The 288,358-nt window shown below is 34.2% G+C and overlaps 1 protein-coding gene across 1 annotated transcript; it reads right to left on the bottom strand.

The window, feature by feature from the left end:
- Window positions 1–7,609: 7,609 nt before the first annotated feature.
- SLCO5A1 (solute carrier organic anion transporter family member 5A1) lies at window positions 7,610–171,683 on the bottom strand. The gene is given in 11 exon segments (XM_074278853.1): window positions 7,610–8,141; window positions 11,382–11,446; window positions 17,508–17,749; window positions 20,689–20,848; window positions 49,391–49,461; window positions 49,463–49,590; window positions 91,301–91,465; window positions 101,699–101,910; window positions 120,700–120,832; window positions 168,153–169,719; window positions 171,467–171,683. Coding segments are annotated over 10 exon segments (2,646 nt in total). The 5' UTR covers window positions 169,165–169,719; window positions 171,467–171,683; the 3' UTR covers window positions 7,610–7,683.
- Window positions 171,684–288,358: the final 116,675 nt, after the last annotated feature.

Consider the following 288,358-nt stretch of genomic DNA (forward strand, 5'->3'; position numbering starts at 1 on the left):
AATACAAGCGAAGGGAAAAGGAAATAATTTCAGTTGACAGGTATATATAAATATATGAAATAGCACTAAAATGTAAGTTGGAGCCAAGTGATGAAGATCTTGAATAGACCAAGTTTTATAGAGTTTATATTTGACTTTGTGTCTATGGAAAAACAAGTCAGCAAAGGATTCAAGCATGATAGAGAGTATCCTGGAAATCAATTCCTTTTATCATTTTATAAAAAGAAAATGCCCAAAGGCTTACCATTGTTTCATCTCCTGACACAGCAAAAATCCTAAAAGGCAAACTCTGGTTTCAATCCAAGAAAGCAATGTATTCATTTATTCCTTTTTCAAATTTTTATTTTCAATCATCAAGTATTCAAGAAATTGTAAACAAATGTTTACAAGTACATTGACAGTAGCTTTCATTAAACACGAAGTGATATATATTAAATGATCCTAAGTGCTCTCCAAATAAATAATAATTTTAAAAACCATAAAATGAGCCTTCTCTATGCAACAATTCAAAACAGCCTCTCATCACAAATATATTTCTATAAAGACACAAACACACAGATCTACACAGATACACACACACACACACATACACACACACCATCACCACCACCACCACCACTAAAGACTTAATGCCAAATTATTTGACACTATATAACATTTTTCAAAAATTAATTAGAAGCCAGTGTTCTTGTTTCATGCTCCTAACCTATCATTTGGGGTTCATGATAGAGGTATTCTTTGGATGAAGAATGCCCATTGTAAAAGCTTAACAGGTTTTTTTTTTTGTTTCATTCTTTGATACAAATTCCAAATGACTTTCTTTTGTACAACAACTTTTTGCCTTAATGTGCCCCAATAATTATTTTACTTTCATAGGGATATTTTCTGCTTCCATAAAACCATAAGTCACCACAAAAAACATCACCCTTCAAAACCCCATCATTAAAAACACCTTAATGGTGTAAATCTCTTCAAGAAGAAATAACAATAAGTAACCTGAACCATGTCACTATTTCTTTCTGAAATTATTCTTAATATCTGGTTAGAGTTGCTAAAATGAATATAAAAAGCACTGAGTTTTTTGTAGAAAAAGTATTTTCTATCACACTGTTTTATTTCTGCAGCAGAAAGTCTCCATAGATTAAATGTTGAGTAAATCGTATTAATGAGCATGAAAAGTACTTTTTCCCTGGAAATACTTCAGCTTTCCAAAAGTTAAGCACATGCAGTCACTTAGCACTGGAATACTGGGAATAATACCGTGGGATTAATTAGCTAATGGTGAACATGCATCCTTGGACACCAGTAGCACCAATGCAGTTCTTATGTTCCAGAAGTAACGGAGAGAAAGGACATTGTAGGCAAGGCTGAAGTGAATATTGATCCTTCCTAGAGCTGAGTAAAACAAGCCCTGTTTTGAAAGATCATCAGATACATACAAAATTTTCCTGAACTTGAGAGAAAAAAAAACAGTAGTATATCTAATGACCTTTTTTGAGACAGAGAAAATTAGAAAGGTTGTTACAGATGATTTCTATTCTGAAAGCCTATTCATTTAGCCCAGTAGCCATTCTGCACAGCCTGTTATTATGAAATGCATAATGGAAATATGTATAAAGCTCCCTACTGGTTTGGATAATGACAAATGAAGTCTGAGGCAATTCTAGGTTTTAACGGCATTTTGAAATCTATCTGTTAGGGCATTAAATTATTTGGGATACAATTATGCAAGTTATTGATGGTCATTATGTCTGTGCACTATCTACATTGTTAAAAATACACCAAAGCATAATCACCAAAGCTCCCCATCCCCAGAAGGGGATTCCAGAAACGGTAAGGCAGTACTTTTAAGTCTGAATAATTTATGACAGAATAGGAACTGATCATTTCTTTGATGACAAATAAGAAGGGATGGAGAAAAGATATCTTGGTTCTACTGAAGAATGCAAGCTGAAACCAAGGGACTCTTTTTCTTTTTTGTCTTGCTTTGGGGTCTACCAAACAGATCACATAAAAAATTCTCTTTAGAATAAACAGAAGTGTAGGTCCTGGACTGCCTACTGCCTCCCAAGACTGGCCCCATCTTGGCACAGACAGGCACAAAATTTAAAAAGTGGTTCTCAAATTGTGGTTCTTGTAAGTGGTCTTTGGACCCCTGTAACATTCTAGTCTTTAAACTGAATTGAGGCATAAATGAACAAATTACTTATGATGCCTAGTTTTATATTAAACCTCACTTCTTAGCTTTGTCATTTTATACATTTATTCTGGGAGAAGTTTTTTCATGATCACTAACAAAAGCAAGTGGATTAGGTGATACATTAGGTCATTCTCCACCAGAGTGATTTTTGGACCAATTAAGTTTGAGAATCACTGAAATAAATAATAGAAAAGGGAAAATAAAATTGATGTTAATATTTCTGTATTCATTGCTATGTAGCAAATAGAGAACTTTGGTATTAAGGGTTAATAGCTATTGATATGGCAACCAGGTCAAATCAACTTTGTTTTGTGTAGAACTTGCTATATTTTGGGAGCTATGATTTGAACTTATATCAAAATCTGGATGATTGAAAGAGTCCTAAATTTTCAATTAAAGGAATTAGTCTTGACTCTAAACTCTGCTATTTATATCCCATGTGCTCGTGAGGAAAGTCACTTAAGCACTGAGTCTTGGTTTCTTCTTCTGTAAAACCAGGGAATTGGAACAGATTCCAGTTTTTTCAAGCTTCAGATCCTAAATTATGTAGTCAAGTAATAGAGTTCTATTGTATTATTATCATTACAGAGCAGTTGTGCTATTATGATGCCCCCATGCTTTATGTGGTAGTAAGTGGAAATGAAATTCCCATAGTCAGATTGCTCATTTCCTGACAATTAAAAAAAATGAATTTTAACTCTTTTCTACTCAATGACTAGAAATGATAATTCACAACACACTCTACTTAAATAATAGGTCAAGCTTGGATCTCAGATTTTACCCAAAATTGGTGTAAAAACTCCATCTAGTAATGTAGTGGACAACCTAATATTAATATTAGGGAACTTCCTGAGGCCTTTAGAAGTTAAATGACTTGCCTGTGGTAAATTAACCAGCAAATGCTAAGTGTGGATTGTGAACTGAGATCTTACTGAATTTGCTGCTTCTCCTCTAATACACAGCTCTATTGCCTCAATTAAATATAGCAATTAATCATAGCTAGAATTTATATAATTCTTCAAAGTTTGGAAAGTACTTTACATACATTATCTAATTCACGCATTATGCATTAGTAAAATAAAAATAAATACATTGATGAAATTACATTTTTTAAAATATTAACACCATTCACTAGAAAAGTATGATAGCTGGTGACTCTTAGAAGAGTATCATGGTATAAGGGGAGGAGCCTCTAAGAGTCACAAGAAGACCTGAGTTCTAATTCTGGTTCTGCTATTAAATAGCACTGTGACTTTGGCTAAGTAACTAATCACTAAGCCTCAGTTTCCTCATCTGTAAAATAAGATATCATATCTCTTCCATTGACTTCCCAATTTTGTTGTAAGGAGCAAATAACAATGGATTTACTTTGCATTATGTAAACACTTTACAAAAGTAAGGCTAATTTACACCAGAGAGTTTAATCAAAAATATCTATCCCAATATCAATAGTAAAAAATGTAGAATACATATTGCATAGGAACATATGATATTTTCAAAGTTGGAAAGGATATTAGAGATCATTTAGTGCAATCCCTTCATTTTACAGAAAAAGAAATGAGGCCCAAACAGGCTGACTTGTCCAAGGTCACCCACAAGTACTTAATAGTAAAACCACAGAGAGAACACAGGATTTAGCTTTCTATCTCACCTTGCTACTTCCTATTCAGTTGGTTTGTGCATCCATCAAGGAAATGTGTAATATTCTGTAACAAATATCATTAAACACCTGAATTTAACTCTGTAAAATACTCAAATCCTCAGTTCATCCATCCTGGAAAGCAGAATTTGACCTATGTTGTCAATCACTAATCTGCCCTTTTGTCAAAGGAGGCACTTGAATGCTTTTCAGATTTCATTACTCACAGAAGATGTGCTCATGACCTCTACAGTTTATTATGTATATATATGAATATGATTAGTAGCCAATGAAAGTAGGAGGTTTGGTGTATGTTTTTGACAAATCTTCAAAAAAAGTTTCATTAAGGATTTTCTTGAAATTGATATCCACCAAAGAACTGGTGGGTGGAAATACTAAATCTCAGAGGAACAAAAATGTTCTGGGCAAAATGGTCACACGCAAAATTGCTTAAACTTTTTTTTCCACAATTCCAAAGTTAATTATCAAAGTACAGCTTAATTCATGTGCTTAATTATTGTCAGGAGTTTATTTAGAATGCATTTAAATCCCTAAAATAGGTTGTTTACATACTTGGTATGGAATATAAACATATTTGAGGTATATCACTACAAACTTATTCTAGCAGGATGCTTACTTAAATGATCATTAAGATAGATTAATCATTAGAATCTAGTGAAATATATCATTAAATTTTTTAATAATCATTTTCCTACTTCTAGGGTTTTTCTTGGATGTTCTACACAAAGTACTAAAGAAAGTACATTTGAAATATGATTATAAACATATGCATGTTTATGTCTTAAATAAACATCCCAGGTAGACAAACACATGGGCATAGTCCTTGAAAGCAGTCTCCTCCAGACACTACTTAAGAGGTAATGAATAGAAACTTATGTGTTCATAAAGGCTTATCACTAATGGATACTTAGTTTCATTATTTGACTATATCTGGAAATGCAAGAATTGGACACTTAGTAATATGACCTACTGGGAAGAACTTTCTTAAAGATAGCAAAAGGTTTAAAGGACATCCACCATCAAGACCACAATCATCCATAGGTAGGATAGTGTATTATTAATGAAGTCCCAGAAATCAATATGGAGTTCATCAGATGGTTCTTTCCAATGATGTCACTGGTTGATGAAGCAGTCAGTTAACATCATCAAGTCTGGGGCCAGAGGAAAGAAAGATGGGATGACATAAGGAATGCTATAATCTTCAATTTTGCACACACCCCCTTCAGGTTAAATATAGGAAAATCTCAGGCAGTAATCTGACAAATGAGCATGATTAAATCTTCAGTGTACTTCTCAGAATCTCCTTTATTTCCTTAGAAAGAAACAGTTGGGCAATTTGTTGTTATATAATTTGAATCCTCTCTGATGATCTGCTGAGCACATGACAATGCCCTCCTTTATTTTGTTTTGTATTCCTGTTCTTATTTTTTTAAAAAAGAAATAAACAGTTTAATATCTATAAACAAGGGCTTAAATTATCCCAAGTACCCTAGTATGGTCATGTCCATGAACCTCACCAGAAGCAACTTCTGTTTAAAAAGCTATGAGAGTAGGAGGCTTCCTGCCCTATTAGAAACCTGACAGGGAGTGCAGAAGGAGCAACTTCTTTATTAGTGCTTATTTTATTAGTTAATATCTATTTCCTTCACAGGGAACTATTGCACTGCATTAACTATACAGCAGAAAAAAAAACTAAAATAAGGAGGTATTCATAAATGTCATTCATTGTGCTAGAGATGAAAAAAGACTGGCAATATTGGATCACAGCCTGTGGATTCAACTTCTGTCCTGAAACTTACTGCCCAGGTGAATTTGGTAAAAATTACTTAGCATTTCTCTGGGTGTGTCAGTTCCCTTGTCTCTAAAGTAAGGGGCTTGTACTACATGACTTCTGAGGTCTTTACCAACCTTACCTGATGATCCTATGAAATAAGCAAAACCAGATTTATTTTACCATCTGCTATATATGGATGTCAACAAATGAAAATCTTCCTTGTTTTCTCCTTTAGAAATACTCTTTCATTTTTAACAATAACTATTTCTCTACAATCTATAGGCAACCACCACAAAAACATAACTAACGTGACGAAAAGTAAAGAGAAACCATTCTATTAAAGAACATGCAAGTATGGTTTTCATATTACTCTGTCAATACAACTAGGACTAAATGGTGGTAAATCTCACTCCCAAATCAGGAGGCAAAATTGTCAAACTCACATTTCCATTTATAGGAAACAGTTACCTGGTAGAGAGACCATTTTTTATATCAGCTCTGAAGACAAAATAACCCATACACACATAAGTTACCATGCCTTACAAATTTGCTTGCTATTCATTCTATAGCATGGATAAATATTTTAGGTATTGGTTACTAGGAGATATTTTATGATCAATCATGATGGAACTTTATTTTCTGTCTCTGACAAAACTATGCCCAGATGGACACAATAAATATTCTTTAAAGGTAAATATAAAGTGGATGTAAAAGGAGAAAATTCTCATCTTACAATGTTCAAGATAGTAAAGATGAAAGAAATAAAGGTGGTAGGAAGATCTCATGAGATGAGATTGAGGAAAATAGATTTATCTATTTTAATCATTTTCAATTGAACGTTTGTTGATTGACTGATTGGTACCAATTCACACATCTAATTTCTACTGATTTCAAAAGGACTTCTTACTCTCAAGTGTAACTCTCTTGATTTAATACCTTAATATAGGGAGAATTCAAAGAAATTTTCTTTAAAGACTACACATATCTATGATTCCTTCTTAGAATACTAGACTTAGAACTTAGAACTACAGTGTTGAAATGATTGCCTAGTAGGTTGCTGGAGTAGGTGGTGGGGAAAACTAAGAGGGGGGAACTCACTATTTTTATTTTAAAAGTCACAAATGTAGCTGCCTTGACTGTGATTTAAGCCAATGAATTTGTCCAGCAACTATCCTAGAAAGGAAGTCAGCCAGGAGGTTCTCAGAGTCAAAGTTTCTCACCTTGCCCTTTTTTTTTTTTTTACAAGAGATACAGTTTTAGTTTATTTCCAAGCCCCTGCATTTATGATTCAGCAGCTTCTTTCCCAGCCTTAGAATGGAGGAGGTTGAAATAGAATACATATTCTGAATTCAAGTGTCTGCTATATTGGGCTTTGCCATGGTGTCTTTGAAGCTTCTGAAAACTTTCCCTGATATCTAACTCTTCTATGGCTTACAGTTATCAATAGTACTTTAAGAAAAAGAGGACAATTTTTTTTAGCTTCCTTTCCAGACAGAGCTGGATCAAAGACTCTAAAAACAAAACAAAACAAAACAAAACATGCTGAACATACAAATTTCTAATCAAATTGCATAGTTAGGCAAATTCACTTGTGCTTTGTAGCAGAACTCACAGTAGTTATAATCTAAAAACTATGATTTGTAAATACAAACCTGATGATACATCTCACCTTTATTTGTTTGAAGTCTATATTAATGATATGCATCTCTATTACTCTTCTCATAATTCTGCTTAACAATTTAGAATATCTCAGCCTTTGACTTATACTAGATTGGAGCATTAACATTAAATTAATATAACTGAAGTTACAACCTATCTTTAAAATTCCATTTTCTGGAGAGGGGGATAAAGAAGACTCTTAAGTCACGTTGAGGTATCCAACTCGCAATCAGTAATGGCTGTTTGCATTGAGTTTTGTTGGTTCATAGATTATGTCTTTAGAGTTTAAAAAAGAAAGAAAAGAAGAAGGCACGGGTGTTTCACAAGGCGCCATTTTCGATCCAACCAACAAAACCAAAGTCTTCCATTATAAACCTTCAGGAAAGGGGGCTACATGGCAGCAGTGGCTTCTTCCAACTCAGGGTCTACTAAGGAAGTTATTGCTTCTGGAAAGGGTCCAGGGTATGTCTGTGCTGAATAATGGATTCCTCTTCCAAGACCCATTTCTTCCTGGAGCTCCCCTCTGTTGTTGAAAGCTGGGCATGATATAGTGCGCGAATAATTTTCATGGGGATCTGTGTGGCAAACTGTCTCACTGACAGTATTAAGAGGAGATGTCCTCCACCTTTGTCTCTGCAGCTGTTTTTCTTTGTGTTTTATAGAGTACCACGCCAGGAAAATAAAAATAAATCCAACAAATTTGAGACCAGCCGCCAAACCGAAATAGACAAAACGAAATGATGTCACATCATATTCCCAACAAGAGCCTTGCACACCACAGTCCTGTTGCCAAAGCATGCAGGTGGTATCAATAACTGCTCCAAAATAAATTGGAGTAGGAATGTATGCTAGAAGTTAAAAGAAAAAGAAAGGGTTCATATTTAGTATATATCAAAAAAAGAGAAATACAGCTTACAAGTTTTGAAAATAGACTATACAGGCTCTGTGTTTTTAATGTGATTTTCTTTTGGGTTGTTTTACTTATTTATTTTCATGAGAGACAATAGGATCATAGATTTAAAGAGAAAAGGGGCCTTTATGATCCACATTTCACATATAAGAATACCAAGGCCCAGAAACATTAAATTATTTTCCCAGGCTTGTAAAGCTAGTATCTGGCTTGAACCACTTTACTTATAGTCTGCACTCTATTCTACTATTTTATCTCAAACTTTATTATAAAAAATTCATTGCTATAAAATGTTCACTATAATGAAAATATACTCAGAAACTCATAGCACAAATAACATTAACAATTCAATGTATTTGTTTGTTTTCTTCTTCCAATCCCCCACTTGTAAAGAAAACTGTCAAAAAATTCTCAACCTATGTGTCAATACTTTGTTATAACATGTTCTGACCACCTGGTCTATACTGCTGATTCATTCGGAAGTATCAGATACTGCTTCATGGGACAGTACTTTTACTGATTTTTAACTGACTATTTTGTGATTAGACTTTTGCCTTTTTGGAATATCCACCCACTGATACAATACCTACCCTCTAGGTCAAAATAGATCAAATCCATTCCCACCCATCCATGTCAGTCCTTCAAATGTTTGAAGACTTTTCATGTTACTCCTAAGTCTTCTTTTCTTTAGACTAAACATCCTTAGTTCCTTAAATGTTGAGAGCATTGTGGTGGTTATATGAATAACACTTGCTTAACGTTCAGGCAGAAAGCTGATGAGGAATCACTTCCCCTTTGTCATACACATGAGAGATCCTGACATGGAATGAGGAAAGAGAAACTTTGTGTCCTTGGAGGGTTAGAAGGTGGTTTGATTTTGTTTGTTTTATAACATTTTTATTTATTTTTTGTCTTGACTTGAGATTTTAGTCCTGTAGGGAATTCCCAAGAAGCAAATGCTCTCCACCAATGAAGATTTGCAATTGTTCTATAATTGATAGTCTAAGAAAGTGGCTTAGGATTCTAAGAAGGTCAAAGGATTTATCCAGGATCACAGAATGCATCAAAAGGAGAAACCAACTCTTTGGTCACTACTCCAAACTATCCCTCAAAATTGTGTCAGGAGATAGCTCAGAAAACCTAGAAATCTCCTTTTTCTGTAAAATTTTTGGTAATGGGTTTTAACTTTTGTGATTAGCTAAGCAATGATGCCTGACAATTAAATCAGAATTGATGATCACATTCAAGACAACAAACTCCACAAGAGGAAGGCTCAGGAGAGAGAGAAAACACAAAAAGAAGAAAGATTCCTTCTCTACCCTTCCCTTTTCCTCCTATCATACTATCTTTTGGGGAAACTTTTTTTTTCTTTTGTGAAAACAGTGATTTTCTTCTATACCACATTTAATTTTCTCAAAGAATTCCAGATTTACTTTGCAAATAACATAGTTTATAAAAGTTTATAAAGTACATTCTCAGAAAAAAAAAACTTTTATGGATAGAATAAAGATAACAGGTTTTACAAGAAAAAGGAATTTTTCACTTTCTGATTATCTCTAGAAAGCCAATTTGTTAATCTTGGGCTCCTGACTGACATCCATTGGAGGATTCCAGTAACACTGTATACTTCAAAATCTTGGTAAAAGATTCTTTCTTCTTTAATGTAGAAATGTGGTTAATACTTGGAAATTCAAGGCATGGAATCACATTTTTTGTCCTTTGGACAAAAGTACTGATTGCTGGGAAGAATAACAGCAGCTGAGGGAAATGAGATGCTACAATTTAAGACTGAGCATCTATCAAATGAGGAAGTCTTTTTTAAAAATGAAATTGGTGGAGCAAACAGGCTCAGAGCTGTCAGTTTAGAAAAATGCTTTAGCTAAACTTATTTTTCTTTATATTTCCTTGAAGTATCAGCTCAATGAATGATGGCAAGAGTATTTATAAAACCAAAATAACGGTGATAGGCCACCAATAAAGATTGCTGTTAGAGTTTACCACATTATTTTCAGTTATGTTAATGATCCTAGCTCTTTAAAAAGAGTCTGGAAGTTTGGGCTAATTTTCCAGAACATTTAATTCACTTTCATCTCCAAATAGAAGAAAAAATTATTATGTGAAATTAAGCAAATCACTTTCTTGGTCTGGACATCTGAGTTTCCTCATCATTAATAAGATTAAGTTCAGTTAGTTGAATGAGATGATTTTCAAGATTGTTTTAAATCTTATTGAGTCTGTGAGTATATGTCCTATATAGTGCAGTCCTATACTACCATCAACAGCAAGGGGCAATAATGTGGCATAGTAGATAGAGCCCTGAGTCTGAAGTCAAAAAAACATGAATTCAAATCTGGCCTCAGACACTTACTTAGCTTTGTGACCCTAGGCAAGTTACTTAACCATGTTTGCCTCAATCTTCCCCTCTGTAAAATGATCCGGAGAAGAACATGGCAAGCAACTCCAGCATCTTTGCCAAAAAAAAAAAACAAAAAAAAAAAACCCTCAAATGGGGTCATGAAGAGTCAAACAAAACTGACATGACTCAGCTACAAATATGATCATCCCCCAAGAATTAGGGAGCTAAATAATTCACTTTTGAGAGAAGAATAAATCCCATCATTTTAATTATTAACAATGCACAACCGAACTTTTACATAAGCCTATTAATAAGTCTCTTACATAGTGACATGGTCTATGATACTTAAAATTATTAGCTTTTAGGGAGCAAAATCTAAATTTTTATTTCTAACTTAAACAACATAAATTCATTATGGCTTTTCTTTCATGACAAGTGAAAAATCCATTAGATACTTTAGATATTGTAGTGAAGAAAAAAAGAGCAATGAATTTGGAGTTGGAGGACTTAGTCTCAAATGCCATTTCTGACACTTATATGGCATCAGGCAAGTAATTTTACCTCTTTAGGTCTTATCTTTCTCATCTGTAAAATGTGGGAATTGGGCTGGATACCCATTGAGATCCTTTCCAGTTCTAAATCTATGATCTTAAATCATTCACTTTTTATTTGTTCAAATCAGAACGAGTAGTATCCTCCATGTCAAGCTGTAAAATCCCAGTCCCTAATGAAAACAAGCAATTTCTCATTTTCAAAGGCAATAGAGAGTGTGTTACCTGCAAAGTGGAAGTAAGAATTTTACTTGGAAATTCAGAGACTTACCAAGTGTTCGTAATAAAACAAACTGCATTCCTAGTGCAAAAGGTCTCTCCCCTTCTTCTACAGACCTGAATCAGGACAGGAAAGGAAAAGAGAAAAAAGGAGAATGTTTTGAAATAACAATTTCAATTTAATTCCACTTAAATGAAAGCCTACAGAACTACTCTATCTAGATATATTTCTTAAATCTGAAAAGTCTAGTGACTGAGAGAAAAGCTATTACTGGATCTAAACAAAGATAAGAAATAAAAATTCCTTCTAAATATAGGGAGAATGTAATATTTCTATGCCAAATAGAATGAAGGCATGTAGTTTACCCTAAATCTGTATAAAAATCCCTCCACAACATACTCAGCAGAACTTTTTCTTGAAGACTTCTATTGAGGGAAGCCCAGATACCTCTTCAGGCATCCAACTGTAGCTTTGAATAGCTCTAACTGTCAAGCAATTTATACTTAGAAGGAAACTAAATTTTTCTCTTTGAAAAATCTACATGTTGATCCTAATGGTACCCTCTAGGCCAAAGCATATCAAAACATTCTCCCTTTTTAAATGAAAGTTGTTTAGATAGCACTTGTATTCCCCTAAATCTTCTTATCTCAAATCTAAACATCCCCATTTTAAAACTTACTCTTTATTTGACATCAATTCTTGGCCTTTAAGTATGTGGGCCAGCTTTTTTTATACATCCTTCAATTATAATACATAATGGAGAGAGTACTAAATTTGGAATCCTGCCTCAAACATTCACCTGCTTCGTGACTCCAAGTAAAAGACTTAGCTTCTCTCAGCCATAGTTTCCTTATCTGTAAAATGCTGATAATAACAATATCTATTTCACATCATTAGGAGAATAATATAATATATGTAAAGTGCTTGGTAATACATATAACTCTATATAATGTTAGCTTTTATTTCTTTTTTTTTCTTTTTCTGAGGCTGGGGTTAAGTGACTTGCCCACGGTCACACAGCTAGGAAGTGTTAAGTGTCTGAGATCAGATTTGAACTCGGGTTCTCCTGAATTCAGGGCTGATGGTCTATCCACTGTGCCACCTAGCTGCCCCCCAGCTTTTATTTCTTTTCAACTTTATAGTATTGTGTATATTTCAAAGAGAGGAAACAGGGGCTAGGAGGGAAGTAAACTTACTTTACTTCTATAGTATCATTTCCAAATTTAATTTGCACATTATTTATTGCCTTTAAGTCATTAATAAAAATGTTAAACAGTACAAAACCAAGTCTAATTTGCTGAAACACCTCCTAGTGACTATTCTTTAGGTTGGGTCAGTCAACAAATTTCACATCAGTTTAATAATGGTACTATTATCTAACTGATGTCACTATCTTTTCTAGAAGAATAGGAAAAGATTATCAATTGCTTTATTGAAATCTATGTAAACTATATCTACATAATTCTCCTGATCTGCCAGGTTTGATACATGTGTCAAAAGAGAGAATAAGATTAATTTATCATGATCTTTTCTTGATGAAACCATGCCAGTCCTTGGTAATCATCACTTCTTTTTCTATCTGTTCAATATTTATCCCTTTAATAATGAATTTTAGAATTTTGCCGAAAATCATATACTCATTCATTCAACAATAATTAAGCAACTACTATGTACAAGATATTAAGTGAATGCTGGAGATACAAAGACCAAAAAAAAAAAAAAAAAAAAGAAAACTCTGGATCATGGCAGTTTTTGAGCAAATATTGGAAAAATTGAAGTAATTTGTGATGAACTCCCTCTCTTTTCCTTTCTTCTTTATCTCCTATCACTCAGATGTCTTCTTTCACTCTTCCTTCACTCCCTAATTCCCATGATAAAGTAGCCTTATTCCTTGCCAAGACTACCCTCTCTACATGTTAAAATGATCCCATTTTATCCTATCTCTAGCAAGAGAATGTCTCCTCTGCCATCCCCATTCTTTCAATTATTTTCAGTTTCTATAGGCTAATTTTCTAGGATCTACATACATATCCATGTTTCCCCTAGTCTCAAAAAACTCACATTTGTTTTTCCTATCTCCACTATCATCCTATATCTCTTCTGTTCTTTATAGCTAAATGCAAAAAGTCATCTTTAACAGATAGTTCCACTTTCTCTCCTTTCACTCTCTTATTAATGTGACTTCTAACCTAATTCCACTAAAACTACTCTCTCAGAAACTACTAATGATCTATCAGACACCAAAACTCCATTTTCCCCCCTTTCTTCATTCTCCTTGACCTCTCTGAAGCCTTTTAACACTGTTAATGGATCTGTCTTCTGTGATATTCTCTTCTCTCTACTACTCTCTCCTGGTTTTCCTCCTCTCTATTTGGCCACTCCTTTTCAGTGTCCTTTGCTGGATCTTCCACCAGATCCAGAGGGATCATTACCCTCTAATGATAGATATGGGCCTTCTTCTTTTCTCCTCCTATATTATTTCACTTGATGATCTCATCAGCTTCCAAGGATTTAATTAGCATCTCTGTCATAATGATACTGAAATCTATCATCCCTGCCCCAATTTTTCTGCTAACCTCCAATCTCAAACCTCCAACTGCCTTCCAGACATCTCAGATTGTATGTCCAGTAGTCATTTTAAATTCTATATGTCCAGAGCAGAACCCATTATTTTCCCCCTAAAAATTTCCCCTTCCTAGCTCCATTATTACTAAAGAAAGAACAACATCCTCCTAGTCTCTCATATTCACAACCTAGGAATCATTCTGAATTCCTCATTATCTCTCATTCCATCACATATCGAAGCTGTTTCCAAAGTTTCAACTTCACAATATCTCTAGCATTCCTCTTTCTCTCCTCCAACACTGCTGCCACTAAAGAACAAGCCTTTATCACTTTACACCAAGATTACTGAAATAGATTGCTGGTGGGTCTGCCTGCCTCAAGTCTCTCCTCACTCCAATCTTTCCTACATTCAGTCCCTAAATTAATTTTCCTAAAATATAGGTCTGATCATATCACACATTCCTCCTCTATTCAATAAACTTCAATGGCTTCCTGTTGCTTCCAGAAGCAAATACAAAATTCTCAGTTTGGCATTCAAAGCCCTTCATAATCTACTCCTTCCTATATTTCCAGTCTTCTTATACCTTAACTCCTCAAAACATACTTTTTGATCCATTAATACTGACCTTCTGGGTGTTCCATAAATATGATGTTCCATCTCTTGACTTTGGGCATTTTCTCTATCCTCCCAGCCTGGAATGTTCTCCTTCCTCCACTCCAACTACTAACTTCCCTGATTTCTTTTAAAGCCCAACTAAAACCCAACTTTCTATAAGAAGCTTTCCCCGACCTTTCTAATTCCAGTGTTTTCCCTATGTCACTTATTTCCCATTTTTCCTGTGTCAATAAATATTTGTTTGCTTATTGTCTTTCCCAATACAGTATAAAATCCCTAAAGGCAGAAACTGTCTTTTGTCTTTTTTTGTATCCCCAGCTGTTTAGTTCGGCATCTGGTCCACAGTAGGCACTTTTAATAAATACTTGTTAATTGATTGATCAATAGTAGATTAGCATATATTACTGTACTGTCCAGGATAATAGCGATGGGATGGGTATGGTAATGGAGCCAGAATTAGAGACTCTAAATGTAGCAAGCAGGGTGACAATCCTTCCCTGATATTCAAACTAAACAATTATATCTCACTTTTAGCCTCTCTGATCAACTGGCTACTAGATGCAGAGAGCATACACAATGCTGATCCTTTGTCCTTTACAACTACTTTCAGCACTTTTCTAATCTCTATATAGTCTTCAAAAATAATTCTATTATTCCTTAAGTACACTAGTCAGCAATGTAGTCATAAGTTCCTGAGTAAACCCAAATTGTCCTTTCTATTACACCTAATTACTGAAGAAAATTACAACCTGGATTCTGGACATGTTTGTGTTAAAATAGGAAAAAGACAAAATGTCTCTTTTCCAATTTTGTAAAAAGCACAGATTTCAGAGCCAAGAAGATCTGAGATGAGATCCTGCCTCTGAAATATACTTGCTGTGTTTCACCTGGGAACTTTCTATGCTAATGAAATCATGAGTCTAGTTGCTATTCCTGAAATAAACCAAGCAGGGATACGACAGAGACAAGGCAGAGCACACAGCATGCATGCATGGCCAAGTGAAAAAACAAAATCTGCCTCTTTGTCAATATATTGATTCCAGATAAGGAAGTACAAAGATAATCATCTCAATATTAATAATTGCTTGTCTAGAATAAACTACACTTGCCATCTAACAAAGAATCACAGAATCTCAGAATCTTGGAATCTTGAAAAGCTAATTATTAATACAATCCAAAGTTTCACCAACCAATCAACAGCATTTATTATGCCAACTGTTGCCAGGAACAGCACAAAGCTTTGGCAATAGAAAGACAAAAATTAAATAATCCCTGAATTTAAGAAGAGGGTAACATACACATATAAGTAAATACAAAATAAATAAAAGTTAAGTTTTACAGGACTAGGGAGGGAAAGATATTATTAAAATGGGGAGATTATGCATTTGGCATGAGCTTGGAAGGAACTTAGGGATTCTAAGAAGTATCATGAAGGAGTGAGGACATTCCAGACAAGAGGAATATGCAAAGGCAAAGAGACAAGAGATAGGTAATATAATGTATGAGGAACAGCAAATGGGATGGTCTGGATTGACCACAGCATGGGGGAAGAGTAATATGACTATTCAGGGCTATAAATGCCAAACTGAAGAATTTTTATTTTAACCTAGAAGTTATAAAGAGCCAATAGAACTTTTAAGCAGGGAAACAACATGTAGATCTCTGCTTTGGCAGAGTTTGCCACCTTTTACATCTTTGACACACATTTTATATCTTGAAAGCTTACTAAGTATCTGCAAGACTTAATTAAGTATGAACTTAGTTTGCCATGAGGAGAAATGGATTGCTGAGGAAAAGAACTTTGAAGCAGGGAGATTCATTCGAAGACAATGGTAAATAGTTCAGATGAGATGTTAAGAGGGTCTGAACCAGCACAATGACTATGTGAGTGGAGAGGTTATGTTATTTATTTATGAGAAATTTGGGAAGAAGAATTGGAAAGGCTTGGAAATTGACTCAAACAGGAATCCATTCAAGGACATCCAGTGTGTGTTCCTCCACAATCTGCTTAAAATCTAGGGCAACCTTGTATCTTTAATATACATAATTTTCCAAGTTCAATAGGCTTTTTTTGTTCCCCTATACTTTCAGATTTGTTTTTCACAGTTTATACATATTCTCATAGTTGGGTAACAAAGTACAACTTTTTAGGGTTGGCATTTTGAGGAAGTGGAGACATCCTAAGGAATCTGTCTCAGGAGTAAGACCAGTGATTAGCACTCTGCTGTGGTTCTTCCTTCTAGCCTATCACACACCAATCCTTTCACAACTGAAAAAAAAAAAACATAAATGCTAGGCAAGTCTCTAAACTCCCTAAGTAGTGTGCTTTCTAGAGTCCCCATGCTGGGGTGCCAAAATACACCATCCGGACTAGCTCTCTGGAAGATCTCAGGACCAGCCCAAGCCCTTGGTCTTAGTGAAGGAGTAAAGAAGACAGAAGACCCATGAGGATGGTCAATGATGGAGTCCCTTTATTTCAAGACCTCTCAGTCCTAAATACCTTAGTATGATTACATCACTATAGCACACTGAGCATGTGCCAACTAGAGAACAATTATATCACCATATCACACTGAGCATGTGCTAACTATAAGCACCCTGCTGTAAATTCCTCTCTTTACTGTAAATATCCCTTGCTTCAAGTAGAACACAGTTTGATCACACTTTCCTTGACTTCTCAGGAACAGTGAGAACCCATAGGGAGATAGGGAGCCAAACCAGACATTGTCAGCAGGTTCCCTCTGGGCTGAAGGGTCTTATACCTTACCCAGAGTTCCCCCACTATCTGCAGCCCTCTCCACCTATATCTCACCTCATCCAAACTCTTTACTTCTCTCCCTTATCCCATTCACTTCCCAATACAGGGCTAAGCTTGCATAACCAAGGTGACTTTTAATACTTCTTTCAGGTCATAAATAATAATCAAACTCTGATACTTTACTTTAGCTCCTGTAAGGACATTGAAGGCCTCCCTGTAAATATAATCCAGGGCTCACCTGAGTGTGACTATGATGGCTGATGGCTGGGCGCATGCTGTTATGAGGGTAACAATGAAAAGAAAAACAAGGAATGGAATAAGGGTATTACAGGTCCGATTGCACTTTCCAGACACGGCATAGCCATTCTCATTGAGATAGGTTTTGACAATAACCATCCGGAGCTGACTGCGCTGCCCCACCGTTGGTGCAGTGATGACTTGGCGGCTCTGAACACAGGCACACTCTGTGTAATTACGTACCTGAGGAAAGAAAATAGATAAAGTAGCATTCAAGTTAAATGCTGTAATCAGCAACAACAACAAAATACATAGCAAGGAAATAATAAGAGTGTGAAAAAAATTTCAGAATGAATGGCTTTGGGATGAATCCTAATAAAAAACTACATGCAATATATTCACAAAGTGATATGGTGTGCTTATCAACAATGACAATCAGCCTCCAAAAAAAAAAAAATCTCAACAGGCTAGAATGAATCTAAGTAGAAAATTACATAGGTATGGATAAACCTATTCAGAAGCCAAAGCACTGAAACTTGGAGGCATGAGATCTGCTTTAATCCCTAACTTACTAATAAAGAAATTCCCTCTGCCAATGCACATCAGTCCCTTTTCTGTAAGTTAAAAGTCTTAAAATAGTTGCTTGTACCACTGCAAAATGAAATGACTTGTACTGAGTCTCATAGTCAATGAATATCAGAGGTGGCCCTTGAATCTTAGTGTCTAAAAGACACTAAGGCCAGTTCTCTATCCACTTTGTCATTTTGCTAACATATTGTTAATGTTAGTCATTATCATCACCATCACAGAATTTTCTCCTTTTAAGTCATAGCAAGTCAGATGCTGTGAGTAAAAAAAAAAAAATCTTAGTTCATAGACTAGATTAGGTAATGTGGTAAATGGGTAGCTCTTAAAAGGCAATATATAATAATAGTTATATATTAGCACAATAAACTGAGCAAGAGAAGAGTTTTCTCAAAACACTGATCATCCAAAAAAAAACTATTCTTAATGGTACTTTGAACACAAGCTAAATACAAGTAAAAAAATCAGTCAACTATAATTTTTGCATTAATAACCTATTAAAATTATATATGTATTAACCAAATACTGTCATTTAGCTGATTTTTTTTTCTCTTTCAGAAGAAAATATATCTGTTGAATTCAATGAATTAGAAAGTGATTTTAACATTTTCATAATCAAATAGAGTCATAAGAAGTGTAACTAAAAAAAGCTGTTTGGCCATCTGCTTGTTATTCATTAAACATATGCCCTGAAAGAGTTAATATATTTCCAATAAAGAACTAACTTAATACCAAAAAAAAATTTGACTATTGAACTATGGTGTCTATGGTGATTCATACACTGAATTTGGTTCCCTTAAGTAAAGAAAATAAATCATTTATAATATATTTTACAATTTGTCACTGTGTTTTTATATTTTAAAATAGAAAGATTTGATTTTTTTGTTTAATATGGTAGCTTCACATGACCTATCCAAGAATATCAAAAGTAGTTTAATCTTGTCGCAAAATAGGTTCTTTTTAATCTGGTACTGTGTAATTATACAAAGAAGCAACACATTGTTTTGTGTTTGTTTTATTATTTATCTGATTTATTTGTTTGTAAGAAACCCATATGGAAGTCAGAAATCTATTTCTAACTTACAATTTGTGAATTCTTGAAACTAGAAGTTGGGTATCATTTGACCAGAGAGAAAGAGTTTCTTTCATAACACTTTTCAGAGGAAAAGTAGGATGGCCAGCTAGCACCTAATGAGTTAGAGAAAGCTATCTCCTGGTGGACCATGGAATCTAGATCTATAAATGTTTTTGATAGTATATAGGAGAAACATATGTTCAGTAGTACAACAAAGTTGTCCTTACTTTAAGAGTTGGCAAAAGTATAATGAGCATAATAAGCTATTTGATGATTGTTTTATGTTTCTTATGTTTGTTTATGTATATCTTTAAGTCTTTATCTTATATATTTTCTGTGGTTTGAAATAAAGGCTTTCTGAAAACCCATTTTTTAAAAATGAAGAAGTTGGACAACGCTCACTAGGAGAAATCCTGGAGCATAAAGAAATTAAGTATCTTGCTCATGATTACAAGCTAGGTTTTGTTAAAACAAGAACTGAACTAAGTTCTCCATGCTCTAGTCAGCTAGATGGCCCATTGGATAGAACATTAGGCCTGGAGTCAGGAAGACTTAACTTCCAGAGTTCAAATCTGCCCTCAGATACTTACTAGCTGTGTGACCCTGGGCAAGGTATTTAACCTTGTTTATCTCAGTTAAGAACAAAATGGTAAATCACTCTGCATCTTTGTCAATAAAACTCCAGATGGGATCATAAAGAGTCAGGCACAATTGCAAATAAGCAAATAACTTCCAGACTCTAAAACTCAAATTTAGTGATTCTGCTGCTCTGCCTAACCCACATTAAATAGTTGTGTATAGGAGGCATATGTCCAAGTTTCCTAAGAAATATGTTAAACCATATTTAACATGTATGGGACTACCTGCCATCTAGAGGAGGGAGTGTGGGGAAGGAGGGGAAAAATTAGAACAGGAAGCTTTTGCAAGGGTCAATGCTGAAAAATTACCCATGCATACATCTTGTAAATAAAAAGGTATAATAAAAAAAAATTTTTAAAGAAATATGTTACATTTTTCTGGAATTCAATTTCTTCATCTACTAAACAGGAATAACAGCATTTGCACTACCTGTCCCAAACAACTGCTATGAGGAAAATGCTGAGTCAATTTTAAGTGCTATGTGAAATTTGAAATAAGTTTATCCAACACTGCATCAAATGCAGTGGCCATTTTGACCTTCACATTTGCACACAAGAGATGTCAAAAGAAAGAAAAGAAGGGGGTAAGGGAGAGGGGCTAACCGAGAGATCCACACTATCATGTTGCAATGAGCCAGCATTGGAAATAGCCAAAGTGCTCGTGTGGAAGTCAGTTGTCTCCTCGAAGCTGATCTCATCTCTGGAGAAAGGTAATATTGCTTCATTATCTTTCCTCTAGGTTAGGACAGTAGGCATTTTGATGATTAGAGTAAGCCTCTAATGAATGAAAGTAATAGTTTCACAATAGCAAATGAATACCTACATGTTTTCTGTCATGGAAAGGTGAATTAATAATGGCATATGAATTTGCTGTGAACACTTACCCCCATACTATGATTACCACTATTGGCACAGCCAGCCAGACAAGGGTTAAAGTATGTAATTCCATCTGATCCACAGACTGGTTCATACTCGTGGATTTTACAACCACAATTAACATTGCAGCTTCCTGTCAGATTTCTGTGGGCCATGGTGAGGGAAGGTCTAAAAGTAAAAAGAAGTAGGAAGGTTAGAAACAAAATGTAAATAAAATTTAATTTTGAAATACTTGATCATTATAATTATAGATTTTTTTAATTATAGATTTTTAAAAAGAGATGCTTTTCTGGAGCCTTTATTAATAGTGAGATATGTGACACCTTCCTTGTCAGACTTTATCTTTTTGCATTATTCCCTTTCACTCTACATTTCAATCACACTGAACTATAGGCAATTTCCTAAATTCAGCATTCCATTTCCTGCACCCATGATTTTGTATAGGCTCTTTCCCATGTCTAAACTGCCAGGGATACCTCCTCACTGCCATCTTAGAATCTATAGCTCTTTAGGAAGGCTAAGAACTCAAGTGCCACCTCCTATTTTAAGCCTTTCTTGATTCCCCAAATGTTGTGGGTTTTTTCCTTTTTTTCCAAAATGATCTTGTAGTTTCTGTTGTATCCCAAAGTAGAATATAAGCATCCTGAGAACAGGAACTGTTTTTCTCTTTTGCATTTGCATACTTAGTGCAATGCCTTCCTCAAACTAGTTGCTATATGTTATGTTTATAAAATTACTTAATGTTTATTGAGAGTTCCTGAGGCAGAGCCAAGTTAGAGGAGTGAAGTCAGGAAACTGCTTGAGTTTTCCCTTTTTCCCTTGAAAACTGAATGAAATTAAGCTTCTGAAAAGAGTTTGATGAAATGAAACCACTCTCCAGGACTTCAAGAAAGGTCAGTCTCACTGGGGTGAAAAGTTGTTCCACTCAGCTCAGATAGTGTCCAGAAAAGCCAGTGAGAGCATCTTAATCACAGCATATCAGCAACTGAAACCCTCTGTCCTGGATCAGAAGCAGAGCACAGCAGTGAAGCAGCCTCCAGTCAAATTATCAGCCCAGAAAACTAGTATGTTGCCCTAAGATAGCAGGTAAGGATACCTCCTGCTTTAGCAAGGCACCAAACACAAAGGCCTCTATGCTCATAGTCAAGATTCAGAACTACACAAGAAGCTTGGGACAGTGATCCCTGCACCCCAGAAGCAAAGCTCAACCATAAAAGTCACAAAAGGAAAGGGAAAGGGAAGGGGAAGGGGAAAGGGAAAGGGAAAGGGAAAGGGAAGGGGAAAGGGAAAGGGAAAGGGAAAGGGAAAGGGAAAGGGAAAGGGAAGGGGAAAGGGAAAGGGAAAGGGAAAGGGAAAGGGAAAGGGAAAGGGAAAGGGAAAGGGAAAGGGAAAGGGAAGGGGAAGGGGAAAGGGAAAGGGAAAGAGAAAGGGAAAGGGAAAGGGAAGGGGAAGGGGAAGGGGAAGGGGAAGGGGAAAGGGAAAGGGAAAGGAAAGGGAAAGGGAAAGGGAAAGGGAAGGGGAAGGGGAAGGGGAAGGGGAAAGGGAAAGGGAAAGGGAAAGGAAAGGGAAAGGGAAAGGGAAGGGGAAGGGGAAGGGGAAAGGGAAAGGGAAAGGGAAAGGGAAAGGGAAAGGGAAAGGGAAGGGGAAGGGGAAGGGGAAGGGGAAGGGGAAAGGGAAAGGGAAAGGGAAAGGGAAAGGGAAAGGGAAAGGGAAAGGGAAAGGGAAAGGGAAGGAAAGGAAAGGAAAGGAAAGGAAAGGAAAGGAAAGGAAAGGAAAGGAGGAAGGAAGGAAGGAAGGAAGGAAGGAAGGAAGGAAGGAAGGAAGGAAGGAAGGAAGGAAGGAAGGAAGGAAGGAAGGAAGGAAGGAAGGAAGGAAGGAAGGAAGGAAGGAAGGAAGGAAGGATGGAAGAAAATGAGCAAGAAACAGAAAAGAACCTTAACTACAGAAAGCTACTCTGATGACAAAGACCAAAACACTAACTCAGACAAGGACAAATGTTCATATGGAAAATCTCAGAGACTGATAAGAATTGTTCTCAAGCCCAGTGAGGCTTCTTAGAAGGGCTCATAAAAGATTTTAAAAGGCATATAAGAGAGGTAGAAGAAAAATTGGGAAAATAAATAAGAGGTATGCAAGAAAGAGTCAACAGCTTGGAAAAAAGAAAACAAGTCCTTAAAAAATACACCAAAAAATCCACCGAAGAAAACTGAAGAAAAGTAGAATTAATAAAATAACAGAAGAAAATGACACATTAAAAATTAGAACCAGGCAAATGGAAGCCAATGGTTCTCTGAGATATCAAGAATGAGTCAAACAAACTAAAAAGAATGAAAAAAATGGAAGAAAATATAAACTATATCTCATTGGAAAAACAACCAACCTGGAATCCAGAAGAAACAATTTAAAAAGTATTGGTCTACCTGAAAGCCATAACCAAAAAAAAAAAAAAAAAAAAAAGACCCTGCAGAGCATTTTTTAAGACATCATCAAGGAAAATTTCCCCTGATATGCTAGAACCAGAGGGCAAAATACTCATTGAAACAATACATTGAGATTCCACGAGAAAAACTCCAAGAAACTCAGGGCTTTAATCTCAAGGAAAAAATATTTCAGGCTTCTAGGGAAAAAAACAATTCCAGTATTATGAAATAACAGACAGGATTATTCAGCATCTGGCAGCTTTTACAATAAAGGATCAGAGGGCCTAAAATACCATATCCCAGAAGGCAAAGGACATGGTCTTACAACCAAAAATCAACTATCCAGTAAGATCAAGCATCATCTTTCAGAGGAGATAGATCTTCAATGAAGTAAGAAACTTTCAACCATTTCTATCGAAAAAGCCAGAACTAAACAGAAAATTTGATCTTCAAACACAGGATCAAGAGAAGCATAAAAAAGCAAATAGGAAAAAAAATACAGGTTATTTAAAGATTAAACTGTTTATATTCCTAGATGGGAAAATGATACTTGTAACTCTGGAGAACTGTACCTTTTATAGAGGCAGTTAGAGGGGACATACTGAAGCAGGAATGTATGAATTGATTCTGATGTGATGATATCAAAGGAAAAGACATTCAGGGATGGGAAAAGGATTGTACTGGGAAAAGAGGAAAGGTAAAATGGGATAAATCAGATCACTGGAAGGGGGACAAAAGATCTATTAAAATTAAGGGAAAGAAGGGAGAGGAAATTTAATTTCGTCAGTTTTGCTTTAGAGAGAAAATAACATTCACTCAGTTGGTTATAGAAATTTATCTTGCCCTATAAGAAAATAGGAGGAGAAAGAGGAAAGAAAAAGGAAGGGTTGAATAGAAGGAAAAGCAGAAACACTAGGAGAAAAGCATAAGAAGGGAAGAGGGGTGATAGAAGGAAGAGCAAGTTGAGGGCAAGGTGGGTTGGAAACCAAACACTACTAAGGAGGGATAGGATGGATAGAGAGAACAAAAATCTATAGAGGGGAGAAAATAGAATGGAGGGAAATATAGAGCTGGTAACCATAACTGTAAATGGGAATGGATTGAATTCTCCCATAAAACAGAAGTGAATAGCAGAGTGGATTAAAAACCAGAATCCTATAATATGTTGTTTTCAAGAAACACACCTGAAACAGAGAGATACATATATACTAAAAGTAAAATGGCTACAGCAGAATTTATTATGCTTCAGCTGAAGCAAAAAAAAAAAAAAGCAGGGGTAACAATTCTGATCTCAGATAAAGCAAAAGTGAACATTAACACTATTTAAAACAAATAAGGGGAAAATCTTGTTAAAGGGTACCATAGAATACACACTAAATGGTATAATTTCCAAATTCTTAGAGAAGAAATTAAGACAGTTATAAGAATAAGAAAAAGAAATTAAATGAATTAGAATAGGCAATGAGAAGATAAAAATTATCACTTTTGCAGATAATATGATGGTATACTTAAAGCATCCTAGAAAATCATCTTAAAACCTTCTTGAAACAATTAACAGCTTTAGCAAAGTTCCAGATATAAAATAAACCCATACCAATCATCAGCATTTCCACATGTTACTAACAAAGCACAGCAACAAAAAATAGAAAGAGAAATTCATTTAAAATAACTGTAGACAAAATAAAATATTTCGGTATCTACCTGCCAAGAGAAATCTAGGAAATACATGAACACAATTACAAAACAATTTTCACACACCAAAAAAATCTAAATAATTAGAAAAATGTCAATTGCTCATGGGTAAGTCGAGCTAATATAATTAAAATGACAATCCTACCTAAATTGGCTTATTTATGCAGTGCCATACCAATTGAACTGCCAAAAAATTATTCTATAGAGCTAAAAAAATTTCATCTGGAAGAAAAGGTCAAGAAGGGAATTAATATTAAAAAAAAAAACAAAGGACAATGGTCTAACAATACCAGACCTAAAACTCTATTATAAATCAGCAGATCAAAAACATATGGTGCTGTCTGAAATAAAGTGGTGGATCAGTGTAATATGTTAGCTACATATGACACAATAATCAATGATTACAGTAATCTAGTATTAAATAACCCCCAAACTCCAGCTTCTGGGATAAGTACTTGCTATTTCACAAAAAAATTGCTGGGAAAACTGGAAAGTAATATGCATAGACCTATATCTCACACCCCATACCAAAAGAAGGTCAAAATAGTACATGATTTAGATGTAAAGGGTGATACTATAAGCAAATTAATAGAGCAAAGAATATTTTACCTATCAGATCTTTGGAGGATATCTAAAAGAAGAACTAGGAAACATTATGAAAGACAAAATGGACAACTTTGATTACATTAAATTAAAAAGGTTTTGCACAAACAAGATTAAAAGCTGGGGAGGAGGGGGGAAATTTCCAATCAATGTTTCTGATCAAAGCCTCATTTCTAAAATATATAAAAGAACTGTGTCATATATGAGTCATTTCCAATTGACAACTGCTCAAATGATATGAACAATTATCAGATGAAGAAATTAAAGCCATCTATAGTCATGTGAAAAAAAATGCTCTAAATCTATCAATTAAAAATGCAAATTAAAAAAAAAAAAACTCTGAGATACCACCTTACACCTCTCAGATTGGCTAAGATGACAGGAAAAGATAATGATAAATGTTGGATGGTATGTGGGAAAACTGAGACTCCAATGCATTGTTGGTGAAGTTGTAAAATGATCCAATCATTTAAGAGAGCAATTTGGAACTATGCCCAAAAGGCTATCAAGCTATGCATACTCTTTGATCCAGCAGTACACTACTGAGTCTGTATCCCAGAGAAATCATAAAGGAGGAAACAGGACTTACATGTGCAAAACTGGTTGTAGAAGCTCTTTTTGTGATGACAAAGAATTGGAAAGTAAGTAGATGCCCATTAATTGGGGTTAACTAAGTTATTCATATAATGGAATATTATTGTTCTATAAGAAACAGTCAGCAGGATGATTTCAGAAAGGCCTGGAGAGATTTACATGATGATGCTAAGTGAAATGAGTAGAACCAAAAGAGCATTGTACATAGCAACAAGAAGATTGTGTGTTGATCAACTATGACATACTTGGTTCTTCTCAGCAGTTCAATGATCCAAAGCAATCCCAATAAACTTTGAATGGAAAACTCTATAACTGCATCCAGAAAGAGAATTATGGAGAATGAATGCAAATCAACATGTACTATGTTCACTTCTTTTTCTTTTTCTTCTGTTTTCTTTTCTCATGATTTTTTTCCTTTTGTTCTTATTTTTCTCTCCCAACATGATTCATAAAGAAATATGTATACCAAACCAAAAAGAATGTTTTTACATGTAACTGGGGAAAAATAAAAATGAATACATGAATTCATAAAAGTGAAAAACCTCACAACCCAATGCAGAAAAAAAGAAATATTAAATGCATCCTTTTCAAATTATAATGAAATAAAAATACAGTCAGTAAAAGAAAAAAATTAAATTTATTGAATTAAAACCTTTATTCACCAGACTCAACAGCCATTTCCCTAAACATAAGATATATAATCATTATAAAGTGCTTAGCACAGAGCCTAATTCAGTAAATTCTTAATAAATGTTAATCCCCTCCTTTTCTCTTTCAAGCTGAATATGATCACATGAAAATAAGCTTTAAATTGTTAACAGTGAGAGAAACATCAATAAGAACAACCCTGAGGTGTCACCCCACAGGTTGCAAAATGAAAAAGTGACAAAAGATGAGAATAGTTGATGTTAAGACAAGCATTACTGATATTCTTCTGGAGAGTTGTGAGAGGATGTAAAAACTCTGGATTCCACATTTGGAACTGCACAAAAAGTGGCTAAACTACTCATACTCTGTCACACAAGACTCTCTCTCCATCATCACACCAAATAAATCAAAGACAGAAACAAAGGGGTCAACATATCCTAGAGTATTCATAATAAAAATCTTTATGAGAGCAGAAAGTTCAAAATAAAGTGGGTACCCTTTGTCTGGGGAATGACTAAATAAACTATAGCATATTAATGGGATGGAATTCTACAGTATAGCAAAAATGACAAATTATAAGGAATTCAGAAAATGTGAGAAGATTTTTATGAATTAATGCAACACAAAATAAACAGTACCAATAAAATTAAAATACACTATGACTACAACAATGTAAATGAAAAAGTCACAAATCTCTCTGACAAACCTTCATATTTATCTTTATAATCCCCCTATGGAGTGGGTAGGAATTTATTTCTGTGCTTGGAATTACCTTTGTACAACTATTCTCACTGCTCAAGATGAATTCAATGAAGCCTCAGCATCTTAACAGTTTTTTAATGGAAAGTTTGGGGGGGGGGTTGGGGAGGAGCTTCTTCAAAAATCTTAGGAATCAGTGTAGTGGTATAATTATTCAGATAGACAATAAAAAAAGCAGTGAGCTAGTTTTGTCCTCTCTCAAAAATGTCCAAGCCAAGAAGAACATCAGTCCCTAGAGAGAATGTGGGGATTTGGCAAAATAAATTATCAAGCAGATTCCAAAGGGGATCATATGAAGTGGTAGGTTGAGCACTCAGCATCATGTCTTCCATTTAATAGGTACTTAACACATGTATTCAACTGACAGCATAGCTCTTCATAGACAATCATTTCCCTTCCATCTCTAAGCTAGAAATTATTTACAGGAAAGTGATACATTCATTCAACAAATATTTATTGAGAAATTCTTATATACAAGGTCAAGTTAAATGATTTGACAACAAAGAAGAAAGCAAACCAAGCATCAAACTGAAAATCTCAGTACATTATTTTTTCCTAAGGGTTTTTCTGCTCTTGTCTAATTTCTGTTTTGAGAAATTAGTCCCTTGAGTTTAATAAGAATAGATAAATAAAAATTTTATCAAAAGAAACTTCTAAATCAAGGCAGAAAGAATAAATTTTCAAATTCATTTCTATTGCTTACATGGGTGAAAAAAATTGCCAAAGATCCACATAACTACATGAATTATTTCATATTAGCACTTCATCAACACAATTCTTTTCTGTGTTTCTATTCTCTCTGACAAGTCTTTAAAAACTGATAGTAAAAATAAAAATCGATGAAAGGTCTATCCAATAAAAGACATTTCAATGGCTTCCAAAGATACTTATTGCCATTGCTATTTAGAACATATGCAATAAAACAATTTAGTTTTCTGATTTATAGTTTCCAAAATGATTTACAATTATTCCATGATTTCATGCATCTGTAAAATTATTTATAATTTTTTATTTCTGAAATAATTATTGAACACCTTTAATTTACCTATCTAAATGGGTAACCAGGCAAGAAGGAAAACCTAAAAAAGAAATACTGAACAAATATATGACATACTGATTCCAGAAAGACAAAAACCTTCTGGCACACAGGAAGTGAAACACACCTCTAGGCCAACGCAAAATATGTTTGAATCTGGACAAGATGAGGTCATAATGTGTGATGTAAAGAAATTATAAAATATGAAACACTGTTAAAAAAATCAATGTAAGGAAGTCAAACACTAAATATAAATAGCAATGACAGTGATATAGAAGGCTTGTGATTAAAAGATTTAGGCAGGGAAAGAGGAGGAGGGAATGGAGAGGTCAAAGAGGGAAATATAATCCAACTTCCAAAAAAGAATCGACTTCAGTGGTTGATCCCTGAGTAGAGTTGACAGAAGTCATGCCTGAGGATAAGAATGACTTACTTGAAAGTTTCTCAGTCCACAAAGCACAGTGGAACATATTTCTTTTTGCTTGAATTTTAAACTGAAAATAGTGGCAGCCAATACCTCTTGTTACCCTAAAATGAATGCATTATTGAATGTATATTAAGATCTGCTAGAAAACCATGACATTCCTTTGGGAAAGGATTACATAGGCATTTCACTAATAAACAAACAAATTCATCTGAAAGAAAAGAATTTTTGATAATATATCCTTTCCAAAATAGATTTTTTTAAATGAGAGCCTACCATGAGCCATGAAAATCTGCAAGTTGCAGTGGAAGAATTAATTTAATATGTGTGCACTGCAAGTATGCAGGGATTCTCTCATAAATCAATACTTTATAGTTGACTATCACATAATAAAAATGGGGTCTATGAAAAGTTGCTGTGTTTTATTACTTTTTTACTGTATTGTAAGAACAGATTAGGGCTCTATTACGTTCACCTGACTGAATTATTGAATTGACAAGGTATCAGTTTAATATGTAGGTTCCCAAAATGGCAGATTGCTGCTATTCGCAATGATCCCTCAAAAATAATAGTCTAGCTGTGACCCTGAACAAGACCCTTAACCTTAGTGTCTGGCAAAAAATAATAACAGTAATATTTTCCCACAAACCACAGGGCAATTATTATGAAATAAATTTATTGTTGTGAAGTCTTTAGTGAGAATCACTGAGATTAAGGGGAAGGAAATGTAAGTACCTTCTGTGTGATAGGTACTGTGCTAAGCACTTCACAAATATTATTTGATCCTCACAATCACCCTGGGAAATAGGTGCTTTTATTATGATCCCCATTTTACAATTGAGGAAACTGAGGCAGACACTAACTGCCTTCTTAAATGGCACAAAGAAGGGGAGATGAAGTATCTTGTCTGTGAAGAACAAGATTGCCAGTGTGGCTGATCCAAAAGGGAAATGGGAGAAAAGCAATGGACACAACCTAAAAAGGTAAGATGGGGCTAGTTTTTAAAGAGCTCTAAATGCAGAAAAATAAATGAACAATAACAACAAAAAATTCCATAACTTAAGAGTTTTAGAGAGTTGTCTGAAATACCAATAAGTTAAGTGACTTTCCCATGTTTATAAGCTATTATATGTCAGAGATCAGGACAGAAGCCAGGTCTTCCTTCCTCAGGAGCGAGCCTTCCATTCACTTAACACATGGTATGTATTACTCCCAAGATCCTGATGACAATCATGAATTTTCCAGTCTTTATTCACAATAATAATTTTTTAAAAATACTTCTTCATTAAACCAGACAAACTTAAATAGTAAAATAATATTAAAGATTAAAATCAAGTAATTATAAATAATAAGATAATTTAATATGATGAACAAAATAAACTTTCTCAAAGAAATAAATAGTTCCAATTTCCCACACTCATAGAGAATTAAAATAAGGACTTTGTAGAGATAATAAAGCCTCACACTCTTATTTCATAGAGAAAAAAACTAAGACTCAGAGATTAATTTAAGTGATTAAGATCACACATTAATTATTAGTAGTAAAGCAAGGGCCAGCCAGATTCCAAATCCCCTAATAATGCCAATAAGTGTCACAGTGAATAGACAGAGTTTTAGACATGAAGACCTGGGTTTGAATACTGCCTTACTCTCTAACTAGGCCCCTGATCTCAAGAGAAATCATTTAAATCTCTCTTAACCTCAGTTTCCTCCTCTGTATAATATGGATAACCCTAGCATTTATTTCCTGGGGTTGTTGAAGATCAAAAGATATAATATAGATGAAGCATTTTGTAAAACTGAAAGTAATATAGAAATGATAACTCTTAATATCTAGTCTGGGACCTTTCAATATACTTTTTTCATACCTTTCCTGCTAATCCATAACCAGAATGGTTAAAAATAGAGTATTGTAGAGCATAATTTACCAGTAAAGATCATCCATCTAATCCAATTCCTGGCTGAATGCATTATAACATTAATCTCATACAAAAACTTTGTTCAAATGTTTTTTCTAAACCTAAATTTTCAATCTGGAGTTAAAAAGCCATTCAATTTAAACTGTCAGCTTTCAGGTCATAGGATTTGAAGCAAAAGAGACATCAGAGACTAGTACAACCTACATATGAGAAAATGTGAAGCCTACAAAAGATAAACAGCTGGCTCAAGACACAGATAATGCTACAACTCAATCAGCTCAAGTTAATTTAGTAAACATCTCTTAAGCCCTAACTATGTACATCAAGCACTATACTAGGCACAAAGACAAAAATGAAAACAGATCCTGTCTTTAAGTACTATATATTCCATTAAGGAGGAAGACATGTACATAATCAATAAATTTATTCAACAAGCATTTATAAGGTATCTTGAAAGTGCAAGGAATTATGCTAAGTCCCAGAAATACAAAGAATGATTTAGAAAAAATTCTTTGTTCCTAAAGAGTTCATAGCCTAATGTAGAAAACAACATGCAAACAATTAGGTACAAATAAGATTATATACATGTATAATATTATATATATGTATATATATATATATATATATATATATATATATCTGTGTGTATCTATACATTTATATATCAGTATGTATTAGAGATCATCTCAGAGAAAAGGCACTAGGATTATGAGGAATGAGAAAGGCTTTGTGCATAAGACACGATTTTAGCTGGGATTTGAAGGAAACTGAGGATAGTAAGGAGGAGGGATGGGGGAATGGGGAATGGCCAATGAAAAAGACAGAACAGGGGATAAGAGCATCTTGTGAGGAATAAGGAGGTCCGTGTCACTGAACCACAGAATACAGGGACAAAAATGCAACTAAAAAGCAGGTTTTGAAGATTTTTTTAAAACCTAAACAGAGGGGGCGGAGCCAAGATGGCGGAGAAGAAACACACGACTCAGTGAACGTCCTCACTCCCTCACAACCAATTAGATAAATTAAGTCTCAAAATTAGCTCAGGACTGATAGATACCACAAGGACTGGAAGCACGACTTACCAGCTGAAGAGAATCTGGAGTTTCAACAGGAAAGGTCAGTTCTCAGGGGAGGAATAAGAAAGACCAGCACAGACGGTGGGGTAGGGGCACACTGCGCCCATTGCGCTGGGAGGGGCTCTGGGATCAGAGAAGCCACTGAGGTAAAGGAATCTGGCACAGGCTGTTAGCTCTTCTCTGCTAATTATTTAGCAGTTCAGAAGAGAAAGCCAAAATATTTTAAAACTCAGATTAGATTCCCCCCCCCCACCCTGGGGGTGACTCGGCAGACTCGGCACCAGGGGGTGTGGCCTCAGCTACCTCCTGAGAATAGTTAAGAGACTGACAAGTGGGTGGATACGGCCCAAGGCAACACACACTGCCTAGCTTAGCTGGAGGGAGTGGAACTCAGCTCCAGGAAGTCCCAGAGAAGCGGAACCTTTGAACTAGGGACCGCGGTTTCTGGCAGACACTTCCAGTTTGAGCGCAGGGGCTTCTCACGTCACCTGCTGCAGACATCCACTCCCCACCTGGACACATAGGCTGGGCTTCCTGCAGTCTTCACTATTCTACGCCCTCGAAGCACAGTAGTGCTAATCACCTCTGAGGCGCTTCCAGGGAGGGGGTGGGGAACTCTCTCCCAGAGCTCTATCTTAGCTCCGGCGCAGGGGCCGCTGCATCCATCCGGTCTGGGAGGAAGCTGGTAAAGAAGTAAATAATTTCCTACCCCAGGGACAGACCCCAAAACATTTTTTAAGTATGAGCAAAAAAGCTAGAAAAACTATAGATTCCTTCTATACAGAGAAAGAGCGGGTACCCAACCCCGAGGAAGTTAACAGCAAAGATTCAGAAGATAACAACCTAAAGGGGAACGATTCCTGCCCCCCATCACATAACTCTCTCCTAGAAGAAGCTCTTAAGAAATTGAGGGAGATCGAAGAAAAATGGGGCAAGGAAAGGGAAGTTATGATAGAGAATAACAACGTCCTGAAATTGGAGTTGGAAAAAATAAAGAATTCACAGGAGATGCAGGGAAACAAAATTTATGAATTAGAAAAGGTTAAAAAAACACAGGAAAGTAGGATTTCTGAATTGGAAAAGATAAAAAAGTCTCAAGAAAATAGAATTTCTGAATTGGAAAAAGAAAATAATTCTCAAAAAAAAAATTAGGGAAATGGAAAAAAATTCAATAGAGCAAAATAATTCATTTAAAAACGAAATTGGGCATTTACAAAAAGAACTAAAAACTGTGAAAGAAGAAAATAACTCCTTAAAAGTCAGGATGGAACAAATAGAAATGAATGATTCACAGAGAACCCAAGAATCAGTCAAACAAAACAAAAAAAATGAGAAGCTGGAGAACAACGTCAAATACTTACTGGGAAAATCTATAGACCTGGAAAATAGATCTAGGAGAGATAATCTGCGGATTATTGGACTTCCAGAAAACTATGACCAAAAAAAGAGCCTAGATTCTATTTTACAGGAAATTATCAAAGAGAACTGTCCAGAGATAATAGAAACAGAAGGGAAAGTAGATGTGGAAAGAATTCATCGAACTCCTTCTGAAATAGACCCTAAAAAAAGAACACCACGGAATATTGTGGCTAAGCTGCAGAATTACCACACAAAGGAGAAAATCCTGCAAGCAGCTAGAAAAAAACAATTTAAATACCAAGGTGCCACAATAAGGGTCACCCAAGATCTGGCTGCCTCCACATTAAAAGATAGAAGGGCCTGGAACCTGATATTCCGAAAGGCAAAAGATCAAGGACTGCAACCAAGAATGAACTACCCAGCTAAGTTTAGCATCTTTTTCCATGGAAGAAGATGGTCATTCAATGAAACAGAGGAATTCTATATGTTTCTAAGAAAAAAACCAGACTTAAACAAAAAATTTGATCTACATCCACAAGACTGAAGAGAAACAGAAAAAGGTACACAGAACCCTTGAGAACTGTAACTCTGTTGTGGGTATATAAAAAATACTCAAGGATAATTTGATTTTACTGATATAAAAGAAAAAAAGGGGGGTGTAGCAAAGGGAAGGAGGTCGGTTCAGAAAAAGGGGAAGGAGTGATAAAAAGAGGGAAACTACATCCCAGGAAGAGACATAGAAAATACACCATATCTGAGGGAACTTAGTGAGGGGGAGAATCATTGTGTGAATCTTACTCTCATCAGAAGAGGCTCAAAGAGTAAATAATTAACATATTTGTTTTTCAGAGAATTTTCTCTCACCTCATTAAAAGGGGGGAGAGGAAAAGGGAAAAGGAAAAGGGGAATAAGTGAAGGGACTTGGAGGGAGGGGGGAGGGATCCTAAAAAAAAAAAAAAAAAAAAAAAAAGAGGGAGGGTTGCGCGTCACAAGGGGGGTCTGTAAATTAAATATCGGGGAGGGGGATCAGGGGGGTCAAGGGAAAAAAGCATAATCTGGGGATAATACGATGGCAGGAAATACAGAATTAGTAATTTTAACTGTAAATGTAAATGGGATGAACGATCCCATCAAACGGAGACGGATAGTAGATTGGATCAAAAAGCAGAACCCTACAATATGTTGCCTACAGGAAACACACTTAAAGCAGGGAGATACATACAGAGTAAAGGTAAAAGGTTGGAACAGAGCCTATTATGCTTCAGGTAAAGCCAAAAAAGCAGGGGTAGCTATCCTTATCTCAGATCAAGCAAAAGCAGAAGTAGATCTCGTTAAAAAAGATAAGGAAGGAAACTATATCCTGCTGAAAGGTAGCATAAATAATGAAGCCATATCAATACTAAACATATATGCACCAAGTGGTATAGCATCTAACTTTCTAAAGGAAAAGTTAAGAGAACTGCAAGAAGAAATAGACAGTAAAACTATAATAGTGGGAGATCTCAACCTTGCACTCTCAGATTTAGACAAATCAAACCACAAAACAAACAAGAAAGAAATTAAAAAAGTAAATAGAACATTAGAAAAACTAGGTATGATAGACCTTTGGAGAAAACTGAATGGCAATAGGAAGGAATATACTTTCTTCTCAGCAGTTCATGGATCCTATACAAAAATTGACCATATACTAGGACATAAAGATCTCAAAATTAAATGTAGGAAGGCAGAAATAATAAATGCCTTCTTCTCAGATCACAATGCAATAAAAGCTACATTCAGTAAAAAGTTAGGGGTAAATAGACCAAAAAGTAATTGGAAACTGAATAATCTCATCTTAAAGAATGACTGGGTGAAAGAGCAAATTATAGAAACAATTAACAATTTCACCCAAGATAATGATAATGATGAGACATCATATCAAAATCTTTGGGATGCAGCTAAAGCGGTAATAAGGGGAAATTTTATATCTTTAGAGGCTTATTTGAAGAAAATTGAGAAAGAGAAGATTAACGAATTGGGCTTACAACTTAAAAGGCTAGAAAAAGACCAAATTATAAACCCCCAACCAAAAATTAAACTCGAAATACAAAAATTAAAAGGAGAAATCAATAAAATTGAAAGTAAAAAAACTATTGAATTAATAAATAAAACCAAGAGTTGGTTTTATGAAAAAGCCAATAAAATAGATAAACCTTTGGTAAATTTGATCAAAAAAAAGAAAGAGGAAAATCAAATTGATAGTCTTACAAATGAAAAGGGGGATCTTTCCACCAATGAAGAGGAAATTAGAGAAATAATAAGGAGTTACTTTGCCCAACTTTATGCCAATAAATTTGATAACTTAAGTGAAATGGATGACTTCCTCCAAAAATATAGGCTCCCTAGATTAACAGAGGAGGAGATAAATTGCTTAAATAGTCCCATTTCAGAAAAAGAAATAGAACAAGCTATTAATCAACTCCCCAGGAAAAAATCCCCAGGGCCAGATGGATTCACATGTGAATTCTACCAAACATTTAAAGAACAATTAGCCCCAATGTTATATAAATTATTTGAAAAAATAGGGGATGAAGGAGTCCTACCAAATTCCTTTTATGACACAGACATGGTACTGATACCTAAACCTGGTAGATCGAAAACTGAGAAAGAAAATTATAGACCAATCTCCTTAATGAATATTGATGCTAAAATCTTAAATAAGATATTAGCAAAAAGACTTCAGAAAATCATCTCCAAGATAATACACTATGATCAAGTAGGATTTATTCCAGGAATGCAGGGCTGGTTTAATATTAGGAAAACTATTAATATAATTGACCATATTAATAATCAAATTAATAAGAACCATATGATCATCTCAATAGATGCAGAAAAAGCATTTGACAAAATCCAACATCCATTCCTACTAAAAACTCTTGAGAGTATAGGAATAAATGGATTATTCCTTAGAATAATCAGGAGTATATATTTAAGACCGTCAGTAAGCATAATATGCAATAGAAATAAACTGCAACCTTTCCCAGTAAGATCAGGAGTGAAACAAGGTTGCCCACTATCACCATTACTATTCAATATAGTACTAGAAACGCTAGCCTCGGCAATAAGAGCCGAGAAAGAGATTCAAGGAATTAGAGTAGGAAATGAGGAAATTAAACTATCACTTTTTGCAGATGACATGATGGTATACTTAGAGAACCCCAAAGACTCTGCTAAAAAGCTACTAGAAATAATTCAAAATTTCAGCAAAGTGGCAGGATACAAAATAAATCCACATAAATCCTCGGCATTTTTATATATCACTAACAAAATGCAACAGCAAGAGATACAAAGAGAAATTCCATTCCAAACAAATGTTGATAGTATAAAATATTTGGGAATCCATCTACCAAAGAAAAGTCAGGAATTATATGAGAAAAATTACAAAACACTTGCCACAAAAATAAAATCAGATTTAAATAATTGGAAAGACATTCAGTGCTCTTGGATAGGCCGAGCGAATATAATAAAGATGACAATACTCCCCAAACTAATCTATTTATTTAGTGCTATACCAATCAGACTCCCAAGAAACTATTTTAATGACCTAGAAAAAATAACAACAAAATTCATATGGAAGAATAAAAGGTCAAGAATTGCAAGGGAACTAATGAAAAAAAACTCAGAGGAAGGTGGTCTAAGTGTACCTGATCTAAAGCTATATTATATAGCAGCAGTCACCAAAACCATTTGGTATTGGCTAAGAAATAGACCGGTAGATCAGTGGAACAGATTAGATACAAAGGACAAAAAAGGGTACATCTATAGCAATCTAATCTTTGACAAACCCAAAGATTCCAACATTAGGGATAAAAATTCATTATTCGGAAAAAACTGTTGGGAAAACTGGAAATTAGTATGGCAGAAATTAGATATGGATCCACACTTAACACCATATACCAAGATAAGATCAAAATGGGTCCATGATTTAGGCATAAAGAGGGAGATAATAAATAGATTAGAGGAACAGAGGATAATCTACCTCTCAGACTTGTGGAGGAGGAAGGAATTTATGACCAGAGGAGAACTAGAGATCATTATTGATCACAAAATAGAAGATTTTGATTACATCAAACTAAAAAGTTTCTGTACAAATAATACTAATGCAAACAAGATTAGAAGGGAAGTAACAAATTGGGAAAATATTTTTAAAAACAAAGGTTCTGACAAAGGTCTCATTTCCAAAATATATAGAGAACTGACCATAATTTATAAGAAACCAAACCATTCTCCAATTGATAAATGGTCAAAGGATATGAACAGACAATTCTCAGAGGAAGAAATTGAAACTATATCCACTCACATGAAAGAGTGTTCCAAATCACTACTGATCAGAGAAATGCAAATTAAGACCACTCTGAGATACCACTACACACCTGTCAGATTGGCTAAGATGACAGGAACAAATAATGACAAATGTTGGAGGGGATGTGGGGAAATTGGGACACTAATACATTGCTGGTGGAGTTGTGAAAGAATCCAGCCATTCTGGAGAGCAATCTGGAATTATGCCCAAAAAGTTATCAAACTGTGCATACCCTTTGACCCAGCAGCGCTACTACTGGGATTATATCCCAAAGAAATACTAAAGAGCGGAAAGAGACATATATGTGCCAAAATGTTTGTGGCAGCTCTTTTTGTTGTAGCTAGAAACTGGAAGATGAATGGATGTCCATCAGTTGGAGAATGGTTGGGTAAATTGTGGTATATGAAAGTTATGGAATATTATTGCTCAGTAAGAAATGACCAGCAGGAGGAATACAGAGAGGGTTGGAGAGACTTAAATCAACTGATGCTGAGTGAAATGAGCAGAACCAGAAGATCACTGTATACTTCAACAACGATACTGTATGAGGATGTATTCTGATGGAAGTGGAAATCTTCAACATAAAGAAGATCCAACTCACTTCCAGTTGATCAATGATGGACAGAGGTAGATACACCCAGAGAAGAAACACTGGGAGGGGAATGTAAATTGTTAGCACTAATATCTGTCTGCCCAGGTTGCATGTACCTTCGGATTCTAATGTTTATTGTGCAACAAGAAAATGATATTCACACACATGTATTGTACTTAGACTATATTGTAACACATGTAAAATGTATGGTATTGCCTGTCGTCGGGGGGAGGGAGTAAGGGAGGGGGGGTAATTTGGAAAAATGAATACAAGGGATAATATTATAAAATATATATATATATATAATAAAAAAAAAATTAAAAAAAAAAAAAAAAACCTAAACAGAATTACAGAATTTTATATTTGATGCTGCAGGTGATAGGAAACAACTACAGCAGAGAAAGAAGGGGAAGGCAGAAGTGACATAGTCACAGAGAAAAATCACTTTGACAGCTGAATGATGGATAGACTGAAGTAAAAAGAGACTTGAGGCAGGGTGACCAATCAGCAAGCTATTGGAATAGATACAAAGTGATAAGGCTATACATACTCAAAGAAATAAAAAGGCCAACCTGAGTCCCTTCTCTAGGATTGTGAAGTGGTGAGAGGGGGAAGAAGAGGTAGACAAAAAACAGCTAGAATAAATTATGCATCAACAAGTGGCATCTTGTGACATCAAAGAAATTATACAAGCCTAGTGTGAATTCTTATCTAGCTTATTCTTGACTTCTGTGTTCAAAAGGTGCCTGGGGTAATGACTTACCTTAGTTTGGTGCATTTGCAAAGGATTTCAGCTCCCTTTGATCTGCTTAGAAGTATAGTGCTATCCTTATACATGGTATCTTCCATCTGGACCCAACCCATAAGTCTGGACAGGACTAGTTTTATTAGAATTGACCTCAAGATTGTTTTCCCTCTCAAAAAACAGAACAGAATGCTGGAAAATTAAGTGGCCATCCAAGCTGAGAAGTACACACTTCCTTTTGACAAATATGAACACGAATGTTTTATAAATTATCAATAAATTCCAAAGTTTGCTTTAATGAGTTCAGGACTCTACTTCATTTCCTTAAGTTCTAGAAAGCATATTTCTGACCACCACTAATACCAACAACCACTCAACAAATTCCATTGAATGCCTATCACTTACAAGGATCAATTATAAAATTCTCTTATTCAAAGCCATTTATAACCTACCCTTCTCCTATCTTTCTAGCCTTCTTGTAACTTATTCCCCCCTAACCACACATATGCAAATATTCTTTGCTCCAATAACATTGGTCTCTTGGCCATTCTATGAATAAGACACTCCATCTCTGGGAATTTTCTCTGGCTGTCCCTCATATCTAGAATACTCTCTCTCCTCAATTCCACCTACTGACTTCCTTGGCCATCTTTTGGTACCAACTAAAATCCTTTATTCTATAGGAAGCCCCTCTTAATTCTCACACCTTCCTTCTGTTAATTATTTCCTGCTTCATATCTTCAGCACTTAGCATAATACCAAACACATCATAATTACTTAATAAGTATCAATTGACAGATTGATGGAACACCACCAGCTAAGGCAGTAAGTCAGGGGAGTGAGAAAGTTCTGATCAAAATCCAATGCTTTTTTCAAGATGCCTTCCTACCACTATACAAGATAAATTTGTAGTCAATGGCTCATCCCATCCAGTTTTTTTCCTAACTAGGAATTTTGCTTTCTCTGGTATGAATGACTCTTTTTTTCTTATTATTTTCTATTAATTATAGAAAAGGTCTTAATTTGTCTCTCCTAATATCGGAGTTTGTCTCCTTTCCTTTGTGCACAGAGGAAATTAGACACAGAAATGGCCATATGAAGTTGTATTGAGTTTAAGAGTTCTAGTCTTATTTCTTCTACAAAAAGAAGGTGGTCATTTTTCAGTTGTTAAAGTAAGCCATTCTTCTCTCCCCACCCCAGCCCATGATTTTCAAACTGGCAATTACTAAACCAGATTTGAAATTTACATACATTAGGAAGTCAATTAGAAGATTTAGAATATTGAAAATCTGAGATACTGATTAATCATCTGTGATGCAAATCCCAAACTGTATATTCCTTATAAAACACATGAACAAAATTTAAATGTGGGCTTTAAGATGGATTTTTAAATGGTTTTATGAAAATAGTTTTTAAAATCTAAGAAAATCTTGCTCATATTGAAAAATAAGGATTTAAAAACAATTTTACACACTTCCAATTACAGTAGGAATTTTGTGAACCATGTTATTAACTTACTATAAGCTTGAATCCTCCACAACATCTGGCTTTCTGATGCATATCTGCTTAACACTACAATGGACTTAATTAAAATCATAAGCTTTTAGCTAAATTTGAGGAGAAAAAGCTTTCACATTTCCTTCATGGAATTCAAAACATTTAACTAACCCTAAAGCTAAAGAAATATCAAGTGATCTTTCCTTTTTCAGTCTGCAAAGCGCAGAAAGAAAAAATGCCTACAATTTGCCTAGCCAACAAGATGCTGCAATGATATACATCAGCATTTTCTGCTTTTGTTCTTAAACAAAGCTAACTATGTAAAGCTAGATTGTTATCTTTAGGTCTGACTTGGATCTGTCTTTATGGAAGGTGCACATGTTTCTTAACTTTGACACAGGGATATGATGAGGCCACAGTTAAATCATTTTAATGGCCAGTAAAAATGTCAAGTGGAACAGGAAATGACTCAAACTCATGCCCCTCTCTCTCTCAGAGAGGAATTCAATTCAAAATCCATTTTTGGAGCTTCTACTATGATGTTGGCTTTCAGAATCTCCAAGTTGAAAGGATTTCAACAGGAGGCCATTTAATCCAATTGGTAGCTAAGCAAAAATCCCCTCTCCAACATTCATTGCTTTTGCTTGGGGACAATGTCATGAAGGGCATTAGTTAAAAAGAAATGGGCTTATTTAGCTTTAAGAAAAGAAGACTGGAGAGAGAGAGAGAGAGAGAGAGAGAGAGAGAGAGAGAGAGAGAGAGAGAGAGAGAGAGAGAGAGAGAGAGAGAGAGAGAGAGAGAGAGAGATGGGAGAATAGAGAGAAATAGGATAGTTATGTTCAAATATTTAAAGGCTATACATCCTCACATACAGATGAATCGATGTTTTAAGATCTACCATTGGAGAAATATGCTACCTCCAAAGAAAGCCCATTCCACTTTGGAATAACTCCAATTGTTAAAAAAAAATTTTCCTTATATCAAGTTTAAATTTAATTCAGTTTTTTTCCATTACTCCTCATTCCTATAGGACAGAGCAGAACAAAATCTAATCCTTCTTCCCCATAATAGTTTCCCTCTCCCCACCTCATAATAGCTTTTAAATATTTGAATTGCCAAATTTCCTTCCTTTTTTGGCTAAATATTCCCAGTGCCTTTATGGTACAATTTTCAGGTCTTCCATAATATTGACTACATTTTAAGACTAATTTTCCTCATGAATATAATTACTATAGGCCAAACCTTCTTAAACTATGGTTAATGTCCCCATATGGGGTAGTATATCTGAATGTGGGGTTTGGGAGATTATTTGTGAGATTATGATTTATTATCAGTAAATATTTGATTTGTATATCTATTTTAAATTCCTATATATCCAAGAGTGTCATCTAAATATTTCTCAGGCAAAAAGGGGTAGCGAGAGAAAAAAGTTTAAAAAGTCCTACTAAAAGTGACTAAATGTATAACTAGCTAATTTAAGCCAAAAAATATGCCTAAAAATTGCATAGATAATCCTAAACAAATGCAAGAAAAAGAAAAAAATAACTTTTTTTGTCACTATGCAGATTTGCCTTAAAATAGTGGAAAGGAAAAATGGAATTGGTATAACTGGATCCACACTTTTAGAGAAGAGTATTGTTCAGTTGTTTCAAAGCAGAATTACATGATTTGCCCAGAGTCACATAGCTAATAAATGTCTGAAGCCAAATTTGAACTCTGATCCTCTTGATTATTAGAATACCTTGAAATGAGTGGATTTAAAGGAGCTCAAGAAGTAAGGGTTGTCTAGCTAGGAGGGCTAGTACATAAGGTTACAGAAATTGTGCTGCCTAGTTGCAAAGAGTCAGTGTGGTGTAATAAAATAAGCAATTAAACGTCAAAAATCTTAATTTTTAAATCATACAGACTCTGCCACTACATTACCACATCTTTAAAAGAGTCAAACTAAATCCAAGAGACCTCTTCTAAGGCTAAGATGTTAGCACAATAAAGTTCTTATGTTTGTTATCAATGGGAAAAGAGGAAGACAGAGAGTGATAAAGAAAAAAGATAGTTACAGACAGAAAGACAAAGATAGAGAGATAGACAGGTGGAGGAGACAAAAAGGAGACCCTGTCTTTTCATTTACTAAATCTATGGAGTATAAATTCTATTTTCTCCACCACAATATAATTATCTAATAATGAAAACATTGTTTTGATATCTTGCAAAAAAAAGAAGTTTCTTAATCAAGTATTTAGGGGGTTAAAACTTAAATTTATTTAGGCCAACTCCATTTATCTTCCTTAACAAGAAGCACTGTGGTCTCCAACAGAGAATATATTCTGTAGTATTACAAATAAAGTAATTGTTGACCATATTTCATAATCAGAAACCAGTGCTTAGGCAAGGTAACAAAGATTTGTGGAAAGTAATTTAGATCATTTAATAATCATACTTTTTTTCCTTTGGCATCCATATGGAACTAGGATCATTTGGTGTTTTTATTGCCATATCAACTGAGACACTAGGAGGATTCAGAATGGAGCTTTTGATGATTTTTTCATTATCCACACTCCAGCTGATATATTGACTCATTTCCAACTCAAGTAATTTTATATTCTCAGCACCTGAAGTTCCCCCCCTGCAGTTTTAATTACAAAGTTTGAATCACCTTCTGTCTGCATCCATTGACTATGAACTTTAACATCCTTGACATCTTGAAACACAAAAACAACTGTTTCAATTCAGCCAACACGGGTTGTTGGGTTTCAATGTGAGAAGAGATGAACTCAAAGTTTGCATAACTATTTAAAAAATTGTCTGTAATATTTGGGCTTCTTAACCTTTTTGTTTGTTTGTTTTCTTAATTTCTTTGTCATTCTGAGGAAACTTCCTGGCCTCTTCTCAGAATAATGCTTTTAAATGAATAAAAGAATATATATATATATATGCAAAAGAAACCAAATATATTGAAAAACAATTTTAAATGTTTTAAATGTTTAATGGAGAGGCAGCTAGGAGGATCAATGAATCAAGTGCCAGGCCTACAACCAGTAGGACCAGAGTTCAAATGCCACCTTCAAATGCACTTACTAGTTGTGTGACCCTATTCAATGCTCTTCTTTAAAGCAATTGGATCTGGAGGTAAAACAAATGTTTTATTGTGACTTCTCCAATTTAAAAAGTTCAGTTTAATATAACAAATACTTATTAAGCACTTACTAAATAGAAGGCACTGTTCTGAATGGCATAATAAATAGAATGCTGGGCCTGGAATCAGGAAAATATGAGTTCAAATTTGGCCTCTGAAATCAACTAATTATATGACCAAGCAAGTCATTTAACCTCTCTTTGCCTCAGTTTCCTCTTTAAAATGGGAATAATAATAGCACCTAACTCCTAAAGGCAGGTTGTATGGATCAAACAAATTAAAAATTGCAATGTACCTAGAATAGTGCTTGGCACATAGTAAATACTCTAAAAATGTTAAATATTATTAGCTATTATTAGTCAATTAGTCAAAATTAGTCAAAAATAAAAATTAGCCCCTGCCCTCAAAGAGATTACACCTTGCTAGAAGCATGTTTTTCAATAAATTTATTCTGAAAATCTGCACAAAAATGTAGAAATATAAAGCAAGACTTCAACTGATTAAGCTTTATTATCATCATAATTTAGGGATCACAGTTTTATTCTCTTTTTATTTTAAAGAACTTAGTTCTTTGAAATTTATAAAAGTTTTGTAGAATATTGTTATAGAAATATGTAACATTTTATTGGGGGGGCTGAATCAAAATTTGAAGAAATCTAACTTAGGGTATTCCATATTCTTGAAATATTATAATAATAGTGCATCATAATTTATATAATACTGTCAGGTTTGTAAAACAGTTTACAGACATCTCATTTTTAGCTCATAAGAAGCCTGGGAGAGAAGTGATATAACTTTTACAAAACCTATTATATAGATGAGGAAACTGAATTAGATCATGACTTATCCAGGGCCAAACAACTGGCATGAATACAGTCAGTCCTTCCTAATTCTAGGTGAAGTACTCTATTATGCCACCTCCTTTTGTTGTTTTCTGTCATTTTTCAGTCCTGTCTGACTCTTTTGACCCATTTGGGTTTTCTTTGCAAAGATACTAGAGTGGTTTGCCATTCCCTTCTCCAACTCATTTTACAGATGAGGAGACTGAGGCAAACATTATTAAGAGACTTGCCCAGAATCACACAGCTAATAAGTATCTAAAGCCAGATCTGAACTCAAGAAGATGAATCTTTTTTATTCCAGGTCTAACATTTTATCTACTATACTAGTTGACCCTACTATGCCACCTAATGGTCTGTAAACATGGGCATGTTATTGGGAGCAGGAGGTATTGTTTTTGGTTAGGATGCTTAAGACACATACAAAATTAAGTTAAATAAAATTTTAAATAATTCAAATATCAGAACAAAATACACAGCAAACAGAAATATTTCAATTCAATGTGCTGGTTGATTGTTCTTTTCCAGAAAACTGTTAACATTCCATTTATTTCTGGCCTAAATCACAACATACATGTCAGGCTTCTATTTGTAATACAATGTCAAGAATGCCTGAAAGCAAACCACTTATTTCAGCAGAGATGATATCTTTGTTTATCATTTTCAAACTTAACATCTGAAAGGGCAAAGGAGAAAAGGGATAAAATCTTTTTTTGAGAAAGGTATTAATCTAACAAAGAGATATCAATCTCTAAATTGTTTAAATAGAAACTAACCATTTTCATCAAGTGGAAGCAAAGCTTATATCAAAGCAGTATTTGTTTCTGTGTTTGCTTGTGTGTGTGTTTTTCAGTGTAAAGGTATAGCTGTGGAGTACAACATTGGTGGCAGATACCTAAAGCTGTCCTTCCTGCTTCATCTGACTTACATCATAGACGGAGATAGAGCTAAATGTTTGGAGACATTTCCAGATTAAAGAAGGCAATGGTTAGAATCAAAATAGACTTTTGAAGAAGATAGTATAAAAAGAAAAAGATAAACAAAAAGAAATGTGATGGAGAGAAATAAACAATCAATAATCATGACAATTAATGTGAATGGAATGAGCTCACCCATAAAACAGAAGTGGATAGCAGAATGGATTAGAAACCAAAATTCAACAATATGTTCTTTATAAGAGACACACTTGAAAAAAGAAATATACAAGTTCATCTAAAGGGCTGGAGCAGATCTAATATGCTTCAACTGAAGTAATGAAGGTATAGGTAGCTCTCCATATCTCAAACAAAATCAGAGCAAAAATAGACTTGATTTTGTGAAAAGGTACCATAGACAGTGAAGCAATAACATTTATTTCTCTGATAAAAGCTTCATTACTCACATACATATTGAGTAAAGAACTGAGTCAAATTTATAAAAGTAAGAGCTATTCCCTAATTGAAAAAATGGTAAATGATGTGAATAGTTTTTAGAAGATGAAATCATACGTTTTCTACAGTCAAATGAAAAAATGCTATAAATCATTATTGATTAGAGAAATACACATTTAAACTACTCTGAGGTACTACTACTTTACATCTATCACTGAGGCTGGAAGAAATATAGGGAAATAGAAATACTAATAAAGTGTTGTTGAAATAGTGAACCGGTCCAATCATTCTGAAGAACAATTTGGAACTATCCAAAAATGTCCAGTTGAATATATGCCAGCACAATTTCTGTCAAGCTTGAAATGAAGATTCATTCTAAAAATAATAATAAATTTTCATTCTAAATAAATAAAAACTCATTCTAAAAAATCACCTGAGATAAACTACTATTATTGCTTCTGTAAGTAAAGTCTCTGCTACAAAACAAAAACATCTGTGCATATCCATTGACTCAGTAATACCACTAATCAAAGAAAATATGCACAAAAATATTTATAACAGCATTTTTGTGGTTGCAAAGAATTGGAAATCAAGGAGATGTTCATCAATTGGAAAATAATGAACAAGTCATAGCATATGATTTTATGGTGTTAATACTGTGCTATTTGAGACATAACTGTCTGATGAGGGGGGTGGTTTCAAAAATAATGACAAGAATTATATGAACTGATATAAAGAGAACTGAGAAGAACAAAAAGATCATTATGCATTGTAACAGCAATGTTGTAATGATGATCACCTGTGAAAGATTCAGCTCCTCTGATCAATACAAAGATCTAAAACAATTCTAAAGGACTCAAGAGGAAAAAATATTATCTCCAAAAATAGAACTTGTGAATTCTGAGGCATGTCAAATACAATTTTTTTTAATTCTTTATTTTTATTTTTTAATATAACTAATATGTGAATAAGTTTTACATGATTTCACATACATATCTGATATATTGTTTATCTTCTCAGCAGGTAAGGAAAGAGTGGCAGAAGGAAAAGAATTTGAAATTCAAAATTTTTAAAGAAAAAGTTTAAATAAATATTTTTCCCAGAAGTAAATCTGACCTCTTATACAAGATTTCTTAAGATTCTAAATTAGTTGGATATTCAATGAACTTTCAGAAAAAGAAAGGGAGAAGAGGATAAGGGAGAAATCCTTTGGGATGGGGACGAGTTAGTGGGTAGAAGTACAAGAGTTAACATGGATAGAAAATGAGATAACATGTATGTATATGTGTATATACATGTACATGTATGTATATACACATGTATACATATAAATATAAAAACATACATATATGTGTGCTTAACTGTAGCCTACTTGGGGGAGGAGGAGCAGGGAAGAAAGGGGAAAAGAATAAAGTAAAAAATTGCAAAGCAGAGAATAAAAAAAACTATATCAAAGAAGCAAAGATGGATAATTCTAAATACAATGTGTCCTATTATTATATATACATTCTTGAAATAGAAATTTGTTACATAGTTTGAATCCTCTCATGTTCTGCTGTAAACATGACAATTTTTTTTGTTTTTTCTTTTGCTATATTTTCTATTTGTTTTAAATTTTAAAGAAATTTTAGTCTAAGTTAGTTTAATCCAAAAGATCACATATATTTATGAATATCTCATGAATATTAGCCATTGATGTCTATACTATGGTCTATGAGCAACAATTTATCTGACTGCCAATTATCTTAGATGATTTTACCATGTAGCAGCAGAGAAATGTTTTTTACTTGTATTCCTAATAATTTGCTTTGATTTTGTTTCTTTTTTTTTTCTAACCTAAGTGACTTGGCAATACATACATGAAATTCAATTTACATCTCGAAGAAAATCACAGCCGTATTTAAAGTCGGAAAGTAGACATCTCATCAGTGGCTCATCATTTAGGCTTTGTTTTCCTCCGATGTTTTGCCAACACAACCAAATGAGTAAACTATTCAAATGAAAGCAGCTCGAGTTGTCCCATTCCCGAGTTTTAGAAAATTATTTCTCTAGGGAATCCACATAAAGTAGCTGATTTTTATCTCACATCTGACAAGTTTTAGACAGCCTTTAGAATGTACAATGCTTCAGTTTTATTCAAAATATAAGTATATTCATAGTAACCAATATTCTGGTTTTAGAAAGTATATATTGTTTTCTTTCAAGAAAATCTCTTTTAGAAAGCATTTTATTGTATATTCTAATATATAAGTAAGCCTTATTCTATTAGGATCACAATTTCAAAGCTGGAAAGAACTTGAAAAGCTGTTTCCTACAACCTTCCCCTTTTGTAGGTAAGAAAATGAAGGTTCAGAGAAATTAATGGAATTGTCTCTCATTAGAATGTTAGCTCTTTGAAGGAAGGGATAATCTGTTGCTTCTTTTTGTATCCCTAGGATTTAGCATAGTGTCTGGAACAGAGTAAGTTCTCTCAATAATTATTTATTGACTGATTGTTCTTGGTTACATAGCTAGTAAATATCAGAGGTAGAACTTTAATCAAAGTATTCCCAACATCAAGTCCAAATTCTATCCATGATACCAACTTATCTTGGCTACATATTTTATTCAAGGAAAAGTTTTGATAATAATTCTTTTATGTCACATTTTTAATGATATCCTTCATCAAAAAAAACATGATTAAGATTATCTTTGTTCGTGGTTCAATACTACAGTAGTAAAGAACAACTCAGACATGATTTCTGTTTGCAAAATAATTTTTAAATTTCCCTTCAAATAAAATTTGAAGCAAAATAATATTTAACAATATAATACACAAATGATTTAGTCATTGTCACTTACCCATGATTCTAAATTGTCCCAATGAAATATAAACTTTTACAACTTCAATCTCAAATGGAATCTATTGCAACAGGGATCTCTACTGTGAAGTTTAAAAAAATCAAAAACTAAGCATTTTATTCATAAACTGAAACCTTATATTTAAAAAGAAACACTGAAATGTTGTTTAATGAATGGACACTGAAACATATCTGATATGTGTAAGTGATGGAATGTTTTGCATTTTTATGAGCTCCAAAAAGAAAGATTTCTATTTATGCAGAAAGGGCTAGACTTAGGTCTGGGAAACTTGTGATCAAGACTAGTTTCTACCATTCACTCTCTAAATGACTTTAATCAATCTGGTTACTCAACCTGAGTCTCAGTTGTTTTTTTTTTAATTGGAAGAAAATTACTGTTGTTTGTCCTTAGTTTTCATTTTCAAAGAGGTAATGTCTGTATGAATTGGATTTGTAGAAAATAGTCATACTTTTTACTATCTATCTCAAGGGATTATTGTTGAGGAAAATACTTTGTAAGTTGTAAAGTGCTATATAAATGAGGGTTGCTATTAATTTTATTTATTCACCATCAGCAGAAATCATCTAGATAGAAATTACTGTAGAAAAGCACTTTGAGGGGACAAAAACTTGAAAGGAATAAGAAAGCATGGTCTCTGTCTTAGAAAGAAATTGCATTCTAGGCAAAGAGATAAAACATTCACCTGAGAACAATTAGAAAGGCACATAGCATTAGATTCTACAACAGAGCTGAGTACTTAAGTATTTAGAGGGTTTTCCATGATTGTAATATTTATTGTTCAGTCATTCAGAGATACTTACCCTGTTGTATATGGAATATTTATGCCACCCAGGTTAATACTTTCACATCCGACAATGAACAGTGTTGAAAAAACATAGTAAGGACACACCACTGCAGATCATTGCTAGTTTTGCTGATTCTCTGGCACCAAGTTTCAACTTTTTTATAATGTAACCTCCTAAGACAATACCAACACCAGCACTCGGCACAATAATCACACCTAGGGAAGAGAAAGAAAACAGAAGATTAAGATGAAATGAATGAATACTAACATTAGCTTTTTTCAACTCATTCTATTTTTATGAATTTTTGGCACCATGGCAAATATCAACAGAATAATCATAATCAACAAATTCATCTAGATATAATAGAATCTTGGATTCATTTAATCAACAAATACTAAGTGCCTATTGTGTGCACTGTATTAGATTGGGGGGGGGGGAATACATAGGATATTTTGCTGTCATTAGAAACCTGAACCCGCATGCTCTTAATAAGAGAGTCCAGTCAAATTAATATCATTCATCACTGAGCCCAGAGGGGAGGCATTTCGGATGGGTCATGTGGGGGTTTTCTGCCTCTCCTTTAAAGTATACTGTACTTCAAATAAATTTTTTTAAAGGCCAAGAATCCAAGAATAGTAACAAGTAACTAAGACAAACAAAAATCTTTCTGATAGAAGAACACTGGCAGGACTACTAAATATATATAGCCTTCATATTGATGAGGAAGCAGAAATCATAAGAACAAAGTAATCCCAAGTTTTCTTTAGCTACAGATCAGCTTTCAGTAAATAATGGACAAAATCAAAGGCAAAATTCATTAGAAATTCCTTAAGATCCGGTTTATATTTATTTTATAAAACTAATAATTCATTTGCTTGAATTAAAGTATTCATTCTTTATTACTGTTATTAGCATATGTGCAAATAGCATTATTTAACTGACCCAAACTATGGACCTAGAGATGTTCCTGGTCAGAAGCATCCCCTCATAGTACCTCCCACAATTTTACCCATACATTCCAAAATACGATCTGAAGCTATCAATCACTTCTCCTAACTCTCTGAGGATTAGAAGTTTTATTTTAACCCTGGATCCAATAAGCATTTATCAAATGCATACTGTATTGCAAAAGTTTAAGAACCAGTTCCTTTCCCCAAGATGCCTAATCTCCTTTCTAGAACTCTTAGGTATTACCTCTAATTCTTGAACATCTAGGGAATATTACATTCTATTACTCCTTTTTTAATTAAAAATAAAAAGGAGTACTCTGGGATGTGATTAAGGGAAGCAATTAATCTTTGAGAGGAGTGATACCATGAGACATAGAGTTTATAAGTGCTTAGAGATCTTTGGGATGAAAATGTTTCAAAAACTGTAGGATGTGGTATCAGTAGCCTCCCATACAAAATCTGCAATTCTTTCATATCATGATTGTGTGTGTGTGTTTTTTAAACTAAGAGTAATGTTCTCATTAGTTCTGATTGATCAGGTTGTCTTTCTTGGCCTTCATTACCTCCTCTTGTATGTGCTAAATTTAAAATTCTCCTGTCCTTATTTGAAAATGAACATGTTTCATGAAAAGAGATCACAGATGTATTAAAAAAAAAAAGTATTATTTGGAGTCATTATGCTCTCTAGTTCCAGCCCTATTCGTTACTCTCTCTTCAAAGAAAAGTCTACTGGGGGAAAAAAAGATTATAATGATAATGTGTACCTGGAATAAAATTGGGATATAATGGCACTAACACCAGTGCTCTCCAACTGTGATCACCACAAAGATTTGCCTAAAGGCTCTCCCTTTCTTCCTTTTATGTTTGTCCCCCTACCCTATGGATATATTTATGGTCTCAAAGATAAAAGTCAATTATGGGTGAAAAAAACAAATGGGGAAAAAATGTATTTTTTCATTAACTTTAAAATAAGCCCCCCAAATTTAAAACATTTGTAATATTTATTATAAGGCTATGTTAATATTTACCTTTAATATTTACATTTGTAATAATGATGATAGTGGTTGACAATTATTTAGTTCCCTTAAGATTTGCAAAGTGATATATACATATATATATATATATATATATATATATATATATATATATCTTACCCAATTCCAAGATAGGTAAATAAGAAGAAAGGCAAATAATAGTCCCTCTCACATTGGGAGCTCACAATTTAATGGGGAAGACAATGAGCAAAAAAACATATCCAAACAAGACCACTTTGAGGAATTCAGATAAATTAAAGAGAGCTGAGATAAATATGTGCTGCAAATTATGCAAAACCAGAAGGTCAAGGAATACAACGATTATGGTAATGTAAATTAAAAGAACTTTAAAAGGAAGGGAAACTCTGATGAATAGTAATGACCAATTTGGACCCACAAGAAAAGATAATGTAACATATCTCTTTCCTCTCAGAAGAGCATGGGAAAATGTTGCCTACAATAACAGACACTGTTAAATAGTGGTTGTTTTTGCTAAAATATTTTTTATCCTCCTTCTGAGAGAGTAGATATTCAGGGGATAGGGATTATCTTAAAATGACTATGATGTTTTTAAAAAAAAGACAGGAATTTTTCTTTTTTAAAAAAAGTGATTATTTTTTGTTTTTTGTTTTTTCTTCTCATAGTTTTCCCCTTTTGTTCTGAATCCTTTTTCACAAGATTAATCTAGAAATATGTTTAATATGATGGTCATGTATAACCTCTATCACATTGTTTGCAGTATTAGAGAAAGGGATAGGAAGAAAGGAAGAGAAAAAATGGAGCTCAAAATCTAACAAAGATGAAAAAAATTAAAATTAAAAGAATTAATTATTTTAAATTACATAAGACTAGAGTTCAAGTCCTGTCTCCAACACTTATCATGTATGTGACTAGGGGAGAGTTACTTGAATTCTCTAAGCCTCAGTTTTTTCATCTGTAAAATGGGGCAATAAGATTTGAACCAAATTGCCTAGATAGAGGTGATATGAGGAAATATAGTAAATGTGAGCTAATAGCACATATGTTAATATTCAAATAGGTCTTCTTTGTTTCCAAGTAAAAATTAAGGTCACTGAAGGCATACTGCAGTTTTTTAAAGGAAAACTAGTTCATTTTTCTCCTCCTGTTTAAATTTGGTCTATTATAGAATATAGCTTGAGAAAGCTTGCCTATTCCTTAATGGGCTTCTTTTTTTCTATTGTTTTCTTCTTTTCATCTTAATAAAGATGGCTCTCTTAGAGAGGGAAATAAGAAGGAAATATCAGAAATTGTAGATAATTTTTGTAAAGGGCCGGAACTCTGGAATATACTTGAAACAAGGTGTTAACTCAATGGAATTGATGAGATAATGGTTCTCTAGTTCATATATATACTTAGTATGGTGATGTAATAGTGCTGTAATGATGTAATTGTACTAAGGTATATAAGGGCTGATAAGGACTGAAAATGATCTATTTCATCTTTGACCAGCCTTGTGGTGGCTGTCCTGCTTTCATCATTTCTCCACTAAGATCAAGGACTTGGGCTGATCCTGAGGACCTCCAGAAAACTATCCTGAACATTACAAATTTTGAAAAAAATCAGTAATTTTTTTCCATTTAAAAAAAGCATTGCTGATCCTTTCCATTTTTCTTTTTTTTTTTTTTTTTTTTTTTTTTAGAGAAAAGCAAAGTTTATTGTACATTCTCGCGAGAAGGGCGTCCCACTCTTCGAGTAGACTATCGAAGAGAGGAAGCGCCTCCTGTGGGCAGGACAGCACCTTTAATCCCTAACGCAAAACGCCCCCTCCCACCACTGACCCTCATCCTCATTGGCTGAGAGTCTTACATTCTAAACGCGAGATCTACCCATGAAATTGAACTTGACCAATAAGTACATAGTTGCCCATATTTGGATGAAATAGGGAGATGTCGTAGGAGGGGAAGGCAATGCCCTTCAGAGTCCTTCAGGCCTACTCGAACTCTGAAGTAGATGAAGCCTTACTCGATTTTCACAACTGTCTTGAAAGATCTCACCTCATCTCATTCAGTCCCTCCTCTTATTTTGTACACTGAGATCTCTTCAAATTTTTGTAACATAATTTCACATTCCCTATGAATTCCTCACTTCCTTCTGGTTTCTGTTGGCCTTGGGCCACCGGCTCCACCCTTACCCTTTTAACAGCATTTAACAGACCCTTCAGCTTTCTCTTCCAACCTGATCATTCCAGATGATGAGTTTTGGACAATTCTGGTTATTAATCTGATCAAACAAGGGATGTAGATAGGGAATAATATAACACCACTAAAAGCTATAAGGCCCAACCAAAGGAGCTGCTTCCACCAGCTTCCCAAACCAGGACCATCTAGAAGTATTGAACAGTGAGGTCCAAGTCTGTACAGGAACATGAGCAAGTTTCCTAATGTTCTTAGTGATTTCCTTCACTAGATTACCATTGTTACCAATCTTTATACAACATGTGGATAAATTTAGTTTAGCACAAACTCTCCCTTCCTCAGCCAACAAGTAATCCAGCACAAGTCTATGTTGTAAAATAGCCTCTCTGGTTTGAGTAGCTTCATCAGCCAAAAGATGTAGTGCCTCAGCTGTCTGATTGGTGATAATCTCTACAACTGCCTGAAGCCTAATTATCCTGTTCAACATGTATATTGGAGTTCTATATCCCCAACTTCCATCTTGAGCCCAGGTCGCTGGCCCACACTCTTTAACTATTCTTTCTGGAGGCCAGGCCTCACCCCAACCATTTGCATCTCCAGTCCAAGTGATGGAGGTATCTAAACTCCGTTTCTCCCTTCCCAAATTATCATACAACTGAATCCCTAAATATTGGTTTGCCTGTTCGGGAAGAAAGAAAACTTTTGGCCTTATTAGTCCAATATAACAATTCCCTGTCCAATTAAGAGGCAGATGAGTATAGGCAGTTAAACCACAGATCCAATAATGACCCTTTAGAGCAGGTTGTTCCCTTGGAAATATGTCTGAGCTATTCCTTGTAAAAGGGTAATATTGTTGGTCTCTCATCCCTAGGGGGCTTCCCCCACAAAGGTGTCATACTGGCATTTTCATAAACCTTGCTCTTTTCTCCAACTACAATTGGCAACTGGCCACTGGCCTGTTAGATTAGAGGTACTCCAAAATGTGGAAAACAGAGTCCCATGTTGCCCGGGTGTCCCTGGGGTGACATTATACCAACCCCATTGGTAACTGTACTCAATGTATATGTTCCCTTTCCTCTTATTCTCTTTTATACATCTCAATACATCCCATTCTACTTCACTACACTCAGCAGTAGTGACTTGTTGATAGCAATATCCCTGCTCTCCTATTTCTGGGAGAACATCCAAGGTACAGTCTTTCTAGTCCTTCCCACACTTCAATTGAGGATTCCTCCCCGTATCCCGCCAATATTTAGACAGTTTTGTACAGTCAATTGTCTTTGGCCTCAGGTCTGTTCTCGAATAGGTCCACTCACAAACACTATTTCCCAGCTTCGAACCTCGTCCTGTCTGATTTAAGCAGTATTTCCCTTTCCTATCTTTGGTCAATGACCACTGATGTTTCTCTTCTAAATTCCAGAAACCGGTCCCATTATGAATTTGGGATCTGTTGCTAAGGATCCAGGCTGGGCTTAGGGGGACAGGTACCCATGGCCATTGGTTCAATTGTTGGGATCCACCACAGATCCAACAATTTGATAAGTTAAATGTCCTCCCTATATTCTGCATGAGCAGGAGAAATTGGTTCTCATCTCTAGAAGGTCATAAGGAAATAGATAAACCCAAAGCTTAGGGAGAGCCTCATAATGTTCAACTATTATAACACCGTGAAGTTAAGGTAAACTTCCCAAAGGAAAATATATCAAATCACAAACAGGCAAAGAGACCCAAAGTAAGAAAAGTCATACAGTTACAATTCCCATTCAGTGGAGGTCCCCTCCTCTTATGTAATTGGAGGTCTCCCCTGTCTTCAACTGTCCACTCTGATAAAGGTGGCGCCACAGGTCCTTTTGTCCTGGTGTGGTGTGTCCAGCCTCGTTCCTGGGTGCGAATTGCAGTATCTGAAGTCAGTATCACTTGGTAGGGTCCGTCCCAGCACGGAGTCAGCTTCTCGTCCTTCCAGGAACGGATCAGCACCCAATCACCAACCTGAATTCTATGAACAGGGAAACCTCCACTGGGTTGCTGCGCAGCAAATTTCTTGACTGATCTGTCCTCCACCAACCGGTTGGGATTTTCACCGCGGAGTTTCCGTTGCTTTTCTCTGAGTTTCTCCACTTCGGGTCCACTCTACGTCAGGGAGCAAGGAGAAGCCCCTGGAAGCTGGCGGGCTGCCTAAATCAAGGCAGGGCGCCATCCCACTAGCACCCAGGAGTTCCCATTTTTCTTCTGTTTGCTGTTCTTCCACTTTTATCCTTAAATATTCTAGGCCTGTGCTTAAACTTTTCACCAAAGCTTTTTCTAAACTGGTTTTGCCCTCCACAGTTTCTATTGCCTTTAGGAGAAAACACAAAATTCTCTGTTTGGCATTCAAAGCCCTTTATAAATTACCCCCTCCTACTTTTCCAGTCTTCTTACACCTTATTCCCCAATATCTACTCTTCAATCTGATTATCACTGGCCTCCTAAAAGTTCCACCAATGAAACATTCTATCTCTTTGCTCTAGCCATTTTCTCTGACTTTCCCCATATCTGGAATGTTCTCCCTCTTCAAATCTACTTACTGATTCCCTTGGCCACCTTTAAGTACCAAATAAAATCCCATATCCAAAAGAAGGCTTTCCAAACCCCTAATTCCAGTGCTTTCTCTCATTAAATTATTTCCTATTTATCCTGTATATATAACAAAATATTTGTTTGCATGTTGTCTCCCCGTTAAATCATAAGCTCCTTAAGGGCAGGCACTGTATTTTGTCTCTTAGTGTCCTCAGAGCTTAGCAAAGTGCCTGGCACATAGTAGGCCCTTAATAAATGTTTATTGAATTGAAGTGCAAGACCCTAGGCAAATCACTTAATCTTTGTTCACTTCAATTTCCTCAACTATAAAATGGGGATAATAATAATACCTACTTTACAGAGTTGTTATGAGGACTAAATGAGATAATATTTGAATAAAGAGCACTTAGCAAAGTGCCTGGTATATAGTAGGAACTAAATACATACTTGTTCCCTTCTCCCTTTCCTCTTTGCTTTGATAATTGATCTATGTCAGTTAAAAAGAATTATAGTGTACATCTATATCTCTTTTGTTCATAAACCATTTTTAATTCTAAGTAAGTTTTAGTAAATCAAGATGGAATTTTGATAACACAGTTTAACTTTTTCTCAGTTTTGTTCTTCTATGGTTGTGAAGTCATTTCAGTCCCATCTAACTCTTTGTGACCCAATTTTGGGTTTTCTTGGCAAAAGATATACTCCAGTTCATTTTATAGATGAGCAACTAAAGTAATCAAAGTTAAGTGACTTGCCCAGAAACACACAACTAGTAAGGATCTAAGGCTAGAATTAAACTCAGGAAGATAAGTCTTCCTGATTCCAAGTCCAACAACCTATTTACCATGCCACTTTCATGCTGAATTTGATCTTTTCACTAATAAATCAGTGGTCTAATTATATACAGTCCACTAATTTAGGAATGACCCTCACATCAGTAACATCATTTCCATTTCAAAAAATGCAAAGAGTTCCATTTTTGTGATGTTATTCATTGTTCAATATTGTCAAATGCCTTTTAATTCTTGAAAAAAATATTCATAATACTAACAGCCATTCAGTAGATAAGTAGTCAAATGATATAAACAAATTCCAAACTATAACTGACCACATAAAAATATACTCTTAAATATGCCACTACTAGAAATAAAAATTAAAACAATCTCAAGAGTTTTACCTCATACGATGAAAACTAGAAGAAAAGAAAAGATGGGATCGATCAATGCTGGCATAACAATGAAGAGTTCTAGGTATTCCAGATGCCCCCTTGGGATCAGTAAAGAAAAATGACTAAATTGCCCCCACTCTCTGTTTCTACAAGTTTATCATTGGACATGTACAGATAAAGAAAGAAGTCAAAGATAAATGTTGAAGGTGATAGTTTCAAAAAGAAAAAAAATAGAAAATATTTGTATGAATGGAAATAAGTTTTAAAAAACCAAAACCTGGAGAACAAATAATACAACAATACTGTAAAGAAAATCAACCTTGAAAGAGAAATTCTAACACAATGAACAACCAAAATGCCAGAGGACTCATAATAATACCTGCTATTCCCAGGTATAGCACTGTTCATCTTTTATTACTTATGATTGTTCTTTATTTTCTAGTAAGCTTCTCCCTGTCCTTACCTATTTATTCCCAACTTTGTATGAAGTCACTTAGTTACCAAGTTTTTGTGCATTTAAAAGATCTTACTCTCTTCTTCATTTTTCTATCTCTTCGTCTTTTGAATCAACTATTGGTACATAAGCTGCAATTGTTTTTGAAAAAAAAAATCATGAGTACTCAAAAATGAGATGAGCAAATGCCACAGGAAATTATGTGTCTTTTTGTTGAGGATACAGAATAGAACCAATTATCAATTTCTTTATTTGACTCTCTAAAAAGAATCCATGAGCCACTCCTCATCAAAATATAACTTCCTTCTTATTTTGTTTAAATCAAGAATTGTCTGATACAATTCAATTTCTCTAATAATAGTGTACTCACTGATCATTGGACAAGGGATCTTACAGTTAGCATGCCAAGAATTAAGTTAAGGTTACAAATGGAAAAAAACAAAAAACACAACCAACCAATGATTTTTCCCCCCCTGAGGCTGGGGTTAAGTGACTTGCCCAGGGTCACACAGCTAAGAAGTGTTAAGTGTCTGAGACTAGATTTGAACACTGGTCCTCCTGAATTCAGGGCTGGTGCTCTATCCACTGTGCCACCTAGCTGCCCCCAACCAATGATTTTTAATATCTTCTACTCCTTTTTCCAACACTACTACTAACATTATTCAAAAGCAAAAGGAAGGGGCATTTAGGTGGTGCAGTAGAGAGACAGCACTAGCCCTGCAGTCAGGAGGACCTGAGTTCAAATCCAGTCCCAGACAACTAACACTTACTTAGGTGACTCTAGGCAAGTCACCTAATCCCATTTGCTGGCAAAAAAGAAGCAAAAGAAAGCCTCCAAAGCCTAGGAATAATTTTGTCTTTTTCTTTCTTTCATGGGTTGCCACAGCCAAAGAATTCATCATCATATATCTTCATTGTATGGGTCTTTAAAAAAAGGAAGATTCCATCAGTAGGGTAATACTCAAAACTTTTCTATCTATTTTCTATCACAATGGACCTAACATAGGTTGAATTCCACAATGGACCTAACATAGGTTGAATTCCACTGGTATAGCCTTCAAAAACTTAATGTTATCTCTGACACAATAAAGCATTGGAATACAACGTATTAAGTGTTATATAAGGAAATAAAACTCAAGGAAAATACTACAAATTACACTGGATCTAGAATTAAAAGGACTACATATGCTAAGCCTGGTCTTTATTAAATCACTGGAAAATCACTTAACACTTCTATATAATGGAAATAATAATACTTCCTAGCAAACATTCAATAAATATTTATTGATTGACTTAAATGATTTGCCTACACTAATGTGGCTAATAAGTGTCAAAGCTAGGACTTTAGTTCTTTTAACTTCAAATCTGGTGCTTGTTCAAGAATTAAGTCTGTTATGGATATGCATTCAAGAGACAAAACTAGTCTACTTTGTCCTTAGAATGTTTTGTATAAAAGAGCCTCTTTTACGGCACAACAGTTTTTTAATGTTTCTTTTGATTAATATAATAACATTCCCTTCCCAAGGTCAGTAAGAGATCACAAAGGATTCTAATATAAACCATTAAAGAAATATTTTGGATGCCTCTAAATCAATTCATTGAGATACAGATTTAAGAACCACATGCAATAACTTGATATAATCCAACTAATCCAATTTTCTTATAGTAGTAACCTATAAGGTTCTCTTCTGCCATCAGTAAGAAAAAGTAGGGAGACAGAACAGCCTGAGAGAAACCTGAGACCTTTATTCTTAGGGAATAGTATACCCTATTTAAAGTCTGCTGGAATTACAATGTAAAAAAAAAAAAAAAAAAAAGTAGATTCAACAAAAATAATGTTTTTCACTTCAGGATCCTACAAATATGCAACTAACAAAAAGCCCTGAGGTACTTTCAGCAAATGCTGAATGTGAATCAAAAAAAAAAAAATCAAACCAAATTAATATTTTATCGTTTATAGCTTATAAACCTAAAAGGCTTTTCCGCAGTGAAGCAATAAAACCAGAGGACAGTGCTGATTTTAAATGATAAAATGCAAAATCAGTGTTTACTTCCAATTATTCCAAGCTCCAAGAAACCAAAGGTGAAACAGAAAAAACAAAAAAACTAAAAACTAAGTCTCCTTGGCTCCCTTCCCTTATACAGGTAAAGCCTCTTTTACAAGCAATTTCAAAGGAAAAGGTTAGCTCATTATTACAGCATTAATTTTTCATTGAGCAAAATCAAGAACTGAAGCTACAGCTGATAATCAAGCAATTGTCCTCAGTTCTAGTTCAAACAGCTGGGTGTGGCCTACAGGAACTATTGTGTCAGCGCCAAATGTACAGCTGGACTCAGGGCCCCATGGCAAGATCAGCTTTCAGTCAGCACTTTTCCAATTCTAACCTTTCTGTTGTTGTCCAAATGCTGCAGTACTCAGAGATTTCCCATGGAGACAGATGATGATCTTAACATTCACTAATAGCTTAGTTACAGAAACCTAGGCAAGCTACACTTCCACAGGGAGTAGAGCAAGGACATTAAAAGTAAAATCAATTCTGTATGAGAAAAATACTGAGCCAGATTGTCCTCATACTTAGGCTGCTCCCTGGCTGAAGATTAAACTATTTAGTAAACTGTATTAACTCCTACAGGCCACTAGAGTGTACTGAAACAGTAACTAATAAATTATTTCATTAATGTGCTAATTTTGAGTTTATGAATAATCTACCTAGGGTTGAGCCAGAAGTTCAACTTGGTATCTCTTAGGAAAGAGGAAGGAAATCAGGAGTGTAACTGAAATAGAACAAAAATGCATCATTTTCATTTTTTACTACACTTGAATATTTATAAATTAGATAATTATTTTACAACTCTATGAAGTAGCACAATATAATCATACTCATCAAGCAGATAAGGAAACTGAGACTGATGATAATAGCAACTAGCATTTATATAGTACCACTCTAGTATTTACAATTACCAAGAAAATTCCAAATGAAGTCAGGCAAAGTCAAGACTGAAACAAATGAACAACACTGTGCTAAGCAAAGTGCTAAGTGGCTTATAAATACTATTTCATTTGATTTTCACAACATCCAAGGTAGAGGCTATTGTTAGCCCCACTTTACAGATGAGGAAACTGAGACAACAGATTAATGGTTTGCCCAAAGTTAACAGTCAATAATCTCTTAGGCCATCTAGGAAAGTACCTCCTCAGAGAAAGGCCTCACAGCTATAGATAAAACTAGTTTAAAAAAACAAACCCAAAGAGGGGGTGAAAATCCTAGGACCCAACTTGCTAACTTTGAATTCACTTGGGTTAAAAGCATGGATACTTGAGCTAACATCCTAGCCAGAGACACTTCCAGGGAGAAAGACTCTAGGGACATATAAAAGGAATTGAAATCGGAGAACAGGCAGCAGCTAAGAAACAATAAAGTCTCCTATTTTCATTCATATTTTTTTCATTGAAAAACTGAAAATTATAAGATACTTGATGATGTAATTTTTCCTATTGTTTTGTTTTAAAATCCTCTATTTTTTTCTACCATTTTAACAGTTTAACAAAATAGAATAAAACAGAAATAGAATAAAAATAGAAATAGAAATAGAAACAGAATATTAATAGAATATTATATTCTAAAATAGAATATTGCATTCATATCATTAAGATGGGGAAAAGTTAAAGTTATATAACCTCCTGAGCAAGAGATCTAAATGAGAAAAATCCAGGAAGAAACGATGATCAACAGAGATGTTACAAGAGGAAGAAAATATTTAGAGTCCAGAAAGCCAGCCTGAGATGAGAAATATCTCCAGAGCTAACCAGGGCATGATGCTACCAAAGATTTCACTCTTTTAATCTCATTAAATTAAATGTTTTAATGGGCACAAACTATTTCGAGAAACTTAGAAGTGAAGTGGTATAAGTGTATATTTTTGCTCTACCAAAAAAAAAAAAAAATTTCTCCCTCCATCTGTCCTCAGCCCCTCTCCAAAACAGTAAACAATCTGATATAGGTTATACATATATTTCCACATTATTTATGTCAAGAAAAAAGAATCAGAGTATGCTTCAATCTGCATTCAGAGTCCATAGTTCTTTTTCTGGATGTGGATAGCAATTTTCATCATAGATCATTATTATAATATTATATCATTATTATATCATTATTATAATATTTTATTATATAATATATATTTTTATATATTTATATTTTATTTATTTATATTATACATATATTTATTTTATTTATTTATATATATATTTATATATATTTATATATTATATATAATTATATATATAATATAATTATAATATATAATATATTATAATATAATTATATTATATCATCATATCATTATCTTAGATCATTATATTTTAAGAATAACTAAGTCTATCATACTTGGTCAGTGCACATGTTGTTACTGTGTACAATGTTGGGTTGGTTCTGCTCACTTCACTCAGTATTATTTCATGTAAGTATTTCCAGGTTTTTCATTTCTTATAGCACAATAATATTCCATTATATTATTATTCAGACATTTCCCAATTAATAGTCATGCCCCCAGTTTCCAATCTTTTATCACAAGAAAAAGTTTTATAAATTTTTTTGTAAATATGGGTCCTTTTCTATTTTTTCATGATTGCTTTGGGATATAGACTTAGTAGTGGCATTGCTGGATCAAAGGGAATGCAGAGTTTTACTGTCCTTTGAGCAAAATTCCAAATTGCTCTTCAGAATGGCTAGATCAGTTCACAACTCCACCAATAATTTTAATTTTCCCACATCCTCTCCAACATTTATCATTTTCTTTTTCTATTTTATTAATTAATCTGATAGATGTGAGATGATACCTCAGAGTTGTTTTAATTTATACTTCTCTAATCAATGATGATTTAGAGAATTTTTATATAACTATAGTATTATTTTCTTCATTTGAAAACTGCCTGTTCATATCTTTTGACCATTTATCAATTGTGGAATGACTTATATTCTTATGCATTTGACTCAGTTCACAATTTAATTTAGAAATAGGACCTTTAGCAGAAACACTATCAATAAAAGTTGTTCCCTAGCTTTCTGCTTTCCTTCTAACGATGGTTGCATCGACTTTGTGCAAAAACACTTTAATTTATCAAAAATAACTATTTTGCATTTCATAATGTTCTCTATCTCTTACTTATAAATTTTCCCCTTCTCCATAAGAGAGGTAAACTGTTTCTTGCCCTACTAAATTGCTTGTGGTGTCACCTTTTATGTCTAAACCATGTATCCATTTCAACCTTTTCTTGATATAGGGTGTAAAATGTTGGTCTGATCAACCCTTCTATTTCTTAGCCAGCACCAAATAGTTTGATGAGTGCTGTTTTAAAATATAGTTTTAGATCTGATATAGCTAGGCTACTTTCCTTTGCATTTTTTTCTGTTACTTTCCTTAATACTCTTGACCTTTTGTTCTTCTAGATAATTTTGTTGTTATTTTTCCTAGTTTTATAAAATAGTTTTTTGATAGTTTGATTAGTATAACACTAAATATGTAAATTAATTTTGGTAGAATTATAATTTTTATTATATTAGCTCAGCCTACCTTTAAGCAACTGATATGTTTCCAGTTATTTAGATCTGACTTTATGTGTGTGAAAAATGTTTTGTAATTGTGTTCATTTAGTTCCTGAGTTTGTCTTGGCAGATAGACTCCCAAATACTTTATATTGTCTACAATTATTTTAAATGGAATTTCTCTATCTTTTGCTGCTGGGCTTTTTTGTAATGATTTATGTGGGCTTATTTTACATTTTACAACTTTGCTAAAGTTGTTAATTATTTCAAGTAGTTTTTAGTTGATTCTCTATGATTCTTTAAGTATACCATCATTTCATCTGCAGAGAGTAAGAATTTTGTTTCCTCATTTCCTATTCTAATTCCTTCATTTCCTTTTTGTTAAAGCTAACATTTCCAGTACAATGTTGAATAACTGTTGATAATAGGCATTTTTGCTTCACCCCTGAACTTATTGGGAAGACTTCTAGTTTCTTTCCTGTAATGTTCTGTTGTCTCCAGAAACTGCCCATTGCTCTCTGGGAGGAGATCTGCTGTCTCAATTCAATCTCTCAGCCAGATTCTTCTTCCTGTAGAGAGCTGCCAACTCTGACCTCGAGTAGAAACCCCCCCTCACTCAATGTTGCTTCTTTTATCCTCCCAGAGAATGGGCGTGGAATAACTCAGGGGCTTCTGGGAAAAAATACTTCAAACAATGAACTTGCTCCTCTTAAACATGTAAGCTCCTCCCCAGGAGTTCAAAGGGGTAAAACTTCCTTTAAAGGCCGGAACTGGAGAATTGTTAAGTACTGACTTAGCACTTAGTAAGAACCTAATATCTCATTATCTCATTAGCACTTAGTAAGAACCTAACACTTTCCATTACAGATAATACTTATAGATGGTTTTAAATAGATACTATACTTATAATTTTTAAGGGAAATTCTATTTATTCCTAATTCCACCAGTGTTTTTAATAGGAATAAGTACCATATTTTGTCAAAAGCTTTTTCTGTATCTTTTAAGGTAAGCATATGGTTTCTGTTAAACGTTGTTATTGATATGGTCAATTATGGTGATAGTTTTCCTAATACTGAAGTAGCCATATATTCCTGTTATAAATTCCACATGGTCATAGTATATTATCCTGGTGATAAATTGCTGTAATCCACTATTTCAAAGTCTGATTCTTTTTGTACAGCAAAATAACTGTTTGGACATGTATACGTATATTGTATTTAATTTATACTTTAACATATATAACATGTATTGGTCAACCTGCCATCTGGGGGATGGTGGGGGAAGGAGGGGAAAAATTGGAACAAAAGGCTTGGCAATTATCAGTGCTGTAAAATTACCCATGCATATATCTTGTAAATAAAAAGCTATAATAAAAAAATAAATAAATTGCTGTAATCTCTTTGTTAATTTTTTTTAATTTTGCATCAATATTCATTAGGGATATTTTTGTTCTCTATTTTGCCTCTTCCTGGTATAGGCATTAGAACCATATTTGTATCATAAAAAGAATTTGGTTAAGACTCCTTTGCCTATTTTTCAAATGGTTTATATACTATCAGAATTAATTGTTCTTTAAATGTTCACATATAAACCCATCTGGTTCTGAAGATGTTTTCTTAATAAGTTCATTGATGGCTTATTCAATTTCTTTTTTCTAAAATGCATTTATTTAAGTATTTTATTTCCTCTTTTGTTAATATGGGCAATTTATATTTTGTAAATATTCATTCACTTCACTGAATTTATCAAATGTATTTGCATACAATTGTGCAAAATAGCTCCTAATTATTGTTTTAATTTCTTCTTCATTGATGGTGAACTCACTTTTTTCATTTTTCATACTGGTAACTTGTTTTTCTTTTTTTAAATCAAATTAACCAAACATCTGTTTATTTTATTGGGTTTTCATAAAACCAGCTCTTAGTTTTATTTATCAGTTCAAAAGCTTTCTTACTTTCAATTTTGTTAATCTCTCCTTTAATTTTCAGAATTTCTAATTTGGTATTTAATTGGGAATTTAAAATTTATTATTTTTCTAGCTTTTTTAGTTGCATGTCCAATTCATTAATCACATTTTCTCTGTTTTATTCAAGTAAATAGTTCCTTTAAGATATAAAGATATGAAACTTCCCCTAAGAACTGCTTTGGCTGCATCCCATAACTTTTGGTAGCTTGCCTCATTCTCTTGAATGAAATTATTGTTTCTATGATTTGTTGTTTGACCCACTCATTAGGTTTAGATTATTTAGTTTCCAATTAGTTTTTAGTCTATTCTTCCTTGGATCTTTATGACATATGCTTTTTATTGCATGTTTATCTATAAAGAATACATTTAATATTTCTGCATTTGATTATAAAGTTTTTTATGCCCTAATACAAGGTCAATTTTTGTGTAGATACCATGTATTCTAAGAAAAAGACATATTCCTTTCTAACAGCATGTAATTTTTTTTTCCTGCCATCTACCATATCCAACTTTTCCAAAATTCTGTTCATTTCCTTAACTTCTTTCTTATTTATTTTATGGTTAGATTCATCTAGTTCTGAGAGGGGAAGGTTGAGGTCTCTTACTAGTATAATTTTGCTATCTATTTCTTCTTGTAATTCTCTTAATTTCTCCTCATCCCTTGGATGCTACATCTGTTTGTGTATATTTGTTTAGTATTGATATTACTTTATTGTCTATAGTATCTTTTAAACAAGCTGTAGTTTCCTTCCTTATCTCTTTTAATTAGATTTATTTTTTCTTTTCTTTTGTCCGAGATGAAAATTGCTACCCCTGATTTTTTTAACTTCAGCTGAAGCATAATATATTCTGTTCCAGCCTTTTACCTTTACTCTATACCTCTCTCCTTCTTGAAAACAAACTATTTTAGATTCTGGGTTTTGATCTACTCTACTATCTACTTCCTTTTTGTGGGAGAATTCAACTCATTCACCTTCACAGTTATTATTAATTGTATATTTCCCTCCATCCTATTTTCTTCCCTCTTTATACTTTTTTCTCTATATTTAACTTGTCCCTCCCTTGCCAATGTTTTGCTTCTGACCATCACCTCACTCAGTCTGTTTCCTTCTATCAATCCTCATCCTTTCTCTTTCCTCTTTCCCCTACTACTTCTGCTATCTTTTGTGCCCTCCCATCTATCCATCCTCTCCTTTTTCTTTCCCTTTTCTCCTCCTACCTCCCTATAAGATAGGATAAATTTCTATAATCAAATAAGTTCTTATTCCCTCTTTTGAGTTAAATTTAATGAGATTAAGGGTCAAACAATGCTCATCCCACATCTTTCCCTCCATTGTAATAGATCATCTGTACCTCTTCATATAATATAATTTACCCCATTTTGCCTCCCCTTTCCTCTTCTCCCAGTTCAATCTTTTTCTATCACATTTCTTTTTTATATCATCACATTAAAGTCAACTCATAACCATGCCCTCTGTTTATGTCTATTCTTTCTACCTGCCCTGATAAAAATATAGCCCTCAAGAGTTACAAGTATCTCTTCTCAGGTAAGAAAGTAAACAGTTTAACCTTTGAATAATATGTTTTTTTTTCCTTTCATGTTTACTTTTATGTTTCTCTTGGGTTTTGTACTTGAAAATTGAATTTTCTGTTCAGCTCTGGTTTTTTCCATTGGAAATCAAGGGAAAGTTCACTAATTCATTGAATGTCCATCTTTTCCCCTGATGTTCTATTTTGTTGAGTGGTTGATTCTTGGTTATAATCCAAGTTCTTTTGCCTTCTGCATTCCAGGTCCTCTACCCTTTAATATACAAGCTGATAAATTCTATGTAATCCTGACTGTGTCTTGCTTGTTCTCTGAATTATTTCTTTCTTACTGCTTATAGTATTTTCTCCTTGATCAGATATAATTCTGAAATTCAGCTACAATATTCCTTGTAGTTTTCATTTTGGGATCTCTTTCAGGAAGTGATTAGTTCATTCTTTCAACAACTATTTTATTTTCTGGTCCTAGAATATCAGAATAGTTTTCCTTGATAATTTCTTGAAAGAAGCTGTCCTGGCTCTTTCTTGGATCATAGCTTTCAGGAGTTCCAATAATTCTTAAATTCTCTCTCATGGATCTATTTTCTAGGTCAGTATTTTTTTCAATGAGGTATTTTACATCTTTTTCATTCTTTTGATTTTGTTTGACTGCTTCTTGGTATCTCATAGGGTCATTAACTTCTATTTGTCCAATTCTAATTTTTAAGGAATAATTTTCTTCAGTCATTTTTTGTTCTTCCTTTTGCAAGTTGCTGACTCTCTCTTTCAGATCTCTCATTTCTTTTCCCAATTTTCTTCTACCTTTCTTATTTGACTTAATTCTCTGAGCTCTTCCAAAAAGGATTTTTGTGCTTGAAACCAATTCATATCTTCTCTGAGATTATGGATGTAGCATTTATCCTCTTCTGAGTAGGTGTTCTGATCAGCCCTGTCACCATAATAGTTTTCTATTGGTCAAGATTCTTTTTGTTGTTTCTTGCTCATTTTTTTTGCCTGTTCCATAACTTTTAAAGTTGAGCTCTGCTCTTAAGGTATAGGGAACACTGTCTTAAACTTCTTGTGCTGGAGGCCAGGAATCTGGTCACTAACTTTGAGCACTGAAGTTCTTACTGTACTGGGGCAGCCCAGCCTAATAAAACCTGTATTGGCCTGATTTCTAGGGCTGGCAATTTACTTTGTGTACAAGCTGGAAGCTCAACCATTAGCTTTGTAGTACTATTAACCTGTTAAGGCAGGACAAACAGGTATTGGCTGCTGATATATGCTGTGGCTAAAAGTCTTCCACTGGCTTGCCTGAACATGTCTATGGTGGGATGCACTCCCCTTTTACCCAAATGAGACAAACCTTTCCTGAAATCCTTCTAAGTTATTTTAACTTAGAAAATCATTTCACTCTGTCTTTTAGTAGATTCTGCTGCTCCTGAATGCATTTAGAGGTTTGATTTAACATTGTTTCTGAGGAGAAATGAGGAGAGATCAGATAGCTTCCTGACTTCTCTTCCCATTCTGACTCTTCCCTATGAAAAGTCACTGACAAATTTGGATCATAGAATCTGATCCTAAACAATTTATTTTACAAATCAGAAAACTAAGGCCTGAAGAAGTAATTCAAGGTCATAATGGCAAAATGAGAATTAGAATTTAGATTTCCAGATATCCAGTCAAATAATGAAACTAGATTTCTTTTAATCTATTCTATTTTTAATATGTTTGGAATTTTCTCTAATTGAACACACTAGCTCTTCCACTAATACAAAATAATTAGCCTTTCCTAAACACAGAATCTGTTTTCCCCATCAATTGACAGGGTTTGTTATGGCGGAACTGTGAATAGTGTGAGGTACAAATTTGTTCATACCATTTCAACCAGTAATATCATTATTAAGATAGTATTTTATAAGAAAGCTTGTTGGAGGTCAAAAAAGCTCTATATTTACCAAAAGATTCCAAGTTGCATTATTTATTCACAATAATGAAAAAACTATAAACAACCCCTAAATCTAAAAATTAAGAAATGATTAAACGGGGCAGCTAGGTGGCGCAGTGGATAGAGCACCAGCCTTGGATTCAGGAGGACCTGAGTTCAAATCTGGTCTCAGACACTTAGCACTTCCTAGCTGTGTGACCCTGGGCAAGTCACTTAACCCCAGCCTCAAAAAAAAAAAAAAGAAAAAGAAAAAGAAATGATTAAACAAATTGTAGCAATTTAATGTAATGAAATATTATTGACTTATGCAAATATAATTATATTTAATTATATACTACCATTATTATTACAATTATTAGTAATGCAGCAACATATGAGAAAACATAAAATGATTCTTTAATGAAGTATCAAAAACTATGTGAACAATGACTAAAATCATTTAAGTAACAATAATATAATCTGGAAAAAGATATATAGCAAAAAAAGAAAGGTTCAGAAAGACATAGAAGCAAAGGGCATTTTTATTATCTTACTAAAATTAATGTACCCTTTTAAAGAACAAATTGTAAATAGTGAAGTTGTCCATTTCACAAACCACACACCAACAAATAAATGTTCTTCTAGCCTTTACATAAAACTTATAATACTTTAAAAATCCTCCCATCTCCCAACCCTCTTTTGGATAACTCTAAATTGTTATAAGTTTTTTTTCTGATATCAAGCCTAAAACTATTTTTCTTGAACTTACATTCATTATCCTGGTTCTACTCCCTAGTGTCAAACAAAGCAAGTCAATATCCCTTTTCTACATGACAGTTCTTAATTGAATACTGTTATTTTGTCCCCTTCCCAAGTCTTCTATTCTCCAGACTAAACAATCTCCATTTTTTTTCATTGATCTTTTCAAGACATGACCTCCACAACTCTTTCTCAAAGATGGCATCAAAAACTGTATGATTTATTTTATTTTTAATTTATGGAATAAAACAAGCATTTCCATGAACTAATAAAAGATCTGATTGTACATGAAACCATAAAATCTATTATATATAACTTGCTATTCCTTTGAAATATAGGATAGCTATCATGTAATTTCTTTTTTTTTCTTTCCTTCTTATGCCCTAATAGATACCATTAGACACAGGGAGGGAGGGAGAGGGAGAGAAGAAGGGAAGATAGAAGGAAAGGAGAGAGAAAGAAAGGGAGGGAGGGAAGGAGGGAGAGAATAAGAGAGGGAGTAAGTGGGAAATGAAAAGAGGGAGGGAGGGAAGGAGGGAAGGAAGAAGGGGGAGAGAGAGGGAAAGAGGGAAGAAAAGAGGGAGAGAGGGAGGAAAGGAGGGAGAGAAAGACAGAGAAGGAGGGAGGGAGAGAGAAAAAGGAAAGAGGAAGGAGGAGAGAGAGGGAAGGGAGAAGGGAGAGAAGAAGGGAAGGAGGGAGGGAGGGAAGGAGGGGGGAAGAGAGAGAGAGAGGGAGAGAGTACTGTGCTAAGTGCTGTACAAATATCTCATTTGATTCTCACAACTCTGGAAGGCTGGTGCAAATTACTGTTGAGTAAACTGAGGCAAAAAGACGCTAAGTGACTTAGTTACATGGCTAATAAAAAGTGTCTGAGGATAAATCTGAACTCAAGTTTTGGTGACTTAGGCCTAGCACTCTAACCACTGCATCACTCAACTGCCTCCTTACATGATATTATCCATGCTTTGCATGAGGGTATATTTAATGTGTTGAATTTGAAATGTAAAAACAAATTCTCAGACAAATCTTTTCTTTTATGATCCAAATATATCTTTTAAAACTGAAGTAAACTAAATATAATAAAACAATTTGTTTCAATTTTGTATGACAAATTAAAATGGTCAAATATACTACTACAAATATTAAAATCCTCAAAATGCTCAAAAATATATCTTCTAATGATAGAGATGGCAACATATGCTTGTTTATTCTGTACAGCTCTTGTCCATACACTATCATAAATAAGTTCACCAAAGAGGAACCACATAGCATTCTGGAGGACCTTATTCTCTTCCTCTTGGCATCACTGTACCCCAACTGGGTATATGACCATCCATCACTTATCCTTCATTCTTTCCAAATAAGTAAAACCAATATGAGAAAATGTAGCCTGATATTTTGTTAGGCAAGCCCCCCTGGTCAGGAGGTCATAATCAAAGAGCAGTGCTTCAGTATTATACTCTATCCTACAGATGGCATTTTGTGGATGGCAAACTAAGCCCTGTGAAATTGATATTTTTATGCTCAGAAAATCCCAATGACAGAATGAGAAACATGAGCACTGTTTATGCCACAAACCAAGGTTAACATCTTAGAGAATAGACTAGTATTCAACCTGACCTTTAAATGTTGAAGAATAAATGACAAGTTTTACAGGAATTTAACAGGAACAATTGTAAAGTGTGACAGTAAGATCAATAATTACATAGCCATAATTTTTTTAAAGAATTGGACTAGGGGTAGCTAGGTGGTGCAGTAGATAGAGCACCATCCTTGAAATCAAATATGACCTCAGACACAACATTTTCTAGCTATTGTCTCAGGAAAAAAAAAGAATTGAACTAGATGCTCTCTAAAGTGTTTTCTAACTCTACTATAAGAAATTCTATGCCAAATATGTAAAATAATTCAAATTAAACTATGAAAGTTCACAACTATTGAGACCTAATGAACAAATAAGACTAAATTAACGTATTCATTATTGGAATTAAAATTGTTTCCAAAGTGTTTGAGGCTCCTCAAGAAGTTTGTTCTCTCAAGTATTTTAACATTCCCATCACAAATTTTTATATGTGGTTACAGTATTTATCTGATCTCTCTATATTAGTATGCTAAGCAAAGGTAAACTTTAACTTTTCCCAAATTATCATCAAACATCATAATTAATGAGATCTGGCTGTGTTTTTTTTTAATCAAATGGCTAATCTGTTCCTTAGAATCCATAGAAGTTAATTTACTAACATTAAAAATCATTTTTAAAGACCATTTTAGTGCAGAAAAGATACTCAAAGGGCTACTACACCAACTCTGGTTAGAGAAAAAGATTATCTGCCTTCACATACTGAATATGGTAGGAATCTCTCACAAGATTTACTGTATTCAGTTATATTTACAAAAAAGGTGGCTGGGCTTGAAATTTGGTATGGAACTTATGCTGGAAAAATTTATAGGAGCAACTTCAGAGACAAAATGAACTATTATTTAAAATTAGCATCTATTGTATTTTACTTTTTAAAAAAATATTCTCCTGTGAATAAGGCAACTGTACACTTATCTCTTTCTAAGTTATTTGTTTTAATTACACATAGTACCAACAATGTTCTCTTGTCTAAGACTAGAGCTAAGATCTTTTCCAACAATAAGATACTATAATTAGCTACTCTAACTAGAGACCTGAGAAAATTATACTCAGTTTCTCTAGTACAATTTAAGTTAGAATCTAAAGTCAATGAGGTGAAGAAAAGTAACTATTTGCTTGAAACCTTGGTCCATGTATTTCTAGGAACAATTCCAGAGCAACTACATGCCTTCCCTTCCCAACCAATGGAGAGATGCCATAATAGAGAGCTGAAATACATTGGCAGTTGATCAAATTATCTGTGGCCCTTCCTGGACTGATTCAAGTTACAGAAAGATCATGACTTCATCTTCTGATAATGCCCAAGCACATGTTTCATTATTTAGATGAAAAGAGAAGTATACTTCCTGTCTGCATGGTAATGATTCTAACCTAGTGATGCTTAAAGGCCAAAATACTCATTAATCCAGAATGAGATTTCAGCAAGTGAAAGGGAAATTCCCTTGTACTCTCAGAGAATTCAAGCTAGTCTTTTGAACTGGGCTGGAAGAAAAAATGTTGTGTTTTTAAGTACAAGTATAGTACTAACTGTAAGACAATTAGCTTTTAAAAAAATCAACTTTTCTTCTCCTCAGTTTTGCCATTTGTATAATAAGAGAATGATATCACACTTCATCCCTCAACTCCTTCAAACACAAGAATCTTATGAAGATAAATGGACAACTGTAATAAATTCCTAACGATCCCTAACAAGTCTTCCCATGATAATGAAAGACATACACCTTTCAAAGTTTTACTACCAAATTTCTTATACATAAATCTGCTCATCAATTCTCCACTCAAAAAAACTTTAATGGATCATTACTTCATACTAAATAGAGTTAAAAATGCTAACTGGCATTCAAAGTCATCACCTTTTCTTTTTTATCTTTTGTCACAATGCTCCCCCCTCCATGTATTCTATGTTTCAATCAAATTATTTAACTCTATGACATTTAATGTATTTTAAAGTATGGCTTCTCCACCATTTTGCTCATATGTTACTTGTGCTTGCAATACCCTCCCCCCTGCCTTACATGCTGATTTCTACCTATTCCTTAAAATACAAATCTAATGTCACTTTATCTTATGAAACCTTCCCTGAACCCCAGGGATTGGCAAAGACCCTTTGACTTAGACTTCTCACAGAAGTTTCTTTTAAATCTCCATAAAAAAGATTATTATGTCCAGCAATACCACTGGCTAGGTCTACATCCCAAAGACATCCCAAAAAATGAAAGGGACCTAATTGCACAAAAATATTATCTTTTTGTGATGGCTAAGAATTGAAAATCAAAGAGGTATCTATCACTTGGGGAATGAATAAACAGTTGTGAAAGTATATGATTGGGATAGAATATTATTTTGCTATAGAAAATGCCAAGCAGGATGATTTCAGAAAAACCTGGAAAACCTTAGATGAACTGATACATAGTGATGTGAATAGAACTAAGAGAGTACTATACATAATAACAAAAATATTGTTTGATGAATAATTGTAAATGACTTAGCTATTCTCAGTAATACAATGATCCAAAACAATCCCAGAGTTGATAAAACAATGGTAAAACAAACTATGCACCTCCAGAGAAAAAACTGATATTGTTTAAATACAGATTGAAGAATACTATTTTTCCCTCTTCAAGCCTTTTTGTACAAAAATGACTAATATGGAAATGTTTTACATAACTGCATAAGTATAACCTAAATCTGATTACTTACCATATTAGAAAGAGGGAGAAGGAGGAAGAAAGGGATAGAATTTGGAGCTCAAAACTTTAAATAAAATTTTTTTAATATAAGGTTTTCATGTAATTGTGTATTATAGTCAAGTCTTTTTTTGTATCTTCTCTACCTAAAAGACTATAAATTCTGAGGGTAAGGATAGCCCTCTAAATCTAAATTGTTTCCTTCTCAGAACCTTGTACACCATAAGAATAGTTTGTTGATTAATTGACTGATGGAGCACAGAAACATAGAATTAGAGTCTTAAGAGATAAAAGACAATCCAATACAATCCACTCCTTTTACATATGAGGAAACTGAGACTTTGACTTCCTGAAGTCACATAATAAGTGGTTTTGAATTCAAATATTATGGGTCCAAAGACTATATTCTCTCCTTTGCATCATTCAGCCTGCCAAGTTTATTTAATTTCCCATCTCTAGGTAACAATGTCATTAGGATGCAAGGAAACCTAAAGTCTCCTAGCAAAGGGGTCAAATATCCTCTTTCATCTACTACACAATTAGAAAACAACTATTAAGAAAAAAAAAAATCTGGCTAGAAAAAGATCCCTGAGGTTCAACAGTCTTACAGAGTACTTATCACCACCACTCCCTCAACTCAGTCATTGTCTCTCTAAGAACTCAAGAGAAGATACTTCAGTAATCCAAGGAATTGGGATTTCAAAGACTCTTCCGGCACTAAATGGGGGGAACACCCCTCTATTGCTTAGTACTTAGAGTTACTGTAATTTAAAAAAAAATTTTCCCATATACCCTTCAACATTCATCATTATCTTTTCTGTCATCTTAGTCAATCTGAGGGGTGTGTAGTGATAACTTAGAGTTGTCTTAATTTGCATTTCTCTAATCAATGATGATTTAGAATGTTTTTATATGACTTTATAGTCATATAAATGGTTTTAATTTCTTCATCTAAAAATCATCTATTCATATTCTTTGACATTTATCAATTGGAGAATGGCTTGAATTCTTATAAATTTGAGTCAATTTTCTATATATTCTAGAAATTACTGCTCATCAACATTACTCAGAGTTCTTCCAGGCAGAAAGACCTTGAAGATCTTGAGTTTGACTAGTACTACCTTTGAATCCTATGACATTTCTATGCCCAAGTGAAGCAGCAGAAAAGAACTTCAAAGGAATAAAGGAAAGCTAGCACTCAGTAGATTTAGAAGCATTTTGAGTGAAAAATATTCAAAGTAACAAAATAAAATATTCATTTTAAAATTATTTTGGGAAGGAGGATGCTCTGGTGAATGAAATTCTGATTAATTGAGGGTTAAGGAATCATAGTACTAACTTCTTATTTGAGGAGCATTATACACTGAGGGTGTCTGTGTTGCCTGCCATCATTAATTTATTTTGATTCAATCATTCAAGAAGTAATAAAGAACCTACTGTCTTCCATATATTTCAAAATGAATGTCCAGTAGGTATCTTAAACTCAACATGTCCAAACTTCCTAACTTCACTATTAGTTGAAGATTCCGCTATCTTCTCAGTCACAGAAACTAATAACCTAGATATTATCCTTCTCCATTTTCTCCCCTCCCCCATATCCAATCAGCTGTCAAGTCTATCATTTCTGCCTTAGCACATCTCTCGTAAGTATTCCTTTCTCTTCCCGAACATTGACACTAAACTGAAACATGCCCTCATCACCATATGTCTGGACAGTTGCAATAACCTGCTAGCTGTTCTCCCTGGCTCAAGATTCTTTCCACTCTAGTCTGTCCTCCATTTGGCTATCAAATTAAATTGCAATGCCTCCTTACTACCTCCAGGATCAAATGTAAAATCCTTTGATTGACATTCAAAGCTTTTCACAACCTGGCCTTCTCTTGCCTTTCCAATCTTATACCTTACTTACCCCATGCACACTCTCTAGTGACAGCAGCTTCCTTGATGTTCTTCACATAAGGCATTCATTCCATCTCCAAGCTCTGATCATATGACTGAAACTAACTCATTCTCTCATATTCTCACTCCGTCTCTGTCTGTGTGTGTATGTGTATGTGCATGTCCATCTTTGTCTATCTTTTTGTCTCTGTTTGTCTGTCTCTCTCCTCTCTCCTCTCTATTCTCTGTCTCTCCATCTCTATCTCTCTTGTATATCTCTTAATCTCCTCCCCTCCTTCTCCTCTCCCTCTCTCCTTTTCTCCTATTCCTAGCATCCCTGTCTTCCTTCCAGTCCCAGCTAAAATCTCATCTAATGCTGTAGTGCCTTCCCTTGACTTATTTTCTCCAATTTATTTATCTCATATATAACTTGTTTTTACATACTATTTTCATATTGTTTCCTCCATTAGACAGAAATCCTTAAGAAGAATTAGTCATTACCCCTAAATGGAAATGGAATGATGGATTGCATCAGGATGCAGTGAGACCTTGCCAGTGACCTCTAAAGGAAATGCCAATAATCCCTTGTCAAGATTGTGTTGTATCCATTGGCCAATATGTTTCAGGAATGAGTTGTATTCAATGACTTCTGAGCCTTCCCACTCAAGATTCTATGATTCTAAGTAGCTTAAAAGTTTAGGAGACATTGCCCTCAGCTTTATAGATGAAGCAACAGAGCCAAGAAAATTGAATGCTTTGCCTAAAATGACCTAACAAGTAAATAGGAATGTATGAATTTGAACCCAAGTCTGATCTCAAATCCTGTTTTCTTTCAATTAAAATATCCATCTTTGAAATATTTTAACCTCACAATGTGAAATATGATCTAAAACATAAACATTCTTTGAAAAAGGCAATTCATTAGCAAGAATGAATTTCAATCAAAATGTAAATGTATAGTAATGTAGAGACTAGGAATAAACTAAAGCCTAGAAAGGAGGATGATCCTCCTCTGGGCAGAGGAGAGTATCTGGAAAAGCATCACAATTAAGGCCACAATCTTTTTACATATAATATTTTCTACAACAAATAGGAAAGATGCTTCATAGCTATATTCCCATATTGTGAGTATAGCTGAATCAAAGAAACACTAAGAGCCAGAAGTGATTCTTCCTCTCAATTCACCTTGCTTAGGTATTGATAGCTATTATAAGTCTTAGTTTGCCTTTTGAGTCCTCAAAATGTAGGACTTATCCTCTGATGCTTCTGGCATAGTTAAAGCAGGAGAAAAGAACCAAGAACCATGGCCATTATAAACTTTCTCCCACCCTCTTACCTAGTGAGCCCCACTTTAAATAGTTTCGGTGTTATTGTTTTGTTTTATTTAATTTTGAGACTAGGTCTCGCTATTTTGCCCAGGCTAGAAATTCAATAGGTCCATATATAGATTAAATCCAACTGATAATCAATCTAAGAGCCGTGATATGCTATATTTTGAACTTGGGCCCTTTCTCCCCTCCTTAGACAACTTGCTCCTACCCCCATTCATACTTCACCTTTTACCAAGGGCTCCAGCATATTCATATCATATTTGGGGAGGTAGGGTGACACCTAATCATGTCCTCTCATGTAGCTCAGAATTCCCAGTTGATTAGAGTTAAATGATTTGCCCAACTGATTTCAGAAAAACTTACATGAACTGATGCTAAGTGAAGTGAGCAGAACCAAGAGAATATTGTATAAAGTTAATAACAAGATTATGAAATAATCAACTGTGATGGCTTTTTTCAACAGTGATGTGATTCAAGACACTTCCAATAGACTTGTGATGGAAAGTGCCATCTGTATCCAGAGAGAAAACATGGAAACTGAATGTGGATAAAAGAATAATATTTTCACTTTTTTGTTGTAATGGTTTGCTTTTTTCTTGGGTTTTTTTATATGATTTTTCTTCAGCATGATGAACATAGAAATTTGTTTAAAAGATTTGCATATGTTTAACCTATACTGGATTGCTCATTGTCTTGAGGAGGAGGAAGAAGGGGAGAAAGGGAGAAAATTTTGGAACACAAGGTTTTGCAAAGGTGAATGTTGAAAACTATATTTGCATGTATTTGGAAAAATAAAATACTATTAAAATAATTTTAAATAAATTAAAATATATAATAAACTATTTCCCCATGGTCAGACAACTAGTTATATATGAGGATAAATTTGACCTTAGATCTTCCTGACTCTAGACCCAGCATTCTATCTATCCTATTTCCATCTACCTAGACAGGATAGGAAAAAGTGTTAAATTGGGAATCATGAATTCTGGGTTCTAAATCTAGTCCAAACTTCCACTAACTAGCTCTGTGATTTTATTGTCTCATATTGGACCATCAGCAAGAGACTTCATATTAAAAAGAAATTAGAAGTAATTGATTTTTATCATCCTTTCAACTTGTAAAACTCCATTTCTATTTATTAATTACATTTTTAAATACTAAGTTTTAAGTAAGAATACCTAAACAAAAAAATTAAAATATCTAATCATCTTAGCTCTTGCTACATTTAAAATAAATTATAAAAAGCAAAATACTCTTCTAGTTGCATTATTTTTGGAACCAGAGATGCAGTAATTTGAAGAGTTCACAAATTTAGCTTGTTATTTAATAAGCAACCTTGCTTTGATACTGTTCAGTTAAATGTCAATCATTAGCTGAACAGATGGATCCCAAATGTTTGGTTAATAATCTGACCTTGACTTATGGAATATAATGTCACAAACACCAACCTGATATCCCTGCAACCGGATAAAAGAAAAATTTTTGATCATTCTACAAAACTATTCTTTGTACTTGGCATTCAGCCTGCCTAAATCTCACAATGAATTCAAAACCAAAGTCAAAAGCATCTGAACCCTGGGAAGGCCAGTGTCTGAGAACAGAACTCTAAATAAGCTTGTCATTCTTTAGCACGTTTCAGTGAAGATACACACAAAAAAGTTTTCAAAGATTATTTCTCCTGCAAAGACAGCTGACAGCATGAGAATAACTCTGCCTACTGAAGGTAAATCCCAAGTAAGCAATGGGGATGATGAGAACCCATTCCTATGAAATCTGAAATCCTTGAGTAGAGCTGAACTGACACCTTCAACTTTGCAGCAAAGTAGGCTTTATAATCAGTGCTCTCTGAAAACTGCTGTACCACCAGAGAGTAACAGTTAGTTTAGTACTGTACTGGGAGCTCTCAACTTGGATTTCCAGGGTTCCTTGGGATTAGCCATATATACCAAAAGTAAAGTATAAATTGTATCATTCAACATCATTTGTTTCACCCAAACTCCACTTGAATAGCTTCTTTCTTTGTAGGTTAAAAATTACTTTCCTGTGCTATTTAAGTAACAGGATAGTTTTTGTTCAATTTTGACATTATGGTATGCTATTCTTAACCAGAGAATACTAAATCATGTCCCTCAGATCATACAAATAGGGTTTTGTGGATAGCACAGACAGGACTTTAATGACCTGAGGAGGTGAATAACTAAAATGCTCAGGGGAATGGCCTCAAGCATTTCTCATGCTGCCAAAGGAAGTGGGAATGAAGAATAAATATTATAAATGCCATTGTCTCAAATTCTCCACTAAAGTCCTATTTCAGTGACTCATGGCATATATAGAAGTGACCTTGGGTTCTTACCACCCCAATCAATAAGCACTTATTAAATTCAATAGGCATTTGCCAAAATTCTATTTTATGCTGGGAATTTTCAAGGGACTAGTCAGTATGATTTCACAGGGAGTTCCCACTAGGGAATTCCCCTCATAAACGCCAATCAACACCTTCCGTGCAAACAACAGTTGAGTTTCTTGAGGCTCCTGAATGTGTGATTAAGTGACAAGTTGGTTGTAGAAAACAAAATATTGAACCACTGAACTGATAAACTGAAAAAAAAATCATCCCAAAACAAGAAGTGGATGAAAAGTAACTGCAAACACTGAGTGAACATGCTTAATAAGTTAATTAATATTAATTTCTCCTCCCCAAAGGAAAAGTTTTCTATCATTTTTGAACATAGGTTGTATGATGACAGACAGGGAACATATCAAAAGAGAGGACCAGAAAGTGTACTGGACCTTAAACTTCAGGATAGGCAATATAAAAGCTCATTCTGGTATCTATAATCACAGACTTGCCCAGGGACTGTCCCTGGATGAATTGCCCATTTCTTGAAGAACAGCCAATAAACCAACTTACTTCATATACTCCTGTGTCCTTTTTATCTGTGTAACATATTTCTACACTAATGATTCAAATCAAAAATAAAACAATATGTGCATTTAAGGAGCTAACAGTCTATCAATAACAATTGTTGTTACTATACACTGGTTGAACAATAACAATTCTATCTTTAAGTTTGCACAAAATATGTACATAATAAAAAGAAGACAATTTGGTGAGGGAGTGCCAGCAGTTAGTGAGATAAGAAAAAAGTCTCAAGTGGAAAATGCTACTTGAACTGAGCTTAGAAGGAAAGTTGACATCCTAGGAAGGGAAAGCAAGTATATCCTATGGAAGGCAAATTACAAGAGTCTTTAAAGTAGAAAAGGGATTCATACCCGAACTGTAGCTCCCTTCTTAGCACCCAGCCTAAGGCCAGGCTTAGGGAATCTGGTCACTAAGTGATGATTTCCTTGGAGAAAAGACATAACAAATCACAAAATAATCTACTTTAGATGATGGATTTTCTGATATACTAAAGTGGAGGATGTGCTCACATTAACAAAATACTCTGGATTTTATAATTCTAAGTCTTTTCAACCAATAAAAGTCCATTTGTAAGGCCATGCTTCTAAATTCAATTTATACCCCACCCACATACTCTTCAATTAAATGACACTGGCCTCCTTTCTATTTTCCAAATAAGACAATTTATCTCTCACCTTCAGACATGTTCTCCCTCCTCATCTCTGCCCATTAGCTTCCCTGACTTCTTCAAGTCCCAAAAAAAATCCCATCTTCTATAGGAAGACTTTCCCAATGTTCCTTATTTTTAGTGCCTTCATTCTGTTAATTAGTCCCTGAATAGCTAGTATATTATTACTTGCTTTTGTATGTTTCCATTTGTTTACATGTAATCTCTCCCATTAGATTATGAGCTTCCTGAATTTTAGCAGGAACAGACTTTTGCCTCTTTTTTGTATCCCCTGGCATTTAACAGTACTTGGCATAAAATAGATGTTTACTAAATGTTAACTTTTTGTTGAATTTAATTGAATGGAACCTTGTCAGTTAGTAAAGTACTTTCTATAATCAAGACACTAAACTAAGCACTGGGAACTATAAAAAAGCAAAGTAAAACAATTACTATTCTCTAGGAATTCCTAGGACATACAGAATGTAAACAGATACTTATAATACAAGATAGGGAATGAAGTGGGCAAAGAAGAGATCATAATGAATGGTTTAGCCATATTTGAAGAAAAGGGAAACAGGAACAACATGTATTAGCAAAAGGGTGGTCTGTGAGCCAAGCATTGAAGGAAAATAAGGACTCTGAAAAGTAGAGATGAATAGAAAGTACATTATAGTTATGGGGACTGCTTGGACAAAAAGCACAAGGCCAGGGATGGTCTATATAGTACAAGAAATAGCTGGGCCTGAGGATAGAAAGAAAAAATGTCAATGAAAATATGATCCATGTCATAGAAGGCTTTAATTATATTTAACCTAATGAAAATAGGGAGTTTTTTAAGCAAAGCAATGTTGTGGTTAGATCCATGTGTTATAAAAATTATTTTGGCAGCAGTGGAAATAGAATGATTAATGACTTTACAAACCATCTTGATTTGATTGAGCTCCCTTACTATCCAAAGTAAGTAGATTGACCTGGGAATCAGAATCAGCCAAATAGAGCATCCCTTAAGCTGAACATTTGCAGTATTTGCTTATTGAACCTGCTGTGCCAACAGCCAAGAAACACCTCAGACTTGTTTATGTTGACCCCCAACAAATTAAGGGGCCTCTAGGGTCCTTCTACTCTGACCCATTCCCCTGTACCCAATGGGTATATTGTAATCTCTAAGAACAGCTCAGCCCAGGGGACCAAGGGCCAATCTGACCCAACTATCCCTACTTGTAATTTTTGTCCTTATAACCACTGCTGCCTAAACCCACCCTGAGCTCACTTCTAAATGGAGATCCCATGCATGCCTGACCACTTGAGAAGAATAAAAGCACTGATATGACCTAATTCTGTTTGTCTTTCTTAGACTGAAGCCTGGGAAAAGGCTGACAGGAAACAGTGGGGAAAAGAAAGGCTGGAGGCAAAGAGAAACTAGAAGTAAGGCGACCACTTCAGAGGCAATTATAATTGTTCAGGTAAGAAAGAAAATTTGACCTAGGGTGGCCAAATGAGGAAAAAAAAAAGGGACTGAAGTAATTCTGGGGAAGTAGAATTAATGGTACTAAGCAACTGATTTCATATACAGGAACAGTTAAGAAAGGTTTTTGAATGAGATGGTCTACCTCTCCCCAAAGGAAATAGCATTGGTATAGTTTTTTTTAAACACTTGTTTTATTCCATTAATTAAAAATAATTTTTAAAAAACATGCTAAAATTTTGGCTCAAAATTAAATCATTAAGTTAATTGATTTACATCATTAAATTACATTTTGTATTCAAAAGTCCCTAACTTTAAACAGAGATAAAAAATGTAAAAATAAAATACATTAATTTAAATTCATTTGTACTAATATTTACTTTAAGGGCATTTAATGAGAAAATAGGAGAACAATAAAGAAAAGATAAAATTTAAAGATCTACAAGGATTTTCATAACAAACTTTTCATCATCACAAAGCCATCATATTTACTCTTTAACATCACCATTTTGAATATACATATATTGAAACTGGAAATGGAATTATAAAGAAGATGGTAGAAGTATCCAGGATGAATCTAGTGTATATAGAAGACTTCTGCTTAGAGGTAAAAAAAAATTGAGAGGATTTTTTCACAAGATATCTAAAGCTAAGAAAGATGCCAAAGGAAATGGGGAAGGGGAACTTCTTAGCCTAAAAAAGTAACCAAGGAAACATCAACAACTACCAATCTATATGCCTGCTTTCTGATCTACATAAAATCTTAGAATCTTATATGCATACAAATTAAGGCCATCCCTGATACAATCATTACAAGTCAATAAGCAAGTTTTTGCCAATGATATTCTAAAAAGAGCTACATTTTTTAAATGTGTGATATGACTAAAAACTGTAAAGAATATAACATACTACTGTGTTTTTGTTGTTGAACATTAAAAAATATTTGATTCAATAAAGCAAAATGCTGCTTTAAAATCTGTCTTTCAACAAAGTATCTCTTATCTATGAATCAAATTCATTCAAATTCCTTAAAAGATATAATGAAATTAATTCTGTTCACTGACTCCCTTGTTAGCAACATTTATGTGAAGCACATAACAGGGAGATGTCTGTTCCCCAAAAATGCTTGCCACATGATAAAAGATATCTAGCCCAGAGTTTCAGGTTGAAGAGGGATTCCTCTTGATTGTAAGATCTACCAGATATTCTCATTTGTAAATGACATTATACTATTTGCAGCAAGTTCTAGAATATTACAAAATTTTCTAGAAGCTTTCCATAATGACTCAAAAAAATTTGCCCTGATCATCCAAACAGAAAAAGAGAAATGAATGAAAAAAATGCATATTGCTCAGATTATGACATGCAATGAAATTAACAACATACTGAATTTATCCATCAGAATGCATATCAGAACAAATAGTTCAAATAAACTACAAATTGAGTCCAGAATTAAACAGGAGGGGAAATGGCTATCATACCTTAAGAAAATTTAAAAGTCCCTTTATTGACCTTAACTTCTTTCAGAAACAAAAGTTCAACTTTTTAATATTAATATTCTACTGCATGTGAGTCTATTGGATATGGGATACAAAAATTTTCAAAGAACTAAAAATGATTATCACACAGAGGAAAATAGAGATAAACATATTGGAATAAGCAGGCTATAACATATATCCAATGAGGAAATTTGAAGAACAGGATATCATCAGGAAAATGTATGCTGGGAAAAAAATACATGACAATATAGTGAGGTCCAGGTATGATCAAGAAATAGACTAAATGCTCTACTTGTATCTTTACAATGTAAAAACAAAGTTTAAAAAGTATTCAGACCAATGACTGAACCCCTTGAAGGGAATTTCTGGAAGGCCATGGACAAAATATGATTAGTAGGAGAAAGGCTTATTATAACTTGCACCAATTAAGGAAGCATTTTATTTAATCATGAGATCATAGATCCATTTAATTATTTTGAATATTTATTATCGGAATGGCATAAAATACCTAACATTCATTTTTAGCTAATAAATGCAGTCACACCTGAATTAGCAGAAAGACTGAGGGTCCTATCTATACAGATTCTGGTAGAAATACAAATCAGGACAGGTAGATAGATAGGGATTATGCAGCAATGAAATTAGGGATGTTTTGGCCTCTTTTATTGTTTAAGTAAAGGCTGCCCTAGTCAATCCCTGTGTAATTTACAAGCTATCCTAGACAGAAACAGAAAGACTGCTCACCTAGTAATTGCAGTCATCAATTCTATTCAAAAAAGTGAATTCAGTATTATCTAATCATATTGTACACTTAAGTCAAGGTAAACGTAAGGGGACTGAACAAAAGAGAAAAGTGTTGAAATGTGAGCACATGAATGTAGTTCATTTAAGTTTATTGTTAAGGACTTTAAAGGTCTTTCAATTAATCACAAAAACATTCTACAGTCTATTTTTGTGTTTACAAGAAAAAATACAAATGAAGGGTTGGGTTAGATGACTAAAGCAAAATGAATTGTAGAATCATTTGGAATAAAGCATATCAAAATTTTTAATCCAGGAGAATTTAAAATATTAAATAGCACATCAATTTATGATGGAGAGAGCAATCTTTGCCTAGAAAGAGAGCTGTGAGGACTGAATGCAGAAATAACATAGTATTTTCACCTTTTTTCTTGTTGTTTACTTGCTTTTTTGTTTTCTTTCTCATTTTTTTCTTTTTGATCTGATTTTCCTTCTTCACCATGATAATTGTGGAAATATGTATAAAAGAATTTCACATGTTTAAGTTATATATTGTTTGCTGTCTAGGGGAGGGGTTGGGGGGAAAGAAGGGAAAATTGGAACATAAAAATTTGCAAGGATGAATATTGAAAACTATCTTTGCCTATATTTTGAAAATAAAAAGCTATTTTTTTAAAAATAGCACTTTGTAGTTTGCCAAGGACTATACAACGTTATGTCATTTAGTCCTCAAAAACTCTGTGAACTAGATATTATTATTATTTCCATATTATAGATGATGAAATTGATGAGGACAGTGTGTCCACAATCCCTAGCTAGGAAATGTTGGTATTTGAACTCCAGTCTTTCTGACTCTAATCTATTCTTATCCAATGTTGCTGTTCACTTGTTTCAGTCATGTTGACTCTTCATGATCCCATTTGGGGTTTTCTTGGCAAAGACAGTGAAGTGGTTTGCCATTTCCTTCTGCACCTGATTTTACAGATGAGGAAACTGAGGCAGAGTTAAGTGACTCCCCCAGGGTCACTCAGCTACTAAGAATCTGAGGCTGGATTTGAACTCAGGTCTCCCTAATTTTAGACCCAGAACTCTATCTGCTATGCTCCCTAGCTGCTCTATAATACCCAAAGTATCACTTAATAATAATAAATAGCATTTATGGTTTAGAAGTGCTTTTATACTCAACAACAATCTGATGACAAATAGGTAAAATGTACATAATCTCCATTTTATAGATAAGGAAATTGAGGCTCAAGGTGTGCCACAGTTCTCTTTTATTGTCTGACTCAGTTTCCCTAATTATTCTGACTCACTTTCCCTAAATTGTCCTGTCTTGGTTTTCCTGAATTGTTCTGCTCCAGCTTCTAATTGTTCTGCTCAACCACTCCTCCCTCCTAATCATGATGATCCAGATAAGGAGAAAAACCTATCTTAGGCATCATCAGAATGTTGGGTGCCTCTCCCCACTCTGTAATCTCAATTATCAGATGTCCCCATGCCTCCCCTCACCATGTCAAAACTGAATTGTTAGTCCCATGTTCCTGCTCTCAGCATCCTGACTCCACCCCTGCCTCCATCTACCCCCTGTGTCTGAGCCACATGTATATAGGTCATTGAGAACTCACATTGCTGGATTCTTGGAGATGATAGTCTCATTCAGCTCTGGGACCAAACCATGGATCCATTTGATACCAGTAAATCTCTCCCTTTCAAATAAAATATTAAAACTCTCTAATCTCTATATTGTTTCAGTTTCTCTTGCATTACAAGGGAAGTCACATTGGTTCACCCAAAGGCTTACTGGTCAACAGGGCTCAAATCCAGGTCCCTCAATCCACATTCAGCACTTATTCCACCACAGTACTGTAGCCTTCTTAAGATAGAAAGGACCAGCTTGACTCTGTATACAAAGCAATTAGATCAGTTCACTATCAGGGTCCATGACATAGATATAATGGAGTCCTTAGAGATTATCTAGAACCGCTTTCCTCAACTGACAGATGAAGAAAGTCCAGTTCAACACAACCAAACACCCAGCCATACAGGTGGTTAAGTGATGGCTTAGAGATTAGAACCTATGTCCTCTGGCTTCAAATATGTGGCCTGACTTGTACTTTATTTTGGAAGGAAATAGTAAATAAAATAAGGAAGGAAATTCAGTCTATTTAATAGAGTACACTGCAGAAGACCATTTACAAATGAGATGGCAATAAAGATACCAAGAATGCCAAAGAGGAAGCCATGGAAATGCAGAAGTTATTTCTGGAGAATGGCTTGTTGTTGCTTTCCTAATCATGACACTGACCAACTGGATACAAGCTTTGTATCTCAGATCTCACTACATAGGACCTCCTCTCACTAATATCCCAAGTCACCACTATAGTCACACCCAACAAAGGAGCCTAACTGAGTAGAAACTTTGATTTCCATTTTCCCCCATAATAAGGACTATCTCCAGCCTGTCTCTGGAAATTGCTGTGATGAGAGAGATCAAGATAACATCAATTCAGCCTCACCTCCACAGCAATCTTGGGATAAGAAAGAAGGCAAACCCAGCATCAATGTGGAAGGGGAGAGCCTAGAATCAGAGGAATGTCCCATGTGGCAATGTTTAAAAGCTGGAAAAGTCTGGAAAGCATCTTCTACCCTAGAAGTAGAAGTAGGGTAGAAAATATTTCATATATCACCAGATCTAGTTGATATATTCATTGGGTTTTGCCTACTTGCTTTTTTTATTCCCTTTTTTCTTAAAAGGGACGATTTTCTGCTGAGGAAAGGATAGAATAATTTGATCCTCATAAATAACTTTGGAATAGGGGCAGCTAGATGGCATAGTGAATAGAGGTGACTAGTCCTGATTTCAGGAGTTCAAATCCTGCCTCAGATATTTAACACTTACTAGCTGTGTGACACTGGGCTAGTCACTTAACCCCAAATGCCTCAGTACTACCACCATCCCAAAAAACCCACAAAAATACAGAAGAATAAATAAATAAATAGCCTCAGAAAGCCAATGTTCATATTATATTTGGACAGGGACTATTTCATTGGCATAGGGAATCTCTAAGTAAGAAAATTATCTATACCAATACAAGTCAGAACTTTTCTGTGAAAGTTATAGTCTTAGAGAGTTTGCTAGAGTAAACTAGGGCAGCTAAGTGGCACAGCAGAGAGCACTAGGTCTGAGATCAGGAAGTTAATCCTATTAACTAGTCATTTCAGTTTATTCAATTCTTTTCGATGTCTTTTAGGGATTTTCTTGACAAAGATTCTTGGAGTGATGTACCATTTCCTTCTCCAGATCATTTTACAGATGAGGAAACTGAGGCAAGCAAGATTAACTGGCTTGCTCAGGATTACACAGCTAGTAAGAGTCTGAAGCCATATTTGGATCTCAGCCCAATGCTCTATCCACTGTGCAACCTAGCTGCTCCTTAGAATCATGAGTTTAAATTTAACCTTAGACACAACTTCTTATGTGCCTCTGGGAGAGTCACTTAACCTGTATTTGCCTTAGTTTCCTCAACTTAAAAGTGGGGATAATAATAGTACCTACGCCTCCCAGAGTAGTGGTGAGATAATATTTATAAAATACTTTAATATTTTATATATAATTATATACATATATATATAAATATATTATAAATAATATAATATAAAATATAAAATTAGCACAGTGTCTGGCATACAGTAGGAACTATATAAATACTTATCTCTTCCCCCGTCCCTCATCTTGTCTAGGTCACACAGCTAGTATGTGTCAAGAAGAAGACGACCCAAAAGGCCATGCCACATGACCACTCTCAGAAATAAGGGTGATATAAAAGGAAAAGATATCTATAAAATAAGACTTCAAAATGGAGTTGAACTGGATCATTTCTACCATTCCTTTCTAAAATCCTAAAATTCTAAAATCTAAAATCTATGAAAAGGATACCTATTATTTTCTCAAACTCCCCAGCTTGAGAAACTGTTCCATGTGGCAATATAGAAGGGTTTGGGAAAGCCCCTCAGACTCTCAGCCAGGCATTTGAAGATCAGTTTGGGGAATCCCAATCAATATAACCAGAACCAATATCATGAAGCCCAGGTGGAAGCACAGCATGCCACTGTTAACCTACTCCAAGCTAACTTATTACCTAATAAAATATTTCCTATCATCTTCCATCATAACCAAGCTTACAAAATGGAAGTGGAGACAACCACCACAATATTGTAACCTTAAAGTCACACTGGAAGATACATCATTTCAGAATGATATAGTAACTAACATTAACTCCAGAGAGTTGGAGATAAAAGATACTTCCCTCTTCTTAGTAGAGGGTTGGGAAGACTATGGGTAAGAAATGATGTACATACATGCTAGCACTATTGGTATTTGTTTGAGTATCTATTTTTCATTATTATAAGTTCATTGGGAAGTTAAAGTGCTATTTAAAAAGTATTAATAAAACATTAAAATATAAATAAATAAGAAAAATAAGATAAAAGTAAAGAATGAAGTTATTGTCTGGGTAATTTAAAGCAGCTATCCTTTCTGCCAATCATTAGCAAGAAAAAAAAATTTGACTGATAATTTAGATAATTAGGCAGCTAGGAGACATAGTGGATAGAGACCTGGACTTCAGAGAGTCAGGAAGATTTAAATTTGAATCTTCCCTCAGATATTTTCTAACTGTGTAACTTTAAGCAAAATTCACTTAATCTCCTTCAATCATAGTTTCCTTATTTGTAAAATGGGGTTGAAAACGACATTTACTTCACAAGGCTAATAAATAATAATAATAGCTAGCATTTATATAGCACATACTACACACCAGAAACTTTACAAATATTATTTCATTTTACCCTCACCATAATCCTATGAAATAGGTACTATAATTATCTCTGTTTTACAGTTGGGGAAACTGGGGCAAACAGAGTATAAATGTTTTGCCCAAGGTCAAGCAGCCAGTAAAAATCTAAGGATGTGTTTTAACTCAGATCTTCCTGATTCCAGTCCTACCTAGCTGCCTTATAGCAAGTTATTATAAGAATCAAATAAGATTGTACAGATAGATGTGCATACATATGTATATCTCTATACTACTTTGCTAACTTTAAAGATGGAAGTATTACTTCTCAATGTCATAATTATTAAGTCAAACAGAGATGTGGATACTGACACACTGCAATGTGATTATTCCAAAGCCCTACTTACAACTTGGTTCCTGGAATTAAAATGAGGCCCTTTGGGAGATGTGTTCATCTTTAGGTCCAATGAGATAAATTGTAGTGTAGAATGATGGAGGAGCTGCTAAAAATTGCCCTAAAGTCTGAAAAATTTAATTTCACCACTTTCCTAGGCACCTAAATTACTAAGGAGGGAAACTTGAATATTAAATACTAGATACCAGCATCCTAAATATGTTTGTCTGTCTGTCTGTCTGTCTCTCTCTCTCTGCATATATATATATATATGTACATATATATATATATGTAAAACATTACTAAGAATTAAAGAACATGTCTTTATAGATTACAAAGACTTAAAACAATTTCCAAAATGAAATCCATTCATATTTTTTTTCAGATTTTAGCTAAGTTTAATCGTTGTTAGAACTCTTTTCATCTTATTAAGGGCAGTTATCTGTGATTCCAGATATCCAGAAAGAGATCTGGATTTGACATCTGGGAAGCTGGGTTCTAATCATGTTTCTGTCATTTGTTACCCCTATATAATTTATAATTAGAGAGGTGGCAGCTAGGTAGGTATTTCAGTCAATAGAGCACTAGGCATGGAGTCAGAAAGACCTGAGTTCAAAGATGGCCTCAGACACTAATTGTATGACCTCAAACAATTCATTTAACCTTGAGAGATTGTTCTGTTTTCTCCTCTGCAACATAAGAAGATGGATTCCATGACCTAGATAAAGTCCGACGACACTAATCCTTTGATACTATGATAAATGAGGAAAAATGCTGATACACAATGAGCAAATATTTCAATTCATTTTATTGTTTTTAATGCAAATACTAAAATTTCATGTCAGCCTAAATAAGAGACTGATGTAAGATCAGTTTTTTTGAAGTAGATCTATGATTTAATTAGAGTAGGGAAACTCCCAATGAGAAACTTCCTCTGTCAATGTGGGCAGTTACATGGCGCCAGAATGCACAGAATGCTGGGCCTGCAGTCAGTGAACCACATCTTCCTAAATTCAAATCTGGCCTCAGAAACTTACTACCTGTGCAATCCTGCTTGCCTCAGTTTCCTCATCAGTAAAACAAGCTGGAAAAGTAAATGGTGAACCATTTTAGTATCTTTGCCAAGAAAACCCCAAATGGGGTTGGGTATGAGTAAAACAACTGAACAACAACAATGTGGATCAGCAAATTGTCTACAATTTATAATTTTAAAGAGTTACTAAGGAAACTGGAAAATTTAAGTGAATTGATCTAGGTCACACAGCCAATATGAGGCAGAGGGAGGATTTGAACCCTAGTCTTTCTGATACTGAGAACAGCTACCTAGCAATAATAATAGTTCACATTTATATAGGAACTACTATGTGCCAGGCCCTGTGCTAAGCCTTTACAAATATCATTTTACTTGTTCCTCAAAACAATCCAGGGAGGCAAGTCCTATTATTAGCCCCATTGTACAAATGAGAAAATTGAGGCAGTTATTAAATGAATAAGTTAAAGTTAAGTAGACAGCAAGTATGTAAGGACAGATTCAAATTCAGATATTCCTGACTCCAGGCTCAGAACAACAATAGACCACCTAGCTGTATTCTTTGCTCTCTTCCACTACCTCACCTCCATTTTATTTTTTTTAAAGAACAAAATTCCTAAACACAGAAGAATAGACAATTGTTCAATTCAAGCAGAAAAAAATTAATCATTTAAAAATCATAGATGCCATTTTTTTTCTTGAAACAAAGGTGGTATTTTCCAGAATTTCTCCCTCTTTAGTTTAATGGTAAATGATAAAGATCATTGCTTTGAACTTGGGCTTAACTTTCTCTGAACCCAATCCAGTATGATGATGAACAGGACAATGCTTTCAGATATCCTGAATGGCAGTGTCTTACCAGTATAGATGCTGGCACTGGAAGCTGGGATGCCAAACTGTGATTCGATGAACTTGGGGATGAAGGTGATAAAAGCAGTGACAATGGCACTCTCAGCTGTATATGACAAACTCACAAAAAGGAATGTCATGTTGCTTAAGATCCTGACAGCTGCTCTTGGAAGGTCTATAAAATGACAAAAACAAATGACAAATGAATGTTATCAAGCAGGGATGGGAAATCAAATCCAATTTGAATAGTCTTCCAAAAGACCTCTCAATAACCACTGAGCCTTTTCAGAAAATAGGGAGAGAAAGTGCCTGGAAACTTTCTTTTTAGGCATATCTTTGGGATATTTTATTTAATTAACTAGGATAAAGAAGTCTAATAATATGTTATGAAACATTTCAAAAATATATCAACAATTACCATAAAACCCAATATACAAATAGGTTACTTTTCAAAGTATGTTTCTAAGTTGATTGATCTAAATCAAAATAGATTTTTTGATAGAAAGAAGTGATAAATAGTGCTCAGTTCCCATCTCACAAATGGCTATTCAATTGACAATGTGCCTAAAGTAGGATATTAATACTGTTACCAGTCCAACTATATAGTATACTTTTATCATTTGGAAAATTCACTGAGTCCCAACTCCAGAGAGCAGCATCATATTTTTTCCCTCCTCTTTTCTAGCTTCCTTCAACAGTGGTATATCCTGAGGAAATAACTTAGGGTACTAATAACTATGCATTTGAAAAAGAAGAGCAGCATGTTAAATCAAACATTTCCCAAGAACTCTGAATTAAGGAAGAGAGCAGGGAGAGGATTTCTCCCATAGAGAAAGGGAAAGAATTTGGGGGTTGGGAATGATCCTTATTAATCTATTCAGCTATCTGGGTCACTGAAAACTGGGTAATGTTTTTATTTTTCTAATCTCTGATTGTGTCATACTTTCATTGAAAAGATACTGGGATACATTGGGTTTTTTACATAATACAATCATCTCAATGATGGTTTGATATCCTAGGTAACATCCACAATCATGGTCCTTAACAAAAACTAAATCTCATTTGAACATATATAATTTAAAATTTCTTCCCCAGAATATCAGGATTAAAAATTCAGGAGGATAGATATATATGTTTTGTGAGAGTCCAGACTTGCAGTCAGAACTCCTAGGTATAGAAACTCCCTTTCCTGACTCAGATCAGCAGCTACTCTACAATTTAAGTCTTAGATAATTAGTTGACTAAGATACTGAGAGGGGTTGTAACTTGTACAGAGCTGGTGTCTGTAGGAGATTGAACCTTGATTTTCCAACCATTAGACTACCTGCTCTAAGATTGGTCTTCTATCCACTACACCATGCTTCCTCTCACTTCTATATATCATTTTTAATTAGTATTAAAGTTACTTAGTATAGTAAAGACCAATAAAATAAAAAAATAAATTTATTTATATATAAAAATAATAAAAATAAAAGTTTGGTTATCAAATGCAAAGAAATAATATATGTACAATGTAAATATACATACAGATAATTATAGTTGAACAATTTCTTTCTAAACTAATTGTGTTTAAGAAGAAATTCTACTCCCTTTAAAACTGAAAAAGTTCCGTAAAAGATAAATGATTTCTTCTCTCAGCCATAGAAAAACCATTTAAGTTATAATTAAAGGGAATTGGGGAGGAGGGAGTTAATAACTACTTAACAAAATTTCAACCTCTTTTGCCAAGCTCAAAAAAAAATTAAACATAAATTTATGAAGTAAAGGTATTTGAATTGATCACTATAAAGAAAGATCCTTTTTGTATTATGTAATAAAGCATAATAGCATCAATTAGAACATTAGCAAAAAAACTCAATGACGAATAAAATAACACAAAATGTAAGGTTATTAATATTAAGTTGAAATGCTAAAATCTAGTTCTGCAATAATGTAAATGATTTTTTTTCAATTCTCAAAATTTAATTCATTGCAACAAAAGTAAAGTTTACTGCAAGATAAACATAGGAATAGTGTTCAAAAAGAATATAATAAAATTCAATGAAACAAAAATTAATACATATATCATCTATAAAATGTTCCAGATATTTCCTTTCAAAAACACCTAAACAAATTCATTTAATTATTACAGATGACATCTGGACAAGTACACTAACAAATTTACTTTTGGCTTCAAGTTTTCCTCTAAAATAGTAAAGTTCTAAACCAGGACATACTGAAAGAATACTTCCAATACTGGAAGAAACCCCAGAAACTATCTTATCCAATTCCTCACTTTACAGAAAAGGAAATTAAGACTCAGAAAAGAAATCATTTGTCCAATATCATATAGGCAAGAAAAGAGGCTTGATGACAGAATAGATCCTAGAATGCTGGAATTGGAGTAAGGAAGAGCTGAATTCAAATCCTGCTTTTGGTACTAATTCATTATACAAACTTGGGCAAATATTAGAGCTTTGATTTCTTCAAATAAAATGTAGCAATGATACTCCCTCAGGAGAGACAAATAAAATCATACAGCTAAAATGTTTTTCAAACATTACAACTATATTTCTAAAATAGTAGTGGTAATCGCAGGAGACAAATCTAAGTCTTCTGGCTCCCAATAAATGTTCTTTTTATTTTCTCAAGCTGTCTCTCATTGAATTTCACTGAACTCTTTTCTCCACTAAATAACCCCAGATTGTGATTTTTTCAGTCTTTCTTTTCTTATTCAGTCACTTCAGTCATGTTAGACCCTTCATAATCTCTTTTGAGGTTATCTTGGCAAAGATACTAGAATGGTTTGCTATTTCCTTCTCCAGCTCATTTTTTCAAATGTGGAATCTGAGGCAAACAGGGTTAAGTGATTTGTGCAGGGTCACACAATGTGTGAGGGCAGATTTGAACTCAGGAAGATGAATCCTCTTGACTGTAGGCCCAGTACTCTCTCCACTGTGCCTGTTATCTACTTGGGAGTTAGCTCTTCTCTCTCAGTCAGTGTTTACCCCTTAATGCTTACCTCCCCAGTTGCTATCAACTCCTTTTCAATATGCTGCCTTTTTTTTTTTTTTTTTTTTTTTTTTTTGGTCAATTAGTAATATCCTACTGTTTGTTCTTGGCAAAGATACTAGAGTGATTTGACATTTCCTTCTTCAGATACTTTTACAGATGAGAAAATTAAAGCAAATAGGTGTAACTGACTTGCTCAGGATCACAATGCTAGTGTCTGATGCCATATTTGAATTCAGATCCTGATCCCAGGGCCAGTACTTTATCCACTGTGCCACCTAGCCACTCCTTGATGTCTCTACAGTGCTACAACAAATTCATTTGAAATATTCTCCAATGTACTTTTTTAAAAATGAGATGACTATTGTGTGCCCCAGAATAAATCCTACCCTGGAAAGGATCATGGCAACAGCAAAAAGGAGGTGTCAAGTTAGGAAAACAAACCAAATTCTCCTAAGTTATTCCTGGGACATACATCAGTCACCTTTGGAAGCTCTAATAGGTGTTCTTATCCAGGAGATCAACAATTTTTCTTATATAGATATATTTTGATAACTGTATTTCCACATAGTAATTTCTTTTCTAATCTTATGTAATTTAGTTTACAGATTTAAAAACACAATTCTGAGAAAGATGTCAAAAAGCTTCACCAAACTATCAAAAGTTTTCATGGCCAAAAAAAATAACAGGTAAGGAAATTTATGCTAGCAATGAACTCATCCAAGCAACTAGGAAACTCTTCAGGGTTTAAAAAAAAAAAAAAAAAAAAAAAACAAGTTATTATATACAAGGTCTAGTTGAACCTTTGAATAATCAAGGTTTTCTATAGTAAGAAGTAAGTTACAGGCATTCAATAAGAAACAGTCCTAAAAAAAAGTCATATTGCTGTGACTGTTGCTAATATTTACCTCTTTAATGTGCCAGATATTGTATAAATAATATATGGTAACCAAAAAAATTGAGCCATATATAGACCATATTACACAAACAGATACTTATAAGAACTCATTGTTTGCTCCTCAGCTTTTGCTTTTGTTTGTTCTACAGCAAAAAACAAAAAATTGAAACTTTTGTTAATTTACTATTCCTAAGAACAATTTTCAGTAAAGAAAAAAAAGCAATACTATTTTGGCAATACAATAATTTCATAACAATCTCATGAAGTAGGTACCATTGTTAACTCTATTTTGCACATGAGGAAACTGAGGATTCGAGCTGTTAAATAACTTATCCAGGATAGAAAAGCTGATAAATTGCTAATACTGGACTTAGGCTTAATGGATATAGTGCTGAATATGGAAGTCAGGAAATACTTCAAATCCATTGTTAACCATTTACCTAGAACATGAGGAAAGCATACTTTATATGGTATTCAAATCATATTTTGTAACCTCCTTACTTCACAAGACAGTGGAGCTGTCTTAAGTTGAAAAGGGAGTAAAGGACAGGTATGAGTAATTCTTCCCATCAAGCACATGCCACATATAATACTTTTTGATGAAGATACAGATGAAGATTCAGTGTAGCTAACTCAATTTGTTCGGCTTCCAAAATTCTTTCACTATCAGTTAAATTCTATGAAATATATAAAAATGACTTATAAAATTTTGTTCAAATTATCAACTTAAGTAAAAGTAAAAGATCACAAATAGGTAAAGACTGGAAATATTCTAAAGTTTTCTAGTCATCAAAAGCAATAACTTAGAGAATTTTTAGATAGTTGTGCTGTCAAGATGTGATGGCTTCAAAGATATGAGCTCAGCTCTCAGAAAATTGATCAGGCATCCTTAATGTTTTAAGTGGTACTTTTAGTTCATAAGATATTAAAGCAATCAACATCTTATAAAAAAGCTTAACCTTCTTATATGTAGTTGAAGCAGAAACACTCAGAATCATACTTTCCTTTTTTACCACATTTAAAAAAGCTTACATGTTGCATAATTTACATGGTATAGCTAGAAAGATTGATCATATCAATTAATTATGAGTGTCGCACCCTTTGTGTTAACTCTAGTGTACGAAAAAGTCTGCAGCTTTCCAAAGGTGCATATGAAACTCAACAGCAATTGGTGTTTCACATTCATTGATTTTTCTTTATTAGTAACTCTAAACAGAAATTAAAATATATTATATAAGACAATTGTTTGTGATCTCTTTTTTTAAGGTAGTACATTCAGTACTGTATATATATCACATTATTTTATTGTTAAAGTTAACATGGGGAAATTTACCGTAGGAGCAATTGTAAAAATGCAGACACATTAATTCACTGCTGTGGGAGCTATAAATTGGTTCAACTATTCATAAAAAGTTTGAAATTATACAATAAAGGTTACTGAATTATTTATATTCCAGTCTCAAAATTCTACTAACTACTAAAATTACTATCATACCCTAAGGAAGTTATTAACAGAAAGAAAAAACTCACATGTACAAAAATATTTTGGGGAGCATTATTTGAGATAACAAAAGCTAGAAACAGAATAACAGAATAATGATAACAAAATATTACTAATGTAGGTCTTTATAATATTATTGCACCATAACAAACTTCTATAAAGAACTGACCAAAATTCTGTAAACAAGTGTGAATGTCCCTTCATACTCACTGACTTTAATGACAAGATGGCCATAAGGAGAGAAAAAATATTTAAGAGTAAGAAATTTAAAAGATTAAAAGTGTTTGCATTATGCTTGAACATTATGAATTATAGAAATTAAAATATGCTAGATGTGGCAAGTCCCAAACAGCACAACAACAACAACATAAAATTGACTTTAGTCATGATATAACTGATTACTTATATGAGGTTCCTTTTAAGATTAGATGCTTTTTTTTAATAATTAAAAGTCAAAATCCAAATCCAATGAGAATATGACAAAGAGAACTAATATGCATCTCCTACAACTACCCCTTGACTCATTCAAAAAAACTGTTTGAATAAAGGAAGTAAAGACAAACATTCTGGTTGTCATAATTTCCTAAAGAATACTGTATCGGGGCAGCTAGGTGGCGCAGTGGATGGAGCACCAGCCCTGAATTCAGGAAGACCCAAGTTCAAATCTGTTCTCAGACACTTCCTAGCTGTGTGACCTGGGTAAGTCACTTAACCCCAGCCTCAGGGAAAAAAAAAAAAGAATACTGTATCAAAGATGCCAAAACTAGGAAATAAAGAAAATGTGATAAGAAACATGACTAAGATAGATCATCCTTGGAGCATTCATAGGTGAAACTGGAGGGAAGATAAACAGATGGAAAATGAAAATGGTTTCTCAATATTTCTATGGCTGTCTATCCTCATTATTGGTGATACTAGAACCCCCACATTTAGGCTCTAATGTGTAAAGGCTCCAAAGACTATAAATAGAAATAGAAATTATACTCAAAAAGATGAATCTGGGAATAGACTAAAGCAAGCATACACTGAAGAAATCAATGCCAGAGGTATTAGAATTGAAAAAACATTAACAGATAAATTTAAGATATTCCAAAATAAGGAAAGAGGCTAAGTGCTTTTAAAAATGATAGTTACTTGTAGAGGGCTAGAACTGAGCAGATGCACTTGGATAACAGAGCAATTAAGGCTAATTACCAATTGGCTAATTCTCTATTACCACATGTTAGGAGGATGACCCTACTTAACTATTCTGTGCTTGCTGGCTTAATAGGTGGGAGTGGACAAAGAAGGGGAATTGAAATCAGTGGGTGGAGTAAGAGGAGGAGGATTCATTCTCTTGGCGTGGAGAGAGAGGAAAGAAGTGTGGAGATTTCTAGATCTAATCCCCTGACTGCGACCCCAAAAGACCAGAATAAAGACTTTTGCTTATTCTGACTCCTGCTGATTCTAGTATATCCAGTGTCCCAACAGTTACTGATGTAATATAGCTTTTAGGGGAGACAGCAATAATTTTAAAGACCTCTGATCTAAGAGTGCTCTTGTTCTAACAATTCTGTCTGTCAATAATTGTAGAGGAATATAATGATATTTCTTCCCTTGGATTTTAGGGAAGATGTATTAGTAATCCTAAAGCCCTCTGACCTGAGTGCTATTGTTCTAACAATCTGTCTGTCAATAATTGTAAAAATATTCTGGTCTAGTAATGTAATGTATTTCTTCCCTTAGATTTTAGGGAAGATATATTAGTGATCCTGAAGCCCTCTGACTTAAGAGTGCTCTTGTTCTAACATTCTGTCAATAATTGTAAAGGTTTTTTGGCCTAGGATTAGTGATCCTAAGACTCTCTAATGTTAGAGTGCTCTTGTTCTAACAATCTGTCTGTCAATGATTTCAAAGTCTTCTGGCTTTAGAATAATCCTACAAACATTACTGACTGTCAGATAGATAATCTGTTGGTCAGTGATAACTAAGTTCCTGAGACATTAGTGAATGTCTCACTTGTAAACCATAAAATTAGCAAATAAAGTGAAGCTCTGGCCAATTTCACCCTATAAATCTATCTCATTCTCTTGGGTCCCCTGTTAATTCCTCTTGGAACTTAGCCCATTACAATTAGCATTACAATTACAATAAAACTTTGCCCCTTGACTTGGATATGGGTTCAAGCTGGTAAATTCTTTGGAGCCACCTTACAACACTGGTCTGTGACCACAAACTTTTGGGATCCTTTCCCAATCTCAACAGGTACTTTTTTTTTAAAAGGAGATTGAGAGATAATCAGAAGCTGACTTAAATTTTTCTTTCTCAGCTGTATAAAAACTTTATGAGAATAATATATAAGCATATTTAGTATATCCTTCCTTAATTAAAATATGAGAAGGAATCAAGATTTCGCAAATGATTTTCTATAGTAGATCACATCTTTAGAGTTACATAATTGACTGAAAAGTGTTTGAGAATTGGAGAATTGTTATTTTCAACAACCCTGATATGTTTACATCTTTTTAACACCAATACCCTCTCAATGTGTATGTGAATCAAAAAGAATACAAATTCAAAAGGATCAAAATTGCAGATATTACAATAACCCAATATGTTTGCTGTTTGAATAAAGAAAAAAGGTGAGTCAGTAAAACCAAATGAAATTTTAAAAGCTCTCCTAAAAGGAATCTCATATAAATACATTTGCATTATTCAATATATATTTAATATAATCGTTGTTTTTGTTTTTGTTTGTCCTTCCTTCTCAAAAAGGACTGATGAAAACAATTTGCTTTGCAAGTGAATTGGATTTAAATGAGACAGGGCTGTGTAAATTCACCAGTCTCATTATCTCCTTTAGAACCATCTAGGTCTAGTAGATATAAATCAGAATGACTGGGGATGGTCTTAGATGCAGCAGGAGACCTTAACCTATTTAAACTAAGGTCTTTCCCAGGTTTCAGTTTGTCTGAGACAATGTCCATAGAGTAATTAAAGCTAGGTTAAAAATAAGCAAAAATGGCCTCTTTTACTGAGTCAAAAAAAAAAAGCTCTAAAGTACCTCATATGTATCAGATTAGTTAATATTACAAAAAAGAAAAGTGACAAATGTTGGAGGGGATGTAGAAAAATAGAGGCACAAATGCACAATGATGGAGTTCATTTTGGAGAACAATTTGGAACTATATGCAAAAGCTATCAAAGGGTATCCTTTGCCCCAGAAAACAAAACAAAACACTACTACCCCAAAAAGTTCAAAAGAAAAGGAAAAGGATTTATATGTACAAAAATATTTATAATAGTTCCTTTTGTGGCAAATAATTAGAAATCAGGGAATGTCTATCAATTGGGGAATGGCTAAACAAGTCTTGGATATGATTGTGAATATTATTGTCCTATAATAAATGATGAACAGAATGGTATCAGAAAAATCTAGAAAAACCTACTTGAATTGATTCTGAGTTTAAAATGAGCTGAACCAGGAGATTATTGTACATGATAACAGCAATATTGTTGAAATGATCAACTATGGAAGACTTTGCTAGATGAATCAATATAATGATCTAAGACAATTTCAAAGGACTCATTATGGAGAATGCTTTCTACCTCCAGAGAGACAACTGATGAATTTTGAGTGCAAACTGAAGTTATCATGTTTTTCTACTTTATTTTTCTTATTTTTTGTGACATGACTAATGTAGTAATATGTTTTACATGACTTAACATGTACAACTGATACAATGTTGCTTGTTTTATTAATGAGTGAGAGAGGGGTAGATAGAAAGGGAAAACTTGGAACTTAAAACTTTTTTAATGTTAAAGATAAATAGTTTTTTTCAAAAAGAGACTCATAAGTATAAACATTTTTATTACAGCATTAACAATGATGACTTGAAACAAGTGGTATATAAAGAATATCCAAGAAATGTATGAGTGAAAAAGGAGGGTGACTAGTTAAGTACTTGAAATGAGTAATAACAAATGTACAGCTCAAGTAGTATTTGAAATGTCAAAGGATCTATTGGATAGATCTCATGTCATATGTAAAGAAGAACATACATAAGAATGGAATATGATGAGAAGCCATGGATAAATTGTAATCTGTACCAGGAATTTAACACCCACATCACTAATATCCCACATCTATTGATGTCATAGTATTTGAAGTTAAAATGTACAAGGTATTGTGTGAAGGTATGGGAATACAGATATGAAGAATATTACGTAAAAACATTCTGATATCCACTTCCCTTATACTTCTCAGAGGTGGACAGCATTGTTGCCTTCATTAGAAACAAGAAAAGAGGAATTAAAACCATAGTAAACCTGTTTTATTTATTTTATTTGCCATAACTATTTTTAATTCTAGTTCTTTGATGCAAATGTTGTCATTTAAATGTTTTTAAATGTTATTGCTGAGCCAACCACAATTAATATTCCTATATTTTGTAAATATTGGATACATTCAAATGTTGCTAGAATCTCTTAAACAAAATTAATTATGGCGTACGACAAAGAATCATGAAGTAGCAAATAATTCATTTACAACTCACTTGGATTAACAAATATTTTATTAACCTCAAACCACTGGATAGTAAGAGCAGATTTCTGACAATAATTTGTAAAATGTCTTAGCCTACATATTTTCTTATCCTTGTTTAGTCTATATCCTTAAAAGATATAAAAGAACTGGTATACACTATTATTTAAGATCTCTGAAATAATCTCAAATCATATTCAAAAAAACTCCATTTGATGCCTAAATGTGTTAGCTATTTCTTTATGTTAAAGCAGAATTATAGGATTTTAGTAGCAATTATTGGGAGATATATTTTTAACCAATTTTACACTTAAATAGACAAAAAGCCACACTGACAAATGTGTATCTTTAATTCATATATTTCTCTTAAATTAAGTATGCATTATTTGATATGGTCAAACAAAAAAGCAAAGGTCTCCAATGCATATGTGAATGCACATAAGTTCAAGTACTTTCAATTGCTAGGCCTCTGTTTCTCTGAAAAAAATCACTTTACCTTTTACATTCTTTCCAAATGCCATAGAAGAAGCAACTCCTTCTTGTTCTCTGCTATTTGATTTTTCCTTCATTATCTCATCTTCCTCAGTGGAAGTCTCATCAGAGGACTTTTTCTTTTTTTTACGTCGAGGTGGAAGCTTCTTGGGGAAAGTAAACATTGGGAATATCACAAGAAGCATTGCAATGGCACAAAGGAGGAATCCACTCCACCTAAAAATCAAGAAACATGAAGAGCCATTATGGCTTATGTGTTATGAAGAGTAAACCAAGAAGACAGATAAAACTTTTAAGGATACAATTTATCTCTTATCTTCTTAGATCAACAGCTAAAAGGAAAAAAAAACTAATAGTTTATTAAACTAAAAAATAAATAAACTAAACTAAAAAAGAGAAAGATTTCTCTTGTTCTGAAGCAAAATTAATAGTAAGCCTACCCATAAAGTCAATAGTTATACATACTCTAGCAGTCCCACTGAAATTTCATTCCATTCAATAATATTTCCAAGGAACTTAATTAGTGTTTTTCACTGTGTTATCATCTTCTTAATGGAAGTTCAAAGGTAAATCAACAAACAAAAGTAATCTTCTACTCCAGTCCTATTCCAACTCCATAAGAAAATATGGAAGTGATTCAGGGTTCTCAAGGCTATGTCAGCAGAATAGAGTGTAAGTGGCCCATGTCTAACACTCTTGAGAGTTGTGGTTTTTTTTCTTTTTACCAAAACCACCGTGACTCATTTTCCCCATAGCCAATTTCTGGCTTGAGAACATCAGTATTTGACTTGTTCAGGGCTTTTTCTGGGATCATCAGAATTTAGCTCACATCTTTCCCCCGAAGATACTCAGATTCTCATACCTACAAAGGCATAGAAATGTTGTAAGATGCATCAACAGGCATATTTCCATCAATGTAATTGCTGGTCTCTTTTTAAGAACTGGGAAATAGTAGAAAAACTACCCCCCAAAATTTAAATCTCTCATCTTGGAGCAGCTAGATTGCACAGTGGATAGAGCACAGACCTAAAGTTAGGAAAATCTGAGTTCAAATGTGACCTAAGACACCTAACGCCTACTAGTTGTGTAATCCTGGGCACATCACTTACCCCTAAATATCTCACCAAATAAATAAATAAATAAATAAATAAATAAATAAATAAATAAATAAATAAGTGTATGAAATTTTAAAACTCATCTTATAAAATATGAGCTACTGAAGACATAAGTCTTCTGTCAAATGGGGGAAACAATAATTTCAGATATTAACAAGAGGCATTTTTAAACCTGCCTTTTAATATTTAAATGTTTACTTTAAGATGAATCTGTTGAATACCTACTATATATACTGTACTTTGGAAAATACAAAAAAGTGTGAGATGGGGACCCTTCCTTCAAGGAACTTAACATATAGTTTAAAAAAGTTTCACCTAAAACAATAAGAAAAATATAGAAGAGAGCCTATAAAGAAGTGTTAGGAATGTGGGAAAAAAACCAATAATGATAACTAATATTTCTATATGCTTTAAGGTTTCAAAAAATAAATATATATATAATAAAATCATATCTGACGCTTACAACAGGCTATTGTTATGCCCATTACAGCTGAGAGAATAAATTAAGTTTTCCCAGGGTCACTCAGCTAACAAGAATCTGGGGAAGAATTTAAACTAAGATCTTGCTGACTACAAGCCCAATCACCCTGCCACTTGGGATTATAAATGTTTAAGGACCCCAGCAAAAGAAGAATTAGTGCAAACTGCAGTGTAGTGAAAAGCTTCAGTGCAAAGGATTTGAGCTAGAGACCTCAATGACTGAATAGGATTTAGATTCTGTCTATATATAAACTAAATATCACCATGCTACAGCCACACTTTTTTATATTTAATGAAAAATGTTTTTTTAATATTCAAAATCCTTCAATAAGTTCCTCTTTCAATTCATCACATCACCTACTATGTGCCAGGCACTATGATAAGTAATACACATTTGAATACAAATATAACAAATATAAGTGTCCTCAAGAACTTTATATTCTAGTAGAATCACAGGTATAGTTACAGAAGCCTAAAAAACAAATAAAATGCCACAATGATATATGGGAATGGGGGTTTCTACCAGTGAAACTCATTCATTCTTCATTTGCTCCCACAGATTCTTGTCTCTGAGCCAACACTTTTTTTCACCACCACTCCTTGTCTTCTCTCTTACAGGACTCACGAACAGCCTGTTTCCTTCTGATTATCATTATATCTCTTCCCTCTTATTAAAGATTTTCTCCTCCCTGGCCCACTTCTGCAGAAATGAAATATGATGCCCGACTTCTCCCATATTCCTCTGCGCCTATGCAAGCACTGCAGCCCTTCTGAGATTTCCTAAGGGAGTTTGCTTTAAGTAACTACAGAGAAACTTGGGAGATAAAAATAACAAACATGAGGACGTTTCATAGCTATAAAAGGTCATAAAGCTTTCATAATAAAAGTTATCTCAGGTATTCACTGGAGTGTAAATATATAAGGTCTGATCTTAGCTCCTTTATGAATTATTCCTTCATGTCTCCCAAGAGCCATTTATTCTCTTTGTCTATTAATTATTATTCCTATATAAATTGGATTTTTGTGTTTAGTTTTTTGATTAGGGTTATGCGGTCAGCAACGCATTCCAGGTTCATTAAATGTCCAGTGCAGGAAGCTGGATCCTCCAGACTTCTGGGTCAATTCTCTATCCACCGAGCCATCTAGAGGCCTCTATATAAATCATTAATAATGATGGTGCCCTTGAATCCTTTGCTTTTAATAAGGAAAACATGATTCAAAGTTTTGTCCTCTAACCTCCCTTTCTTTCCTTAAGTATGAAGAAGACAAAGATGAATACAAGTGCTTTCAAAACTCAGTCATATAGAATTAAACTTAAGGTTTGCAAGATACTTTATACTTATTGTCTCTTTTAAATTCTCATTATAGCCCAAGGGATAAGTAGCACAAATATTTCAAAGATGAGGAAGCTGAGGCTTGGAGAATACCTGGTCATGGCTGCTAAACAAAATGTCAGAGCCTTGATTTGAATGCTTGTGTCCTAACTCCAGAACCAAACTTTTGTTTATCACATAACTGTCTCTTACTATAAATGAAAGCGAAAATCCCAGGGTTTTTTGGCTTATCAATATCTCCCCATCACTAATGTTCTTCCATCCCTTTCCCCCCCAAAAAAAACACCTTGCTTTATATTTCTTCTACTCATACTTATTTTGCAAACATTTATACATGTATATACTCCCCTAATAGAATGCAAGATCTTTGAAAGGAGAGAATCTTTCATTTTTTTTCTGGACCCCCATGGGTCTAGCATGGTTCCTGATTTATAGAAGGCATTTGCTTAATACTTGTTCATTAACTGATATGTCAATATCTCCCTGTTTCACATAACAATAATTAAGGCTTGCAAAAGTGCTTTCCTATCAACAACCCTGTTAACATGCTAAATGAAAACAAAGTTGTGTTCATTTTTTTTCTTCTCTATATAGTCTACTAAAGGAAAGAAAAGAGATTAAGGGGTGGAACTTTGGGTGGTGTTTTCCCAGAGCCAGCTTTGAAATCAGAAAGATCTGGATTCAAAATCTGTCTCTGAAATATACAAGCTGTGTGACTCTATTTAAATCTATTAATCACTCATGCTCCAGACAACTTTCTTAAGAATTTAAATTTCATAGAAGATGCCAATCTGCATGGGTTGAAAGAGTTTTATTATCCAAGAGGAACCCTATACCAATGAAATCCCCAGATCCTAAGTCTATTCCTTATACCCTATATAAATGAAGAAACTTAAAAACAGAAAATGTCTTTAGCACATTTAGCACACTCAGGCCATTCACATTCTATTAATGCCACATTTGCTCTCAAAAAAAAAAGAGTCTTAGGTCAGTCTTAGATACTATGAATGATCATTTTTTCTTTAATTTGCTTTACTGTATCTGATGATATATTTTATTTATGACTGTGAATCACCTAGAATTTCTTATGAAATTTTAGAAATCTAAACACCTTATTTTATCTCTACCATAAACTCTTGCTTTGTCAGTCTCAATCTACCAGCCAAATCAAAACTCCTTCATTGAATCTGTGGTCTAATCTACTATAGGCAGTCTCTCCACTGGTCCAAAATCATAACCCACCCTTGTCTTCTTGACTAAAAATGATTCCCATCCATGTTCAATTATGATCCTTCATAGAAGAGTCATCTAACTTTTTGAATGCTCTAAAGACTGTGATTCCCAGTATTCTCTGCTCCTTTAAATGTTACTCCAGCACTGTGACTGAAAATAGAAGGAGATTACATAGAATGATAAAGATTTTTAATTTTTTTATTTTCATGTAGAAGGTAAGTTCCTTGAAAGCAGGGAATAATTTGGTTTTTGTCTTTGTATTCTCAGTTCCTAACACAATGTCTGGCACGCAGTAGGCACCGAATAAATACTAGTTAATTGACTGAAGGTTTAAAATTAAATCTGAGACATTTCTTTTTTTATGTTAAAGATGCACAATTCTTCTAACCATATTTCCACAATTATCTTGCTGTGTAAGAAAACCAGATCAAAAAGGGGAAAAATGAGAAAGAAAACAAAAAAGCAAACAAACAACAAATAAAAAGATGAAAATACTGTTGCGAACCACATTTAATCCCCCCAGTCCTCTTTCTAGATTCAGATGACTCGCTCCCTCACAAGCCTGTTGGAATTGGCCTAAATCTCCTCATTGTTGAAAAGAGCCACCTCCATACTAGAACTTCCTAGATAAGTAGAAATTTAAAAAAAAAAAAGTTTTTCTTTTTGAGAGTGAGCTTCACTACTTCATCCAGGTTAGAAATGCAGTGATACCTATGAGGGCTCAAACCACTGGCATTAATATAGGAGCTTTGACCTGCACTATTTATCCCCTAAGTTGGTATGCCCCTTCTTAAGCAGCCTGGTTGCCCCTTTCTAAAGGATCACCAAATTGGTGACATATTTACTGTGGATCTCCAATTATCTTTAGCCCTTATGTAGCTCAAAACTCCCAAACTGAGGCAATCCAACAGTCTTAGCCTCCCCTAATAGCAGAGTACATTGTATGTTCTACCATGTCCAGCACCAAAAACATATTATTAAAGCAAAATTGTCAATAGCTAGATTTTGCTGACATTTTTCATATTGTGATAGACTTCTATAGTCATACACTTAACAAGACTAAAAATGAACTAAAAGACTCAAACACTTTAAAAAATGGGAAAGGAAAATTTTCTTATTTTGCAAACTAGCCATATGACCCCAAGAAAAGACATAGGAAATAGCTGCACATTCATAAGATATGAGGCACATAGCTAATTTTAACATATAAAACATGCTATTTATTCATAAAATGGCTCTTGCATAATCTAAAAAAGGCTCATAATAGAAATATAATTTTGGCCCAAAATTGAATACAAGATATTTTTGTTTCATGTATCAAATTAAGGTGAAAACACAAAGTAATTTTTAAAAATATTTTATAATGAAGAAACTCTTTCCTTCTCTCATTTCATCTGATAAAATAATATCAGAGAGTCATATTAAAAAGAGGCATTAAAATATTAAAAGGATCTATCATGAAGACCAGAAACTATTAAGTACAAATATAGAAATTAAGTAGAAATTCTAGTTCTGGAAAAAAAAAGGAAATAATTTTCAAACATGACATATAAGACATCTAATAATATTGCAATAGAAATGTATATAATCATATTTTAAAGTTATGTTTTACCATAGTTTAAAACAGTTTTTTAAAAAAGAAAATAAATATGAATTTTAAAAATAAAAGCAGAATAAAGCTACTTAACATAATTTTAACAATAATATCCATAGCTTCTCACTTTGGAAGCTCACAGTGCTCATCCATGCTATATTTTACCACCTATATTTTGATAATTAGTAACAAAATCACAATGAGCTAAATCAGCTTCCTTCCATTCCAATATATTATGAAGCAGAAATAGCAAGAATGAGTCCCCTCTCTACATTTGCTAAGCAATTTATCCCATTCATTTTTATTCATTACAATAGAGTTCAGTATTAATAATGATGGTAGTAGTAAAGGCAAGAAACATTTATCTCTGCTGTTCCAACAGGATCTTTTCTTCTCTCTTGCTCACTTATGTTACAATGCCTGGTCTTCTCTCTCACATTTTATTCATTTTACCGTCAAAAGTTAACAAAAGCAATATCTGTCCATTCCATACGCCTCTTTCTCCAGATGTTTCAAGGATGAAGAGTCTTTGGTAATCACCTTATATTCGGCTTTTGTGACACCTTTTTCTGGTCCTCCTATCTACCTGTTTCCCTTTTCCCTTTACTTTCCCCAGGTGTTTCATTTTCACTAACTAGTGATTTATTTTTGACTATGATTGACCACACAGGTTCAAGTATTATTGATATATGAATTTATTTTTAATAGATTTTATTGACATTGATTTTTATATCACCTGGATTTTGTCTCATTTTCCCTACCTTTTCCTGGAAATCTAAAATAAAGATTTTCAAAATATGAAAAAGGAAAATGGAAAAAGAAGAAAAAATATTTTAAAAAAGAACTTGGTTTCTAAGCAATGTTCCCAACTATAGACCCTGCCACCTCTGCAAAAGGGAAAGCTATCTTCTCATATTTTTTCTTTGGAATGATGTATTAATTTCCACCATTAAAAGTCCTATTATATTGCTCAGAAAATTGAGGACATTCTATATAGATTCCCTAATCTACCATTCTCTTCAGCTCAAAACTTCTTGACATCATTCTGATTCTCTTCTCCTTTCTTTCATTCTTCTTGCCAAGACCAACTCCATCTTCAATCAAGGTAATCTCAATAATCTCCTCTTTGTCTTGAAACTCCAACTTTTCCTTATAAAGTGGTTCCTTCCCTAATAGCATTCAAATATGGCTAAGCCCCTCCCATCCTTAAAAAAAAATTTCACTACACCCTTAAATTATCCTAAATCTCTCCTCCCTCTCAACCAATAACCCTGAAAAAAAAAAAAAAAAAAAAAAAAAAAAAAGGCTGTCTGCACTGATTGCCTCTAATTCATCTTCTCCCACTCCTTAACCCTTTGCAATTTGGCTTCTGACTTCAACAGTCAAGGTTAATAATGATCTCTGAATTGTCAAAGCTGATGATGATCTTTTCTCAATTCTGATCTTTCTCTCCTGAATTTGACACTGTTGACTACCCTTCTTTTCCAACCAGTTCTTATTTTCCTTTGCTGGCTTAATCAAAAGCATGTTCTTTAACTGTGAGATCCCCAAGGCCCTATCTGAGCTTTCTCTCTAAATTAGCTCATTTGGTGACCTCATCAACTTCCATGTGTTTAATTATCATTTCTATGTAGATGACTCATAGATCTATATATCCAGTTCCAGACTTGCTACTGAATTTCACTGTATGGTATTCCCAATTTAAGTGCTCTTTTAAGTATCTAAAATGGAATGCTCTGAAGACATCACAAATTCTACATATTCCCACTCCCCCAAAGAACTATATCTTACTCCCCACAAAATCCTCTTTTATTTTTCTTCTGAAATCAACACCATCTTTCTCATCTCCCTATCTTTTGTCTTTCCTCCCTCTAATCTGTCCTTTGAACAGTTGCCAAAGAGATTTTTCTTAAGGACCAATCTCACTGTGGAACACCTCTATTCCATCAACTCCAATGGTTTCTTATTGTCTCTATGATAAAATATGATCTATTTGGCTCTTTTAAAAATCTTTACTATCTAGTCACCACTTTACTTTAAATTACTATCCCTATAGCACTCTATGATAGTCAAACTATTTTTATCTCCATTCCTTATTTTATATTCTATGACCTTTCTTTGTGCCTTTACAATAGGTAATCCCTATATCTCGAATGCAAATGGACATCTAAGTAGCACAATGGATAAAGTGCCAGTCCTAGAGTCAGAAAGATCTGATTTCAAATCCAGCCTCAGATACTTACTAGCCATTTAATCCTAGGCAAGTCACTTAACCCAGTTTGACTAAGTTTCTTCACATGTAAAGTGAGCTGCAGAAGGAAATGACAAACCAGTCCACAGTCTTTGCCAATAAATGCCAATTGGGTCATAAAGAAATGGACCGAACAAATACCTCAAATGCCAACCTTCTTTACCTCTACCTCATAGAGTCATTTTCTTATTTTGAGAATTCAAGTAATTCATCAACCACAGCCTCCCCTTGTAGCAAGGGATTACAGGTGTGTACCGTCATGCCTAGCTCCAAAATTATTACATCCTCTAGTAAGCTTTTCCTAATTTCTCCCCACCAACTGCTAGTGCCTTCTTTCCCAAACTATCTTGTATTTAATTCTTTGCATTTATTCTACATACACTCATATATTTTATTTATATATATATATATACACACACACACATATAGGATCACTCCAAAGAAGACATATGAAAAAATATCTCCCTCTCTTCTTTTTTTTCACAGAGGTGTCAGGGTCCATGAGTGTAATATTGATTGCAATTGTAATACTGATTTTTATATGTATTTTTCCTTATTCTTCTTTTTTTTCTTTGCTTTTTAAAAAAATCTTTGTCATGGCTTTCTAAAAGGGAAATGGAAATCTGTATGAAATAAAACAAAAGATATCAATAAAAACTATTTTAAAAGAGTCATATATCAGTAGTATTTGAACCTGTTAGTTCAATGATAGACAAAACAAATCACTGGTTGTTGAAAAAAGACCATCTAGGACTAGATGACAGAGAAGGAATACTTGGAAAAAAAGGAGTACTAGGAAAATGATATTACAGAAGCTTAATATATGGTAATAAAAGTTGAACTATATATATATATATGTATATATATATATACAAATATATACATTTATATGCACAAATATGCATATGCTTATATATGCATTTACATATATATATACAAATATGCACACATACTTGTTATCTACTGTTAAAATATAAGCTCTTTTAAAATAGAGATTATTTAAACCTTTGTGTATTTATATTCCCTGTGCCTATAATGAACAAAGTAAACATTTAATAAAAATCTTGGTAGGTTTGATTGATTGTAGAAATGAAACTAAATGGATCAAACCTGTATTATTATTATATTATTATTACTTACTATGTGCTGAAATTTCAAATGCATCTCCCTTATTGGGAGACTCCAAAGCAAAAGAAACTTTTCTATTAAAAATTATGTCAAGGAAGAGGAGGAAGGAGAAGCACAAGAAAGAAGAATTTTATTGTAATTTGTATATTGAGTTGAGTTCCCTTTGATGCATAGTTGCCTTGTTAATCTACTTCTCAAAAATGCAACAGGTTTTTTTTTTCTTCTAAATTCTGTTATGAGTCTTGCTTTTTACTTTAAAATAACAAAAGTTTTGGTCAAGGTTATGCTCAGGATAGTTATTAGCATCCAAGCTGAACAAATGAACAATAACTACCCCTTTCTAAAGTCAATCACTATACAACATCTTTAGATTAATGAAAGAATAATATAGCATGGAACAGTAGAAATAGCACTCAATTTGAAATCAGAGCACCTAGGTTTCAATCCCAGCTCAACCACTTACTACTTGTGTGATCATGGGTATATAATTTAATTTCTCTGGATCTCAGTTTTCCTCTATCTGTAAAATGGAAAGATTGAACTAGATAAAAGCTTCTTAAACTGTGGACTATGACCTCTTATAAGGATGTAACTGAATGTGGGGCTGGCAAAATTATGATTTATTATCAGTAAATTTTTGACTTGTATACCTACTTTATATAGCTATATACCCAAGGTTATGTAAAACTTTCTTAGATGAAAAGGAGTTACGAATGAGAAAAGTTTAAGAAGTCCTGGATTTGATGACAATAAAAGTACTTTACAGCTCTTAATCTGTGATCCAATGAACTATATGAATTAACCCATCAGTTTCCCCTCAAATAACAAGTGCTTGTGTCTATGGCTACTAAGAATCTGGAATATATGCCAAAACCAAAAGCTAATCATAAGTTTGAAAAAGGCAATCCATGACCTAGATTCCTTGTGTATACCTAGAAGACTGTCCAGAAATTCAAGCATATCCTACCAGTGTTCTTATTTTCAAGAACACTTGAGAAACAGAAATCTTGAGGTATGTAAGAAGCAGAACTTCTTCACAATGCAAGCAGAAGTCATCTGGTCTCAAATCACATTCTGCAATGTGATTTCTTACTCAGTAGTAAAAAAAAAAATTTTTTAAAAGCTGGTATAAGGCAAGAAACTCTATATATCCAGAGGAGTGTGTCCTTCATCTGGAAATACCAGAGAGGTCTTGAATAGTATTCCTATCCCTCACATAAGCTATGCATCCAAGATTCAAGCTAGCTATAATTCAGATATATCACAAATTATATTCTTCAATAAATTTCAATGTATTATATGTAAATTTTGTATTGAATTTTAATTTCATCTTTTAGTGGCACAAAGTAAGATTTGCCACATAACTCAGATCATATAATATAAAGTACTTTGTGTACTTCAAAATGCTCTATAAATCTTAACTTTTCCATGCTTAGCATAGTGCCTAGCAAAAAATAAATGCTTAATAAATATTTCTATTGATTAACTATTCATTAAAAGCCATTAGCTACTACCTGTGGAGGAGGAAGGCATTTGTGACCAAAGAAGAACTAGAGATCATTATTGATCACAAAATAGATAATTTTGATTATATCAAATTAAAAAGCTTTTGTATAAACAAAACTAATGCAGACAAGATTAAAAGGGCAGCAATAACTGGAAAAACATTTTTACATTCATTCAAAGGTTCTGATAAAGGCCTCATTTCCAAAACATATAGAGAATTGACTCAAATCTATAACAATTCAAGCCATTCTCCAATTGATAAATGGTCAAAGGATATGAATAGGCAATTTTCAGATGAAGAAATTTAAACTATTTCTAGTCATATGAAAAGGTGTTCCAAATCACTACTGATCAGTGAAATGCACATTAAGACAACTCTGAGATACCACTACACACCTCTCAGATTGGCTAAGGTGGCAGGAAAAGATAATGACAAATGTTGGAAGGGGTGTCGGAAAATTGGGACACTGATACATTATTGGTGGAATTGTAAATAAATCCAACCCTTCTGGAGAGCAATTTGGAATTATGCTCAAAAAGTTATCAATCTGGCCATACCTTTTGACCCAGCAGTGTTTCTACTGGGGTATATCCCAAAGAGATCTTAAGAGGAAGGGACCCACATGAGCAAAAATGTCTGTGGCAGCCCTATTTGTAGTGGCAAGAAACTGAAAACTGAGTGGATGCCCATCAATTGGTGAATGGCTTAATAAAGTATGGTATATGAATGCTATGGAATACTATTGTTCTGTAAGAAATGACAGCAGGATGATTCCAGAAAGGCCTGGAGAGACCTACATGAACTGATGCTAAGTGAAATGAGAAGAACCAGGAGATCAATTCTGATGGATGTGGCTCTCTTCAACAATAAGAGGATTCAAACCTATTCTAATTGTCCAGTGATGAAGAGAGCTATCTACACCCAGAGAGAGGACTGTGGAAACAGAGTGTGGATCACAACATAACATTCTCACTCTCTGTTGTTATTTGCTTGCATTTTGTTTTCTTTCTCAGTTTTTCTTTTCCTTCCTTCTTGATCTGATTTTTCTTGTACAAGATAACTGCATAAATATATTGTATTTAACATGTATTTCAACATATGTAACATGTATTTGACTGCGTCCCAGCTAGGGGAGAGGGTGGGGAAAAGGTGGAGAAAATTTGGAGCAAAAGGTTTTTGCAAGGGTCAATCTTGAAAATTATCCATGCATATGCTTTGCAAATAAATAAATAAATGGGAGGGGAGGTCATTAGCTACTAAATATCAGGAAATAGAGAGGAGGACTAGATCACTCCCACTCCCAATCCTTGGATATTAGCCTCATGAATCTACAACACTCCTTAATCATTACTTTCTCTTTCTGAGTTCTATGGTACCTGGTACCTTTCTATTTTATTGCATTATCTGACAGTCATTCTTTCACTTCTCCAGACAAACCATCCCCTCCCTCATATATGTGCAATATTTTCCTATCTTTAAACCTTTGTTTATACTGCCCCCCTATACCTGGAATAGTCTATATCCCAAGCTGTTGAAATACACTGTATTCTTTAAGGGCAAGCTTCCATGAAGCTTTCTCTATTTTCTTTACACTTATAAACAGGCTTTCTTTCCTTAACTACTGCATAGCATTTTGTACCTTTCTGGTGAACTCATAAATTCCATAGTAAACACTATTTTAGAATGATTGCATTTATATTCTATTGTCACTGGGCATTTCTCTGTGCCATACACAGCTCCATGAGAGCAAAAAACCATGTTTTTATTGTACTTTCACCTCCTCAAGTATAAAACAATGCTTTGATGAATTAGTCAAATAAATTAATGATTAGTGAAGGAAGTCTAGAACTGAGATCATTTGACCTATATAGCAATAAAAGCAACATCTTAGTCATAAAGCAAAATGTGCCATTAATGGATTATCTCTAGCCCAATAAATCTGTTTAGCATTCTTCTAACTGGCATACTTGGTTCTAGATTCTACATGAAACAACTCAGACATAAGAAAGTGAAGGGAAAGAAAAAGGAACTATGGCACTAAGGAACTAGAATCATATAGATTTAGAGATAGAAGAGACATTTCAGGTTGTCTATTCTATCCATTGCTTTTATTGTGAAGGAAACTGTAGTCTAGAGTGTTTAAAATACTTTTGAGGTCCCTCAAATAGTAAAAGAAGGAATGGATTTAAAACTAAGGCCTCCACAACAAAGTTCCCACTGTTCTATACTGCCTATCAGCTGAAAGTGGTGTGGTAAAAAATAAATGAATAAAAATTTGAAAAACTAAGATAAGGTTAGCATTTTAAAATGGGCAGATTTTCTTTAGACGTTTAATACATTTTTTAACTTTTTCTTATTGCCACCTCAAAAAGGAGAATTCACTAGAATTCCAAATCTAGTCTCAGCTTTTCAAAAAACAAATCAGAAAGTAATTATATATTTCTTTCTCCCTTTTTAACAACAAATTTACTCCAAGAACCTTGCAAATGCAGGTGCTATTATAAAAGAAGGTCATTTGTGTTTGTTTTGTTTGTTTGTTTGTTTTTTTCACAAACAGTCATTCATTGGTACTTCACACACATCTTCATAACCCTAACTTCTCTTCCAGGTCTCCCTTGAGTTGATGTAAGGACGTTTGTGTTATCTACTTCCAAAGTATAGTCTCATATTGCATGCCAATGAAATACTTAAATGAAAAAAAACATATATTTAGCTTTCTACTTTGAAAATTCAATATATCTCTATCTAGAACCTGACAAATATTTCATACCCTCTGTGCAGTGGTGATTGATCAGTGTGATCCATTTTAGATTAACACTGTATGAGAGTAATCTTCCTTCTTTTCTTTGAAAAATGCCTATAATTGGCCTTGTGAAGATGGACACAACAATATTATTGATTGTGATCAAATCTTAGCATATAAGCTTCTGACACTTAATAAAATGTACTAAAATATATACAGTACTTGATTTAGCTAAAATTCTAGAAACGAAAGGCTAATGTACTTCAGATTATTCAGAATATTCCAGAACCACTCTCAAATATACTAATTCTATTCTCTCATTTTCAATTTCATCATTACTATTCCTTTTTTTTTACAACATTTTCTGCAAAAAAAAGAAAAACTGTATTTATATGAAATCTATATACATTTAGTTATTCAATAAAGAACATTTTATTAAGTGGGCACTATTTTTACAACATTTTCTACAAAAAAGGAAAAGAAACTGTATTCATATGAAATATATATAGTTAGCTACTCAATAAAGAACATTTTATTAAGTGAATACCAAGTATGTCCATGGAGCAGCTAGGTGACACAATGGACAGAGTGCTGGGTCTAAAGTCAGGGAGATTCATTCCTGAGTTCAAATCTGACCCTGGGAAAGTCACTTAATCCTGTTTGCCTCAGTTTCCTAATCTGTAAATTAAGTGGAAAAGGAAATAGCAAACTACTCCAGTGTTTTTAACACGAAAACCCCAAATGGGGTCACAAAGAATCAGTTGAGTGAAAAGACTGAACTGAACAACTCATATATCAATGTTAGAAAGAATACAAAGAAAGTAAATTGTCCAGTTACAAAGAAAGTAAATTGTCCAAACTGGAAAAAACATGAATAAATATATGAAACTGCCAGAAAACAACTCTAGAGCAATACAGAAGTTATATGATTTTAAACTGTAATAGCTTATAACTGCTAAATTTTTTGGAACAAACAGCATAGTATAGCAACAGCATATGATGTCCACATTGCATAAAGTTTACATTATATACAGTAAAAGAACCAATTTTAAAATATAAGAATTTATACAATCCACAAGAATATTGTCATCTTCAAAATAGTCACTTTAAAAGACTATTCACTTATTCCAACAATGTGACTATTGCTCCAAAAAATGTTTTTGTATTTTTCTCTTTTGGAGGAGCTAGCCTGTAAAATGAAGTCTAAGATCATGATTCTCCTTATATATTGGCAGTCAGAAAGAAATGAGACTAAATTGCTGAGGTTCATTCTTATGCTATGATTCTATGAATAATTTTTTTTTCTTTCTCAAGTACAATCTCTTTTCAAACTAAAGTAATTCTTATAAGAAACGTTTTGCTTTTTACAACTCCAGGCTCTCAGGCACCAGGTTGAATGCTATTCTCTGCCTTTGAAGCTTCAAAATGTTATATGTCTAGTCCTCCCCTTCCCAAAGGTTTCTGGTAAAATCATGATAATAATGATCATGATGATGACGGTAATTTAAAATTTTACATGTTATTTCTCTCTACATTTCTAAGTACTTTTTTATTTAACTCTTTTGATCCTCATAACAACATTATGAGATAAGCAAGGCAGGAATGGTTCTTCTTACTTGACATAATTAGAAACTGTAACTCAGGAATGATAAGTAACTTTAAATCACAACAAATGGTAAAGCCCAAAGTACAATTCAGTCCTTATGACTCCTAGTCCATTTCTTCTACAGCCATTTTATTACAAGTAACTAAATTATATGCAGAATTTTTTAAAAAATAAATAATTTGCTAACATAAGTATATTACTTCAGAGCATCTAGCTGGAGATGCTCAATAGAAAGTAGCTGACACCAAGGACCAACGCTCAAGAGAAAGTGTGTGTGTGTGTGTGTGTGTGTGTGTGTGTGTGTGTGTGTGTGTGTGACATCTGTGAATCATCTCCAGAGTTGATTAGGTTACCAAGAAAAAGAATGCAAAGGGAGAAGAGGATCTAGGACAAAATTTTGGAGAACATCCACAGTTAGAAAGTATCACACATAAAAGGAGAAAACAATGGACACTGAGAACGAGATAGAAAGAAGTCAAACCAGAAGAGAATAGTATCGACTACCTGGAAAATTAATTCCCTGATAATACTGTAGAAATAATGTTTTCCTGCATATATTCTAAAAAATAGAAAAGAAAAGAAAAAAAGTAGAAGACTACTAGTAATTCTAGCCAATTAGTAAATTAATTAGGCTATGAGTTCCTTCACTAAAAGCCATTACTAGTGCTTCATTGTGAAATCAAGATGACTTCCAAATTCTCAAAGATTATAGCAATGTGATGCAAACTCTTACAGATCCTAACAAGCCAGAGAGACTGTGACTGCAGTCCAAGTACAGAATATGTATCTGCCATCCAAGGGGCAGCCTTACTCAATTCAGAGAGCCTCATTACCAGAAGGATGGCCATCAACTGATGAATTTTGTTTTAGTCATAATAGTTCATGAAGGCACTCTAGTGAGGCATAAAAGGACTACTGTCTACATTAGTACAGGGAATGCTGTTACCTAATGAAACCCATGTTGTGGGTTTTTTTAATATATTGAATTAAGAGTTCTACTGCAAACTCTCATTTTTCAGTTAATTGAACTAAAATTTTCTGGTTTAGTTGGAAGGATAAATGCATTCAGTAAATGATAATATGATTAGATTTCCAAAATTATATTGACTTTCACCATCTTCTTTAGCTATAACATATATATATATAGAACCAAACTAAATATTGCTATTTTAATTAAGCAAATTTTAATTGAAAAATTAAATTTATCTAATTATACTTTAATACACATTTAACATACCTAAAGCATGTATTAAAAAGAGTTTGGCTCACTTGAACAAATGCTTATTTGCATTTTTAAAACAGTATGATCATTTAGTAGAGAGTGAAGGAAACAATGGAGTTTTACAAGAAGATTATAAAGATTTCTGGAAATAAGCTGAGGAAAAGATATTCACAAAAGAAAAATCTCTAAAATGAGAATGAAAAACTAAAGAAACTTAAAACAATATATCAAGTATCTCCCCAAAACTTTAGACATTAAAGCAATAATTGTAGGGAAAAGATGCCACTAAAATGAATAGGGCAATATAACACCAACAATTTTTTGCTCTTTTTTCTCTTAGAAAAAGAAAGAAAAAAGAAAATTCTAAAATTTCTTTTTGAAAAAAAAAGTCTATTATAAGAAAAGTATCAGATCCATCAAACATCCTGTCAAGCCTAGCACTTTATCTATGAAACACCACTCAGGTATAAGATCACTATTACTGACATTATCTCATACACAAATACTAAAATAAACTTTGGAATCCAAAATTTAAAGAAAGATCCAAAAAAAGGGATAGAAAACAATAAATGTGGCACAAAGACCAGAAACCACATGAGAGAGACTGAGAGATAAATACTGGTAGGTTCATCTAGCCATTACATCTTTTATATATGTGTGACCTTTATTTACAAGGCAAGTGACATATTTTTCAATATACATTTTTTTAAAAGGAAATTAATTAATTAATTTTTAAAAACCAGAAAAAGAAAAAGGAACTGATAGCTAGGGCAGCAGCAAATGTATCCAGATGTGGTTCCACACAGCCTAAGAAAATTCCAATGATATTATGGATCAATATTATGCTTTGGAGTCTGTCTAAGACATCCTCTCAGTGAGGAGCCAGGTCCCTTCTCCTGTCCCTGACATTATTATTACTTCTAAAGCTCTGATGTAAAGAAAGCTTTTCCATCACTAAATCCAACCCACACCTCAAACCATAGCCCAAACTCAATATCTCAGAACATCTTCCTGCCAGATACAGGCTGGCTCTGCTTAGAGCTGGGCACCCTCTGGATTCTCTTCCCCAAATGACTCACCAACCTAATTAGTCTGCTTGAAAATTCACATATTGCCTTCACAGACCCTAATTTTAAACCCTACTACTGAAAGACCTGGGAAACTTTCCTTTTCACAACTTCAGTCTTTTTTCTACATCTTATCCTACTCTCAAACAAACTCCATTCTCTATCAAATCTTACTTACATGGAATCTGATGTGATTCCTCTTCTCCCCAAAGTAAGCTCTCTATGCAGTCTAGCTTTATTGAAACTAGAGATTTTTTTTATTATATAGATTTATATCCCTAGGCTCTGACATTGCTGGCACATTAATAAATGCCTAACCATTGAATACATTCTTTAGCAATGTAATTCTCACAATAATATAATTGGGTAATTAAAAGGCATTGGGAGACCAAGATTGAAACTAAATGTTTTACTGTGATTTAAAAGATAAACCATCTTCCTGCCTTAAATTCCAAACTCTAACTTCCTGTTTAAGCTAAGTCACGGGCTAGACTTCTAAGAGTTTCCCATGTGTAAACATTGAGATAATAGTACTTGGACTTTCATAATGAGCCTGGCTTTTTTGTTATAGAGCTCTTTCATCTTCAAAGTGGATAACTTATAAAAGGAGTGAAAATAAGAAGTGGTATGCAGATTAATTAATTAATATTTGTAAAATACTTTGAATATAGAAAGTGTTAAATGTTACCATTCTAATAACTTCACAAGTGTCAGGTTAATATTCAAGTTATTATTCCACACAAAATAAGCATTTATCCTTTACACAGTTTCTAACATAATATTTATCACAAATGTTTCCATTTTGTTTTTACTTTTCAATATGAAATGCTTTTTAAGTAATGGATGCATGTTTTGTGACCTCTAATAAAAAGCACATATCATCTTTAACATTTACAAAATTTTTTATACTACCTCACTTGAAGCTCCCAACAATTCTATAAGTACTGCAGATATTATTGTTCCCATTTTACAGATGAAGAAACTGAGTCTTAAAGAGATTAAGTGACTTGCCTATGGTTACATACTTAATGTGTATGAGAGGCAGAATCAGAGATCTGGTTCATGAAATGAGTTTAAGTTATAACCTCTGATGCTATTTGTTGCAAACCGCAATAAAACTCACCATTATATCTCAGCTCCAGGTTTGCTATAAAGCCTCAAAGGCCTCTGGGAAGCCCTTATAAAGCTACTATCTCCACTGGTGACTTGACTCTATCAAGTCTTAAATGTTAGGCTTACTTAGATCCCACAAGTCTTGGGCAAAGAGCTGCTCCTAATACAGCTACTATTTACTTGTAGACTACCAACCTCGAGCATGGAGAGAAGAATAAAAGTTTACTGGAGGAAAGCAGTAACAAAGAAGTGGGTAATGGAAAAGTTTGATTGAGAGTAACAGAGGGGAGACAATAAATGAGAAACACAGGATATTTAAAGAAGGTAAGATAGAAAGAATATAAAAAGGTACAACAGGAAGATGGTGAAAGGGAAGGGGCACTCAAGTAGAGAGAGAGCCATGCAAGTGCAAATGCTGCCAAGTGATCCAACACCACTCTGTTATTTAAGGACAAGCCCCCAATGCTACAGATCACTTGTGAGATATCACATCATTAGCGATATCACCAATCTGTCCATTCGGAGAGTTTTCCTGTGCAGTGCTGCAAGAGCACATGCAATCCCTCCTATCAGCATAACAGTGAATTGGGGGGGAAAAAAATTATTTCTTACCAGTTTCCAATGAAACGAGGGTCATTCTGGTCAAGATGAACGGGCATTCTGGGATCAACATAAAAACCAATAAGAACTCCACCTAATAAATATCCTGCTGCAGGACCAAGTGCTCCCATGACATACATGATGGCTGAGAAAATAGAAGGGGAAAATCATGAACTACAGCAATTTATTTTGTGAAAGTTTTGCTATTTCTCTAAGCCAGCCAAAATTATAGCAGACATATGTCATCATCAGAGTCCATGAGCCAGGAAAGGTCCTTCAATGACTGGCAGTCTGGAAGACTTTGACAGATGTTAAGACCTCTGTTCTAAGCCTTATCATTTATTTAACTAACTAATGGCTGTTGTCTTCTTAGGAATATTTAGGATATCAAAGGTGGGAGTGGGGGAGGGGAAGAATAGCAATTAGTCTTAAAAAATAAAAAGTCAACAAGGCACATTGACTACTTAGCCAAACCCAAACAAGGAAGAATTCTTTTGATAATCTCTAAGGACACTATCTAACAGTTTAATAAGTAGAGTGTATAGCTAAGGACCCAAGTCACAACGTAAGTGCAATTCACTGATCACTTGTAGGCATTAGTCAGATCTTCATGTGACAGATATGTGAGCATATGCAGAACACATGATTAGCGCAAAATCCTATATAGCACAACACAAAGTAAGTTTCCTGGCTTTATTCCTAAAGTTTCCAAAATTATCTGACAATAGCTACATATTCAAAAGGAACAGATAGAAAACAAAAATAATGTGTAAGGAAAAGGGAGACAAGACAGAGACAGAGGCAGAGACCAAGAGAGAAAGTGAGAAAGAGAAAAAAAACCAGACAGATACAGATAGATTCAGTGACAGAAAAAAGAAAAAAATAAGTCACAAAGAAAGGAAACATTTTGATCACAGCCTCCCATAAAAACGGAAAACACAAAAAAGTGAAGAGAATTGGGAAGAACTTTAGATAACAAGCCTAAAATCTCTCTCCATTCTAAAACCTCTAATCCACCTAAAAGACTATTTCAAAGTCAAAGAAGTCCTCAGTAAGACAAAAAATTTTGATTAGTTTTATCATCAAGTAAAGCTTAGAAGGGATTGCATCCCTAAAGGGACTGTGTTCTTGCTATTGTTGCTGTTGTTTGTCCTTCCTTCTTGAAAAGGACCAAGGAAATCAGGAGGGTGAAGTTTTGACTTGCAAGTGAATTGCATTTAAGTGAAGCAGAGCTACACAAAATCATTAGTCTCATTCTGTCCTTCAGGGTCATTTGAGTCCAGTGGCAAAACATAAGTCAGGATGACTGGAGATGACCCCAGATGCAGTGGGAGATCTTGGCCTTTTTAAGCTAAGGTCTTTCCCAGTTCTCAATTGGAGCCAATAGTAAAGAGAATGGGCTAAGAACAGTGTTAATCTATCTATTAGCACAACATGAAAACAATTGGAAAAATCTCTTGTCCTACTGAAAAAGGTTCAATAAGATCACATTCTTCAAGAAAGAAAAGATTTTTTATCATGATTTAGGTTGAAGTGGTTTTATATCAAAGAGTTTTTTTTAATGTTGGTTACCATGGTTTTTTAAGTGTTATCATCAGGTTTGATCTTTTTTCACTTATGAATTTAGAATATTAAATTTCTTGATAATCACAAAGAAACCTAGCTAATTCATTTTTCCTCTAATATCCCCATGGCTTTTTCTGTCCCTCTTATAATTCCTTTATATTTTAGAAACATTCTTAACTTAGATACAGTCTGGATGCTGATCAGAATTATGTTTCTTAATAAGGAACTCATTCATTCATTCATACATATTTTCAAGCATCTATTGTGTGAAAAGCATTTTGTGTGCAAAGACTAGGGGAAATGCAAAGATAACTAAAAAAATGAAAACACAACAAGCTAGACCTAGGATGCAATTAAATCCTTAAGTAAACAAGTTGCTTTTGCTCTTTCCTGTAAGTAATGCCATTCTTACAGTGAGGCAAACGAAAATGAGCAGAGTGACTATGCATTTTCTTAAATATCTGCTTCTAAATAAATGTTGACTAATCTTATATCTCCAGTTACACATGCCTACAGTTGGCAATGCAGCTTCTTAGCACCTGTTCTCACTTCTTCCACTATTTCAAAAGAGAGAATCTTAAAGGAACATCTGATTGCACCAACCATGACTGAGCCATTAAGACACTTGCCATTTTTAAACAGATGCATAAGTGGTACAAGTAAAGTGCAAGCATTTAATGATAGTCACTGTAGGCATTTTTATTTTTTAAAAAAGCATAGGTGATAAATTCTTCCATCTCTTTTTTTATTACCTGTTACAAATAAAGAACAGAAAGTTCATTTTAAATTACAAAAAATTTTACATACAAAGAATAGAGAATTGAACAGCTATTTCACCAAAACATGAAACTTTTTGGTGAAGAAACTCCCACTAAAATTCAAGCCACCAAACATGTTTAGCACAATTTGCATATGTATCAACTTTATCAGATTGCTTGCTATCTTAAGAAGGGAAAAGGAAAATAAGGGAAGAAGGAAGAAAGAAAAATTTGGAACTCAAAATCTTATAAAAATTCTGTGTAATTGGAAAAATAATTAAATACCACTAAGTGCAAATAAAACATAATAAAATTCAGGCCACCATATTATCTTCAACTTAAAATCTTAGACAGTGGTCTATAGAAAAGGATTTCTTAAACTTTTTCCACTCATGACCCCTTTTTGCCCAAGAAATTTTTACACAACTCCAACTATATAGATATATAAAATAGGTATTCAAATTAAACATTTATTGACAATAAATCATAAAGAAATTTATTTTAAAACAATTCTTTGGTAATTTTAACTATTCATTAAAGATGAAAGCAAATTTACATGCTAATGAGATGAATTGCTTAATTTTTTTACAGAAAGAATTAAATCTTGGTGAAATATTTAATCCCTTTTATTGTCCCAAATTTTTCATAACCCCCACATTTTGGGATCATGACCCACAGTTTAAGAAGCTTTGCTCTAGAGCACTTGAGATTTAGTGACTTGCCCTGGGCCCCATAGAGAGTATGTATCAGAGGCAAGATTTGAATTTGGTTTCAGAAAAGCCTGAAAAGATTTACATGAACTGATGCAAAGTAAAGTGAGCAGAACCAAGAGAGAACATTGTATACAGTAACAGCAAGATTATGTGATCAGCTGTGATGGACTTGGCTCTTCTCAGCAATGCAGTGATTCAAGACAATAACAATAGACTTGAGATGGAAAAATGCCATTTGCATCCTGACAAAAAACTATAGAAGCTGAATGTGGATTGAAGCATAGTATTTTCATCTTTTTTTGCTTGCTTTTTCTTTATTTTTATGATAGCCTTTTAATTTTCAAATACATGCAGTACATCTACCCCTGCAAAACCTTGTGTTCCAAATTTTTCTTCCTTCCTCCTCATCTCCCACCCCACCTAGACAGAACATATGCAACTCTTCTAAACATATTCCTACATTTATCATGCTGCACAAGAAAAAATAGATCAAAAGTTGGGGAGGAAATGAGAAAGAAAAAAGTACTGCTTTTTCTTTCTTATGCTTTTTCCCTTTTGGTCTGAATTTTCTCACACAACCTGACAAACATTTATAAAATCAGTGATCCCCTACTCTGATTCAGTGTCCTAAAAAAAGATTTATTACATTAGAGCAGTAACTCAGTTAAATCAATGTAAGCTCCTCCAATGCCCAAGTCCTTCAATAGTTTTCCTACTGGCTAGACAATAAAGTCTACAAGCCCTAATCAATCATTCAATAGGGTTCACAATTTGGATTTAACCTACCATTAAAGAAGCATACTGTAGTAGAAAAAGTACTGAATTAGGAATCAGAAGATATAGGTTTGAATCCTGATTGTTCTTTATTTTGCTGTGTAACTAGATGTGAATCACTTAAACTCTGTTAGTTTCAATTTCTCAATGTCCACAATCTGTCTCCCTGCCAGAGTTGTTATGAAGATCAAATTAGATTATCTATATGACATAATGAATTGCCCACTGAAAAGCACTATGCAGAGTTAAGTTTAGGACATAAAAACAAGATCTGATGCATTATTTCTTAATACAAACTTTTTCTTGTTGTTCTAGTTGTTTTTCCATTGTGTCCAACTCTTCATGACCCCATTTGGGGTTTTCTTGGCAAAGATTTGCTGTGGTTTAACATTTCCTTCTTCAGTTCATTTTACAGATGAAGAAACTGAGGCAAGTAACTTGCTCAGGTCACACAGCTAGTAAGTGCATAATTGAAGTCTAGAAGGTGAGTGTTCCTAATTCCAGACTCCACACTAATTAATCCTAATTAATCAGGTTGTAATGAATATTTACTGAAATTAATTACTCATAGATGCCTCTTCCTTCTTCCCAACCCAGACAACACATACCTCCAACTGAGAGTATAACACAAGGTAACTAAACAAAAATTGGAAGGCAGTTGTATTAGACATTTAAGTCCCATTTACAAAAAGAGGTGAAACTCACAATAGGACTGTATTATCACTACTAACTCGGATCCCACAGAATCTAAAAAGTGGAAAGGATCTTAGAATTCATTGAGTCCAACCAGAAGATGAGCAAGAATTCCCTCTACAACAAGTGATCAACCTGTCCTTTAATGGAAGCCCTTGGGGGAAATAGAACTGACAACCTCTTGAAGTAACACATCTCACTTTTGCATTGCTCTTTCTGATATTTTTCCTCCCATTTAACCTCAATTTGCCTCAGCAAATTTTACACATTTCTTCTAGTTTGACTTGTAGAACCAAAAGGAACAGGACACTCTTCTAATTTAATCTTCACTTAACCTTTAAACAATTGTGTGCATTTATCATGTCTCACTTCAAACTCCTTTTCTTCAGATTAAACATCTTTAATTCCTTCAAATGATCCTCTCACATAACCAGACTCAAGGCACTTGACTATACTGGATGATCTCCAACTTGTTGATGTTCTTCCTAAAACTTGGTACCCAAAACTGAAAACTATTTCATGTACTGCATCTGACCACTAAACTTCTTTCAACATATTTTAAGATTAAGTTACATTTTTTTTTGCTAACACTCTAAAGTTTAAGGTATATTACCTAAAATTACAAATCCAAAAATTTATGTTCAAGTTAAACATCCATCAAGGACAAAGATTTGGAGACTAAGACAAATAAGAATGAATAATCATATGAAATACTTATTTACATACCTAACCTAGATTAAAGATGATATTATAGTTGATTCAAAACTATTCATAGAAAATCATATACAAAACAATAAAATATAACTCAAGTAAACTCTGGCCTATCTTCTTTCATGGTTCTGTTCTTTTAACAATCCCTAATTTTTAAAAAATATTAAATTACATTTTTATTTACTTTGTAATCCCAGAGAAATATCTCCAAATCATTTTTAGTGTTCTGGCAAAAGTACAATGCATTTAATCCATCTGTCATTCCTGATCTTGCATTCATTTCAGCACAAAAGCAAAACAAAACAGAATTAATCTTCTGAACACATGCACACACATCCCAAAATTTCTTCTTTTGATTTTGTTACTGAATACTAATAGTATCATTAATTCTACCCACCATTCATGCTTGAAACCTCAAAGTTTTATCTGACTTGGTCTTCTTTCTTCTCATTAATCAGCAAATTACATTAGCTCTTTTTTAATGTTCCATGTCCATTCTCTTCTATCTATTCTCATTGTCAGCAATTTAATTTAAAATTTCTTCATTTCCTGAGACAGTATAGTATTAGATGTGAAATCAGGAAATATGAGTTCGAATCCTGCCTTAACTGCTTATGATCTTTGTTACCTTATAAAAGACTTCTCTCTGGGCTTCCACTTACTAATCTCTAAAATGAGGAAGGAGGACTAGATGACTCCTAATGAATTTTAGAAGCAGTTAGGGAATAAAGTGGAGCTTAATATTAGGAAACCTAAATTCAAAAACTAAATTTAGATGATAGTTCTGTGACTTTGAATAAGTAACTTGGCCTCTGCCACAATTTCCTCAATTGTAAAATGGAAATTATGGTTGTATTTACCTACCAAAACTGTCATGAAGATCAAATGAGATAACATTTGTAAAGCACAAATCATAGTATCTGATATATATTAGGTACTTAATAAATGCATGTTCTATTCCTCTTCCAGATCTATGTCTATTTAATATCATAGGAGTCTATGACGCTTCATAAGCTAAAATAATTCAAATCCCCTAATGTATCTGGCCTGCACTACTCCATCATTCAAAAATTGCTAATGCCTCCTCATTATCTACATGATAAATGCTAAATTTCATATCCTTTCACTCAAAGGAAGGAAATAAGAATTTACCAAGTGCCTACTATGCACAAAGCACTGTACTAGTTTAAAAATATAATCTCACTGATCAAAGCCCTCAAAACTTTCTGGCATTATATAATATTCCTTCCTTTACAAATATGCCAGCTCTGCCACTCTTTTTTATTCACTGCCATCTGCCTCTATATCCTTCAACTCTCTATCTGAATAGTACGCATCTTTTAAGACCCAGCTCAAGGCTCTTCCATGAAGTCTTTTACTGAAAACTAGATTTCTTTCTTATCTAAATTCAGTAGCATCTTTTATCTGTACTATTCAGAACTCCTTGGCATTGTTAAATGATTCAATATCTGGTATCTCTTCCTTCCTCCCTTCTTCCCTCTTCTACTCTTCTTCTCTTCTCTTTCTCTTTCTCTTTTTCTCTCTCTCTGTCTCTCTTTCTCTTTCTCTCTCTCCATTTTTCTCCCATTCTCCCTTATGATTATCCATACTTGTAATGGGTTTCTTGCTTTCTCAATGGGTAAGGAGAGGGAGAAGGGAGAAGGGAGAAGGGAGAAAATTTGGAACTGAAAATAAAATTTAATTTTAAGATAAAAGAAGCACTTAAAAACTAATATGCATTTTATTAAGTGCCTACTATATATGTATATGTGTGTGTATATGTATGTATGTATGTCAGACAATAGATATCAGGAATAGATATATAGATACCAGGAATACAAAGTGATGACTAAGTGACAAAATGGATTAACATACTAAACTTGGTAATGAGGAAGTCCTAAATTCAAATCCAATAAAATAGAGATAATAATAGTACCTATCTCACAAAGCCATTATGAAGATCAGATGAGATGATATAAAAAGAAAACATTAATTCTTGGAAATCTAAAAGAGCTATATAAATGTTAGCTATTCCTATTCATTGTTAGCATCATTATTTCCTTAGCAAAAATGGTAGGAATAAAGGGATATGGAGGTTGATAGGCATCTTGGGACACACAGAACCCACCAAGTTGCCTTCATTTAACTCTTAAAATTGCTCTGCACACTTTTTTCTCTTTATTTTTCTTGGAATTTTTGTTTGCTCTTTTCTGTCTTTGTAACAAGGCTAATATGGAAATATTTTTACATGACTTCACATGAGTAACTGATTTCCTTGCTTTTAATGGCTGGGAAAGGGACAGGAAGGATAGAATTTAGAACTAAGACTGATTTTCCCACGTATTCACATGAAGTCAGTTCATAGATCTCACAGTTAACCTAACCTCTAGGATAGGGGTTCTCAAACTACGGCCTTCAGACCAGATGCAGCTCGCTGAGGACGTTTATGCGGCTAGGGGGTTATGGCTAATGGGCTGAGGGGCAGAGACAGAGTTTTTGTTTTTACTATAGTCGGGCCCTCCAACAGTCTGAGGGACAGTGAACTGGCTGGCCCCCTATTTAAAAAGTTTGAGGACCACTGCCTAGGATATAGATTTGGTGTGATAATGAAATTGTCTGAAAAACCTTTTAGAAAAGTCTTCTTCATAAAGAATGATCAAAGTATAAAATGGACTATTTTAGAGCTATTAACAGTTACTAAATAATTAACTTCATGGCAAAAAAAAAAAAAAAAAGTCCTGGCTGTACCCTTTAACTCACAGGAAAAAGGATAAAGGCAGTGGGAATAGGACAGGGGGAAAAAAATCTTTCATGGTAGCAAATGAGCCTATGAAGCCTGAAGAAATAACTCAAATGTTGAAAAGCATCAAAATGTCTTGGAAATTATAAGCAGAATCAGTAACTGGATGAGAAATGCATGAGCTTCAAGTTGTTGTTCCATTATCTTAGAATTCAAGTTTCCTTTTTACTTAGTGGAGTATTTCAAGGATTCATGATTTCATCACTATTGGCACTCTGTACCAAATCAATTCAAGAAAGGAATTTTAAATGTCTGTTATGAGAAAGACACTGAAATGTAACAGGGCTACAAAGACAAAAACAACACAGTCTCTCTCTCTGAAGAACTCATTCTACTAAAATATATAATGTGCCCCAAAAAATAAATACAATGTAACATCAAATAATTTTCAAGAGGAAAAGTATGAGGACACCTGGAGGAGAGGAAGAAACTCATAGGAGAGAGCACCTAAGCTATGTTTTTTTAGGGAAGAAAAAAATGCCATAAGGCACAGATGAGGAAGGGGTAAATTCCATACTTTGGGGAAAGTCTATATACAGAAATAAGGCCAAAAAAAATGGAAAATCAAGTATGGAAATAGCCAGCAGGGCAATATGTCTGGAACTATGCCAGTCATGATTGGAACAGTTTCTGTAATGTCTTACTTAATAAACAAATTTATATGTACTATATCTCCCCCCCAAATGTTTTCCTTAATGGCCATTCTCGTGTTGATAAATTTTCTACAACTTACCTAGAAACTTAGCTAGAAAAACAATAGTAAATAAAGGATTAGACTTGGAGTCAAAAAAGACAAGTTCAAATCCAACCTGAGTGACTCTCCAATTACTTAATCTCTGACAGCCTCAGTTTGCTCAACTATAATATGGGGATAACAGCAGCACCTACCTTACAGGGTTGTTATGAGGATTAAATGATACATGAAAAGAGCTTTGCAAAATTTAAAACAATATACAAATGCAATCCATTTTTATTGTTTATATGTATTATATTTTTTAATTTTATATAGTGGGGGGGGGGTGTAAGCCTTTTCCAGCATGATAAAACCTACTGATATTTGTGACCAAGCTGCATGACCTTCAAAAACCTTGAAATCACCCCCACTATGATGAAATTTTAAAATACGATCTTTATGGATATTCCATTCTCATATTACCTAATGATTAGCTGTAGTAAAAATGACAGCAAAATGTTATCTGAAAAAGACAGATTCTAAATATGTTTTATAATATTTACTTTTACAGTTATAACAAAAACCAAAAAAATGTCAGCCAGCTGTTAAATATACATATGTTCCCTGGAAAGCATGCAACTCTGCCAAGAAACACCTTCAGTAGGTACAGCAATACACATTCTTCCACAAGCTCAAGGAGCTGTCTGCCAGAAAATTGAAACACTAGCCAGTTGGTTTCCATGGAAAAATCCAAGTCTAAAGCAAAACTTTACTATAACCTGAAAATCTCTACTCTCAGCAACAAAGTGAATGAGACAGCTAAAATAAGATAAAATTGTATTAGAGCTTGCCATTTGTTAATTTTTAGGCTTTTTGTTGATTATAAACACTACAAAACCTTTGGTGTGGATCTTTTTTCCAACCAGTTCAATTCAGTTCAACAAAGTATTATTATATGCCTAATGCTAATAAGCCACTAGACTAGGTAATGGAAATATTTATTATGGGAAGGGGCAGTGATTTAATCAGCAAAATGAAATACTTATTTCTAATACTTATATTTTCTTTTGGGGGCAGCTAGATGATGCAGTGCATAGAACATCAGCCCTGGAGTCAGGAGGATTTAAATTCAAATGTGACCTCAGACAGTTAGAAATTAAGTTATTTGCCCTAGGTCACTGAGGTAGAGCTGGAATTTTAATCCAGTTCTATGTGCTAGTTCACATATTTGTTTATATATATATATATATATATATATATATATATATATATATATATATATATATATATATATATATATATATATATATACATATATATATATACATATATATATATGTATATATATATATATATATATGATATACTGTTTATTATAGAGAAAAATAGGTCCTGTAAAAAGGTCCTTCCCTCATTTTTTTATTTTTTTACTTTTTTTAATTATAACTTTTTATTGACAGTACATATGCATAGGTGTTTTTTTTTTGCAACATTATCCCTTGCACTCACTTCTGTTCTGACTTTTCCCTTCCCTCCCTCCACCCCCCTCCCCTACATGGCAACAGAGAAGAAAGATTAGTTTAGAAAGATAAACTTGAACCTGAGAGTGCTGGTTGTGTACTTGTGTCTATGTTCTTTGTACTAAAGAAATTGACATCTAGGGAAAAGAATTTCCTGTTAAGAATGAGAATCCTCATTGCTAATATTCTGAAGGGAAAGAGACAAATCATTCCAAGAAGGACAAAAGACCAAAAAAGTTTTGCCAAGACAAGACTTTTGCAGGTCCATGGATCCAGGTTAATGTTTTTAAAAGATTTTTTTAAAAGGAGAGCCTCTAGATTTGACCTAAAGGAGTATAGAGAATTTACATGCCTAATATTATAGCTGAGTGTTCAGCTGAAGCCAAAAACTCAAAGCAGAGAAAAACTTCTTAGCCATGTGCCTTTTGGGGCTATATTTGACAACAGTTGGCAGACACTCCATCTAACCAGGTGAAATAAATAGAGAGTAGGTCTATGAAGAACAGTACAAAGATGCTAGCAAAAGAGATCAGCAACCTTGTAAGTTACTACAAACATATTCCCATTGTGTGTCTTTCCCTTTGTGTTCTATATTTAAACATCTCTCTCTCTGTGTGTATCTGTCTGTGTATACATATATATACACACACATTTTTATATCTATACATAACTTTTCTCATTGATAGTGTTTGCATTTGTGATAAGAAAATGTTTTATTTTTAATTTTCTTACTATAAGGTTCCATATTAAATGCATTTACCTTATATCTTCTGACCAATTATTAAAAATAAGTTCATTGGTGGGGGATCATGAATTAAGGGAACTTCATCTGGCAGATTCACATTCTGGTAAAGGATATACTTCTGATGCTATATAAGTAATAAAGTCATAGGCTATAGAAATAATTGAGTGGACATAAATCCTAGACAACCTCTTATCCTCAGTCTCAAATGCAAAAAAAGAGAATTTAAGTTATGATCTCTAATATTTTTCATCTATGATTTCAAAAATGTTTTTGTTTAAAAATTCATGGTTTTCAAAAAAATCTTTAAATTCCAGTACCTGACATATATGACATATATTTGATGTTTAACTTCTCCCCCTGGAACATAAAAGCAAAAATTGCTACATAACTTCAATTGTGAAGCTAATAAGGCTATAAGTGACATCTATTATGTGAAGAATAAGTCTTAACAAGTAACAGTAAATTGAAAATTGCTTCAGTGACATTTTTCTCAGTGACTTATCTTGGGCCCTTGAAAATTGACATTCACAATCTATCAGATTATAAAAAGAATGAACATGATTCTTAATAAAAATCATTTCCAAATGGAAATTTTCATTGTTTTAAACAAAGTTTGTACTCCATATTTTGGCAGATGTTCAATAATATATAATAGCAAATAACTCAGTTACAGATATTGAAAATAACTGATTTTAAAAAGTATGAGATCTTATTCTAAAATAATACAGCTCCAAATATACTTTTGTCTGGAACATAAATGGAGAGTAACAAAGACCTAGTATTTAAGCTCAAAGCGGGAAAAGAGTAAGAAAATTCAAAAACTTTAGTTCATATGCTTATATAGTTTATCTACAAAGGAAAATTAGGAAATATTAATTTCCTTAAATTTATATAGTATTGTGATATTAACTGTTTCATAGATTGTGGGATTTATTAGGTATAAGCAATTAGCAATAAGCTAATTAGCTATTAGGTATAAGGGAGAGAGCCCTGGATTTGGATTCTAAAAGAGCTGAGTCTTTTTTTTACCTCTAATACTTAATGGTTCTCTTAATTGTCTCCACTGCCAGGTGACAATCTCTCTTAGTTTTCTTATCTGTAAAATAGGGATTATACCTGAGATGACATTTGTAAAGCACCCAGAACAATTTTTAGCTTTAGGAGACATTTAATAAATGTTTCTTTCCTTCCTTCCTCCCTTCCTTCCTTCCAGTAATAGCTACCCCATAAGATATTGGAAGAGTCACATGAGATAGAATAAGCTTTAATAGCTTGAAAAAACACTGAAACTTTTGGGACATCTGACATATGTAAAGTACTTTGCAAACCTTAAAAGGCTTTAGAAATGTCAGCTAGTCTTTTATTCTCTAGTAAAATGAAGCATTACAATTCCTATCACACTGTTATTGTCAAGTTAATTGCCTAATCACATTAGTGAATTATTCTGGTAAAAAAGGAGGTTATACAAATTCAAATTTATAGACATTTTCACATACACTATGTAATTTCAGAAAGTATATTCAAAGCTTAATTTCCTTTTATGTTTGGGGTAAAAAAAAATAGCATACTAAAAATAAATTAGGAAAATCAGTTCACCTTGTACCTAGTACAGAACTCATAGCAAAACTAAAATCCTCTTATTTTGTTCTTTGGACCACTTTGTCATAGTAAAAAGAGTTTCCAATCCTGGGGGAGGAAGTGTAGAGGTTAACTTGTTGATTGAGTAATTGAACCTTTGAATGCTTCTCAAATAAATGGACTAGGCAGCCCAATTGTTTAACCCAGTAGTAGGAAGCATGTGGCAGAGAGAGCCTATTCATAGTAACAGTGGTTGAATGTGGCAGCCTCATCAGCTCTATTTCCTCTGAACGGCCTATAACAGTGGAATCAGGCCCAGTCACTTCCACCTTTTTCCAGATTCTCAGAGGTATGCTGAAAGGAAGCACTGACGTCTAGGTCCAGGCCTCTCATAATCTAGTGGGCTGGCCATTCACTTGATTTCTAATCAACTTCCTTCTGGTACAAAATGTACCATTTGGTAAATATTGGCATAGAGCTCCCTATTCCTCAGCTACCTTCAAAGGGCTAATGGTGAGTTCTAAGATATGGGTGTTCAGCAAAAGCCTCCTGAAATTTCTTATCATCAGGCTGCCTTCGGTGTCAGAAAAGCCTTTTTCTTTTTATGTATATTTTTTTTGCCTGCATGTAACAAAGGAGCTAAAATTTAAATTCTTCTGTATTCAAAAGAACATGGTATCAAAATACATTTACCATTCCTTGCTCACACATCTTCTACCCTGTAGCCATGTGTTTTTAAAATAATAGTCAACTTTACTGTTTTTATTATTACTGTATTTTATTATAAGTTCTATTATAATATGGAACTTTTCCTCAGAATATTTCAATATAAATTATTTACAAATTAAAAACATACCATTTGTAAATTTTTTAAAAATCATATCCTTATCTCCTTTGGTCTAGCAGCATTATTGTAAGGTAAAAATAAATACCACTGTCCCCATTATAGACCAAGAAATCTTATTTCATGGGCCATATGGCTATCATATACTATATTGCTAATGATAAGTTTTTACAAAAATTCTATCATGAAAATAATTGCAGCTTATATGCCAACATTGGTTGCTTAGGACAAAATGATAGTGAAATTCTATAAAGAATCTGGTTAAATAATTTCCAATTAAATTAACATATTTTTTAATACTTCAGTGCTAAGATGGGAAAAAGCAAAAATGAAAAGAAATATATGGTAAAATATGGTTCAGGAGAAAGAAATGAAAGTGACTAACATGTTGATTTTACAGAAGCTTCATACCTCTCAATTATAAATATTTTCTTCCTCCAAAAAATTATGTTTAACATAGTTGAACATATCAAACATCAAGAAATGTCTGAAAAAATTAAATTTGCTAGGACTAGAAAAAGAAGGAGAATGGAAAAGAGTTCTAAAAACTATTACAACAAATGGTATTCCATCAAATTTAGACCCTAATATCAGAGTCCCTGACATGGCTGCAGAGTAAGTGGAAAGGGCACTAACAAGAACAAAGATAAGAAAAGAAGCTTGTTTGAATCAAATAGAGAGAAAAACAATTCACACTGATGTAGGTGCAATGGTAGTAAGGGACTTATTTATAAGGTACCAAAAAGGAGGATAAGATAAAAATGTGGGGAAAATCTCTGACCTTATCGCTAGTCAAAATGGCAAGGGAAGGGAAAGGGGGAGATGAAATTCAAAAATTACCACTCTCTATATCTAATCTCTCACGTGTATAAAATGTTTATGAAGGTCATCTCCATACATGAATTTAGAGAATCCTCAATAATATTGTTTCAGGTTTTCACAAATAATATCCAACATCTTTTACTATCTCACAACAGAATAAACGATTTAGAGAATGTAAGATCCCATTGTGCTCACTGTATGTTGCTTACCAAAAAAACAAACAAAATCCACTGACTTACAGGAGCTTTTACAACAAAGTATCTCCCCCTCTAAATATCAAAATCATTCAAAATGATTATAACATGGAAAATATGTAGCAACAAAAGTAACCTTAATAATAGCTTTTTTTATTTGGCCTTTTGATAACAAATATCACTAGAAATATAAAATAGGGAAATATACATTCACCAAAAACAGAAGTGCCAAATTCATGGCCTGTATAATTCCTGAGTGGGGCCTGAACCAAATTAAAATATAATTAGAGTTATTAAACAAAATAAAAATTCAATATAAGATAAATAATATTAATTTCTGTTTTTCTAAATCAACAGTAGGTATATGGGTCCATTTCTATTTGAATTTGACACCACTGACCAAAAATATTCATCATTGGGATCCAACATAGAATCAAGGTTAAGGTCAAAGTTGAGGAGATACTCCCAGGGAATAGTGTCCTGTAAATGCTCCTGTTAGAAGATGAAACTTCTAATTGAATCAAGTCCTAAAACACTGCTGAGAACTGTGACGAATTAGAAGAGATTGGCTTATTTATCTACAAAGAAAGACTAATGAATGAATGTCTATTGCTCAGATTTCAACACATATATGAATGAAGATTCAACACAGCTCATGCAACAGCATGTATATCTGGAATAGACAAAGACAGATGGATAATGATCTGACTCCAGACATGGGTTCAATGGGGGATCACTTATGGGAAATTGTAAAGCACTTTTATTGACCCCAAGCTTCTCACAAAAGCAAAGGCCCACATTTTCAATACAAATATTTTACCAATGTTGCTCTATGTATGATACTCTATGATTGGAACATCCCTTCTTTTGAACTATAGATATGTATAAAAAGAGGCCAATGAAAAGGCTAAAGGTGAGTGTTAGTAAGGTGTAATATATAGCTACTGAGGAACTGAGAAGAGGAAGAGGAGTAAAATATATCACCAAGGAACTTCATGACAGAAGGAAAAGATGGGGTAGTCATATGGACTGATAGGTAGTCAAAGTTTTCCACTGGCACCCTTAAAATGTCAAGAGAAAATGAGAAAACCCTTCAGCACTTTTTGTCATCCTGTGAATAACAAACTTTTGGGAAAACATGAATAAAAGTAGCACAGGCTGAGCAGATATGGATATGTTTCATTCAGGAATAATAGAGGAAACTACTAAATCAATGAGATCATACAATCATTTATTATAAAACATCCTTCAAAGTGACAGGACAGATGGCACCAAAGAGAGCAAAATCTCTGCTACAGCTGATCTTCTATATCCATCTATAACCATTCTTAGACTAGTTCAACTACCAATGTGAAGGTGACCAAAAATAAATTTGTTACCTTATTTATTAGAATGTTCAAGTCCCATGTTAAGGGAAATTCTTCAGTGATTTATTTGTTTTATCTCTTATCTCTTATCACTGAAGAATTTCCCTTGACATGGGACTTGCTGAACATTCTAATAAATAAGGTAACAAATTTATTTTTGGCCACCTTCACATTGGTAGTTGAACTAGTCTAAGAATGGTTATAGATGTAAATCACATACAAATATACACATTTGCCTGTAACCAAGTAGTCTATGAAGTAAGTGGTAGATAAAGGGGGCTCATAAGAAATAACCATTAAATTCACCATTCCTCCCTACTACAGAAAATGAAAACTCAGGGAGCACCAACTTGGAAAGGCTTCCCATGCTAAACATAATGATCTTTTGCAGTACATACATTGTGACTTAATCAGAGACTGGAGGCAATACAAGTAACAAAGATAATGATGTGGATAATTAAATATAAGGAAGAGTGTAAGGTTTCTATCACTGGTTTATTTAACCAAAAAACCCTTCCCAATGTACTTTGATGAGATCCTGTAACTTGAAGAAATATTCCTGATTTGCAGGCTTCTAAAACCCTAGGGATCTTTCCTTGACATTCTAAATGGATAATTTTTGTATAAATATTACATTCCTAATTTCTTGGGCTAATCTCAGCATCACTTGCCCAACTGGTACAAATGCAGAACAGGCCTTTAGTAAATATCAATCTGTGCTTATCTATGAGGAATATGTAAGGAAATAATAATTGGCTAGAACTTAAGTAATTAGCTGAGGCCAAACTATAATTATTCACAAAAGGATCAGATTAAGAACTAGAAGAGATTATAGAGACAATCTGGAATACAAGTCATTTTACAGATGAGGGAAACTAAGGCTTAAAGAGAAATCAATATATCCAACTAGTAAAAATCAGAGTTAGAATTCAAATCTCAATGGTTTTTTCCTTGTGACAAATTTCTCTCCATTCAAAAAATATTTATTTTAAATATACCTAGAAATGGATACAGCACAAAAGACTCAAAGATGGATATAATAGAGGAAAAGGTATGATATTTATATTGTGTCTATATGCCAGGTTCTATGCTAAATTTTTTTATAAATATTTCATTTGGTCCATACAAAATAGATGCTATTGTTATTCATGTTTACATTTGAGTAAACTTAGGACGACAGATATGTGACTTGACAAAGGTCACATAACTAGGAAAGTAACTGAGATTGCATTTGAACACAGGTCTTCATGGCTCCAATCAACCACTGTACTACCAGCTGCCTCCCAGAGCCTCCTTGCAATGATCTAATGGTAGTATATGAGGAGAAAAGAAGAGGAGTTACAACTCAAATAAGCCATGATTATCTTTTTAAAGACATTATCACAAGGGGGAAATGCTAGCAAAATACTATGAGAAATTTTTAGAAGGAAGGCTTCATGAAAGAGGTGGCAACTGATTTGAAGAAAACAAACTTCAAAAAATGGAAATCAATATTTAAGAACAATTATGACCTATTGAGTTATTCTGAGAGAGAGATAGATGGACGGACAGAAATAAAGACAGACAGAAAGAAAGAGACACACCAAAGAGAAAGAGGGAGATAGAGAAATAGAGAGTCAGAAAGAGAGAGAGGGAAGACAGAGATAGATACAGAGAGATGGAGAGACAGAGGAGGGGAGGGAGAGAGAGAAGAGGGAGACAATCAGAGACAAAAAAAGACAGAGACAGATAAGAGACAGAGAAATAAAGAGAGAGAAAAAGGAAAGGAGGGAAGGAAGAAGGGAGAGAAGGGAAAGGGAAGAAGTGTAAGCATGCACATGTGTATGTGTGTACATAACTATAGGAACAGCTGGGTTGCACAGTGGATAGAGCATTAGCCCTGAAATCAGGAAGATCTAAGTTCAAATCCAGTCTTAAATATTTCCTATCTTTGTGATCCTTGGCAATTCACTTAACCTGTTTGGTCATTTACCTGATGGTAAAATGGGTATTAATGGTAACACTTACCCTCAAGGTAGTTATAAGAATTGAATAAGATAATGTCTGTAAAGCACCTAGCATGATAACTGGCACAGAGTAAGTGCATAACTGTTTCACAACCTCTACCCTAGTCTACTGAATTCAAAGGCACTGCTAAACTTTTTGGATTGGCCTCTGAACAATATCCTTGTTCCAGGAGAGAGAAACAAAGCCATTTATATCAATATAAACTGGTCCTGGAGTACAATTTGTACTACACCCTTTCCCACCTCAGACAGTTATCTTCTTCTCAGACCTGTAAGCCACTCTTAATCAAATGAAATTGGAACAGCAGAGGGATCTAGGATTAAGCACCCTGTCTTTACTACATAGAAGCCAGCTCAGGAGATTGACCCCTTACATAGCTCATTTATCTAAAATCATAAAGATTATTCTCATCTTTGCATATTTTATACTCTATTAAAAATAAAGACAGAAACAATAAGTAAGGTTCATATGTGAAATTTATTTTTAAAAAAGATAAAGTCATTTAAATGCAATTCATAGCTATAGACATTTTATAGGAACAAAGGCCACAAAGTAACTCATGCCTCTGCTGTATTGTAAAGTTCTGCAAAGTATTTTCCTCAAAACAATCCAGTGAGGCAAATTATCTCTTAATTAATGTTCATAAATATGACTCTGAAACAAGACAAGTATCCTCTGATTCACTGAGCTCAGATTATTGATACAGAGAGAGGGAGGATGCTCTTTGAAGGGAGGGACTGTTTCATTCTTGTCTTTATATTCAATGAAGCTATCATAGGGTTTGGCAGGGGGTAGATGCTTCATCTATAAAATGAGCTGGAGAAGGAAATGGCAAATCATTCTTTGCTAAGAAAATCTCTAATAGAGTCATGAAGAGTCAGACATGACTGAAATGACCAAACACCAAAATACTCCATAAATGCTTTTTTAAATTGAAGCATTTCGGGCTAAGTATTTTCTTATATCCAAATTGCATGTGAATGGGCAAGCTTCAAGACTGTTTTCAGTTAAGCAGAATATTTAGTTATTCCCAAGCATTCTGTGTCATCAAGTATCTATAGCAGCAGCTGGGTGATACAAAGGATAGAACACTGGACTTGGAATCAGGAAAACCTGAATCCTGCCTCAGAAACAAATTAGCTGTGGGACTCTAAGTAAACCACTTGACTTCTGTGTGCCTCAGTTTCTTCATCTAAAATGTGGATGATAATAGCACTTATATCCCACAATTGTTGTGGGGATCAGAAAAGATATTTATAAAGCATCTTGCAAACCTTAGAAATCTATATAAATGTTAGCTAATATTATGTTGTATTAATGGAAGTTTACGGCCCATCAGTAAATAGCTATTTAGTGAACACTAAGAGAAAGTACCATGTTGTACAAAGAAGTTAAGAACATTGTCCTTGCCTTCAAAGAGTTTACCATCTAGTCAAGTAAATAAGCAACATATACATAAAAGCAAAGGTAACATTATATGGCTAAATATAAATATTAAATTAGTCATTCCCACTATCAGTAGAATAGGAATTTAGAGGGGGAAAAAAAGCAATTGTATAAATCAGAGTTTGGACTCATTAGGCACCAGATTCATAAATCTTCTCCTCATCAATATTCTATTAGTACAAAGATTCTAAAATTGAAAAGAAAAACTTTTAGCATCTTTCTTAAGCTATATCTAAGAACAACACACATTTGGAAAACGGCCAACAAAACATTTTCATCATTGTGGCACTTCATTGTTTAACGAGAAAAGTTTCAATCCTTTGCCATATATAACCACTCCCAATCTGAGACCACCAACTTTTCTAGTCTCAACTTATTATCCCCTTCTGAAGCTTTATACATGTCAGTTTCCACATACTCCAATATATTCTTGTATTCTCTACCTCCATGCTTTCCCTATATGCCTGAAATGTTTTCTTACTTCAGATTCTTCTAAAAATTTTCTAAGTAGTCCTTCAAAGCCAAACTCAAGTTCCTCATCCTCTCTTTTGTCAATATAATTTATCTCATCCTCACTTTTATCAATAATTACTCTCCTCCCTTAGACTTCATAAAGCATTTAATGCCCTAAATCATCATTGAATACTTCTACAATGATTTTTCCTTTAAATTGAGACTGGGGTTCATTCAGAGACTGATTCCAATAGCAATAGGCTCAAAAGCTCTAAACTGCTCCATTTTCCCAACCTGGACTATCTCATCTCTTCACAATCTGATGTCCCTTTCCCTCCTAAGAGCTCCAAAGAGGCCTAGTGAAGAAATTGATCAGCCTCAGCCTTTCAGCTCAGAACTCCTGATGACAAAAAATCCTCTGTTTCAGGCTCTCTAACAGCTGGATCTACAGACATGCACTACCTCGCCAGCTGCTACCACAATTCTATTTCTTATGGATGAATAGCATCCATCCCCCAGACCATGGAGAAAAGGTCATTTTTCTCATTTGAAGAGGAGTCTCTTCAACAAAAAATTTCTCATAGCAATGAAGTCACAAGTAAAGGCCAAAAAATTAAAATAAAATAACTCATCACTTTGAAAATTACTTCTAGGGTAGCTCAGTGGCACAGTGGATAGAGCGTCAGCCCTGAAGTCAGGAGGACCTGAGTTCAAATCTGACCTCAGACACTTAACACTTCCTAGCTGTGTGACCCTGGGCAAGTCACTTAACCCCAAGTGCCTCAGGGGAAAAAAATTTCTACTATCACTTAATCAAAGAAGTCAATTAATTCAAAGATTCTTAAAAAATCTTCCAGAGAAGAGATCTCAAACTCCTGATCTATAAAACTCCCAAATATAGCCCAAACTGGATTAAAATGTATACGAAAAATGTTTAACAAAATAAACAGCAACACAATACAACCTAGAAAGTATTAATTTGTGATTTTCTAAATCAACAGGTAGCCCATAGGGATCAGTTTCTATTGGAGTTCAATATTATTGCTCCAGAGCAGGGCTTCTTAAAACTTTTTCCACTCATGATCCCTTTTCACCTAAGACATTTTTACAGGAGAGTAAAGCTCTCTAAACATTTCATACAGTGTCAATACTCTCAGCAGAAATTGTAAGACAGATCCTTTAGATGTGAGAAGGTTCTCTAAGTCCTATTTTATCTCCTCATAGCTCCCTAGGGATAGACCATCTTGTATAATCACAGCTGCCTCCTTTTGGTTCATTTGATGACTAATTTTTTTTTTCATTTTTCCTAAATCATAATTACTTATAAAGCACAATTCTATAAGAAAGTTTTCACCAGGATTAGCTCAATATTTCAATATTTGAATTAGTGAGTGACTCATGTACTGTAATGACTAGGTATAAGCATTTTTGCAAACTCCACTCAAACTATGCTTCCCTTTGAAATAATATAATGTCTTAATCTACAAACATCAATTATAAAGACTAAATGATCTCTTTATCTTAACTGTTTGCCATGCCATTTATGCCTAGCACTTTGAGGCCCTGTACTCTTCAATGCACTAGGATTTCATCAGGAAAACTGTTAGTCAAAGTTAAGTGCAGTGGCATTTTTAGAAACATCCATTACAGGGGATTTCCAAGTATCACAAACACCATAATACATCAAGAAACTGATGTTGGCAACTCATCACATTGCAGTTTTGATGAACAATCCCTTTTAACAACTCCAGTATAACCTGGTTATTCATGTAATTACTATTATTTTAATGTTCATTTACTCCTAATAATGCATCAGACTGAGTAAAGGATTCTATGTGAATATTTTATTCCTTAAATAAGATATTTCACAGCTGCCTAATCTTAATTATAGGCCAACAGAAGCATTTTGACTAAAATCATGGCCTAGTATAATCTAAAATTATCCTTTTACAAATATGACAACCTGGTCTATAATAAGGGACCAGCTTTTCCACAATGATTAAAGCCCTAAACATGTGTGCCCTTGGGCCAGAAAATAGGTGCATATGTAAGGAAATCATCTGGATGACAGCTCAAAGAATTTCTCATTTCTTTTTGGGAAAGATATTAAGTATAACGTAAATAACTGTTTTGAAAAAAAATTTTCATCTGTTTGAAACTGCATTCCCCAAACATATCAGCCTTCTACTGATAAATCTTTTATGTCCTAACCAATTGTTAACACATTTTGAGTGCTCTGCAAGCCAGATTTCTCTAGTCCTAAGAAACTCTTTGATAGCAAGTGAGGTATGAAAAAAGGTTCATTAACCCTTTCTTTGTGTTGTTCACTTTTATTGTTATTATTTTGTTTTTTTACTTTGAATCAATCAATCAGGATAAAAGTACAGCAGCCATGTACAATCCAAATCCACAGCTGATCATCATAGAAACTAACTTGTTCTGTTCTAGAGTTCTGACCTATATGTATTAGCTTATTAACTCATAATTTTCAAATATTCAATATACTGGTGTCAGCTTAACGTAGACACTAATCAATCTTAGATCTCAAAACTCCAGAGCTCAAGCAATCTCCTAACATCAGCCTCTCCCAAAAGTATGAATAATAAGTTTTCCACTGGCCAAGCTAATGCTTTCAAACAAAGAACCTAAGAGCCAGTACATAGAGAGATGAGAAAAAGAAAACAGAAATATAAACATCTTTGGGAATGGCATAAAATGAATGAAGACATCTCATAAGAATGTGGCTTTGACCTATGCCCTAAGTGACTTGAAACTTTGCAATAATAAGTTGAACTACAGTTAAAAACTTCAAGGGTTGGATTATCTTAGAAAAACCTTTCCCTCCAGTCCCCATCCCCACCCCCACCCTTTCATTAGCACTTAAGTACCTACTACAGGAAAGAATATATTATTGACTACTATTCTTTGTTTCTGGGCTCTAGATAAATTAGAACTCCCCAGCCAATAGGAGAAAAGATCAGAAAGAGGCAGGGGAGCTTCTGGTTAGGTCTATATAATCTTGTATTTTACACTTTGCACTTTGCATATTTTGTCTTTTGGGAGTTGTCCTTTCTGATGAGAATGTAATAAATCCTTTTTTGCTTTTTACCTTGAGTTTCTGATTTTAATTTGGATAAGGATTGCTGTTCTACGCAGTTTTGGGGGCTTGTTTGGGATATTTCCTGTTTGTGAAGGGTTCTCTCCCCTACTGAATCCTTGGGTAAATACCTTCTGGTGGTCCTTGGACTCAGCTCAGGAACTTCCCATCAAGTAATTCTCATTGAAAGACACTTGGAGAAAGCAAATTGGAATTGGGCTAGCAACAATAAAGGATTAGTTCAGCTCAGGAAATAAACCAGTTGAGAAAAATTTGAAATCAGTCAGGTAAGTTGTGCACAACCCAAGTAGGGCAAGAAACTGGTGAGTGTGGGAAGAGACTCCAACCAATAGAGTCTGCAAGAGGACTTTCCCTTTGACAAGAACTAATGAACCACCTGGGTGACTGAGATTGAGATCCTCTTGGAATCTGGATATAAATTCAAAGGAGTCTTAAATACCTGGCCAACCTAGTTCTTATGTGTTCTGTTCCAGAACTCCCCTCCTCTGTCTCCAAGGAGAGACCAAGAACAGGAGCTTGACTGATTTAAAAAGCAGTTTGTGTTTATTTGTGTAAGAGAGCCTCTGTTTTGTCTTCTGTCTCTCTCAATCAGCCAAATTACCAAAAAAAAAAAAAAAAAAAAAAAAAAAAAGTCTGACTATTTAGGATTTAAAAGCATTTGTTTTGTACATAGAGATAGGAAGAACTAGTTCTGAGATGAGTAAAGTTTTTAACTGCCACACCAAAAAGGAAAAAAAAAATTGACTTTTTCTTTCAACCTAGAATTGGCCAATTTGGATCTATAGAAATAGTTAAAGTTATAGAACTGCTAAAACATTTTAGCAGATTCTGACTGTTTTTGAGACTAATCAATAAGTTGCTTGGCACTATCACTTTATCTGATAGCTAACTTGAGTTAGTCTATTGTATTTTTAAGTAGGTCTAATTTACATGATTAAAAGTCTTCTGAGGGACTGAATTTGAGGCTTACAGAAAAATTGCAAAAAAAAAAAAAAAAAAAAAATACCCTCTCTGGGGTTTTCATGGTTCTCTCCCTTGGAGAGGTTTATAGAATCTGTTCTGGCTAGGCTGTCATCTTTGGATTTTTCTGGGTTTTGCACTGGTGCCCCAACATTTTCAACATGCCTCCCCCAGCATTTCTGGTATAGAGAGTAGGCTAGTCACTTGGGCCATAAATCTGATGTCAGAAACCTGGGTCCAAATTTCTCCAACTCTCTCACTCAGAGTCCTAAAATCCACCAATTTCTTAAAGCTCTGTAGACAGACTTAAAAGGGCAATTTTCTCCCAACCTCAAATTTGGAGGCTGTGTGTGTTTAAGTTAGAATTCTGATTCTGAAATTGTATGAGATAATTACTATTAACTAGTGTATGCTAAAATTCTGAACTTGTTTATTCTGATAATACCATTTTAGAAATATGTGTGCATTAATATTGAAATATTATTAGAAGTTTAAATCTGTTTTTGAAGTTTAAAAATGTGATTATTAAAACAAAATTCTCTAGTTATGTTGTACCTAAAGAGGTCACATGTTTGCATTTACTAATCAGACTATGTTGCAAGGATTGCTGATCCACAGTGGAATAGGTTAGGTCCAAAGGACAAAATAATCAATAACTCTAATAACCTAGTGTTTGACAAACCCAAGGACCCAGCCTTTGGGATAAAAACTCAATGTTTGACAAAAATGGCTGGGAAAATTGGAAATTAATATGGCAAAAATTAGGCATTGATCCACACTTAACACTGTACACCAAGATCAGGTCAAAATGGGTTCATGATCTAGGAATAAAGAATGAGATTATAAATGAATTAGAGGAACATAGGATAGTTTACTTCTCAGACCTATGAACGAGGAATGAATTTATGTCCAAAGAAGAACTAGAGATCATTATTGATCACAAAATAGAAAACTTTGATTATATCAAATTGAAAAGTTTTTGTACAAACAAAATCAATGCAGATAAGATTAGAAGGGAAACAATAAACTGGGAAAACATTTTTACAGTCAAAGGTTCAGAGAAAGGCCTCATTTCCAAAATATATAGAGAATTGACTCTAATATATAAGAAATCAAGCCAATCTCCAATTGATAAATGGTCAAAGAATATGAACAGACAATTCTCGGATAAAGAAATTGAAACTATTTCTAGGCATATGAAAAGATGCTCCAAATCATTATTAATCAGAGAAATGCAAATTAAAACAACTCTGAGATATCACTACACACCTGTCAGATTGGCTAGGTAATGCAGAATGTTGGAGGGGATATGGGAAAACAGGTACACTGATACATTGTTGGTGGAACTGTGAATATATCCAGCCATTCTGGAGAACAATTTGAAACTATGCTCAAAAAGTTATCAAACTGTGCATACCCTTTGACCCAGCAGTGTTGCTACTAGATTTGCATCCCAAAGAGATATTAAAGAAGGGAAAGGGACCTGTATGTGCAAGAATGTTTGTGGCAGCCCTGTTTGTGGCGGCCAGAAACTAGAAACTATGTGGATGTCCATTAATTGGAGATTGGCTGAATAAATTGTGGTATATGCATAGTATGGAATAGCATTGTTCTGTAAGAAATGTCCAACAGGATGATTTAAGAAAGGCCTGGAGAGACTTACATGAACTGATGCTAAGTGAAATGAGCAGGACCAGGAGATCATAAATACTTCAACAACAATACTGTATAATGATCAATTCTGATGGACATGGCCCTCTCCAACAATGAGATGAGCCAAATCAGTTCCAATAGAGCAGTAATGAACTGAACCAGCTATACCCAGCAAAAGAACTCTGGGAGATGACTATGTACCACTACATAGAATTTCCAATCCCTCTAATTTTGTCTGCCTGAATTTTGGATTTCCTTCACAGGTTAAATGTACACTATTTCAAAGTCTGATTCTTTTTGTTCAGCAAAACAACTGTTTGGTCGTGTATACATATATTGTAATTAATTTATACTCTAACATATTTAACATGTATTGGTCGACTTGCCATGGGGGGGAGGGGGAAGGAGGGGAAAAATTGGAAAAAAAAAGTTTTGGCAATTGTCAATGTTGTAAAATTACCCATGCAAATATCTGGTAAATAAAAACTATTATTATTTTAAAAAAAAAAAGGATTGCTGATCCAGACAATACTTTTGGGGTTTGCAGTTCCAGGAGAGTGGGTACTTACTAAATCCTGGAAGAAGCAGAATGGGAAGTTAGTAGATGTTACAATGACAAGACTACAGTCTAAAGGCTGAGAACACCAGGGTTAAAGGACCTGTGGAGTACTGTTAAAAGCAGTTTATAATCTCTAAAATTGACATTGCACCAGGGCAATTAGGAGTGTTTTGGTGAGAGGGAGATTAATTGTGCTTAGAGGAATTTTAACAGTATTGGTGTTGTATCTGTTATTTATATATCCAGATAAGTTTATAGGGATTCCTTGATTGAAGTAGTTAAATTAACTTTTGGGGGGGATGAAGAAATTATTAATGTTAATTCTGATAGGGTTCTTTAATGTGAAATTGGGATAGTATATTCTGTATTCTATATGAATTTTAATTGGTTGCATTGAATCATCTCAAAGTTGTTCCCATTATTTAGGGAGATTCTGAGAATAGTGGTCTATGTCTTTGTCCCTTTGAACATGATTAATACCTGAACATGTTTTGCTATAGTTTGCTTATTGAGCATCTTAAAGTAAAATGATTTGTGTAATGGTGAATTTAAAACCATCTACTTAGATATGAAGATAAACTGTGAACTTTGTAGGATGAATCTCTTACTATTATCAATCTAAGATTATAGTCAATACTTATTTAGGATTAATCCTTGAGAGCTAAATTTACCTGAAGCTTTGATTAATGAGACTTGCTATTTGAGATAAAATCTCTTGGGACTGTACCTGAATTCAGGTATGATTGTCTGGATTATCAAGCTATTAATTCACCATGTGAAAGGAATATGCCACAAGCTACTCAGAGTTATCCTTAACTGTTACAGGTAAAAGTTAGTATCTGGGCAAAGGTTGAGGACAATCTTGGCCTCCACTTAAGGTAGGATCCTTCTGACTCAGTTTTCCAGTGGCGTTCCTTTGGATAAGAACCCACCTAATTATTCCAGAGTCTTATAAAGAAAAACTTAGCTAAGGGTGCTTTATCCTGACATGTATGAGCTTTCGGGCTGAGGCATGAAGGACCACTTTTTTATTGTAATCACATCCTAATTTTTTCCTCTTGCAGCAAATTTTGTCTATTGTATTCTGAATGGGCTCATTAGACTCCAGGCCATGATTGAAATAATTACTAACTAGACAAAGGCAATGAACTTGTTAGCAGACCAGGCCACTCAGTATTCCAGCATAGATTGGTATTAGACTACTTGTTGGCTGAAGAAAATGGTGTTTGCAGGAAATTAAATCTATCAACTTGCTATGTAAAAATTGATGATAATGAACAGATAGTAAAAGAAATTGCCAAAGACATCAGAAAATTGGCCCATGTCCCAATTCCAGATCTGATTCTTACAATTTAATAATTCTTGATGGACTTGGTCTGGAGATAACTAGAAGCAGATTCTTTGTTCCTGCAGATAGTTTTAAGTGGAGTTATACTACACCTTGTCTACCTCCCCTGGGTGATAGAGCTTATCACAAGGGTGGTACAGACATTATTAGTCAGAATGACTATCAGTTTAAGTACCTAATATGGTAGAGTATGCTATTGACTAGTATTCTTTGTTTCTGGGCTCTGGGTAAATTAGAACTCCCCAGCCAATGACAGAAAAGGTCAGAAGGGGGGGCCTTCTCATTAGGGTCTATATAAAATCTTGTGTTTTACAGTTTGCAATTTTGTACTCCTCTACTGACACTTTATGTTGCTGTAGACACTATCTCATGTTTGGACTATTGCAACTGTCCCCTAATTGTACTCCTTCCCTAAATTCTCTTCCTGTTCCAATTTATCATCCACACAATTGCCAAAGCAATTTTCTAAAAGCCCAGAGGTGTCCTTATCAGTCTACTACTCAATAAATCCTAGTGGTACCCTCTTATTTTAAGATCCTCTGTTTTGCATTCATAAGCTGCCCCTGTCCCATTTTTCCAATTTTGTTGTATGTTCCATTTCACATATTTGCCTACAAAAATGTACCTAATAAGTTATATTCTGTCTCCCTCTTTAAAATCTAAGATCCTTGAGGATAAAGTCTAATTTCCTTATTTCCTTTATATGTATCCTCAGGGCTTAACCTAATGCCTGGAACATAGTAAGCACTTAACAAATGCTTGTTTAGGAGACTTACTGAACCACTGATTCATATCCAATTCCCTACCGATGTTTTTTCTAATGCTTTCAAATTGTGAGAAGATGTACTATATGAAGATCAGAATGCTAGATATAGCTTTATAGAGTCATAGATTTTTGAGCTAGAAGGCACTTTAGATATCAGTCTAGTTCATCACTATGCCCAAAAAGCAATCAGACTGTGCATACCGTTGATCCAGCAGCTCTACTAGATCTGTAGCTCAAAGAGATCCCCCCCCCAAAAAAAAAAGGGAGAAAGGATATACTTCTGCAAAAATGTTTATAGCAACTCTTTTTGTAGTAGAAAAGAATTGAAAATTGAGAGGATGCCCATCAATTAGGGAGAAGCTGAATAAGTTACTGTATATGAATGAAATAAAATATTATTATGCTATTTAAAATGATGAACAGGTAAATTTCAGGAAAAGTTGGGAGAATTTACATGGACTGATGCAAAGTGAAGTGAGGAGAACCAAGAGAACATTGTACACAATAACTGCAACACAATGTGAAAATCACCTCTGAATTATTTGTTCTCAGCAATACAATTATCCAAAACAATTTCAAAGGGCTCAAGAGGAAAAATACTAGTCATGTCCAAAGAAAGAAACACTTGAATAAACTCTGAAGCACACTATTTTCACTTTTGGGGGGTTTTATTTGCCTACTTCTGTTTTCACAACATGACTAACATGGAAATGTTTCATCTGATTACATATAACAATCTATATCAAGTGGTTACTGTCTTAAGAAAGGGGAAGGTAAGAGGGAGAAAATTTGAAACATTGTTTTTAAATGTATGTTAAATGCCTTTACATATAAATAGAAAAAATAAAATACTATTTTAAAAAACCAGTCTAATTCATCCTAGTCTATCTAGACATCTGATCTATTTCATCACACACACACACACATTTTACCCAAAAGAAGAGGAAGAAGTCATCATTCTCCATTGAGAATGCTCATTGCTCAAAGGATATGAAGAATTCTCAAAAGAATTGCCAACTATTAATAACCATATGAAAGAATGCTACAAATTACTAATAATAATGCAAATCAAAACAAAACTGAGATTCTACCTCACAGTCAGCAAATTAACAAAGATGACAAAAAATGGGAATAATTAATGTTGAAGGATTTATGGGAAGATAGGCACGCTGATATATCATTGGTTGAGTTTGCATCAGTACATCATATTGCATGCCCTTATACCTGAAGAATCTACTACTAAGTGTATATACCTCAGGGAAGTAATTGAAAAAGAGAATTCTCATATGCACAAAATATTTATAAGTAGTATTTTTTATGGGACAAAAGAAACAGAGAAGATGGTCATCATCCATTGGGGAATGGCTAAACAAGTTATGATACATGAATGCAATATAATATTACTGTGCTGTAAGAAATGACCAATTTGATGAATTTAAAGAACATAGCAAAATGTACATAAATTGATACAGAAAAAAGAAAGCAGTTGATAAAACAATATTCATTATAGATACAATGTAAATAAAAAGAAGACCACAAAAGAATAAACAGTGAATATTTCAAAGTCACAAATAATAAGCATGGCTGCAAAGAAAACCTATAAGAATAAACCTTCATCCCACTCCTTTGAAGAGATGCAAGTTTCACAATTACATACATTTTCAGATCTCTCCAATTTGCCTACTTGTTTATGGTTTGTTTTTGGTTTTTTGGTTTTGTTTTGTTTTTTTTCCAGAAGATGCAATGAAAGTCAATTCTATAACAAGAACTTGACATTTTTTATGATCCAGCAGTGTCTCTACTGGGTCTGTATCTTAAAAAGATCATAAAAAAGGGAAAAGGACCCACATGTGCAAAATGTTTGTAGCAGTCTTTTTTGTAGTGGCAAGGAATTGGAAACTAAGTTGATACCTATCAATCAGGAGATGGCAGAGAATTTTCAATTGTTTTGGATAATTGTATTGCTGAGAACAAATAATTCAGAGGTGATTTTCACATTGTGTTGCAGTTATTGTGTACAATGTTCTCTTGGTTCTCCTCACTTCACTTTGCATCAGTCCGTGTAAATTCTCCCAACTTTTCCTGAAATTTACCTGTTCATCATTTTAAATAGCATAATAATATTTTATTTCATTCATATACAGTAACTTATTCAGCTTCTCCCTAATTGATGGGCATCCTCTCAATTTTCCATTGAGAATGCTCATTGCTCAAAGGATATGAAGATTTTTTCCTTTTTCATCTGATTTTTCTTGTACAGCATGATAAATGTGGAAATTTGATTAGAAGAATCACAAATGTTTAATCTATATTGGATTATTTGCTGTCTAGAGAAGGGAATAGGAGAGAAGGGAGAAAAATTTGGAACACGAAGTTTTGCAAGGGTAAATGTTAAACTCTTTCTATGTATTTTGAAAAACAAAAAGCTATTATTATTTTTAAAAATTATTTTTTAAAAAAGAAATATTCTTATATCATCAGCCTTTCCATTTAAAATTGTAAGCATATAGAATGGATGTTCTGACATTACTTAAGGATCACTGCTGCATTAATCAAAAACTGATATAAGGAAAGATAAGTCCTTAAGAAGTAATAACAGATAACTATTGCAGACTGAAGGGCAGCCAGGTAGCACGATAGTGCATAATGTTGGGTTTGGAGCTGGGAAACTTTGCCCAGATCCACAATACTGCTCTAACAGCCATACACCAATGTTACTAGCATCCAGATCAGGTTAGCATGGGATAACTAAGAAATCATCCATGTATAGCAATTCTCCTAATTTAAACTTATTTGTTGTCACTGTTAAAAGAAATTCCTTCTCTCAGCAATCTACTGATAGCCACTAAAAGTGAATCAAGGGATCTCTTTACTACTCCTTGCTTTGAGAGATATTTAAGGAGATATTGATCTGACTACTGAAAGCAGCTCAGTCTATCAGGACCAAATTTTGCTATAAATAGAAGATGTACAAATATATTTGGCAAAGAATATCTACATCTGAAATGTAACTTTGCTTAGTTAAAAAAAAAATTCTTTACCCTACTCATATACTCTCTCAAATTAATCAATCAGGACTGTATTTATTTTATGTCTACTAAGTGCAAGGCATTGTTTTGGCACTATAGGAGGTTATAAAAATTGCCTCAGACAGAGTAGTGTGTGATATATCTCTATTTCCTTACTTATAAAATGAGATGATTAAAATAAACAAGTATCAATTTTCTTTTTAGTAAAATCTTAATTTCTTATTATCCTATCACATTGAGAGTTAAATGACAAGAGGTTTCAATAAGAGTTGAGTAAAATGTTATGTAAATATCACAAGGATATTATGATTGTGAAATGAATGAGATAGGAAAGCAAACACTAAATTGGTATGGGGAGACTTCAGAACTGAACAGAAAGAATTCAAGTGAAATTCGTGAAACCAAGAATCTCTATATACAGCAGGAAGAGGGAAAGCAATACATACAGAGTAGATGGAATAAGAAAAAATAAAGAAGTTCAGAGCCAGGAAAACTCTAGATATATTTGGCCAGAGTTGGGATTTAGAAAGATAACCAATCAAAGATAATGCCAGAAAGGTAAAATGGAATCAAGTCAGGCTACGGATATAAGTGAAGTTCACTGGACAGAGTGGGAAATTCTTGAAGGTTTCTGAAGTAGAGAAGTGACATCACTAATGAGAGTTTTATGAATATTAATTTGGCAGCACTATGCAAGACAGACTAAAGGGATAAGAATCAAAATTTCTTTTCTACTTCATCCCTTACCACAAAAATCAATTTATGAGCTACAACTTTTTATTGTTTTTCTAATTGTTTTTCCAGCTTTTTGTGGTCTAATTTAGGATTTTCTTGGTAGAGATACTGAAATGGCTTGCCATTTCCTTCTCCAAGTCATTTTACAGATGAAAAACAGAGGCAAACAGGTGACTTGTCCAGGGTCACAAACCAGTAAGTGTCTGAATGGCTAGATTTAAACTCAGAAAGATGAGTTTTCCTGACTGTAAGTCTGGAACTTTATACACTGTACCACCTAGCTAATCCCTAATTGACTGGGAGGAAGAGGAATGTCTGACCTCTTCCATTTATGTTGATGTATAAAACATTATTTCTCCACTTAAAGTAAACTTAATAAATGTTTAAATAAATTGATCGAGATAATTCCAAAAAGAAAAAGAAAATTATAAATAACTAGATGACAACAGAATGATAAACTGTAAAAAGTCCAGTCATATCTTTTTTCCAAAACTCAAATCCTATAATACAACAAATTCTTTTTTTTTTAATGGATTACTGAATTAAAAGACATAATTACTTTAAAGGGTATCTGATTGAAAGTTGTTGGATATCATTTCATTAAAATGATCTGAATAATGTGTGGAGAAGTTATATTGTTGATGTATACCAATGGAATCATAAACCTTTTGAATAATGTAAATAAAAAGAAAACAAGCATTTATTAAGGGCCTGCTAAGTGCCAGGCATTAAAAGTTGAGGAAACTGAGGGAGATAAAACTGACTTGTCCAGGGTTACATAATTATTAAGAATCTGAGGGCACATTTGAACTCGGGTCTTCCTGACTCCAGGCCCAGCTCTCAATTTACTGTACTTCTTAGCAATAAAAAAGGAAAGGATAGGAAACTAGTAATAATGAGACCCTGAATAATTATTCAAATAAAAGAAAGCCTATCTCTCTTTAGGTAGGAAAGATATCTAAATGTTTCTATTCCTCAATATCATACTAATTGCATATAATCATAGAACATTACAAAATCTTCTCAGTGAATTACACAATAATATGAAAGAAACTAGTCCAACCATTAGAAATTAGAAAGTTAGAAATTTAGAATTAGAATTACAAATTAGAAAATTAGAAATTGTAGAATTAGACATTAGAATTAGAAAAATTAGAAAATTAGAAAAACAAAGTGGATAAAACCACATATTATCCAGACTATAACACTAAGCTACAAGGTCAGTCCTTTGAATGAGTTACATCAAAATCTCAAAATTATTCTGAATAATTAAGATTACAAAAAAACTCAAAGGACAATGGAAAATACACAAAAAGCCTACACAGGACTACTGAAAACATGAAAAATGAGTGTCATTCATATGACAAGAATAAAATACCAAAATTCTTTTTGTTCCCATCCATCACAGCTAATATTGTCATCTGGGTTATCAATGACAGTGGGACAAGATGAAAAAATGCAACTAGCACCCAGATGGAGGTATAAGATATGACTTTAGGTTACATCCAAAAAAAAAAAAAAAGAGGGGGTTAAAGTAGGGAAGAGAAATCTCAAGTTTAAGGGAAGAGAGTAAAACTTAGGGCAACCAACTATTTAAAGTGATTGTTCTATACAAAGAACAATCTGCATTGGGTTTAACTATTAGGAAAACTGTATGTACTAAAAGAGCTTGATATTTGAACAAATCGTCAGGTAAATCCTTTTGTAACATGAAATAACTGTCCTACCTTTGGCAAAAAAATTATATTTTATAAATTTGAATTTACATATACACATACATATACATACACAAATATGCACATGCACATATGCACATACATATATATATATATACATACATACTTACACAGATGAAAAATAAGTTTCTCATTATACTTAAGTCCACAGAAAAGTCATTCTAAACAGCTGGTTGTCATAAATTTGCTCCCTCCTTTATATGCCTCTATTTGAGATTTCCTTCTCCTTTCCATTCCTTCTTCCCTTTAGTATAGCTGGAAGCCATGCTTGTACCCCGAGTGCTAGTCAACTTTTACATGTAATCTGTATATATAAAAGGGCTCTCAAAATAATTCATTTTGAAAATGTATACTGAGTACAAGCTGATTGGGGCAAAACAGATTTCTGGATTTGAAGACAAAGGATATGAGTTTGACTTCTGGCCTTGCCACTTAGGCATGCCATCGAAACTTCTCTGGGCTTAATTCTATTAATTCTAAAATATGCAGCAGGTCTCCCTAGCGGTGTGACCTTGGGCAAGTCACTTAACCCCAGACTCAGGAAAAAAAATAAAATAAAATAAAATATGCAGCAGGGCAGCTCAAATTTATGCTCTGCTGATTGTAAGTGACATGTGAAGGACATATAATAGCCATTTACCATTAAGTATATGGAAATCTGTCTACTCCACAGGAAAAATAATATATTATTTTTGGTTGAAATCCAATTGCTAATGAAACAACTGTGAAAATTTTGGTTGTCCTATAAAGAAGGGGCAGACAAGTAATCTATCAGACAGTAGATAAGTCTCCCAGAAGGAATTGGAAAGACATCAAATCACTTGAGTTGATTAAAACCAGTTTGGAAGAATATTTCATTGCTATGCCTCACCAAGGCTAGTTACAAGGTAATAATTATCAACATTATTATTAAGCAAAAATAATTAATACGTCTTCCATGTGCTATCCAAGATTGTCTCCTACATGGCAGAGGATCTTTGCGAGTTGCTCTACCTCCCACAAAGTGCATACCATTTTCAGCATGGAAAATGAGCAAAATAAACATAAGTGAGGAACAAACCTGTGTTTCTGAGATATCAGATCCACAATGCTTAGGAACAATCTATCCATACTTCTCTTTTATAGGACAAAATTCAGGGAAAATAACAGCATCTAGATGGGCTGCCAAATTATAACACTTCTCATTTATTTAGGTATTTATAATTTGAATGGTACTTTCCTCACAAATCTGTTAAGTCAAGAGTGAAAGTATTATTGCCTCCATTTTACAGATGAAAAAGCTGAACCTCAAGAAAGCTGGGTGATTTGCTCTCAGTGAAATGGCTACTAAGTGTTGAAACTGGAATCCAATCACAGAGGTCGGTAAAGAGGTGATGCAAAATGAAGGATTTGGTCATAAAATATGATCAATGAGTTGATTTATTTTAATTAATTATATGAACTTTGTTATAAAAGGAAGTTTTATGGGGACAGGAGATAGGGAAAGTAATTAGGAAATTTATAGCAGAATAATTTTTTAAATTAATCAAACTCAAGTTATCTAATTTTTAATCTGAGGTACTTTATAGCATATCACACTGTCTCCCAAGAGCCATCCACCCACCCTGGGTCACAAAGGTCTCTATAATTATCATTTTTACTTACAAACTAGTAGACTCACAGAGGGAGACCTTGTCAGAGGCTTACAGGAGGTTTGTAGTCTAGAGAGAATTAAAAACAAAAAGTAATCTATGAGTTGCCCCTATCTTAGGTAAGCATATCGACTCTATTTAAACTTCTTTCCTCATGCTCCTCAGTAATTACATTTGACCTTACTTTGAAGTTTTTAATATAATTGTCCTGTTAGTAGCAAAAACCATACACGTAGTTTGGAAGCCATTTATATCTCCATAGTCTTTGTCATCCTCCTCCCTGTAAACTATCTTTAATTTGTCTTTAAAACATGCAAGTAAATATGAAGGAGCATGAAGAAATCAATACAGCATTCTCATCACTTAGAACTCCCTACAAAAGAGAGACTTTCAGCATTATTCATATTACTCAACCAAGAACATCACTGTTTGCTACCTGACCTCATGAAACTGACATGTCCTGTTTTCAGACTGGCTTAGGTCCTACCCAACAAATGGTCACTGCTATAGAAAGTTATAAAATATAGTTTTGGGGACTGGTATCCCATTCTGATAAATAAAAGTGGGGAGGTGGGAGAGAGGGGGGGAGGGAGAGAGAGGGGAGAGGGAAGAGAAAGAGAGGGAGAGGGAGAGGGAGAGGGAGGAAGAGAGAGAGAGAGAGAGAGAGGGAGGAAGAGAGAGAGAGGGAGAGGGAGAGGGGGAGAGAGAGAGAGGAAGAGAGAGAGAGGGAGAGGGAGAGGGAGAGGGAGAGGGAGAGGGGGAGGGAGAGGGAGGAAGAGAGAGAGAGAGAGGGAGAGGGAGGAAGAGAGAGAGAGGGAGAGGGAGAGGGGGGGAGAGAGAGAGAGGAAGAGAGAGAGAGGGAGAGGGAGAGGGAGAGGGAGAGGGAGAGGGGGAGGGAGAGGGAGGAAGAAAGAGAGAGGGAGAGGGAGAGGGAGAGGGAGAGAGAGAGGGAGAGGGAGGGAGAGGGAGAGGGAGAGGGAGAGGGGGAGGGGGAGGAAGAGGGAGGAAGAGAGAGAGAGGGAGAGGGGGAGGGGGAGGAAGAGGGAGGAAGAGAGAGAGAGAGAGAGAGGGAGAGGGGGAGAGAGAGGGAAAGGGAGAGGGAGAGGGAGAGGGAGAGGGAGAGGGAGAGGGAGGAAGAGAGAGAAGAAATACTATCTTATTCAAGTTAAGGGCATAAATCATTAGCACTTTAGACTTGATTTATATAAATTTATAAAATAAATAATAGTTTGTCCCATTAATACAAAGAAGATCTAGAAATGTAAGGGATCTTACAGATCACCTCATGTAATCCCTTCATTTTGAAAATGATTAGAAGGAGGAGCAGGGAAGCTAAGTAATTTATCCCAAAATTATTCAGCAATCTAGAACTGACTGTTGAATTACAAATTGGCAATTTACAAAGATTTAATAGACATATATTATCACTACACAACTGGGACATCTTAAAAGATATGAAATCTAAAATAATGTTTGCCAAAATTGACGTGGGAGAAGCAAGAAGAAAGAGAAAACAAAAAGATTCCTGTGAAATATTTGTTCTCTTATATGGAAGTTCCCCAACTTTTTTAAGACTTATGAGCTCAGCCTCCAAAGAGTACCCATGGAATCAAAGCAAAAAAACAACAAAATATATCCAAAGGGGGAAATCCTGAGGAGGAAGGGAAAACTATTTTCTTGAATTGGTTATTACCAAACTTTTTAAAGAAATAGTAACATCCTACAAAAGATACAAGATAGTATAGTAGAGAGAGAGAGTTTGCCTCAGAATCCAGATGCCCAGGTTCCAAGTTTTGCCTGTCATACATACATAATAGCTATGTCACTTAAGCTATCAGTAATCCTGACAGTTCTAAGACTATATATAATTTGCAGAACAGGTGCTGATCTGCATTGGTAGAGAGTTTTCTTATCTAATAGCTCCCTACATCAATGAAATCAGACAGATATGAGGATTGGATACTAGTATCTGGGAGTGACTATGAAAGACTTCCTACAAATGGTGGGATTTGAACTGTCTCAAAGGAAGATACAGATTCTAAAGTAGGGGTAAGCAGGAAGAGCATCACAAGCATGAGGAAAAACCAATGGCATGTAAAACATAATAAGCCTAGGATGGCTGGATTGTAGAATGCATAGAGGTGAGTGATGTGAAAAAAAATTGGAAAATTAGAAAAAAGTCAAGTTATGAAGAGCCTTTAAAAGCTAAACTTAGGATTTTATGTTTGGTCCTAAAATAGGTAGTAGCCACTGGAGATTTTTGTGGAAGGGGATTAACATTGTCAGAACTAATTTTCAGAAAAATCTCTACTGCAACTGGATGAAAAATAAATTGGAATGAGGACAGATTTGAGGCAGGTAGACTAATTAGAAGGAAAGGAAAGTTGATAAAGTCCTGAATTAAGGCAGAGACTGTATTAAGAGAGGAAGAGTACATATGTAAGAGTTATGGTGGAGGGTAACTGATTACATATGTGAATTGATCAAGCATTATAAGTTGAGGATGATACTATGATTGTAAACCTGGGTAAAGATGGTGGCATCCATCTAGGGAAGGAGGTGGAGGGAAGGAAGGGAAAAGTTGGAACAGAAGTGTTTGTAAGGGTCAATGTTAAAAAAAATTACCATGCATATGTTTTGTCAATAAAAATCTATAATAAAAAACTAGAAAAATAAAATGAAAAAATTAACTCAAAAAAAAAAAAAGATGGTGGTATCCTCAATCAATTCAGAAAAGGAGAGGTTTTGAGGGGAATGATGATGATTTCTGTTTTGAACATGTGATTCAGTTACTTAATGCAGAGCTTCTTAAACTTTTTCGACTCTTAAGCCCTTTTCACCTGAGCAATTTTTATACAATCCCAGGTATGTGGGCATATAAAATAGGTATACAAATCAAACATTTACTGATAATAAATCATAATTTTACAACCTCCACATTCAGTTACAGAATCCCTACATGGGGTTGTGACCCACAATGTAAGAAGCTTTGGCCTATGGAAACTAAGTGGATGCCTATCAGATGAAGAATGGCTGAATAAGTTTCGGTATATGAATGTTATAGAATATTATTGTTCTATAAGAAAATTATCAGCAGAGTGATTTCAGAAAGAGCTGGTGAGATTTATATGAACTGATGCTAAGTGAAGTGAATAGAACCAGAAGAATATTGCATACAGCAACAACAAGATTAAACAATGATCAATTCTGATGAACATAGATCTTTTTAAGAGTGAAGTGATTCAGTCCAGTTCTAACAGACTTGTGACAGAGAGAGCCATCTACATCAAAGAGAGGACTGTGGGGACTGAACATAGATCTTTTTAAGAGTGAAGTGATTCAGGCCAGTTCTAACAGACTTGTGACAGAGAGAGCCATCTACACCAAAGAGAGGACTGTGGGGACCAAGTACAGATCACAATATATATTTTCACTTTTTTGTTGTTTACTTGCTTTTTGGTTTTTGTTTTTTTTTCTTTTTTGATCTGATTTTTCTTATGCCACAAGATAATTGTGGAAATATATACATATAGAAGAATTGTGTATGTTTAATATATTTTGTATCGTGAAAAAAATTGGAACGCAAAGTTTTGCAAGAGTGAATGTTAAAATCTATACATACATATATTTTGAAAATAAAAAGCTTGAAGAAGGAGGAGAAGGAGGAGGAAGAGAAGAGGAGAAGGAAAAAGCAGCTTTGGTCTAAAGAACATCTATTTCAAAATGCCTAACAAATAAGTGATAATCCAAGAATTGAGTTCAACACTTGAGCTCAGGGAAGAAACCAAGAGTGAATATATCAATCAAGGAATGATCTGCATATAGATTATATGAACCCATAATAGCTAGTAAGTTGACCAAGTGAAAAAGAATAATAAGAAAAGAAAACAACTTCCAGACAAACCCTCAAAACACACTCACCATTAGTGGGACATGGACAAAGATCTACCAAAGAAACCCAAGAAAGAGCAGTTAGAGAAGAAAAAAAAAAAAAACTTGAGAAATGTCATAAAAACCAAGAAAGGAAATAGTATCCAATAGGAATAGGGAGTCAATGTACACACACAATTTTATTTCATCCATTGAAATAATAAAGGTATCTTAGAGATTTATAATACCAAAACTAGAAATCTCAGTTTTAAAGTTTTACATAGTTAAAAATTAAATGAATCAATTTCTTCACAGAAAATTATATAGAAAAAAAATACGGGGAAGATTTTGAATCTTGTCAAAAAGTGCTGATGTCTCATACACCACCTGTATCTATAGCCATGTCATTGTTAAGTCAGTTCAATTCCAGTCAGTCCCCCAGGCCATAGAAATAAAGAGGCAGGAAAAAAAAAACTTTTGGCTGCATAGGTATAGTTCTAGACAAACATCAATGATTATATGTCATCTGCCAATATGGAGATACTATACAAATAAAGAGGATTATTCCTATTTTATAAATTCTTCAATAAGTCTGAAAAATTAATAATAAAGCCCCAACTGTATGAATTCCAATTGCTCACCCTAATCACCTAAACAATACTGCTTTCCAACCTTCCATTTAAAAAGAAAAGACATATCTTAAATCATCCTCAGATTTGAATGTCAAGTCCAAACCCACTAACAGATTGATACAGTCAAGCAATTCTATCTACATAATGTAAAGTTCAGGGGTTAGAGCAAATTGTCTGTAAAGTCCCTTCCAATTTTAATACTTTATAGGGTTTTTTTTCAAATGTGAGCAATGATGTTTCAGATACTTGAAATTTCTGTAATTCAATTATACAGCCTCTTGGAATGGGAAGGAATTTCTTAGTCCAGTTGGCCTGCCCTGCTAAGAATACAAATTCATCTATTCACTTACCAAACATGTTCTGAGCACCTATTCACACATCATGAATACAAATCCTGCACCTGCCCATGCAGACAAAATTAGGCAGCAGTGCTAATTTCATAATGACAAGTCTCCCTCTGACTAGAACTCTAGTTCTGAAGATTTCTTTTTTTTATAATCAGTTAATTTTGATTTACATAAAAAAGGAACCAAAAAAAAATGCATCAGTTGCTCCAAAGTAAAAGGTCACAACATCATTCATAGTGGTCTCAGAGCTACACTTCAGCATACATCTGGTCAATCAGTATAAGAAGTTCTCTGAGAGAACAAGTAAAATAAGTACTGACAGGTCATACTAGTTGGATTTGCCATACTTTTATTCTTGATAGTTAACATTAGGCTTGCCAAGTTATGTTTGCAAGTGACATAGAAATAGAGCCAAAGTTTAAACATCCTAATTCCTAACAGGTCTTACACTTTACAATTTTTTCAGGAATATGTAAGATTCTATTACATAAAAGATTGGAGCTCCTAAAAAAATTGTGGTCCATTCAATACATACAAAAGAATACAGTTAATTTGCTGGTGATTGGTGACTTAAAATAATTATAACAGTCTTCTAATAGTCCTAATATTATTGAAAGAATGCATGAATGAATGCTAGTAAGGCAATATGTATAATATTAGTCAATTAGTAAGCATTTATTATGTGTCAGTACAGTGCTGAGGATACAAACCAGTCTCTCTCCTCCAGAAGCTTCCATTCTATCTAGGAAGATAATATACACAAAATGCTCAGGATAGTTATAAGATTGATTTTCATGAGTGGCTTCTAGAAATCTATCATCTAATTTTGTCATGCTCTTACTACCTTCCTCAGACCTATAAAAATTAGAGAGCTATAACTAATTGATTCCTTCTTTTTTTAATGATTTTTAAAATAATATCATAGAATTTTACAGTGAGAAGAATTCTTCAAGATCATCTAATTCAGGAGTTCAATGGGCTTCACTAGACAACCAAAAGGATGCCTAACACATATAATAAAAGGTTAAGTATTCCTGATTTAATTCAATATCCTGGGTTTTCAGATGAGAAAACTGAAACATTCAGAGATATGACACATCTTTCCCAAAATCACAGTTATCAGTAGAGGTAAAACTAGAGCTAAAATCTTCTGACCAATGTTATATTTCCTACACCATAAAAGGAAAGGAAAAAAGAAAAAAGAAGGAAGGGAGGAAGGGACACCAAAAACACACACACACACACAAAAAAAAAAAAAAAAACCTGTTGTCTAAAATGCTTTCTCAGGGGACCTAAAATGTCTCCTCAAGCATTAGTATCTTTAAAAAAAAAAATCACCCTATACAAAAAGAAAAAAATAAATAAATAAAACTATTCTGACTGTCCTTTACTTTTCCCTTAAAGAATCTGAATACTCAGAACTTGAAATTTCTGGTCACCAATTCATTGCTAGCAAAAGAAAATTTCTTACTAGGGGCAGCTAGGTGGCACAGTGGATAGAGCACCAGCCTTGAATTCAGGAGGACCTGAGTTCAAATTTGATCCCAGACTCTTAACACTTCCTAGCTGTGTGACCTTGGGCAAATCACTTAACCCCAGCCTCAGGAAAAAAAAGAAAAAAAATTTCTTACTAGTCAACAAGATAAAATTAGAGCAACAAAAGTCTTTTCATCAGTATCTGGCTCCTTTTTTCTGCTATTAGTGTTGGAATCAACTCTTTAGGTCGCCTTCATCAATGACTAGGTCATTAGTTACATGAGCAAAGTTGACCCATTGCAATCTCTGTTTATAGCTGAGGAAACTGGGACTTAACATGGAAGTGAAATACATTGTCCAAAATCAATGTGGCACATCTGGAACTGTGGTTCATGACTATTTATTCCAATGTTCTTTCTACATAGACAAAACATGGGATATTGTCTAGCACAAAGCTTTTTAAACTATTTCCATACACAACCCCTTTTTACCCAAGAAATTTTTACGTGACCCCAGATATATAGGTATATAAAACTGATATACAAATTAAACATTTACTGAAAATAAATCACAATTTCATGACCCCCATATATAGTTATGAGACCCTATATAAGGTCATGATTTACAGTTTAAGAAACTGGGGCCTAAAATAGTAGACTTGGTGAAACTTGGATTCAAATTCCTCCTCCAATACTTTCTGACTGATTTCATGGATTTTTCATTTGACATAACTCTCAGTTTCTTTATCTATTTAAAAAAAAAAAGATAATACTAGCTAACATTTTTAGAGTGCTTACTAAGTGCTAGGCACTGTGCTATGTACTTTACAGATATTATCTCATTTGATCTTCACAACCACTTGAAAAGTAAGTGCTATTATTATCCACATTTAACACATGAGGAAACTTAGGCAAACAGTAGTTAAGTGACTTGCCCAGAGTTACACAGTTAGTCTGAGGCCAGATTTGAGTTTGTCTTCTTGACCCCCAGGCCCAGTGCTTTATCCATTGTGCCAATCAGCTGTTCCCAATACCTGTGGTAGCTATTACACAAGACTGCTATGAAGTTCCAAGGACATATATTTTGTAAACTTTAAAATACTAAATGAATATTTCTTTTAAAATAACTACGTGTCAGTATCTTCTAGCACTATGCTTGGGGCTGGAAATATAAAGATAAAATGAAATGAGCTATTGCCTTTAAGGAGCTTATCTTTTAACAGAAGAGGGCATGTATGCACCTGTTTGTGTGGGTGTGTATGTATGTGAAGTTTCATCACATAAAAAGATGGGGATCCTGGAAAAAAATTATAGTGTATTCAAAATATACAACAGGAGCAGTCAGTTCATTTTTTGGGTAGTTTTGACTATTAAAACAATTATAACGATCTTTTAACACACTTAGTATTGTTCAATGAATGGATGAATGAATGTTATTAGACCATTCTATGAATCTTCTAAAGGGATCTAATTCCCAAGTCATTCTCTTTTTTGCTTTGCCAAAGGTCAAAGCTTGGTTCCCATTCTAGTTTTATTTCACATCCCATTCCCAGAATATAGACAGACCTAAATGATACTCTTGGGCATATCAGGTGGTCAACAGATTCTTCCTTGTTAAATTTGACTCCTTCTATTTTTTTCTCTCAATTGAATTCATGTAAAATTTGAGAGTTGTTGGGTTTGAGCACAACAAATGCCTATTAACATGGGAAAATCTCTATTACCTAAAATAGGGACTAAATCTAAAATTTCATTTATATAGAAAGCTCCTAGATGAAATTACTCCTTCTACCAACACAGGTCAGTACCTTATAATCTTAAAGCTACTCAGAATAAGTAAGGAATTAAATGGCTTCCCTAGAATCACAAAACCAGTACATGTCATAGGTCTTTCTGGGTTTGAAGCCAGCTCTCTATTCATCACTTCAACCTGACTCTATGAAGAGAACACACTGACCAAAACTCCAAAATAGCAAAGCTACCACTCAAAGAGAAACAAAGACAATTTAAAGGAACAATGAGTTAATACCAAAAAGAATTCTGCTTACCTCAAACCCCTTGGTAAGATCAAAAAAATAGTTCTCCAAAGCTGATTTCTGTTAGTGAATTTTGTAAAGACCACAATGTGGTATTATTCTGGTTTGCAGAAACCAGTGGCAATTGACAAATCAAAAGTCACCACAAATAAAATAGATCATTTAATGAAAAAAGCTACTTGCAACCCCCCTAAAGCAATGAAGCAGGGCTGTTGACAGTTTTAAAAGTCAAACTACCAAAAAAAAAGAACAGTCTGCTCCTTTTGTCTGTATTGAATACCCCCTTGTTTTTTCTAGATGTCCCATCTTTTTATGTGATGAAATTTCACACCTAGAAAGAAGGAAGAACTATTCAGAATCTTTTCTCAGGTTCATCTTCCCACTAATCATCATTCTACTTAGAATGTTACATATGAAAAACATGAATTCCATACAATGTGTCTCCTTCTACCAGATGCTGGCACCCTGGGTATAAAGCCCCAGTGACCATTACCATTAGTTATAACTCTGTGACCAATGTTAACTTTGGCTATGTTAATAATCATAAGGAACCACAGGAACAATGAATCAATTTTATTGATTATTATTGAGAGATGGAAAGGAACAGATTTGTTCTTTTGCAGATTTCTCATCCTAAGTATGTCTCAAACTCAAAATTATCTCAACAATGTGGTTCAAAGTAGTTGTTTCTCATTATTAATTCAGACCAAGCTACCAATGTTGTTTTACAAAAGCACAGAAACCAAGCTGTATCACTTTATGCTGTTCTTCTAATTGTCTCCAAATATTTCTTCTGTCTATTCACTCTTTGCCTACTCTCCTTTCAGCTCCCTAGAGAGGATTGTGTACTAATTCTCAGGGGGCACTAAACTGAGAATCTTCAGGTTTCATATATTATTTTTTTAGGAACTCATTTTATTTTTAGAAGAGAAACATATTAATAAGTTAATATCAGGAATTTATTCAAATAATAAATTTGAGAGCATTCCCCAGATCAGTAAACATAATACTAATTTGTATATCTCCAATCCATTATAATGAACTAATTCAGAATAACCACTCTGAATAATTGTAAAAATTTTTTAGTCATCAAAAATACTTTTTTTCCATTATATCATATTAAAACAAGAAAGCATGTTTTAGACAAAACTTAAAGAGGAATTGAAAAACATAAGGAGTTGGGATTAACTCTTAGGTGGAGAACTTACTGAGACTACTACAATACCTTTTTCAGTAAAAGTTCCCTTGTAAAATACTTTTAAGGTGACATTTACTATCTTCTGCATTAAAAAAAAAACTGTCCCAAATTTGCTCTCAACTTTTCTGTTTAGTTAGGAATTTACCTTCTCTCTGGTCTTTATTTTCCTCTGCTTCCTCATATACTTTATCGATCTTGTCCTTTTTTTCTCTTTTGGCCTCTGTTTTCCTATAATGGTGAAGTCATTTCTTTTCCCCAAAAGCATCACTTCCTCTTTCCCCATTTGAAAATATAAAAATTAATACTGACCTAGATGGATCTTCTTAATTCCAAATTGCTTTTTAATTCCAAAACATGATCAGTTCAAGTATTTAGTAGTAAAAATTCTACATCTTATCTGTAATTACCCATTTTCTCTAAAAGGACTTTCATGTATGAAGATAGATATTTTAAAAGACCAAGATTAATCAGCAATCTCTGAGTCTTTCCTGGAATTCAGATTGCCTTCAACTACTAAAATCTCTATCTACTTTTGAATTTTCACTGAAGGAGCCCTTAAAATTGCTTTTAAAGGGCTTGGAGGATGATTGTATTTCTGATTAAGGCCTTTCCATCATTACAAAAGTTTTATCCCCTTCTGCATTCAGCCTTACAGCTCAGCTGCATATTCAAACATGTGTTTCAGTTTCTTTATATTTTGTGTGCTTAGGAATCTCAGTTCCTATAGGTTTCTTAAAGATAACTAATACAAAAAGCCTCAATCCCAAATTCCCCCAAATGTCTCAAAAAAGAAAAAAAAAAAAAAAACACAACAACACTGATTTTCCTCCTTTTAGGTGAATCTTTCCATGATCCAAATTTTGAAAAAGTGTATAAAGATTTTTTTACACCCTGGGGTCTGGAAAAATCAACAACACTAGGTCTAAATCTCTGAAATTTTATATAAGCATTCATATTTTAAGATTTACAATTTATCAATAACTCAAAGATTTCATGATATTTTCATCACCAAAATAAGCCTGTGAGGTAGTTGGTACTAATATTATCATTATTATTCTCATTTTACAAGACAGGAAACTAAGACTCAGGAATAACTTGCCTGTGGTTATACATCTAGTAAGAAGTTGTGATTTGAGCCCAAATCACATTGATTTCAGGCCTAGTACTTTTTCCAAGTACTTGTTCCCTAGAGATTAAAACTTCATGTTAGTTTTTTTAGGATACTTGTAAATAACAAATTTTGCCAATACTTCTCTTTCTGTATCTTTTAGAGAGTTGTTATTTACTTTTCCTGCTGTTTGGGAGAGAAAAAGTTAGTTCTCTGCCTCAAAGGGCTCTAACATTTTGATATTGATATATTTTCTCAGGTGTCATAAAGGAGGTTCATTGATGCCAGTTCCCCTGATGTAATTTAAATTATTGCCAAGGGAATGTTTGAAAAACTGGGTTTTTTTCCCCTGTGTTATAAGAACAGTTTGAGACAAGGAGACAAGTGAAACGGTTCTGTACTGCTTACTTACTATTACCCAGATCTTATCTCCAAGAATGAAAATAAAAACTAGGAATCTTTTCTCTAACATGATTAAACAACCTCCACATCTTACCCATGGAAAATTCTAGCAATAATTATCTATGTTCTGGGGAAAGATTATATGATCTGATTGCATCTGCATGTTTCTTAGTAGCCTGTGAAACTTCCAAAATCCTGGATTTTTCATACACATAAATAAATAACTAAATTTAATGAGTACTCTAAAGTGTTAAGAACTTCTAAAAATAATATCCTGATTTGGTCCCTCCATAAAGGGTAACAGTGAAAAGAAGTAAAGGCTTCAGTAGAAAAACTTCTGACGTATTCACTTCCTCAACTACTCTTACCAAATCTTCAAATACAGGACTCAATTCTGAAGTGGACTGCTAAAGTTATCCTGTCAAGGAGAAATCAGGCTTCCACTTGCACTAGTTGCCAAGGTTCACACCATTCTTAAAGTAATATCACCTCATATATTCCTCTCTGCTCTCAGAAAAAAAAAAAAAAAGAGTAGGGGTGAATTTAGCAGTTACAGCTAAATATTAACATCCAAAAGCCACTTCTTGGCAAAACTATAGTGTAATTTGGTAGTCATAAAATTAACTTTTTTAATCCAATGTAAGTTAATGAACTTGATGTCATTCAAGAATTTTTCCCCAGAGGCACAAGTAAAATAAATTATAAGATATATATGAATACAGATGCCTACAATTCAGTAAATTTTCAATGCAACTAATTTTTGTTTATCCTTGCAATGACGGTGAGGGATAAAATAAAAGCAACAAATAATCTAAAATTTAGCTCACTGCTACGCTCCCACACACCCCCTTAGATCAGTTGTTTTGTAGCATAATTGACTGATCTAAGTTTTTAGAACAATGGAAAATAATAACCAAGGACCATAATCTGGAGAAAAAAATCAACATCTTCATTATGATCTTCACTCATATCAAAAGTCATCTATGATTGGAGAATGAAAAAAAAATGAATTGGAAACTTATTCACTGTACCCTGGATGACAACCATCATTCCAAAATAACTTGCTGAAAACAGCCCCAGTGCAGCAAAAAAAGGATGTGAAACCATCGCTAAGTCAGGTAGTCTGGAAAAAGGTGGCTTTTTGGTCATTCATTGGTTTTGAGGATGGATGTTGTAAAAGACCACAAGAATGCCTTACCTAGGTACAACGATGCATTTTCTTTCTTGACATTGTCATCTAAGTAGGTTGGTCCCAAGGTATAAATAGGAGTGGAGCCCATACCAATGAGAACCTGTGCACCAATGAATAAAGCTACATAGAGCGAGTGATCGTTACCACCAGCGTCCTTCCAACAGGCCGATGACTCCAAAAGATCTCTGGCACTGCTGTTGCTATTCAAACATAAACCCTCGTTGGAAACGGAGGAGTTCATTTCTTGAATCTGGTACGGTGGAGAGATGAAATGAGGTAAAGAAAACAGGGCAGCCCCCACTGCAATGAAGAGTCCACCCACTGCTAGCCACAGAGGCCGCCTGCCCCGGCCTCCAAAGTAACTGATGAAAACCACTACAACAAGGCTCCCAATGTCAAAACAGCTGACCAGCAGCCCGGACTCGGAACTTTTCAAGCTGTAGCGCCTCTCGATGGTGGTGATGACACTGCTGAGGTACCCTGAAACCATCAACGACTGGATAAAGGTCAGGAAGCACATGCAAACCAAAAAGCAACGAGAGTCCGTCAAAACCACGTGGAGGCATCTTCTACAGTGCAGGGTTGCCAGGGTGGAGGAAACCGACAGGTCTTGGGTGGAGGAAACTGACAAGCTTTTGCCGAGGGCGACCACGTGGTTACAGTCTAAGGTCCCCACCATCCCAGAAGAAGTGGAAGGGGTGCGGGAAAATACAGTTCGGGAAGAGGCTGAGCAGCTGGTCCCCAGCTGAACCGGAACCGGGTCTATGCATCGCCTCACCTCAGTGCCCCCTGAGAAACCGTAAAAGCCCGATTTGGGCCTCCTTAAAGAGCTATGCCTTTTATCTGCCCTCCGGGGGCTGGGGTCCCGCCTGCCAAGGAAGCTCAGAATTGGCAAGCTCTTGGACCTACGGGTCTCATATTTGCCCTCTTCCAGGGCATTGGAGACTGCTGTTCCCTCCTTCTGCTCTCCCACCTGAAGCTTCATTGCCCCCGCGCCCTCGCCCTCGGGCGCAGCCATGGCAAGTCTAATTCAGATTAAGTTAGTGACTGACCCCACACAAGGACCCTGCTGAAGCTCTTCAGCCACCCTGCACAAGGCGCCAAAGTCGGGCCCATGCGGGAGCGCTGTGGGACCGGGACTGGGGACCCTGAGCAGCGGGGCAGATCATAGTAACTAGCAGACGGAAGCCAAATGCATCCCGGGTTCAGAGGGAGCCCGACAGGCTCCAGGCCGCATGCCCCCAGCTGTCCTCCAATGAGCCCTGACTGAATACCACCTCTTGTCAGCAGCTCGCAGGGGGCGCCTTGCCTGCCCCGGGTGCATCCCCTCCCTCTCTCACTCTCCAAACGTAACCAGCAGGATCCCTCCGGCCCCCAGTGCCGGTTATGCAGAGGTGCAAAGTGCTAGGACAGTGCTGGGGGACTGGATGGACCCGTGGCTTGGCTGAGGGTGAACAAGACTCTCTCGGGTAGTTTGCATCCCTCGTCCGCCTTCCTTTCCTGTGAAGCTGTGGAAGGGGAGCTCGTCCTCACTGCCTCGGCTTCCAAAACCCCGAGAGGAAAAACTTCCAACCTGAAAGGCATACAGAGAGAAAGAGAAATGAAAGGTCAGAGGAGCCAGCAGCTTTTGTCCGCCTTCCCAGGGCACTGACTGGACCAACCGCACCAGTGATGGGACAGGATCAATGCTGTGGGACGAAAACCTGCAGGAAGAAGGGGAGAGTGCTGTCGGGCTCAATGTTTAGACTCGGAAACAATAAGAGCCAGGCGGCAGAGATCCTCTCTCATTGTCTACCAGAGCAGCCGTCCCTGGTCCTGCCCCGCCCCCTCACCCCTTTGGCAATGGGCAGCACATCTGTTTTAACATGTTAATAATTATTAATCTGTCAGCTATGACTCAGAAGCAGCTTCCTTTTATTTGGGGGGAACTAATTGTAACCTTTCCTACTCCTACTGCATTTCCCAAAATAGAAAATATCCATTAGAACAAAGGAAAGTTAACAGAGAGAAGATTCTGTTCACTTCTCTTAAAAAAAAAAAAAAAAAAAAAACCAACTAGTATGTAAGAATGTACATATACTTGTGCAAACCCACGTGTACGCTACTGAATACATGTCCGTTTAATTCATCAAACTGAGAAACCCTTTTATTTAAAGCCAAAAGCCGTACCAAAGGTCAGCATGCCCGCGCCTTTATTTCCAATACTAAAAATAAACTCCACGGAAAGAAATATTCAATTACAATTATCAAGGGCATTCAAGGCTGCATCCCATACTGAGCCTGTCTCTGGGGGCACAGTGCCACTAGAAACTGAACATCTTAAGAGCAGGAATTCTCCATGCTGACGAAGGAGGGGGTAATGTCAAGAAACAAAGAAATAGCGGTAGGGGAAGCCTGTTGTAGATTGAACCACTCTCTCTACCTAAAATAGTTCCAAACATACACTTGCAACATACACACAACTATATAAGATGAGCGCTGGCACAGTAAGTACAGAAGAAGCTTCATAATTACACAAAGTGAACGCACAGACTGTACGCCAGTGGCGTGTGCATGCGTACACACACAAACACACACTTAACATATAGAGATGGATGAATGGCTGCAAAACAAACAACATACACATTACTAGCTTGAAATCAGCAGGACTGAACTGAGTGGGAGTGCTCTCTGTAAATCCTCATAACCAGCTCTCAAACTGCACATTAGTCCTCGGGTCACAGACATACGTGCAGCCAAAGCGAGAGTCCTGGGTGGGGGGAGGAGTGGGGGAGGGGATTAGGGAGGGGAGCACTTCACTCAGCTCCACTATAATCCTGATGTCCCTGCTCTGCCTTTGTGCTGCTGGATTTTAAATAAATAAATAACCCTGTGGGGAGGTGGCTGAGATGGAGAAACTCCTAGATCCGTCTCGCCACAGCCACTTTGTTCCTCCACCGGACTCCAGCTCACTTCCTCTCACAGGATTGCAGCGTAAAGGTCCTAGAGCCTCACAAAGCCGGGTTTCCCCTACCCAAGCTCCCGCAAGAGCTGTGTGTGCTCTCGGGGAATCCCACCGGCTGCAGAAGCCCCGATCTGGGGAATCCCAGCAAACTCCCATCCAGGCAGGGTGAATGTCAGCCACAAGAATGATACAGGAAAGATCGTTAGCGCAGGTTTAAGAGAACTACATCCACCGGACAGGGGAGCCGGGGGGAGGTCCTAGGGGAGAGGATGCTAGTGAGCAGGTGTGATATTCAATAGAGCCGCCCAGGGAGAAAAGGAACAGCAAAAGGAGAGAAAGGTAATACTGCTAAGGAACACAATCAACAGCTACTCACTCGTGTGTCTGTCTGCCTGAAAATGGGACACCGAGATGGGGAAGGGAAAGGTGGAGGCGTAGGAGATGGGTGCTGTTTAGAGAGGTTGCCTCTTGCTTCAGTCCTGGCGCCGGTAAATCAGTGAACGAGACTATGCGTGACTCCAGCTGAACTCTTCCTCCACCTCCTGAGTGTCACCTAACACTCTCCTCCCCTCTAAACACATGTACACAAAAAGACTGAGAGCAGCAGCAGCAGAGGGCGCAGGCGCACACCAGAGTCCTAAATGAACTCTTAGAATAGCTGGAGGGGAACGAATTCCTCCTGTTCTGAAGCATGTGGTGACTATGAGAAGAGGAATAGCTCGCCATTCCCCCCCTTCCTTTCCCCCCCTCCCCCCGTCTACCGAGGGGGAAAAAACAAAGAGATGTTTTTTAAAAGTTCCTTAAAAAAAAATCCTGGGAGTCTGGGAATGTAAGTATTCTTATCCCCATTTTACAGATGAGGTGTGCAGTGACTAATAGCATCATACATCAAGAGATGGAAGGGGTTTCAGAAGTCAGCTAATCCAAACCCTTAATTTTCCAGATGAAAGTAAGGTCTAAGATCATAGAGGGAGTGTCAGAACTTGAAACCACGGCTTGTGGCTTCAAAACTGGTATTCCAGAGTCAAAGCCCAGATTTAATCCCCAGATATGATTCCAAATTCAATTCTCTTTTTACTAAATTATGATGTGTTTCTTTTGTATGGTATGTACCCATAGCTGTAATAGGGGAGGGGGGAGCTAGGGGAAACAAAATGGAAAAGAGCACTGAAAGAGAGAGTAAATGATAGGTTATCATTACATATAGAATGTCTTCTTAAAAGTTTTATTAGAATGGCCCTGATGGAAACATTGAGGAAAGTCTGCTACAATTTAAAATGAACGTTAAAAATAATTTTCATCCACAGTGATACATAGAAGTATACCTGTTTCTATTCATCTATGCATTACTGAGTTATTTTAAAATTTGGAACTTCAGAGTTCACTTTTTTAGATTTTTAAAAATGTAGTAAAAATTGAATATGAAGTTGTACTGACCAGAAAGTGATTCACATTTGGAAAGGTCCTATTATTCTATTCTATTATTCTATTATGAGTTTGCATTTAGTTAAATAAAACGAATTAGTTAAATAAAAACAAATTTGAGTACTTCAACCATATCTCATTTGCTGCAATATTTGTATAGGAAAGTAAACCAAATTATCAAATTGTTCTTAATTTCATACCATCAACAATTTTACAGATGAACAGCTTCCAAGTTGTTCCTTCCACGTAGAAATAGACACTTTTGTATATTTCACAGTATCACAGATCTCAAACAGAAAGGGGCCTTAGAAGCCATAGAGTCTGATCCTTTTGTTTTACAGATAAGGAAACTGAGGCACAGAGAAGTGCCCTTTTTCAGGGTCACATAGCTAAAAAATCTGCATCAGAATTTGCACTTAGGTTTTGAGTCCATCTTCAGTGTCCTATTGACTACTTAACAATTTTCTAGCTCTAAGTTTCTCAGAGTAATCAATGTGTCTCTATACTATCATGTCACCTGCAGAAGGGCATGATAGAAAAGTTCTCTATAGCAATTAACAAGGTGAGGAAGAAGGAAAGATGCTAAACCTGAAGCAGGACTCTGATCTCACAGCCTTGAGAAATCTCTTTTCCAATAGCTATTTGGAAACCCCCTTCAGTCTTCGTCTAATCCATCAGATCCCTATTCCTCAAGAAAGTGATTTATTTTGTTGCATAATTATTTTCCAATGGCCTTTTCCCTAGCAATCAGTGTTTTTCTATCTTTATTAAGCAGATATTTGTCCATACTTTTTTTTAATAGAAAATAAACCTTTGGGGCAACTAGATGACTCAGTAGATAGAGCATTGACCCTGAAGTCAGAAGGACCTGAGTCCAAATGTCATTTCAGATACTTAATACTTACTAGCTGTGTGACCCTGGGCAATTCACTTAATCCCAATTGCCTAGCAAAAAGGAAAAAAATAAAAAAAAAACCTTCTCCCACTAGTTTTTACTGGCTCTAAGAAAAAAAAATTATCCACTCAACTATCTTCCAATAATACCTTGGAATATTAACAGATAAAATAGGCAGTCAAGTGAAGGTATAATGGTGAACATTTTAAAACACTATTTTAAAAAATACACACACTTTCAATGTCAGAAAATTTCACTATACATATCATTTAGATATTTATTGTGTGTTATCAAGTTACATAATTTACAATAAACCTCAGGGGAAAAAATCATGATAGAGACAAATTTTAAGTCCTGCATGAGACCCAAAGAAGTTTTGATTTTTCACACTGCTTTCTTACACCTTCTCTTCAGCACCTAATACCAAAAAATAATATTGTAAATTCATTTATACATGAGTTCATGTTACCCAGGGATATTTTATTTTAATTAAGAAATTAATCTCTAATGTTAGAATTTCAAATATTATTATATCTGAATAACAGAACTATATTTGAAAAGAATCTTCTTTCAGTCATACCATATTACAAGCAGGGCTTCTCCTGGATCCCTATTTTGCTATAATATATCCACATTTACTAAGCCGTTGGTTTAGTAAATAATATAACTATATCTATATAGTAACCTAATGACTACTACTGACTTATGATGATTTATGTGGAGACAAATGATACTATTAGAAAGGCTCTATAAGCATTATTAAGGATTATGAAGACTTGAGATATAAAATCAAAACATTAAGGGCACAAGTGGTATTTTCATCACTGTTGCAGATTGAAGAAAAAGACTTTAGAAGGGAAAGTACAATTTCAGAAGCAAACAGCTGCTTAAAATGATATCTGAAAGCCAGTTTTGTATTCCTGGAACCCAGCTTAAACTAGAGATAATAGAAGTCTCTTATAATTATTGTTATAATATGTATTTGCCTGGACTTTTGAAAATCTAAACAAACTATATTAAAAAAAAAAAAAGAATAGGGTAGGAGAAAACTGGATCCTTATATACAACTACTTACAAAAGAGAATAGCTACAATGTAAGAAAAATAGTAACACTATAGATGCCCAGTGGGCAGCTAGGTGGTGCAGTGGATAGAGCACTAGCCCTGAAGTCAGGAGGACCTGAGTTCAAATATTACCTCAGACACTTAATATTTCCTAGCTGTGTGACCCTGGGCAAGTCACTTAACCCCAATTGCCTCAGCAAAAAAACCCCACAAAAACAAAAACAAAAATATAGATGCCCAGAAATTCATAGAAGAAAAAAAGTACAGAAAGGAATCAGAAATAAAAAATATGATTTTACATGTTTGTTTGTTTGTTAGAAATGCACAAAATAAAGTATTGAGAATAAGATGAACTAAAGATCATGATCCAAGGATACAAATGACCTCTAAGGTTTCACTAAGACTTGTATAACAAGACTTTAGACTGGAAAATGACCTTCACAAGAATCATCTCAAAAAAAATAAATGAAAAGGATTGTAGAGTAGCATTTATATTATGACTATACATTTATATGAGGAATTCCAAAGGGGTAAATCATGATTTGGAGCACTTAAGCAAAGATAACAGGATACAGAAAGAGAAGGGATGTTATCAGTGTTTATTATAAAATACCTTGACAGAAAGAATCAATATATGAGAAATTTGGGAAACAGATTAAAATTTGAGCACAAAAACATTATATAGTAATGATGAGGAGTAGACTTAAATTATATGGACATCTGCTAAAGTCTCTGTTTACCAAAAGTAGATCAACTAAATTTTTGGCTTATTTTAATTACAATTTCATCTTTCTAAAGATAGAGGAATCAATCAGGAAAACTGTTATTCTGGATTTAATTCTCACCAAAGAACTGTTTGAAGAAGGAATGATGGGAGAGGCTAGAGAAAGTGACAACTCCATCTTTACAATCATCTTTATAAAAACCCAAAGGACATGTAAGATAATGTCCAGCTTTTCTTGATCAGACATTCTAAAGGGCTTGAGAAAAGCAAGCAACATATCATGGTATAGAATTCTACAAGGGATTGCTCTCAAAAAAGGGGAAGGGAAAACTAGAAAATATAGATGATATATTTTTTTAAATATATCAATAGAAATTAATTTTTTTTAAAGAAGAAAAATGGGAGAGCAAGACGTGGTTCTAGACTCAGCATTTAGGAACCTAAATTTTTGTAGTGAACAGGAACAGGTGCCAACTGATAGCTATCATATCCTACCCAGCTTCAGGTAATAGATCATCTCTTTGAGAGAGAATAGTCTTAGACTATGTTCCCAGAGGAAGAGAAAAATTCAGAAGTAAGCAGCAGTTGTGAGGTTTAGACTCCAGGAGGAATCTCAGTTCCAGCTTCCAGCCCAATCAGAAGCTTATAAAGGAATAACCAGGGCAAAAAGCACACTCCAAAGGGAAACTTACAAGTCTATCACTCTGAATCAACAGAGCTTTCTAGATGGCTTGCTTATTGCTAGATTGGCTTCTACTAATGGGACAAGCCCAGAGGCAGCTTGTTCGGACTCAAGCTCAAATCAAGAGATTACCAAACTCAGACCATGTAAGCAGCAATTGGATTTATTTTGGAAGAACTGAGAGCTTATAGGTCCCTTCATGAGCTATCCCCAGAGATCATGGAATAATTTAATACTCAGTACCCCCCCCCAAAAAAAAATCAACAGCAGAACTAGCTTCAATCTTTAATCCAGAATTGTGAAGAACAAGGACCTATCATAAAATTTGAAGCAAGGAAGTAGGTTGGAAGAATGAACAAATATAAAAAAGAATCTCACCATAAAAAACTGTTATGATGAAAGGGACACTCAAGACACAAACCCAGAAGAACAATAACTTGAAATGTTTATAAACAATGCTTCAAACAATGGAATCTGGGCACAAACTCAACTTTAGAATTCCTTGAAGAAATGGAAAAGGAGTGTTTTTAGTTTAATTAACTTTTGTTAATACATTAATTTTTAAATTTTTAAAATTAAAATGAGAGATAATGGGTTGCATTTTAGTTTAATTAACTTTTGTTAATACATTAATTTTTAAATTTTTAAAATTAAAATGAGAGATAATGGGTTGAATGCAAAAGAAATGAGATGTATGGAAAATCGGAAAGGAAATCAACAGTTCACACAAAAGGTACAAAACTTTGCCAGAGCAAGAAACTTCCTGGAAATTAGAATAGACTGAATAGAAGAAAATGACTGCATAAGATAACAAGAAATATTTTTAAAATAAAGAAAACTGAAAAATGTAGAAAAAAGTACATCATAGTAAAAATAACTGGTCTGGAAAACAAATTGAGAAAAAATTAAGAATTGTTGAAAGCCACAATCCTTAAGAAGAACCTAAATTCATATAAAAGAAATCCATAGAAGATAACTGCCCAGAGCTCTTAAAACTAGAAGGCAGAGTGAAATAGAAAGAAACCACTAGTCACCATTTGAAAGAAACTCCAAAATGAAAATTCCCACCCATGCTATATCCAAAATTCAGAGCCTTTGTTAGGTCAAAAAAAAATATTACAAACAACCAGAAAGAAAGATTTCAAGTACTTCAGAGTCACATTAAGGATCACACATGATTTAGAAGCTACCACTATAAAGATACCAAGAATTTGGAAAATGATATTCTAGAAGGCACTTTGGCTTATAACCAAAAATAACTTGGCCAGGAAAAAAATTAGTATAATCCTACAAGGAGAAAATGGATTTTTAAAGAAATAGAGAACTTCTAAATATTCCTGATGAAAAGACCAAAACATCATATTTAAAGTACAAATATACAAGTCAAGAGAAACATAAAAAGGTAAATATGAATGAACAATGACAAAGAACTAAACAAGAACAAACTGCTTACATCCTAATTTAAGGAGACAACATATGTGTCCTTTCTAAACTCTACGATCATCAAAGGTAATAAAGAGACTCTAATTGAATGAAAGACCTAAGAGTGATTCTATTATACAATGAGGATCTTAGAAGAAGATTTTAAAAACAGGACTATACTGGAGGGAAAAAGGGAAAGAAAGGTTCAAGAAAATTATTTCACAATCTTATGGTGCAAAGTAGAAGTCTATACAAGTAAGGAAGAAGGGGTGAGGAGAGGAGCTGGCACTTGAACTTCTCACTCTTATTTAAATTGGTAAAAGGAAAAAAGAATACACACAAACACACACAATTGGAGAAGGGAATGGACTCACAGAAATGTCACTCAACAGGGAAATCAGAGGAAAAGGAAAGAAGGCAGAAGGGGTAAATAGATGGAGTTTGGATTAAAGTAGGGATTAGTCCAAAGCAAAACAAATTCTTGGGATGTACAAGAATATTTATAGATCTTTTGTAGTGGCAAAAAAATTGGAAACTGAGGAGGTGCTCATCAATTGGGGAATGGAAAGTTATATTATAAAAATTTGATGGAATATAATTGTACTATAGGAAATTATCAAGATGGTTTCAGAGAAATTTGGAAAGACTTGTATAAACTGATACAGAGTATCATGAGCAGTAAATTTATATAATGTAAAGACAACCAGCATTGAAAGACTTAAGAATTCTGATTAGTATAGCAGCCCATCAGGATTCCAGAGGACTAATGATGAAGCATGCTGCCCATTTCCTAACAGAGAAATTGGGTTATTCAAAGTACAGAAAGAAACATTTTATTCTTAGACTCAGCCAATGTAGAAATTTGCTTTCCTTGATTCCACATGTTTGCAACAAAAATTATATTTTTCTTTTTGTCATAGTTTGGGGGTACTATGAGAAGACATTTTTATTGATTAAAAAATAAAATGTAAAAAGAGAAGATGAAAACAAGGTCAAGGGAATGAAGAATGAAGAATAGCAGCTTATTGAAATATATGCTTAATGATAAGAATAGTTTTTCTTTTTGTATTTGTATCCCCAGTACCTAAAATAGTATCTATATATAAGCGCTTTTAAAAAATGCTTTTTGGCTTTGATTAGATTGAATGGAAGATAAATTCTAAAACAGGGCATGCTTCTAGAAGGATACTACTACTAGCATAGTTAAAGTTCATCATAAGCTGGGACTAGTATGGAATGCTAAGAACTACAATGGATCAAAGAAGGGATAGGACCACCATTGGTAGATCAGGGAGAGACAGTAAATTCAAGATAATGATAGTCACCAACAGAGAATTCAATTTTTTTTTTTGGCTAAGGAGGGTAGTCTTTGGCTAAAATGGATAGAACAAAAATGGCCAATAAGGAGTTGAAACCCAAGATAAATCACAAGATACATGTCACTGCCTTTGATGAAATTATTCCTAGAAAAGTCAAATCCTAGGGTACTGACAGAATTGGAAAATTTGATTACTGAACCATCATCATTGGTATTTGAAAAATCTTTAAGGATGGGAGAATGTCATTGGAATAGAGAAGGGCTTTCTCACCTTATAATGTAATTGTGTTAGAGGAGCAACATAGCAAAAAACAAAAGAACATTATTATTGATTACACTCATTCACATTTTGGTATTGTGGAAGAAGCACTAGATTTAGAGTAAAAGAACCTAGGTTCAAATCCCAGCTCTTCTATTTAATTACTGCATAATCTTAGGCAAATCATTTGCCTTCACTAAATCCTTAGTTTCTTCATCTGTGAAAGGTTAGATTATTATGACTTCTATTGTCCCTTATGGTTTTAAATCCTATGAGTTTGTCAGCCCTGAAAGGAGATAACTTCTTGGGAAAAAAAAAAAAAAGATCTATATCATAGAATAACTAACTACATAGGATCATAGATTTCAAACTGGAAAGGATTTCAGGTCATCTAATTCAACTCTCTTATTTTAAATATGAGTAAATTGATACCCAGAGAAGTTGTGACTTCAACCAAGGTAACAAAGGTAAAAAGTGATAAAAGAAGGATTTGAATTACTATTGTAGGTTAAAATTGGCTTTAATGTTACTATAGATACAGAACTTTTCATTGTAAATCTGTAGTGATACAATTCTAAAAGGGAGGGAAAGGAAGAAAAAAGGGGGAAAAAGAAAAAGAAAAAGAAAAAACCAATTCACATGATTTTATAATATATTTAAAAGGAATTACAAGTTGTACAAAAAATTTTTGCAGTTTCATGTACAATCATTTCTCATATTATGTTATGGAAATTCATGTTTTCTTCCATTAATTAAAAATAAAATGATTTTTTAAAAAAATTACCCCAAGGTAATTTTGGGGAGACATCTAGGTGGTTCAGTGGTTGATACTCAACAAAGTGGGTGATTCTGGGCAAGGCATTTAATGCCAATTGCCTTACCCCCAAATTTTTTTAATATTTTAAATAATTTTGGATGTTTTAGGTTAGGGGAAAAGATGGGATACCTTAGAGGGGAGTCATCAAAAACAATAAGGGAAGTGAACACAGATGGTAATCTAGGCCAAGGAAGGAATGATCAGTGTCACTATGCTCAATATATCTCTGTATTATAAACAGGTTGAGAGCACTGTAGGTTTTCCTCAGACAGGAAACAGGAACTTAGTGTGGGAACTAAGACAAGGGTGAGAAGTCTAAAACAGAATCTAATTTAATTCCCTGTGTGACTATAGGCAAGTCAAATCCTCTTTCTATGTTTCAGTATCCTCATCTGCAAAGTAAAGTAGAATTGGACTAGATAAATGATGCTTATGGTACAAGGTTAGAAAACTTGGGAATTTGTTTTTCTCGAAGGAGACAGATATGTTGCTGGGTGTTGAAAGATGCTAATATGGTACAGACGAGATTGGGGAGGGAGATAGGTGATAGCACTTAGTATCAAATAGAGACATCATATGCTCAGTCAAAGGGCTTCTTAAACTTTTTCCACTCATGACCCTTTTCACCCAGGAAATTTTTGTATCCAGTTATACAAATCTATAAAATTGGTATACAAATCAAACATTTACTGATAATAAATCATAATTTTGTGAACCCCCATTTAATTTGATGACCTCAGATGGGATGGAGAACATAATTTAAGAAGCTTTGGTTTATAGCGTTAAGTGAAGAAGTTGAGCTTTGGTTCAGCATAGGGGATGCTTTATTGACGGACTAGGGAATATGCCTCAGGCACAGCAAGGAGGAAAAAGAGGACTAACTAAAAGTGAAAGGAGCCATAGAAAAAGCCATAGAAATCACTGGGAGGAGAAAAGAAAACTTGAAAAGGTCAGCAGAAATTAGCCTACATCCCAGAGGAGACATCTCTGAGGACCCTATGGCAAGAATTTCCACATCCAAGGGGCTAAGAAATAGGACAAGATCAAGAGTGACAGGAAAACGATGGAATAGAAGTACAGCAACACCTCAGATCAGTGGTGAAGTCCCAGGACTCCACAACTAGGAAACAGGTTCTGGAAAAGCCTGAGAATTCTGCCAGATCTAGCACAGTGAATCCAGTCCAACTCTGCCTTGGGCTAATGGCTTAATTAGACTGACCTGGTATTCATTCCAGACTAGGTTAAGTCAAAGAATTGGAATGCTGGAGAGAAGAAGCTCCTACTATGCTTTATTAATACCTCATTGCCTTCAAGCTATGTAGAAAGGAAACATCATAACACTCATACATACCACCAGAGCAGGAAGTGGGAATTTTTTTCTGCCTTTGGCAAGAGAAGCATACCTGGCACATAGTTGCCGGGAAGAAGCATGTCCTAGGACATGAGATTTCCATGTTGCAGAGGGAGCAGCTGCTGCTGGAGAGTTTCCAGTTCAGTATGGTTGGATAAGAGGTCACCCAAAGGGAGGAAGCAAATGTTTCTACTGACACAAAGGGACAAAGTCCCAGTTTACCCTTCCCTAGTTATGACTCTGCACACCACTATTGCTCTTACTCAACTATAGATATAGAAATGTTTTGGAAAGGAAAGCAGCAATAGTCATCTGACTAGACTAAGAAGGCTACTTTCTCTTGTTAAAACATTTGGAACATCTCAATTTAAAACTATTCTCTCCACCTTAGAAGGGAGCAGTACATACCTACCCCATAATGACCAACATATTTCATGCAGATTAGAATGTAGATGGGATAGTTTTACCTCCAACCAATAGAGGAAATCCAAAAGTAAATTGTAGAGACAAATTTGAATAGATATTTAAAGTATAAAATTCATGCTAAAATATAAACTGAATACTCATCAAATTTGCAGATGAAAAATCTGGGAGATATCCCTGACACACTGGATGATTAAGTCAGGAGCAAAAGGATTTTGACATGCTAGAGCATTAAGTTGAATTTAATAAGCTGAAATTTAGTACATCTGCCTACAAAAATAATCAACTTCATATGTACAAAATTAAAGAGTTGTAGTTGTCCTGGAAAAGATCTAGAGGATTTGTGGACTACACGAATAATATGAGTCAGTAGTGGGATGTGATAGCCAAAAAAATTATTGTACTACAGGCTGCATTAAGAGAGGTATAGCTTCTATGAATATGGAGGAGGGGGTGCCAATTGTACTCTAGCCTGTTAAAACCACATTTAAAGTGTTATCTTCAGTTCTGGGAAGTCACTGTTTTTTAATAAGGTGGAGAATATCTAGAGAAGGATAACTAGGATAGGAATGGCCTTGAGTTCAGATCATAGTAGGATCAGTACAAGAAAATGGACAAGTTAAACCTTAAAAAGAAATAACTTGAGGGGTCATGACAGCAGTCTTTAAATATCTGAAAGATTATCACATAGTGGAAAGGTTAGATTTGTTCTCTTTGGCCCCAGAGGGTCCTGCTACTTACCTTTTTTTTTTTCTTTTCTTTTTGAATTAAGGTCAATGAACGGAAATTGCAAATAAGCCAATTTAGGCTTCTCCATAAAAAAAAATCATTTTTAAAAATTTCCTAACAATTTAAGCTGGCCAAAGCTGAAATAGTTCCTTCTTCCACTCCTATGATACCCTTTCCTTAGAAAAGATCTTCAAGCAGAGGCTGATCATTTATTAGGTATATTATGTATGGATTCTTTTCACAAAAGGATTGAACTTGATGGCCATGAGGTCTTTTTCAGCCATCAAATGATGTGATTCTGTGATTGGCAGTCTACCAGACTTTTATCTGAAACCTTTCCAGTTTCAGAAAAATTGCTAATTCTTTCACTTCTCTTGTTACAGATTTTGAGAATATAGGGATGCCTCCAGACCATGAGGAAGAATTGAAATCAGGCATCAGTGGAAGACATTCCAAAATGCTAGTTAATTTTTTGTCTTTAAATAGACGAAGTATCATCTACTATTCCAATGAGGATAGACATAATGATTTTATTTAGTTAGTATTTAAACCAATACAATGTACAAATTACATAATGACTAAAGTATATGCATAAGCAAATATAATTTGAACATACTATGTCTTCAAGTAAAATATAATTAAGGCAGTAATCACTAATTTGAAAAAAAAATTAATATAAGCATGTCTTGCTATTTAAAATATTTACATAAAATTTTAAAATAAAAATTTGTAAATATCAAATATATAAAGCAAATATAATAATAAATGATAGAAAAGTCACTAAAAGCTCTTTAATATAGTTACACCCTGATTCCTTATGTTTTTATCTATTCTTATTAAATCACCAAATTGCCTTATTCTAGTAATAGGTTCCACATAAATGTCTCTATCTAATGGCATCATGAACCCTTTCTTTGGATATTAATTAACAGTACCACAACCCCAATTTCAAACTGGGCATCTTGGGCTCATTACTAAAATCAATCAGGATCTACCAACACCCTCAAACAATGAATCATTTCTGAAACATTTTTGAGCCAAATGTTTGACCAATGATTGATATTTAGATTTTTTGCCAACTATGGTATTCCCAAAAGTTTTCAAAGGAAACTAGCATCTATGATTATGGTTGGCAAAGTCTTGGTCTAAAATCATTAAGTCCAACCAAACCATTTTTTCTAAAGCAGTAAAATAGGTGATTGACATGTATCTCAGTGATATCAGACATTCTGATGGTCTTCATTAACCAGTCTAATAACAAATTATATCTCTGGGTTATTGTATATATAAACAGTGATGTCATTGGTGCAATATATGATATCCATACCTATAGGAATTTATCACAGAACCAAAGAATCATACACCACTTTAAAAAAAAAAAACATGAAATAATCTTGCTAAATGGCATATTTTGCTAAATTGAGCAAAACAAAAATATCCTCACCTTAGAAGAAATAGAAGCCAACATAGGTCGAGCAAATATAATAAAGATGACAATACTATCTAAACTAATCTATTTATTTAATACTATACCAATCAGACTCCCCCCAAAAATTTTAATGACCTAGAAAAAATAACAAAATTATCTGGAAGAACAAAATATCAAGACTTTCAAGGGAAGTAATTAAAAAAAAACACATGAAGGTGGTCTAGCTATAACAGATTTAAAACCATTTGGTATTGGCTAAGAAATAGACTCATTGATCAGTGGAATAGGTTAGGTTCACAAGACAAAATAGTTAATAACTTTAATAATCTAGAGTTTGACAAACCCAAAGACCCCAGCTTTGGGTATAAGAATTCACTGTTTGACAAAAACTGCTGGGAAAATTGGAAATTAGTATGGCAGAAACTAGGCACTGACCCACACTTAACACCGTACATCTATTTAGGTCAAAATGGGTTCATGATCTAGGCATAAAGAATAGCATTATAAATAAATTAGAAAAACATAGGATAGTTTACCTCTCAGGCCTGTGGAGAAGGAAATAATTTGTGACCAAAGAAGAACTATAGATCATTATTTGATCACAAAATAGAAAATTTTGATTAAAAAAAATTGAAAACGTTTTTGTACAAGCAAAACTAATGTAGACAAGATTGGAAGGGAAAGAATAAACTGGGAAAACATTTTCACAGTCAAAGGTTCAGATAAAGGCCTCATTTCCAAAATATATAGAGAATTGATTCTATAAGAAATCAAGCCATTCTCCAATTGATAAATGGTCAATGATATGAACAATTTTTCAGATGAAGAAATTAAAACTATTTGCAGCCATATGAAAAGATACTCCAAGTCATTATTAATCAGAGAAATGCAAATTAAGACAACTCTGTGATACCACTATACACCTCTCAGATTGGCTAGCATGACAGGAAAAGATAATGCTGAATGTTGGAGGGGATGTGGGAAAACTGGGACACTGATACATTGTTGGTGGAATTATGAACACATCCAGCCATTCTGGAGAGCAATTTGGAACTATGCTCAAAAAGTTATCAAACTGTGCATACCCTTTGATCCAGCAGTGTTATTATTGGGCTTATATCCCAAAGTGATCTTAAAGAAGGGAAAGGGACCTGTAAGTGCAAAAATGTTTGTGGCAGCCCTCTTTGTAGTGGCTAGAAACTGGAAACTGTGTGGATGCCCATCAATTGGAGATTGGCTGAATAAATTTTGGTATATGATTATTATGGAATATTATTGTTCTGTAAGAAATGACCAACAGGATGATTTCAAAAAGGCCTGGAGAGACTTACATAAACCATTGCTGAGTGAAATGAGCAGGACCAGATCATCATTATATACTTCAACAACAATACTATATGATGATCAGTTCTGATGGATCCAGCTCTCTTCAACAATGAGATGAATCAAATAAATTCTTTTTGTTCAATAATGAATAGAACCAGTTACATCCAGTGAAAGAATTCTGGGAAATGAGTGTGGACCACAACATAGCATTTCCACTCCCTCTGTTTTTGTCCACTTGCATTTTTGGTTTTCTTCGCAGGTTAATTGTACATTATTTCAAAGTCCAATTCTTCTTGTGCAGCAAAATAACTGTATGGTTATATATACCTATATTGTATTTAACATATACTTTAATATATTTAACATGTATTGGTCTACCTGCCATTTGGGTGAGGGGGTGGGGGGAAGTAGGGGAAAAACTGGAACAAAAGGTTTTGCAAGGGTCAATGCTGAAAAATTACCCATGCATATATCTTGTAAATAAAAAGCTATAATAAAAAAAGAAATAGAAGCCAAGGTGGTACTGCCTATATTTTTGCTTGATTGGGCTTATATTATGAATCAGTTTTTGCCTGTAGCATTAATATAACACTAGATTCAATGGGTATTGCACTCCTTCAGTTGCCAATGGGCATCTACTGAACCATAATGCAGTATTCTCATTGCTTGTTTGCCATTCAGTTTTAGCTTTTGTTTGTAAAAGGCAGCAGCCATGTGAAGATATGTCCAATATTAGATCAAATCTAATGCAAAAAATCACACTTTCAGTTAGTCATTAAGTTATTCAAAAGCTCACTTGCCTAGGATCATGCTTCCCTCTGTTCTTGCCTATCTCCCGAAGAAAGGGATGGGAGAAATCACCCTAATTCACAAATGCTAATAATCTCACTCCTGATGATAATAGAATCTTTAGTCAATAGTAGACAAACAAACCTAACACTCTTACAAGTTAGGTATGAGGATTCTACCTACTATAGCTCTCTTGGGGAAGAGTTAACCATTTCTTATCTGTTTTCTAACAGGACTATCTAGGGTGACAAAAGTACTCTTGAAAAATTTGCTACTTTTTAAATTAAATGTGATGCTCTGAAGAATAAAAAAATTTTTTGTCAGGTTGCTAGTCCTAACTATTTAATCAACTGTCATTCTGCTGTCATTTTAGCTATAGCATAATTACTGATTGATTCAAGAGTACAATTGATTCAAGAGTATAGTTTCCCATAGCAATTCCCAAGTAGATATAGGTGTTTTCCTCTATTATGACAAGAGGTAAATTTATCTTATTGACTAAATTATGTGGGAATTACTCTCTTTTCTTGACTATCATACTGTAAAAATGCATACTTCTTGGCATTAAACTGAAATCTTACCCATGAGGCAACTTCATTTACATTGAAAAACATCAAAAAGAAGAAAACAATTTGTGAAGAGTTTTCTCATAATACAGCATGTTCTTCATCAACCATAATGGTGAATACTTGACTAATCAATCAATGAAAAAGTATTTAATAAGCATTTACTATTCACCAGACTCTGTGCTGTGCTGTAGAGATATAAATAAAGGCAAAAACACCCCTGCACTCAAGGAGTTTAAGTTCTCATGAGGGATAAAATATATAATTAGATATCCTGAAGAAATATACAAAGTAGATGAAAAGTAAATTAGAGAAGACACTAGTAATCAGTCTGAGAAAAGACTCCTGCCTAATCTGGTATTTCATGACATGACTGTCATGAAGATAGCTAGGTAAAGGTGAGGAGAGAAGCCTGAGAGAGAAAAAGTACAAATACTATGGAGATGAAAAATGGAGGGAGTAGTTAGGAGTATGGCACCCCCACGACCTAAAAAATTCAAGTAAAAAAATTTTGGCTTTCCTTTCATACACAATAAAAGTCCAATTTGTTTTGTTTTTGTTTTGTTTTTTGTTTTTGTATGAGAATTTGTTATCATTTTATTTATTATTTTGGTTCAGTTTTTTTTTAATTTTCTTATTATATCTTTTTATTTATAAAACATATACACGGATAATTTTTCCAACATTGACCCTTGCAAAACCTTCTGTTCCAAATTTTCCCTTACTCTCTCCCCACCCTCTCCCCCTAGATGGTAGGTATTCCAATACATGTTAAAATATTTGTTAAATCTAATATATGTATATATATTTATGCAGTTACCTTGATGCACAAGAAAAATTGGATCTAGAAAGAAAAAAAACTGAGAAGGAAAACAAAAATGCAAGCAAACAATAACAGAAAGAGTTAAAATGCTATGTTGTGATCCACACTCAGTTCCTACAGTCCTCTCTGTGTGTAGATGGCTTTCTTCATTACTGGACAATTAGAACTGGTTTGAATCTACTCATTGTTGAAGAGAGCCATGTCCATCAGAATTGATCAGCATATAGTCTTGTTGTTGCGGTATATAATGCCCATTTCACTTAGCATCAGTTCATGTAAGTCTCTCCAGGCTTCTCTAAAATCATCCTGTTGGTCATTTCTTACAAAACAATAATATTCCATAACATTCATATACTATAATTTATTCAGCCATTCTCCAATTGATGGGTATTCAGTTTTCAGTTTCTAACATTACAAAAAGGGCTGCCACAAACATTTTTGCACATGTGGGTTCCTTTGGTATAAGCCCAGTAGTTACACTGGTGCAAAAGAAATGCACAACTTTTTGAGCATAATTCCAAATTGCTCTCCAGAATGGTTGGATTTGTTCATAGTTCCATCAACAATGTATCAGTTTCCCAGTTTTCCCACATCCCCTCCAACATTCATCATTATCTTTTTTTGTCATCTTATACATTCTGAGAGGTGTGTAATAGTATCTCAGAGTTGTCTTAATTTGCATTTCTTTGATTAATAGTGATTTGGAACACCTTTTCATATGACTAGAAATGGTTTCAATTTCTTTGTCTGAAAATTGTCTGTTTATATCCTTTGGCCATTTATCAATTGAAAAATGGCTTGATTTCTTATAAATTTGAGTCAATTTTTAAAAAGTTGACTCAATTCTCTATATATTTAATAAATGAGCCCTTTATCAGAATATAAAAATGTTTTCCCAGTTTATTGCTTCCCTTTCTAATCTTGTCTGCATTTGTTTTGTTTGTACAAAAACTTTTTAATTTAATATAATCAAAATTTATCTATTTTGTAATCAATAATGATCTCTAGTTATTTTTTGGTCACAAATTCCTTTCTCCTCCACTAATTTCTTTTCTCTTATGGGGCATTTTCGCTACATTATAAAATATAATATTATACATACATTTTATGTATTTCTGAATTTCTAAACTTTTCCCCTGTAATCTGCTCTCCTTTGAGGGTCATCTGTGGCTTCTACAATACTCCTCAAGAATTCCCATCTGATTTCTTCTGTTAACCTATAATATATTGAAACTGTGAAAAGGAAAGTTGTGATGTAGAAGGGATAACTGTACAATTGGATTGTGAGTAGAAGAAAGTAAAATATAACAATACTGGAGAGTACAGACCAGCTTGTGAAGAGTTTTAAAAGCCAACAGACTTTTAATTTAATTCTGGAGCTAAAAGGGAGCCCACTGAAGTTTACTTAGTGAAAAGGGATGACAAAAAAAGGGTATGCCCTTTAGGAAAATCACTGGCAATTATATGGAAGATGGATTACAGAAAGAAGAAACTGGAGGAAGAGATCAATTAAAAGAACTGATGTTGCCTGAATACAGATTAAAGCACACTATTTTTTACCTCCTTCCTTTCTTCCTTCTTTCTCTTTCTTTTTTCTTTTTTTCTTCCTTCTTTCATTCTTTTTTTCCTTCTTTCTTTTTGAGGTTTCTTGCACAAAATGACTAATATGGAAATGTTTTACATAATATACATGTATAGCCCACCTAAGATTCTTGCTGTCTTGGAGAGGGGAAATAAGGGAAAGAGGAAGAAAAACTTTGAAATGCAGGATCTTAAAAAATTGAATGTTTAAAGCTATTTTTTCATGTAATTAGAAGAATAAAAACAATTGAGGAAAGAGTCTGCTCAGATATCCAGGGGCATCTAATGAGAAGATAATCTTATGGCCTGTATATGTGTGTACATACCTGAAATATTTGGATTTAAGTCCTCTGAATTTCCAAGTTATACTTCTCAAAAAAAAATTGTCTTGATCTCTATTCAGCATTTTAATTCCCTCACTAACTACTTCTTTGCCACAATTTGTACTGAAGCACTTAGCCCCATACTCTGTTAAATTTCTAATTTACAAGAAGATATTGAGGGGCAGCTAGGTGGTGCAGTGGATAGAGCACCAGCCTTGAATTCAGAAGGACCTGAGTTCAAATCTAATCTCAGACACTTAAAACTTCCTAGCTGTGTGACCCTGGGCAAGTCACTTAACCCCAGCCTCAGGGGGGGGAAAAAGATATTGAGAGGGAAAGTATTTACAAATTGATGAAATTCTTCTTTTAGATAAAAATGTAAAAAAATTAATGTCATATTCTCAGATGATGAATTGAAACTATTTCCACTCATATGAAAGAGTGTTCCAAATCACTACTGATCAAAGAAATGCAAATTAAGACAACTCTGAGATACCACTACATACCTGTCAGATTGGCTAAGATGACAGGAACAAATAATGATGAATGTTGGAGGGGATGTGGGAAAACTGGGACACTGATACATTGTTGGTGGAGTTGTGAAAGAATCCAGCCATTCTGGAGAGCAATTTGGAACTATGCCCAAAAAGTTGTCAAACTGTGCATACCCTTTGACCCAGCATTGCTGTTATTGGGCTTATATCCCAAAGAAATACTAAAGAGCGGAAAGGGACCTGTATGTGCCAAAATGTTTGTGGCAGCTCTTTTTGTTGTAGCTAGAAACTGGAAGCTGAATGGATGTCCATCAATTGGAGAATGGTTGGGTAAATTGTGGTATATGAAGGTTATGGAATATTATTGCTCTGTAAGAAATGACCAGCAGGAGGAATACAGAGAGGCTTGGAGAGACTTACATCAACTGTTGCTGAGTGAAATGAGCAGAACCAGAAGATCACTATACACTTCAACAACAATACTGTAGGAGGATGTATTCTGATGGAAGTGGAAATCTTCAACATAAAGAAGATCCAACTCACTTCCAGTTGATCAATGATGGACAGAAATAACTATACCCAGAGAAGGAACACTGGGAAGCGAATGTAAATTGTTAGCACTACTGTCTATGTACCCAGGTTACTTATACCTTCGGAAGCTAATAATTAATGTGCAACAAGAAAATGGTATTTACACACATATATTGTATCTAGGTTATATTGTAACACATGTAAAATGTATGGGATTACCTTCCATCGGGGGGGAGGGAGTGGAGGGAGGGAGGGGATAATTTGGAAAAATGAATTTAAAAAATTAAAAAAATAATAATGTCATTACAATTGTCCAGGTAAGAGGTAAAAGGTCACTAAAGTCACTACAGTGGTCACTATGTGAGTGGATAAAATAAAACACATTCAAGAAATCTTGCAAAAGTAAAAACAAAAGGTAGCATCTGATTGAATATATGGGATGAGTGAGAAAGGGATTTGAGGAAGGCATTAAGGTTGTGAACTTGTATGACTGAAGGGATGTTGATATTTTGGACAGTAATGGGGAAGTTTGGAAGAAGGTAGGATCTGGATGGGCAAAAGAGGAGGTAATAAGTTCTGCTTTGGACATATTGAGTTTGATTCTCAAATCCAGTTTGAAATGTTCGATAATGTATTGGTGATGAAGCAAAGCTCAGTGGAGATAGTGGGGATAGATATCCATTCAGGTTAGTGAATCATTTGCATAGATAGATGATAATTAAATCCTTAAGAGCTAATGAGTTCACTGAGGGTATAGAAAGAGAGACCCAGAGGAGAGAGCTCAAGGCAGAAGCTTGAGCAATATCCACAGCTGAGGACAAGAAATGAATGATAAACCAGAAAAGAAGACTGAGAGAAAGTAGTAAGAAAGGCGGAAACATAACTAGGAGAGAGTTAAAACACAGAAAGGAAAGGGGTAGTGAACAGTGTTGAGAAGGGTGAGCACTGAGAAAAGACTATAATATCTGATACTTAAGAGAACAATGATAACTTTGGAGAGGGTTGTTTCAGTCAGATCAGAAACCAAAAGCAGAGGTTTTAGAAGAGAGTAAGAAGAGATAAAGTGATAAAGTGGAACTAAAAATTAATTTTTTCAAGGAACTTAACTGAGAGGTCAAGGAAAATTAGTCTTAAATATCAAGTGGGGCAAAAAGGTCTTGAGTCATGTTCTTGTGACTTACAAGCAAACAAATGTTAATGTCAACAACATATTTATAGCATATGTCATACAGTAAGAAGTTAGATTCAGGGTTAACATGAATTGTTTTTTTTCTGACAAACCATGAAGTTTAATTTCTTTTCTCAACTAAATGCAAGAAAGATATGGGAAAATTAACAAAACCGTACAAAGAGCCTGCTGGTTATGCAGTAGTGAAGGTAGGATCTGATAGGGGTTGAGGTCCCTTTAAGATTCCTTTCTGATTTCCCAACCCCCATGGCTGAATATCCGGGCCCAGCCCCCATTGGATCTGAGCTAGCTTGGGTTTTCTCAGCCCCCACAAACAGTTTCTTCCTTATCTGAAAAGCCCACCAGAACTTGGCACTGCCTACAATCTCCCTTTAGGTATTAAAGAGCCAAGATGGAGCTCTCTCTTTGCAGGAGCCCTCCCCCCCAACACATGGTATCCTTCCGGCCATGTAAGGGTTCCTGCCTGCCCAGCAGCCACCTCTGGTCCTGACGTCTTTATAACTGAACTTTACTTCCAAATTTCTACAATAAACCTTTTATTTATCAATCTAGGTTTTCGGGCCTGTAAATTCATTTACAGGGGACACTGCACCTCATGGGATTATCTTACTATCTATGCACAGAGAAATGGGGTTCCCCCTTTCCTTTCTCTCATCAGATCAAGTGAGAATCATTTGAGAATAAGTGAGATCTAGGTATGTTTTCAGGTAACAGAAAAAGCAATAGATAGGAAGAGCCTGAAAACTCTCTTGAATGTTAGTTCCCTCATAAGAATAAAAATAAATAAGTAGGCAATCCTATAATTACATATAAGATATATTTTGCTGAAATAGTCTGTAGATAATCATCTATCCCACCCTCTCTGTAGATAATATTCTATCCCACCCTAACATAGGTCTTCCCATATTAGTGCTAACTATATTGTTTGTGGGGCACTTATCCAAACCTCCATCAGTCCAACTAGCTAGTCCACAAATGTACTGTCAATATCACATGTATGACCCAGAGAGAGGACTGAGGGAACTGAATATGGACCACAACATAGCATTTTCACGCTTTTCTATTATTATTTGCTTGAATTTTATTGATCTGTTTTTTTCTTGTGCAGCAAATTGACTGTATAAATATGTATATATAATATGAAAAAATATATATATATATGATTTAACATATATTTTAGTATATTTAACATATTTTGGATTACCTGCCATCTAGGGGAGGGAAAGAGGGGGAAATTTAGAACACAAGGTTTTGCAAGGGTCAATGTTGAAAAATTACCCATGCATATGTTTTCTAAATAAAAAGTTTTAATAAAAAATATATTTAAAAAGAAATGAAAAAAGGTATCAAAACATTTAAAAAATCACATACATGGTAATATATACATATATTTGTGTGTATTTACATATGTATGTATAAATAGCTTTGCAATAACCATTTACTGGCATAAAATTTTTGAGTATTTATTAATCTACCCATTTTACAGCCACTTGGCCAGACCAAAACATCTATTTTCACTCTGGTGCTTCCTGAGGCAATTGGTCTCCAGATAGTAGACAAATTCTTTTCATCTTTCTTACAAATTAAAGCAATATTTCAATTCAGAACAAATTTACATCTATTTTGTGTTTTAAAATTAAAGAAGATCACAGAAAGAGGAAAAAAGACCAATTTGGTTTTTTTTAAATAATAGCTTTTTATTTTCAAAAGATATGCAAAGATAGTTTTCAACATTTACCCTTGCAAAACCTTGTGTTCCAATTTTTTTTCTACTTCTCTTCCTCTCTACCCCCTCCCCTAGACAAAAAGCAATCCAATACATATTAAACATGTGCAATTCTTCTATATACATTTCCACTTTTATCATGTTGCACAAGAAAAATCAGATCAAAAAGAGAAAAAATGAGAAAGAAAAAAAAAAAAGTAAGGTAACAATTAAAAAGGTGAAAATACCATGTTGTGATTCACATTCAGTCCTCACAGTCCTCTTTCTGGATACAGATGGCTCTCTCTGTCATAATTCTATTAAAATTGGCCAGAATCACCTTATTGTTGAAAAGGACCACATTCATCAGAATTGATCATCATATAATCTTCTTGTTGCTATGTTCTACTTGGTTCTACTCATTTCATTTAACATCAGTTCATGTCAGTCTCTCCAGTACTTTCTGAAATCATTCTGCTGATTGTTTCCTATAGAACAATAATATTCCATAACATTCATATACCATCACTTATTCAGCCAATCTCCAACTGATGGACATCCACTTAGTTTCCAGTTTCTTGCCACTACAAAGAGGGCTGCCACAAACATTTTAGCACATGTGGATCCCAAGGATCTATTTGTACAAAAATATTTATGGAAGCTTTTTTTGTGATAGCAAAGTACTAAAAATTAAAAGGGTGCTAATCACTTGGGGAAAGTCTGAATACAATTGAATATTATTGAAATGAATGGTTTCCAAGAAACCCATTTTCCAAGAAAGCTTATATGAATTGATGTAAAGTGAAGTTAGAGGACCCAGGAAAGACTGGTTAGAAAAGACTTAAGAATGCCAACGAACACGATCAATGATGATTCCAATGATGATGAAAAATGCTACTCATGTTCTGACAGAGAAGAAATGGACTAAAGATACAGAATGAAATACATTATTTAATGTAGCCAATGTGAGAATTTATTTTGCTTGCCTATGCATATTTATTATAAGGGTTTTTTTTAATGAAGAAAGGTGTTAAATAGAAAATAAACAATTATTAATTGAAAAAATAAAACTTAATTTAAAAATAAAGAATATATAGTTTAAGACAGCTGGTTTTTTTCCAAACACAATATTCTAAATGCTCTAGACATCTTGTAATGTTAGTATAATATCATAGATAAGCTCTAATATGTTTCAGTAAATTCTAGAAATAAGTTTTCCTTCTCCATGAGAACATTATAATTAGGTACCAACTAATTCAGGGTTGTAGTAAGTCCAAAGAAACACACACCCAAAAAATATGTAAATAGCTCATTCATCAGAACCTGACAAAATGGTAAAGCTGATTTTGTTGTTTCCCCTATGTGCAGGGGACAGTTTGTTCTATATAGGCACTGTATCTGAGTTGCTTCTTGGTTATTATTTGATATCTGTAGTTAATTAACATGGTCTCCTCAAATGCTTTGTGACTAAATTCTTCATGAGTTGCTTCTTGGTTATTATTTGATATCTGTAGTTAATTAACATGGTCTCCTCAAATGCTTTGTGACTAAATTCTTCATGAATATTTCTAATAAATCAAAACATAATAGTCCATCATTATAGTGATTAAAATATGAAATCTAACTTTTCTGGAATGCTGATAGGTACAGATTGTCATGAAAAGCCAGCAGGACTTGAATATTTGGATTCCTATTATTGGATTCTTTTTTTAAAAATGATCCTGGATCTAGGTAATAAACATACTAATAAATAATAGAGGTAAATGTCCTAAAGAAAGAAACAGACATCTGAAGGATGCAGAACTTTATTGATAAAATGATAAAAATCACTGTCGATTTAATAATAGGAACAGATATCTGACTTTATTTCTGTTAATGTTTAAAATAGAGGGAGTTCAAACATTAATATATGTATGTCAACATTCTACACGAAACAGATTGCAAAATTCTTGAGATTACTACAATTTTAACAATGTCCATCTGAAGATAATGCTCAAGAAATAAGATTTCATAAATAGAAATAGAAAATAGAACAAATGAGCACTCTTAAAAACAGTAAATGCATCAATCCATGCATTAAAGAAAACAACAGAAAGCATATAAATATTAAATAAGAATTTTTTCTTGAACAAAAGAAGTTAGCCACAAACAAGTCCTGATTCATAATAAAAAAGAGAGAGAGAATCATCATTTTGCCCCATTTGAAATGATATGTAGATTTCACTACTCAACTTAATATTATACTGTGGCATGAGGACACATACCCTGGAACAGATAGTTGACCAACAATAGAGAAATTATATATATATATATATATATATATATATATATATATATATATTTAATATGATTTTTGCTCCAGGGATTTTTTTTGGTTTTGTTGTTGTTGTTTTGCTAAGGCAATTGAAGTTAAATGACAGGGTCAGGTCACACAGCTAGGAAGTGTTAAGTATCTAAGATCAAATTTGAACTCAAGTCTGCCTGCTCTATGCACTGCACCACCTAGTTGTCCTGGGAATTTTTTTCTAGGACAAAGCAATGAGAAAGTGTCATACATGTTGTTTCTAAAAGACTCAAAAACTTAAGAGGTGGAATAGACAACACCATAAATTTAGAGGTGGCAATACTTTTCTGAACCACTGCTGGTCCTACAATGTCATTTTTTCCACTCCCCATTCATTCATACAAAAACGTCTCATTCCTTGCTGCCTACTCACTTGGATTCCAATTGCAAGTTAGATATAAGCCTGATTTGGAGTAAGAGTTCTGAGAAGTCACATTGTTAGATGTACCTGATGATCTCAGTAGGAACACAACTGGTATGTCAGAAATACCAAAAATAATTAGGCTCACTCAATATTTTTCTCTTTTTCAATAATACTGATGACACAATCAAAATGCAGTGTTTAACCTATTAATCCTTCTAATGCTATTTAGTCTATAGAAAGCAGGAAGGAGATAAATTGTAAAGATCATGCTAACATCCTACAATTGAAAAATCAAATCCTCTGAAAAATAGTTTGACCTTTCTACAAATTGAGCAAGTAAAGAAAAGTCTGACTTGGTGGTTGTTGTTGTTTTTAAATTAATCAAAAATTTCTTCTATGAAATTTAAAATCAGTATTCTCTGACCAAATGAAAATGACTTTACTATTCTCAGTAGTACAATCATCCATAACTACTCTGGACTTATGATGAAGAATATTATCCTTACCCAGAGAAGGAACTGATAGTACCTGAATACAGATTGAAATGTTCTCTCTTTATTTCTTTCTCTTCAATTTAATTTTTCTTGAAGGTTTTTATTTTCATTAGGGTGGGAGTTCTATTTTTTCTTTCACAGCTTGACTTTTATGGAAATTTTTTGCATAACTTCACCTGTGGTTGTTTAAATTTTAGGTGTGGATAAGTAAGAGAACCTACAACTCAAAAAAAAATTTTTAATGTAGAATGGGATTCTACTGGGTAGAAGGCACTGAGTACTTGGCACATAATTATAAGTCCTTAACAAATATTTGTCGATTGAACAAAATCTTCATTCTGCTATAATACACAATTATATGATTTTTAAAACAAAAATAATCAATATCTTCATAGACGATCATCAGCAATCTTTCAGAGTTAACCATGAGCTTCCAGAAACAAAATTCATTTTTAAAATTTTAAGTGAGTTCTTATTTTGGTTTAGTTTGTAGTTTTCTTAGTGAAACTGATTCTGATTATTAACTTTTTTGTAACAGTAAGCTCAAACCCAGAATATTTGCAAAAAAACTATTCTTGTTGGTGAAGAGACTCTGTCTCCCAGAGTAGTAAAGCTGGTGTTAAAGCTTAGGAAAGGAAAGAATAGTCTTCTTTCTTAGAAGAGGCAAGACCTTCTTCCTCCTTCCTTCAAAAGAAGACATTTGATTCCAAACCCTCCTGAGAAGAAATCCATAAAGAAAAAAATTAGTTTTTGAAGAGCATGTAGAAAAAAAAATAGTTTTTGAAGAAAATGTAGAAGCTCAGGAGTCTCCATTTCTTCCCAAAATCAGTTTGGAACTACATAGCCTTTTTCAAAGTAAGAAAGAAAAAATCTCAGGCAAGCATACAACCTCAAGTCATCATTCTCTTCACCAACAAGGAGAGTATACAAATAAATATTTTTTAACCCATGATTATATTTTTAAACTCACTTCTTTTCAATTCAATAAAAAATTCAAATTCACTTCATTTTAATTAAGTTCAGAATGAAACATTTCTCTGCACATTGGCAAGGTCTTTGATCTATATAAATGGGTTCAATCCAATCTAATCCTGCAAGCATTTATTATGTGACTAAAAAGGAAAGAAGTATATAAACATTTGTCGGGCATTTTAAGGTTTGCAAAGCACTTTATAAAACACTTTGCAAAGCACTTTACTCATTCATTCATCACAACAATCCTAAGAAGTAGGTACTATTATTATCTCTATTTTATCATTGAAGAAACTGAGGCAGACAATGATAAAATGATTGGTCCAGGATCACATGGCCTAAAAAGTGTCTGAGGCTAGATTTGATCTCAGATTTGCTTGATTTCAAATCCAAATCCCCAAAAAGCTATCTGCCTACAAATAAATAAATAAGTGGATGAATAGATGGATGAATGGATGAATAGATGAATGAATAAATAATGGAATTTGTGTTGAGATAGCATATGTATACATATGTATATTATTAATTAGCATCTTATACAACAAGTATAGTTACTTGTCATTAATTCACAAACTTATTCATTAAATTCATTGAAGAGGACACCTATATTGTATAAGGCAGATTATATCATATAAAGATCCCTTTTTAGAGCTACGCATTTGCTAGTAGGAGAGATAATTTATGTATATAAATCACTGTAATATCAAGTGGAATGTCAAACTACATTACATAAGAACAACTTGATAACCGATACAAAGTAGTATCAGAGATTAAAAGAGGAAGAAATCAAGTCTATTTTTTTTAAGAGTGCCAAAGGAGAGCAGAAAAATTTTCATGGAGGAGGAGGCATTTGATTTGAGTCTTGAAAGATGAGTAAGATCTCAATAGGGATATTGAAGAGGAGAGAACCTGGGGGAAATGCACAAAGATCAAGACAAGAAGTCCTTGCATAATCAGAAAATCTAGCTAGTCCTGTTTAAATGGAATAGAACACATTCTTTTCATTATTTATGATTTCTATTTATACGAACATTTGCTTTCCTATATCCCTCAAGGAAGGCCCTCACTTCTGAATTGTCCCAAAACCTTGCTATGACTTCAGTTTGGCCTTAATCTGTCTGGCCCAGTCCCAGCTGCTTTTCAGAATAAAGGTGTTAATTACCTCCTTAACACTTCTCTGTTATTCTATCAGGACTAACTGCTCTTAATTTCTCCATACCATCTTTAGACATTCTAAAACTGTTCTCAAAATGGAGCCAGCAGGCTCATTGCCCCTCCAAGTGAGGAATTCCTTTCTTGTGCAAACTAGCTTTATAATGAGGTCAAAATGCTTCTTCCCCTAGACATTTTAAAGCAGACAAAGTATGTTTTAAATAAAATTATACAGGCTTCTTCTGAAATGTCAGTTTTCTCGTATAGAAAAAGGAGTGAAGAGATTGCATTCAATAATCTTTTCTGGTTCTATATTCTATTCTCCTCAACAAAGGTTGTTTGTTCATATTTAACAATAAAATGAGGGAGAGAGTAATTAAGTAACTATGTATTTATCAAAAATCAGAATAATATTAAAAGTGCTAATATTAAGAGAAATACAACTTAAAACAACTTTGAAGTATTACCACACACTTGGAAAATTAATGAAGATACAAAGAAAACAAATAAATAGAAATAGGCATTTTTAGAAAGGTTTTCAGGAAGACAGGCACATAGTACACACTGATAGGACTGTGATTTGTTCTAGTCATTGCGGAAAGCAATTTTAATTCATATAAGAAAAATGACTAAACAATTCATACTTAGACATATACCCCAAGAAAGTCAAAGGCAAAAAGAAAAATCTCTTTTTTTACTAATATATGTGTAGTAGGATTTTTTGTTTTAGCCAAGAACTGGAAACAAAATGATGATTGTTGATTAGAAAATGGCTAGGCAAACTGGTATGTGAATATAATGGAATGTTATTGTGCTGTAAGAAATTATAAATGTGAAAATTTTAGAGAAATATGGGAAGATTTGTATGAAATAATATACAGTAACATAAGCAGATATAGGAAAAATAGGCAAAATGAGGAAGGGAGGGAAGGCTAGAAAAAAGAACGAAGGAAGAAACAAAGGAAAGAATAAGGGAGGGAAGGAGAGAAGGAGGAAAGGGAGAGGAAGGCAGGAAGTTGAAAGGAAGGAAGGGAGGAAAGAAGGAAAGAAAGAAGGGAAGAGGAAAGGCAAGAAGGGAGGGAGAGAAGGAAAGAAAGGAGGGAAGGAGGGAAAGAAGAAAGAGAGGGAGGGACAGAGGAAGGGATGAGGGAGAAAGAAAGAAGAAGGAATGAATAGAAAGAAAGAGGAAGGGAGAAAAAGAGGGAAGAGAGAAATTAAAAAGCAAATATGAAACTTTTTATAATTGGCATATTTCCTGTAGGGAGGAAATGCTTCATTTTAATTTAACACACATTTACTAATCCCCTAAAATGAGTGTCACATTGTCTAGGATCTAGAGCCACAAAAATGAAAAATATATTTTCTGCTCTCAAAAGGAGTTTATAATCAAATGGTGGCAGGATATGTGTACAAAATAAATAAGGCACATTATAAAACATGATAGAGCAAAGGTTATCGATAAGACAAATTGTACAGATTATGTGATCAACTATGATAGATTTAGCTCTTCTTTGTAATACAGTGATCCAAGACAATTCCAATAGACTTGGAATGGAAAATGCCATCTATATCTAGAGAGAGAACTATGGATTAAAGCCTTTTTCTGATTTGTTTGCTTTTTTCTTTTTCATTGTTTTTCCCTTTTGTTCTGATTTTTCTGTCACAAAATGACTAATATAGGAAAATATTTTAAATGATTGTATATGTATAAATAACCTATATCAGATTGCTTACTGTCCTGGGAAGGGGAAGGGAAGGGAAGGAGAGAGAAAAAAATTTAGAAATCAAAATCTTAAAAAAATGAATGTTGAAAACTGTCTTTATATGTAACTGGAAAAATAAAATATTATTAAGTAAAAAAAGAAAAAAAAAAGATGAATTGCGTTAAAGATATTTTAGGAGTGATTCCATTTCATCTGGAGTAGCCAGGAAAGACTTCATTGAAGAGGTGACATATGATCTTAAGCCTGGAAGGGAGAGCAGGATTTCAACCATCAAGGAAAAGGTCTAGAGGGCCTTTTCTAATGCAGAGGTGATAGAATACAGGATGAGATAAAAAAATCATATGTGGTTCAGTCTGTCTGGAACAGAAGATGCAGAAAAGAAAATATAACTGGCTTTCTTACTGCTTTTCACATGGGATGCTCCATCTCCTGTCTGCATATCTTTGCTTTGACTATCCTCCATGCCTGAAATGTGTTCTCTTCTCACCTCTTCCTCTTAGGATCTGCCTTCAAGGCTCAAATGCTACTTTCTATCAAAGTCTTTTCCAATAATACCTGTTCTCCACAAATGTCTTTGGATTCATTTTGTATTATGAATTTTGCATACACCTATGTGTAAAAATCTTGTTTCTCTCATATAGATTATAAATTCATTGAGGGTAGGGATTCTCATTGCTAATATAGTACCTAGTACATAGTAAACACTTAATAAATGCTTGTTAACTGATTAATTGACTAGCTGATAAAAGATAAGCTGGATACTGTAGATGGCTCTAAATGACAGATTAAGTAAACTTTGTACTTGTATTAGGACGACTATTTTGTCTGGTCTGAAAGAAATGGAAAAGAGAAGATTGTGGTGGAATCAATTAGAAAGCTATTACAAAAATTCAAGTGAGAAATAATAAGAACACAAATTAAAGAAGTGGTCTGTATCATTAGAGAGGAGAATTGGTGGGAAGAGACAAAAGAGGAGGAAAAAGAGGAGGAAGAAGAAGAGAAAGAAAAGGAGGAGGAGGAAGAAAAGAATTGAAAAAGGAGAATTAGAAATAGAACAGAAAGGACTTGGCAACTGACTTATTGACAAAAATGATCCTGAACTTTAATCCTGCATTAATAAGGATAGTGAGGCTATCAACAAAATAGGTAGAAGTCAGTCTGGTCACCTAAGTCAAAGCTGCTTAAGCTGTGGGATATGATCCCATCTGGAGTCTTATAATTGAATGTGGGGGGTCATGAAATTATGACTTGTTATCAGTAAATGTTTGATTTGTATGCCCATTTTATATATCTATATGCCCAGGGTCATGTAAAAATGTTGAGGATGAAAAGGGATTACAAGTAGAAAAAAGTTTAAGAAGCTCTAAGCTAAATGACAAAAAACCAACCCATCTATGTTGGTTCTGAGCATTAAAAGGGGTCAGTGTCATCACTAGCTGTCTGACAATTTTAACCAAAGGATTTTAGCAGACTCTCCAGATCTATTAGTAGTAACACTAATAAAGACACTAAGTCTCCTCACCAGGTTTCTGGGATATGTCTAGAGCCAATGCTATCACCTTGGATAATTTCGCCAATTCTTAAAAAGTTATTCTCCATAAGCATGGTTGGTCCAGACCTGCTCAAATCAACTTAATTCAACAAGTATTTATCAAATATCTACTATATATCAGGCATTATTCTAAGTATAAAGGATAAAAGTATCCTTTGCTAGGGGTGGGTGGTAGGTGGAAAAGAGATGGAATTAATCCTTAATTCCCCAATTATAGGGCCAGTAGAATCCCTATCTTTTTGTCAATTTATTTCTAAATAGAGATCTACTCAAAAGGTAAGCATATATTATTACAGCACAGGCTTTCTAGAGTAGACAGCAAAGGAGGCAGCACTAACAATAAACAATTAACCCTTAAAATTAACATGTTTCCCATACCCCTAGATATCATCAGTACTTTACATTTGCATGGCAATTTAACTAAAGAGTACTTTCCCCACCTGCTATTCTTCTGTTATCCCTTGAGCACACACATGCTCACATATACACAGAACTAATTGATAGCTAAATATTTTTAGTGTGCTCTTGAGAGTTAAGCTAACTTCATCACAAGTGCAGCATGGGAAGGAATAGACAGGTAGCCCATCTTCAAGTATGACCACTATCTACTCCTACAACCCTAGGCTCACTCCTGCACTCCAGTATAGCCCCTGTACTGGTAATACCTTCTAGACTATAATGACAAGGCCTATATGGTCTTTCATGTGCACATAGAGCTCTGCTCTGCTCTTCTGAGTCCGTTTCATTTAGCAAGCTGTATCTCAAGGCACATCCTTTCACACTTCTTGCTCAAATCTCTTTTGTTTAAGCTGGCGATTCAGAAAATCAGCAGCTTATCACCAATTCAATCCATTCTATCAAATACCAGCAGAGGGCTTCCCTGCCCAAAAGCAAATAATCACTCCCTGTGTTTATTCATGATTAATTACAATAATCTAATTAGTTTCCATTATAAGAATTTATATTCCTTATTATCACAAATAGAAAGGCAATGATTTGTAGACAGAATATAGAGATTCAATTGGTTACCTACCTAGAAATCAGAAAGGCAATCCCTTTACAAAGAAGCATCCCTCTGCTTTTTCTTTCATGATTTGAACTCCAGAAAGTACTCAATTTGTCTGTCACACTTTCAGCTCGATCCTCCCAAACTTGAAAACTCATACGGATGTGGGATCATGTTATAATGGAGAATCCCTAAAGTTTATTTTACATGATGAAGACAATAAGCTGCCACTGGTTTCCTTTAAAGGAAGGCTGAGTATGATTGGGAAAAGGGCAAGCCAGTGCAGAATCTTATTCATTTATGCAAATGATTCAGGATCATTAAATTGGACAACTTAAAAAGTATAGAAGGCTGCAACAGAGCTGATGAAAGCATCTGGGATAATCCCAATTCTAAAGATCAGCAAGGTAGACAATCAGGTGGAAGAGAGCCTTTTCCAAATTCTCCAGCCAAGAGAGACTGTTGTTAATGGCCATTCACACAGGGAAGAAAAATTAGACAACTGATTAAGACAATTTTGTGGGCTTCAAATATTACTCATTCTTGCTTCAGTTAACAATGATTTTCATTCAGTTTGTTCAATAACAATAATCTCACATAGATGTGGCCCTTTAAAGTTTAGATATTTTTTCTCACAGTATTCTAACAGGATAGACAGTGCAAGTTTTTCTGCTGTTAAAAGATTAAAAACTTAGCTTCAGAGAAGTTAAGGGATTTACCCAAAAACACACAGACCGAGGAGTTGTCAGAGCCTAGTTCTTATGACATTGAATTCAGTGAATGAATTGCATTTTTAAATGGTATCCCTGGACACAATTTAACTGTTTTTGTCTCCTTGATTTATGCAAAAACCTTGGACTGGGTAAAATCTGTAGGCAGAGCCATCCCTAAATTTTGGCAAATTAGGAGAATTACCAAGGCCCAGTGCTTTGGGGGGGGATTTCACACTGGTGCCAGAGCCAAGCAGCTGGGCAGTGTTTCAGGGAGGCAGGCCAAGAGAAAAGATGGTATCTCTGGCCATCAGCCCATCAATTCCACTAGCACAAAAGAACTAGGACTGGTTACCCTAAAACAAGCTTCCTCACTTCACATACTCTTCAAGCTGCATGCTTTCTTTATGTGTCTTATATTCCCATTCAAAGATATCCAAGGATCACCACATTTCACCTTTACCAAGATGTTAAGTGAAAAGAAATCTTACCAGTATGGTTTATCTCTGACCCTACTACTTTCTAGGGATCAGAGAGCTAGGAAATCTCAAGCCATAATATTATAAATAAATAACAGGCAAATTACATAGCATTAGAGGCTCATAGATAGAAGTAGCAGATACCACTAAGACCCTCTGGTTCAAGCTCCTCATTTTACAAATAAGAAGTCTGAGACCCTGAGATGTTTTATGATGTATACAAAGTCCTACAAGTAATGATAATGGCTTTGTAAAAAAAAATCACTCTCAGGTTCCTTTAAAATAGGAATGTTATGAAAAATTAGGAGCCCAAGGTTTTGCAAAGGTGAATGTTGAAAATTATCTTTGCATGTATTTAGAAAAATAAGAAGTTATTTTTTAAAAAGTAATGTTAAATGAACTGATTTATAAAAATTCATTACAATTTTAAAAGTTTTACTAAATAAAGTGAGATAAACCTAAACAGTACAACTACTAAAATTAATAAATCATCGGTTAACAACACAAAACAATTAGCAAAATGATTAAAATGTCAACCTAAAATACAATCACTGCCAGTGTAATGAATAGAATTAGTTAGGTCATGTTACCATTATGATATCATCTTGGCATTTACTTTATGATCCATTTCTTTTTTTCTTTTTTTTTCTTTTTTTTTTTTAGCTACTATTCCTTTAATGGGTAGTACTTTATTTTTTTATTTTATTTTTTTTAAATTTTTAATAGTTCTTATTTACCAGATATATGCATGGGTAATTTTACAACATTGACAATTGCCACTTCTTTTTTTCAATAATCCATCCCTATGATAGAAATCTGTATAAATATCTACTAAACTCACATTATTTCCTTCCTTCAGAAACTGTCTCATCCTCACAGATAGCCAGGCTGCTCAACCAGACTACTAACCACCTCTTTAAACTAAAAATAAATTAGCTAATCCTACATGATAGGAAAAATATGGCCTCATTCTCTGAGATGCAAATAGTCCCACAAAGGAAAATAAAACAAAATTCAATCTTAGTTTCCCGAGCTATCATTTCACAAATGCTACACAAAAGCTCTTTTTTAAGCAAAGGAATGGGAGAGTTCAGAGTGAAAATGAACACGATTACTTGAAGAAGCTGGCAAACTTTCTAAATAGCTCACATACACACACTCTCACTCATTAATTCACTCAAAATTTTAAAAGTTAACTTATAGAAGTTACTTTGTACTAAATTTATTCAAAGTTCTTTTTTCTCCACTACATTATCTCTCTTGGTTGATAATTACCTGGTTTTAGAAAAACTCCAACTATCCAAGATGAAAAGATGTAGTGTTTTAAAATTATTACTGTTGTTGCCTTCCACATGTGTGCGCAGGCGCTAATGCTCTTGGCATGAGGACTGGACTACTCCAACAGAGTCCTTGGTTGTCAGTGATACACTGACAATTGTTCTCATTTCTTTGTTGTCATTAATGAATGCAAGATGACTGAACATGAGAGTGAGACCCTTAGACTGGCCAGAGTCAGGATTCAAAAGAGTTTAATGTTGCATTTCAGGAGAGGCAAAACCTGTTGTCTAGGACTGGAATTTAAATTACAACCAATTGCTTTGAGCAGCCATTTACTTTTTGAAAATTATAGTTGTTATAGTCTGAAGTAAGCTTGCTTCAAGTGATGTAAGTCCAAACTAATAGATAGTTTCTCTAGGAAAACAGTACCTGAAAACTGAAACTTTCTTGCTACTGTTGATCCTCTTTGCTCATGTAGCCTCACATTGAGGCAGAATTTTTTTCAAATAAAACTGTCACAAAAGACTAAAAATAGCAGATAATATTCATAAATGTGACCCTGAGATAAATTTTAAACAACAAATTATACTATATAAATGTGAAAACTTTTATTATATCATAAGAAATGGCAAAATGGACAAATTCAAAGAAACTTTCTAATATGGATCTCAGTTTTCTCATCTTTAACATAAGGTGGTTGTATTAAATGATCTCTAAGATCCCTACTGGTCCTAAATTTTTGATCAGACATACTTCTGTAAGAATGATAATCTTACTTCATTTATAGAGAGGCCAAATTTCCCTACACTGAATCAATTAACCATTAATCTGAACCAGATATGAACAAGACCTAGATACCACCCCTGAATTAATGTCATGTCTAAGAAATTTGGGCAACAATTTTATTTCTTTTTATGCTTTGGTTCCCCTAAAATGTGTTGATTGAGCTCTCAAACATATTGTTTTTACTATTATTTCTATTACTGTTATTAGTTACTTACAATTGTCAAATCTTCAAAGAAAAAAACCTTACGATACACATCTCCTAAATGCCCCTTTTATACACACAGTTAGCGAAATATCCCTAATATTTCTAAAACAGAAAACAATTTCTAAAATAAAAATCTAAGTATAAAGAAGGCTGAAATTTTTAATAATAGTACCAGAGCATTCATCCATATGAGTACTTTCCTTCAACTTAGGATATCACATATCACAACAAAGGTGTCATTACTCAAAATATTTCTAAATTTCCTCTTAAGGAACTGTTGTCAGAACTAATTGTAAGAGCCCAACAAGTTAATCAACCTAAGGACTTTCTTGGCATATGAGATAATTTTACTTATTATTACTTTTAATCCAAAAGAGCACTTACCAGCTTGATGATACATTGTTTTCATTGGTTGTGGTGTTTAGCTGGTTCCAAAATTAAAAGTATAAAAATTGCCAATACTGAGGATATTCAAAAAGTCACACTGACGGCACTAAAAATAATTGGAAAAGAGAAGTTCCTGAAGCATTTTGGACAATGGCTACATTGGAGGAATAGATGTAGAGCTTCCCAAAATGGCTACTTAGAAGAGTACAATTCTGATAGGGATGAGTTCTGACATATTTGCTCAAAAATTAGTCCCATTATGTTTTAGACATGCCTTGTAAAAGCCATCACCTTGTCCCAAAGAACTCTGACAAAATGCCTGAGGATAAGTAAAGCATCATTAATTTTTCCATCCAATCCCCTTCAAGTTATCAATTATTATTAGACCTTGCAATTGGCAGTTCTTAAATTACCCAGTGTTTGTATATTAGGCCACTAAGAAAAGCTATGCATCAGAAGGTGATGTCCTTTTAGTAATTAATATTTTCTCCTTCAGCTCAAGTGGCTTCTAGACTGTAATGTTCTAATTCCAAATTTCAAAGGATATTTACAATTGTATATTCTTAGAGAGTACCAAAATATAGCCAAAGCTTTGGATCTACATTCTTATCAAACCCTCCAGTGCAAAGTCCCCTTGACTTCAGTCCTCTCATTTCACACACATTTCACATGCATCCATTCTTTGATGATGAAGGAGAGGCACCTCCCATTCTCTTCACATTGTAAAGCCTAACTTCTTAAACTCTATGGTTCACAACTCCATATAGGATCTCATAACCGAGTACAAAGGTTATTAAATTGTGATTTATCAGTAAATGTTTGATTTGTACATATACTTTATATATCTGGGGTCATGTAAAAATGTCTCAGGCAAAAAGGGGTCACTAGTGGAAAAAGTTTAAGCCTATGGTAGATCATCCAAACCCAAATCCATACCCCCTACAATCTGATTCCTCATTCTTTTTTTTTTCAACCTTTTATCTCCAAAGTTTCCATCAGATTCCATACAATATTTCCATTGTTATTTTCAATCTCTTTCTATCACTAATTCTCTACTGTCTACATACATGACCATGTCTTCCCAATTCTGAAAAAAATCCTCATTTGTTCCTTCCATCCTCCCTAACTACATCTCTTAGCTCTAGGCATTTTCTCTAGCAACTCTCATGTCTGGAATGCCCTCCCTTCTCCATTATGATCACCAACTTCCAATCTTTTTAAAGTACTAATTAAAATCCCAGTGTTCAAAGCTTTATCTAATCCCTCTTAATTCAAATACCTTCTTTCTCTTAATTATTTCCTATTTATCCTGTATATATAGCTTGCTTTGCATATATTTGTTTGTATGTTGTCTCCCCTATTTAGATTGTAAGTGTCTTACAAAGTTAGGAACTGTCTTGTACATCTTTCTGTGTCCCTCATAATATAGTTTTTAATAATAAAAGTTCTTAATAAATGTTTGTTGATTGATTAGTTTTAAAAGAAATGTAAACTGCCCTCCCTCTGCTCATATCAGTAAGTGAATTCAAGTTTTTACTCCAGGGCTAAATTCTTTGATTACTGCATATTGCATTTTCTCATTTCAAAATTATAATTTTTTGAAAAGATTCTATAAGATCTTAAATAAAATTACTATTTAATGGACACATAATTTTACAAAAGATATCCTGAAATCATTTGCAAAAGATAAGAGATAACCCATTGACCCATGTTAAATCCTGGCTCTGCCACTGAACTAGCCACTTAAGCCACTTAAATGTGCTAGTCTACAATTTTCAAATCTTGACTAATGGTCCTGAAAGACAATTAACAAAACTCACTACCATCTGCTCAGCAACTAAATAGGGGATTGCCAAAGCAAAGTGATGCATATGTTATGAGATGGTACCACTGTCTCAAGTATATTTTTACTTTGTTTCAAGGAAGGATTTAATTTTATGATGGACAAGGTTATGGAAGGAAGAATTTTTCCCAGAAATGATTGTTATACAAAAACAAAATAAAACAAAGTACAGAGTTTATAATAATAAGCCTGAAGAAATTCCAAGACCATGGGATTTTTTTCATTGTATTTTATGTGGCTATTATCTCCTTGATACATGCTATAACCCATCTACTCTTCATTCTAAGTAACTCTTTCAGTCTTCCCATCCACATATCCTCCATAGATGGCCTCCAGTTTTTAATCCTCATTAACAGTATTAATGCCAACCTACATTCCAATCTAGGAATGCATTTTTTAAATATGCCTTTTACTCATATTTAATTTGATGTCAATATGTGACTATTTATATACAACAATGGGTTTTTCAGATGATCCACAATCTTGCTTCCTTAGAGATTATTATTGTTTTGTACAACTCTCAAATATGGTTCAATCTACTCTCCAACTACTCAACTGTGGATCAGTTCTTTGGTTCTTTCTAGTATGTGATGATGGATTAGCTCTGTGTTTTATCTATTCAATGGTATATCCTAGTCTGGGCAAAAGCCATTTCTTTAATCAGTTGGTTTTAATGCTGTCATTTTTTTTCCTATGTGGATACTTAATCTGTTCTTCTAAGTAATTATGGATCTTCACTGAAGAAGTTCTGCAATGAATTGACTGATGCAATCAGCATAATGTCATTCCCAAATAGAAACATCTGGAAGAATTCACTATCTTCTTTCCATCTGGACTTTACACTGGATACCCTCCATGGTAGTGGATTTATACCTCACTTAATAGTAATACTAGAGGATCACTAAACAAAATTATTACTGTTATTTTTCCTATCAATAATTCTTATATGATTTTAATATACACATGGAAGACACTTTGTTGAAGAATTGTCTTTAACACTGAAGTTTGTTCCTCTATCAACTTTTAAAAACATTTTATAATCAACATATAATTAGCATAGTGGTCTCTTATTTTTTTGCACCTTTCAATTATATGTGTGATTGTAAAAATTTGGCCTGCTGCAAATATTGTTTGTGAAAACCTGCATATTCTTTTATCACACATTTTTCAAGGGCATCCTACAAACAGTTGTAAATTATTGCCTTAAAATTTTTACAGAAACCAGAAAGTAGACATAAGGATGAACAGGCATTGAAATTTTTCTTTCCTCCCATTATCCAGGAGCTTTCTGCTCTTTCGGCTATCTTGAGAAACCCTCAACAATCTCAAATTTTTGCTTCCTCCACTAATGATCTCCTCTATAAAATTTAATTTGGTACAGCTACTTTCCCATTTATTTCTTAAGTGATATTTCTACTTCCTCATACAGCATATAAGAGAATACAACTTTAAATATAGTTGTTCCCTGGTCATTGATAGAAAAAAAAAGTTTGCTTAGAAATATATAACTCTTTGTGGTCCTCCTAGTTTCATCCTTTTTATATTAATTTTTATTGTGATCTTGAGAAACATAAAGAAATATGAATATTTCAACATAAAAAATAGAAAAACAAGATTGCATACAAAATTTCCAATTTGGATATTTAAAGAACATATTATATTTGATATGATCTTACCTTGCTAGTCAATCAGTCAGCTGGTACTCCTTAAATACCTATTATATACCAGGCACTATACTAGCTTTGGAGAATAGTGAGAAAAGCTAAAAATAATTATTGCACTCAAAGAGCTTAGAATCTAATGGGAAAGACAATATGTAAACAATTATTTGCTTACAAGACATATGCAAGATAAACTGGGGGGTAGTTTAAGAGGAATGGCACAAAGATTGAGGATCATCATGTGGGCCAGTGTCTACAATCCCTTTCAAACCTACCTCTGCTCTGTTCTTTGAATTTCTAATGGTCTCTTTGATGATCTTTTCTTTCTTTTCCTTTTTTCCTTATATCACTATCATTATCCTCCCATATCCTGCTACCACTATCTCCTTAAGTGAACAAGTTGTATATGATTGTAATAGAATTCTAAAGTGCTATAAGAAGTGACAGAATAATTTCAGAAGACCCTGGAAAAATTTGCATGAACTGATACAAAATGAAATGAGCAGAACCAGAAGAATGATTTACACATTAATAGCAACACTGTACAATAAGCAACTATGAACAACTTAGCTACAATGATGCAAAACAATCCCAAAGTTCTCATGATAAAAAATAATAGGTGGATAGCCACCTCCAGAGAAAGAACTGACGGTACCTGAATACAGAATAAAGCATATTGTTTTTCACTTTATTTCCTTCTTTCACTTTTTTTGTTTCAAGTTTTCTTCCATAAAATAACATAGAAATATATTTTACATGATTGACTATGTATAACCTATATCAGATTGTTTACCATTTCAAATGGAAGGGAGGAAAAGACAGAATTTGAAACTCAAAATTTAAAACCAAATGTTAAAAAATTGTTTTTACATGTAATTAGGGGGAAATTAAATAAAATATTTTATTCAAAGAAAAAAGAAAATATAGTCATTATTTTATTTATGTCAGTTAAGCTTTTATGGCAGCAATATTCTGTGGATTCAATTTCTTAATCCATATTTCATTTTTCAGTATCAATAGGTTATTTTAAAAGATTGGCTAAATAGGGAACTATTTTGATTGCATAGCATATCTCCTCATTTTTATTCTTTTTTTCCAATTTGGTATTGATTTTTATTTAACAAGTAAATAATTACATATGGAAAGCAGATTTTGAAGTGAATTCCCACCTCAATAACCAATTTTTATTTGTTAAGATAGAATCTATTACTTAAAACTATATTATAAAGCATCAGTCATAAAAACCATTTGGTACTGTTTAACAAATAGAGTAGTTGGATCAATGGAATAGGTTAAGTTCATAATGACTCATCAATGACTATAGTAATCTAGTATAATAAATCCAAAGACTCCAGCTTCTGGGAAAAGAACTCACTATTTGACAAAAATTTCTGGGGAAAATGGAAATTAGTATGGTAGAAATTAAGTATTGACCCACAACTAACACCTTATACACCAATATAAGGTCAAAATGACTTCATAATTTAGATATAAAGAGTAATACAATAAGAAAATTAGAAGGACAAAGAATTGTCTTCCTCTTAAATCTGTGGAGAAAGAAGGATTTGTGGCCAAAGAACTAGAATACATTATGGAATGCAAAATGGATAATTTTGATTATATTAAGTTAAAAAGGTTTTGTACCAACAAAACCAATGCAGACAAGATCAGAAGGGAAGCAGTAAACTGGGGAAGGGGAGCAAGGGGGGAAATTTTACATCCAAAGGTTCTAATAAAAGCCTCATTTCTAAAATATATACAAAATTGATTCAGATTTATAAGAATATAAGCAATTCTCCAAATGATAAAAAACTATCAAAGGATATGAACAGACAGTTTTCAGATGAAAGTAATACCATTTCTAGTCATATGAAGAAATGCTGTGAATTGCTATTGATCAAAGAAATGCAAATTAAGACAACTCAGATTGACTAAAATAGCAGGAAAAGATAATGATGAAACTTGGAAAGGATATGGGAAATCTGGGACACCAATACATTGTTGGGGGACCCGACCATCTTGGAGAAAAATATGGAACTATGCCCAAAGGGCTGTCAAATTGTATATCATACCCTTTGATCCAGCAGTGTCTCTACTGGGCCTGTATCCCAAAAAGATCATTAAAAGGGGGAAAGGACCCACATGTACAAAAAATATTTTTAGCAGCCCTTTTTGTAGTGGCAAGGAACTGGAAACTGAGTAGATGCCCATCAGTTGGAGAATGGCTGAAGAAGTTATGGGATATGAATGTTATGGAATATTACTGTTCTATAAGAAACAATCAGCAAGATTATTTCAGAGAGGCCTGAAGAGACTTACATGAACTGATGCTAAGTGAAGTGAATAAGAAGAGGTCAAAAGAGATAGCCCAAGACACAGATGATTAACAGAGAAATTCCTGTCTTATTTACAAGTCTCTCAGGAACCCTTTTTGATATACAAACATCTCTATATCTGAAGGAAGCAGAAAAGTCCTTTTCAAATACAAACTTTGTTTTATGATCTTTTTCGTGTATAAAATCAATCTCCAAAATTCTATTCCTTGCACTAGGCTTTTCTCTGCCTTGTACCCGCTGACTTTGCTGCGGTGTCCCCTTTCAGGCAGTTGGGCCTTTCTCCCTGGAGGCCAATTGCCTGTCTATCCCTTTACTAACCAATAAAGATTTTGTTTTAACACAGCATTGAATAGTGAATTCATTCGATAAACCCAACCTTGGTACTTTGGGAAGGAGGAGGGAACAGAGGTAATCAGACAGCCAGAAAGGACTGACCCCTCTTGGCTTAGAGCCTCATTTTTCATCCTCATCAAGTAGAATCAAGAGAACATTGTACACAAGAAGATTATATGATGATCAGTTTTGATTGATGTGGCTCTTTTCAACAATGATTCACACTAGTTCCAATGATCTTGTGATGAAAAGAGCCATCTGCACCCAGAGAGAGGACTGTGGGAACTCAGTGTGGATCACAATGTAGTAATGTAGTATTTTCACTTTTTTTGTTGTTTGCTTGCATTTTGTTTTTTTTCTCATTGTTTTCTGTTTTGATTTGATTTTTCTTGTGCAGCTTGATAATTGTAGAAATATCTATAGAACAATTAATTGCATGTTTAACAAGAGAATCTATTTCATATTTTATGTTAGCTAATCAACAAGCATTTATTGAAAAAAAATATACCATCTACTATATATTAGGCACCATGCTAAGTGAAGATACTTCACTTTGATCAAAAAAAAAAAAAAAAAAAAAAAAAAGCTGAAGGTACTTCCTGACTTCAAGGAGCTCACAATCCCATGGGGAAAACATGCAAACAATTTTATATAAACTATAGAGTTTTCTGTAGGCTTTCTGTAGAATTTCTTAGAATTAAGAAAACTTGGGCTTTAGAAGATATGATTTTAGCTGAGACCTGAAGGGAGCCAGCAAAGTCTGGAGATGAAGAGATGACAGGAAAGAGTATTCCAGTCTTGGGAGATAGTTGGAAATTTTGCCTGAAGCCAAGAGATGGCGTTTCTTGTTCATGGCATAACAAGGAAACCAGTGCTACTGAATCAAGGAGAAGAAGAGAAGAGGATGATCAACAGTGTTGAAGGATGTAGAGAGATTAAAGAGAATGAAAATAGAAGAAAGGCCATTGAATTTAGCAGTTCAGAGGTCATTTGTAACATTGGAGAGAGCAGCTTCAGTGGAATGATGTTTATCACCCCCAACTTTCTTTTTGATTAACATTTTCATCTCATATTGCCTTCTTAATTTATGGAATAAAACAAGAATTTCCATATAATTATTTTAAAGAATGCACATGAAACTGCAAATATATTGTGTACAATTTGTTATTCCTTTTAGATATATAATAGCTATTGTATAAATTTCTTATTTTTTTTTCTTCTTCTTCCACCCTAGAGATGGCTAACATTAGACACAAATGTATGTGTCTGTGTATGTCTTTCTCTGTGTGTATACATACATGTAAAATAGTTCTATATATATTTCTATTTCTTAGTTCATAGAGACTTCTTTGTAGCCTACAAACTATTGGCTTCTCATTTCTTAACCCTAATCCAGATTTTTCAGTATTACCCTTTGCCATCTTCCCATATCCCCATCTTTGCACTGAAGCTTCATACATATATATGGATATAGCCACATATATATATATATATATATTGATTTAATTTGGAAAGTCTGCTGAATTCTTCAAAGAATTTTTCTTTGTTTCTTCATCCTCTGCAAGAGTGAGTGAAGCATCAGCTGCAATTATCTTTACGTCAGTCATTTTCTTAGTGTTCATTATGAGCACAGCCATGTGAGATAAAAAAAAAAAATGTCTTATGGAATGATGTTCTTTTGAAAACATAAAACTGACTCTACCGACTTTCTTGAATGACTCTTCAAGAAGTAACAGTGAGCCTATTTTCCACCATTTAGCTATAATTTCTTTCATCTTGCATCTTTTTTCGTTTATATTAAGAATGTGAATTCTTTGTTACAAGCAGCAGGAAATTATTCCACTATTTTAGTAAGGTCTTTAAAAAGGAGCTCAATAAAATATTTAGGAGATTGTTATGATTGATATGATCCAGGTTTTCCAAGTCTATTCATATGCTTGTCACTGGACAAGTTTCTCATATTTAGAATTATCAGTATTAAAGTCAAAATTCATAAATGGCCTAAAAGCTATAATTTCTAGTATCCTCTGCTGAATGAGTGAATAAAGCGTTTATTGAACACTTGTTATGTACAAAGCTGTGTGCCAAGATCCAGAAAATACCCCCCAAAAAGGGGGGGAACAATACTTTTTGTCAAGGCTACTTATTGACTATCCTGGCACCATCACTACAGAAGAGCCATTATGCATTTTTCTTTGTTTCTTGGGTTTCTTGATATGAACAAAGAGGTTATCACCAAGCAACCAATCTAGTGGTAGTGAACATTTCTGTACTTAAAAAGAAGATATAGTCTATAATTGGGTCTATATTCTAAGACTTTCCAGCATGAAGAAGCTACCAGAGTTCATACTTTGTGGGTATAGTCTCAAGGAACAAAGGGCTACCTCTATGCTTCAATGAGTGACAGAATCAGAATTTCTACATATGTCATTTTAACTTACTAATACCATTGCAAAGTGCCAGGAGTATATACAATCTGAAATGACTGATATTGGGAGCAAGGAACTAAATAAAAGATTTTTACTACCCATTCATAAGAAATCTATTTTTATTTTTTATAACACTATATTAGAGAAGCTAAATTCATCATCTAATTTAGAGATAAAAACTTGAAGAAAAAAAGCTTTGTAACCTAACTCATAGCTACCATGCCAATTTAAATGCAAAGTAATTTTTTTACTAAAAGCTCTTAAATTTGTATATTCTCTTTTTAGTTCATTTGACTGCTATAGTTTCATCTAAAATGAGGTATATGTTTATTGTCTGATGCTTTTAAAGCCCTATTGTTTAAGTGAAGGAAAAAGACACTAGGCTTTCCAGAGATCTTTACTGCTAATTTAAACATGAAAATGAGAGTTTACATTGATCTGTCCTTTCTCTGAACTCTTATAGGACTTCTTGTCATACAACTCATTGTGGTAATTAATAATCACATATTTCTTCATATAATTGTCTTAAATTATGTCTTATCTTGTTTGCTACAATATTGAAATCTTTTTGAGGACAACAGTCATATTTTACATGCATCTGAAGCCTCTATTTCATCTACTGTTGAGCACAAAGTAAGTGATAAATAAATATAAACTGTATGGAATCTAATGTGACATGAAATAGACACAGAAACTTGAGCAGTATAATCATTCAAGCAGATACCAAAGTAACTCAGAAAAATCAGGTATAAATATTAATGCTAAACATTCCACTCAACAAGAGAAATAAAAAAGGAAGAAAAAATATATTAGTTTTGCTTAAAATACAGTATGGTACCTTGGCACTCACCTGCTTTGAAACTCATTGAATTTGATATTCAATGCATTTCAATAAGAAAACAGATGCTTCAGCATTGATATTGGCTAAGCACTTGTCCCTCTTGGTTGTTGTCTTGGTTGAGCAGCAGGGATGGGAGGTTGGGTAGATGCATTGCCTACCCCCACCATCTACTACTACTGCCCTAAGCCATGGACATCTCCTACCCAATGCAGATAATGTGTGCAAATACAGAATGGGGGCCACAATTCTGAGGTGCGTGTTAGAGCAAGTTTGGGAGCATTTACTGCAGGATAGTGTGGCTGTAGCATGTAGTCTCCCTGCTTCTAAAACGTGGCAACATTAGAGCCACAGGGAGGGTTTAGAGGAATGGCAATGGTTGAATCACAAAGGTACAATGGTGGGACAAAAAACTGAATAAAATAAATTTTGCTATTCTTTTTTGAAGTGGTAATGATTAAACTTATGGAAAGAAATCACATTGCCCAGAATGCAGAATGAGACTAATCTCAAAGAAGGCTGTTATTTCAAGGTTAGATCTCTAGAGCCATAAGAAAAGCAAAAAAAAAAGTAATTTAGAAATATCTCCTAGGATCCTGGAGCAAAGAGGCAGCTGAGGATCATAGAATCATGTATTTGGAGTTCAAAGAGATCTTAGAGATCTTCATTTTTCAGATGAGGAAACTAAGGCTAGTTCTGAAAGGTAACAAGAAAGTGGCTTTATGTTGTGCTTTAAAGTTTGCAAACCACTTTACATAATTACCTCACAGCCTATGAAATAGCCTAATCATCTTCATTTTTAGAGAAGTTGACTGATTTGTCTAGATTCATATTACTAAATAGAGTAATATACCCAATAAAAAGATTTTCCTCATTCTTTCAATTGTATCATATTAGCCATTAACAAATAATGCATCAAACAAGTGGGAAATGGCTCAACAAATTGTAACATAATGGATGCAATGTATTATTATTGCACTACCAGGAATAATAAATATCAAGAGTTCACTGAACGATGAAAAGACTTTCAAGAACTATGGTAGAGTAAAGAAAGCAGGGCCAAAAGAAACTGAATATATGCCATCACTCTTAAAATCTAAATGAATGCAACACTATAAGGCAAAAGAATTCAAATTAAATGCAAATGATAATGTTAGTTCTGGGTTATTAAAAACTAACTATTAATACAGAAATAGTCCATGAATTAAATGGTATATTCTGCTTCCAACCATACTTATTAAAATGCAGAAAAAAATTTAAAAGCAGCTTATTGTATGCTTATAATATAGACCCATTGTCTACTAAAACCAGTGGAGCCCTGAGCAGCAGTCTTAAAATAATGGAATTTTATAGAAGACAGAAGGGGAAGATAAAAATTTATATATCACAGAAGAAATATAAAGGGACAATTTTATCATGTTAAAGTTGGTAAGTAAACACTAGGGAATATAGTTGAAATTTCAAGATTGGCCATTAATCAAAGACATATATCCAGTTATTTGGCTTACTCATCTTAAATAGAGTTAATAAAGCAAAGCTAGGAATTCTCTTATCATTAACCAGTTAATCACTAAAACTACAGTTTGATGTCTCAGCTTGATTTTGGAGATGTTAACTCACTCTGTGACTTGGTATCTTAAGCAAATGGTAGTAATAATGCCAAACCCAGAAAAAATTATTTTATGATACTATTAACAAACAAAGGGTTAGTAATATGAGTGAAAATGACATGCATTGTATCATTGACCATCAGGATGGCTACTGAAGATTACTTTGCTTAATTATTTTTATGGGAATGAGTAACAGGAGCAGAGATCATGGGATCATAAACTTAGTTCTGGAAGGAACCTTAAAGACCATTTATTTTAAAAAAAATTTTATTTCATAAGGGAAGAATTAGAAGCCAAAGGAGGTTAAATGATCATTGAAACACTAAGTAGCAGAGGTAAAATTTGAACCTGGATCCTCTGATTCTAAGGCAGCTAGGTGGTGCCAGGGATAAGAATGCCAGATATGGAGTCTCAGGTCTTTTGGAGTTCAAATTTGACCTCAGACATTAGCTGTGTGACCCCAGGCAAGTCACTTAAGCCTTTTTGCCTTGGTTTCCTCAACTGTAAAATGAGCTGAAGAAGGAAACAAGGAGATTCCCAAATGGAGTCCCAAAGAAACAAACAAAACTAAAATGTCTGAACAACAACAAAAACTTCTGATTCTAGGTATAGCACTATTTCCATTACCTCCAAGGTATATTTATTAGGAAATAACTCATAGTCCAAAGAAAAAGTATCAATGAAGTTTTTGTGTACATTACATTTGGCAATGACTATAACTAAAATTGTAATTTAATACAGTAACTCATTCCTCCCACCCATCCACTGCTAGCTTTTTGGCCTTCTGTTTTATTGTCTTACTTCATTAGATTAAGATCCTTGAGGGCAAGGGGACTTTTTTGTATTTGAGAACTTAACTTTTAGCACAGTGTCTGGCACATAATAGATACTTGCTAAGTGGCTGTTGATTATTGACTATTGACCAAGAACTTGATTGAGAATTGGATAGATATGGAGTATATGAAATGGAATCATGAGAGAAAAGAATACCCCTGAATCATGTTTAATGCATAGAAGAGAACAGAAGAAGGCAAGAAAGAATCAGAAACATACTGGACAGCCTTGAAATTTACATGTTATGTTTAAAAAGAAAATCAGACTGTAAATAATATTTGCAATCTTATATACAATCCTGTTTTTTCTGTGAAATGCTCCTTTTATTTTGTGCTTGTTAAATTCAGATTTTCAAAAAAAAACTTTAAAAAAAATAATGAACACAAAGAGCACATATAAAAATGGGAAAATGGAAAAAGTAAGAATGTATGCAAAGTGAAATAAAAAGAACCAGAAAAATTACATGCAGAATGATGATAATTTTGTAAAGGAAAGGGACATAAAAAGAATTGAGTGTTCTATAATTATAATAAGCAAATCTTATAAGAAAAAGAGATTTTAAAAAAATATACCACTGGAGCAATAGCATCCTTAGTGATCTCAAAGTTACCTGTTCATTCAATGACTATTCACACAAAACTGGTCGTTGAAGCATAAAATGGAACTTGGTGAGAAAAACATGTCAGAAAACAACTCTCAAGGCCAATGATCTCCAATAAGAGTTTCCTAGATTCTTCATCATTTTTGTATTTTGTTGAGTTCCAGAAGTTATATAGATGGAACAAGTGAACTACTCAAGATAAAGACAGACTATTTTCTGGTCTTCGTTACTGTTACTTGTTCTACAGAGGACAAAAATAGCCTGTTGGCCAAATGTAGGCTCTAATGAATAAAGAGAATGACTCAAACAAGAGCATTGAAGAATAAAAAAATTCACAAAACTGGATTATGAAAACAGTTCAGAAGCTAAGAATGTGGAGAAATAGGTCAACTTATTAATGAACAAAATCATCATGATAGACCATCCCAATTTTAAAAGAAAAATTTGTTTAATGGGAACAAAAGAATGGTACTCTATTTAAATTGAAATATTCAACAAATAACTTATGGATCATTTTATCCAGCAATCATTAAAAACATTTTTTAAAAAGAGGTCATTAACTGATTTTCTAGAAGTGGACATACTTCTTGTATAATACCAATTTCTCAATTCTTTTTTTTTTAATAATAGCTTTTTATTTTCAAAATACATGCAAAGACAGTTTGCAACAATTACCCTTGCAAAACTTTATGTTCCAAATTGTTCTCCTCCTTTCATCCCCCCCTTCCTCCCTTAGATAGCAAGTAATGAAATAGGTTAAATGTAATTCTTCTATATATATTTCTACATTTATCATGCTGCACAAGAAAAATCAGACCAAAAGAGTAAAAAACGAGAAATAAAACAAAAAGCAAGCAAACAACAACAAAAAGTGAAAATACTATGTTGTGATCCACATCCAGTCCTTTTTCTGAATGCTGATGACTCTCTCCATCACAAGTTTTCAATTAATTATTTTAACAAAATGGAAAGCAAAACTAAAAGATGCTACAATTTCTGAAGTTAAAAATCATAAAATCATTTTATGATGATTTTTTACAATAGTGACTGAATACTAATCCTAAATATAAATGAATGACTAAAATAGTGATGAAATATTAAAGTTGGAGCTATATGCCTATCATCTGACATCATCATCATCTGCTTGGCTTCCAGGTGATTCATTTTCAACCAAAGCAACTCTCAAAGACTATCCGCCCATAATAATAACTATAATTATAAAAATAATTAATTATAATTACATGTAATATAATTATGACAACAATTAGCATTTATCTAGTCTTTTAAGATTTGCAAAATACTTTGTTGTTCAATCATTTCAGTCATGTCCAACTCTTTGTGACCTCATTTATGGTTTTCTTGGCAAATGTATACTGGAGTAATTTGCCATTTCCTTCTCCAGCTCATTTTACAGGTGAAGAAACTGAGAAAAATGGGATTAAGTGACTTGTCCAAGGTCATACAGTGAGGGTCTGAGGCTAGATTTGAACAAAAATCTTTTAATTTAAATTAATTTAATCCCTACAGTAATACCAGTGAGGTAGTTAAAATTGATCTTCTTATTTCATGAATGAGGAAATTGAGATGAGTGACATAGCATAAAAGACTCACTAGCATCTAACAGCTAGCAGATTATGAGATAAATTCAAATTTAGGTCTTCCTGACTTTAACTTTATTGGATCTCCACTATGTAATTGTGTCTTACTAAATCCCAAGGCATTTGCAATATATATCAGTGAAGGGAGTGCCCACACCATCACCTAATATATTTGGGTCTAACATAATATTCTATGCCATAGGCAGGGCCTGACTCAAGCCAATCTAGTATTTCAGGTTCAAAATTGCAATGAAATGAGTTGCTCTGTGATATAAAAGTGGGGGGCTGGCTGGAATGTAAGTGTTGGCAACACCAGCAGTGGACTTTGGAGGTGTTTGCAATACCAGCATCAGTAGTAGCTTCAGAAGCTCTTAGCTCAGAGATAATAAGAAGATTAGTCAGAATAAGATTTCATGAGACCCTGAGCTAACACTGGATACAAAAGGGGGTGCTATATAGCAGCTCTATTACCTATTCATAGCTTTAGGTCACAATTCCAGGGAGTGGTTGTGATCAGTCATAAGGGGACAGGGTCCTTGGTCACCATTCCAGGGCAAAGAAAAGCACTATTGGTTGTAGCTGCAAGGAAATAAGACAATAAGGAGAGTAAATTAATGCTAATGACAACAAGAAACAACAAAAGAAAGTCAAAAGAATGAAAAAAAAAAAAAAAGATATAAGAAAATGTGGAATGTCATCAGAAATATAATTGACCTGAATAGACAGAGGAGAGAACATTTAAGAATTATTAGACTACCTGAAAGCCATGATCAAAAAAAAAAAAAAAAAAAAAAAAAAAAAAAGAGCCTAGACATTATACTTAAAGAAATTATTTTTGAGAAACTGCCCTTGATATCTTAGATCAAGAAACTAAAATAGAAATTGAAAGACTCTATCAATCACCTCCTGAAAGAGATCCTGAATGAAACCTGCTAAGAATTTTATAGCCAAAAACCAGAGCTCCCAGGTTAAGAAGAAAATATTGCAAATAGCCCAGGGGAGGGGGGGAAACATTCAAATATTATAGAGTCATAATCGGGATGAGACAAGATTTAATACCTTCCACATTAAGTTGTTTCTGGAAGGCAAAGAAACTAGAATTGCAATCAAGATAATCTACTATATAAATATAACTAAAACTAAATATAATCTACCAGGTGTGGCAAGGGTGAGGGCGGAATATAGAGATTTAATGAAATAGAAGACTTGGAGCTAGGTGGCGCAGTGGATAGAGCACTAGCCTTGAATTCAGGAGGACCCGAGTTCAAATCTGATCTCAGACACTTAACACTTCCTAGCTATGTGACCCTGGGCAAGTCACTTAACCTCAGCAAGAAAGAAAGAAAGAAAGAAAGAAAGAAAGAAAGAAAGAAAGAAAGAAAGAAAGAAAGAAAGAAAGAAAGAAAGAAAGAAAGAAAGAAAGAAAGAAAGAAAGAAAGAAAGAAAGAAAGAAAGAAAGAAAGAAAGAAAGAAAGAAAGAAAGAAAGAAAGAAAGAAAGAAAGAAAGAAAGAAAGAAAGAAAGAAAGAAAGAAAGAAAGAAAGAAAGAAAGAAAGAAAGAAAGAAAGAAAGAAAGAAAGAAAGAAAGAAAGAAAGAAAGGACTTGCAAACGTTCTTGATAAAAAGACCAGAGCTGAATAGAAAATTTGACATTAAAACACAAGATTCAAGAGAAACATAAAAAGGTAAATATGAAAGAGAAATCATAAGGAAGTTAATATGGTTAAACTGTTTACATTCCTATGTGGGAAAATGGCATCTGTAATTCCTACAAACTTAATCATTATTAGGGCAGGTTAAAAGGAGTCTACATAGACAAAGCACATGGATATGAGATGATTATGTTGGGATGATCTCAGACAAAATGAACAGTGATAATGGGTGTACTAGAGAAGAGGGAAGAATGAGGAAAATTATCTTTTATTTTTTAAAAGGTACACATGATCCTAAAGCTATATTATATAGCAGCAGTCACCAAAACCATTTGGTATTGGCTAAGAAATAGACCGGTTAGATCAGTGGAACAGATTAGATACAAAGGACAAAAAAGGGTACATCTATAGCAATCTAATCTTTGACAAACCCAAAGATACCAACATTAGGGATAAAAATTCATTATTTGGAAAAAAACTGTTGGGAAAACTGGAAATTAGTATGGCAGAAATTAGATATGGATCCACACTTAACACCATATACCAAGATAAGATCAAAATGGGTCCATGATTTAGGCATAAAGAATGAGATATAATAAATAGATTAGAGGAACAGAGAATAGTCTACCTCTCAGACCTGTGGAGGAGGAAGGAATTTATGACCAGAGGAGAACTAGAGATCATTACTGATCACAAAATAGAAGATTTTGATTACATCAAACTAAAAAGTTTCTGTACAAACAATACTAATACAAACAAGATTAGAAGGGAAGTAACAAATTGGGAAAATATTTTTAAAGTTAAAGGTTCTGACAAAGGTCTCATTTCCAAAATATATAGAGAACTGACCCTAATTTATAAGAAATCAAACCATTCTCCAATTGATAAATGGTCAAAGGATATGAACAGACAATTCTCAGATGATGAAATTCAAACTATATCCACTCATATGAAAGTGTTCCAAATCACTACTGATCAGAGAAATGCAAATTAAGACAACTCTGAGATACCACTACACACCTGTCAGATTGGCTAAGATGACAGGAACAAATAATGATGAATGTTGGAGGGGCTGTGGGAAAACTGGGACACTGATACATTGTTGGTGGAGTTGTGAAAGAATCCAGCCATTCTGGAGAGCAATTTGGAACTATGCCCAAAAAGTTATCAAACCATGCATATCCTTTGACCCAGCAGTACTACTACTGGGCTTATATCCCAAAGAAATACTAAAGGGACCTGTATGTGCCAAAATGTTTGTTGCAGCTCTTTTTATAGTGGCTAGAAACTGGAAGATGAATGGATGTCCATCAATTGGAGAATGGTTGGGTAAATTATGGTATATGAAGGTTATGGAATATTATTGCTCTGTAAGAAATGACCAGCAGGAGGAATACAGAGAGGCTTGGAGAGACTTACATCAACTGATGCTGAGTGAAATGAGCAGAACCAGAAGATCACTGTACACTTCAATGTTGTATGAAGATGTATTCTGATGGAAGTGGATATCTTCAACATAAAGAAGATCCAACTCACTTCCAATTGATCCAGTTGATCAATGATGGACAGAAATAACTACACCCAGAGAAGGAACACTGGGAAGTGAATGTAAATTGTTAGCACTACTGTCTATCTACCCAGGTTACTTATACTTTCGGAATCTAATACTTAACGTGCAACAAGAAAATGGTATTTATACACATATATTGTATCTAGGGTATATTGTAACACATGTAAAATGTATGGGATTGCCTGTCATCAGGGGGAGGAAGTGGAGGGAGGGGGGGGATAATTTAGAAAAATGAATACAAGGGATAATATTATAAAAAAATTACTCATGCATATATACTGTGGAAGAAAAATTCTAAATAAAAAGAAAAAAAAGAAATAGAAAAAAAAAGGTACACAAAGAAAAGTTTTTGTAATGGAGAGGAAATGTGTGGTTGCAAGCAATGCTTAAAACACTCCTATTGGAATTCCCATTGGAGAATATATTCATGTTCAGTTGGGTATAGAAATCTATCTCATCCAACAGAGAAGTAGAAGGAGAAGAAAAGAGAAAGAAGAGATGACAAAAGGGATGGTAAATTAAGGGAGGCAGTGGTTACAAGCAAAACAGACTTTTGAGGAGGGACAGAGTCAAAAGAGAAAGAAAAGGATATGAAGCAGATAGATTGCATAGTAGATGGTGCACCATTCCTGGAATCAGGAGGTCCTGAGTTCAAAATTGAGCTTAGATATAACACTTTCTAGCTGTGTGACCCGCAACTCACTTAACCACAAATGTCTTTCCGCCCCCCAAAAAAAAAAGAAAAAGAGAAAGAAAGAAATAAAAAAAGATAAATAAAAAAAAAAACAGGATGGAAACAAATACATAGTTAGTCATGATAACTGTGAATATAATGGGATGAATTCACTCATAAAATGGAAACAGCAGAATAGTCAAAAACTCAAATTCAATAATATGTTCTTTATAAGAAACACATTTGCAAGAGAAAGACATCCACAAAGTTAAATAAAAGCTTAAGCCAAATCTAATATATTTCAGTAAAGTTTTTTTTTAAAAGGCAGAGGTAACAATTATGATCTAAGACAAAGCAAAAATAAGCCTAATTAAAAGAAAAAATCAGGGAAACTACATTTTGGAAAAAGATAAAATATACAATAAAGTAATATCAAAAATTTTGTCAATGTTTCTGACAAATGCCTCATTTCTAAACTATAAAGAGAATTGATACAAATTTATAAGAATACAAGCCAATCCCCAATTGATAAATGGCCAAAGGATATGAACAATCTTCAGACAATTAAAGACATTTTTGGTCATATAAAAATGCTCTAAATCACTACTAACTAAAGAAATACAAATTAAAACAACTCTGAGGTCCCACTTCAACCAGATTGGCTAAAATGACAGAAAAAGATAATGATAAATGTTGGAGGGGATGTGTAGTACTGGGACACTAATACATTGTTGGTGGAGTTGTGAAATAATCCAATCATTTTGGAGAGCAATTTGGAATTATATCCACAGGGCTATCAAACTGTGCATACCCTTTGAAAAAGCAGTGTCTCACCAGGTCTGTATCCCAAAAATATCATAAAAGATGTGAAAGGACCCCCAAATACAAATATGTTTGTAGATTTCAAAAAAGCCTGGAAAGACTTACATGAATTGATGCTGAATAAAGTGAGCGAGCACAACCAAAAGAACATTGTTAGACAGTAACAAGATTATGGATTATGGATTTAGCTTTTTTCAACAATGAAGGGATTCAAGGCAATTTCATTAGACTTGTGATGGAAAGCATCATCCACATACAGAGAGAAAACTATGGAAACTAAATATGGATCAAAGCATAATATTTTCACTTTTTGTTGTTATTACTTGTTTGTTTGCTTGTCTGGTTTTTTTTCTCATTTTTCCCCCCGTTGATCTATTTTCTTTTGCATAGCATGATGAATATGGAAATATGGTTAGAAGAATAATGTAATTCTTTTTTTTAAAGTGAATCAAAGAACAAATCATAGAAACATTTTTTTAAAGAAGCAGTAGTTTCTTCTCCTATTCTCCCTCTCAGCTCACTCAGGGCTCACGCCAAATCTATACATTTTCTACTAGTTTTCCCACTTGTGTCTATCTCCCTCTTCATTTTCACCTCCTGATTTCATTGCTTTCTTAAGTTTCAAATAATGTACCATCTTATGAAGAAGCTTTTGCCAATCCTCCTTCCCTCTAAGATTGACATCAATATTTTCCAATTGATTCCCTGTGTATAGCTTGTTTGTATATAATTGTTTGCATCTTGTCTTTCTCATTAGATTCTGGGCTTCTTGAGAGAAGGGACTTTGTTTTAAAATCTTTTTTTCTATCTTCAGCACTCTGACCAGTGATTGGCACATAGAAGAAATGACAAATTGATACTTGGTAATGACAATTAGTTTAATTAATAAATACTTGTTAGTTTTACTTTAAGCCTTAGTCTCCTAGACCATTTCTCAAGGATAGTTTTAGTACCTTTTAAAATAAAAACTAACCTAGTCTGAAAAGTAGGGTTTTAGGATATCAATTATAACACATTCTGTATCATAATAAGAGAATAGTTGTTCTCTGTTGCCTCAAGGATCAAATATAAATTGCTGGGTTTGACTTTTAAAGTCTTTCCCAACTTGGTCCCAACATAGTCTTCCATCTTTCTAATATTATATTTTATACTGGACTCTAGAGCCACTGGTTTTCTTTCTGTTCTTCACTCATAGCCCTACATTTTCTCTATTTCTACTTCTATACTGGCCGTCTAACACATTTAGAATATACTCCCCCCTTATCTCTGCCTCAGAATTCATTACTTCCTTCTTTTTAAGTCCATTTCCTTTCTCTCCACCTTCCAATTATTAATGTGTTCTCTCCCTAAGTAGTCTGTATTTAAACTACTATAGATTTATCATGTATATATTATCCTGCATATACTTTTAAATCTGCATTTAGACTTCCCTGATAAAATATAATCTTCCTGAGAATAAAAGTTGAGAGGGCAGCTAGGTGGTGTAGTGAATAGGATATTAGCCCTGAAGTCAGAAGACCTGAGTTCAAATCTGGATCAGACACTTAACACTTCCTAGCTGTGTGACCCTGGGCAAGTCACTTAACCCCAATTGCCTCAGAGAAAAAAACGTTGAAGACCATTTCTTTCTGGTTTATTTTTTTTAATTTGTTTGTTTGTTTTTACTAGCTATCCCTAGCACCTAGCAGATGATTAATGATCCTGTTGATTGATCAATTGAGTAGGCAAAGGGCTAATGTTGTTAGAAAGATGCCCACATAGGGTACTGAATCTTTGTCTTCTACCTCAAGAAAACTCTTCCTCTAAGTTACATCCACAGGAATTCTGCTACAAAGTTCAATGGGTCTGTATGAGAATTTATTCTGCTGTGCATAACACTCTTCATCATATCCTATAACTACATCAAGTAAAGTAGTGGCAAAAGGGCAGGAATGGCAGGAAATTAAATCCCAATCTCCCTTACAATAAAGATGATAGAAATCCTGGGGGTCTTTGGCAGTGCAAAACTTTTATTTATTGCCTTGTTCTTCAGATAAAGAAATTATTCAGGCAATCTTGAGTCAGATGAGATTTATCACCTGAGGAATGCTTCTTATATATTCATCTTTTAAAAGTATAAATAATACTCTTTCCCACAAAAAAAAAAATATATTTTTAAACTCTATATAAAGGATGCTTCTAGTCAATATGGGAGAAAATAGGTCAATGGAAACACATTCATACAAAGATGTTAGAATTGTTATGTAGTTCCAAAAATAAGCTCAGAGTACTTTGTATTAATTATTTGGACATCCAAGATGTTTATATTATTATTTTAAGAACACTTTAAAACATAAAAAATTAATTAGTTGATTTACTTAGAACTATGGATACACCTATGCCTTTCCATTTGTCAAAGAAAAAGCTCTGAAATAAGATTAAAATGTAAAAAAGAGTAACTAAATAAACATTTACTAAATTATTCTTGCATAGTTAATAATTATAAATATTTCAGTAACGAGACTCTAGAAATCTGGTGAATCTCATTTGAGAAGAAAGTGATAACAAGAAGATTCCTAGCCTCATCTCTACTTCATACCTTCCTGAGATATACAATAATTATAATAACTCTAGTAAGCTTGGGCCAAATAAGAATATCCTTTCCTTCATATCCCTGAACAGTGCCTGAAAGTCTTTCTGAGGCCCTCAGTCTAATGCTCATTCAGTTACTATAGGAGTTAGAAACAATTAAAGCCAGGAACAGCTAGGGGGACCCAGTTGTACATGTTGTAATTTCAAATTGAGTCTGCCCCTTGTATCAACTAAACTGGAAAATGTTTTATAAGCTGATCTTTATGACTTGAAAAAAACAAATAGCCATTGCTACAGTTAATTCAATATTCTTTTTCTGCTTAATTATAACAAGAGGTGTTTTTTTAATTTTATTTAGAATTTTTTCCACAGTATATATGCATGAGTAATTTTTTAAATAATATTATCCCTTGTATTCATTTTTCCAAAATAACCCCCCCTCCCTCTACTCCCTCCCCTTGATGACAGGCAATCCCATACATTTTACATATATAACAAGAGGTGTTTTAAGAAAAAGAAAGAAAGGAAGAAAAAAGGAAAAAAGGGAGAAAGAAAGGGAGACAGAGACAGAGAGGAATGAAAGAAGGAAGGAAGAGGGAGAGAGAGGGAGGAAGGGAGGGAGGGAGGAAGGGAGGGAGGGAGGAGGAGAGAGAGAGACAGAGGGAGGGAGGGAGGGAAGAAGGAAGGAAGGAAGGAAGGAAGGAAGGAAGGAAGGAAGGAAGGAAGGAAGGAAGGAAGGAAGGAAGGAAGGAAGGAAGGAAGGAAGGAAGGAAGGAAGGAAGGAAGAGGGAGAGAAAGAGAAAGAAAGAGAGAGAGATAAAGAGAGAGAGAAAGAGAAAGAAAGAAAGAAAGAAAGAAAGAAAGAAAGAAAGAAAGAAAGAAAGAAAGAAAGAAAGAAAGAAAGAAAGAAAGAAAGAAAGAAAGAAAGAAAGAAAGAAAGAAAGAAAGAAAGAAAGAGAGAGAGAGAGAGAGAGAGAGAGAAGAAAGAAAGAAAGAAAGAGAGAGAGAGAAAGAGAGAAAAGGGAAAAAGGGAGAAAGGGAGAAAGGGAGACAGAAAGAATGAAAGAAAAGAAGGAGAAAGGGAGACAGAAAGAAAGGGAGACAGAATGAAAGAAAAGAGGGAGAAAGGGAGACAGAAAGAATAAAAGAAAAGAGGGAGGGAGGGAAGGAAGGAAGAAACACAAAAGAAAATAGCATATCTAAAAACAAAATTTCATACAAAGCTGAATTTTCATGAATCACCACTCATTTTAAAAATTATAAATAGGCAAAGATTAATGACCATTTTTGATTAGTATTTTTTAAATGCACTGGGAACCAGCCTTCCTAAAGGCATTAGCCATTCTGCAGAATGCATAGTACTACTGGGATTAAATCTATCAAGGACATTGACATCGCATAAACATAAAGGAGCTGAAAATACTTTCTCATACTTTCTCTACCCAACTCCTACACCTCTAATCTGCAAACTGACATGATTTATAGCCAAAGATTTACACAGACTGATGGAAATTGAAAACAAGAGAAAGACAAAGATAGACAACTCCCAGAACATGTATTCCATTGGTAAAGAGCTTTAGTCATTTATGAATGTGGTAGAACAGAGGTCTGTCCATTTAATGAAAGTAGGTCTAAACCTAACAAACCATAAACCAAATATTTCAACTTCAAGCATATTGATTTAAGGGGAACTGGAACAAGATTCATATTTATTTGCATTAAAGAGGTATTATGTGGTGAGGGACAATGCACTGGACTTAAGGGTTAACAAAAATCATGTTCACCTTAAATGGCATACTTGAAAAATTCTTGATGGTTATCAAAGCTTTACATTTTATATTACAGACTCTAAACCAACTTAGAGAAGGATAAAGAACCTTAACCCCACTGTATATTTGGGCCTGAGAGCTTTTGTCAAAATATGCCTAGAAAATGATTCAGCTGACAGAGATTAGCCCATTTATGAGTGCATGTGGTGATCGCTGAGCTGGCCAAGCTTTATCCATTTAATGAATATTGGTTTAAATCCAGAGAGGTATCCAGTTTAAAATAAAGAACTCCATTTAATCCTACCCAATCCCTGGGGAGGGGTTAAGGAGAGGAGCAGAGAGAGGAAGGGAGGAAACATCACAGTACAATATTACCGTTGAAACCTCAAAGGCATTTCCAGAATGAGACATGGAAAATAGCACATAAATCCCTCTGGTGATATCAGGATATGTACACAGCACTGCATGCACATTGCCTGGAAACTATTTATGGGAGCTATTGAGGGAAAGAGAGTCAGGATTCAGCATGCTTGCAATAATGACAGCTGTCAAAGTTGGATGGGACACTAAGCACACAAATCAGAAAACCATTCAAGTTTTTCTTTATCTTGTAATTATTTTTCTGTCCCAAAATGAAGGCCCATGGAAGCCAGGAAGATCATTAGGAATCACCCAAGAATGTTAGTCAATATGAGTGTCAACAAGTTCAATTTGCACTCATCACACAGACTTAGCAGTGCAATCAGGATTCAGAATGGCCAAAAGGGTTTTACTGTATTGCTGAAGCCCAAAGAGATCAGAGCATCAAAAAAGTTTTAGCATTCTCTCCAACCAGATTTTAATCATTCACTTGTAACTGTATTTCAGTCATAGTGGTGTAGTTACTATAAAATCTACAGTTTATATATGGGGATTGGGAGGGAGATGGTAACAGGGAGCCCTCATGTCAGACCAGGATTGCTGAAGGGGAAGGGGTAGATGAAAAAAAGAGGTATGGCTTCAAAAAGAGAGAGAGATAAAGGGAGGTATCTAAGAAGAGTATTAAAGAAAAGTATTTTATCCCATATTGGAGGTTTGCATGTTCCTCTCCGTGCCACCAGATGTATATACATCATGGACATACATTGGAATATTTAGCAAGGAAAAGAAAAAACTCAAAATAAAGCATAATGCCTTGAAGAATCTGAAGACCTTTCATATGGAAGACAGATTAGATTTGTCTGTTGAGCCAGAGGGTAGAACCAGAAGCAATGAGCTGATTTGTAAAAAATCAAATTTAGATTGTTTAGAAAAATCTTCCTAACAATCACAACTCTCAACAGGATGAATGGGCTTCAGTGAGAGGTCATCTCATCAGAAGTCTTAAGGCAAAGGTTGGATGAACACTTACTTGTGAGGCCTATCTAATAAGGATTCTTTCTGAGGGACAAGTAGAACAGGATGGACTCTGAGGTCTCTTCTCATCCTGAAATTCTGTGATTTTTGTCAACCTGAAAACAAAATCTTTGTTCTCAAACTTTCAATGGGGTGGGGGAGGGGGGAAATCTGGACATTCATTCTTATGGACTCGTAAAGTATGAGTCAGTCAATAAATGCTATCAGTCCATAAATATTTATTAAATTGCTAATATATGCTAGGCACTGTACTAAGCTCTGGGGATACAAAGAAAGGCGAAAAGCAAAAAATAAAAAGTAGATTTTTGTATTTTATGCTTGCTTATTGCTATCTTGCCTGAGGTTTTTGATCTTACAAAATTTTGTTAAGTGAAAGGGGAGAGCATGAAATAGTTGACTTGTCAGATTTATGAATAAGAGAAGATTTAAGACCAAAAAAGATATGGAGAGCACTATAAAATAGAGAATAGATAATTCTAATTAAATAAAATTTAAAAGTTTTTGTTTTAACAAAACCAATGCAAGCAAAATTAGAAGAAAAGCAGAAAAGTAGGGGGAAATTTTTGAAGCAAGTATTTCTAACAATGAAATACTCAAATATACTCAAATATATAGAAAACTGAGTCAAATTTATAAGAATAAAAGTCCTTTCCTAATTGATAAATTGTCAAACGATATAAATAGCAATTTTCAAACAAATGAAAGCTATAGATAGCATAGAAAAAAATGTTTTAAATCATTATTGATTAGAGAAAAATACATTAAAACAAATCTGAGGGACTACACCTCACACTTACCAAATTGGCTAATATGACAAAAAAAAAAATGTTGGCAGGGATGTTAAAAACTTGGGACACTAAAGCACTGGTGGTTTTGATCCAACCAGTCTGGAGAGCAATTTGGAACTACACCCAAAAGGCTACAAATTGTGCATGCTCCATGATCCAGCAATAACACTAAGTCTCTATCCTAAAGAGATTTTAAAAGGGGGAAGAGAGGGCCAGGGAAGAACCTACTTATACAAAGATATTCATAGTATCTCTTTGTGTGGTAGCTAAAAATTGGGAATCAAGGGGATGCCCCTCAACTAGGCAATGGCTGAACAAGTTATATGATTGATATGGAACTGTATATGATTATTTATGTTTATATATGGATTATATATGGTATATTAATTTTTATTGTAAAATATTTATTTGTCTTTCTTTTATTTTATTTTTTAAATAATAAATTTTTATTTTCAAAATACTTGCAAAGATAATTTTCAGCATTTACCCTTGCAAAACCTTGTGTTCCAAATTTTTCTCCCTCCTTTCCCCACTCTCTCCCCTAGACAGCAAATAATCCAATATATGTTAAACATGTGCAATTCTCCTATACATATTTCCACAATTATCATGCTTCACAAGAAAAATCAGATCAAAAAAGAAAAAAAATGAGAAAGAAAACAAAATGTAAGCAAACAGAAAAAAAGGTAAAAATACTATGTTGTGATCCACATTCAGTCCCTATAAAGTTCTCTTTCCAGATGCAAATGGCTCTCTCTATCATGTCTAGAAGAATTGACCTGCATCACCTCATTGTTGAAAAGAACCATGTTCATGTGATAGAGTATTATTATGCTCTAAGAAATAACAAGTAGGATGATTTTTAAAAAATGGGAAAATCTACATTAACTGATGCTACATGAAGTGAACAGAAACAAGAGAATATGGTAAATAGTTAACCACAGAATTTGGAAGTCAAAACTTTTTTTTTAATGTTTAGAGTGATTTATATGTAATTGGAAGGTAAATAAAATAATATTTTTAAAAAATAAATCTAATGCTTGACATTTTGTCCATACATTTGTTCATAGATCTTAGTTTTGTTTTGTTTTTAAATCAAAGAATTGCTTAGAGAATAATTATAATAATTATTATTATCATTAATTAAAATAATTAATTTCCATTCATTATTACAATTTCCATTAATCATACCATTAAATACCATTATATATTTGGATCCACTTATTAGTAAAAGTTTATGGTGTCTAAAAATTATTCCTAGGATGATCAACCATGATGGACTAGGCTCTTCTTGATGGTGCAGTGATTCAAAACAATTCCAAAAATTTGGTATGGAAAATGCCATGTGCATCCAGAGAGAGAACTATGGAGACTAGATGTGACTCAAAACACAGTATGTTAATCTTTTTGTTTGTTTGCTTCTTTCTTTCCTTCTTCTGGTTTTTTTCCTTCTTGGTCTGATTTTTCTTGCATGGCCTGACAAAGATAGAGGTGTTTAAAAGAATTCTACATATTTAACCTATATCAAGTTGCATGCTGTATTGGGGAGGGGGATGTTAGGAGAGACAGGGAGATAAATATAGGGCACAGGTTCTTGCAGAAATAGGCATTCAAAATTACCTTTGTGTGTGTTTGGAAAAACAAAATACTATTGAATGTGGAAAAAAATTAATAAATAAACATTATTTCTAGGAGAGCTCAATTTTTAAATAATATATAGGAAATCCCTGTTTTGAACAATACATATGAAGCAAAGTAGATGTAAACATTTATATTTTCTAGAAAAATTCCTATGACCTAGAGCTATTTTCTTAACAAAGTTGCACCTCAAGCTACGTTCTTAGCAAGGCTGTAGATGGACTAGATACAGGGATCTTTCCCAAGTGTCATGCACTGTGTGTTGTTGTTCAGTCATTTTCAGTTATGTCTGGCTTTTTGTGACCCTATTTGGCCTTTTCTTGGCAAAGATATTGGTGATGTTTACCATTTATTTCTCCAGCTCATTTGACAGATGGGAAAAATTGAGGCAAGAAGATTAAGTGATTTGCCCAAGGTGACATAGCTAGTAAATAGCTGAGGCCAGATTTGAACTTATGAAGAAGAGTCTTCCTGACACTAGGCCAGGTCTCTATCCCCTGTACCACCTAGCTGACTTCTATATTGTATAAAAAGTATAAATAAAGGGGCAGGTCAAAGCTAGAAACTCAGAGAAGAGTTGATATCACCTAATCTGCCACTTGTCCAAGCAATAGAGGTAATATGACCAGCTCAAGAGCAAGGTAACATTCTGATTCCTTCCTTATTGATCTTTAATAGACGTAGGCTCTTTGGTCACCTTCCCCAGATTTGTTGTTTCCCAGAATCGTAGAGGTAAGATACTATTCCTGGACCTGAACCTGAATGGTCAAGTTTCAAGTGCTATGTACTAACTCATTCATTCCAATATAGTGAGGGCAGAGATCCCTGCTTTGTCATACTGGGCAGTATGACAAAATTTCTCTCAATAATATGCTTTATTTTAATAAATTAAATTTAATAAATTAATTTGATTAAACTGACACCTAACACCAAGTCAATTAAACAGTGTCAGGTCAGAGGTATGTCTATGTTGCTGGTGGTTCTAATATGTTAAATGCCTTATAAAATAAATTAGAATAGAAGGGAAAAGAAGAACTAAGCTGACGATTAAATAACTGCAGATCAGCTTGTTCTGTGATACTGTGTCTATGTATTTGCATTCTTCATATCAGCAAACTTATCACTTTGGCAGAGAACTCTTTTTTTTAATAATAGCTTTTCATTTTCAAAATACATGCAAAGATAGTTTTCATCATTCATCCTTGCAAAACCTTATGTTCCAAATTTTTCTCCCTCCCTTCCTCTTGTCCTACCTTTAAATGGCAAGTAATCCAATATATGTTAAATATGTGCAATTCTTCTATACAAAATTTCCACATCTATCATGTGCTACACACAAGATAAATCAGATCAAAAAGGGAAAAAAATGAGAAAAAAAGCAAGCAAATAACAACAAAAAAGGTAAAATGTTATAATCCACATTCGGTCCCCACAGTCTGGATGAAGATGGTTTGGCAGAGCACTCTTGCATGGGAAAGGTGACTTTCCTAGATAATGCGTGATTTTGTTTATTATCTGTCCAATTTCATTATATCTGTATGGGAGGAATTGTCCTTACTGGGAGCTGTATATGTTCTATGACACCTCAATTTGCATTTCAGCTTTGACCATCTTTGCCCACATTTTCTGCTGCCAGTCCTCATTGGGAGAGATAGGGAGTTCTTCCCCCTTCCCTAGGATTTAATCTCCACGCTAGCTTCTCTACTTTTTGGTGCACTGACTTACTGGCCTATTGACATACAATATATATTATTATTATTGTTTGTCCTTTGTTGTCAAAGAGGACTGACATCACAAGGGTGATGTCTTGACTCCATGAACAAATTGGATTTAAGTGAGGCAGAATTGCACAAAGTCATCAGCCTTGTTCTTTCTTCACAGTCACTAAAAAGCAATGGCAAGATAAAAGTCAAGACAGTTAACAATAGCCCGAGATACAATGGGTGATCTTGCTGTCTTCAATTTCTCAAGCTTTAAGAGCTCAACAACACATGCTTCAGCTTCTTTCATGGTCATTGGAACAAAATGTTCTCATCTGCCCAGTCTGCTGGGAGAAGTCTTCATATGCTTCAGGTACACCCCCCAAAAAAAACCTTCACAGAAAGGCTTGAGGTCCATCAGTTACCATCAAAATAGTTCAGCCTTTCTGCTGAAGCAGTATATTGGGTGCAGTTGATGCACATGCTACAGCTTCTTGAAGCCACAGGTGAGAGTAAGGTGCAGGACTATTTTTCAGGCTGCCCTAAACAAAGTTTGGCAAAGTCCTCCTAACAGGTATATTCACTCCTGATCACCACACATACCCCAGCTATACTACTGATCACATCATGAATATTTTAATGTAGTTACTTCCTGAACTTACAATGTATTTAGAACTCAATTAAGATAGGCATTGATTTAAAATTATAATTATCTTGAGTTTTACAATTCATATCTTTGTTGTTTGTTCACCAGTTGAATGTCTTGAAATTTTCATTGATTAATTTGTGAAACTAATGGCTCATCACCAGTAGGCTATCCACTTAATGATAAACTTCCTTGACCATGGAAACTCACTTAAAAAAAAAAAAAAAAAAAAAGAAAATTACAAAATAATCCTTGGTCCTATGTGGTCATTTTTGTTTTGTTTTTATAGCAAGTGGCAAAGACAAGGAAAAGAGACAGAAAGTACTAAATCATTTTTAGACCACCCATAAACATTAACTTAGCTCTGTAAATATAAGATCACCAACAGCATATGTAATACTAGAACATTTGAGTTGATATCAGATTGATATCAATCTGACTATAAGTTAAAACAGAAGGTGGAAGGAAGTCAAAGCTGAAAAAAGGCCTTACAGTTTCTTTTTGGAGAAGCACATCGAGGAGTTAGTTAGAAGAGTAACATTTATCATTCCTCCAAAAGCAAGAAGCTTTATTTCATGATATGCTAATCATCTCATAGTACAATGCTCATGGTAAGCATATTTAGGAAATTCCAAAACATTGCAGAGCCATAAACAGTCAAGAGAATTTAGTCTAACTATCCACAAAAGGAGAAAAAAATGAAAGAAAATTGACTTTTTTCCATCAATGAACAGTGTTTGGTAAGTGCCTAATATGTGCCAGGCACTAAGAATACGAATAGAGAATCAAGCAATCCTTGCTCTTAAGGAACTAACAATCTAATAGAAATGAAAAGTAACGATATAAGTATATATACAATAAACATAAAATGAATTAAATACAAGTAAATTTTAGGTAGGGCAGCTAGATGGCAGAGTGGATAGATAGAGTTCTGGGCTTAGAGTCAAAAATATTTATCTTCATTAGGTCAAATCCAGCCTCAGATATTTACTATGTGGCCTTGGGCAAGTTAATTAACCCTGTTTGTCTCAGTTTCCTCTTCTCTAAAATGAACTGGAGAAGGAAATGGCAAAATATTCCAATATCTGTTGAGAAAACCCCAAATGGAGTCATGAAAAATCAAACACCATTGCATCAGCTGAACAAAAACAACAAAATTTTAAATTAGAAAGAGAACATGGACACACTAGCAATTGGAGGAAACCAGAAAGGCTCCATGTGGAAAATTTTGGACCTGAATCCCAAAGAAATCACAAAAAAGGGAGACAGACTCACATGTGCAAAAATGTTTGCAGCAGCTCTTTTTGTAATGGCAAGAAACTGGAAACTGAATGGATGCCCATCAGTTGGGAAATAGTTAAATAAATTATAGTATATGAATATTATGGAATGTTATTGCTCTATAAGAAACAATCAGCTAAGTGAAGTGAGTAGAACTCCAAAAACATTGTACATAGCAACAAAAAGATTATCCAATGGTCAATTCTGATGGCCATGACTCTTTTCAACAATGAGGTGATTCAGACCAGTTCCAATGGTCTTGTAATGGAGAAAGCCATCTGCATCCATATAAAGGACTTATTTCCACTTTTTTGTTGTTGTTTGCTTGCATTTTGTTTTCTTGCTCATTTTTCCTTTTTGATCTGATTTTTCTTGTGCAGCATGATAAAATGTGTAAATAAGTATAGAAAAATTGAATGTATTTGCCATATATTGGGTTACTTGCCATCTAGGGGAGGAGGAAGGGGAAGGGAAAGGAAAAAAAGGTTTGCAAGGGTGAATGTTGAAAATTATCTATGTTTATCTTTTAAAAATAAAAGACTAATAAAAAATTAATTTAAAAAGAAACTATTGCTTGAGTTTCATCTTGGAAGTAGATTCTATGAAGTAAAAGTGATAACAGTATATATTCCAGGTCCAGGAGACCGCCAATGTAAATGTTTAAAGAAAGGCAGATGAAGTATATTATGTGAGAAGTATCATAAAGTCAGTTTGGTTGGATCCAAAAGAGTAAATGTACAGGATGGATGAAAAGCAAGGTTATTGCCTGAATATGATATGAAGTAGATGGATAGTTCATAGAACTGGAGCAGGAGCACACATATCTTAGACAAAGACCAGACAGTGAATAATAGAAGAGAGTAAACTGGATTGCCTTTGGGAAATTGCAGTGTTCTTTTTTTCAAGCTTCTCTCTATGAAAAAGGGCCCAAGCTTTTAACATCAGGATTCTTCCCACAATGCTGTAAGTCTGAGTCACAGATTAAAGAGTAAAGTCACCCAAAGATCCAGTGGAGATGAATTTATAGTAAGGAGTAAGACTGCACAGGAAAAATAGCTTAAAGGACACTATCAAGAAAGGAGGTGATCTAGTGAGTGATATTTTAAAAATAAACAATAATGAAGGTTTAATCAAAGACCAGGCTACACACTCCTTGGCTTCCATGCAACGTCAAGGGATACAAAGGAAGGACCCAGAGTGTTGGGTTAAATTCTGTGATTTTGTAATCTTCCCAGAGGATATTTTTTAAAAAGGGAAAGAATGTATGTGTACAAGAATAGTTGTAGTAGCTCTTTCCTTGGGACAAAGAATTAGAAATTGAGGGGATGCCCATCAGTTGGAGAATGACTGAAAAAAATTGTGATTTGTGATTATGATGAAATACTATTGTTCTATAAAAAATGATGAACATGATGCTCTCAGAAAAACCTGGAAAAACTTCCATGAGCTCATGGAAAGTGAAATGTAATGTGTACAAAGTAACAGCAATATTGTAAGATGATCAGCTGTGAATGACTTTGCTATTCTCAGCAACACAATGATCCAAAACAACTCTGAAGGACTTATGATAAAAATTTTATCCATACCCAGAGAAAGAACTGATTGTATCTAAATATATATTGAAGTTTACTTTTTTAATTTTATTTTTCTTGAAGTTTTTTTTTGGGGGGGAGAGGGATGGAATCTATGTTTTCTTTCACAACAAAATTTATAGAAATGTTTTGCATAACTTCATATTGCCTTCTCAATGGAGAGTGGGGAGGGGAAGGGAGAAGAGAGAACCTGGGACTCAAAGTTTTAAATACAAATATTACAAATTGTTTTACATGTAACTGGGGAAAAATAAAATAGTAAGTTGAAAATAAATAAAGAAAACCCCAAATTGGGTCACAAAGAATTGGACACAACTAAAAACAACCAACAACAACAAAAAGTAGGGATGGTGGAATCAAGTGAAGTTTTTTGGGTTTTTTTTTTTGTTTTGTTTTGCTTTGTTTTGTTTTTTTAAGGAAGAGGAAGATATGGGGATGGTGACAAGCAAAGGTGAGGAATTAATAATTAGGGAAAGACTGAAAATAATAGAAACTGTAGGGATGGCAGTAGAGTCAACACAATGAAGAAGCTGGGAAGAGGCAAGATTCAAGGATACACATGGAGAGGTCCCTTTGGCTTTTTGAAGCCACTTTTTGAGAAAGTATACTTCATCATCCGAAACATAGATTAAGATGTCTGAATAATGTGACATGGATAAGTGGGGAAAATGCAGGAGGTGTTACATATGAAAAACAGATAGAAGCCCAATTTGGGTGGCTTTAAATAACCTAGCTATGAGTCAGTATTTCTATGTGATTAGAATTTCTTAAAATTTAGTAGTTACTATATAGTTATATAAACCAGGTCAAAATATATGTGAAAAAAACATAGTTTATTTTCTTGTCATGTTTCAAGTTATTTAAATATCTTAATTTCAGATGTTTTAAATAAACCCATATGTGTTATATGAGCAAAAATCACTCAATTTATTCTTTAGAAGGAATTATGTACTTTGAAATAAAATATAGTGAATTTTTTAAAAGATCATGAATGTTAGTTCAATTAGTGTTTAACTTAATCCAAGAGGATTTGTAGTTAGGCTCTATATACAAATTATTTTCTTTAACTGCACTAAATTTTATCAATACCTTCTACTTTCTACAATTTTTCAGTTAATCTTTGCCATGAAATCTACTTTTTGCTCTAGGACACATTTCTGCCAAATCTACTCTGTTTTCATTCAGTTTTCTTTTTTTTATTATAAAAGAAATCTTATCATGTAGGCTTTTAAAATAAATAGGAGATGATTTCAGCTCAAAGATGTGTGTGTAAATATACACGCGTGTTCATACATATACATTTTTGGAAACATGCTTGATAACTTTTCCCCTTCTGTATCATTTTTTAAAATACTTTTTCCTCACCTAATGCCCTCCCTCCTCTCAGTCCAATCTCAATTTCTATCTCTTAAAAACCCTACTCATCTTTCAAGGCTCATCTCAAAAATTATATTAACTCATATTTATATCATGCTTTAATGTTTATGAAGTATTTGGTGCAAATAACCTTTTAAGAAAGGCAATGCACAGCTCAAAAAAAAGGAACAAAAGAGAAACAAGGTTAAATAATTTGACCAACGACCTGCCATCTGGGGGTGGGGGGAAGGAGGGGAAAAATTGGAACAAATGGTTTGGCAATTGTCAATGTTGTAAAATTACCCATGCAAATATCTGGTAAATAAAAGCTATTAAAAAAATAATAATAATTTGACCAAGAATACAGAAAGTATTAAGAGCAGAGTCAGGAATCAGAAATTATTTTCTTTTTTCCATATTTGTTTAATTTTTAATTTATGGAATAAAGCATGTATTTCCATAACATAGTAAAACAACAACCAAAAAAGATGATTGAGAAGCTAGTTTTCTCTGACTCCAAATCTAGGACTCTTTCCACAAAAACATACTAGAGCCTTCCCTGGTCACTCCAGCTAAAAATGATCTCATTCCTTCTGAATTCTTATAGTATTTTGTTTGTAGCACTTGGATAGCATTTATCACACATATGTTAAGAGTTTCACTTTTTACTATAGTTTTTTTTTCTCTTACAAGAATTGTTAAGTCTCTGACTACAGACATTGTCTGGCTCTGACTCTGGCTTTAGCTTTGATCTTAGATTATCTGAATATACTAGTAGCAGATTTTTGCTACTCAAATTAAATTTTTTCAAAATTAAAAAAAAAAGAATTTTTAGAGGGCAGAAACACTCTCCTCTCCTCTCTCTCTCTCTCTCCTCTCTCTCTCTCTCTCTCTCTCTCTCTCTCTCTCTCTCTCTCTCTCTCTCTCTCTCTGTCTCTCTCTTTTTTTTTTTTAACTGAGGCAATTGGAGTTGAGTGACTTACCCCCAAAGTCACACAGCTAGGAAGTGTTAAAGCATCTGAGATAAAATTTGAACTCAGGTCCTCCTGACTTTAGGGCTGATGCTCTATCCACTGTGCCACCTAGCTGCTCTCAGGAATGTTCTTTTGCAAGACTTTTTATTCCAATACTTAACCAGTGCCTTGAATATAGATGATACTCTATAAGTATTTGTTGAATGAATAAATGAAAGCTACCATCTGATATAGTGGACAATCCACTTAACTAAGTGTCAGAACAAGTGTATTTGGGTCTTGGCTCTGCCACTGTATGACAATGAACAAGTCACTTATTTTTCTCTGGTCTTCTGTTTTCTTTATACTAAAAAAAATGAGGTCTTTGAACAATAAAACCCTCTCCATCACTAAAATTCTTATTTATTCTAAATTAGTAAGTAAAAGGTGGTGAGTCAGGAGGCACAGCTAGTTTTCCCAGCTCAACTAATGACTTTTCATAAGACCACAAGCATTTTCCTTCAAAGACATTCTACAGGTTTATAATTCCACCACCAATGGATGTAATTTTTTTTCCACAACTATGCCAACATCGATCTCACCGCTTTTCAAATAATTTTGCTAACTTCATGGTTCCCTCGGGTTTGTTTTAATTTACATCTCTTTCACAAATTTGATGAATTTTTCAAGTGAGTATTAACTATTTGTTTCCTCTTTTGAAAACAGTCTGTTCATATCTGATGATAATTTTCATAAATTATTCATAGAGAAACCATCATATTGACTTTTCATGATTTTAATACTTCCAGGGTACTGTGTAACAATCATTCCTGTAACAATCATGTTTTACATATTTTATTCTTTCCACTCAAAAATTGAAAGTTCACCTCTTTTATAGTTACATTCTCAATATAATCGTTCTTACTTTAAAAAAAAAAAAAAAAAAAAAACAGAAAAAAAAGACCACAAGCATGGGCTCACACCTATTTTTAAAATTACCACAATGTTTTGAGATCCCCTGACAAAAGGCAAGTAGAAAACACAAAACACAAATTAGCATTCCATCCCTGCTACAGAAGAAATCTGATTTCAGCTTATAATTAGCAATGATAAGACAGCAAGAGTTGGAAGGAATGTTGACAACCCTAATAGCTGGCAGCAGCTGTTGGGCTTCTGATTGCCTGGTTTAACCTCCTGACAGGGCTGGCTGACATCACAAAAAACTCTCAGAGTCACAGACAGATATTCATTGGAAACTTGGACTTCTATGTTTAATATGATTGCACGAGTATAACCTATATCAGATTGCCTGCTGTTTTGAAGAGGACGGAAGAAAGGGAGACAGAGAGAAATTTTTGGAACACAAAAATCTTACAAAAATGAATGTTAAAAAATCATCTTTACATATAATTGAGGGAAAACAATAAAATATTATTAAGGAAGTATTTTATTGGTTATTAAGGTTATTAAGGAAATCTGGACTTGAGATGCCATTCAAACGGCTTCTCATCAGGAATTTTCCAGATACATTTCCTTGCATGGAGCCCACAACAGGTCAGAAGTTTATGTATGAATCCTATGAATTATTGAATCCTAAAGTTTCTCTATTTTGTGTCCTTAAAACAGTGCTCCATCTTCCAAAAATAGCTCTATGATGGAGTTATTATATAATTAAAAAGAAAAGCAAGCTCTTAAGAATAGAAATGTGTAGTTTCATCTACAATCTGCCCTATAATATAGATGTAAATGCCCATTTTCCTTGGTTTGGTACTGTGAGTTCATAATTCTCCAAAGGAAAAAGTAAAATGAAGGAAATTGAACTACTAGTTAAAAACAAAATAAGGTCTACTTAGAATTCATTTTTGTTGTTCAGTAGTTCAGTCATGTCTGACTCTTTGTGATCCCTTCTATTTTCTAATATCTCTAAAAGTCTGTTCAAAATCATATTCATTGCTTCCATGACACTATCTGTCCAACCCATCCACCTGTCCTTTTCTACTGTGGCCTTCTATCTTTCCCAACATCAGGTTTTTTTTCATCGAGTCCCATCTTTTCATCATATAGCCAAAATATTTAAACTTCAGCTTCAGTATTTTATATGTGAATATAAATAGTGAATAGCCTGAATTAATTATTGACTAATTTGAATCTCCTTGCTGTCCAAAGGACTCTCAAAAGTCTCTAGCACCACAATTCAAAAGTGTCAATTCTACAGCTCTCAGTTAACTCATGTTCCAACTTTCAGTTATACATTGCTATTGGGAAAAAAAAATTTGACTTTGTCAGCCAGATGACATGTCTACTTTTTAATGTGCTGTACAGATTTGTCATAGATTTCCTTCCAAGGATCAAGTATCTTTTAATTTCATGGATGCATTCACTCTCTGCAGTGATCTTTGCACCCAAGAACATAAAATTTGACACTGCTTCCATTTTTTATCCTCTATTTGCAAGGAAGTGATGGAACCAGTTGCCAAGATATCAGTCTTTTTATGTTAAGCTTCAAGGCAGTTTTTACACTCTCCTCTTTCACCCTCATCAAAGGTTCTTTACTTTCTGCCATCAGAGTGCAATCATTGAATATCTGAGATTGTTGGTATTTCTCCCAGAAACCATAGTTCTAGCTTTTGATTCATCCAAACTGGCATTTTGCATGATGTGCCCTGCATGTAAATTACATAAATTTGTCAGACTCTTGTCAGACTCTTTTTCCAATTGTAAACCAATCGGTTGTTCCATATTCAGTTCTAACTAACTCTTGATCCTTGGACTGCATACAGGTTCTTCAGGAGACAAGTAAGATGATCTGGTACTCTGATCTCTCTGAGGGCTTGCCATAATTTTTTTGGATCCACACAATCAAAGACTTCAGTATAGTTAATGAAGCAGCAGTAGATATTTTTTCAGAAATTCCCTTGCTTTCTCCATAATCCAGTGAATACTGGCAATTTGGTTTCTAGCTCTTCTGCCTCTTAGAAAACTAGCCAATTCTGATAATTCTTGATTCATATATTGCCACACCTAGCTTACAGACTCTTAAGCATAACCTTGTTGAAAGGTAAAATAAAATGAAATGAAAGTAATTATTTGGTCATTTTTAAACATCCTTGACATTGACCTTCTTTAGAATCAGAATGTAAACTGAGCTTTTCCAATCCAGTGGTCACTGCTGTATTTTCCAAATTTGTTGGCATATTGAGTACAGCACATTAACAGCATCACCTTTAAAAATTTTAATAGTTCAACTGGAATTCTGTCACTTCCACTAGCCTTATTGTTAGTAATGTTTCCTAAAAAACACTCTAGGGTGTCTGGCTCTAGATAAGCACACTATTATAGTTACCAGTGATGTTAGAATCTTTCTTGTATAGTCTTTTGTGTAATCTTGCCACCTCTTCTTCATTTCTTCTGCTTCTGTTAATAACTACAACTTAGTGCATATCCTTTGATCAAGCAGTGTCTCTGCTGGGCTCGTATCCCAAAGAGATCATAAAAAAGAGAAAGGATCTAAATGTGAAAAAATGTTTGTAGTGGCAAGGAATTAATTGGAAACTGAATAGATGTACATCAGCTGGGAAATGGTTGAATAAGTTATGGTATATGAATGTTATGGAATATTATTATTCTATAAGAAATTATTAGTAGGATGATTTCAGAAATTTACAGGGAATGATGCTAAGTGAAGTAAGTAGAATCAAGAAAACACTGGACACAGCAACAACAAAATTATGTGATGATTTTTCTTTTTTTCAATTAAATCTTTTTATTTATAAAACATATGCATGGGTAATTTTTCAACACTGACCCTTGCAAAGGCTTCTGATCCAACTTTTCCCCTCCTTCCCCTCACCCCCTCCCCTAGATGGTAGGTACTCCAATATATGTTAAATATGTTAAAATATTTGTTAAATCCAATATATGTATACATATTTATACAGTTATCTTGTTGCACAAGAAAAATCAGATCAAGAAGGGGAAAAAACTGGGAAAGAAAACAAAATGCAAGCAAACAACAAAAGAGAAAGTGAGAATGCTATGTTGTGTTCCACACTCAGCTCCCATGGTCCTCTCTCTGGGTGTAGATGGCTTTCTTCATCACTGAACAACTGGAACTGGTTTGAATCATCTCATTGTTAAGAGAGCCACGTCCATCAGAATTGATCATTACATAATCTTGTTGTTGCTGTGTATAATGATCTTCTGATTCTGCTCATTTCTCTTAGCATTAGTTCATGTAAGTCTCTCCAGGTTTCTTACAGAACAATAATATTCCATAACATTCATATACCATAATTTATTCAGCTATTCTTCAATTGATGGTTATCCATTCAATTTCCAGTTTCTTGCCACTACACAAAGGGTTAGGACATGACTCTTTTCAACAATGAGGTCACTCAGGTCTTGTGATGGAGAGAGTCTGCATCCATCTGCACCCAGAGAGCGAGCCATGGGGACTGAATGTGGATCATAATGTAGTATTTTCACCTTTTATTGTTTGTTTGCTTACTTTTTGTTTTTTCTCATATTTTTCCTTTTTGATTTGATCTTTCTTGTACAGCATGATAACTGTGGAAATATGTATAGAAGAACTGCATATATTTAACAAATATTGGATTATTTGCCGTATAGGGGAGAGGATAGGGGGAAAGAAGAGAGAAAACATTTGGAACACAAGGTTTTGCAAGAGTAAAGATTGAAAACTATCTTTGCATATATTTTGAAAATAAATTATTTTTAAAAAGAATTCATAGTTTATAATGTGTCTTTGTGCTATATGAACAAAGACATAGAATCACCCAACTAAGAATCCAATATTTTCTTTTTTTCTGGATTGAAATCTCTACTACTTATTATCAATTTATCATATTTATTGATTTTTAACATGTTAAAATATATGTTAAATCCTATATATATACATATATGTATATATATACATATTTATACAATTTTCATGCTATACAAGAAAAATCAGATCAAAAAAGAAAAAAATGAGAAAGAAAACAAAATGCAAGCAAACAACAACAAAAGAGTAAAAATGCTATGTTGTGATCTACACTCAGTTCCCACAATCTGCTCTCAAGGTGTGGATGGCTCTCTTCATCACAAGTTCATTGGAACCGACCTCAATCATCTCAGTATTGAAAAGAGCCACCTCCATCAGGACTGATCATTGTAGGTCAAAGGATATGAACAGAAAATTCTCGGATAAAGAAATTGAAACTATTTCTAGTCATATGAAAAGATGTTCCAAATCATTATTAATCAGGGAAATGCAAATTAAGACAACTCTGAGATACTACTACACATCTGTCAGATTGGCTAGAATAACAGGGAAAGGTAATGCAGAATGTTGGAGGGAATGTGAGAAAACAGGTACACAGATACCTTGTTGGTGGAACTGTGAATACATCCAGCCATTCTGGAGAGCAATTTGGAACTATGCTCAAAAAGTTATCAAACTGTGCATACCCTTTGATCCAGCAGTGCTGCTCCTGGGCTTGTATCCCAAAGAAATCTTAAAGAAGGGAAAGAGGCCTGTATGTGCAAGAATGTTTGTGGCAGCCCTCTTTGTGGTGGCCAGAAACTGGAAACTATGTGGATGCCCATCAATTGGAGATTGGCTGAATAAATTGTGGTATATGAATAGTATGGAATATTATTGTTCTGTAAGAAATGACCAGCAGGATGATTTCAGAAAGGCCTGGAAAGACTTACATGAACTGATGCTGAGTGAAATGAGCAGGACCAGGAGATAATTATATACACTTCAACAACAATACTGTATGATGATCAATTCTGATGGACGTGGCCCTCTCCAGCAATGAGATGAATCAGTTCCAATAGAGCAGTAATGAACTGAACCAGCTACACCCAGCGAAAGAACTCTGGGAGATGACTATGAACCACTACATAGAATTCCCAATCCCTCTATTTTTGTCCGCCTGCATTTTGAATTTCCTTTACACGCTAAATGTACACTATTTCAAAGTCCGATTCCTTTTGTTCAGCAAAACAACTGTTTGGTCATGTATACATATATTGTGTTTAGTTCATACTCTAACATATTTAACATGTATTGGTCAACCTGCCATCTGGGGGGAAGGGAGGAAGGAGGGGAAAAATTGGGAGAAAAAAAAAAAGTTTTGGCAATTGTCAATGTTGTAAAAATTACCCATGCAAATATCTGGTAAATAAAAACTATTATTATTTTAAAAAATAAAATAAAATAAAAAATAAAAAAAGGATTGATCATTGTATAATCTTGTTGTTGCCATATACAATGACCTCCTGATTCTGCTCATTTCACTCAGCATCAGTTCATATAAGTCTCTCTAGGCCTTTCTGAAATCATTTTGCTGATCGTTTCTTGTAGAACAATAATAGAATCCAATATTTTCAAAGAAAGTCAAGAGGGTAAATCAATCCAGGAAGGAAATTTCTGCATTTTTAATTTCTTGATGTCTTTTTGCTACAATTTGCAGTTTCAGAGTTGCTTTCCTGAAGTTTTCTGCTTTAAAGTACATCTTTGGCATTTCATAAAGACATGGTCCAGCCTTTTTAGTGAAATATTTCCTGCTTAAAAGAATGGAGAATGCTTAAGCAAAATGGCAATGAACCTCCCCAGGATAATGACAAAGAAAATGAAATTACTCTTACTATTTTCTAGTCTATAAAAATGTCATATGGACTGATCATTTCAGGACAAATTTAGCTCCTTCTGAAAATTGCTGGATAAAGAATTTATTCTATCCTTAGATTTTGACTTCCCCATTTGAAACTGGAAAAGGACACAAAAGATTCACAATCATGATTAAAAAGCTGGAAATAAGCTTGAAAATGGTTAGGAGGAGATTGTTTGGCCTAATGGAAGAAATTCACAGTTAATAGATTATTTTCAAAAGCACTAGGTTATATGATAGATATCAATGATGAATATACTGTCCTTCTACAGCAGAGAAGATGCATCTAATGGATTAGTTTTAATAAAGTGGTCAAATTAACACCTCTGCAACACTAGGCAAATGCTCAAGATCATTTTATCAAAGATTTAGAGCTAGAAGGGACCTTAAAGGTCATTTAATGCAAAAAAAATTATACAAATGAGGAAATTGAGACCCAAAGATTATAAGGAATTTGCCTGTGATTACATAGGTGGCAATTTTAGAACTCAGGTTCTCAAATTCCTAATTCTTTCCATTACATTTTAACTACCTCAGACCACACAATAGATATAAGAGCTTAAACATTTAGCCAGTCATTCAGGCTTAAATGACTTTCATTTAAATGACTCAAATCCCTCTTTCATCCCTTAACCTCTATTTCCTATATACTTTTTAAAATGTCCTTTTATTCCAATCCCAACATCACCACTCTAATTCAGCCTTACTTTGTTATTGTTATTCTTCCTTTTTTTTCCCAAAAAGAATCAATGACATCAGGAGCCAAGATGGTAGAGAGGACACGTGTTTCTTTCTGAGCTCTCCTACTACCCTCACACTAATTAGCAAATCCAGTCTCTGAATTAGCTCTGGACTGGCAGAATCCCCAGATATTGGGAATGTAACAAACTACCAGCAGAAGATAATTTTGAAGATCTCCAGAAAAGGTCTGTTTCTATCAGCACGGAGGAGGCGGGCCAAGCACAAGCAGGTCGAGAACAGATGCCCAGCGCAGGCAATGCACAGACCCACGTGGCAGAGTATCTAAGGGAAAGAATCTACAGCAATGTTGCCCACTCTGCCCTGGTTGCAAGGCAATAGATCAACAGCGAAATTATAAAACATCCAACACAAACACAAGAGATAAATAGTGAACCTCAAAAGCCTTGACTCTCACACAACCTAGCCATGGCCCACTCAGCACAAGGAGGGAGTCAGCACTGACCCAGTATAGCCCCGGCCACTTATATAGGAAGCTTAGACAACTTCCCTTGCCCTACAAGCACATCTCAACTTTAAAAAAAAAAAAAGGAACTCTGACCATAGTTTTTGTGGTAAAAAAGAACAGATTTCAAACACTGAGGAGACTAAAAGCAAGTCGTCTACAGATGAAGCCCCAAAGGGTAATATAATTTGGTCCCCATCACACAAAGCTCTCCTAGAAGAAATTAAGAAGGGTCTTAGAAGAGAGCTAGAAGAAAAATGGGGAAAGGAAATGAGAAATTTGCAAGAGGGGTTGAAAAAGGCATGTAATTCATTAAAAGATAGATTTGATGAAATGGAAAAAGAAAACCACTCCCAGAAAAACAGAATTTGTGAAACAGAAAAAGAAATTAACTTCTTAAAAAACAGAATTTGTGAAATGGAAAAAAATTCAATAGAACAAAACAACTCATTCAAAAATTCAATTGGACAAATACAAAAAGAAGTAAAAAAAAAGTAAATGAAGAAAATAATTCACTAAAAATGAAAGTGAAAATGAATGACTCAATGAGACAACAGGGATCAGTCAAGCAAAACTAAAAAAGTGAAAAAATAGGAAAAAACATAAAATACCTAATTGGAAAACAACTGATTCCCTAGAAAATCAACTCAAAACCTATTAAAAATAATCCATAACTTTAGCAAAATTGAATGATACAAAATAAACCCATATAAATCATCAGCATTTTTATACATCACTAACAAAACCCAACAGCAAGTGATACAAAGAGAAATTCCATTTAAAATAATTGTTGATAATACAAACTATTTGGGTACCTATTTGCAAAGGGAAAGTCAGGAACCATATGAGAAAAACTACAAAACACTTTCCATACAAGTAACGTCAGATCTAACCATCTGGAAAAATATCAAGTGCTCATGGATAGGTCAAGCAAATATAATAAAAATGACAATATTACCTAAATTAATCTATTTATTTAGTGCTATACCAATCAAACTCCCAAGAAACTATTTTACTGACCTAAAAATAATAACAACAAAATTCATCTGGATGAACAAAAGTTCAAGAATTTCAAAGGAATTAATGAAAAAAAAAGGAAATAAAGGTGGCCTAGTTGTACCAGATCTAAAACTATATTATAAAGCAAGTGGTCATCAAAACCATTTGGTATTGGCTAAGAAATAGAGCAGTTGATCAGTGGAATAGGTTAGGTTCACAGAACAAAATAGTCAATAATTATAGCAATCTAGTGTTTGACAAATGCAAAGACCCCAGCTTTGGGGATAAGAATTCACTGTTTGACAAAAACTGCTGGGAAAATTGGAAATGAATATGGCAGAAACTAGGCATTGACCCATACATAACACCGAATAACAATAATAAGGTCAAAATGGGTTCATGATCTAGACGTAAATAATGATATTATAAATAAATTAGAATAACATAAAATAGTTTACCTCTCAAATCTGTGGAGAAGGAAGGAAGGAAAGTGTGGCCAAAAAAGAACTAGAGATCATTATTGAACATAAAAAAGATAATTTTGATTATATGAAGTTAAAAAGTTTTTGTACAACCAAAACTAATACAGACAAGATTAGAAGGGAAGCAATGAACTGGGAAAACATTTTTACATTCAAAGGTTCTGATAAAGGCCTCATTTCTCAAATATATAGAGAATTTACTCAAATAGGAACCTAACCTATTCCATTGATCAACTGCTCTATTTCTTAGCCAATACCAAATGGTTTTGATGACCACTTGCTTTATAATATAGTTTTAGATCTGGTACAACTAGGCCACCTTTATTTCCTTTTTTTTCATTAATTCCTCAAATTTACTCAAATATATAAGAATTCAAGCCGTTCTCCATTTGATAAATGGTCAAAGGATATGAACAGACAATTTTCAGATGAAGAAATTGAAACCATTTCTAGTCATATGAAAAGGTGCTCCAAATCACTATTGATCAGAGAAATTTAAGACAACTCTGGGATACCACTACATACCCTTCAAATTGGCTAGGATGAGAGGAAAAGATAATGATGAATGTTGGAGTGGATGTGGGAAAACTGGAACACTGATGCATTGTTGGTGGAGTTGTGAGTGGATTCAACCATTGTGGAGAGCAATTTGGAACTATGCTCAAAGGGCTATCAAAATGTGTATACCCTTTGATCCAGCAGTATTTCTATTGGATCATATCCCAAAGAGATCTTAAAGAATGGAAAGGGACCCATATGTGCAAAAATAATTGTGGCAGCCCTTTTTGTAGTGACTAGAAACTGGAAATTTAATGGCCCATCAACTGAAGAATGGCTGAATAAATTATGCGATATGAATGTTATAGCATATTATTATTCTGTAAGAAATGACCAACAGGATGATTTCAGAGAGACTTACATGAACTGATGCTGAGTGAAGTGAGCATAACCAGGAGATCATTGTACATGGCAACAAGAAGACTATACAATGATCAATTCTGATGATCTCTTCAACAATGAGATGATTCAATCCAGTTCCAATTGTTCAATGATGAAGAGAGCCTTCTACACTCAGAGAGAAGACTGTGGGAACTGAGTGTGGATCACAATATAGCATTCTCACTCTCTCTGTTGATATTTGCTTGCATTTTGTTTTCTTTCCCAGTTTTTTCCCCTTCTTGATCCGATTTTTCTTGTGCAGCAAGATAACTGTATAAATATGTATACATATATTGGATTTAACATATATTTTAACATATTTAATATGTATGGGACTACCTGCCATCTAGGGGAGGGAGTAGAGGGAAGGAGAGAATAATTTGGAACAGAAGGCGTTACAAGGCTTTACAAGTGAAAAATTACCCATGCATATGTTTTGTAAATATAAAAAGCTTTAATAAAAAAAATCAATGATATCATGAAATTGATATCTTGACTGACATATGAATTAAATTTAAGTGAGGCAGAGTTGCATAAAGTCCTCAATCTCATTCTCTCTTCCAAAGTTACTGAAATCCAATGGTAAGTCAAAAATCAGGATGACTGGCAATGACTGGGGATACAGTAGATGACCTTGGCTTTCCTGATATGTGACCAAGCTCTAAGTTCTAGCCATCACCTTCATGACCATTAGAATAAATCATTCTCATCTGTTCATTCCACCAGTAAAAGTCTTTACATGCTTGTGGCAGACATCCTGCTAACTCACCAATGCATTTGAGATCTATTGGTCACTCTCAATGTAGTTTAGTCTGCCTGCCAAAATGGGTTTTGGCAGGAAATGGTTAATATACATGCTACATAGAGCTTCTTGAAGCCACAAGTGAGAGCTAAGTGTTAGATGAATAAATATCAAAGGTGGATGAGCAGCCCTGAAAAGAGCTCTGGCAAGTTCTCATAACAATGGTACCAGTCCTCCCTGAATATCCCTTATATTCCTTTCTTCCTCATACTTCAAGAGTCTCTTAACTAGTCTCGAGGATTCCAGTCTAGCCTTTATTGAATGAGGGATATTCCATACAAAGGCACAGAGATAGCAAATGGAATGTAGTGTAGGAAGAATAAACAGCAGGTTAGTTTGATTAGACTGTATCAAGTGAAAGGAAGTGGTAATTAACAAGGCCAGAAAGGTAGGTTGAGCCAGGTTGTAAAGAGTTTTAAAATACCAAATAGAGGGGCAGCTAGATGGTGCAGTGGATAGAGCACCAACCTTGAATTCAGGAGGACCCAAGTTCAAATCTGGTCTCAGACACTTAACACTTCCTAGCTGTGTGACCTTGGGCAAGTCACTTAACCTCAGCCTCATAAAAATAAAATAAAATAAAATACCAAATAGAGAAGTTTATATGCAATTCTAGAAGGAACAAGAAGCCACTGGAGTTTGAGTATCATGTGACAAATAAGGTTCTGTGAGGAAAACTGCAGCAAATACAGAAAAGTAAAAGCAACTTTGGGATGAATGTTGATTGTAATTCCAAGAGTATCTTGGACAGTCGGTTCTCAAAGGAAGCAATTAAAATTAACAATAGCAGATGAAAAGAAAAAAGTTCTCCAAATGACTAATAATTGGAGAAATACATATTTTAAAGGCAATTCTGAGGTTTCATTTCATACCCTTTAGAACTGCAAAGATGACAAAAGGAAAAAAAAAAGGCAGGAGGGATAGCTGAGAAAACAAGTTCATTAATATAGTCTTAGTGGAGTCCTGAACCTGTCTAGCTCTTCTGAAAAGCAACTTGAAACTATAGCTAAAAAGCTATTAAGCTGTGCATATCCTTTGAACAATATGACTACCAGATTTATATCCCCAAAAGAAATCAAAGAAACAGGAAAAAAAACTATAGGTATGAAAACATTTATAGTAATTTTTTTCTTATTGGCAAAGAATTGGAAATTGAGGGAATCCCTATCAACTAGGAAGTAGCTAAAAAAATATATGGTATATGAATATAATGAAATATTATTGTGCTGTAAGAAATGATGAAAGGAATAAAGAGAAACTTTAGAAGAAGATGCAAAAAAAAAAGTAAGAGAGAACTTGGAGGACAATTTATCCAATAACAATAGAATCATAAAGTCAGACAACTTTGAAAGACTTAGGAATTGTATCAGATTGCTTGCTATCTTGGAGAAGAGGGAAGGGATAAAGAGGAAAAAATCAAAATCAAAATATTATGAAAGTAAATGCTGAAAACTATATTTACATGTAATTGACAAAAATAAAATACTATTATGTGGGTAGTGGGGGGGGGGGAGAAAGACTTGGGATTCTAATCAACACAATTACTAACTACAATTCCGGGGAACACATGACGAGACATGTTACCCACCTCCTGACAGAGAAGAAATCGACTTAGGATGCAAGTTGAGACATATATATATATACAAGCATACAGATATATACATATATATGTATATACATACATATACATACATATATACATATCTTTTCTATATTTGGAAATGACCAATGAAGAAATTTGTTTTTCTTAATTATTAATATTTATTTGTTACAGGGGGATTGCTTCTCTTTTTTTTCTCCAATGGAAAAGAATAAAAAGAAGAGAAAACAGATTTTTGCTAATTGAAAAAATCAATTAAGTTTTTTTTTTTTTAAATTTTCAGTGACATTTAATTAAGCGAAGTTAAAAACAAAAACCACAAAACCTTAAATAGGCTAAGGGGCAAGTTAAATGTCAATGAACCCAACTCATATGCCAAATTTTCTCAGAAAGGTGAAAAGGGAAAAGGAATAGCAAATCAGTAACTGAATTAAACTAGCCAACAAGTCAAGATAACCTTGAACCCTGCAGCTAAGCAGGTGTTGCTAGGTAGGTGTAGTTGCCTAGAGAGGCAATCTTCTAATTTGTTTTCCCGAGTTTTTCATTTTTAAGAAATATTTAGCAATAGTGAGTTTTAAATAAATGGCTTAATTTTCATTTAAAAAGCACAACTATTATGCATATGGGTGGCAAATTATATAAAAGGAAAAAAATATGTTTTTTTTTTCTTTTTACTATATGCTTCTGTTTATATCTCTCCCTCTGGTCTTAGATGGATTTTACCCAATGGAAAAAATGGAAAAATTTTATGAATCTGATGAAAGAGATATAAAAAATAAACTTAGGGGGGGAAAGACTATTGACTCAAGATAATTATATCACCTTTGTTTGTAATTTTTAAAAACTGGAAACAACCGAGCAGGAGATAAACAACAGGTATATCAATATAAAGGAATGTTATGATGCAATTAAAAAGTGGAAAGGATCTAAATAAACTCATTCAAGTTTATATAATAATATGAGAGAAAGAAAGCAGAACCAGATATATTTGTTAAAACAGAACAAAAGGAAAACATTTAAATTCAAGAATTAATTGACAAAGATAATAGGAGAAGGTACAGCTAACTATTCTTAAGTAGAAAAGAACTCATAAAATTATTTTACTATCTATTTGCTGAAGATCATTTAAAATCTAATCAGTTCTAAGTATGACTTAAGTTAATTCAGTTCAACAAGTATTTATTAAAGATCTGTTCTGTACCAGGCTATTATTAACTATGTTAAATGTTAGGGATAGCTCTGGGGATACAAATACAAGTGTGAAAAAATAATCCTAGTCTTGAAGGAGTTAGCAATCTAAGAAAGATAATAAAAGAAAATTGAAAACGCTGGGGAGAGACATGGATGAGAGGTCAAAGGTATCTGGCTCAAGAAAACAGGATGAAGACCTCCAAAGAAATCTAAAAGTAGAGTAGGTAGTAAAAAAAAAAAAGAAAGGCTGTGCTGAGCCCCTTTGTTAAACAGAGGTTCTCTATAAAGTACTCCTACAGATACAGAATATGTATTTATTCTATCTAGTTTCAGAGAGAAGATCTAGGAACAATGCCCATAAATTACAAAGAGGGAGATTTTATTTCATAAAAAAAAAAAAATCCTGATTTTTTTTGTTGTTGTTCAGTCATTTTTTGTCATATGAAATTCTTCAAGACCACATTTGGGGTTTTCTTACAAAAATACTGGAATAGTTTGCCATTTTCTTCTGCAGCTCATTTTACAGATAAAGAAATAGAAGCAAATAAGTGTCTGAGTCCAAATTTGAACTCACAAAGATGAATCTTCCTGACTCTAGGCCCAACCCTCTATCCACTGTGCCACCTAGCTGCCTTCTTCATATTTAGTTATTCAAAAATGGAATAGCCTTCCTTGTGAGATAATGAGCTTCTGATCCCTGAAAGTATTCAAGCAGAAGTTGGATAACCACTTTTTAAGAGATGAAAAGGATAATTATACTGAGAATAGGATGAGATTAGATTATATCTAAGGTCTCTTCCAACTCTAACATTCAAAAATTCATTTTATTAATTTATCATATTTTGTATCTTACATACATATTACATATATGATATCTAATTTCATTATTTTATAATTATGTCACATGTGTAATTATACATATGTTCTATATCCTATAAATGATATATTAATTTGTATGTCTTTATTTCATTTTTATATATTTATCATTTATTAATAAATTTATTATTGTGAATGCTCAAGATGATATATTAATTTGTATATCTTTATTTCATTATTATAGTTATATTTTATTAATAAATTTATTACTTTAAATGTTCACAAAAGTCATAAAATGTATGTCCTAACAATTATCAACAACATAATTTCTGTGACTAAATGTTGTCAATGTTCCTAACAGTGAGATCAGTATCATGATGTAACTTGGCTTTCAACGAACAAATAAGAAAAATATTTAGACAGAAAAAATAACTTATAAAACAGTCCCTTAAAATTTTCAGGCAACTTTTATTGATAGGTGAACTGAGAAGGCTGTGAAATTGTTTCTCACATTCAATATCCTCAATTGATTTGTCTGGAGCTTTTCTGCCTCATTCCCTGCCCCCATTCTCCAAACTTCTGACAGCATGAGTAAGAAAACAACTGGAAAGAGGACCTGAACTCCTTTGTCCTGCAAATACTGTTTGAGACAAAGTTTATTTTAAATAGTGACATGGTGCAAGGCTTATTGAGCAAACAGAATGGATGACCAGTCATAAGGCTGATGGTTCCTGAATGAATAGGTTTATTATTGTTTGTGTTATTGTTGTTATTGTTATTCCAGTTATTTGTATCATCTATGACGTAGTCTTTTTTTTTTTTTTTTTTTTTTTTTTGCTTTGGAGAAACTTGGAGATAAATTAAGCAAATAAGCATTTATGGCCAAAGCTAAAGTGGGCAAGCAAAATGAGGAAATATAATGACAAGCATGAAGAAAGAGACTATAATTATCTTTGCATGTTCTATTCTCTCAGCAAACAGCCTACAATAAATAAGTCTCTTTAATGGATGCAGTCAAGATACTTCTCTTGGAAAGAACTACACAGATGTTCCTGATCTTAATGCCTGTTAACAACTATCTAAATGGCTGACATAGACTTGAGGACTTATTTTGCTTGAATCTCTCCTCCAGTTCATTTACCTGTGTTCTTTCAGAATGCACAGAGGGAAAATGATCTGTCATGGAATGTGTTTGGTTTGGGTTTTTTTTTTTACTTTTTTGTTTTGTTTAGTTTTTCATTCAGAATGCACTTAGTACTGTAGGATAGGCTGTGGTGATTGCATGAGGAGGAGCAGAGGCGTCTATGGAGGCTACTAATGGACCCCTGTGACAAAAACAATAAGTTAAGGTAGAGGTCACAGCTGTGGTCCTTTCTCTCCTCCTTGGTCAGAAAAATAAGAGCTGGGTTTCAGATCAATTTCCAAGCATCCATATTTAACATATTGACATTTGAAAGCCAAAAGGAAATCCTTTTTTTGGAATGCATTTGCATTCCAGAAGGGACATGTTGGTTTCAGATAACTACTTGGCTGTTCATAAGGGTTCTTAGGCTTAAAGGAGGTAATATTATGTAAAGGCTTTTGGCAAATTTTAAGCACTGCAGAAATGTCAAATACTATTATTGCTGTCTATTCTATTCAGTAGCTGTGTAATAGTCGCTTATACTTACAAGATTTGTATTTATAAGGTTGCACACTTTAAAATTATGTAAAGTGTTTTCCTCAAAATATCCTGAGACTCCACTCTCCCCTTTTAAAAGAAAAGTTTAAAATTTGAACAAAATAGGTAAGAAAAAAAAGATAAAATATTATTTTCACCCTAGGGATGTCATTAGGTGGATAACTGAGATATTTAAGCAAATTTAATTAAGCATCAAGATAACAAAAGGAGAAATGAGGAATGAATAAAATGAAATAAGCATGATGCTCCCTCCCTTCACTGCAGATGTGGAAGAATATGCAAATAATGTCAGATGCAATTAAGATGTTAGTTAATTTTGATGAAATGTTTATTTGATTTTTCATTCTTTAATATTCTATTTCTCCATTTTATATAAAATATGCAAATAAGGTAAAGGAGGGAAAGAAATATATTTGGAAATGAAGGTACTGCAAATACAAACTACATTTAAAAAAAAGAAACAAATTGTTAGTTGATTTTCAGGTACCATCTTATGGTGCAGGAGAAACTAAAGCAATGCTACAATTCTCATTCTGAATCAAACATTTCACGCCTATTGTTTCTGACAAACCTAAAAATCATATCTTTTTTTAAAAATTCCAGTCATAATGTAGAACTATGTTAAACATGATTATACCTAAATAACCTCTATCAGATCCCCCTCTACTGTCTTGGAGGGGGCAGAAGGGCCAAGGAATAGAGGAAAAAATCTGGAGTTCAAAATTTTACAGAGATGAATGTTGCAAACTGTCTTTGCATGTACTTGAGGAAAAAAGAAATTACTATTATATTTTTAAAAAGAAAAAAAGGAAAGAAAAAAGGGGAAATCCATTCATTTTCAAAATATTCAAAAGGCAATGCCATATCTTGAGCTTAAATTACATTTGATATCCTTTGTTTTTCAGAATTTATATTGACTCCCAAAGAAGCTGTCACATTTCTGGCATTATCAGCACCCCTCAGAAGAAATGATTAAGGAATTCATATATCTGAGAAAAATGTGCTTGGAGGGGATGGTTGACATGAATAATAAAACTGTTCAACTGAAACAAATTCAAAGGAAGTGAACTGACAGAGAAAATTGAGGCATCTTTATTTCCAACAAGAACTAGATTACTACAAATGCAATTCTATTTGGACAATCCTACGGAGTAGAGCCTATTTCAATTAAGAGAAAACAACCAGACAAGGAAATGTGTTATCCCTGACTGCTGTACCTATGTCAGGCTTTTAGAATGGGACAGAAAATGATCTTGGAATAAAACAAAAGCTTATGATTAGGATAAATAGAAAACTCATAGATCCTTTCAGAAAATTTAGACATTAATTACTTTGGGCAACTTTTTTTTTCATAGAAGGAGAAAATAAATCTCTAGATTTTATCCCTTCCCAACCCCCTACCCATTTATTATAATCTCATACAATGAGCAGTTATTCTTTCAGTCATCAAAATCTGAATTTTTCAATCTAATGGCCAGGCCGCCATGGAAACAGTGGATAAACCCTTTCCAATTAGGCCATTAAGGATATTGGTTTTGCTTTACTGTTTAACGGGAAATGTTTTTGCTAATGCCAGCTTGATGTCCCTAACCAAAGTAATGGAAGTAGAACTCCCCATGCTGAGACACATAGGCCCCTGTGAGATTGCAGAAGCAGGTGGCTTACTGTCATGGGGGAAGTGGAGAGGAAGATGGGGGAGGATTTTGTTTCCACCCAATCTTCCTGTCTTTCTCTTTTACTAAACAGTATGGATGTGAATAAGGCAAGGTGGGAGAAATTGTGCCCTTCCAAGTCTAAAAATCTATTGAAAAGCAAAGCAGGAAACTATACAGGCCAAATGCTACCCTAAAAGATATTTATTTGATCAACAGATCTTAATTTTCTAAAACATTTCCCAGAAAAGAACATGCTGTAATTTATTGACTGAAAATCAGGTGGAAGAACTGCATGGCTGGAAGTTTTTATATTCCTTTTAGTTATCTATGAATAGCTGGGATGTAAAAATGGAAAACAACAGATCTGCTCCTTGACCCTATACAAACTGTCCCCAGTCTACATTTACAGCCTTATCTTTCCTTTTTCACCTATAGGTACTCTTCATTTGGGGAGGAGGGATGATAAAAGAAGAAGGGACAAAACTAGAGGGATTGAGAATTCTATGCAGTGGTTCACACTCATTTCCCAGAGTTTTTCCACGGGGTGTAGCTGGTTCTCTTCATTATTGAACAAATGGAACTGATTTGGTTCATCTCATTGTTGAAGAGAGCCATGTCCATCAGAATTGATCATCATATAGTATTGTTGGTGAAGTATATAATGATCTCCTGGTCCTGCTCATTTCATATAAGTCTCTCCAGGCCTCTCTGAAATCATCCTGCTGGTCATTTCTTACAGAACAATAATATTCCATAACATTAATATACCACGGGGTGGAGCCAAGATGGCAGAGAAGATACACGCGAATTTCTAAGCTCCTTTCTTCCCTCAATACCAACTAGTTAAATCAGCCTCAAAAATAACACTGGACTGATAAAAATCACAAGGATTAGAAGCACAACTTACCAGCTGAAGAGATTCTGGAATTTCGACAGAAAAGGTCAGTTCCAAGGGGAGGGAAAAAAAAGATCATCACGGACAGGGTTAGGTGCTAGCACATTGTGCCAAACGGGCTGGGGAGAACTCTTGGATCAGAGAAGCCACTAAGATAGAAGAATCTGGCATAGGCTGATAGCTCTACTCTGCTTATAAAATAGCAGATCAGAAGAGAAATCAAAGCAACATTAAAGCAATAGCCAGAAAATATAATCACCCCAAACCGGAAGCAACCTAACAGATCTTGGCACGGCTGTGCAGCCGCCTACTGCTGTCCAAAGCTTTTCCTTGGGGCAGTTATGAACCTGAACAGCAGGGGACACAACTCGGGGCAGCCTCTAATCCACATAGTGGGGGGCTAAGCCTGAGGCAGTGGAATTCTAGCAGTAGCAAAACTCCAGCAGCAGCGGAACTCCCATAATAGCAGAACCTTCACAGCAGGGACTGTGCTTTCCGGGCAGACACTTCTGGTGCCTTTCAGGTCAACTGCTAATATCCACGGCCCCACAGGAGGCTTTGGCTGGGGTTTGTGACACTTTTACTGTTCAGCCCCTAGCCTCAGGGCAGTCTAGGCCACACAGCAAGGGTCCCTCACTGGGCACTCCTCACAACACAGCTGTGCTAATCATCTCTGAGTCACTTCCGGAAGGGAGGGGAACTCTCTCCCAGAGCTCTATCTTAGTCCAGACACAGGATAGCGGCAACCTATCCCCGTCTGGGAGGAAGCTGATAAATTTCCTACCCAAAGGGCGGACCCCACACAGAGTGTTAACAATGAGTAAGAAACTGAAGAGAATGACTTTCTATTCATAGAAAGAACAGGTATCCAACCCCAAGGAGGCTAACAGCACAGAGTCTCCAGATAACACCCTAAAGGAGAATGATACCTGCCCCCCATCACATAACTCTCTCCTAGAAGAGACTATTAAAAAGTTAAGAGAGTTTGAAGAAAAATGGGGAGAGGAAAGAGAAGCTATGATAGAGAATAACAACATCCTAAAATTTGAGTTGGAAAAAATAAAGAATTCACAGGAGGTGCAGGGAAACAAAATTTGTGAATTAGAAAAGGTTAAAAAAAATCACAGGAAAGTAGGATTTCTGGATTGGAAAAGATAAAAAATTACCAAGAAAGTAGGATTTGTGATTTGGAAAAAGAAAATAACTCAATTAAAAAAAATTAGTGAAATGGAAAAAATTCAACAGAGCAAAATACTTCATTTAAAAACTCAATTGGACATATACAAAAAGAACTTAAAAAACGTGAATGAAGAAAATAACTCATTAAAAATCAGGAATGGACAAATAGAAATGGATGATTCATTGAGAAACCAAGAATCAGTCAAACAAAAAAAAAAAATATATATATATATATATATATATATATATATGAAAAGCTGGAGAATAACATCAAATACTTACTTGGAAAATCTATAGACCTGGAAAACAGATAGACCTGGAAAATAGATCTAGGAGAGATAATCTGAGGATCACTGGACTTCCCAAAAATTATGATGAAAAAAAGAACCTAGATTCTATTTTACAGGAAATCATCAAAGAGAACTGTCTAGAGATAATAGAAACAGAAGGGAAAATAGGCATTGAAAGAATTCATCAAATATCTTCTGAAAAAGACCCTAAAAAAAGAACTCCATGGAACATTGTGGCTAAGCTGCAGAACTATCAAACAAAGGAAAAAATATTGCAAGCAGCTAGGAAAAAACAATTCAAATATCAAGGTGCCACAATAAGGGTCACTCAAGATCTGGCTGCCTCCACATTAAAGGATCAAAGGGCTTGGAACCTGATATTCCAAAAGGCAAAAGAACAAGGAATGCAACCAAAAATAAACTACCCAGGCAAGTTTAGCATGTTCTTCCATGGAAGAAGATGGACATTTAAAGGAACAGAGGAATTCCATTTGTTTCTAAGAAAAAAAAACAGACTTAAACAAAAGATTTGATCTACATCCACAAGACACAAGAGAAGCAGAAAAAGGTAAAGAGAACTGTATCTTTGTTGTGGATATACAGAAAGTCCAAATGGATAATTGATTTTACTGATATAACTTTAAAAAAAGGGGGGGGGAAGTAGTAAAGGGAAGGGGATAGTATTAGAAAAAGGGAAAGGAGAGATAAAAGGGGGAAATTACATCCCAGGAAGAGGCATAGAAAATTTACCACATCAGAGGGAATTTAGAGAGCAGGAGAAACATTGTGTGAATCTTACTCTCATCAGAGTAGGCTCAAAGAGGAAATAATTGACATATTTGTTTTTCAGAGAATTGTCTCTCACATCATTATAAGGGGGAGAGGAAAAAGGAAAAGGAAAGGAGGAATGAGGGAAGGGTACAAGAAAGGGAAAGGGACTTATAAGGAGGGGGGAGGGCTGCGAGTCACAAGTGGGGTCCATAAATTCAATACTGGGGAAGGGGTTCAGGGGGGCAAGGGGAAAAAAAGCATAATCAGGGGATAATATGATGGCAGGAAATACAGAATTAGTAATTTTAACTGTAAATGCGAATGGGATGAACTCTCCCATTAAATGGAGGCGGATAGCAAACTGGATCAAAAGTCAGAACCCTATAATATGTTGTTTACAGGAAACACATTTAAAGCATGGAGATACATACAGAGTAAAGGTAAAAGGTTGGAATAGAATCTATTATGCTTCAGGTAAAGCCAAAAAAGCAAGGGTAGCCATCCTTATCTCAGATCAAGCAAAAGCAGAAATTGATCTAATTAAAAGAGATAAGAAAGGAAACTATATCCTGCTAAAAAGTAGCATAGACAATGAAGCCATATCAATACTAAACATATATGCACCAAGTGGTATAGTATCTAACTTCCTAAAGGAGAAGTTAAGAGAGTTGCCAGAAGAAATAGACAGCAAAACTATAATAGTGGGAGATCTCAACTTTGCACTCTCAGAATTAGATAAATCAAACCACAAAACAAATAAGAAAGAAATTAAAGAGGTAAATAGATCATTAGAAAAACTAGGTATGATAGATCTTTGGAGAAAACTGAATGGTGATAGAAAGGAGTATACTTTTTTTCTCAGCAGTCCATGGAACCTATACAAAAATTGATCATATATTGGGACATAAAGATCTCAAAATTAAATGCAGGATGTTGGTGGAGTTGTGAAAAAATCCAACCATTTTGAAGAGCAATCTGGAATTATGCCCCAAAAGTTATGAAAATGTGCATACCCTTTGACCTAGTAATGCTAATACTGGGCTTATATCCCAAGGAAATACTAAAGAAGGGAAAGGGACCTGTATGTGCCAAAATGTTTGTGGCAGCCCTTTTTGTAGTGGCTAGAAACTGGAAAATGAATGGATATCCATCAATTGGAGAATGGTTGGGTAAATTATGGCATATGAAGGTTTTGTAATATTATTGCTCTGTAAGAAATGACCAGCAGGAGGAATAGAGAGAGGCTTGGAGAAACTTACATCAACTGATGCTGAGTGAAACGAGCAGAACTAGGAGATCATTATACACTTCAACAATGATACTGTATGAGGATGTATTCTGATGGAAGTGGATATCTTCAACATAGAGAAGAGCTAATCCAATTCCAATTGATCAATGATGGACAGAATCAGCTATATCCAGAAAAGGAATACTGGGAAATGAGTGTAAACTGTGAGCATTTTTTTTTGTTTTTCTTCCCATATTATTTTTGCCTTCCGAATACAATTCTTCCTTTGCAACAACAACAACAACAAAATTCGGTTCTGCACATATATATTGTACCTAGGATATACTATAAGATATTTAATATGTATGGGAATGCCTGCCATTTTGGGGAGGGGGTGGAGGAAAGGAGGGGAAAAATTCGGAACAGAAGAGAGTACAAGAGATAATGTTTTAAAAAAAATTACCTATGCATATGTACTGTCAAAAAAAAGTTATTATTATAAAAATTAATAATAAAAAAAAATTAAATACAGGAAGGTAGAAATAGTAAATGTCTTCTCAGATCACAATGCAATAAAAACTACATTCAACAAGAAGTTAGGGGTAAACAGACCAAAAAGTAATTGGAAACTAAATAATCTCATCTTAAAGAATGACTGGGTGAAACAGCAAACTATAGAAACAATCAATAATTTCACCCAAGATAATGACAACAATGAGACATCATATCAAAATTTGTGGGATGCAGCTAAAGCAGTAATTAGGGGAAATTTTATATCTTTAGAGGCTTATTTGAATAAAATAGAGAAAGAGAAGATCAATGAATTAGGCCTGCAACTTAAAAAGCTAGAAAAAGACCAAATTAAAAACCCACAATCAAAAACTAAACTTGAAATTCTAAAATTAAAAGGAGAAATAAATAATATCAAAAGTGAAAAAACTACTGAATTAATAAATAAAACTAAGAGTTGGTTTTATGAAAAAGCCAATAAAATAGATAAATCTTTGGTAAATCTAATCACAAAAAGGAAAGAGGAAAATCAAATTGTTAGTCTTAAAAATGAAAAGGAGGATCTTTCCACCAATGAAGAGGAAATTAGAGAAATAATAAGGAGTTACTTTGCCCAACTTTATGCAAATAAATTTGATAACTTAAGTGAAATGGATGACTACCTCCAAAAATATAGGCTTCCTAGATTAACAGAGGAGGAGGTAAACTGCTTAAATAGTCCCATTTTAGAAAAAGAAATAAAACAAGCTATTAATCAACTCCCCAGGAAAAAATCCCCAGGACCAGATGGATTTACATGTGAATTCTACCAAACATTTAAAGAACAATTAGCCCCAATGTTATATAAACTATCTGAAAAAATAGGGGATGAAGGAGTGCTACCAAACTCCTTTTATGACACAAACATGGTTGAATACTGAGAAAGAAAACTACAGACCAATCTCCTTAATGAATATTGATGCTAAAATCTTAAATAAGATATTAGCAAAAAGACTTCAGAAAATCATCCCCAGGATAATACACTGTGATCAAGTAGGATTTATACCAAGAATGCAGGGCTGGTTTAATATTAGGAAAACTATTAGTATAATTAACCATATCAATAATCAAATTAATAAAAACCATATGATCATCTCAATAGATGCAGAAAAGGCATTTGATAAAATCCAACATCCATTCCTACTAAAAACGCTTGAGAGTATAGGAATAAATGGACTATTCCTTAAAATAGTCAGGAGCATATATTTAAGACAGTCAGTAAGTATAATATGTAATGGAGATAAACTGGAACCTTTCCCAGTAAGATCAGGAGTGAAACAAGGTTGCCCACTATCACCATTACTATTCAATATTGTATTAGAAATGCTAGCCTCAGCAATAAGAGTCGAGAAAGAGATTAAAGGAATAAGAGTAGGTAATGAGGAAATCAAACTATCACTCTTTGCAAATGATATGATGGTATACTTAGAGAACCCCAGAGATTCTAATAAAAAGTTATTAGAGGGGCAGCTAGGTGGTGCAGTAGATAGACCACCAGCCCTGAATTCAGAAGGACCCGAGTTCAAATCTGGTCTCAGACACTTAACACTTCCTAGAAGTTTGACCCTGGGCAAGTCACTTTACCCAAGCCTCAGGGGGAAAAAAATGTTATCAGAAATAATTCACAACTTTAGCAAAGTTGCTGGATACAAAATAAATCCACATAAATCCTCAGCATTTTTATACATCACCAACAAAATGCAACAGCAAGAGAAATCCCATTCAAAACAAATGTTGAGAGTATAAAGTATTTGGGAATCCATCTACCAAAAAAAAGTCAGGAATTATATGAACAAAATTACAAAACACTTGCCACAAAAATAAAGTCAGATTTAAATAATTGGAAAGACATTAATTGCTCTTGGAAAGGCCAAGCGAATATAATAAAGATGACAATACTCCCCAAACTAATTTATTTATTTAGTGCTATACCAATCAGACTCCCAAGAAACTATTTTAATGATCTAGAAAAAATAACAAAATTCATATGGAAGAATAAGAGGTCAAGAATTTCAAGGGAATTAATGAAAAAAAAAAAGTCAGATGAAGGTGATCTAGCTGTACCTGATCTAAAGCTATATTATAAAATAGCAGTCACAAAAACCATTTGGTATTGGCTAAGAAATAGAGTAGTCGATGAGTGGAACAGATTAGGTACACAGGACAAAAAAGGTTACATCTATAGCAATCTAATCTTTGACAAACCCAAAGATACCAACATTAGGGACAAAAATTCATTATTTGGAAAAAACTGTTGGGAAAACTGGAAATTAGTTTGGCAGAAATTAGATATGGACCCACACTTAACACCATATACCAAGATAAGATCAAAATGGGTCCATGATTTAGGCATAAAGAATGAGATCATAAATAGACTAGAGGAACAGAGAATAGTCTACCTCTCAGACCTGTGGAGGAGGAAGGAATTTATAACCAAAGGAGAACTAGAGATCATTATTGATCACAAAATAGAAGATTTTGATTACATCAAATTAAAAAGCTTTTGTACAAATAAAACTAATGCAAAGAAGATTAGAAGGGAAGTAACAAATTGGGAAAATATTTTTACAATTAAAGGTTCTGATAAAGGCCTTATTTCCAAAATATATAGAGAACTGACTCTAATTTATAAGAAATCAAACCATTCTCCAACTGATAATGATCAAAGGATATAAACAGACAATTTTCAGATGATGAAATTGAAACTATATCCACTCATATGAAAGAGTGTTCCAAATCACTACTGACTGATCAGAGAAATGCAAATTAAGATAACTGCAATACCACTACACACTTGTCAGATTGGCTAAGATGACAGGAACAAATAATGAAGAATGTTGGAGGGGATGTGGGAAAACTGGGACACTGATGCATTGTTGGTGAAGTTGCGAAAGAATCCAGCCATTCTGGAGAGCAATCTGGAATTATACCGAAAAAGTTATCAAAACTGTGCATACCCTTTGATCCAGCAGTGCTACTATTGGGCTTGTATCCCAAAGAAATACTTAAGAAGGGAAAAGGACCTGTATGTGCCAAAATGTTTGTGGCAGCCCTTTTTGTAGTGGCTAGAAACTGGAAGTTGAATGGATGCCCATCAATTGGAGAATGGTTGGATAAATTATGGTATATGAATGTTATGGAATATTATTGCTCTGTAAGAAATGACCAGCAGGAGGAATACAGAGAGGCTTGGAGAGACTTACATCAACTGTTGCTGAGTGAAATGAGCAGAACCAGAAAATCACTATACACTTCAACAACAATACTGTATGAGGATGTATTCTGATGGAAGTGGAAATCTTCAACATAAAGAAGATCCAATTCACTTCCAGTTGATCAATGATAGACAGAAACAACTACACCCAGAGAAGGAGCACTGGGAATTGAATGTAAACTGTTAGCACTACTGTCTTTCTACCCAGATTACGTATACCTTCTGAATCCAATTCTTACCGAGCAACAAGAAAATTGGATTTACACACATATATTGTATCTAGGTTATACTGTAACACATTTAATATGTATGGGATTGATTGTCATCTAGGGGAGGGAGTGAGGGAGGGAGGGGAAAATTTGGAAAAATGAATACAAGGGATAATGTAAAAAAATTACTCATGCATATGTGCTGTCAAAAAAATTATAATTATAAAATTAATTTTAAAATAAAATATAAAAAAGTTAACACAAAAAATTTTTAATATACCACAATTTATTCAGCCATTCTCCAATTGATAGGCAGAGGATGATGTGTTTTCAAAGTTCTTTGCAAATCCCTAAAGAACAATATAAATTCAAGCTATTGTTACTGTTTTTGTGTGCATTCTGTATGTTAGACTCCAAGGAAATGAAAACAAAATGAAAAACTGTCTCTAACATCAAAGATCTTATATTATAAATGTTATCTCCCCAACTAGATAACAAACTCCTTGAGAGGAAGGGCTCCTTAATTTCTTGTATTTGTTATGCTTCCTTATTTGGTAGAGATGTTCAATAAACCAAGAATAGCTGTAATATTTAAGGCTTAATTCCCATAAGCTTTGCCTTCGAATATCATTTCAACATATACTGTTAGAGAAATCAGTATTTTTATTACCACTGATGCATGTGGGGATCTATATAAATAAATCTTTTTCTCTTGGTTTAGACTTGCAGAGTCTCTAGATAAATTTCCTCAAACAAGCCAAATACAGAGATTTGCTCTGCAACTAATAGAACACTGAGAGTTTAAATAATTTGCCTATATTCCAAAGCTATTATGTATATCAAAGGCAGAACCTTGCCATCTGCCTGCCTTTAATGGCTCCTATAGCTATAGAATGACCCATCTAAGTGTGTGTCAAAGAGCCTGTCATTGCGTATGACTTGAAGGGAAGAAAAACTGATATTTATTGCCTCTTCTTTCCTCAAGGGAAGGTTTCATTCCTGCCAGGAGAAGAAGTAAAGAAGTTCAAAGAGAGGAATTCCTGGACCCAAAGTAAATCAATCTGCTCCCCTTAAATATTGTTCATCTAGGAAATATAATTGGGTTCAAGCTAATTTTTGATCACTTTGTCATCTGAGGGGAAAGGAGATCCCAAGCTCTATATCCAAGGCTTGGCCCCTTTCCCATTTTATACTAGTTTCTACAATAACACACATAGTAAATAGCAAAAAATTTTTAAAAAGTTGTTCAAATATAGAAAAACAGAAATCTGAGAAGATATATATAGGAACATATGCACTAGACAATACAGAGTGAAGGAGCTCTCTCACTGGGAGCCAGAAAATTCAGCTCAACCAAAAGAGAATGTCCTTGATCTCACCCAGGAAGAAACTCTTCAAAGCTTCTAGAATAGCAAGTTGGGAAGGAAAGGGTATCATGATGGAAAAATCCCACTCCTTTCATGTCTTCCCAAAGTCTTTTCTTTCAGCAACCTGAAGTAGGATTGACTTATTCCATCTTCTCTTAACTCTGGCATTCAATTAAATGCCACTCTCAATGGAGACTGTCACTTGGAGAGTCCTGAAGGAAGACTCAAAGGGAACTCTCACTTGAATTTCCAAGAGAGACTGGCTTCTTGCCAACTTTCTCCAGCTTCTCATGCAGGACACAGCATTCATCTCCATCAGTAACGAGAGAGTCCCATACCAGTGGCCTTTGGGAGAGAGGTTCATACAGAAGCTACATTTTTTTAATCAAGAAGTTCTGAAAGGGGAGTAGGATGAGTTGGTGAGTAAGCAATTAAACCAGCTCCTCTAGACAGCATCATAAAAATAATAATAACACTTTATCAGCACTAGATATTTACAAAATACTACACATATATTATAATCTCATTTGATTCTTGCAGCAATTCTATGAAACTGTTATTTTCCATTTCATAGATGAAACTGAGTAGAAGAGTTGTTTGATCAATGTCACAAGCCTAGTGGGTATCAGAGATGGAACTAGAATTCACCTTTAAAAAATTAGCTTTATAGAAACCTACTGAATTTTTACAATGGAAACTCATTTATGTTTTGAAAAAACCTTGAATGTTGTCATCTTTGGATAACTATCCCAAAGTCAAAAAAAAAAAAAAAAATCAATGAAATCCAATGTGGAGAAAAGCCACTGGTGATAATGGATCAAGCCAATGATTCATTTTCATTTTCATTAAATTGATGCTTGTTCTAAGATGCCCTTTTTAAATTGATGTTACAATTCTGTAACATTTATAATTTACAAAGAAAATTCCTCGAAATAATCCTGTCATGTGAGCAGGACAAATATTATTATATCAATTTTCCAGATGAATAAAGTGAGACTCAGAAAATCACAGAATTTGAATTAAAAACAAAGATGTACTGATAAATGTTACAACCAGTTCTCAGGGTACAGAAGCATCGATCAATTAATAAACACTTATTAAGCATGTGATAGGCACTGCATTAAGAGCTAGGAATACAAAAAGAGATGAAAAACAGTCCTTACCCTTAAAGAGCTTACAATCTTGTGAAGGAAACAACATTGAAGCAAATAAATGCAAAGTGCACTATATACAGGATATATAAGGGAAGGTTAAAAGAGGGAAGATACTGATTAAGAGGTTTGGAGGACATTTCCTGTAGAATATAGAATTTTAATTGGATCCAAAATGTCCTGAATCAATACATGGAGCATCTTATTTGTGGAGCAGCAAGGAGGTCAATGTCACTGGATCACAGAGTTGTGTGGCAGGTGTTAAGATATAAGAAAACTGGAGAGGTAGGAGGGCACCAGATTTTGAAGGGCTTTTAATGCCAAGCAGAGCATTTTGTATTTGATTCTTGTATTTAATTATTTGTATTTGAGGCAATAGGAAATCACCAAATTTTATTAGGGTGGGGGAATAAAGGTGGGTATTGCATGATCAAATCTGAATCACCTTAGTAGGTGAATAGCAAATGGATGGAGTGGGTAGAAACTTGAGGCAAGCAGATCCATAATCAGCAAGCTATTGCAATAATCAAGGAAGTTTGAGTAGAGTTAAGATGAAACTTTGGGGCGGGAGGTTAGTGGGTATCGGAGGAAATATAAAGATGGCATTTTGAAGTTTAATGTACATTATTAATATTTTTCTATCACTTAAGTATAATCGACAAGACAATAAAGTTCTAATTTCAGAGGTGAAAATACTTATGTAGAAAATTAAACAATTAGCTCTCCCCCCCATTAGAAGGGACCTCAAAAGTCTCTTAAACCAACTCATACCCAATTACATAATTTGTCCACAGTCATAAAGCTAGTAAGTGGCAGCTAGAAAGTGGCAAATGACTTAAAAATAGATCTTCTCACTACTTGTCCAGAACTCTTGCCATTGGGAGGGGAGACTTTCAAATAAATTATTCTCTTCAAGACAGTCAAAAATGTCTATCTGAGCAAGGTCTTCTCTCACTTTGGAGCCCACGCACTCTTTAAGTAGGATACAGTTAAACAAGACTTATTGATTACATGAAAACTTGCTGAACTATAACTGGGGACTATTTGCTCTAAAAGACAAAAGCAATATGGCACAATCATTTCCTCTGAACCACATTTGCCCCTTTAATTACCTACATCCATGTAGCTTGTAACACCCCCATGTTCTTGCATACAATCCTTCTGTGAATATTTCCTTAAACCATGCTGGTATAACATTCTTCTGTCATATTCAGCCTAAAATCCACTTGGAATTTGGGGTCCATTTTACTATTTACACTGATTAATTTTTTTCTTTACCCTGCAAAGTTTGAGGTTTGACCCCCTTTGTACTTCCTTGCATCAGTTCCTAATGGTCCCTCTTTCCAGTGGATCATTTCTCATTTGTCAAGGTCACCAAATTCTATTCCTGTCTTCCAAGACATTAACAACTTGGCTCGGCTTAGTATTATCTGCAAATTTAATGAGCATACTCTCAGGTCCATCATCTATCAACATCACAGTCAAAGATTGTTATTAACCATCTGACTTCTTAACTCATAGATCATTGGGGCTGAAAGAGACATTTAAAGATCAACTAGCTCAACCCTTTCATTTTCCACGGCTAAAGCAATGGATTTGGAGTCAGAAGACCTCCATTCAAATACTGCCTTCAAACATTAATAACATGATTCTGATACTAAGTCACATAAACTCTTGATTTCCTCATCTGCAAAATGGTGATGATAATGGCACCTACCTCATAGGGTTGCTGTGAAGATCAAATAAGATTTATATAAAATGCCATTCAAATGTTTAAATACTGTATCAATATTGACTAATGTTACTATAATAATAGTAACATATTGTGACAAGAATAGATAGGATTTAGCAGCTGCTGTTGTTGTTCCTTTCCTGTGACAAACATGTTCCTCTAACAAAGAACTTTCACATACAGTGATACAGCTTTTTTTCATAGCTTATAAATAAAAAAATACCATACATGGACAAAATCAAAAACTTCCCTGAGATCTCAATAGATTCTATCTAATGTTTTCTGCTAATCTACATGGTAAAAGCATCTAGCTCACTGCTCTATTGAGTTGTGTCTCAAAGCTCAGAAAATGTCCTGGATTCTATAATTTGGGCTTGACTACTCCTTAATTTTTAGAAAAGTTTTCCCCCTCTCTTAGTCTCAGTTTCCTCATCTGTGAAATAAAAGGTTGGACAAGAGGAGGTCCTGATCATCCTTCTGGCTCTGTGAATCTATGACCTGCTGTACAATCACTAATATTTTAACAAATAACTAAAAAGATTTTCCAAGCCAACATCAAGTCAAAAAGTATTTGTGTTATGTACTGACAGAAATTTGCACTCTTCAAAAATATTTTTTTGAGGATAGGGAGGAGGCAGAGAGGACATACATGTAAGAGGAAGGAATGGAAGGTAGCTTGAAGTGGGATAATATAGGTGTGGAATATTGGATATAATGTCAGAATTTTGTAAATGTTAGTTTTGCAGAGCTAGTGGGTCTTCTTTTTCTATTTTCTTTTGTTTATTCATTACTATAAAGGTTAGATCTCTGGGAGAAGAAGGGTGGAATACAGTGAGCACTGTAGGGGACCATAAAAACATAAAATATCAATAAAATGTACTTTCAATAGTGTTAATTATATGAAATATCCCAGGAACAAATGTGGCTGTATTTTTGTTTAACTAATAGTAAGTTCCAAACCTTCAAATGTTTTTAAATGTACTGATCCATTCTGAGATACCACTACACACCTGCCAGATTGGCTAAGATGACAGGAAAAGATAATGATGAATGTTGGAGGGGATGTGGGAAAACTGGGACACTGCTGCATTGTTGGTGGAGCTGTGAAAGAATCCAGCCATTCTGGAGAACAATTTGGAATTATGGCCAAAAAGTTATCAAAATATGCATAACCTCTGATCCAGCATTGCTACTACTGGACTTATATCCCAAAGAAATAATAAAGAAGGGAAAGGAACCTCTATGTGCCAAAATGTTTGTGGCAGCTCTTTTTGTAGTGGCTAGAAACTGGAAAATGAATGGATGTCCATCAATTGGAGAATGGTTGGGTAAATTATGGTATATAAATGTTATGGAATATTATTGTTCTGTAAGAAATGACCAGCAGGAGGAATACAGAGAGGCTTGGAGAGACTTACATCAACTGATGCTGAGTGAAATGAGCAGAACCAGGAGATCATTATACACTTCAGCAACAATACTGTATGAGGATGTATTCTGATGGAAGTAGATATCTTCAACAAAGAGAAGATCTAATTCAGTTCCAATTGATCAATGATGGACAGAAACAGCTACACCCAGAGAAGGAACACTGGGAAATAAGTGTAAACTGTTTGCACTATTGTCTTTCTACCCAGGTTACTTATAACTTCAGAATCCACTTCTTACCGAGCAACAAGAAATTTGGTTTTACACACAAATATTGTATCTAGGATATACTGTAACACATTTAATATATATGGAATTGCCTGTCATCTAGGGGAGGGAGTAGAGGGAGAAAGGGGAAAATTTGGAAAAGTGAATATAAGGGATAATGTTGTAAAAAAAAAAAAAAATTACCCATGCATATGTACTGTCAAAAAAATTATAATTATAAAATTAATAAATTATAAAAAATGTACTGATCCATTTTCTTTCTGCCTAGGTAAGTCTAGTAAACCTAACATATTGGTTTGTGCTATGTCCATCAGAATTGATCTTCACATAATCTTGTTGTTGCTGTGTACATTAACCTCATGATTCTAGAGGATTAATGATAAAGTAGGAAATAAATGATGGAATCAAGCTACAGTATGGTATATATATTTTTCAGATAGGACAAATGAGGAAATTTATTTTTCTTGACTAGATATATTTGGTTTTGGTTTTCTATCTTTTTTCTCCCGGGGAAGAGGAATAGGAGGGAGAAGTAAATGTTAATTTAAAAAATATAATTTAAAAAATAAAACTAGACTTAACAATAAAACTAGTGAATTATTTCTTTCTATCTGGGTTGTGTCAGGCAAAAAAATTTCAGACAGAAAGAAATAATTCTCAGGCAAATCACATAAAATTAACATTTATTAAATATTTATTTGTGAAGAACACTCTTTGAGATGCCAGGAAAATACAAAGTTAAATTAAGTTAACAGTCTCTGTCCTCATAGAGTTCTTGCTAATTTAATGAGTCAGAACAGGCCTTCCAGGAATCTAAAGAAACATGGAGAGATTTGTTTTAAGGGATGCAGAGTAAAGTAAGCAGAATCAGAGAAACAATAAATGCAATGATTACCATGATGGAAATTAAAAGGATATTCAAAGTTCAAATACTTTGTAATAGTAATGAACAAACTTGAACTTGGAGCAGAGATGAAAAAATAAATATAGTTCCCTCCTCTCCTTGAAGAGGTTGGGGGGGAGGGGTACATAGATTCAAACAGCATTTTATGTTATCAAGAATTAAGTCAGGTCTCTTTTTTTAGTTGTTCTGCTTTGTTATTAAGAGAAGGTCCATGGTGGTGGTGTAGGGGAAGTCATAGTATTGTGTGTGTGTGTGTGTGTGTGTGTGTGTGTGTGTGTGTGTGTGTGTGTGTGTAATATATGTGTGTATACACATACAGGAAAAGACAAAAAGAGAGATTTTTGTAAAATAAAAGCAAAAGACAAAAATAAAATTTGAGAGAAACAGAGAAAAGAGGAAAAAGACAGGAGAGAAGAAAGGGGATAAAGAGAAAAGAGAAGGGGGGGAAAGAAAGAAGACAGAAAAAGAAAATGAATACAAGTCTTCCAAGATAGCAAAGCAACTTTAGTCATACAGCCTTCTAGGCAAAGGACAGTGAGTAACTGCATGCTGTCCTGAAGTCCAGAAAAGGAATATTTGGAGCTATATAGGGGAAAGCCATCCTAAATCAAGAATCTTCAAACAATAGGGAAAGGATGTTCAAATGTTGATTTCTATTGAGTAAGACCTGTGATTTCACTGATTCAGAGAACTTCCACTAAAGAAACTTCCTCTACAATATAAAGCATATTTACATTATACTTTTGTCTTACAGCTAACTTTTCCTGAAGTTCTGAAAGTTTAAGTGACTTGAGTTACATAGTCCACCAGTGCAGCAAGTGAGATATAGAGCCATATCTTGTGAGAAGCTGCCTTTCTGGAAAATGTGATGGCAAGAAAAAGATATGGAGGCAAAGGTGCCCTTCTACTTTGTTCAAGCCAATCTGTAATTATATCATTTATGTTTTTTGGACAAAATTTCTCTACTTTATAATCTCAGTATATTTTTCCCTTTTTTCCCCTTTGATGTTACCTAGAAAAATCTCAACTTTGGAAATCTCAACTTTTGTCTAACTTAAAATAAGAAAGAAATGATTTGAGTATATATAAAGGAATAGAAAGGAAGATGAGAGAAGAGTAGGAATCACTATAAGATAAGGTGGTTCTCAGCAATACTAGGTTATAAATATCCCATTGGTCACACAGATAGGAAATGTCAGAAATGGGAGGTTCTCTATTTTAAGTTCAGTGTTCTGCCCACTATCTTACATTTCATGGTGAAAAATACCTTTGGATTTGAAGACAGAGAAACTGAGTTCAAATTCTGGTTTTGTTGCAAAATACTATATGACTTTTATGAAAAGGTGTTCCAAATCATTGTTTATCAGAGAAATGCAAATTAAGACAACTCTGAAATACCACTACACACCTGTCAGATTGGCTAAGATGACAGGAACAAATAATGATGAATGTTGGAGGGGATGTGAGAAAACTGGGACACTGATGCATTGTTGGTGGAACTGTAACAGATCCAACTATTCTGGAGAGCAATTTGTAACTATGCTCAAAAGGCTATTAAACTGTGCATACCCTTTGATCCAGCAGAGTTTGTACTGGGCTTATAACCCAAAGAGATCTTAAAGATGGGAAAGGGACCTGTATGTGCAAAAATGTTTGTGGCAGCCCTTTTTGTAATGGCTAGAAACTGGAAAATGAATAGATGTCCATCAATTGGAGAATGGTTGGGTAAATTTTGGCATATGAATGTTATGGAATATTATAGTTCTATAAGAAATGACCAACAGGAGGAATACAGAGAGACTTGGAGAGACATACATGAAGTGATGCTAAGTGAAATGAACAAGACCAGGAGATTATTATATACTTCAATAACAATACTGTATGAGAATCAATTCTGATGGATGTGGCTCTCTTCAACAATGAGAGGATACAAATCCAGCTACACCCAGAGAAAGAACATTGGGAAATGAGTATGGACCACAATATAACATTTCCACTCTTTCTGTTACTATTTGTTTGCATTTTTCATTTTTTCTTCTCAAGTTATTTTTACCTTCTTTCTAAAATCCGATCTTTCCTATGCAACAAGATAACTCTATAAATATGTACACATATATTGTATTTAACATATACTTGAGGGGGCAGCTAGGTGGCGCAGGGGATAGAGCACCAGCCTTGAACTCAGGAAGACTGGAGTTCAAATCTGGTCTCAGACACTTAACACTTCCTAGCTGTGTGACCCTAGGCAAGTCACTTAACCCCAGCCTCAAAAAAAAAAAAAAAAAAAAAAAAAACATATACTTGAACATATTTAACATGTATGGGCCTACTTGCCATATAGAGGAAGAAAGAAAAAAGTTGGAACAGAAGGTTTTTCAAGGGTCAATGTTGAAAAATTACCCATGTATATGTTTTGCATATAAAAAGCTATAATAAAAAACAAAATTAAAAAAAATACTATATGACTCTTAAACAAGTCACTTAGTCTCTTAAGGCCATATCCCTTTAATAAGCTCCTTGAGGGCGGGGACAGTTTAGCATAATTATATTTCTATCCTTGCTTAATAAATGTTTTATCTATCTATCTACTCATCATTAAAATAAGGGGTAGGCTAATTGACTTCCCTCCTCATCTCTTCCTCCTGGATTCCTTGCCTTCCTTAAAATCCCAATGAACAGCCACATTCTACAAGAAGCCTTTCCCACTCTCCTTTAATTCTAGATTCTTCTTTCTATTGATTATTTCCAACTTATCCTATAAATTGTTTATCCATACAGTTGTTTACCTGTTTTCTCTCCCATTAGCTCTTTGAAATTAGGTTAAGTATCATCTTTCACCTTTCCTTATATCTCTATCATTTAAGCCCAGTGACCACATATAATAGGGGCTTAATAAATGTTCATTAACAGATTGTCTGACTTGGATGAGCCTTATAAGTCTAAAATTATGATCCTTTGTACTGACAAAAAGACATATGAGTTTAAGCTAACTTTTCACTGGTTCTACAATATACTCTCAAAACTGTTACGTTTTTAAAATTAAATTGCTGATATGAATTTTTCTTATTCAAATTTGCCTTTCTGACCTCAATCAATCAATCAACAAATATTTATGGCTACCTATTTCTGTAGCACAATCTTCTATGTTAGGTGTTAAAAAAAGTAGAGCTGGAGGGAATAAATACTGCTTATGTAGGATATTGATTTATTCCCCTCTAGTTAACTGAGGTTTTGCTGTAGTTAATTATTAATACAAAAAAAATTTGATTGTAACTTCTATTACTATGAAAATTACATTATTAATAGCTTAAAATTACTTGCTTTTATCAAAACAGCAGCTGGCTCCTTTTGTTTTGTGAACCTGGGTAAGACTGCAGCTAGACAGGGTCTTACTCTGCCTAGCAACTGATACACACAAAAAAATTCTTTGTCATAGGCTCCCTCTCTATTTGGAACCCAGCATGAGCTCACTGGTTTTAATTTTAGCTGCTGGATTGCATCACTGCATACCAACAAGAGAGGAAGAAAGAATAGAACAGAATAAAAACACTTATATTTATGTTTGCAGCTTATGTATATTTCCCTGCTGAGTTAACATAGGTCCCTTGCAATTCTCGGATTTCAAAGACTTTGCTGTAGAGGAGATTCATGAATTGTGCAGGGAATTGAGCTGGATAATCTGCAATGTCCAATCCAGCCTGATGATTCTGTGAACCTATGATTCTAAGATCAGTTTAAGAAACATTAATTAAATGCCTACTGTGTGCAAAGAACGCTGCAAGGTCTTGGGTCAGATGAAAAATCTAGACAAAAAAAATAGCTTGAGCTCTTACACAGCAGGAGTCTGGAAGAGAGTAATAACATATATTTGGAAGGAAAAAAACCAACATAAATATATTTAACTGTCAAAGTAGCTTCTGTTAGTGTGTAATGTGTGCTCTATTTAAAAAAAAAAAAAGGTTTCAGAGCATGTGTCCTTCTTAAATCCTCAGAAAATGAATCCATTAAATGATATCCGGAGAGAAAAATATGGAAACTAAATTTGGATCGAAGTATAGTATTTTCACCTTTGTTTTTTCTTTCTCATAAGGTTTTCTCTTTTGGTCTGATTTTCCTCGCACAACATGATAAATATGAAATTATGTTTAAAAGTATGATATACATATACAATGCTTTTATCACATATCAGATTGCTTGCCGTCTTGGGGAGGGGGAGGTAAGAGAGAAAGGGAGAAAAAATTTGGAACACAAAATCTTACACAAATGTCAAAAACTATCTTTATATATATTTGGGAAAACAAAATACTATTGAATGGGGGGGGGGGAGAAGAATTCCACTGCAAAATAAATTCCAGAAAAGGTGCCATCAGGGATTTAATAAAAATGACCACAGTTTTAGACTGTAAGCTCCTTGAAAGCAGGCAACTTTGGGGATATTTTTTGTTGTTGTATATCTAGAGACTAGCAGTGTCTGATTAGTAGTAAGTGCATAATAGAATACTTGTCTAATTAAAAGCAGCATGTGAAGGAGGAAAATGAAACTCCAGAAGTCTTAAGGGTGTTGGTTCTTTTTTGTTTGTGTTTGTTTATGGTGTTAGCTGAACATGGGTAGATAGTGGTACAGTGGGTAAAGCACTTGGCTTAGAATTAGGAAAACTCATCTTCATAAATTCAAATCTGGCCTCAGACACTTATAAGCTGTGTGACTATTTGCTTAATGAACTTTATTTGCCTCAGTTCCTCATTTGTAAATGCACAGAAGTAAATAGCAAGGACAGAAAATTTCTGATAAGTAGAAGAACTTTGAAAGTTGCATGTAAAATTTACCATGTATATTAAAAGAAAATCAAGCTTCATATAAAATATTCACAATTTCATGTACCATCCTCTTTTTCTGATACACTATGTATATGGAAACTTCCATTTCATTTGGTTTTTAAGTTCCAAAATTTTTTTAATAAAGTCTATTTGACCAAATAGCCCCACTGACTCCCATTATCTCATACAGTGCCAGACTATGAATGAGACTATATATAATGTCAAGACCTTAAACAAGATTCTATTAGGGCAGAAGTTTTTAATCTTTTTTGTGTAATGGACCCTCTCTTTGGCATTCTAGTGAAGTCTATGGACCTCCTCTTAAAATAATTATTTTAAATCAATAAAATAGAATTATAAAGAAAACCAATTATATTGAAATTCTTCTATCAAAAGCTTTTTTAAACAACAAGAAATTGAAAACTTCACCAAATCCAGATTAGGATCTTCTATATTTAAAAAAATTTTAATTTTTCTTCTTGTATAATATATACTAGAGACTTCATTTTCTGCTTTTAAGAAATTTGTTTAAATTACTTTTACTTATTTTTAGCTTTGTTATCAAAAACAATAAATGCTGTGGAGTGGAGGTGGAGAGTAAAAATATTTGTTAAAGATCACAAAGTAAAAATGCCATTATCAAAAATCAGATTTGCTGATATTAGACTGATGTTTTTGATTCTAGTCCATACCGTTAGAATGGTCCCTACATAGGACAAAATATTCCTTCCCCAAACTGGGACATTAACGCATTGTTAGTGAAATTGTGAACTAATCCAACCATTCTAGAGAACAATATGAAACCATACTTAAAGGGCTATCAAATTCTTCATACCCTTTGATCCAGCAGTAGTTTCTACTGGGGCTATATCCCAACGAGATCATAAAAAAGAAAGAAAAAAAGAAAAAAGGACCACATGAGCAAAAATGTTTGTAACAGCCCTTTTTATAGTGTCAAGGAACTGGAAACTGAGTGGATGCTCATCAATTGGAGAATAGCTGAGTAAATTATGGTATAAAAATGTTATGGAATATTATTGTGTTCCATAAGAAACAATCAGCAGGATGATTTCAGAAAGACCTGGGGAGATTTATATGAACTGATGCTAAGTGAAGTGAATAGAACCAAGAGAACATTGTAAACCACAACAACAAAATTATGTGATGATCAATTATGATGGAAATGACTCTGTTCAACAATGAGGTGATTCAGGCCAGTTTCAATGGCTTTGTGATATACCCAGAGAGAGGATAGTGGGAACTAAGAGTGGATCAAAACATAATATTTTCACTTTTTTTGTTATTGTTTGCTTGCTTTTTCTTTTCTTTCTCATTTTTTTTCCTTTTTGATCTGATTTTTCTTGTGCAGCATGATAATTGTGGAAATATATATAGAAGAATTGCATATGTTTAACATATATTGGATTACTTGCACTCTAAGGGGGTGGAGGGAAGGGAGAGAGAAGAAAATTGGAACACAAAATTTTGCAAGGGTAAATGCTGGAAACTATCTATGCATGTGTTTGAAAATAAAAAGCTTTAAAAATTTCCTTTCCCTACTTTCCAACATCCCCATTCTATTTATTCTGAGACTGAAGTTATGCCCACTTTGAAAACAGAATCAACCAACTGTTGTCTGCAATGTTTTGCCCAAGTGCCAAATGTCATGTCAGAGAGCAGAGTAAGAATGCATAGATCTGCCCCCAGGGCCATTCCCACTGTGTACACAAAGTACTAACCTGCAAACTACATAGTCAGAAGGAATGTACCAAGGGCATGGAAACTCACAGGAGTAGTCCAACATATTCTCCTTCCTGCACAAACCTAGGAGTACTCCCAATATAGGATTACATTTATTTTAATAATAGCTTTTTTATTTTCAAAATACACTACCATAGGATTATACAGCAGTCATTCTGAACCCAAAGCTCACAGAAAAGTAGTCCTGGATATTTTAAAAGAGATTAAAAATAATTTTTTAAAAAATAAAAATAACCAAGCTTAGTCCTGAAAAATAGTTGATAAAATGCATTTTCCCTGTTTATTGCAGAAGTGGGGAATTTATTGAGTACAGAATCTTGTATATATTGTTGGATACGAAGGTTGTTTTGATAAAAATGCATTTTGTTTACTTTTTAAAAAATCTTTATCATGAGGGCAAATGTGATATATGCTATATATCTGATATGAAAGAAGAAAGCAGGAAGGGAAAGGGAGAAGAGAAGGAAGGAAGGAAGGAAGGAAGGAAGGAAGGAAGGAAGGAAGGAAGGAAGGAAGGAAGGAAGGAAGGAAGGAAGGAAGGAAGGAAGGAAGGAAGGAAGGAAGGAAGGAAGGAAGGAAGGAAGGAAAAGGGAGGGAGAGAGGGAAGGAAGGAAAAGGGAGGGAGAGAGGGAAAGAAGGAAGAGGGAGGGAGAGAGGGAAGGAGGGAGAGAGAGAGGGAAGGAGGGAGGGAGAGAGGGAGGAAGGGAAGGAGGGAGGGAAAGAGGGAAGGAGGGAGGGAAAGAGGGAGGGAAAGAGGGAAGGAAGGAGGGAGAGAAGGAGGGAAAGAGGGAAGGAGGGAGGGAGAGAGGAAGGGAGGGAGGGAGGGAGAGAGGGAGGAAGGCAGTGAGGAAAGGAGGGAAGGAAAGGAAAGAGGGAGGGAGTGAAAGAAGGAGGGAGGGAGAGAGGAAGAGATGTAGGAGAAGGAGAAAGGGAGGGAGTTAAGAAGAAAAGGAAAGAAGGAGAGGGAGAAAGAAATGAAGTAATTTATTAAACTATGTGTCAGGAACTGTGCTAAATAGTGAACATACAAGCAAAAAGAAAATGACCAGGAGAGAGGACAGTAGAACAATCACTTGCTTCATTCTGAAGACCGTCTCTCAGTGCAATTTAAGATTAAACTTGTGTTGATTTTTAGGGCTCCCATATCACACCTGATGACTCATTTTGAGTCTATTAAACTCATGTTTAGTCTATTAAAATCCTGAAATCTTTTTCACAAGAATTGTTGTCGTCTAGCTGTTTTACCTACCATGATGATGTAGTTGATTTATTTTTTAACCTAATTCTAGGACTTTATAACTACATAAGAATTTAAGGATAATATTTAACTCAATTCAGCATCTCTATACCTTCCCTGGTTGGTTCTACAAGTAGGGAAGGCAGAGAGCAGTCAGAACAAATGCGTAGCCAAGTACAATCTCCTATAACCAGTATTCATAGAAGTATGAGGAGAACAACCTCTGCCCATTTTCTCTTTCCCAAATAGATAACTATACGTATACCCATACATTTAAACAAGTTTCCACCAAATTAAAGAGGGAAAATAAAATTCCCACAAAATTCAGTTTCAGACTAAATGATCCTCAGTTCTATTTATAAGTGAATATTTTTTATTTGTAAATTTAAGTTAGTAGAAAATAACATCATAATAGAATTTGGTACTATAGATCAGATTCAATTCATACTGCAAGTCAATTCACACTTAACACAGAAATGCACCTCTTTCTGGACCCTTGACCACAGACACCAACATCCAGAATGCTAAAAAGGAATTGTTGCACCTGAATTAAACAAGCACCACAAATGCTTAAGGAAAGCTCATAAGGCTACAGCTAGGGTAGTCATTGCTGGAGGTGGATGGGAGACAGACAATAAGAAGACACTTAACTGCTATATAATCACTGAGGTGAATAAAAATAACCATCCACTCACTTTGGATTTTTTTTTTTACTAATTATTCTGGTTAACAAGAATTACCTTGCTGACAAAGGTCTATATAGTCAAAGCTATGGTCAAATATTTTCTCAGTAACTACATATGACTGTGAAAATTGGACAATAAGCAAAACTGAGCAGCCCAGAATTGATGCTTTCAAATTGTGGTGCTAAAGAAGAATTTTGAGAGTCCCTTGGACAGCTAGCAGGTCAAATTAGTCAATACTTAAAGAAATTAACTCATTCTGCTCATTGGAAGGACAAATACTAAAGCTTAATCTTAAACTTGGATCACATAAAGAGAAAATAGGATTCATTGGAAAAGACCCTGATGCTGGGAAATATTGAAGACAAAAGGAGAAGAGGGTAACAGAGGATGAGATGGATAATGTCATGGAAGCAAACATAAGCTTGGACAAATCTTGGAAATAGTGAAGGATGGAAGGACCTGGAATGCTATACTCCATGAGGTCAAAAAGAGTGGACACAACTAAAGAAATCAACAACAAGCCAAGGAATATAAATGTTTTCACTACCCAAAGACAAAATGCTACCCTAGTTAACTCTTTCAATAACATATTATTCTTTTGTAATAATAATGTTAATAACATATCTCCTATTGGGCAAATTTACCAAAAAAAAAAAAAAAAAAAAAGGCCATGGTCCTCAAATATGATGCTCAAAGTCTTCATATTAAGCATAGAAAGAAAAGCAAGAATAACAATGAATCTTTCATTTTTTAAAAGAAAGGAGTCATCACTAATTTTTTTCTTTAAAAAAAAGAAATCCAGACAAATTATCCTGACTGGGCTAAATCTATATGACCTTCAGAATGTTTTTCCTCTCATTTTCATGATCTATAATCAATCTAAGAATGAAATTTGGCATAGAGATGATATTACATTAGAGCTCTAGGTTATTAAATCATTGACTGGGGATTCTTCTATTTCAGCTGCAGGAAAACAATTCCTTTTTCTGATGCCTTTACATTTTAGCTTGAACAACCTAATTTTCTGCTCTATTTCAAAAGCAGTTTATATACATTTCCTTCTTTTGGCTGAGTAGGAAGAAAAAAGAAAAATCCTCTTTAAAACAGACTGTAGAAAGAGTATTTATTCATTGCCATCAATATTGTACTCAGAAAGTAAAATATAAAAATATATATATTTATCTAGTACTTTAAAGATTGCAAGGCATTTTCTATACATTATCACCCAAGAAGTCTTTATGGAACCTAGTTTAAGTAGCACTATTCTTAGAGGCAGTGAGTTGGCACAGCAGATAAAGTGGTAAGCCTGGAATCAGGCAAACCTCAGCTTAAAACTACTGTCTGGAGAATCCTGGGCAAGTCACTCGGTTTCTTCATTTATAAAAATGAAGATAATTGTAGTACCTACCTTTCAGAATTGTTGTGAGGTAAACAGGGTTAAGTGACTTGCCAAGGGTTAAAAAACTAGTAAGAGTCTGAGGCCAGAGTCTTCCTGACTCAAAGTCCAACTCTATCCAATTGCACCATCCAATTGTCCCATAAGTACCAATAAATATTGTTATTACTAATAATATTATCATTATATTTTACAGAAGAGAAAAGTGAAACTATGAAGGTTAAATAACTTGCTCAAAATCACATATTTAATAACTGGCAAAACTGGCTTCAAACCCAAGGCTTCAGATTTCAGTTTACTCCAATTGATAGCCTGCCCCCTTTGTCTGGTTTGAACCCACTTACAAGTTCAAATGAGGGGACCCTCTACCTTTCCACATGTGAATGGAAAGGATGGATATGCTTTGGGTCAAGCTTAAAATCAAACTGAGTCTGAGAAGCCAGGAACAAGCATGAAAGAAACTGAACCTTTCTGCCCTCTCAAATCGAAAAGCAGATATTAAGTACTTACTAGGTGCCAGGCACTATGCTAAGCACTAGGGATTCAAAGAAAATTAAAGATACAGTCTCTGCCCTCAAGGAGTTCACTCTCTATTGGAGATCACAGAAAAGGTGATTGTAGAAGGTGGGATGATAGTGGATGCCCATCAATTGGAGACTGGCTGAATAAATTGTGGTATATGAATATTATGGAGTATTATTGTTCTGTAAGAAATGATTTCAGAGAGGGCTGGAGAGACTTACATGAACTGATGCTGAGTAAAATGAACAGGACCAGGAGATCATTGTATACTTCAACAACAATAATGTATGATGATCAATTCTGATGGATGTGGACATTTTCAACAATGAGATAAACCAAATCAGTTCCAATAGAGCAGTAATGAACTGAACCAACTACACCCAGCAAAAGAACTCTAGGAGATGACTATGAACCACTACATAGAATTTCCAATCCCTCTAATTTTGTCTGCCTGCATTTTGGATTTCCTTCATAGGTTAATTGTACACTATTTCAAAGCCAGATTTTTTTTTGGACAGCAAAACAACTGTTTGGACGTGTATACATATATTGTATTTAATTTATACTTTAACATATTTAACATGTATTGATCAACCTGCCATCTGGGGAAGGGGCAAGGAGGGGAAAAATTAGAACAAAAGGTTTGGCAATTGTCAATGTAAAATTACTCATGCATATATCTCATAAATAACATCTATTAAAATAATAAAAAAAAAAAAAAAGAAGAAGAAGAAGAAGGTGGGATGGATGATAGTTGAGAATTGAAGAAAACCAGGGGAAGCAGGAGGGAGAAGCAAAGTGGAGAATTCTAAGCAGAGGAACAACCCGTGAAAATTCACTGTTAGATAATGAGTCTTCTACATGCAACAGAGTAGAATAAGGCTTTACCAGAGCAGGGCTCTCCCCTCTTCCAAACATACTTCCTAGAGCTAACCCTTAAATACACTGACCATAAGAAAATAACAAAGTATATATTAACTCTTCCATCTTACACCAAATCAACTTTGAAGGAATTGTGGTGGGACAGGATTTAACACCTCAATGAACTGAAATGACTATCTGGGCCAGAAGGAGGCCATTCCTGTCTTCCATATGGGCTACCACAGTTCTTACTTTGCTTCCCAAGGTAGAAACAATATAGTCACACTACTTGTATTACACCAAAGTACTACATAGGTCTATGTAAGATGTAAGATGGTTTTTTTCCCCCTAATTAAGTTTTTTTTTTTCCAATTACAGAGATAGTTTTTAATATTCACTTTTAATAAGATTTTGAATTCCAGTGTTCCTTTTGTTTGTTTTGGGGATTTTTTCTTACTTATTAGTATCTTATTTTTTCCAATTACATGCAAAGATAGTTTTTGACTTTTATTTTTATAAGCAAACTGATATGGGTAATATAAGTACAACCATGTTAAATATATTTCCACATTAGTCATGTTGTAAAAGAAAAATCAGAACAAAAGGGCAAAACCACAAGAAAGGAGGAAAAAGTGATAACAATATGCTTTAATCTGCATTTAAACTCTATAGTTCTTTCTTTGAATGTGGGTAGCATTTTCCATCATGGATCTTTTGGAATTATCTTGAATCAATTAGATCCAATTGACTTGGATAGAGCTAAGTCTGTCATAATTGATCATCACACAACGTTGTTACTGTGGGCTATGTTCTCATGGTTTTGTTTACTTCACTCAACATCAGGTCATGTAAGTCTTTCCAGGTTTTTTTGATATCTACCACCTCCCTCATCATTACTTACAATAGTATTCCATTATATTCATATATACCACAACAACCATTTCCCAGATGATGGGCATCCTCTCAATTTGCAATTCTTTGCCATGATATAAAAAAGCTGCTATAAATAGTTTTGTATATGTGGGTTCTTTTCCCTTTTTTTATGATTTCTTTGGAATACAGTCCTAGCAGTAGTATTGCTTGATCAGAGAATATACAACTTTTTAATCCTTTAGGCATATTTCCCAAGTGCTCTTAACAATAATTGGATCAGATCATAACTCCATCAATAGTTTAATTATATGTTATTTTTTTTAAATATATCATTATACAACAAGAAGATTATGTGATGATGAACTGTAATAGATTGGCTCTTTTCAACAATGAGGCAATTCAGGCCAATTCCAATAGACTTGGGTTTTGTTTTGTTTTTTTTTTAAATAATAGCTTTTTATTTTCAAACTATATGCAAATATAGTTTTCAGCATTCACCCTTGCAAAACTTTGTTATCCAAATTTTTCTCTCTCCTTTTCCCCCATCCCTTCCCCTAGACAGCAGGGTAATCCAAAATCTGTTAAACATGTACAATTCTCTTGTACATATTTCCACAATCATCATCCTGCACAAGAAAAAATCAAATCAAAAAGGGAAAAAAAATGAGAAAAATAAAAAGCAAACAATAACAAAAAAGTAAAAATACTATGTTGTGATCCATGATCAGTTCCCACAGTTCTCTCTCTGAGTGTGGATGGCTCTCTTTGTCACAAGACTATTGAAACTGGCCTGAATAACCTCAATAATCTTGTTGCTATGTACAATGTTCTCCTGGTTCTGCTCATTTCACTTAGCATCAGTTCATGTCTTTCCAGGCTCCTCTGAAATCATCAATGATCTCTTTGGGATCACTGCTGGATCAAAGGTATGCACATCTTGATAGCCTTTGAGCATAGTTCCAAATCGCTCTCCAGAATGGCTGGATCTGTTCACAGTTCCATAAACAATGTATCAATGTCCCAGTTTTCCCACATCCCCTCCAACATTCATCATTATCTTTTCCTGTCATCTTAGCCAATCTGAGGAGTGTGTAGGGGTACCTCAGAGTTATCTTAATTTGCATTTCTCTGATCAATAGTGATTTGGAACACTCTTTCATATGACTAGAAATGGTTTCAATTTCTTCATCTGAAAATTGTCTGTGCATATCCTTTGACCATTTATCAATTGGAGAATGGCTTGAATTCTTATAGATTTGAGAAAATTCTCTAAATATTTGAGAAATGAGGCCTTTATCAGAATTTTTGAATGTAAAAATGTTTTCCTGGTTCATTGCTTCCCATCTAATTTTGTCTGTATTAGTTTTGTTTGTACAAAATCTTTTTAACTTAATATAATCAAAATTACCTATTTTGTGTTCAATAATGATATCCAGTACTTTTTTGGCCACAAATTCCTTCCTTCTCCATACATCTGAGAGGTAAACTATCCTTTGTTCTTCCAATTTGCTTATAATATCACTCTATGTCTAAATCATGAACCCATTTAGACTTTATCTTGGTATATAGTGATAGGTATGGATCAATGCCTAGTTTCTGCCATACAAGTTTCCAATTTTTCCAGCAGTTTTTGTCAAACAGTGAATTTTTATCCCAAAAGCTGAGGTCTCTGGGTTTGTCAAACACTAGATTACTAGTGTTATTGACTATTTTGTCCTGTGAATCTAATCTATTCCACTGATCTACTACTTTATTTCTTAGCCAGTATCAAATGATTTTGATGACCACTGCTTTATAATGTAGTTTTAGGTCTGGCATAACTAAGCCACCCTCATTTACATTTTTATTTCATTGATTCCCTTAAATTCTTGACCTTTTGTTCTACTGGATGAACTTTGTGATTATTTTTTCTAGCTCTATAAAATAATTTCTTGGGAGTTTGATTGATATGGCACTAAATAAGTAGATTAATTTAGGTAGTTATTGTCATTTTTATTATATTTGCTTGATCTATCTAGGAGCACTTGATATTGTTCCAATTGATTAGATCTGACTTTATTTTGTGGAAAGTGTTTTGTAGTTGTGTTCATATAGTTCCTGATTTTGCTTTGGCA

This window comes from Sminthopsis crassicaudata, chromosome 1, assembly GCF_048593235.1.
Source record: "Sminthopsis crassicaudata isolate SCR6 chromosome 1, ASM4859323v1, whole genome shotgun sequence".
Classification (NCBI taxonomy): Eukaryota; Metazoa; Chordata; class Mammalia; order Dasyuromorphia; family Dasyuridae; genus Sminthopsis; species Sminthopsis crassicaudata.